Source organism: Neovison vison, chromosome 3, assembly GCF_020171115.1.
Source record: "Neovison vison isolate M4711 chromosome 3, ASM_NN_V1, whole genome shotgun sequence".
Classification (NCBI taxonomy): Eukaryota; Metazoa; Chordata; class Mammalia; order Carnivora; family Mustelidae; genus Neogale; species Neogale vison.
The window spans coordinates 17,254,655-17,543,012 of record NC_058093.1 but is presented as its reverse complement, the minus strand read 5'-3'; the positions used below and the strand labels follow the sequence as shown (position 1 = coordinate 17,543,012).

At 47.0% G+C, this 288,358-nt stretch overlaps 1 protein-coding gene across 4 annotated transcripts; it reads right to left on the bottom strand.

Moving 5' to 3' along the window:
- Positions 1-128,035: 128,035 nt before the first annotated feature.
- Positions 128,036-242,292, bottom strand: NRP2 (neuropilin 2). Of its 4 annotated transcripts, none has more exons than XM_044241398.1 (17): positions 241,548-242,292; positions 227,054-227,231; positions 207,939-208,120; positions 201,740-201,970; positions 200,170-200,325; positions 198,356-198,525; positions 196,330-196,485; positions 183,835-183,979; positions 182,380-182,729; positions 180,363-180,507; positions 175,975-176,091; positions 172,904-173,044; positions 161,236-161,498; positions 159,599-159,695; positions 158,417-158,452; positions 133,767-133,817; positions 128,036-131,343 (listed from the first exon to the last, which is right to left on the bottom strand). In XM_044241398.1, the coding sequence occupies exons 1-17, from the start codon at positions 241,618-241,620 to the stop codon at positions 131,039-131,041; spliced, it is 2,796 nt and encodes a 931-aa protein (XP_044097333.1). In that variant the 5' UTR covers positions 241,621-242,292; the 3' UTR covers positions 128,036-131,038. The 4 variants fall into 4 exon arrangements, with proteins under 4 accessions (XP_044097333.1, XP_044097334.1, XP_044097335.1 ...); XM_044241399.1 differs by having other exon boundaries at positions 158,432-158,452; XM_044241400.1 differs by lacking the exons at positions 128,036-131,343; positions 133,767-133,817 and adding an exon at positions 146,009-149,531.
- Positions 242,293-288,358: the final 46,066 nt, after the last annotated feature.

The window sequence follows — 288,358 nt, the reverse complement described above, 5'->3', positions numbered from 1 at the left end:
AGCTGAGTTCCTAGAGGAATGTCACTCGTCCTGTTTCAAGGACTTGTCGTTGATGGGCTGAAAGTAGTGAGGAAATTTAGTTTTTCTTTTACCTTTGTTTCCCACATCATAGACACTCTGTATTCCCATTACTCTTAATAAACACTCTGCTGAGGATGGTGGACATTTACATATTTCCTCTTCCTAAAGGACCATCGTGGGACCTTTTAACAAAACATATGCGGCCTTGGGTAAACGAGCTATTTATTTACGATGAAACATAACATGGGAATATTGCGTATAACGGGGCTTCGCCATTCATCTCCAGGAACACTTTTATGTTTCTGGACTCTGTTTTCCAGGTAAAGAATCTGCATTAAACTGCTCCTGTAACCTGGAAATATTTATGTTGGAGGTTCAGATCCAAAATCAAGCCTCCGATCTCTTTGCACTTGAGTACTATATGTTTTTCTGAACTAGAGTTTAAAATCTTAGCTTGCCTGGACACCAGGCTCACGTCTGCCATCTTGAATGTCTGCTTCTCGGCACACACTCTCCCTTCTCACCAGCGCCAGCTAAGGCTCTCCTGACACCGGTGTATAAATGACCACGTTCCCATCTATTTTTGTAAATGCTTTGGCATTCACACCACATATACATTTTATTGAATTTCCCTGTATTATGGCTTTTCCACTGGGGATTAAGAGGCTAATTCAGAGCCCTGTGATTACAGGAAGATGTGTGAGGAAAGCAACAGGGTTACCATTCTATAAGGTCCGCTGGGCCCAAACAAGGAATCCATATGTTTCCATTTCCCTAATAGGCAGAGAAAATAAAAAACAAAGAGGCCTAGAGACACGCACCTGCATAAGCAGCCGAGCAGAAGTAACCTATAAACACATGAAAAGCAGCTCTCCAACAATTCCATCTGCATTTTATTGAAAGAAACCTTTGAAAAGGAGAGAGAGAAGGTACAATTTACAAGAACCGTGGTATAAATCCTGCCAGAGTGCCAATTGCTAAAAGCATTGAAGCCTGGGAAGGAGGGAGAAATCCATTCATTCATTGCCCCCAGAAAATAGGCATCCTGGCCAGCGGCATACCTCATGCGCCCCGAGGGATTTACACCTCTGACTGACTGATTGCATGAATCACCTTGGATGGATTGCTTCTATATAGAATGTTCCTTTATAGCGTATACGCTTTCTCATCGCAGAACTCGGCTCAATCCCATTCCGGGGAGCCTCTTTGGGACACTTCGCATGAGAGATGCGGGAGAAGGGAATGTTTTGTTTGTTGGTTTCTCTGGTACATTTCAAGACTGATTCACTCTTAAGCTGGGTGCAGAGGGAAATTTCATTATTCCCACATCCAGTGAATCCCAAATCAAGTGGCCTTCTCCCCGTTTCTATAAAGGAGCCTGCATTTTTCTCTTTTGCATATTGTTGTCCTTTAAAAAAAAATCCTTCACGGGCACACATGTATCTTTTCTCTTTCCTTTTCTCTTCTCTCTCTCTCTCTTTTTTGCTCCATGGGAAAATAATTTTGTTTTGTTGGAGGTATCATTTAGTGCGGTTGGTATTAATGGTGGGCTCAGGGTAGCTGGGTTCCAAGGTTTACGTTTCTCTCTTGATCCGCTCTGCCTTGTTCTTCCTGAAACGTCAGGTTTCTCCCCAGGGACTATCCAACGGTCTCAGCCTTTTGTAAGGGTTTTGGTAATTACTCATTGTCATCCGCAGTCCTGGGGAACGGGCTCAGGCCACCGAAGACGTCTTTGGAAAACCTCTTCAGATCATCGGAACTGGCCATATTGGACCGAAGATTTGGGAGAAACTAGGGTTGAGATATCCCTGGGGTCTCTCCCGCAGAAGACCACCGCCGCCAAGCTCTGGTCCCCAAAGCCTCGCTCCTCGGGATGTTCGTGCCCGTGGCGTGCACTAGGGGGCGCTCCAGGCTCGCGCACCGGAGGGAGGAGGCCCGGCCCGCGGGGCGGCTATGCCCAGCCCCAGCCGCGCCAGGGTCGCCGCAGGCCCCGCACTGCTTGTCTGGGTGACTCGGGTGAATGAGTGAATGAATGAATGCATGAACGAACGAATGAAGGAAGGAAGGAAGGAACCCGGGAGCCTTCTCTGTGAGCGGCAGCCGTGGAGGAGTAAGGCCTGGCTGCCGGTGACCCGAAGACTTGTACCTGGGCCTGTTCTCCAGACTAAAAGCCTTGGACAGGTTGCTTAATCTCCCCGAGTCTCTGAACCTCAGTTGTCTTCTCTGTAAAATGGGAACGGTAATGCCGCTGAGAAGGACCTACCAGGCTCTGTGTCATCCGGGCCTCCTTGTCTCCCCCCTGTTTTCGTGACTCCACCCTCTCCTGATTTTTCTATTATTTTCTTAAAAAAAAAAAAAAAAAAGATATCACTGACCTAGAACTCTCCAGGTTTTTCTCGTCTTTCACAAGCTTTGAAAGTCGTCTTTGGATTTTCACCCTTTTTGTCGTTTCATAAATACTGGTATCTTTGGGTTCTGTCTGTACCCATTTCTTCGTTTGTGGTGGTGGTTTAAAACGATCTTATGTGCCTTTCCTGGGTAACGTTGCCCACCGGGGTTTAGCTTGCCCTGTGGGTTCCCGGATCCCCAGCAGCTCTGCTAGCCGGCGTCCAGGCTCTGGAGCCAGAGGTCAGCACCACTGCACGTGTCCACACGGACCTCTAGGCTATTCCACAGGCCCCAACCTGACCCGATGGCCGCTTCCTTCTCTGACTCTCCGCCCTTGCTCCTGAATTTCTACCTTTCTAAATGACATCGTTTCTACCAGGCTCCTAAGGTGGACCCTGGGAATCGCGCTCGACTCCTTCTCCTTCACTCCCGTTGGCCATGGGTCACCAAGATCTGTTGATTTTCCTGACCCGCTCTTGTCTGTAGCCCTTCACCAGCTCCCTCCGGCCACCCAGGGTGCCCGCCCCCTCCCCACCTCCTTTCCCAGCCTCCCTGTTCCCTGACACATTTCCACTCCTGCCCCACCGCGGTCAGATGGAAGTTTCTCAAACGTGGATGCTGTGGTCTCGGTGGTAGAAGAGGAACGCCTTGCCTGGAGCACAGGTCTCGGGAGCTCCAGCCCTGCTGACCTTGTCCCGCCCCTCCGCAGCAGCAACCTGGCTCCTGCGGGCTCCGCTCTCCTGGCTGACTCCCAGTCACAACTGGCTCCCAAGACGGGGCTCAGGGTCACCACCACCAGGATGCTTCCTCAACAACCCTCCTCTGTCCTCGCCTGGGCGTGGAGAAGGGGCTCCTCCATCATTGTACCTGCCATCCTGTTTTCCAGTTTCTCTTCCTCCCGGCGTGGGTAGCGCAGGGCCTCTGACATTGGTCATTCCTGTGGCCCAGTCAGTGCCGGGCACACACTGGGTGCTCGGAGGCTGTTGGCCAAAGGTGCAAAGAATGACTGTGCATCTTCAGGAGGAGAAGGACCCCGCCAGCCGTGAAGCCCAGTGCAGCTGAAAGCCTGTTGTTGCCCGATGGGGCACCTGATGCGCGGGACAGAAAGACGAGTTCGACACGGAACTGCCCCAGCGGAAACATCTCAAACAGCAACGCACGATGCAGCGAACGGCGGGTGCGGCTCTTACTCTGGTTTTCCGAGCCCGCTGAAGAGCTGCGTCATGGCACCGTTTCCCTGTTTCCCTTGCTCACATCAGTTTGGTGCTTGGGAGCCACCGACGGGCTCTTCTGATTTTCGTGGCTCAGCCTCGGCTCTCAAAGGACACGAGCGCCTTCATTTCCTTCAAGTGGCCCAGACTGCCTTGCTCAGGGCCACCCAATGTGGCTGGCAGACGACTTCAGCAGAAGAGAGCGCAAAAAGTAGGAAGGAAGCTCATAAACTCCTTGGAGACTTTGAACCTGGCGACAAGCGGGAGATGCGGAGAGACGTGAACGTGAACTGCAGGTGCCCTTTGTATTCAGCCGCGGACCCAGGGCCGAAGAGATGCTGGCGAGTCTGCGTGACAGGAGCTACGTGGCGGCCACGCGCCCCTTCCAGTCTTGGACCCTTGGCTCTCTGGGGGCTGATTTGTTCTTGCTAGAGGGATGCGAGGCAAGGTCGTCATGCAAAAGGGCTGGTGGGCAGGGTGGTTTCCACACTGGGGCACACGGCCACAATTGTAGAACAAGGGACTGGGGCCTTTTGGCGGTGTACAACCTTCTCTTGCTCCACTCCCTAAATGTGTAGAGTCTCAATCACATTCCATTCGGAGTTGATGATCTGGCAATGTCTCCCACGTGGCGTGGTATCATCTATGGTTCAAGACTTTTCTTCATGCTCAGGTTCTTTTAATCACAGCCAAGGGTCCCCTAGTTCACCAGGATCAATATCTTGACAGGATGCCATCCATCAGCTCGGGCGGCCTGCTGAGGGAAGGGCTCTGAGACAACGGTGGCCAGGCTGGGTGGCTTGGCTGTGTGGGGCAGAAGCTGGTGTTGCCTCACGGGGCTCGGTCAGCAGGGCCTGCCAGGTTGGTGAGAAGCCAGGGATGCCCAGTGCCTGGGGCTCATGAGAGCTCGGGCCCCTGCGTGCACCTGCTGCCCGTGAGGTGCTTCTCCCCCACGCTGCTGTGTGCTGAATTGTGAAAGTGAACGTGGGACATGTGGCTTGCTGGGCTCAGCACTCTTGGGTCATCTGGTCTCCCCTCCTACCGGGCAGCGTATTCTCCAGAGTGTCTTTCTTCATTTCTGTCCAGCACAGCTATAGGAGTCTCATGTAACAGAGTTTCGGCCACTTTTCTTGAGGGAATAACTCCACACACATACACAGTTGGTTTCAGAAAGTCTGAGCGTTGCATGACAGATGCGGTGTGGGGCAGAGCGCGCTCCCTGGTTGGGTACTTTGCTCTTCAAACAAAACCAAACACCAAAACCCCTTAACTTCCTTTCTCTCTCTTGTAATTTTTTTCTTTCTTTTAAAAAAAATTAAATAAACTGAATTGTCCTGAAAAACTGCTGGTTCATTCCTAAATATCATTCCTAAATATCATAACCCTTTCAATTCTGGTATCTGGATTTTCCTTTAAACTGAGAGTCTTCTACAATTTTAAGTCCCTTTCTAAAAGTGTTTTCCTTAATTTTTTATGTGTGACATTATGGTGAATTTAGGAAAAACACAGACGGCTGTGGTGGTGGGGGGTGGGTGGGTGGGATTATTCCTTTTATCTTTATCCCAGTCAATCTAAATCTACAGATACTTGAAATTAGACGGACCTGGGTTGAAATCTGAGAAGTCTTCCTTTTACTGCTGAGTGATCTTTTTTTTTTTTTAAAAAGATTTTATTTATTTATTTGACAGACAAGAGATCACAAGTAGGCAGAGCAGCAGGCAGAGAGAGAGAAAGGGAAACAGGCTTCCTGTTGAACAGAGAGCCTGATGTGGGGCTCGATCCCAGGAGCCTGGGATTATGACCTGAGCCGAAGGCAGAGGCTTTAACCCACTGAGCCACCCAGACGCCCCAGCTGTGTGACCTTGAGACAGTTGCTTAACCTCCCTGAGAATCAAGTTCTTCCTCTGCCTTGTGGGACTGATACTATGTCACGGGATGCTTGTGAGTTTGTAGTGTGACACGTGCTTAGCCAGGAGCTTGGCAACCGTTGCAAGGATACTTCTTAATATTCACTTGCTATCAAATTGATAATTATAGGCAGACCCCGAGCTGATGTTACTCAAGGGGAGAGAGACTCAGAAGTAAGAGTCAGGAGTCCCAGCTCTGCCGCTGATTTCCCTGCCAGCTTGGCGAGTCACGTCACCTCCCTCAGCCTCATGCCCTCGCCTAGAAAAACGGCCGTTGTCGGATGAAATGAGGTGTTGTCCCTAAAGCTGGTGGCTCTGTGCTCAGGACTCGGCGGTGTTCCATGTAAAAGACTGAGGAAGCGCTGTGACGTTAACTGCTTATACCTTCTCCAGACCCCTTTCACGTCCCCCCTTTCCTGCAGACAGTGGCCCCCTGGCGGCACCAGCTTCTACGAGAGTCTCACTTAGCGCTCACCAGCATTCTGAGAGGGGCTCACGATTTCCATGGTACTCCCGAGGAAACTGCCTTTGGCGTGTGTGACAACGTCTGACAGGACACGTCCATTGTGTGCCACGCTCCTGAGGGGCCCGGATCGGTGGATGTGGCAGAAGAGCCTTGAGACTTTGAAGCAGTTGGAAGCATGTGGCGGAAGAAGGTCTTAAGAAGGTTCTTTAAAAGGCGCCCCCCTCTTCTGTGGGAGGCGTCTGACTACTGAGCTGGTACCTGTCATAGGATCAAGGTCCTGCTGAAACACGGGCCACTGACTTAACTCTCTGAGGACATGGACTCGGGTAGAAGTCTGCTGCGAGAACATCCACCTAGATTCCACCTCGTTCCTTCCCCCTCCTCTCAGGCCCTGGCTGAGGCCAGACGGGCCCTGGTTCACGCCAAGATACAACCGATGGTATTTAATGCATAAACCCGGCCCCAGGACCTTTCATTTCAACATCCGAAGGAAGCTTCGCATTACAGGAATATCTCTCTAATAAGTGAAGCTTCGAAGTGAATTTTAGGCACTCCCCAGGGAAAGAAGTATTATTTCAGCCAACAAAACCTTAAAATCACAGCAGCAATTCTAAAGGCTGGCCTTATCGACGTAAATGCATTTTATTCTGAAAGCTTCAGTGAGATGCCTGGCGGCAACAAGTATTGGTACTTCGTGAGTCCAGGACAGGATTTTGGGAGAAAGTCCCCTGAAGAGAGATTCACACTGCAGTTGGAGAAAATCAGTGACAGGTCCCAGACGACCATTTCTGACAGGTGAGTCCTCCTCCATAGGTCAAGGAACATGGCTCTGGGGCCGAGGGGACTTTTCTCCCTACTCTGGGCTGTCAGCTCCAAGGTTGTATTCAGATGGCTTGTGCCGAGTCTCATTTTGGTCCCACCTGTGGTCGCCCCTGCGGGCCTCTGTGGGGACCTCTTTTGTAGGGTCTTTTCTATGTACACAGTTTAGTTTAGTGCCCCATGGGTTCCGTGAAAGAGGTCATGGAGTTAGGAGTAGAGAAGGAACGAAGGAACAGTTCAGCTGATAAAATGGATGAAATAGATGGTAGAATTAAAGCAAGCATATATGGTAAATTGAATTTCCATCAAAGAAGAAAGGAAGGCCAAGTCAGGAGCCCAGTGATACAAGCATCAAGTTGGGCAAACTGTTGCCCTCTCCAAATGAGAATATAGTATCCTTGGTGGCAGGAGGAAATCCTGCCAAGGAGGGAACAGAGTGAAGAAAGGGGCCATTATAGATCCACCGTGGCTGGTGGAATCATGGCGCCTCAAAGATTCCATGTCTTAATCTCTGGAATCTGTGAATACGCTGTGTTACAAGGCAATGGGAAATTAAGGTTGTGCATCATCTGACTTTACAATGAGGAGATTATCCTTGATTATCCAGATGAGCCCAGGGTAATCACAAAGGTCCTTTAAGTGTGGAGGAGGGAGGCTGAAGGTCAGGATCAGAGAGAGATTGGGAGATACTATGCTGCTGGTTTTGAAGATGGGGGAAGGGGCCATGAGCCAAGGAATGCAGGCAAACTCTGGAGGTTAGAAGGCATGGAAATGGAACGTCCTGGAAAGCCTCCAGAATGTAGTGCGGCCAATGTGTCACCTCCCTTTCAGGCCAGGGAGACCCATTCTAGTCTTCTGACCTCCACAACTGTGAGATAATAGAACCACATGTTTTGAAGGACTACCTGTGTGGCGATTTGTTACAGCGGTGGAAAGAAACTAATACACACACACACACACACACACACACACCCACACACTTCCGTGAGCTCACCGTTTTCTCAGGGCCGTCACTGAGAATGTTGACACCAGTTGCCTACACATGCGGTCACTGTAAAGCCCTAATCACTTGCATGGAAAGATGGCGGGTACTCAGATGTTTTGAGTTTTAATGAAATACATAGCACTAAACAAGCCCATTGGTAATATTCCTTTGTTAATTTTGAAGGCACTGGAAGATCCTAGAGGTTTCCTGGATCCCCATTAGGAACACTGATAGCCAGCGGGCAAGCCTGCCAGCTCACAGAAGTGTCTGTTTGAAGGGAAGCCAGACGAGTGGACGAGCATGTCACAGAGTCCAGCTTCCACACAAGAGTTACAAATACGCAGAGAAAGCGGACACTGGGTCGCTTTCCTTGGAGCCTGAGCTCTGGGAAGCCAAGCCCATCATCTCCTGCATCTCTGAGATGAAGCCACCAAGTGGCAGAGACGCTCATTGAAGTGGTTCATCAAACCTTCAAGAGGCAGATCCCTGTTTCCAAACACAGGCTTCTGAAAGGGCTTCACTTGCATACACATCCCTTGATTTATGGAGGAGACAGGGACGCATTAATGGGGGCTGGGACTGAGGTCACCCCCCTTCCCTGCCCCATGCTAATGCTCTTTCACGGGGCCATAAGAGCATCTGTAAGTCAGCAGCCGCCTGCCATCCACATTCAGCCCTGGTTTTTAAATACACATTTCCTCCTGCGTTAGTGCATTACTGGCTGACCTGTTAATTAGTCCTCTGGTCCTGGTACGTCTTTTACTTGCCGGCTAGAATCTCTATTAGCTCTCTCACAATGGTAGTTGCTCGTTTTGCCCATTATGCTTTGCTGTGGAAGAAAAAACATAGGTTTGTGCCATTTCTTTCTAAAGGAAAGGAAAAGAAAAAAAAAATAAAGGCATGAACACAAAGAGTGCGGCTCTGGGTGTCAGCTGTGGCCCACGTCTTGGAAAACTTGATTAGGTCCAGTGGACAAGCGACTTTCTCTCATGAAATGATTGTAAAAACTTCTTTTCTTCTGCTAGAGCTGTCCCTCCAGGGACTTGTTGGCAGGGAGAGCACGGTTTCTCAGCAATAATACATTTCGAAGTTATTATGCCAGTGTAGGAAAAATACCGGGATTTGAGAGAATGGTTTTATGACAGGCCAAAGTGCTGAAAAACAACTAAACTCATGCAACCTCCAGACACAGTCAACATTTCGGAGTTTGTTGAAAGTTGGTTGACTGCAGAGTGAATTGCCTGCCTGTGTCATACCCCAAGGTTCGGGGAGTAAATGATGCACTTTCACACCCAGGGACAGAGGGGGCAGAGGTGAAACCTTTCTGAGAACTGGGGTTCTCCAGCGTGTTCAGAAAGTTGTGCCATCTTTAGTTCTCATTGACATGTGCTCATTACCTCTTTATTTTCAAAAATGAGATTAATTGTCAGAATCCGCGAATCCCTGAGTTGCCGGAAGGTCAAAGTGTGGAGTTTTGGGGGGTGTTTCCTTGAGCCGAGAGAAGGACCTGGTGGAGTGGAAGGTCCCTCAGGGAAGGCTCAGTAGATCAGACTCCCCAGGGATGGCATATGAAGCCTGTGGTGTGGAGAATGGATGTGTGCGTCCATCCCGGGGGTTGGAGAACAATGGATCCAACCGATTGCCGAGCCTGAAGCAGGGGCTCTGTGTGAAGGGCCATCCCACTGAGAGACATCTGAAGGAAAGCTCTCAGGACTTCGCTAGCCGGCTGTGGAGTTGGGTCATTGACTCATTTGACCTTTTCTGGGGTCAGGATGTAAGGTTGGTTAGTTTTATTGAACAGTTCATTAGCTATGACTGAGGACTTAATTAGTGTCAACCGAGTCAAGGCTGTGCTTAGCAAGAAGGATTGAAACACGGGAGGAGTGTTCTCCTGATTTTCTTTGGTACCAGGGAATCAGATCAAATCCTTTGTGGCCTTATGATCTTGATTCATTTGTTCCCTTGTCCATTCATTCGTGCACGCCCGTGTGCATTCATTCAACAAACATTTCTTTTTGCACTACAAATCTTGGGTCACAGTGGCCCTCAATGGCTGAGTAGTCTAAACACTTCAGAAAATGGGCTTGCCATTGAAGTCGGTACAAGAGCTTCGCACAGGAGCAGGAAGAAGACATTCTGAAAGGCATGCAATTATTTGGCTGGTCTCCATTATGTAGGTGCAAGGCTTCAGATGGGATTTCAGTTAGAAGTGCTGTCAGTGACATTAAGCTCTGAACCTTATCCTAAGCACTTTGGATGAACAAAAAAGTTATTGTGACCTAATGAATGGGAACAAGATGTTTCCCCCACTACCGGGGGATGTGATTAAACAGTCATCATCATTAATAAGGCATGCAAGGAGCAGGGAATGAACACCTTCCCTGCTGGGGGGGAAGGTTAAAATACATTTCTTTCCTTCAGCTCCGTATATTTTAATTTTTCACTGCACCTGTTACCTGGTCACGTTCTAGCCTTTTATCTAGGTTGGTTTTTTTTTTTTTTTTTTTGGTGGCGGTGGTAGGAATGGAATGAGGGTTAGGTATATTTGTAGCAATGCATTCTCTGGGGCCAGACAGTACTGAAATCTAGCATTTGCGGGGTTTGTACTGGGTCCCAGGGACTGTGTGAGGTCATTAGCTGTCTTCTAGCTGGAATACGTATGCCTCTGGGAGTCCGTGGAAACTTTACAGGGGGCGCGGATAGCTGTAAGCGCCTCGATTTCCTGAAAACCAAGTTCCGTACATCCTCCGTGCTAACCCAGCTCTACTATGTCTGTGCTCGGCCAGGTTCTTGACTTTCTCTTTCTAATCACCTTTTCCCCACATTGCAAAAGAAAAGAAATCCTCTCACCAATCTTGGATTTTACGATATATATTTTCTCTGGGGATAGAATACCCCCAGGACCACCCTTAACAGGGAAAATTTAGTAACGTGGTGCTGTTGGCCCCAGGCTTTCATGAGACCAAGGCAAAAAGAACCTTCTTAAGAAATATTGAAGGAATATTTGTACATCCACGTTCATTGCAGCATTATTTACTACTGCCGAGAGGTGGAAGGAACTCGAATGTTCATCAGTGGATGCATGGGTAAAGAAAATGTGGTAAACCTATGGAATAGGATATTATTCAGTCTTAAAAAAGAAGGAAATCCTGTCACAGGCTACAACGTGGATGAACCTTGAGGATGTTACGGTACGTGAGATAAGCCAGCCACAGATAGGCAAATACTGCGTGATTCCACTTACCGTGAGGGACCTGAAGTAGCCAGACATACAGAAACGGCAGAAGAAAGGTTGTCAGAGCCAGGGGGAGGGGAAACGGGGAGCTGTTGTTCGGTGGGTATAGAGTTTCAGTTTTGCGAGATGAAAAGTTTCTAGAGATGGGTTGTTTAACAGTGTGGTTAACACCATCCAATTTACACTTAAGAATGATTACGATGGTACATTTTAGGTAATGTACTGTTTGTCACAATTTAAAGAAAAACAAAGAAATATTGCGGGAGAGAACACCTTATTTCATGCAGGTGGTAAACTCACGGCAGGGCTTAATCTAGTAACTTAATCTAGGCTTTATCTAGTAACCCACCCACCCACGCATCCATTTTGGAATTAGAATCCGGAACAAAAGAAGTAGTCATGGGATCCTGGATTAATACATTTATTTGGGTTAACAAGGTAAAATCAAAATTTTCTGACTTACCATGAGTTTGACTTGATAACTGGCTTGACAATAAGATTTAGTTTTTTTCTAAACAGTTGAGGTGGGAGACATTTTCCACAAACTGGACTTAAACTCTTAGCTCTAAGATTACAATGAAAACATTTTTTTAAACATTTATTTGACAGACAGAGAGATCACAAGTAGGCAGAGAGGCAGGCAGAGAGAGAGGAGGAAGCAGGCTCCCTGCCAAGCAGAGAGCGAGATGCAGGACTTGATCCCAGGACCCTAAGATCATGACCTGAGCCAAAGGCAGAGGCTTAACTCACTGAGCCACCCAGGTGCCCAATGAAAACATTTTTAAAGTATGCATCTAATAGATTGGAAAACGTATCCTTTACAACTATTTAAAGAATATGATAAAAATTTGAGGTATTAATTTAATGACATGCAAGAGGATAATCAAATATAGACCGTGACTTAGAGGGGAAATACATTGGCCATTCCCATGATCTGCCTCTTCATTTAGTAATTTAGCCAAGGGTTGAGAGAAACTTCTTTAAACCTACAAGAATTTTGCAAATATTTCTTATATATGAACAATATTTCTAAGCACGGCAATAATGATTTGAGGTTAAATTCCATTACTTTGATCAACAGAAAATACTTAGGATGTAGCCCCTACTAGTAATGGAAGAAGGAAAAGATGCTTCTTGTTCCTTCTCCCAGTCCATAGTTATCATGTTTAACAAGGCAACCCCGTAAGCTGCTGGTGTTTGTCCTCCTGGCTTATCCTTTTGGCCATGAAGTGTGAATCCACTGAACCCTCTCTGGGATCCTGTGCGGGCATGGTGGTCATGAACCCTAGGGCTCCTGGTTTCCATTCCCAGCCCTTCCATTTTCTTCCTGTAGATCCCTAGGCAAGAGAGGTTCACATATTTGATTCTGCCTTCCTTGCATGGAAGTAAGTATAAAGATTTATGCATGAGGCTAGACTTCCTAGGATTGCCAGGATTTTGAAGATGTAGGCAGAGAGTATGCTCTAGGTCTAGAATGGTCTAGGCTCATGAATTGTTTCTTGAACGGTAATTCAGCAACACAAATGCCAGAAACCCATCCATCATCTTTTTTCTTATTTGTATCAGGAGGACAGGTGAACAATGGGAGGGATAGGGATGGGGAAAATGGTAGATTCTGGGTACAGAGACAGAAAAGGTGTAGAGAACATTCTGAGACAGTTCTAGTGACTCCACACACCAGTGTCAGCCATTAGAGCACGGAAGACATGTGGGGGTACTTAGAGTAATATCTGGGGGCACGAATTCAAGTAATAATAAAAATGGCCCAAAGGTCTTTTTCTCTTTTGTCTCTTGATGAAAGTTCTTCTTCAGGGTCAGGCTCTACGTCAAACTGTGAAATTGAGGTTTCATCTTCTTGCCAGGGCCCCTGCCTGTCTGTGGCTGTGCAGCTTGCGTACCCAACAAGGGGGCCTGGCAGAGGAGAGGAGAGGAGCTGGTGGCCAAGTTGCACACGCTGCTGTGGCTCTGAATTTGCCAAGAGGAAGTCATACTCTCCCCATTCCTCAAAAGGGCCTTCTGGTCTCCCCGTGTAGCTCACTGGACTGTGGTCTTAGCACCTGGGTAGAAGCTCCGTACAGACCAGCAAGGACTCCACTCCTGACCTCCATTTCTGTTGCCCTTAGTTCCCTTTGCATCCTTAAATCTTCTTGATTTTTCCTTTGCTGAAGAATTTGCAAGTATTACCCGTGTTAATGAGCAAGGGATTTGCCATAGGACCTCTCCAAGAAGGAGTGTGTGGGAAAAAGGCATTCTCAACACACAGAGGTGACCTGATGCACCATGGGGAAGATTTTGTTTTTTTAAGATTTGATTTATTTATTCATGAGAGATAGAGAAAGAGGCAGAGGGAAATGCAGGCTCCCCATGGAGCACAGAGCCCGATGTGGGACTTGATCCCAGCACCTTGGGATCATGACCTGAGCTGAGGGTAGATGTTTAACTGACTGAGCCACCCAAGTGACCATCATGGGGGAGGGGTGTGTGTGTGTGTGTGTGTGTGTGTGTTGTGTTGTGGGAGGCAGACCTTCCTTTTTGTCATTTCCTTGATACGCCAAATGGTGTCTAGAAGACAAGGTCTGTGTCCTAGCCTTAAAAGGGTGTTTTCTCTGTGGACATGGGCAAAAACATAGGATGAGAAGAATTCTCATGTGTTTATGTCAGTAGCGTCCTGGAGACTTGGGATCTTTTCTTTCATCCTGCTCCTTCTGTTGCTTTTCCATCCCTCTCTCCCTTCTCTTCTTTCCTGGGAGTCCCTGAAGGAATAATGTGGCAAGCTTAGCCCTGCCATCTTCCACTCTTGGTGAAATGGAAGCCTCCTTTATTTCCACGGTGAACAGATGTGATCAAGATGGGACTGAATGGTTTCGTGTTCTCCAAGGGATGGATGAAACCCTCTGTTTCCTCCAGTTGCAGTGAATGAAGAAATTAATGTTAATGGATACAATTATGAATTTGAGGTCATATTTTTAAACTGCAGAGAACATCACCTTTGTTCTTACGATCTGTTTAGCTGATAAGGATTTGTTCTGTGAATCAAAAGGTAAACCTTTGGCATCCCCGAATTTGTGAGTTTCCATAGCGCGGACTGGGTTCACCTCCATTTTCCCTTGTTCGTGTTAGGATTGGATTTCGTTATTGTATTAACCCCCGGGTTCTTACATACTGCTATTCTAAATCACATGTTAGGGTAGGAGAGAACTGCCAACATGCCGAATGGTATAAAATATAGCTCTATTTTCACCGAAACCTTCTTGGGCATAGATAAAGGATTTGGGGAAAACAGCCTGTGCTATTTGGGGCTTGTCAGGCAAATCCATGTTCCGTGTAACAGTTGGATGACAGAATCCCAGGAGAGGTTTCACGGCTGCTGAGCCTCCCCCAAGTGTGACATTGGAAGAGAAACTGGGCTTGGCTCCTGATCAAAATGGCCATCCAACTGGCAGCTTCCGAAAGCCGCTTCTGGAGGGGACTTCCTGCCTGACCCAGAGGGTCCTAGGGGAGTGCTCGCGACGGGCTCTCTGGCTGCTTTTATTTAGGCTCTCTGGACTGTGAGTCATAAACGTGGTTAACAACCTGGCTGGCTGGTTAGCGCCAACCGAGCAGAAATAAAACAGGGTAGGTTGAGCTATCACCAGGAAAAGAAAGGTATCTCATTATATCAATTGTATTGAGCCGTTTGAAACAGAGAATGGATCAGAAAGCATCACCCCCCCCCCGCCTGCCCACCACCAAAACCCCCACCCTTGGCTACGTCTCAGGGCAGAGAAAACTCTTGTGGCTCATCAGTGACCGAGCCCGTCCCTGAAGCTGGGGAGCTCACGTGCAGGGTTGGGACTGCATTCTTAACCTTCTACAGGGGTGGAAAAACCATGATGTTTTCTTCCCATAATGGAGCAATCAAGCTACAGAGAGTGTGTGTGTTTATGTGTCCTGGAGATTTAGATGGAGAGCGAATGCATGCCTGACTTAGATGCAGGCAGGGAGGCAGGCCAGAGAGAGGGAAGCTTAATAGCTATTTAACCATTTTTAAACAAACCATAAAATCATATTGACCAAAGGCCTACTGGGCATTCTGCACATCTGAGCCTCGCCTAGCGAGGCTGTTTCCCAAACAGAGGATTGTTAGGGAAGACTCACGCTTCCAGGTTGTCAGAGCCGGTGGGCGCGACCTAAGCATGGGATTTCACATTGGCCCTTGTTCATATGCTTATGTAACTTCCTCTGACAACAGCTGTCTGGGGCTTCTCACACAGAACCTCAAAGTGTTTCCTGCTCTGTGCTCTGCGAGTCCCTGGGCCCCTGACACAGGGCTTGCTGGCTGGTCGCTGGAGGTTGGCGGATACTCTGCCTTTAGCACAGGCAACCTCGAGATACGTGGGAAAGAATTTTCCGAGACGCCAGGGTAAGAAACGAGCTGCCTCTACTTCTCATCCTGGCAGCAGGAGTGTTTCTGAAACAGTTTGTGTTGCACAAAATTGTAGTTTATGGACAGCATTTTGTTGAGTCAGCCATAAAAATGTGACCTACAATATGTTTGTGGAGGGAATAAGCTCTGGTTCTTCTTTCTATTGAAGAATATACTCTGCATGTTTGAAACCAGCTTCTCAAAGAAGTCTTCTGTGACATTCTGGTCGTTTTTCATGCAGCTTTGTCAGGGGCCGTGGAGGTGCTTCCTACAGAGTCTTACCTCACTGTTTAAAACGTGTTAATTTGTAAAATCAGCTGCCAGAGGACGCCTGTGTCTTAGGAAGAAGAGTTAAGGTTGGTTCTTGGAGTTGGCTGGACAATGGCCTGGGAAGGGCAGGTTCTAGTCCCTGGAATGTGCCACCTTCTTTGGCCAAAGGGTCTTGGTGGATGTGACTAAGTGAAGGAGGTTGACCTGGGGACATTATCCTGGATTATCCGGGTGGGCCCTAAATGTCATCACCAATGCCCTGATGAGAGAGGCCGACAAACCTGGAGAAGGCAGAGCGAAGGCAGAGATGGGAGTGAGGTGCTCACCAAACACCGGCTCTCCAGCTCGAAGAGGCTGGATTCTCTCCCAGAGCCTCTAGGGGGAGCGGCCAACACCTTAATTTTGGTCTAGTGACAACGACATCCAATGGCTGGCCTCCAGACTGTGAAAAGAAGAAATTTCAGCTGTTGGGAGCCAGTGACTTGTAGTGATTTCCTCCTGTAGCCACAGGAAGCCAGTATGTGTTCTATTCATTTGTAACATTTGTGTGAGACAAAGCTCTACCTCGGTAGGTGTGGGAACAAACATGAATATGAACACAAATATTAATATTAAAAAGACATCTTTACAAGAGGTTTGTGTGTGTGTGTGTGTATGTGTGTGTGTGTGTGTGTTGTGAGTGACTGTAGGCGGGCAGGCTGTGAGGACTGGAGAGCTGTTCTCCTTAGGAGCTTACCTTCTAGCTCCTTGGTTAAATGCAAAAGTCTTGCTAACTTAGGTTCAAATCTATGACTTACGAGCTCTGCAATCTTAGAAAAGTTGAGTAACTTCTTTGGGATTTAGTTCTTTGAGGATTAAGTGCACTGATCTGACCCATGTGGAAGCAGAGTCTGCCCCTAAGTTCTCTCATCATGGTGATGGCTCGATGGCCCTCTGGATCGCTCGAGCTACAACCAAGGCAGAATCGGACATCTACCATATATACAGAATGAACTAAGCACTTTAAGGAAAAAAAAAAGGGGGAAAGAGATCACTTTTGGTTGGGCGATCAATGGAAGCATAAAGGACAAGGGGGCTTTTTAGGTCTGAACTTGGAGGATGGGCAGGTTTTCAATAGGCAAAGACGGGTGAGATGGGCCCTTAGAGACCATCTAGGTAAAGGAGACACTGTGGAACAGAGGGCCGAGTAAGGAGAAGGCCAGGACGTGGTCATGGTCTGGAAGGAGGATTCGAGGGACAGAAGAGGTCAGGCAGGTAAGACAGGTCAGGACCTGGTAGGGAAGGGTCTTTGAAGACTCAGAATATGTGTAGCTCTACACAGTAAAGCATGACCAATGAAGTCCCAAGTAATTCAACCTCTTGCTGGACGCATGAGCAAATTCTTGGCACAGGTTCTTTGTAGAGTGGGAGGGAAACAAGAGTCTTCCCCTTATGCAGTGTTGGGCAAAGGAATGGCCAGACACTCCCCTCCAGGCTGGATAAGGGATATCTTTGGGCCTGGCGATTTGTGGCCAGGTTTACAGTCATTGGAGTGGCGCCTTCCTTATCTGCCCTGGAATCATTTGGCCCTGCCTTCAGCCATAGCTTTGGAATCTGTGCTGCTTAATGCATGAAAGTCTGCCCATTCACTAGGTAAGCTTCATGCTAAGAGTTCTGGAAAAACACAGGGAGGATAAATGGACTTTTTACAAGGAAAATAGCAAACCCAGTGTCTCTCACTCGGCTAGCTGTGGGTTGGACTTCTCACCACAGTTGACCTTCTGGGATTTAGGCATTTGCACATGCAGAAGCCAGGGAGGGAAGGCATGACACATTTAAGGGTTTCAAAGAAGCAACTGGCGCATGAAAGTCAGCTATTCTGGCCTGAAAGGATTGACTCTGGAAAAGCAGCAGCCTATGAGCTGACAGGGTGCTGGCCCCGGGAGCTCAGCTCTTTTAGCAAAGGGCGGTATGTCTATAGAGTCCTTGCATTACAGAGAGTAAGACACATAAGAAGCCTCCAACCTGGAGAGGCCTGGGTCATGGGCTACCTGGATAACATATGGAAATTAGCTTGCTTTATAACCAATGGGTAGTGTCATCTCGTGGGCTTGGGGTCTCAGAGATGAGGTGGGGAAGGCAGATGAAGCCAGGCTGTGGGACTCTCAGGTGGGCATCCTGAAAAGGAAACATTCGTCTCAAGTCACCGTGGATTCAAAATTCTAAACACAGAATCAGTAGGGTTTCCAGTGAGATGTTTGAGTGGGAGGTAATTTCACTCTTCCTTGCTCAGCTGAAGGTAGGTGATAAAAAAAAGGCTTTATTTATGGTGAAGGTGAGATATTTGGAAGAAGAGCAAAGCAAGTACTTGCAGTGACAGATGAAGATTAAATTGGTGACAGTGGGTCTTGGGGAAGCACAGTGGGGGCGAGAGCTGGAGGCAGAAGGAAACTCAAGAGATATTTCCAGCTCCTGCTCTCTGTTCTCTTAGCTGTTTACCTACACTTGGGATTTGTTCCTTCCCGGTTCTAAATCTTTCCTTATGGTGGGTTTCCTGTTGATATCAGGATTGCTAATTGTAGAACAATCTGGACAGTCTGTGTTATGATATATTGTAAGAACCCGATCGTTTCCAATTTTTAGGATGCCCTCAAACTTTCAAGATAAGAATTTATTATTTTTTAAGGATTTTATTTATTCATTTGACAGACAGAGATCACAAGTAGGCAGAGAGGCAGGCAGAGAGAGAGGAAGGGAAGCAGGCCCCCCGCCGAGCAGAGAGCCCGATGTGGGGCTCGATCCCAGGACCCTGAGATCATGACCTGAGCTAAAGGCAGAGGCTTTAACCCACTGAGCTACCCAGGTGCCCCTCAAGATAAGAATTTAAAACCTCAGGGGGTACCTGGGTGGCTCAGTGAGTTAAAGCCTCTGCCTTCGGCTCAGGTCATGATCCCAGAGTCCTGGGATCGAGCCCCACATCGGCTCTCTGCTCGGCAAGGGAGCCTGCTTCCTCTTCTCTCTCTGTCTGCCTCTCTGCCTACTTGTGATCTCTGTCTGTCAAATAAATAAATAAATAATCTTAAAAAAAAAAAAAAAGAATTTAAAACCTCAGGCACCTGGGTGGCTGAGTCATTAAGCGTCTGCCTTTGGCTCAGGTCATGGTCTCAGGGTCCTGAGATCAAGACCCACATTGGGCTCCCTGCTCGGCGGCGGGAAGCCTGTTTCTCCCTCTGCCCCTCCCCCTGCTTGTGTTTGTTCTCTCTGTCTCTGTCAAATAAATGAAATCTTTTTTTTTTTTAAAGATTTTATTTATTTATTTGACAGAGAGAGATCACAAGCAGGCAGAGAGGCAGGCAGAGAGAGAGAGGAGGAAGCAGGCTCCCTGCTGAGCAGAGAGCCCGATGCGGGACTCGATCCCAGGACCCTGGGACCATGACCTGAGCCGAAGGCAGCGGCTTAACTCACTGAGCCACCCAGGTGCCCCAAATGAAATCTTTAAAAAAAAAAATTTTAAAACCTCTTAACCTTTAACAAAGTATGACTCCATGCGACAACATGGATAGAACTCAAAATTATGACACCGGGTGAAGGGAGTCCGTGAACAAGGGTCCATTGGTACCATGCCATTCATATAAAGCTTTAGAAAATGTGTTCAGTGGTTGCCTGAGGAATGGGCTGGGGGAAGGGGGGGCTAACATAGGGAAGTGGGGCAACTTTGGGAGCTAATGAGAATATTCACTGTCTTGATTGTGGTGAGGGTTTGTGGATGAAGAAATGTATCTGTTCACCAAAATCGCACACTTCAAACATGTGAGATATTGTACATCAGTTATACTCAGTCAAGCTATTAAAAACATCCCAACCGTAGCTTATAAGATCATCTGCTTATACATGGTGGAAGGCAAGGATCAGAGAGGGCACCTCCAAGGCAGCTTTGTGGGGACAGAGGGGGAACTCACACAGGCCAGTGTGCCTGTGGTTTGGGACCGTTTCCCCTTCTTGATGAACTCGCTGTTCTCTCTGACCAGGTCCACATTCTCCGTGGAAAGAAGGGAAAAAACCCACAAGTCAGAAAGCAGTGCTCATTGGCTCGGAACCAGCGAGTGACCCTTCTGGTCTGTTCCCTTCCATTTGGTTCCTACTCATTGACAACCCATAGGCTCCTGAGACAGTGAACCGGCCTACAGAGCTGGGCCTTACGTGGTCCCTACGTTTTCCTAAGCCTCTGCTGCTCGTACTCTGAGGAAGGAGGAAAAACAGAGAGGTTAACCTCTGAAGTTCTTGGTCCTACTGTAACAGACCCTGGTAGAAAACTACGGGCACAGACATTTGCTGTCCTAAGACTTTTTCATTTATTTCAAAAATCGTTGTTGAGTGTTTATTGTGTGCCACGATCCGGGCTTATAATTAGTAGTAAGGTGGCGAACAAGATGGAAATGGTGTCTCCTAGTGCTTACTGCTGAAGACGGCTGAGATGCAAAACATAACCAGGGGATTCCAGTATAGGCTGTCTGTAACTAGAGTGGGCTGGGGAAGAATGGAGAAGGCACCTGAGGTGGAGCGGTCGGAGGGAGCGTCTTAGTGTAAGACCCTGGGAAAATACTTAAATTTTTCTTTATGAAAATATGGAGGGCAACCTTTTACAAGGAAAGCAGCTGAGTGCCCTAATAACACTTAAGAACTCGGAACAAAGACACAGAGCAGGGTGGCGTTCACAGGCCTTTGAGGCTGCAGCGAAGTCTGGGAAGACGGGACCCTCAGGTGGGGCCCACTGCAGCCACTGGGCCGAGTGACCTAGGGCTACAGGGCAGCAGCCCACCTTGGCTGGCACCTGGAGGGTAGGACAGGAAGTACAAACCTCCCAGGGCAATGGATCTGAGATCTCAGGACAAGGACATGGACCCAAAGGAGGCATGAACACACTCTTCCTTCTCCTATGTGGAATTGTGAAGAAGTCTAAGGAAAAACAAGAGGCTTGGCCAACGATAGGGAATCAACGGTGCTAACACGCGCCATAGGCTGTCATGGGGGAAACAAGTCACAACACAGCTGGTTTTCAGATCTGTGATTGACAAGCAGTCCAGCTGCGAGGATGCACCGTCCAGGGTCTCTCTTCTCCAAGTGTGGCCACAGTTCACAGCAATGGCCACCTGCTGGCCTCACAGGGGCCCTATTCGAGAGACGGTAGCACACTTGGGCTGGGAGCGGATATGGCTTTCCATGAGCACCCAGGCATCCAGCACCCTCCGGGGCGGCCCAGGGAGGCTGCTGGGGCCGCCCCCGGGGAGGTGGGTGTTCTACAGTTTTCCACAAGCTGCTTTTTCTGTTATCAGGATGGTCACTCTCTGGCTAATGAAAAACATCACTCTGGTCCAAACATGACCTTGAGGTTTATCTAAATCGTTTGTTGCTCAGCAGAACAACATATATCAGAAGTGAAATATATGCCAAAAGACACTTCTAATGTACCATTTATCTTTTCTGTAATTGATTCTCATGCAGGACAAATACCCGGAGGGGATTCACCGAGGGCTTAACACACTCTGCCATTATGATGACATCATCTCACATAAAGCAGCCCTTCTGGAGGCCTGATAGATGACAGGGTCTTTTTTCTTTTTTAAGTGCTGCTCACAGCACTCCGTTTAACCGTGGGACTACAAGGAGCAGCTGTTCCTATCGTACATGCCCCCCTTTCATTTTCTGCCTGCATGGTCAGACTAGCCCCGCACTCCAATCAAAATGAAATTATTTCAAAATCCATACCCAATTGATTGCTCTTGCCAAAAGAAAGTAGGTAACAATACATAGCCATCGACTTTCAGTTCTGGCCCGTGTTGAGATTTATTGTCTCTAGGCAAATATTGAGCTGGGTGAAGCTTCGGTCAGTTATGTCTTTCTCAGTCAATAAATAAGCGTGAACTTTGGGAGGAGTCAATGGTCATAATCAAGCATTTTGGGGGAACTGATGCCTCGAAAGGCTGTAAAGGTGATGTAGAACCGGGAGACCCAGTTCAAAACTTTCCAGGACCTGTGGGTTTTCAAGACAGGGCTTCAAGATGTGCAGTCAAACTTATAAACCAGGTTGCCGAAGGATGCTCCTGAATGTCGAACAGGTAGAACAAGGAACCTCCCCGCTCTCAAGGAGAGCCAAGGAAGAAAAGGTCCCCGTCTCTGAAAACCATTATATGCAGTTATACATCATGATAATATTAATTACACAATCATTGCAAATGGCCCTCCAGGATGTCGTCCTCTGACCCCAAGGGCTTCTCCACGCAGGGCTGTTGAGTAGTAATTGGTAGTTTCTCTAGATCAGTTAAGTGGAGGGGGTGGGAGGCGGAACCTTGCTGCTAAGACGGATGTCTACCAGTGGGCAGGGAGCCTTGAGAGATTCTATCAAACCCATTTTACCAGCTGGATTTCATAGGTTCGTTGCAGACCGTGAGAACAGTACTCCGCGAAGCACATTTGTTCTTTGAGACTTAAGCGTATTGTTTCAAGTCCTAAAAGTGCATTAAACTATTCTTTTCAATTCTGAAGGAAGGAGGGGGGAAAGGGGCATGTTGCTAAGGCCTACGGAGATGCTCCGTGGAGTCCAGATGTACCCTGCTTCGGTCAGGCTGGGCTGGGCTCTATGGCAGTAACAAATACATTTCCCAACCCAAGTGATTTCGTTCAACTGTTCGTTTCTCAATCTGGTGTGATTTGAGTGGCTTTCCTCGGTAGGCTCCTCCGTGCGGGGACTTAGGGAGAAACACTCTTCCTAGCGTGTGTTCCTACCACGTCGAGAGTTGAGCTAAGTTTAGCTAAGCTACTCCCTGGTATTGCTGCCTTCCCGTCTGTTCCATTTGGCCACCTGACCTGCAGGAACCTTAACCTGCCGTTGGCCCCTCCTACTAGCACATGCCCTAGACAGCGGCCCAAGGGTCACAAACACATGTAAGTTTCTGTTGTAAATCCCTCAACAGTCCTTGTGATCCGCGCTCCAGCATCTGCCTGCCTCACGCTTACGAAAACCCTACTCTTTTGATTTGAGTCGACCAATCTGGGTCTGGCCAGGGAATGCCAAAGCACTCCACTCGCGGACCCTAATGAAGGACTGTGCCCCAGAGGCCCTTGCTCTCGTTCTGTCTGCCCTCTGCCTTGATCTCCACTTGTGGCCCCACAAAGTGTGCTGTGTACTTCCTTCAGGAACTGTGAATAATAAACATCTCTATTTCAGTTTCTCTTATGATCTGTGGTGGAACCGCAGCTCCCCGTCCGGCACCCTGGATTTAACCCATGCTAATTTCACAAAGCCACAATATGCCATGTAAAACACGTGGCCTGCAAGCGAGGCGCAGAAGGCGAAACCATCCCCCGGGATGTTTGGAGGGACCAGGCTGGAAGGGACTCAGGTTACTTCTTTCTATATTCTATTGGGCAGAACGTAGTCCAGGGGCAACCCCTCCCCAGCTTAGTCGTGAATGAGGTGGCCTAGGGACAAGGGAGCTGGGGACACGTGGTCTTCCTGTGGGCTTAAGGACAGATGGTACGGGGAACACAGAGCGTTGTCTCTGCCGCAGTGTTTTCAAAGGGAAGCCCGTCTCCGGTGGGGCAGGCGGTATGCCGCTGACGCCTGGCTCTTAGCCCCTTGGATCACCTCCGTGCTCACCCGTGGGTGCAAAGGCAGCGCCTGTGCACACCGAGGGCTGCGTACTGCACATGCCCTTGCCTTGCTTCTCCGTCGTCGGAGGCTCTGTCAGCCCCAGCACAGGGCAGACCCCGGGTGTCCAGAATTTAATGACCCCGGGGCATTCTTAGCCAAAGGGTTAGGAGTCGGTGGATAAAGATTCCAACTTCCCTGGCCTCCCCAGGGACAATTGCAGGATGTGACTCCATAGCTCTGTGGTGAGGTCAAGCTCCAGAGTCCTCCCACGGGAGTTCAGTCACCAGCTTTATTACGTGTGTCACGTTCTCCACAGGCTTACGCGTTCATCCGGGCGTCCTTCCCCATAATCCCTTCCTTCTCCCAGCAGCTGCTTCCAGGACACCCGAACTCAGGACGGATGGGAAGAACTTAAAAGCTGGTTGAAAGTGTAATTTCATGGGGACGAACTCTCCAAGTGGATTCGTGCGGGACTCTCTTCATAGTGTTTCTCTTTGTCAGAAGAAGAGCACACGGTTCAGGGAGCAGGCACGTGGGTGGGCAGGCTGGGATGGAAAGGCCAGCGGAGCCTCTCATCAGGGATGGAGGTGACAGGGCGGGCATGTAACGTGCTCTGTGCTTAGGGCTCCCGATGGGGAAGGGATCCGAATGGTGAGCTTTGGTAAGTGCCACTAATAAGGCACACTCTTCAGGGACTTTTCCAAAATGCAAACATTTCGCTCAAAGCTCTTCACCTGCAAGATAAAAAAGAAAACCCCGGTTTCCTCGACATGGCCTACAGGACCCTCCACGACCCAGTCTCTTCTCACGTGTCCTTCTTCCCTGCGGCATCCGGTCACACGCCCTGCCTGGTCCCGCAGCATTCCGAGCAGACTAGACCCTCTTCTCCCACTAGGGATGTTTGTACTTTCTTCAAGAAACAATTTCTTCAAGACTAAGTTCATTCTAATGTCTTCTCTGAAGCTTTCCCCGACTTCTCCAGAAAGACTTTCATTATTTATTCATTCAACAAATATTCGTTAAGTGCCTACAATGATGCCAGACACTTCAGGATGGAGGATACAGTAGGGAAAAAACTACAAATACCCCCGTCCTTGTGAGGTTTGCATGATGGTGTGGGGAATTAGAGAGAAGCCGTTGTCTTTTCCTGGCCTTTAAGCCCTCTCAGGCAATAGCCACGGCTTTCCGTCTCTTTATTGCCAGCGTCTAGCAGAACGCTCAGTATAGCCGCTTCCCAAATGCGTTCTCCGTGCTGGGAGATGGTCACAGGATAGCTCAGCAGCGACAGCAGTTGTGTTTAGTAGGAAACAATAGTCATACCTTGTTGCCTAGATTTCCTTTAAAATAGGCTCCGTATTTTTTTGTTGTTGTTTATTCATTTTTACGAAAAGCTGTTACTCTAAAGTTATTTTATTAAGGAGAGATTTTAAAATTAAAAAGTGTGGGACGCTTGGGTGGCTCAGTTGGTTAAGTTGTCTTCCTTTGGCTCAGGTCATGATCCCAGGGTCCTGGGATCGAGTCGTGCATCAGGCTCCCTGCTCTGCAAGATGACTGCTTCTCCCTCTGCCTGCCGCTCCCCCTGCTATGTGCTCTCTCTGCCAAATAAAATCATAAAAAAAATCAAATTAAATGAAAAAGTGTGACTGTACAACACCATTCAGGTACTTAATGCCCGGAATTGCACACTTTAGAATGGTTGGTCTGGTCCGTTCCAGGGTCGGCGTATTTTACCATAGTAAGAGAAAACAAAAATGAGACTCTACATATCATTTCACAGAGAAACACCCGCTCTGCACCCGGCACTGTTCTTGGTTTGGGAAACAGAAAGACACGTAAGATGTGGTCCCCATCCTCGAGGAACTTAAAGAGGTAGCAGCAGGAGCCATAAGGGCGACAGAGAGCTGTTCGCATGCCTGGGGACAGCTCTCTGTTCAGCCGACATCTCCTAAGTCACGGGTGACAGCCACTGGATTTGGAGACACTGTGAGTGCTCAGAATGCCATAGGGGAATTAATAATCAGTCTTTTAGGACTAACATTGTGTTTTCAAAAATGCCCAGTAATGGAACATGACGAAACCTTCACAGAGCAGGTGTCCAAGCTGTCCGTTCCGCGGTAAACCGAGGGTCTAGCCCAGTGTATTCACATGTGGCAAAGCCCCCTGCTCGTAAGGTGAGAAGCGACGCCCCGGAACACCACCCAGGGAGGCACAGGCAAATGGCACCTGTCAGGACTATTTAGGAAAGGGGCAGCTATTTTTGAGAAAATCATCCGACTGGCATTCGGTGGAGAGAGAAGGGCCATGGACAGCCGTCAAGGAGTCACACCGACTCCCAGCCTGAAGCCAAGGAAGGGCTCTCGGCCACCGGCTGTGCTGCCTCCGAGCCACGCGGAGCACAGCTGCAGGAGCCGCCGTGGGCCGGCGCCTGGGGTCCTCCCGCGGAGAGGGGTGACGGCGGGCGGACGCGGGCAGGTTGCTCCAGCGCTCACACACCCAGCCGAGCAGGGAAAACCAGATGCGGGTCAGCTCCCCGCGGGGAGTGGGCCTTGCCCACGGGCTGAGGTGGCTGGGCCGGGGGACATTTGGGAAATTACAGAGGATGCCTCTAACCGAAGACACATATATCATAATTGTCTGAGTAGCGTGTTGGATTTTTGTTCCCAGACCCAAGAAATAGGGATGGTACCCTTTTGATCGGCCCAGTGATGCTTCTATTTATTTTATTTTATTTTTTTCTTGTTTGTTCACAGTAAATTGAGGATATTCGTGATACGGCAGGGTAGTTCTGCGTGATAGAGCGCGGAAGGCTCTGAGTGTGCGAGGGACACACTCTGAGTGTGCTCCTGTGTTCCTCTTCGATGACACTATGTGGCTTGTCCCCTTTGGGGAGGGTTTTCCTTCAGGCGGATTCTTACAGTTTGGAGGCGGAGGAAATCTCCTTGATAGTGTGTTTAAAGTCATTTTAACTGACATCCTTTGAACTGAACTTCCATTTCTATAAGAGGGTAGGCCTGTTTCTTTGAAGTCCTCTGATACCTTCCCACATTAGCCCTCTGGCGGCTTAGGGCCGGTGCCTTACCTTGCCAGGGCCTCCTTGATTTCTCTCTCCATCTGTAAAATGGGCCAGCTGGGCCAGCGGATTTCCTGGGTGACTCTGACTTTGCCTTTCAGTGACTAGTTCTATAGAGATAATTCCATCCATCCAATTATATACCTGACTAGTGACGTGGGTCCATAATTACATCAATGAAGCCCCAGAGGCCGAGGCGAGGAGTGAGAACACCAACCGTGGGATCACGTGGAGCCGCGAAGATAATGATGTGCTGCATGGACGTGTCTTGGAGACACACGGCAACTCTGGAAATTTGCTCAAGTCCTAAGAGGGTTGATGAAACTCTGAGTTGTTGCTCATGTAGATAAATATAAGAATACTAAACATCGGGCGCCTGGGTGGCTCGCTGGGTTGAGCCTCTGCCTTCGTCTCAGGTCAGGATCTCAGGGTCCTGGGATCGAGCCCCGCATCGGGCTCTCTGCTCAGCGGGGAGCCTTCTTCCCCCCCCAACCCCCCCAACACCTGCCTCTCTGCCTACTTGTGATCTCTCTCTAAATAAATAAATAAAATCTTAAAAAGAAAAAAGGAATACTGAACATTTTTAGGTTTGTAACAAAGACTTCAGATTTTATGGTCATTAGCACTTTCTCTTTCACTGTTTTTTCATTCTATATTTATTACCTCAACAAATATTTACTGAGCATGCCCCCCTGTGTCAGGCAGTGGTCCAGGTCCTGGGAACAGCGTAGTGAACAAGACAAGAATCCTTGACCTCGTGGAGATGACATCAGAGCCGAGGAGAGAGTTGTAAAACGAGTTTCAACTATTCATAACTGCTGTACCAACAATAACAAAAAAGGGCATAAAATAGCATAAAATGGACAGGAGTGACTGGGGTGAAGGAGATGAACAGTACACACGCAGATCAAGGAAGGCCTCCCTGGGGAGGCAACCTTCGAGCTGAGCCCTACATGAGGGAAATACATTGAGGCAGAGGGCATGGCAAGCTCAGGGGTCCTGCGCATCAGATGGGACATAGATGGTGCCTCAACGTACACATGCAAAGGCTGAGGCGCAAATTAATTTTCTGAGTCGTTGCTCCCTGTTCTTCAAACACTGGGTAGGATCAGTGTGGATGTTTGACCATCGACAAACATTTATGGAGAGTCCGTTATGTAGTAAGCTCTCTCTTTTCTGGGATACCACAGAACGACACAAAAACAAAACCCTTGTTAGTCTGGAGCTCATGCGGCTATAATACTCAAGGGCAGCAGGCATGGGACGAAGCTTCCCACGTGAATGTGTCTTGGGATCGTCCAGTTACCATAGGAGAGGAGGGTGAACCAGGGGTGGACCACTTGGGTTTCCGTTGGCCACTGCCTCGCTGCTGGGGGGCTCTAGTTAACTGACAAATCTCCCCGGGGCTTGATTTCTTCATCTGAAGTTGACCCCTCTGGGGGTTAGAGACTTTCCAAGCCCCCCACCCCCACCCACTTTGAACAGCGTGGTGGTATAGTTTGGGGTGGGGAGGAAGGGTTTAGGTGACTTAGGACTACTCAGGGCTTCTTGGTCATGGACGTGGGGACTCTCAGAACCGACTGCTTTGTGTTTCCATGGAGGCACCCGTTTCCCGAGCCGCCGGGCGTCGGTAGCTGGTGGGCTGTTCTGTGGAGGGCCCAAGTGAATGTTTTCCTCAACCCTTCTATCGGGATGCCTGGTTACTGCACAAAAGGGCCAGCCACAGGCATTCAGACGGTTGAGATGTGTGGAGACAAGTCTCCCTAAACAGAAGCCGTGAGTTTAATGAGTGGAATTAAAAATGCAAATGATGGGCACGATTGCTGGGTAATTACACGATTAGAGCGGCCCCAGCGTCAGGCAGGGGCTCCAGGGGTCTGTTTGTGGATCCGTGTCCTGTTTACGTCTAGGCAACTGGCTTGAGGCCTCTGCTTGTCTTGGGCTTGCCATGTTGGGGGGGACCCTCTCACCACCTACCTCCTTCCCAGGGGGCTGCCGGGACTAATGAGGGAGCCTTTGAGAGTCCCTGATGAAAGGCGCGGTAAAAGTACAAAGTCTCGTTACGCTCTTAGGAAACCACATTTGGGCATCCGTTCCCCACCAGCTCCGGAGTGAAACTCGACAGTCTTTCAGCTCATTTGTCAAGTGCCGGCACTTCCCCTCTCGGCACAGGTGAAACAACAATAAATAGAAATGGAATGTGTATCCCAGGTATTTTAATAAAGTCGATAAAACACAGTTATGCTGGCCCTTTCGGCTCTTGCCAACCCCCGCTCATAAACAGAAACCCCCGTGGGGATATTCACTGCCTGGGGTGGGTGGGGGGCGTGCAAGGTGCGAGCTCAGAGCCCGAGCTCCCTATTTCGTTTGGAGGAAAGTGCTTGGTGGATGCGCTTGGGTTACCATGGCGACTGAGGGACAATGCTCTTGGGTGTGCAGACCCCATGTTTGCAGCATTATGCTTCAGAAGGGGGATTTAGAGATGCAGAACAAAACATAATAAAGAAGCGTCAAACCTAATAAGACTAGGGACTGAAAGAAAGCCAGGGACTTCTGTTTAGACACCACGGCGTTCTCGCGTTGTGGGTCTGGGAACCGATCCAAGACTGAAGCTTGTTCATTATACCTCCCAGGCCGCAGGCATTCAGAAGGGCTCTCTGCATTGAAATTGCAACTTTTTCTCACCTGGCTGCAAAGAGAACCCACTGAGTTTAGAACAGTACACGAAGGAAGAGATTTTCTCATTTAAACAACATCCTTTGGTACCTGGTCAATAAGATAGAAGGAAAAAAAAAAAAAAAAGCCCAGCTTGAATATTGAGCAAGTTGCCAAAATTGAGCCCGGAACAACCCCATGGTGTCTTTATCGGGTAACATAAATATCATTCTTGGATATAGCCTCATTAATCAAAGCCACAAATGCTCCAAGAGTTCTGATGGAAGGGATGTAGCAAAAGGTGGCTTTCATCATTTACATAATTAAAAAAAATTATTCTTGTCCCTTGTTTGATGCTTCTGGGTTACGGACAGCTGACACCTGCTTTCTGGGTGCACACTGTTTCTTCCTACAACTTCTCTTTTCTTACCAAGGAGTGGGCCCCACGTTGCTTTGTAGGGAGGAAAATTTAACACAAAACAAAACAGAGCAGCTTGAAAGGAAAGTGCATTAATCAAAGAAGCATATGGGTAGAGAAGAGCGTTAGGAGTCAGGACACCCTATTTGTAATCCCTTTATAGTCATTGATTTGGTGTGTACAACGTTGGTCAAGTCATTGGCGTTGCTCATCATACACAGCTGGAAAGCTGATTGTATTTCAGCGCAAGCTCTCTGACGAGCACTGTTACTCTTCCGTCTCATTGCACACGGTCAGCACGATCTGTGTCTTGGATAGTTGACTGCCCAAGATTCTGCCTGTTTTCCATAAGACGCTTGCCCAGAGTTGACCAAGAGGAGTCATCTGGCTCCACCCTGTTTGGGTGGCCAGTGAATGATGTTTCCCACGCACCCACATCATCTGAAGCTGCTTCAGAGGCTCCTCGGGTCAGATGCAAATGAAGACAACTGATGTTTGATCTTAGAACCTTCAGACCAATATCTAAATATTGAGTTCCATCTTGGAGACCTTGGCGTCCCCCCTGGCTCGCATAACAGATTACCGATGACAGATCTTGGGCAGGTGGAAATCAGGGTTTTAGGAGTAGACTTCAAGTTATTCCTGCAGCAGGACTCTCCCCATATTTTGATTCTGAAGACTTCCTTACTGTAGCTCTCCTAGTATTTGCTGATTGAGAAAGTCTACAAAGTGGTAGGTCACCTTGGTGCTCGTGATCATTCGTTCCCCCTCATAAGAGGCTTCTAGAGTCCAGCCCTTTTTTTTTTTAAATTTTTAATTTTTAAAATTATTTTCTTTTATTTTTTTTAAAAGATTTTATTTGTTTATTTGACAGATAGAAATCACAAGTTGGGGGAGAGGCAGACAGAGAGAGAGAGGGAGGAGGAGGAAGCAGTCTCCCTGCTGAGCAGAGAGCCTGATGCGGGGCTCGATCCCAGGACCCTGGGATCGTGACCTGAGCCAAAGGCAGAGGCTTTAACCCATTGAGCCACCCAGGCACCCAGTCCTGCCCTTCTGTGCCTCCTGTGAGGCTTGTGGGCCTTTGCACTCCACGGCTGGGCCCGATGTGACTGCATACTGCGGCCAGGTCTCTTGTAGCCTGTTACAGTTGGGGGCTGCTCCTGCAGCCTGACTCCCAGAATGAGGAGACACACGGAGCACAGCAGAGCTCAGCCTCAACCAACCTGCAGCCTCCGTGTAGTCCGAGTAAGAAATAAATGTTGGTTGTTGTAAACCACTGAAATTTGGGGGCTGCTTGTTACCGCAGCAACCAAGCAACACTAGAAAGCAAAACCACAATGAATTGTCTTGATCATCTTAATTTCTACAGGTGCTTGACAATAGTGGGATGGCAACCGGACTGATGAATGAACGGATGATTCTGTAAGTCAGTCATACTTTTGTCTTTCCAAGTGTTTGGACCGGGCTGGATGTCCCATCTGAATTAGATTCCTTGTCATAACTTGTCTGTATTCTCTGATGTAATCGGGTTTCTGACTCCCCGGTTTGGGAATATCCATTCAAGAGGAATTACTCACCTTCAGATTTGTGCCCAGTTGGAAAGAGAATGGATATTTGAGACAGTCATTGTGGGGTTGGGTCCTGGCTCTCTCACATATTTCCTGTGTGAACTTGGGCATGACTCTTGGCTTTTCTGAGCCGCTGTGTTCGCTTAAAACTCTTACATACAAGGCTGTTTGGAGTATTAAATGGAACAAGCCATAGAGATCTTCCTAATGTGAATGGTTGGTGTTATTCTTGGAGTAAGTAACCCAAGGATAAAAGAGCCCCTAACACCTTCACTTCTCCTGTCCTCCCCATCTCCCTTCTCATGTACCCCGCAAGCCACCAGCTGTGTGCTCCCACACATCTGAGTCTGAAAGATGGCACTGAGGAAACGCAAAGTCCTTATCAAAGGCATGGGGGCATTGGCAGCTCTGGCTGGAGCAGGGCAGAACTTTTGTTTGAGATGAAAGTTAACTCAGAATCTGACATCTAAAGGAAATACCCAACTTCGCACTACTCCCCTCCCTTCCCACCTGTGAAAGACCCTGAGAGCTTCACTTGTGGTGGCTTTCTCTTTTCTCTGCCCGCTCTCCTCCCCAACCCCCATGGCTCCCCACTCCTCGGACATGGGTCTCTCAGTATCCAGTGCCATGGAACTTAGAGCAACTGAGTTCATTGGGACCCAGCGAAGCACCACAGCCAGCCTGCTTAAACTACAGTCTCTGTGCCTTCCGTCCAGTGGGCGGCACCTGCCTACAAGCCTGTGTCCAGGATGAGCCGCTGGAGGGAAGGATTGGGGTTCCCATCCTAACGTCAGCTCTCTGAGGTCAAGAGATGAATTCTGCAAGGCTTAGATGTAGGGCAGAAATTCTGCCTCATGAAAGTGATTTTAGTGAGGTCAGGAGGGTCCTGGGTATGCGTGTGGTGGGGGGATGTTGGGAGGTGGCTTTAAAATGACAAAAGGGAGGCAGGGACCAACCTTTGGCAATGCTGTTTCCGGAAACTTTAGCACCATTCTGAGGCTTCTCAACTCGGTCCTCCTTAGCCCCCCTCATAGGCCCCCATGCCTTCCTGCACCTCCTGCTCCCCCTCTTTCCATCATGATAGCCCAATCTATGAAATGGGGATAGAATCACCTTGGGGTTGAGGGAGTCCTGGCCACCCGCTGGCGCTGTGCTGAGCACTTTCCATGCACAGGTTGAACCCCAAGAAATGGCCAGTATTTGCCCATTTTTGACCTGCATCAACAGCAATGTCACACGGGGCCATCACATTCCATTTCTCCGCCATCTTGGGAAATATAACGACATCTCCACTTTTCAGATGAAGAAATCGAGACGTTGAGTCACTGCCCCTAAATCGTACATTAGTAAACTACAGAGTGAGGACGTCTGTTTAGCATCCTGACTCCAGACCCAGCCCTGAACCATCACACTCCACTCATAAACCCATTGATGTTAGTATCTAATTGATTAGTAGCAGCTTTCAGTGTCACCTCCTCCGTGGGATGGGGCAGGTTCATTAGGGAGTTGCTCTGACACTGGCACTGGAAGCTATTGGAAACGGAAGGTACATTTTGCAACCAGCTTGAATGTCCCAGGATGTCTCTGATTTGGTTTTCCAGGGTCTGCCTGGCCCACCTGGCCCATGAGACGTTCACTGGAAAGGGGGTGTGGGGGCGGGGGAGGCGGGATGGCAGGGCTAGTGCAGAAACTCATTTCCTTTAAAAAATTAACTGTTTTTCTGATTTAAGGAGTAATATCCATTCAGAGTAGAAAATGAAGAAAATGCAAAAATAAAATAAAATAAAATATAGTAAAAATGACCAGCAGTCTTCACCTAGAGGTAGTCCCAATGTCTATGATTGTTGAGGATCTTGCTTTCCTCTCTCTCTTTCCTCTCCACAGGCATATATAGATTTTGGAGGGGGGCATCTATTGCAAACGTTATTTTCCTGATTTATTCTCTGTTTCTTCCAGCAAAGATTTAACATGGTTGACAAGGATGCATAAAATGTGACATGATAGCACAAATTAAAAGTGGGGTTAAGAAAGAAAAATCCATACCCTGACATATTCAGATGTGTATTTTTTCTAGCTTTATTGAGAGATAATTGACATAATATCATGTACGACACATTGATTTGATACATTTATATACTGCAAAATGATGACCACCCGTAGCTTTAACTAACACCTCCATCATGTTACATAATTACGACTTCTTTTTTGTGGCGAGAACATTTAAGATCTGCTCTCTTAGCACCATTCAGGTATATAATACAGTATATAATACGGTGTGGATTCAAGCACATAATACAGATTGATTATTTTTTAAAGAAAATTTTTATTAGATAAGCTTTATATATAATATAATATAATATTTATATATTACATAATATAATAATAACAGAAATTTATTTATTTATTTATTTAGGTAATCTCTACACCCAACAAGGAACTCAAACTCATGATCCTGAGATCAAGAGTCACATGCCCCATCGACTGAGCCAGCCACCCACTCCCTGATTTGTGTCTTAAAAACTTACCATAACACCCAGAATATTTACCTGTTATTAAATATTCCACAGCATCATTTAAAAATGTAATTCATTAAAAGTAAGTAAAACATGACAACACAGAGAAGTGCACAGATTAGCAGCAAATGGCTTACGACAGCTGCATTTTTAATGATTCTATGTCTGTCCACTGCTTGGTGACATGGCTCTTTACTTGATCAGTTCACTCCCATTGTCCCTTTAGTCTGTTTCCAAAATTTCCGTATTATAAATAAAGCTGAAAAGAAGGTACATTTCTAGGAGGGTTTTCAGCAACACCGGAAGCTGCGGCAGTATCACTAGGTCTGAATCCCACACTGTCCTTGAAATGAATACCATCTTCTGGGGCATGAATGTGGTGGTTGCCCCAACTCCCTTCTGCCCGCGTATGCACACTTGCTATCCTCAGCCATGCTGATGCCCGCGTATGCACACTTGCTATCATCAGCCATGCTGATGCCCGCATATGAACACTTGCTGTCATCAGCCATGTCAGCTCACCGCCCCCTCCCATCCCTGTCCCATCCCCTGCACGTTGCCCATTGGCTCTGCCACCCCCTCTCCCAGCCAGAACACCCCCTGGTACAGGCAACCGTCTCTGTTGGATGTGGCAGGGAAAGAGAATCAGATATTGTAGCAGGTGAATGAGGCTTTCCTTAATTCTGTTTGGTTCTCACCAAGTTTTCTAAAACGACCACGCTTCAGAGTCCTCTTTCTTAATTGCTGAAAAGAGAACTGTGTCCGCGGTAGTGAAAAAGCAACGCGACCCCGAAGATCTTCGGCGCCAGTAACTCAATGACCCACAAGGTGGCGCTGTTCCTCCATCGCAGAAGGCCTGGGCGGGTTCTGGCGTCGCCGGCCGAGGGGGCTTCTGATTAAGAGCGTGACCGGGGTGGGGGGTGGCCAGAGGTTGGATTTGCAGCGGGCCATGTTTGTCTTTTCTGTCATTCTCTTCCTTCTCAAAGCTTCTCCTCTTTCTTGGTGGCTCCACCCCGCACATTTTTTTCTTGGGTACCCCCGGGATGCCGCAGGGCCGGCCCGCCCCATCCGTGGCTCCCTCTCCTGGTTCTGGGGTCTCTCCCTCCTTCCCGCGGATTTCTTTCCCTTTTCCTCCTTAAGTGGCTGTGATAAAATTATTATTATGCAGACATTATGATAAAAATAGTATATTCTTGTTTGGATACTTAGTATGTGTCAGGTGCCCTTCTAAAATGTAAAAAAAATAAAACTGATCTTCTTGCATTTCTTTATTCGTTTTTTTCTGTGTAAACGGAAACACACAAAACCGAGATCAAGGTTTTCCCTCTTATGGGAGGCCCCTGGTTGCTTGTTATTTTTATATTTATTTTTTTATTTCCGGGGGCTCAGTGGGGCAGAGGAGAAGATAGAACTACCCGTCCTTGGGTTCTTGGTCTTTGGTTCATCATAGTGAAAAGGCTGTGAGCACATGTGCACGCGGTCTCAGCGGCTTCCACACCTGTGCCCTGTGGCAGCCACACCTGCGGCTCCGGGAACAACCCGGGAAGCCAGGCTGCTGCTCAGAGCTGGGCAGCGAGTCCGGCCGGGAGGTCTCGGAGGCCCTTTCAGACTGGAGCGAAGTACGGAGAAGGGTGCAGCGGCCGTAGTTCGTGCACCTGCCGTCCAGGCTGGGCTCAAGCCGGAAACCCTGGTTTCCTGACTCGGCCCCTTCCCGGCCTCCTCCTCCTGCCCTGGGGGTGGGGGCCTGATTGCATCTCGTGGGCGGATCGGAGAGGGCTAGGAAGCTATAAGCAACCAGCCCCCCAAAGAAGATTTGGGGTCGCCCCTGTGGGATATTGTGGTGCAAGAGGACCCAGGTGAGTCCCAGGCTTTGGTTCCTGCCGGCGGCTCTGCAGCAGAGGGAGCCCGGGTGATGCCTTTGCTGGAGCCGGGAGGGCTGTTCTCCGTACCAGCAGCGATCCCGTGGCCCAGGGCCTCGGCCGGCAGCCCAGCACCGACGGCTGGGAGACGGGGGACCGGGAATCAACCTGCGGGACCCTGAGGGTTGTCCGTGGGGTCGGAGTTAGGAAAGAGGACTAACTAAGTATTGGACCCCTCGATGGAAAAGCCCCCTCCCAGGGCAACCCCCGGCTCCCCACCCTTGATGTTTACACCCTGACATGAGAATGGACACTTGTCCCCCCCACTTCTGGTCAGCACTTGGCATCTTGAGCTTTATCTCTCTGAAATGAGAGCTCCTGTCTTCAGTTCAAAGTGTTTGCCGCATGGTCAGGAGGCCCAGGGGCCCCTCCCAGGGCATTGGGACCGGGTCGTGGAGGTAGCTGTGTCACTTCACGCCTCTCCTCAAAGCAAGAGTAGTGACCTGGTCACACAGGCAATTCACATCCACTGCAGAAAATTTGGAAAATGCAGAAACGCACAAAGAAGGAAATAAATTACACCTCTTCTCAGCTTAACATCTTTAATCTCTCTCTCCAAAAGGGAGTGTGGCAAGAAGGCATTAAGCTAAAGACCATTCACAGAACCGAAAAGCCCGGCTGAAGGGGTGCAGACCTGGGGCTTGGAGCCCAGTCTCTGGCTTGAGACGAGTCACGCTGCCCACCAATGATATTTTCTGAGACCGAAAAAAAAAAAAAAATTCCCTTATTGGCAAGCGTTGTCACAGGGCATGGGGGCACCGAGATGGGAACATTTTTGTTTTGACCACTACACTCTACATTTTTCGTTTTGTTTTGTTACATTCTGTCTGTTTCCAAAAATAATGTTTTCCTGCTTTGCTGTATTTTATAAAGTACACTCACATTTGATAAAAAAATTCATAAGCATTTTCAGGGGTTGTTGCCTACACATTCCTGGGAATCCGTCTTCAGAGAGAGAAGACCTTCCTCCAGACTGCTTGGAATGCGAGCAGAGAAGGAAAGGTGGGCGCGAGCCCGAGCTGAGCCCCCCAGGCTGGAGTGAGAAGCGGCTTGGAGGGTGCAGGCGGCGGGGTGCCTGGCAAAGCCTTTCTATCCTTTTAGTTACTCCCCCAATTGCTCAGCAGTTCTGAAAAATGGTCCAAGTTCTTTCAAGGCACCATTTAAAAATATGTAAATCAAATTTATCAACCAAGAGATTATTGTAGCTATTCCCACTGCCCAGAGATGACGGCTCGTAATAGTTTAGTAAATCTCCAACATCTTTTTTATATAGAATATTAAAAATTCCCCTCTGTTGTCAAGCCAGCTTCTTAAACTTGAAAATATGTTGTGAACCTTTACTCACGGCATTCAATATGTCCTTATGATATAATTGCCAATGACTGCACGAGAGTCTATCACCATTTCTTTAATTCCCTTTGTTGGATACAGAGACACCCGTCTCCTCAATGTTTGCTAATTATTACAATGTTGCAGTTAACGTACTCGGGAGTACGTCTTGGCCCATGTCCATGATTATTTCCTTAGGTACATTCTTTTTTTTTTTTTTTTTAAAGATTTTATTTATTTATTTATTTGACAGAGAGAGAGAGAGATCACAAGTAGAGAGGCAGGCAGAGAGAGAGGGAAGCAGACTCCCTGCTGAGCAGAGAGCCCGATGCAGGGCTCGATCCCAGGACCCTGAGATCATGACCTGAGCCGAAGGCAGAGGCTTAACCCACTGAGCCACCCAGGCGCCCCCCTTAGGTACATTCTTGTAAAGTGAAAAGATACATATGCTTTGAATAGGTAATTAATAGGAGTTGCCTTAATTTGCTTCAGAAAGTTTGCATCAGTGTCTAGTCCAATCTCTGCATGAAGGCATGAAGGCAGGCTGAGCCCAAGAACCCAGGGGAGGGTCCCACAGGTCCCACAGGACCCTTGGCTTCCCGCAGGATAGAAATCAAACGTGAGGCAGAGAAAGTGGAAGGAGAGTATATTGAATGGGGCGAGTGACAGAGAAGAGCAGACGGAGTGTCTGGGAGACTCGGAAAGGAGCATGAGTCTCATCATCACTTAGGGCCAGCGGTTTGTACTGGGAAAGGGTCTAGCAGAGATGAAGACTTTCTAACATGGAGTCCCTTCAGCTTTCCTGTGTCAAAGGGATTTCTTCTCACCAATATTAGGAATGGGACGTTTATTAGTGTCTGTCAGTGGCAGTAGATAAAAAAAGTAGTATCTCATTGGTTCAGTTTTGATTTCTAGATTAAAATGATCTGTATTGTTAAGGCATGTCTTTACTACTTTTAACCCATAGGGGGCACCATCCTCATTGCTAATGTTTATTGAACATTTACTTTGGGTCATGCCCTAGCAAGTCCTGCTTCTCTTATGGAAATCGCCCAAGGTTACAGAGATGGTAAAAGGTAAACCTGGGAATTGGATCCATGCTTGTCTGATATGGAAGTCCTGATCCTATTCTTTTAAATTTTTTCAGCCTGCATCTAATTTCCTTTGCAGATTGATTCTTCTTCCTCGTCTTCTCCTTCTTCTTCTTCTTTTGAAGATTTTATTTTATTTATTTGGGAGAGAGAGAGAGAAGGGGGAGGGAGAGAGGGGGAAGCAGACTCCCCACCAAACGGGGAGCCTGATGTGGGAACTGATCCCAGCACCTTGGGGTCATGACCCAAATTAAATGCAGATGCTAAACCCACTGAGCCATTCAGGTGCGGTTGATTCTTGTTCTTAACCCCCTTGACTGCCTCCCTCCTTCCCTTCTTCCTCAAATTAGCCAGGCCAAACCATGTGTCTTGTGTTGAGCTCAAATAATGTCAGCCTGGGAGGAGAGAGAGCCGAATGGTAGACTAACGGAACCAGGTAGCAGAAACAAGATGTGGTGAGTATGTTTCTTTCTTGTCCCTACTCGAACATAGCTCATGGCCATGGTTAGCAAAGCCGGGTGTGCGGGTGGGATTAGGCTGGGCCTTGTGTATTTGCTTCTATTTTAAATGGTATTTAAAACTCAAACTTGGGTGGCTCAGTTGGTTGGGCAGCTGCCTTCGGCTCAGGTCATGGTCCCAGGGTCCTGGGATCGAGTCCCACATCGGGCTCCTTGCTCAGCAGGGAGCCTGCTTCCCCCTCTGCCTCTGCCTGCCATTCTGTCTTCCTGTGCTCGGTCTCTCTCCCTCTCTCTCTTTCTGATACATAAATAAAATCTTTAAAAAAAAAAAAACTCAAACTTTTTTTTTCCTCCTTTCTGGGTATTAAGAAATACAAAGATTTTTGCAGTTTGATTTATCTGTCTAGAAACACTGTTTAATTTTCTTGTTTTACTAATTTTTATGCATAAATTATTTCAATAAATAAATCTTAGTTTGTGTATAACATCTTTTGAGGGGTTTAGGTAGACAATTATATTAACCAAATGGTGACAGTTCAATTTCTTCCTCTCTCCCTGAGGTATTTATACTTTTTCTTACCTTAGTGCTCTGGCCGAGACCCCTGACACAATCCTGAATGACCTTGATAATAATGGGCATGTTTTTACCATGATGTTGAACCATGATGTTTGAACATGATGTTTCCTATAGATGTTTTACAGATACTTTTTGTCAGTTAGAGGAACCCATTTCTATTCCTAGTTTGCCTCTATGTTTTACCGTGAATGGTATTCATTTTTTAAAAAAACAGTATATTTCACTATGTTTTCTTTTGTCATCGTACTGTTGTTTTTCTGTTTTTTTTGTTTTGTTTTTTAAATGAATGGGAGTTAAATTAAAAAAAAATTTTTAAATTTCTTTTCAGCGTAACAGTATTCATTGTTTTTGCACCACACCCAGTGCTCCCTGCAATCCGTGCCCTCTATAATACCCACCAACTGGTTCCCCCAACCTCCCACCCCCCGCCCCTTCAAAACCCTCAGATTGTTTTTCAGAGTCTATAGTCTCTCATGGTTCACCTCCCCTTCCAATTTCCCTCAACCCCCTTCTCCTCTCTAACTCCCCTTGTCCTCCATGCTATTTGTTATGCTCCACAAATAAGTGAAACCATATGATAATTGACTCTCTCTGCTTGACTTATTTCACTCAGCATAATCTCTTCCAGTCCCGTCCATGTTGCTACAAAAGTTGGGTATTCGTCCTTTCTGATGGAGGCATAATACTCCATAGTGTATATGGACCACATCTTCCTTATCCATTTGTCCGTTGAAGGGCATCTTGGTTCTTTCCACAGTTTGGAGACCGTGGCCATTGCTGCTATAAACATTGGGATACAGATGGCCCTTCTTTTCACGACATCTGTATCTTTTGGGTAAATACCCAGTAGTGCAATTGCAGGGTCATAGGGAAGCTCTATTTTTAATTTCTTGAGGAATCTCCACACTGTTCTCTAAAGTGGCTGCACCAACTTGCCTTCCCACCAACAGTGTAAGAGGGTTCCCCTTTCTCCACATCCCCTCCAACACATGTTGTTTCCTGTCTTGCTAATTTTGGCCATTCTAACTGGTGTAAGGTGATATCTCAATGTGGTTTTAATTTGAATCTCCCTGATGGCTAGAGGTGATGAACATTTTTTCATGTGTCTGATAGCCATTTGTATGTCTTCATTGGAGAAGTGTCTGTTCATATCTTCTGCCCATTTTTTTTATATGGTTATCTGTTTTGTGTGTGTTGGATTTGAGGAGTTCTTTATAGATCATGGATATCAACCTTTTGTCTGTACTGTCGTTTGCAAATATCTTCTCCCATTCTGTGGGTTGCCTTTTTGTTTTGTTGACTGTTTCCTTTGCTGGGCAGAAGGTTTTGATTTTGATGAAGAATGGGAGTTAAATTTTGTCAAGATATTTTTCCATCTTACTTAGGAGGCTTTTTCTTCTTGGGTTCATTAATGTGATTATATAGTATTGTTTTCAGCACACACTTTTTTTTTTTTTTTTCATTTTCCCAAACTTTTTTTTTTTTTTTTTTTAAAGATTGGCAACTGTCCTGATGACTTAGGTGGCTGTCCTGTACCCAAGACAGACAACTTCGTATAAGAACAGGAATAAAGAGAGGGCATCAAGTTTCTGGGTCTTATTACTGTTCTGGTCAGGGTACTAACTTCCAGCCAAAAGGCAGGCTTTCTCCTTCCCACAGAGCAGCCATGGGCTAGAGGATTATAGCCTGAGCAACGGACATGCAAGTGTTCCCATAAGACCGCACTCCTTGAAGGGCCCTGAAATGAGAGTCAAGGAAAAGGAGAGAAAATACTCACCAATTTTGCACCAAAGCTCAGAGTCCAGAGTCAAAGCCACCATGTTCAGTGGGGTGGAATCTGGAGCAATGACCGAGACAGAATTCTTGAGATATCTTTGGTGCAAAGTGGGGTGGTTTATTAAAGCACAGGGACAGGACCCATAGACAGAAAGAGCTGCTGCCCCTAACCTTTTTTTTTTTTTTAATTTTTAAAAAGATTTATTTATTTATTTGAGAGAGAGAGAGAGAGAGAGAGCACCAGCAGGGGTGGGGGTCAGCGGGAGAGAGAAGCAGACTCTCCACTGAGCAGGGAGGCTGACACAGGGCTTGATCTTGACCAAGACTCTGGGATCGTGACCTGAGCTGGAGGCAGATGCTTAACCATCTGAGCCACCCCAAGTGTCCTTGTTTTCCAAACTTGTTGAAGATCTGTATGAACCTCCCTTTGCAGATGAGAAAATTGAGGTGCAGAGAGGTTAAATCATTTCCCAAGGGCTTGAAGCTGTATGTGGGTAGATTTAGATCCAGAGTCTAGCTCTGGTTCATCCCAAACCTCATGGTCTTTATAGATGCCCTTGGGCGAAAGGCACATGCTGTCATCTCAGGGCTCAGAGGAGGTTCCTCTGCAGGATGGACGATGGGTTCAGGCGCCCTCTAAGGCTTTAACGCGATTGGACTGGCAGGGGCTGCTGGATGAGGGGAAGGAGAAAAGAGTATTTGCAAATGTTAACAAGAAAGGAGGGAAAAAGAAGTGCCAAGGAAAAGAAGAAAGCAAAGGGCTATCCTGCCCTGCACTCCAAGGTGACTTCCCAGGAAGTGTGTCTTGTTCACCTCTCAGGTGCTTCCAATGCCAAGATTTTCCGATTCTGGTGAAAACTGGTAGCATTTTCTATTTTCAGTGAAAACATAGAAATTAGAAGTGATGTGACTTAAACATTTCCCCAAAGTGAGGGCAACATATGTTAGCCACAAACCAACAGTGTGAGGGTAGTCCTTGCCCTTGAAGACCTTGCTCCCTTCCCAAACCCTTTCCTTGGGCTTAGTGAGGGGGACTTGGCAATGAGAGGTAGAATTCGCTGTGTCATTCCAGGCCCGGGGAGTGACCATGCTCATCTGGGGTACCAGGCAGCTGTGATAACTCAGCTGAACAATTAACATAAAGTGGGAAGTTGATTTGCTGCTCAGTGCAGAGGTGGCCCCTTGCCAATGTCGGGGAGGCCGATGGCAAACACCTGTGCCTCCTCCCATTGGTGCCTCACTCCGCCACGACAGGGAGATCTGGAGGGGATGAGCCGAGCACACGGTCTGTCAGATCCAGAAGCTATTTTCTCCCCTTTCCACGGGTGCCTGTTCTCTGTAACGTGACGATTTTACAGTGGCTGCCTGAGAACCCTACAAATCTCTAATCTGCCAGTAAGCAAAATAAATATATAAATAAATAAAAAATCCATCATCAGCTCCTGGCCTCCTGACCCAGTCTTGAAATGTGTTGCAAATACGCTGACACTGAAGTTGCTGCATTTAACAGCAAACGGCACCAGACTCCATCTCACACCTGGGCTGGGCTGGCTTCCCACATGAGTAGGCTTCAGGACCTTCTTCGGGCTGTGGGCATCACAACACACTCAGAATGACAAATCCAGAAGTAGGTAAGGGAGCCAGAACAGGAGGAGAAAGGGTCTGCGTTCTTCTAATTCCTTCCTTTAAACTGAGGCGCTAATAATGACAATGGCCCTAATTATATCTTGGAGTTCCTCTCCCCTATCAAGGATCTCAAACATAACCAGATGCCATTATCTCATTAATCTTTACCTATGGCTGATGAACATTCAGTTTTAATTTAGAAAGGCAGCCGGGAGGGGAGATCACTTATGCAAGACAGAAGACAACATACAAAAGTGTCTTTAAACTCTGGTGGCATATTAGAATCTCTTGGGGGAGTTTAAAAAATACAGGAATAAATACATGAATATTACCCAGACCAGTTGTTCCAAACATATTTAAAAGTTTTCTACTAACTGAATTAAAACTCTCTCAGATAGGGGTGCCTGGGAGGCTCAGTGGCTTATATGTCTGCCCATGGCTCAGGTCATGATCCCAGGGTCCTGGGATCGAGTCCTGCATCAGGCTCCTTGCTCAGCGGGAAGCCTGCTCCTCCCTCTGCCCTGTCACTCCCCTGCTTGTTCTCTCTCTGACAAATAAATAAATAAAATCTTAAACAAACAAACAAACAAACCTCTCCAAGATAATTCCATTAGTGCAGGCTTCAGTTAGAACCAGTGTTGGGAGGCACAAAATTTAACACCCATTCATTTAAAAATATTTATCTGTGTGGGTGGGCTAAGCAAGCAGCCTTCCATGAACCCACCAGTAAGTACCACAACACAGAGGTAATAGTCTTAGGTGCCCTAGGTGTCTTATCATCCAAGGTTCTCCTCTCTGGCTGCTGAGGGGGAAGAGAGACCTATGTTCACTGATTGCTTACTCTATGCCGGGCACTCTGCGTATGAACCCATGTTGGTCTTCATAGCAACCCTATGAGGTGGACGTAATGAATCCAACCCTACCTGTGGGGAGAAAATGTGAGGCTTGGGGAGGTTACCTTCTAGCAAGGCAGGGGGTTGGGCAACATGGGGTATTTGAACCCAGGTCAGAGTCCACTGAAGCAAAGTTGGAAATGTGTTCTGTTGTCCCCTTCATGTGAAAGGAACTGCCTCCAAGCCTCTCTTCTGATAGGGATGGAAAGGGACACCTTTGTCAAATCAATTGCCACATGACAGGGATGGAAGGCACCATTAATCTCTAGAAAAGAAATTATACCCGATACGATGGCTGCATTTGGGGTCTCTACCTGTTGAGTTCATGGTAGTCTGTGGTACTCTAGGTTCTGTCTGGTTTTTGCAGGAGCCAGACCGCTGAGTCAAATGGAGATATAATAATTGGAACCACAACCTCGGTTTCCTTTAGATCAGGGCTTTCCACTGTGTAAATGATATGAGCCACATACGTAATTTAAAAATGTTTAAGAGCCACATTAAAAAAAGGAAAAAGAGGCAGTGAGATTAATTTGAGCAATATGTTTTATTTAACTCAATCTATTAACAATATTTTAATATGTAGTAAACAAAATACTATTGAGATATTTTACAGTCTTTTTTCGGTGCTAAGAGTATTTTATATCTACAGCACATTCCAATTCAGATGTTAAAGCTTCATCAGAAATACTCGATCTATATTTAGATTTCATAAAATTTACAGTTGAAAAAGTAGCCTCATTATACTCAAGTTTTTCCAAACATATTTAAACGTTTCCCAACAACTATTTGAATGTGTTTTAAAATTCTATTAATTAAGGGGCGCCTGGGTGGCTCAGTGGGTTAAAGCCTCTGCCTTCGGCTCAGGTCATGGTCCCACGGTCCTGGGATCGAGCCCCACGTCGGGCTCTCTGCTCAGCGGGGAGCCTGCTTCCTCCTCTCTCTCTGCCTCTCTCTCTGCCTGTCTCTCTGCCTCCTTGTGATCTCTGTCTGTCAAATAAATAAATAAAATCTTTAAAAAAAATTCTATTAATTAAAATTAAATAAAATAAAAAATTCCATCTCTCAGTTGCACTAACAACATTTTAAGTCCTCAGTAGCCACGAGTGGTTAGGGATAAGAATCAGGCAGTATAGTTTGAGATCTTTAAGAGAGGTCCCATTTTTTGGCATATCCCCTTTGGCATGATTTTATTTTTTTTATTTTCTTATCTGGGAGGTGGCAGGTAGAAGTTTCTCCACTAGGACACCTCATACCACTCAGTCTTGAAATGCAGGGTAGGGGCAGTGCTCACCGCGGACAATGTCTGTGCTGATTACACATTTGGGAGCCAAAGAAACGACCACCAGATTAATCTGTAGACTCAGCGGACCCACTCTTGAATTGAACTTTGGCCAAGATTCCATTTGTTACCTCGTTTCCACAGGCCCCTACTGTAACAGGCCTCTGGGTATCATCATCAACCTGGATCCTATGTTGAACAGTCTTCAGAATGTTTGGGTATGCCGCCTTGTCTAACCTGAGCAGTTACCAACCAAGTGGTAGAAGATCCCTTTGAAAAAGGTTGGGGGGCGGGGAGCGGAAGAGTGTGTACTTGCTGTGATATTGTGGGGTCTCTTCCTTGGGGACTTCCTCAGTCATTGGGTTCTGGGTCATAACACTAGGCGAGAGATTATGATATGAAAATAACCACCCTGGTCACCTAACCATCTGTGTGATCTCTTTAGTTGGTACAAGTTGAGTACTTGTCGGATGCCTGTCTCTTTTGCTCCTGATGCTTCATGTTTTATGAACCATCAGCAGAAACTCTTTGCAGGGCAGCCCCCTCTCTCTGCCTCTCTACTGTCCTGCTGCTCATTATGACAACTGAATTCACCTGGGCCCTAAGGGTTAGTGGGTGGCCAACTTGCCTCTCTTATTTTGGTGTCCTTTCATCCCTTTATTATCAATGAGTCTAGTCATACAATGGCCTTTCCCACTGTTAGCCGGGGCCTAGCGGGGAGAGCTACCACTGTATTTCTCAGGGATACTGGTGCCACTCCTAGAGTCTTCAGAGTCATCTTGTAGATTTTCTGGACTTTCTTAGTATATCTATTCTAGCATCTCAACTTTTCTGAGACTTCTGCTCCCTTTTTCCACCACCCCCTTGGCAGTTCTGGCATGTTGACCTCACTTAACGTGAGCATTGTTTCACATTCTTCCAGCAGCCATCTTGTGCTCGCTTCAGCAGTACATATACTTCCAGCAGCCATCTTGTAGTGAGCTTACACCATCTTCCAGGGTTCCTGCCGACATGCTAAATCTTTCATCCTGGGAGAGGATTTCAAATTGACAAACTCTTATTTATCCAATCTTATATGCCAGCCTTCTTGATTAAGCACCTCCAGAATATAGTTCCATGAATACTCTCCCAGCTTTTGCTGGTGCGTGCTAGCTAGGTCTTGGATCGCCTTAAAAATAGAGCTCCTTTGGGGCATCTTCGTGGCCCAGTCAGTTGAACATCTGACTCTTGATTCCAACTCAGGCCTTGATCACAGGGTTGTGAGTTCAAGCCCCACGTAGGGTTCCATGCCTAGCCTGGAGCCTCCTTAATACACACACACACACACACACACACACACACACGTAGAGCTCCTTTTTCCTTAACAGGCATGGCATGTCCTCAGTAGAGTTATGTTATGACTTAACTAAACCTAGTTACTAGATTAGTAATCAGTAAGGGAAGTGTGGGTAGTTCTTGAGTGGGACACTTGTGGCTTTGCAGGAGCGAAGACGTTCATAATCTACAATCAGTGACGGAGGATTGTTTCTTCTTAGGAGGGGGTGGGACACTTCTGTAGGCTCAGAATTTTTAGTGAATCCATAGATTCAAAATCTGTGGTGAGGGGAGGGGAGTGGAAATAACTCAGCCATTCCCACCCATGTCAGGGTTTTCATCTTACTCTAACCACAGCCCTGACCTCGACAGAACAGACCTTCCTTGGTTGGGAGTTTATAGTTTGGGCTCAGATATCCTGACCATTGTGTTCTGGTCCTGGCCTTCAGCCTTTTCTGCCATTGCCCTGCATGAGATGAGGTCCTTTTTATATGCTACCAAGGTCGTCTTCTGGCTTTCATACTTAGATTTCAGTTGGGATTAGTCCTCTCAGCTTTTTCTTACATTTTTTCAGGGTATCAATGAAGTCTAATGATAGCCAACATTGTTGTTGTTTTTAATAAACGTATAATGTATTACTAGCCCCAGGGGTACAGGTCTGTGAATCACCAGGTTTACACACTTCACAGCACTCACCGTATCACACACCCTTCCCGATGTCCATAACGCCACCACCAACATTGGTTTTATAATTACTATTACCACCATAGTTCTCAAACACCTGATACACTGCAACAGCTAATGCATCCCCTTCCACTGGTTTTCATCTCAATACACCCCCAGTAGCTATTTTTATAACAGGATTGGACTGCTCTTGTGCCAGGGGATAGCAGTGCTCCCAGTTCTACCAGTGAGTGCTGGGGTCTCTTTGCCGGCCAGAATGGAAATGATGTACTACCCAGGCCCCTAAGGAATCCCCTCCTTTCTCTTACCACTTGTTCTGCTAATTGTTGTAGGTTGGGTTCCTTGGAAGGGAGGCTCTGAGGTTGAGTTTGGCATTCAAGAGGTTTATTAAGGAAGGCCCTTGGGAGGGGAGTGGAATGAAGATGTATATGCAGGGAGAAATCCAGCTTCCCTGTAGGCCTAGCACAGTCACAGCTGAACTTTTGGTAATCTCTGCAGCTAAACGGCTCTTAGACTTATCTAGAACTGGTACGAGGTGGCTGCTGGGCTTCTATACTTGTTCACTGTCCAGTATTTGATGAGGATTATGAGAAGGGACTGGTACATGGAGACTGTCTGCAGTGGTACTTAGTACTGGGGCAAAAAGTCCTGCACTGATGGAGGATCTGGGTGGCGTAACCTATGTCCACCATGATGTCCAATCCAGAGAATCTTTTTCTTTATTGAGGTATGATTGGCGTATAACATTAAACTAGTTTCAAGTATACAACATAATGACTCAATATTTGTATGCATTGTTAGGTGATCACCACAGTCTAGCAAATATCTGTCACTGTACATAGTTACAATTTTTTTTCTTGTGGTAAGAACAGAGATTCTTAAACTTGTAAAAATGAAGAGATATTGTATGCCTTCTTTCATGCACTTCAGTTGGAGTCAGTGGCTTCTAGAATTAGAATTGATTGTGTGTTTCTCTGTTTACCACTAAACCGAATTCTTTGAAGGGAAGAATTCTGTCTTCTGTATTCTGTATCTTGGGTCTTGAGTAAATGGCAAAAGGCCTAGGTTTAGACACATAGCAGGCATTTAAGACGTGTTTGTTACTGAATATTGACTGAAGGTTTATGACTGATCACGTTGGATGGGCTACTAGGCTTTTGGAAGTGAAGTTGTTAGTTATTAGAGTTCAAGTCTATAGCTAAAATACTCTTTCCCATTGACAATCCTGGTAAATTAATTCCGCAAATTTTAATGAGCATTTGCTCAATGCCAGGCATGATTCTAGATGTTATGAGAGATAAAATGATGAACATGACATCATTCCCGCCCTCAGTGGGGTGACGACTTTGAAAACCAGCAAAAGGGGATTGGAGATATATGATGTCATACTTTCAGATTCATCGGTAGGTTTTGACTGGCTAACTCTGGGCTGATTCTTATGATTCTAACTGAGTGAATTCAGGCCAGGTAGGTGTGATGGGCTAGACAAGAAGAATGTGTACAGTTCAAGCCTGCATAGTAATGTCTTTGATGGTATTAAGTAGCAGCATACTGAGGTATAATATAGGGTTGTGTATAATGGTTTACACCTGTGCTAATACAGTGGCCACTAGCTGCATGTAGCTATGTAAATATAAAATTAAAATTAATTTAAAACTAAATAAAATTACAAATTTAGTCCCTCAGTTGCACTAATCACATTTCAAGTACTTAATAGTGGTATGTGACTAATCGTTACCCTATCGGGTAGAACCAATTTTAGAACATTTCCATTCCTACAGAAAATTCAACTGGATGGCAATGGTTTAGACTATCACTGACTTACAGAACATTAGAGCAGAAATTGCTTTTCTTATTTATTAGATAGGGACACTGGGACCTATAAAAGCTACCAGGTCTGGGATCACCTGAGTCTCAGTTCAATGATTCTTTGTTTACAGATTTCTTTCTTTCTTTTTTTTTTTTTTTAGGTTTTATTTGTTTATTTGACAGACAGAGATCACAAGTAGGCAGAGAGGCAGGCAGAGAGAGAGGAGGAAGCAGGCTCCCTGCTGAGCAGAGAGCCCGATGCGGGGCTCGATCCCAGGACCCTGAGATCATGACCTGAGCCGAAGGCAGAGGCTTTAACTCACTGAGCCACCCAGGCGCCCCTACAGATTTCTTATAGTTCATAGGCTTGTGAGAGCCTCTTAAATAGCCCAAGACACCTAATATAATACGAATTATCCATCCATCCACACATCCATCCATCCATCCATCTGTCCATTTCTCCTCCTATCCTCCAACATACTCTACTTCTTCTTCTGCCTGTACTGGTTGCTGAATCTATAGCAATCAGTAGGACACAGATCCTGCTGAGAAGGTCATTTTACAACTTAGCAGAGGAGATGAAAACATGATGATGCAACACGGTTAGTGCTACAGTGGAGTAGGAGTCAGGTGTACAGAGCCCAGAGGAGGTAGGATGAATTCTTCCAGAAGGCTTGGGATAAGCATTACATAGGAGGTGACATTTAAATTGGTCCCAAAGTATAACAAGAATTTATCTGGCAAGGAGGAGGAGAAGACATTCTAGAAAAAGGAAAGAGCATGTGCCATGGTATGAAGGCATAAAGTGCACTGACCTTGGGCGTGGTGAGTAGACTTTTGTGCTTCCCGTGTGGCTGTGGGAGCCATGGCAGGAGGCAAGGTTGGAAGAGTAGGCTGGGCCCATCTTTATAAGAACTTGCATGTCAGGCAGAGAGGGATGGGCTTTGTCTAGCAGACAATGGAGGCCTTTGGAGGTGGCTAAGGAAGGGCAGGATATGACCGGATCTGTGTTTTTAAAAGATCAATCCATGGGAGCATGTAGGGAATGGATTATGGGTTCAGTTGTTCCAGCTCTCTGGACTTGTCCAAGGTGGAGTGAAGTTCCCGAACCTAGCACAGTAATGATATTGCTGCTCTCTTCTTGGGGTTAAATAATGGTTAACATTCTTCCAACTAAGAATTTTCAACATTTCCACCCTACATTTGCCCCCATACCCGTCAGTCTCCTACTAACCTACATTTTCTCCGGCATTAGATCACACAGAAGGGGGTGGATGGAAATATGAGAGGTACCAGGAAGCAGCCACGCTCACCACCTGAGCTACTCGAGGCTTCTGCAGCCCTAATGCCCCCGTGTCCCTGGTTTCCTTCACGAACCTTGTTGAGAGATGCTGCTCCCATGGTTGCATTTTCCCGGTGGATTCTGGGATGATGGAGAGTCGTCCTGACACCCGGGGGGAAGAGAGTTGAGGTTATGCACAGCGATGAATGGAGCCTTCCCTTGATTTTCTCCAAGAAAACTAAAGGCAGGGAGCTGAGAGGGACTTAGAGAAACCACTTACCCAGTGGGAAAGGATTAGGCAGGGTCCCCATGCCCTTCTCCTGAGGAGAGAATGCTTTGTTGGGCTAGCAGTTACGTTGGACTAAGCGCTATGACAATATGCAATTAATAGTGAGTTTCTTTGTAACAGATAATTGTCAAAACATCTTGAAGCCCATTCAGGGAGACAACTTTGAAGGGCGCCTCGGCTGTCCACACACACATCGAACACTGTCATTAAGCCCTCCTGGGATGACAGCAGCTAGAGTTCTTCATCCTGGGTGGTGGCCCTGGGGGGACTCTATTCTTTAAATTTTCTTTGGGAAAAAAAAAATGTCTTTTAAAAGTTAATTTGCAACACAACACAGACAAATAAATGGAAGGAGATGTGGTCTGGTGATTCATGAAGGAACCCAAAGCAGGAGGGGCGGTGCTCAGTTTCCGACAGCTGAGTGATTTATGGAAAAACAACTCTTCCTCCCCCATTGGCTACTTCCACTGGCCAGAGGAGAAGGAGAGTTTCTCCATAGGTTCTTAGGTAAATAAAATTAAGTCATGTCTCTACCTGTGGATAGAAATGCCCAAATATATCTTTTTAAAACTTCATTTATTTTTATGAATAAGAACAGGCTGGTCTTCTAATTTTGATCAATGTCAAGCAATGTGGCTAATGATCCAACGTCTATTCTGTCCTTCCTCCTTATCAAGGGACCCCACTTTATTTGGGGCAACCATGTGCCTAGTTAAAAATCTCTGCCTTTCCAACATGGATTCCATTTCTCAGAGGTTGGCTAAGTGACTCAGCTTTAGCCAACAAACTGCTGTAAGGGTAGCTTATTGGGTGGATATTTTAGAATTAACAGATTTTTTTTTCCCCTGATAAAAGGGGGTGAATTTAGCTAGCACATACCTTTTTTTCTCCTTATCTTTGCTCCTTTTTCCTCATCATGCCTGAAAACACATGAGATACCCAGGGTGAGGCAGCCAAATGGTAGTGCTCTGCTGGGTGCTGGGCATATCAGGGTAAAGAAGAGGGTTTCTAGTGTGGCGCTGCACTGGGAGTGTGTAGATGGGAGGTCACAATCCAATGTCCTGAGTCCTATAACAGGAAAGGGGCATGTCAAATATGAGGTTTGAACCATAAAAACAAACAAACAAACAAAAAAACCAAAACAAACAAAAAAACCACTCCAAATTTACATGGAAACCCCCAGATTATAAAGTCGATGACTAGGGTTGGAACATCATTCTCACGCTTATCTAAATCCTGGGAATGAGGAACCTGGAAAAACATGGCCAGGCAGTCCTTTGTGACTGAGAATAAGCATTCAGGGGGAAAAGGTCCAAGTGTGGGGCAGCTGGATTTGCTTCTCCAAAATACTAATCGAGGTTCCTGTGTGTGTCAGAGTGCGCTGAGCTCAGCTTGGACGTGATTCTAGGGAGCATGTGAGCCTTGGCCCTTAGGAAATGTCTCTTTTGAGAATGATTGAACTGCTATACTCACCTAGGAAAATGAGTGGATTTGACAGCTCAAATTGGTGCAAGAAACAGTTGGACCAGCCCCAGGCCCTGCTTGGGCACTTGCCAGCTGAAGCGGGCATGACTAATCACGAAGCTCATTTGGTGGCATAAAAGGGACAGTTCCATTAGGGTCAAGTGGGGAGCCTGGGGAATAGTCCCAGGCATGTGCTTCCCAGAATCAAAAGCAAAATGATTTTTTTTTTTTTAAAGCAATGACAGAGTGGGCTGCGTGATCATTTCCACCATTGTTGGTTTCTTTTTTCCTCCCATTCTCTGTTCCCAGAGGGGTGCTTGAAATATATATAACCCTCAGCATGACTGTGGGGCCAAATCCGAAGACAGGTGGGGTGTGCTGTGGACGGGCCTCCCTGCAGGCCGTCCCTGCGTTGTCTTTGGGCTTCTTCCTTAAGGGCTCGTGGTGTGTGTGTGACTCCCAGAGCACACAGCCGTGTGCCGTGTTTCCAGGACACATGCCCGCTGCCTACTAAACAGCTGTAAACCAAGACAGAACCCGTGGTGCGGGCAGGTGGCTCGGTCGCTATGTCTAAGGGGTGTCCTGGGAACCATGAACCCTGCAAGGTGGTGTGAGAGGCCAAAACCCTTTTTCATGATCAAACAGACTTGGGGAAATGCCTCATCTTCTGTTTTGTCTTGGTGATCCACCATGAACATTTATGGGCTAATAGATTTGAGAAGTCTCACAAGAATAAAACCTCTTCAACTTTGATTTACCAGCATTTCCCACTCTTTCTTTCTTTCTCCCTTCCTCTATCCTTCCCTCCCTCCATTCCTCCCCCGTTCTCTTTCTCTCTCTCTCTCTTCCTTTCTCTCTTTCTTCCTTCTTTCTTTTTCCTTCCTCCCTTTTCCTTTTTCCCTACCCTCCCTCCCTCTCTTCCTCCCTCCGTTCCTTCCTTCCTCTCTTTTTTTCTCTCTCTCTCTCTCTCCCTCCCTCCCTTTCTTCCTTCCTCTTTCTCTCTTTCTTTCTTAAATCATGGAGTTTTCCTGCTCTCCTTCACCCTCAAAAGAAATCTGTCCTTGGAACAAACTTTGGCCGCTGTCCTCAGATACATAAATAAAATAAAAGCAGTAAGACAAGATACAAATAAATAGCAGAAGTCCGTAACCAACTGCAAGTCAAGAAAACATCTATTTTCACACTGGATTTGGGTTGTGTATTTAAGGTCCCCATAATTTCCTGCCCAACCAGCACCTTGACTGTTCAGCTAGAGGCAGTGCTCTGGTTATCCATTTCTGAGGAACAAATAACCCCGGAGCAAAGTGGCAGTAAATGACGTTATAATGCTTAGGATCTGGGGGCATTTGGGGACTAGGATAGGGCTCAGTGAGAACAGCACGTCTCTGTGCCATGATGACTGGGATGGCTCACATGGCTGGGGACTGTTTGACCCATTCAGCTGGGTTCATGTATCTGAGGCTCTTATTTCCGCTGTCAGCTGGCTTCTCAGGTTTTCTCCACGTCACATCTGCTGGGGATGAAATGTCCAAGATGGCGTCTTTCCTTCCACGTCTGTCTAGTGCCCGAGCTGGAATGACTGAAACGTGCTGGGCTGGCCAGTTGTGGTGCCATCTTTGTTCATCTAACTGTGCAACCTCCCAGGATGGCCGTCCCAGAGGAGGAAGACTGTCATGATGGCTGACTTCTCTTGGATCCAGTGTTCTAAGAGTCATGGTGGAGGCTGCGAAGCTGCTATATGACCTAGTGTTGGAAGTTCTAGAGTGTCACTGCCTCTGAATTCTATTGGCCAAGCAAGTGATGGCCAGCTCAGGTTCCAGGGGACAGGAGCTACCCTCCCCATTCTTGATGGGAGCAGAAGCAGAGGACTTGTGGTTATCTTTAATTTACCACAGGTGTCATACTGGTTGGCTCTCTGGGGCATCAGACAGCTGAAAGGTCAGTTGGGTTCCACCTGGGCTCAGATTTATCTTAAGCAATGTCTGGAAAAGTTGTTTTAGTTCAGGATGTCAATGAGAGAACTTAGGAAAAGGAGACGACCAACCCGTCTAGACACAGAATGGAAAACAGTAGTTTAAATGTTATAAACACAACAGACCAAACTGCCATTGCATGTCCCTCTGGTGTTAATGCCCATCATCCCTATGACGGACCTTCTCTGGTGTTAACGCCCATCATCCCGTATGACGGACCTTCTCTGCTCTCCTAACATGCTGCTCTCATCCGTCTCTTTCGCTATGATCTTCGTTAGTTTGGGCTAGTTTGCTCACATTGAAGGGTTTTCTATAAACTTTTGAGAATTCTCAGTTTTTGCCTAGAATGGGTGTATTTTTTTTTGAGGAAAAAGAATACAGAAATTTACAGAGAATATAAAACCAACATCCCTATTCTCACTTCCTAGAATTTACAAATATCAACATGCTAATTAATGTTCTGTGATTTTTGTTTGAAATAAAGGAAAAAGCAATTAGAGAGAATGTTGAAGTGTCTTTTGGTCAAATTTTCCTCCCCTGCCTCCCAGAGGCAACCATTATTATGAATTTAGTGAGTGGGATGGTATTTTGAGAACAGTGTTTTCATCAGCTGTTGTACAGTTCCATCCATCGTTCCCTGTTTCTGATTTACTGCTCTGCAGATATGTAGCTGAAATTTAATTCAAAGTTCTCTGTTGCTTTATTATTTGTGACTAGCTTCACTCCAGATAGTGTGCCAGTGAGCGGGTTCTCCCCTAGGCTTTGGTGGATGAGAACTAATTCTAGGAGGAGGCCCCCTGCACGTATCCCCCAGACTGAGCAAAAATAATGTTTTGTCCCATTCTGTGTGGACCAGTACCCTCACCGTGGATGTTATCAGCTGGAATTTCATACTCAATTATTTCAAGGCCTCTAAACATGTAAGTGTAAAGCTACGGGTATGGAAACCACAGAGCCCTATCGGACAACAGGTATAAACAACTCGGTCCTGACCAGTACTTCTTGTATCAAATGTCATCTTGTTTCCACAGTTGCTGAGTGATGGCCTTTCACTGATGTGACTCAATGATACCGAATGCTTATCACATTGAGTGTGGTTACCATCTGTCACCATGCAAAGTTATTATGAGATTATTGACTGTATTTTTGATGCTGTACTTTTCCTTTCTGTGACTTATGTATTTTATAACTGGAAGTTTGTGTCTCGTAATCCATTCACCAATTTCACCCATCCTCCCCCCAGTAATTCCCCTCTGGCAATCAGTAATTTGTTCTTCGTATTTATGAGTTTCTTTTTCTTTCTTTCTTTTTTTTAGATTCCACATACATGTGAAATCCTATGGTGTTTGTCTTTCTCTGTCTGACTTAACCACTTAGCATAATACCCTGTAGGTCCATTCATGTTGTCACAAATGGCAAGAGTTCATTCTTTTTTATGGCTGAGTAATATTCCATTGTGTATGTGTACATACCCATCTTCTTCACCCATTCACCTATTGGCGGACATTGGGTTGTTGCATATCTTGGCTCTTGTAAACAATGCTGCAGTAAACATGGGGAAGCATATATCTCTTCCAATTAATGTTTTCATTTTCTTCAGGTGAGTACCCAGAAGTAGAATTACAGGATCATATGGTATTTTTCCTTTTAACTTTTTGAGGAACCTCCAAAATGATTTCCACAGTAGCCGTACCAATTTACATTCCCACCAACACTGCATGAGGGTTCCCTTATCTCTCATGCTTGTTATGTCTGGTCTTTTGATAATAGATATTCCGCCCGGTCTGAAATGATATTTCATTGTGGTTTCAATTAGCATTTTCCTCTTGATGAGTGTCTATTTCATGTGTTTGTTGGCCATCAATATGTCTTCTTTGGGAAGGTGTCTGTTCAGGTTCTCTTTGTCCTATTTAGAAACTGATTGCTTAATGCATATAGGGTTCTCTTTTGAAGTGACCAAAATCTTTAAGAACTTCTTTTCAGGTTTCTGGACCCAATTCAGTGTGTGTGAGACTCTGTGTGTGTGTGTGTGGGGGGGGCTTCCCCCACCAATAAAGAATTCTCCAACACCTACCAGCGTCTGAAAGTCAACTCTGCTCTGACGCCTATCTACCTGAGACAGTCTCAGATACCACAGGTTAAGGGTTCAGTCCTACAAGATTATCCACCCAGCACCCTCCCCCGGCCTCCCACCTTCTGAACCTTGGCACACGTCCAGGTTATCACGGTGTTTCAAGCCAACTGGCTAGAGACTGGCGGTTCCAATGACTCCATCCTTGTACGTCAGATGGTCGTTCCAATCCAGGTTGCTCTCTGTACATCTGACAGACTGGCTATGAATCTGCAGCTTTTTTGACCCCCTCCTTGGGTTCAATTAATTTGCTGGAGCAGCTCACAGAATTCGGAGAAACGTTGTACTTACGATATGACTGGACTCTTATAAAAGGATGTAACTCAGAAACAGCCAGCTGGAAGAGATATAAAGGGCAAGCAAAGGCACAGGGTGTGGAGTTTCCTGTCCTCTGAAAAAGTGCGCCATTTTCCCTGAATCTCCATGTGCTTACCAGCCAAGAAGCTCTCTGAACCCCATCCTTTTGGGTTCTTACCGAGGCTTCATTTCAGAAGCACGCCTTGATTAAATCTTTGTCCATTGGCAACTGTTTTAACCTGAAGCCTCTTTCCCCTCCCTGGAGGTCAGGGGTTGGACTGAAAGTTCCAACTTTCTAATCACTGGCTGGTTCTCCTGGTAACCTGCCCTTAACCTAGTGCAGCCCCAAAGTCGCCTCATTAACATAACACCACTGTTGCCCTCAATCGCTTAGGAAATTCCAGTGGTTTGGGGAGCTCTGTGGGCAGGAAGACCAAAAACACACATATTTTTCACTACAAATCACAGTATCGCACAAGTCTGGAGGACAACAATGTAAACCCACACTTATATCATTAGGGTGCTGATTTGTACACTGGAAGACGGCTGATTTATGTTATATGAATTTCCGCTCAATAAACAACAAATAAAATAGTACCATCTCCCCTAGGTTTACACACTAAGTGCATTTTCAGAATTCAGTGAATATTAAAACCATGCAAAAAATGCTTGAGGTCTATATGTAAATCCAAGTTAGGGTCCAGGCTCAGCTACATTATAAATAGGTTTTTCTCCTCCACGATTATGTGGAGAGATATTCAAAAGCTGGATAGAATATTGTTGCGCAGGATAACCCCTTCCACGGCAGAATGTCTAGAGTCCACATCCCCAAAGCAACCTCACACATTTCTGGCATGCACCACCCAGGGGGAGGGAAAGCTGAGGCCCGAGGCCCAGCGGTGAGTGAGAGCGTCCTCTGTCTTTGTCCTTCCGCAGTCCGGGATGCACCTGCCAGGTCTCTGTATCCAATGCTTACGTGCTGCCTCACTGTCCTGTTCCAGGAATGCTTAAAAGGAACCACCATGAGACCCCGGGGGACAATGTTAGAAACATTATATCCTCTCCTCATTCTAAAAGAGAAAGCCTTGTGTTTTATTCCTGTGCTGACAATCCTAGTGCTGTGAGTAGACCTTTGGCTTTGCGATGTTGTTCCATTTTGATTTTATTTTCTAAAGCCCTAGTGCCAAAGCCATGGTGCTTGAATCCAGTTTCTTTGGCTCCGTTTCTCTTTGGCTCTGGGGAGAGATGCTGATGCTAATGCTGTTTGGCTTGATCTGGCTGCCTCGTCTTCTAGAAACCACTTGCTCTTTGCTTTTCCTGCTTTACTCCCCTGAGTGTACCTTTTGGCTAGCCTTTCTCTGGGGTCAACGGTGAGGCAGCCTACTGACAATTTGGCTCTGGTAATGTCACCTTATTTAGCCACAGACATTTGGGGGAAGAATGACTGAAATGGCGGTGGTGAGGCAGAGAACAGCCGGGAACATGGAGGGTCTAAGTAGTCAGGTTAGGGTACACCCTTAAGAGCTCTCTCCCCCAGTTCCTTTGTCTAGCTGTTTGTCCGAGGGGCCCTGGGAAGGGCCAGGCTGGGAAGGGCTGTCCTCTCTCTGGAGGACAGAAGCCTTGTGTTGTTTCCCTGGGACCAGATCAAGAGGACCCTGGGTTGTGGAGAGGATGCAGTCGGGAGGGGACAGTAGAGATGGAGGACCCCAGCCCAGCCCAGATCCTGCTGGTGCAGCATGATGGAGGAACCTGAGGAGGACCACTTCGAGGCATCTGGGAGTGATTTCCTCCGTCTGTCAGAACCAATGCATGTCTCAGATGTTTTTACTCCGAGCACAGCTTTCTGCCTCTTGCCATCCGTCTCTTCAGATGTTTACCAGGAGCTCTAGGCCAGCCACGTGGCAGCAGCCTCATTTGCTTTTATTTAGTTCGTATGAATTTGAGCTGTTTTGCACATAAAAAGAACCAAAGGAACATTAACTGCTAACCACTCATAACCCTCCATGTGCACGTTCGAGCTTCGTCTGCGCACACGCTCGCGCTGTGGGAACAGACTGTGTGGGGTTCTGCTTCATTCATTTTGCATCATTTCATGTATACCTGGCTTGCACACTTGCATCTTGGCGCCCAGGTAGGGCTCTTTCATGAGAAAACATCACGACCCGGCCATTCATGTATTGCATGCTGCCTAGAGATATCAAATTTCCTTTCACACAAATAACGACTTTTTAACCTTCTCTATCATACTTTTTACGGATACTCCTCCCAAAAGGAATTGCCAAGTTCAAGGTTATGAACTCTGTGGCTCTGTTTACACGCTCCTAGATTATTGCAGGATGATAGACCCAATACTCACTGCTCTCAGGGAAGCAGGATATTTCTTTTGTGGCCATCACTCCATCATTCATCTGGCGTGGGTGCTGGCTGTGCACCTGCCGGGCGCACCACCGTGCCAGGCGCTGGAGACGTGGTGGCAAACAAGTCGCAGGCCCTGGTCCCTGGTCCCTGGCCTCATGGCGCTCCCAGTTTCTGTGGCTTCTCAAGGTGTGGTCTTGGATCATCACCTTGGAATGGACCACACACAGGTCCTGGAATTGCCTGGGGCGGGTGCTTATTACAAACGCAGACCCCTCGGACTCGCTCCCAACTACTGAATTAGAATCTTTAGATCCAGGCCCCGCCGCCCCCCCCACCCCGGTTCCTGCATTGCCAGTGAAATCTCGCAATGCACATCCCATGTGAGCCCCACCGATCTTGGAGAAGGAGTGTAAGTTCATTTTTGCTTAGAAGGAAACACGAAGAACCCGGGACGGAGTGTGGAGACTGGCGTGATGAGCCAGCCGGAGCAGGGAGACGACAGAAGGGCGCAGGTCTTCTTGCCAAAATGTCACCTCCCTCGGGATACAGACCAAGCCACCGAACCCAGGATAGGCTGTGACTAATGAGCAAATGAAGTAGATAATTTTTTGCTGCAGCTGAGCAGTTCCCTCCCACGGGTGGAGCAGCCTGGACCACAGAGCAGAATTAGAGCATTCTCTGGTGTCGAGATCACTGTTGCAAATTCGTTGAGTGAAGCCAAGCAGCTGGGGAGGGCGCATGTGGTTCTGCTCGGGGAAGGAGCCACGGGAGGCATGCGTGCTCGCCCCTTACCCGTGAGCAATCCTCCAGGCGTGCAGAGCAGACAAGCCAGCTTGTCCAGAAAGATCGCTGCGCTGGTGGGGACAGAGAGGGACGGGCAGCGCCGGCTGAGGGACATCGGGCTGCTCTGCCAAGTTAGGGAAGGGTGTGGTTGTGGGGAGGTGGGGCAGAGGGCTGGGACCAGCTGTGCAGGCCACGGAGCAGGACGGGAGGTCTGACTGCAGGGGGTGGTTCTGGGACAGAGGAGATAGAAATGTGCAAGTGTCAAGTGTGTGGCCCCAAGAACTCCCCCAGGCTTGTGATGTCCAGTGGCCCTAAGCAAGGTGTCCTTAGTCCTTTCTGGAGATAGGGTGGACCTCCGATGTAATATACCAGCCTGGAGACTTGGTGTCTTCCATGGCACACAGCCTGGGTCTAATTGTCCAACATTCCTCAAGCATTTTCTTGGGTGCGGCCATTGTGGGGTGGCCCTGGGCCCCCTGGGGGTCTCAACTTTCATTTGGTTCCCTATTTGGGACAGTCTCCTGAAGGTGGTGCAGGCATGTTCCCCCAAGTCAAAAGTAGGCTGGGGCCTTATTGTGTTGCCCTTGGCCTATGCTGATGTACTCTCTATGCACAAGCCTCAAGCCGGGTTCCTGCCCTGCTCCAAGCAGTGGTCAGTCGAATGTGCATTTTCATTAAGGCCTGAGTCACTGCACGTGTCGTAGTTCGAGTCCCTATTTGGGAATGCTCCCAGTGTGACTCTATTTCTTTTTTTTTAGATTTTATTTATTTATTTGACAGGCAGAGATCACAAGTAGGCAGAGAGGCAGGCAGAGAGAGAGAGAGGGAAGCAGGCTCTCCGCTGAGCAGAGAGCCCGATGTGGGGCTCGATCCCAGGACCCTGAGATCATAACCTGAGCAGAAGGCAGCGGCTTAACCCACTGAGCCACCCAGGTGCCCCGTGACTCTCTTTCTTAATTCAGGAAAATGTCCCTGGATCACTTTTTTTCCTTGCCTGATCCCATAAAGGCAAAAAGAGTTGAGCCAGCACAGGCCAGTCTTTGGATGATGCCAAAGAGGTTTCTGAGTGAGTCAGCCCAGGGTTGAAGGTGTTCAGGGAATAAGCCAGCCCTCAAGACCTTTCTACCGAGCCCTGGATGGAGGACATCTTGTGTTTTCCAGCGACTCGGGATGTTGATGGGGAGTAGCGTAGCTATAGAAAGACCACACCGAAATGCAAGGAAGACTCTGTGACCTCATTTATAGGAGCTCAAACTGCTTACCATCTGTGCTGGGAAATCGGACAAATGCGCATGCGTGTGCGTGCACGTGTGCGTGCGTGTTTTGTCGAGAGCACAACTGTAGTATTTGGTGGAAGGGTAGAGTACAAAAGCAGACAGTTGGGGAAGACCATCTATTGATCAGCCGCAATGCTGTATTTGGTGTCGGCTTGAAAAGAATCATTCATCATAAGTCATCAAAAAGAGAACAGAAGAGAGAGCAAACACTTCCCGCCCTTAAATCTCTCACTGTTGCCTTTCACAGGAACAGTTTCTCACGCAGAAAAATCTGTTTTCAGTTGGACTGAAAAACTGCCCCGTGAGTCATAAATGTCTCTATATTTGTAAGGCTCTTCACAGTTGACAAAGCATTTTTGCAAAGTTTTTTTCCATTTGATCCTACCCACAGGGGTGGAGTGACTAATCCAAGACCGCACAGATAGAGAATGGCACAGTGGGGCTGGGTTCTGACTCCAATGAGGCTCATTAAGTTCACAAGGAAGCTGGATCTCGAAGACCAAGGCAGCTGCGATTGCGGAGGGGCTGTTGAACTTGATGTAGGAGATGTTTGTATTTTACGTGTTCTACATCTTGCCCTGATTTGGGGTCTGGGGAGACTCTCAGCCTCATTTTCCCTCCCAGGCTGAGGGTGCCGGCATGGATCCGTCTTAGCAAGCAGAAAGGATCAAGTGGGTTTTCTTATCCTACAGGGAAAGGGATTGTGTAAATACCAAAAGAAGAAAAAAATGGATTCCCGGAATTGTTTTTAGATACAACCCACTCATCTAACTCATTGCTTTCAGGAGCAATTCTGCTTCCCCTCCCCAAAGGTGGGTTACGCCCCCCCACCCCCGACCTGTTAGCTCACACAGAGAGGGATGAACCCCACCGACGGGCACAAACCAACTCTCAGCAGATTTGCTTTAGCACGATGTTTCGTTTTTGAAATGTTTTTATTTTAATTCCAATTAGTTAACATATATATTAGTTCCAGGCAGAGAGATTCAACAGTTCCATACATCACGCAGTGCTCATCATGATAAATACAATCCTTAAGCCTCCTCACTTATTTCATTCACCCTCTGCCCCACCACCTTCCCTCTGCTAGCCATTAGTTTGCTCTCAATAGTTAAGTTTGTTTCTTGGTTTCTCTCTCTCTCTTTTTTTTTCCTTTGTTCATTTGTTTCATTTCTTAAATTCCACATATAAGTAAACCATATGGTATTTCTTTCTCTGACTGACTTATTTCGCTGAGCATCATACTCTCTAGCTCCATCCATGTCATTGCAAATGGCAGGATTTCACTCTTTTTAATGGTTGCATAGTATTCCATAGTAGATAGACACCACATCTTCTCTAGCCATTCAATAGTCAATGGAAACGAGCTGTTTTTTAAATTTGGCTGATTTAAATAGTGCTGCTATAAACATAGGGGTGCATGTATCCCTTTGAATTAATGTTTTTGTATCCTTTGGTTAAAAACCTAGTAGTGAGATTGCCAAACTATAGGGCAGCTCTATTTTTTATTTATTTATTTATTTATTTATTTTCAGAAAAACAGTATTCATTATTTTTTCACCACACCCAGTGCTCCATGCAAGCCGTGCCCTCTATAATACCCACCACCTGGTACCCCAACCTTCCACCCCCCCACCCCGCCCCTTCAAACCCCTCAGATTGTTTTTCAGAGTCCATAGTCTTTCATGGTTCACCTCCCCTTCCAATTTACCCAAATTCCCTACAGTGGAAAAAGGACAGTCTCTTCAATAAATGGTGCTGGGAAAACTGGACAGCTATATGTAGAAGAATGAAACTCGACCATTCTCTTACACCGTACACAAAGATCAACTCAAAATGGATAAAAGACCTCTACGTGAGACAGGAATCCATCAGAATCTTAGAGGAGAACATAGGCAGAAATCTCTTTGATATCAGCCACAGCAACTTCTTTCAATATACGTCTCCGAGGCAAAGGAAACAAAAGCGAAAATAAACTTCTGGGACTTCATCAAAATCAAAAGCTTCTGCACAGCAAAGGAAACAGTCAAAAAAACAAAGAGGCAACCCACGGAATGGGAGAAGATATTTGCAAATGACAGTACAGACAAAAGGTTGATATCCAGGATCTATAATGAACTCCTCAAACTCAACCCACACGAAACAGACAAACACATCAAAAAAATGGGCAGACGATATGAACAGACACTTCTCCAATCAAGACATACAAATGCTATCAGACACATGAAAAAATGCTCATCATCATTAGCCCTCAGGGAGATTCAAATTAAAACCACATTGAGATATCACCTTACACCAGTTAGAATGGCCAAAATTAACAAAACAGGAAACAACATGTGTTGGAGAGGATGTGGAGAAAGGGGAACCCTCTTACACTGTTGGTGGGAATGCAAGTTGGTGCAGCCTCTTTGGAGAACAGTGTGGAGATTCCTCAAGAAATTAAAAATAGAGCTTCCCTATGACCCTGCAATTGCACTCCTGGGTATTTATCCCAAAGACACAGATGTCGTGAAAAGAAGGGCCATCTGTACCCCAATGTTTATAGCAGCAATGGCCACAGTCGCCAAACTGTGGAAAGAACCAAGATGCCCTTCAACGGATGAATGGATAAGGAAGAATGTGGTCCATATACACTATGGAGTATTATGCCTCCATCAGAAAGGATGAATACCCAACTTTTGTAGCAATATGGACGGGACTGGAAGAGATTATGCTGAGTGAAATAAGTCAAGCAGAGAGAGTCAATTATCATATGGTTTCACTTATTTGTGGAGCATAACAAATAGCTCTATTTTTTTAAAAAAGATTTTATTTATTTATTTGACAGAGAAGGATCACAAGTAGGCAGAGAGGCAGGCAGAGAGAGAGAAGCAGGCTGCCCGCTGAGCAAAGAGCCTGATTCAAGGCTTGATCCCAGGACCCAGAGATCATGACCCAAGCCGAAGGCAGTGGCTTAACCCACTGAGCCACCCAGGCACCCTGGGCAACTCTATTTTTAACTTTTTGAGGAAATTCCATACTGTTTTCCAGAGTGGCTGCATCAATTTGCGTTCCCACCAACAGAAGGAGGACTCCCCTTTCTCCACATTCTTGACAGCACTGTTGTTTCTTATGTCATCCATTTTAGCCATTCTGACAGGTGTGATGTCGTATCTCATTGTATTTTTGATTTACGTTTCACTGATGATCAGTGATGTTTGCATTTTTTCATGTGTCTGTTGGCCACCTGGATGTCTTCTGTGGAAAAATGTCTAGTCACATCTTCTGTCCATCTTTTAATTGGATTTTTTGGGGTATTGAGTTTTATAAGTTCTTTATATATTTTGGATACTAACCTTTTATCAGATACATCATTTACAAATATCTTCTTCCATTCTGAAGGTTGCCTTTTAGTTTTGCTGATTGTTTCCTTCACTGTGCAGAAGATACTTATTTTGAAGTGGTCCCAATAGTTTATTTTTTCTAGATAGGTCCCCTATCTAGAAAAAATTTACTACAGCCAATGTCAGACAAGTTATTGCTTGGGCTCTCTTCTGGGACTTTATGGTTTCAAGTCTCACACTTAGGTCTTTAATCCATTTTGAGTTTATTTGAGTTTATTTTTGTGTCTGGTGTAAGAAAGTGGTCCAGTTTCATTCTTCTGCATGTTGCTGTCCAGTTTTCCCAACACCATTTGCTAAAGAGATTGTCTTTTTCTCATTGGATCTGGGAAATCTGCTTTGTTGGAGATTAATTGACCATATAACAGTGGGTTTATTTCTGGGTTTTGTATTCGGTTCCATTGATCTATGTTTGTTTTTGTGCCAGTACCATACTGTTTTGATTACTTCAGCTTTGTAATATAACTTGAAGTCTGGAATTATGATGCCTCTAACTTCACTTTCGTTTTTCAAGATTGCTTTGGCTATTCAGGGTCTTTTGTGGTTCCATACAAATTTTAGAATTATTTATTCTATTTCTGTGAAAAATGTTGCTGGTATTTAGGTAAGGGTTGTACTGATTGTAGAGATTCAGCATGGACATTTCACAGTTTCTAGGAGATAATTGCCATCCCTGGGGCACAGAGGTCATCCTCAGAAACATGGAAGTTAATAATATGAATATAAATATGAATATGAAGGAAGGGCCTTTATAAAGTAGACCAAATATTTTGTTGTTTCAATGCATCTTGATATTAAATGAATAAGTAATGTGAATTACATCTAAACCACCAAAATCTGCAAGTCAGCATCTTTTTTTTTTTTTTTTTTAAGTCAACAACTTGAGCTTAAGATGACTATTAAAGGCTACAGACATGGTGTTTTTCTGTGCTTCAGTCAGGAATGTAATCTGAATTTGCCACTATTTGCCTTCCTCTGACCTGTTATTGGCTTCCTATTTGTATGTGTGTTCAATGCCTGTCATCTCTGGACACAAGTGAGCAGCTAATGTTGCTGAGAATATCACTCTGAACAAACTTGCCAGAGTTTGTTTCTTTTGGAAATAATTATGCTAAATTTATATCAATTATCTCCCCTACAGATCCCTGAATTTTCACGTATGGAGCTGAGCTGATATAAGGAAGTAGACCAGAGATATAGGTACCTTTTTTACTTCTTGTCTGGCTAAGTGTGCCATAGGATACCGCAGAGGCAACCAGCCATACAGGACATAGAGTACTTGACTGTGGCATGTGCATTTTCAACTTCCTAGCATTGACTTCCCCACTGTTACCACCGACGGTGAATGCCTCGGCAGGCGAAAGGAGCAGCCCCCCTTCACACACAATCAGCGCCAGCTGTAGTCCAATTAAACTCAACAGTGAACAGGTGTTCACTGTAATGACTTCCACACAAAAGCACACTTCCATTTAATACTCTTTACATCTGATACACTAACAGTCCCAATGAAAGGGAGTAGTAGAAAAAGAGATGGAATTCGGTGGAGGAAAAACAGCAACCCCCAGACTCCTTCACAATCAGCATCAGAAGCCCCAATTAGCCTCAACATTTCACAGGTGTCCACAGGAGGGTATTTTATGCAGAACATACTCAAGTCAATTGTCTCTTAAGAACTTCTTTGAAGACATTTTGAAGTTTTTCAAATTCAGGCAGCTTGCTCATATTACTGTTACTACCACTATTTAATGGCTTTGAGATTTGACCCTGCTAGACACGCATGGGCAGAAATATTAATCACACTTACATAAATTCTAAAAATGCTTTCGGCCCATTCATTGCCCCCCCAACCATTAGTTTACATTCGAGGTCCATGCCCTGTTTGAAACAGAGAAATCTAAAAAGCACTTCTTGGGAGTCAATGCCTAGTAGTGTTATTATTTCTATTGTGTTCTAATCAGTTATGGAATGTCCACAGTGTGCACTGTTAGGAAGAGAGAAATGACAGGGACAACTTTTCTGTGCAGGGAATCAATGCAGGATTGGTTAATAGCTTAGGACCCGATCAGAGTCACTCCTGTGGCTCATCCCAGGCTCTGTGGAAGCTGACTAATCACCAGGGGACTCTGGTAGATGAGCTGGAGGCAGACTGTCCAGACCCCTCACTCTACAGTATGGTGCCACCAACTCTACCAGTTGGCCCTTCTCTGACTTTGCACTGAACAGAGATTCATTGCCTTTGTAGTCAGTGGAGATAAGGGGTAAGTAGGTCTGAGGCAAGGACTTTAGAATTCTGCCTCTCAATTCAGTCACAGAGTAAGATACCTTCCTAAATACACCACATCTTATAGTGCAGAAACCCATTTTTAAAATTTTACCTGAACCAATTTGATAACTCACACCAGAAAGAAACCTAAGTAAAAACCAATCCCAGATGTGGAGCACATGTTGGTGAAGGTGTCAGTTGGTAAAATTACACCAGAAAACCAGTGGATTTCCATAACTGAAGCTGGACTTGTGAGCAGACAACTCCAATCCCAACAGAAATTGCGGTAGGCAGATACTAAGATGGCTTCCAATGAACTCCTCCTCCTGAGATTCATGCCCTTGTGAGATCTTCCCCCCACTTGAGGGTGAATGGAACCTATGACCTTCTTCTGACTAAAAAAATACAACAATTATGATGGGATTTGACCTCCATGATTACATTTCCTAAAATTGTAACTTCCGTCTTGCTAGCAGACTCTCTCTACTGCCTTCTTGGCTTCCATGCTTTGATGTTAGAGAGTCTTCCATGGGGAGGAACTAAATGTGGACTTTGGCCAATAGCCAGCTAAGACCTGAAGGCCTCAGTTCAACAGCCTTCCAGAAATTGAATTATGCCAACCACAGTGGGACTTGGAAGTAAATCCCTCCCCAGTTGGGATGTCAGATGAGACCCCAGCCCTGGCTGACACCTTGATTCTGCCTTGGGAGGGACCCCGAAGCAGAGGATCTAGCTAAGCCATGTTTAGAATCCTGACCCACAGAAGCTGTATGATAATGTGTGTTGCTTGAATTGTGTGGTAATTGGTTACACAGCAATCGATAACAAATTCAGAAATGTTTACAAATGTGCACCCAAGGACATGTGTAAAAATTTTCATAGCAGCATTATTCATAATACCAAAATAAGAAACAACTCAAAAGTGTATGGATGATAAGGTGGATAAATAAATTACAGTATATTTATATAGTGGAACTATAAGCAATGCAAAAATAACCAGCTTCAGCTATCTGCAGCAACATGGGTGAGACTCACAAATAATTGAGTGGAAAAAGCCAGACACAAAAGAGTACTGCTGTGTGATTCAATTTACATAAAGTTCTAAAACAGGCAAAACTAATCTATCATCCCGTTTGAAACTTAGGATGGTGGTTGCTTTTGGGGTTAGGTAGTGACAGGAAGGGAAGCTTTCGAGGAGCTGATAAATGTCCTGTTTCTTCATTTGGGAACTGGTTACAGGACTGTTTAACACACTTTTATGTATGTATGTATATATGTTATAAATTAAAAAGTTTTTAAAAAGCCCTCTTTTTTCTAGCAGATGATCTTTTCAGCACATGATATTAATAGATGTGTGCTCAGAGGGGTGTGATATCTTTACAAACACAGTGTCACCATACATCAGGAAAGGAGAGCCCTGATTTCAAATGCCTCATTTAACAGAAGAGGCAAACAGAGTTGCAGAAAGACTCAGAGAGGTAAAGGGAGTTACAGAAATCAAGCTTCCAGTTACTGCCAGAGCAGAAATTGCAAAGCAGGTCTCTTGTATGTGCTGGTTAGATGTGAGTGCAGAATGGCTGTGGACTGTCTTTCATGGTTCTCCATGCTTGAGTCCCTTTCCTTACCACTGTACGTTGATGTCACAAACTAAGTTGAAGATTACTTTCCCAGATTGCCTAGTGCCTGGCTTCCTCTTGGGCTTTAAACTGGCCAATACCCAACAAGAAGGAGCCTCTTGGTGTCGTGTTTTCAAGCTCCCACCTTGTTCTAGTTCACTGGAATCCTTTGTTCTCTGTTTCCGGGCGTGTTTCTCCCACCATGGCTAGCGATCTTTATCTGAGCCTGCTCTATCCACAGTCTGGTTCTCACCCAGTGCAACTGAAATTCAATCCCCTTTCCTGGTGCTGAACTTGGCGAACTTTCTTGGCTTTGTTAGGACACATGTTTTGGTGTGTATTTGCCGCAAGTAGCTCTGGGTTACGACCTTGATACGAAAGCCTCTAAGTCTTCTGTAGCTGGGTCTGCTGCAGTCTCTGCAGAAGAGGAGAGAAGCATCTTTTTTTTTTTTTTCCAGTCAAAGATCTACAAATACCCAATCTCTCTATGTTCAAGTAAGTTCCTACATTCCATTTTAGGAAAATATCAGCTGTTGTAGGCAGAGAGGAGCATGAACTACTTGCTCTTTCCCATTTTCTCCTCTTCTGAGATCTGAGAGCTAGGTTATAAAATGAACACAATGAAAGTGACCAGATATACACAAATGCACCTTAGAGACGAAAAGAGGATGGATGTACAATAACCCCACTGATGGTCTGGCTGTGTCTGAAGAGAGAACGTGCAAATCAGAAAGGGAGTTGGTGGGCATAGAACTCAGAGGACAGGCCAGAGGAGCCCTGAAAAGCTGGTATGAATGTTCCAGGGGTGATGGCTTCATCAGGTCCCAGCCATGTGATGTCATTAAGCTTTCAAGTCATCTAACTAAACTTCCCTTGCTCTGATTCCAGACTACTAAGGGGCTTTCTGATTATAATTGACTTCCTGTGTAGATTTTCTTCAAGGAGAGAAAGTGCTGGGGAAAGGAGTGTGAGTATTTGATCTTCCTGACAGCTGCACATTCCCTTGTCAATAGAAGCATTGACATTTTGGTGAGAAGTTTTGGTGTTTTTTGAGTATCGTTCACATAAGTCAGCCCTCCCAAGTCAGGCACATCTTGGAACACTAACAAGATTGAATTTTTGGACCTGTAAGTCTTCTGGCCAGACCTTGGACCGTGAAAAATTCATTAAGATAATGCCACTTCGGAAGGCCTCTTGGTAGACAGCCAGCCAGCCATTTCCTGGTAATATTCAACATGGCTTTGGGCCCACTTTCAAAAATCCTGATGGTACCTAACTGGATTGAGAGGATCAGAAGGGAACAGAAAGAGAGAGAGAAGAGGAGGTGGGGTAGTCCATTCAAATTGGTTTCCATCGAGGCTACAGATGAAAATGGAATCTTATTGAAAATAGACTACTTATGTGTTTCTTAAATGGAGATAGATACCTTTCTGAGAATACGCAGCAGTAAAGGCAGGGGATGAAACTCAGCAGAACTTTCTGGAAGATTAACTTTTGTCCCTGATTTAGGGAGATAGAGAACTTAAGATATTAACAAATGAGGTATAGTTATCCGGAGTTGGTGCTGGGTGATCAGGGATTATATTTCCCAGGTTCTGTTGCATGTGATGACTTCTCGCTCAAGCGATGTGGGGAAAATGACTATGGATTCTGGGCTCAAGCAATTAAAAAAGCACTCCTTTCCCCACCTCATAGTTAAATGGAGAGATTGCAGAGACCCTGAAGGAGGAATAGGGTCAAAAGACCAAGGGGCAGGCTGTCCACTCACCAGCCACATTCACATGGACTTCATGCGAAGTAATACAGGTTTAGAGCATTAAACCACTGAGTGAGCTCTCTATTTGTCACAGCAGACAGCATTGCTTTCATAGAACTGATCAGTGATTTAAATATTTCTACGTGAAAGTGAAGAGTCATGTAATAGAATATAAACTTTACGTGAATTCTCAAGTTAAAACTAAGGCTTCAAAGACCTATTTTGCTCATGGCAGGCTGTTGGCTCTTGGTGCCTACAGAGTGACACATTCACTTTCTTCTGCGGTTGGATGAACTTGATGGGAAAGTTTGACAAGGGCCAGACAAATTCATGTAATGGGGGAGTAAAGCTGTGGTTGTTCTCCAGACTCAAGGCAAGACTGAAGTAGGCGAAGGTAGATTTCAAGTAACCTTTCTCCATCTTTTACCCCCAAACTCACATGGCTCATATTTCTTTTCAGTGGTTTATACCCTGGCCTGCTTTTGAGACAATATCTTCATGTTTTGGACCCTTCCTAACTTGTGAATGTTCATTCCAGTTTATATTCCCTTAGGAGCCTGTAAGGTGAGGCTAATATGTCCAAAGAATTCAGGCCAGGTGACAGGTATGGCAAATATTGGCATTTTCCATACAAAGCCCCTTTCCATATCCCTGCGGACATCAGTGATCTGGGCCCATACTCCTTTCTGCTGACCAGGTGGGTCCTCAGAGCCCTCTCTGGCCAGAGTACAGGCAGCACCTGTGAATCTCTCAGTGCTGAGACTTGAGTTGGGAGATCACAGGAACTGAAGGGACAACATTTGCCTTCCAACACTTCTCTTGACTCTGTTAATCTGGTAGAGGAATCTGAAAATTTCTAGCACACTGGCATCTCCAGTAGAAGAGATATTTGGGACAGGGACCATTTTGCCATTGCTCCTCAAATTATAGCACAAACCTACCACCTTTCACATCACATCACGTCACATCACATTGCGTCACCTCACCTCACATTGCGTCACGTCACCTCACTTCACTTCAGTAGGTACTGTATTTACTTCATTGACATTAAAACAGGCTTGGTCTAGCAAGTCACACTTAACTCCATCACCAGCAAGTTTTTATTAAGCACCTGACATGTACGTGGCAACAAACTAGGTGCTCAGATGTTTCTTCTGTGATTATGTTGATTTATAATCATCATGTAGAGTAACTGTGTTCTCTCTGTGTCTCTCTTCCTCTGGGGAGCTGACTTCCTGGAGGAACCTTCTTGTTCTGCTGTCTACACCACCTGGGCTGTTTTGACTGCGTTCAGAACCCTCTTATTGCCCTTCCCCAAGCATGCTGAGTGAAGGGAGCACTTCTTCCTCACTGTGTTGACTGTCAAGACAGGTTTTCCCTACCCTCCCCCTCCTCAATATTGCTAAGCCATGGATTTCTGAGGGAGCTATAAGTCTCCCTGCTGGGACCCAGTCTCTGCCAGTGGCTCCTAAGACTTTTTTTGGTCACAACCTCCTTTCAGGCAGCTTCACTAAAGTGCTGCTGGGGCAAAAAGAGCAAGTTTAAAAGATTCCCTCTGTCTCTTTTTTTTCTTTTGAGGGGAAGAGACTTCAGTGGTAGGACTTTTTCCCACTTACCCATTCTACATCATGTTCTAGACTGGTCAGAGCTGATAAATCACTTTCCCACCAGTGAAATGTGTTTAACTAGATGACCATGGCTGCCAAGCAGAGCAGCAGCCATCTTGGCAGCTGCAGGAAAGACTGGGGGTGGGGAGGCAGCTGCCAGGACTCGGGCTGGACATGTGCCTCCAGGTGACAGCCATGTGCATGGACCCAGTTACGACTGCTCCTACTTAAACCTTAGAAATAGATTTAGAAAGGTATGGCAAAAAGAGGGCAGACCTCAACTTTCCCCAGCTGGGGCTACATGATGGGTGTTGGGATTCCATATAGCTGGGCTATGGGGGGAATGGAGCTTCGGTGCCTAGCCCGCTAGCTATGGACACCACACCACAGTGGGAAAGGCTGCAAACATATGATTAGTTAATGAAAACTTGGATTTTGCAGAAAACAGCCAAATCTGTGGAAGGGTGGCAGCTGCTCTATTGAGCTAAAGTCTTAGAAAAGCCCTAAAGTTGTGGAATCTGCATATTTCCCTCACCCCTACCTAGGAGGCCAGCACAGAGCAGTCATTACAGGACTTTCCTGGAGGCATCAGGAAGTCAGGGGTAGTGATTTGCTTAGATTTGTCTGAATAGTTGCAGGTTGCCAAATTGCACAGACAGCTGTAGTCAGTTGCTTTCTTCATGCTGTTCAATCCATGCCATGCATTTTGCCAGCTGCATCCCTTCTCTTTCCTGGACATCTTGGGAAATCATCATGACTTCATAGGTAGAGTTCTGAATGTGTTTGTTTTTTGCAATATCATTACATTTGCTCAACTGTATTATTAGCTGAAAGATCATAGCCTACTGCAGCTTCATCATTTTTCCAACTTGGGCATTTGTTTATGGAATCCATGTGGAACAATGGACTACGTACAGCACTTTTTCCATGCCTCAACATGCTTTCTTCCAGAAGTAGTGGTGATGGCAGTGAGAAAGAGAAATTAAATTACAGTGTACTAAGAATTTGATATAATAGGAATTCCGTGGGCAGCCTGGCTTTATTTGCCTGGAATTCGTTTGGGTAAAACCAAAACACTTTTTTTTATGAATCACTCTTTTTGGTCACTTTCCTTGTAGGGTAAGAGTAAAATCTGGGAGCTGGCCTTTGTTGTGGTCTTTCTATCTTTTGTAAGACTAAACCCACAATGATCCTGGAGCATATTACTATTTATAGGAGGCTGCAACACTTGTACAGAGTGGAGTCTGGAAGTCAGATTATAGGAAAGAGTTTATAGTTTCCCCATTTGATCATCAATTAGCTTACATCAAGTCATAGAATCTTTCCACTGAATGGAAACTTGGAAACAAATCTGTTTCTACCCTTTCATGTTATGGATGAGAATCCCAAAGGGCAGAGAGAGGACTTACATTTATAAAGACGCAGATCAGGGGCAGCGACGTCCAGGTGTATCAGGTATCCAGGTGTATGAAGTCTCCAGGTGTACCAATTATACTTTCTGGCTGCAAACAATGGAAACCAACTCTGGAAATTTACTGGAAGTGTATTGAAAGTTTGTTTGGAAGGATACTGGAAGCTTCCAAAGACAGTAAGGGACCTAGAGAACCAGATTTGGGAATGGATTCGAAACAAGCCATCTCTAGAAGGCGAGGAAGGCAAACACCTACGGAGCATATGCTATTAGAAGCAATCTGGTCAGGGCGGAAAGAGGCCTCAACTTTTTCAGTCTCGTGTAAGTCTACTGACTTTTCAGTTTACTTTTGCATGAGCTAAATTAAGACAGGTCTCTTGTTAACACCTTGGCTAGAGGAAAACATGGTGCCTGATAGGAGTCCTAGAGAGCACATCCAATGGAGAGGAAATGAGTCTCCTAAGGAAAATTTTAGTGCCTTTAGGAAGGTCCTTTGGGAGGATTTCAAAAGTGTGGAGATTCCTCAAGAAATTAAAAATAGAGCTTCCTTATGACCCTGCAATTGCACTCCTGGGTATTTACCCCAAAGATACAGATGTCGTGAAAAGAAGGGCCATCTATACCCCAATGTTATAGCAGCAATGGCCACGGTCGCCAAACTATGGAAAGAACCAAGATGCCCTTCAACGGATGAATGGATAAGGAAGATGTGGTCCATATACACTATGGAGTATTATGCCTCCATCAGAAAGGATGAATACCCAACTTTTGTAGCAACATGGACGGGACTGGAAGAGATTATGCTGAGTGAAATAAGTCAAGCAGAGAGAGTCAATTATCATATGGTTTCACTTATTTGTGGAGCATAACAAATAGCATGGAGGACAAGGGGTGTTAGAGAGGGAGTGGGGTAAATTGGAAGGGGAGGTGAGCCACGAGAGACTATGGACTCTGAAAAACAATCTGAGGGGTTGGAAGTGGTGGGGGGGTGGAAGGTTGGGGTACCAGGTGGTGGGTATTATAGAGGGCATGGATTGCATGGAGCACTGGGTGTGGTGAAAAAATAATGAATAATGTTTTTCTGAAAGTAAATAAATTGAAAGACAAAAACAAAAACAAATATCTTCAACATTCACTCACCAACCTCTTGGTTTCATACATTGGTTCATGGAGTGCTTTTGGACATCTATGTTCATTATAGACTTTACCAATTCTTTCTCCAAAATACCTCATAAATTCATTGTCTCTATAGCCTTCCCCTGGAGCAGAGCCTGTTCATTATCTCCGAGGAGCCCTTGTCTTCTTCTTCCCTGTAGACATAGACCACCTTGAAATTCATCCAGATAACATGGCCTGCCTAACTGAAGATATTTCCCATCCTGCTTTGCAATTAGATGTGCCCAGGGGACCGAGTTTAAATGAACAAGAGGTAAGTTAAAGAGATGATACAGTATCCAGGGCATCTTCTTTCAGAAGAAATGGTTTGTCCTCTCTCTCTCCCTTTCTTCTATCTTAGGTTAACATAATTACAGTATTCATGATCCTTCACTGGTCCAATTATGCCCTTCCATCCATTCATACATCCAACTGTATTTATTTTTCATGTGATAGACCCCTATGAACATACGGCTCAGCACAAAAACTAGAATTATGAAAATAAGTTACATTTTTGGTTCTTCTCCAGTCTAACCTCTTGTCTTCTCTCAACCTAAGTAACCAGCATTCTGAATCCCGTATTCACCATTCTTTTACTTGCTTAGATTATATTATTTCGTGTATATTAAGGGTTGATCATAGAAACAGAAACATAGGAATGATACTGAATGTGGAATTTATTAAAGAGATTCAACTCTATGTAATACCAGATCTAGTTAAATTATTGCTGTATCGTTATCGTTCTATATCTGCTACTGGGTCTAGACGAGGAGTTGGGGAAGCTAAAGGAGAAGACCCAGCAGGAGTTCAGGAGTCATGGCTCAGCGGCTACCCCAGGAGCTGCACTCACTGGGCCAGGATTCACAGAGGCTGGAGGAGAAGGTGGAGTTGCTCTGGACCCACCAGCTGGCCATGCCAATGTGATGAGCCAGCAGGTCCGTGACAATGTGTGTGAGTTGCAGCAGTGCCTGGTACCTTATATCAACCTTCTGAACGTAAGAAAGGGCCTCCTCCTCCTCCTTCTTTTTCTTCTTCTTCAGTTTTATTTATTTGAGAGAAATAAAGAGAGATGTGCATGTGGGTAGGGAGAGGGATAGAGGGAGAGAATCTTTAAGTAGACTCCTCACTGAGTTCAGAGTCCCACTTGGGGCTCGATCTAACAACCCATGAAATCATGACCTGAACTGAAACCAGGAGTCAGATGCTTAACCAACGGAGCCACCCAGGCACCCCAAATAAGTCCAGTATAATTCACATTATTGTTCTAAATATTGTTCACAACATCTTTTGAGGAACTTGCTAGCTCAGAACTATGCAGAAAGGGTAATTCTGGGAAATGTAGTTCTAGCTTAGCTAAGTTGACATAGCATAAATTTATCCACAGTCATTCAATCATGTGTACAAAGTATGTTTTTTAAAAAAATGCTTTTAATTTGATAAAACATTTATGCTGTATATATTCATTTAGAACCTATTTTTTCTAAAATGCAACATTGTATTTTTAGGATTTATTCATATTGCTGTGTACAGCTTTAGCTTAATCTTGTTGACTTCTCTGTTATATTCTTGTTTCTTTTTTTTTTCTTCTTGAGGGAGAGGGGGATAGGGAGATGGAGAGGGAGAGAGGGAATCTTAAGCAGGCTCCACACCCAGCGTGAAGCCCACCCCAGGGCTCGATCTCCCTACCATGGGATCATAACCTGAGGCGAAATCAAGAGTCAGAGGCTTAACTGACCGAGCCACCCAGGTACCCCTGCTCTGTTATATTCTATGGTGTGAATATATCATAGTTTGTTCATCTACTCTCTTGTTAATGGGCATTTGGATTGTTTCCAGGTGTTTTAGTTAGCTTGGGCTGCTATAACAGAATATCATGGCCTGGGTGGCTTCAACAACAGACACCTGTTTCTCCCAGTTCCAGAAGCTGGGAAGTCCAAGATCAAGGTGCTGGCTGATGCAGTTCCCAGTGAGGTTCCTCTTGGTAGTTTGCGGATGCCACCTTCTTACTTGTTCTCACATGGTAGAGAAAGAGAAAGCTCTGATTTCTCTTTTTCTTGTGATATTAACCCCATCATGAGGGTCCTGCCCTTATGACCTCATGATCTAACCTAAAAACCTCCCAAAGACCTTACTGCCCGCTATTGCATTGGGGGTTACAGCTTCAATAAAGCGAGTTTTGGACAGACACAGACATTCAGTCTGTAACACCAGGTTTTGCTATTGCAAACCACCTTCCTCTGAACATGCTTGTATCTCTCCAGGTGTTCATGGGTAGAAGTCTCTTAACAGCTTCACACCAGCCTGACAAGGGTTGGGAGTGACCTTGCATCCTGGTTTTCCTGGGACAATACCAGTTATGCTTATTAATAGTCCAAGAATAATTATTATATATTGCACTTTCCTTTTCCCTATTTACAGCTTGTTCTCACTTTCTTTTGACAAATAGAAATTTTAAATTTTAGTATGGCCAAATTTATAATTTTTTTAGAGTTAGCATTTTTTGGAGTATTGTTTAAGAAATTCTTCTCTATCTCAAAGTCAAAAGATATTTACCTGTGATTGTTGTGAAGAGTTTTACAAGGTTAGCCCTTAATCCATCTGGAATTAATTTTGGTATATGGTGTGATAGAGGGATCTAATTTCATATTTTTATGTATGCATAACCTTTTTTATCTTGCTATATTTATTTTCCCACTCACCTGGCAGACCACCTCTGTCAGATACCGGTTTCATACATGTGTGGCTCTAAATTTGAGCTCTCTCTATATTTTTAAAATTTAAATTCAATTAGTGAACTTATAGTACATCATTAGTTTCAGATGTAGTGTTCGATAATTTATTGGTTGCACATAACACCCAGTGCTCATTGCATCATGGACTCTCCTTAAAGCCCATCACCCACCTCCCCTCCAGCAATGCTCAGTTTGTTTCTTATAGTTAAGAGTCTCTCATGATTTTTCTCCCTCTCTGATGACTTCCCATTCCCATTTTCCCTCCCTTCCCATATGGTCCCTGCCCTGTTTCTTATGTTTCACATAAGAGGGAAACCATATGATAATTGTCTTTCCCTGACTGATTTATTTTGTTCAGCATAATACTCTCCAGTTCTATCCATGTCGATATAGATGATAAGTATTCATACTTTCTGATGGCTGAGTAATATTCCATTGTATATATATTACTATATCTTCCTTATCCATTTATCTGTTGATGAACATTTTGTGAGCTCCAGATTTTACTCCATGCTCTGTTTGTCTGACCCAGTACCAGTATCATCCTGTCTTAATTATCGTAGTTTCACAAAAAAGCATGACATCTGGTGGGGCAATTCTTCCTTGCATGCTCTCTTCTTCATAAAAGCCCAGGGTATTTTTTTCCCCCCTTTTACTCCTCCATTCAAATTTTAAAGTCAGCTTATCAAGTTCTACGAAGTGGATGTTAGCATTTTGATTGGAACGTTCTTGAATTAGAGAGATGAACAACACTGTGCTATTGTCTTCTTATTCATAATATGACTTATCCTTTAATTTGTTTGGATCATCTTTTTGTCTACGAATCAAGTTTGATAATTCTCCCTGTAGAGGTTTTACATTTATATTTAGATTTATTTCTAGGTTCTTGGTATAACTTTGAAACTATTGTAAATTTTGTCTTCTCTTTAATTACATTTTCTGGTCATTTATTTCAAGGCTACAGAAATGCAATTGATTTTCACTAAACTTGGTTACTATTTCTAATAATTTGCTCGTAGATCTTTTTTGCTTTTCTGGGCGGATAATTATGTCACCTGAAAACAATGGCAGTTCTATTTCTTCCTTTCCATTCTTTCTTTCTTTCTTTTTTTTTTTTTAAGATTTTATTTATTTATTTGCTAGAGAGAGAGAGAGATCACAAGAAGACAGAGAAGCAGACGTGGTGGGGGAGGAGAGCAGGCTCCCCGGTGAGCAGAGAGCCTGGTGCACTGCTCAATCCCAGGACCCTGAGATCATGACCTGAGCCCCTGAGCCAAAGGCAGAGGCTTAACCCACTGAGCCACCCAAATGCCCCCATTCTTTCCTTCTTTCTTTTTCTTTTCTCTCTCTCTCTCTCTCTCTTTTTTTTTTTCTGGTTGAGGCCTTAAATATCATGCAGAACAGAAATGATAAGACCAGATTGTATTGACTCATTTCTGATTTTAGAGAGAGTTATTCTAATATTTTCCCATTCAGGATGATGTTATAAAGTTATTTTGTACATACTCCTTAGAAGGCTAAGGAAGTTTTTTCTAGTCTTCATTTGCTGAGGTTTTGTTTTGAGAATTTTTTATTATGGTAAAATATATGTAACATAAAATTTGCCATTTTAACCCTTTTAAATGTACAATTCGGTGACATTACCTTCACATCGTTACACAACCATCATCACAGAGTTTTCCCAAAACCTTTCCACCACTCCAGAAAGAAACTGTAACCGTAACCACAGAGCAATAACACTCCTTCTGCTCCTCTTCCCCAGGCCTTGATAACCTCTCATCTACTTTCTGTCTCTATAAATGTGCTTTTTCTAGATATTTCATTTACGTGAAATGATACAATATTTATTCTTTTGTGTCTGGATCCTTTTGGCTATTATCATGTTTTGTCTTTGTGTGAGTGTGTGTGTGTGTATTGTGTGTGCTTCAGGCAAGGCTTGAACTCATGACCTTGAGATCAAGACCTGAGCTAAGATCAAGACTCAGATGCCTATGTAACCCCTTCCAATCCCCTCCCTCCTTGAGAGCTTTGTATCTCTTTGTATCTTTGTATCTCACTTTGCTATCACTCAATAAACCTTGCTTTGCTGCCCATCACTCTGTCTGGTACCAAGAACTGTGGGCACTGATCCTGCAACATTATCAGAGCTAGTTTAAGGTTAATGGTTTAATTAAAACAGACATGTCTTTAGAGTTAACAACACTAAATATAAAACTTTTATTCTATCTAAGTTTACTAGCCAATTAAATTCATGTTCTCACAAGCTCTGTCAACAAAAAAATAATGTATTAGGATAATGACTGATTTTGTCTAATGTATAATAAAGTTTTTATAGGTAGTGAGAACCTAAGTGTTAAAAACAAATAGATTAAATAAAAAGTTTTGGGTAAAATTTTAAAATAGCTTTCTTAGGTCTTTTTGATAGGTTAAAACCTTAAAGTTTTGTTAAGTTAAACAATGAGTTAAATTCATTAAATATCTAAATCATTTCCAACTGAGACAAAATACTAAATCATTAATAACTAAACATAGGTTTATCTACTTTTGGCTTCATATTACAGAAAAACTAAAGATAGGTGGATATATTAATGCTCTACTGGAAAATTAAAAAGGCATGTATTTCCAAAAATTTTTAAAATGTATTCATAAATTTGCTAATTTAAAGTACACTAGCATTGGGGCACCTGGGTGGCTCAGTGGATGAAAGCCTTTCTTTTCGACTCGGGTCATGATCCCAGTGTCCTGAGATGGAGCCCTGCATCTGGCTTTCTGCTCAGTGGGGAGCCTGCTTCCCTTCCTCTCTCTCTGCCTGCCTCTCTGCCTACTTGTGATCTCTGTCTGTCAAATAAATAAGTAAAATCTTAAAAAAAATAAGGTACCCTAGCATAACAAAGAGTTCATGATCACTTGCTCCTTAGTTTTCACCAGAAAGTAAAGTTTCTAAGGGTTAAGAATTCTAATTAATATATGTAATTAAAGCTACTAAAAATAATGAGGGCCCCTGGGGTGGCTCAGTTGGTTAAGCATCCACTTTTGATTTAGGCTCAGGTCATGATCTCAGGGTTGTGGGACCAAGTCCCACATCTGATACATAGCATGTATCAGAATTTCAGTCCTTTTTGTGGGTGAATAATATTCCACTCTATGTCTAAACTATATTTTGTTAATCCATTCATCTGTTGATGGACACTTGGATTCTTTCTACTTTTTAGCTATTGTAAATAATCATTTAATAAGGGTTTCTTTTTAAATCACGAATTTATGTTGAATTTTATAAATGCTTTGTTTGCATCTGAAAAGATCGGGTGTATGTATTGCCTTTTGCTCTGGTATTGTGTGAATGACAGTTCAAGTCATTCAGGGTCTCAATCACTTTACTTGCCATCAGCCCTTTCTCAGGAAGCTGATAGAGGATATGCTCCAACAAACTGAGGGTGTAAACCAAGAGAGAGGAAGATGGGAGACGGGAAACAGAAGACTCAACGAAGGAGAGAGGAGGAGCCTGGTGACAACCACGCACCAGAACGGAGGTGCTGAGGGCAAACTTGAACAGGTCAGGAGGACCCAACAGGGGTTTATTCATTAAGATGAAATGAAAAGTCTCTCTGTTGCATTCCAACAAATGGAAAAGAGGAGACTGGAGTTGAATTAGAGGTAACAATGCTAATAATAAGAAAGCAAAATATTAACATCAGACAAAAGAAAAAATGTGCTCAGGCAAGAAAAAGTAATCATAGGGTAGTTTATGGCTCATCTGTAAAGAAAATTTACTTAAAGATATAAACACAGAATATTCACGTATCTAAAAATGTGATGTAACGTCTTAGAGAATTGAGGGTTGGGGAAGGAAGAGTACATGTGTGTGGGAGGGATGAAGACATGTGACAAAAAAGAACTAGATCCTCAGCTTCCACAGTGGGAAGTCTGTGCATAATGCCTCGAAAAGAACAAGCAAGAATTAGAAATACAAACATGATGTTTGCTGATATGGACAGAAATGCCCAGAGAACTCATGGAAAGAATTGAAATTAGTTGCTTCTAGGGAAGGGATAAAGGGGGCAGTGACTGGTATTTGTGACAACAGAAAGTGTTGCAAAACAATTTGACTCTCTAAATTTTATGCCTGTATAACCTTGACAAAAACTAATTAAAAAGAAATGGAACACTTTCGGGGCAGCTGGGTGGCTCAGTCATTAAGCATATGCCTTTGGCTCAAGTCATGATCCCAGTGTCTTGGGACCATGACCTGCATTGGGCTCACTGTTCAGTGGGAAGACTGCTTCTCCCTCTCCCACTTCCCCTACCAGTGTTCCCTCTCTCACTGTCCCTCTCTCTCTGTCAAATAAATAAATAAAATCTTTTAAAATAATTAGAAAAGGAATGGAACACTTTCTTCTCTATCATTCTCATATCCCATCAGTCACCAGGTATCTCCAGAATGTACTTCAAATCCATCCTCTTCTTCCGTCTCTTTTCTTTATGTGGCTCTTTTAACTTTTGTGTATTTCAAAGGAAAGTTGAAGGGACTATACAAATAAGTACATGACTATTTAAAGTCAAGAGAAACCAAAGTTTCAAATTCGATTTCAGGTATCCCTGGGTGGCTCAGCTGGTTAAGGGTCTGCCTTCAGCTCAGGTCAAGATCCCAGAGTCCTGGGATTGACCCACATGGAGTCCCACATTGGGCTCCCTGCTCAGGGAGGAGTCAGCTTCTCCCTCTGCCTCTGCCCCTCCCCCTTCCTCCTGCTTGTGCTCTCTCTCTCAAAGAAATAAATAAAAATCCGATTAGATTTCAGAAGGAGAACAAGCCCAGAGACAGGCACCCTGTCAATTTCCTGCCTCCATCCTCCGTCCTTCCCTACTTCAGTGAAGAGGTTGGTTCTCCTCCCATTTCTTCTTCTGCCATCACCCTCTTCAACCCCTCAGGTATTTTTTCCACTTTCTTTTTTTTTTGGATCTCCTCTCCTCTGACCCTTCATATGACCATTGTTTGTTTTTTTTTTTTTTTAAAGATTTTATTTATTTATTTGAGAGACAATGAGAGACAGCATGAGCGAGGATAAGGTCAGAGGGAGAAGCAAACTCCCTGCGGAGCCGGGAGCCTGATGCGGGACTCGATCTGGGAACCCCAGGATCATGACCTGAGCCGAAGGCAGTCGTCCAACCAACTGAGCCACCCAGGCGTCCCCATATGATCATTTCAACAAAACTTTGCCTCTCCCATTTTTTTTTTTTAAAAAGCCCTTCCTTGATGTCTCAGCTCCTTCAAGTTACTATTATCCTCCTTTACTTTCCCATTTATTTATTTCTTCATTCAGTATTTCTTGAGTGCTTACTATGTGTCAGTCACTGTTTCAGGCCCAGGGGCTCAGTCCTTGCTCTCAGGGTGCTTTTAGCTTAGTTGGGGAGTTTATAATCTAGCTGGGGAGATCAACCTTACATAGCCACACAAGTAATTCATTGCACTGTGTTAAGTGATACGGAGGACAAGTGTAGTGGGCAATGAGAGTATAATAATGAAACATAACCTCATGGGAGATTAGAGGAAAAGGTGGGGCATCAGGAAGCCTTCTTGGAGGACGTGCCATTTAAGCTGAGTCTTGAGGGATGAGTAGAATTGGCTGATCTGGTGACTGAGATTGGGTAGAAGGAAGAATTATCTTTAGACAGATGGACTAGTGTGGGTGATTGACTCAGATTTTGGAATGGGACCAGAGAGAGGGTCATGTGGTTAAGTTACACTGCAGTTTTTCTCTTAGTTTTTAGTTAGTCTTTAGTCTTTGTTTTTTTCAGACTTTCTTCTGTCCACACTTAAAACATTGGTGTTCCTGTGAAGTCCGTCCTAGGGGCCCTCTAATCATCCCACTGCCCTAGACATATGTTAGATCCTCCAATTCTCTCGGTTCTGGTCCTTTAGATGTGCAGCTCCTTTTGTCTTGAGTGCTCCTCCTCTCCACGCTTCTACTTCACTTGGCAATTCTCTCCATTCTTGAGCTTCTGCTTACTTCTAACTTCCAGCAGGAAGTGGTTTCTTTAAGAGAATCTATTAGATACCATAGCTTCAAAAAGCACATATATGTTCTTGACTCCCAAATGTGGTTCTAGAGCCCAGATTTCCTTCCTAAGCTTTGGACCTACACGCTCAACTACCTATAAATATGGGAATGTCCTTCTGACCCCTATAAACCAACCTGTGCAAAACTGAACTTGTCTTTCTTCCAAGTCTGCTCCTTTTCTGGGCTTCTTTGTGTGCATGGATTACATGATCATTTACTAGCTTGCTTGAATTGGAGTGTTATTGATACCTCTCTCCCCTAGGTTCCCATTCATCCTACTATCAAGTCGCTTTTCTCCAAAAGAACTCTGTCCTCTTTCCCCATACCCACTGCCATTCATTATTCCAGTTGAGGCAATGATCGGTGATCACCCATCTGGTTTTTTGAAATGGCCTCTAGCTGGTTTCGAACTCTGGTATTTCTCTTCTGTAGCACACCGCTCACACTGCAGTCAAAGAGATCTTTGGAAAATGCAAATTTCCCTTTCTCCTGTTTCAAATCTTATTCTGGCTTCTCAATGCCCTTAGAATAAACATCAAACTCTGTGAAGTAGCTTACATGGCCCTATGAGGTTTTTTTTTTGCCACGTGTCTTTCCAGCATCATCTCCCTGACACTCTTTTCCCCACAACCTGGCTTAAACTTTAGTTGGTTCCTTGCATTTTTTTTTTTTTTACTGCTGTTGCACTTCCATCTGTTAATTTCTATTAATCCTTCCCATTTCTGCTTAGATGTCACTTCTACCAGGCAGCCTTCTCTGACTAACCCTCATAAGAGGGAGTGGTCCCTCCTATGGGCTCCTAAGCAACCCTTCTCTCCCTCATGGTAAGAATTACTAAACTGGGATAGTGTTTGAGTTATTTATTCCCAACTGGTCTGTAAACTCTATTAGGACAAAGACTATATCAGTTTTGTTCACCATTTTAACTTTGGTCCGGAACCCAGAACTTGGCACTTGGAAATGCTCTGCAAATATTTGTTGATGGACTGGTTGGATGTATTACCCAATTTTCTTTTGGGACTTGGGGCTCCTTTGCAGAGCTGGGCCAGAGGGAAGAATGTTAAAAGCTCTATTTGTGGTCTCATTGTTTTTAAAGGCCACTTGTGGCCTCTGACTGGTTTAAAGCCCCAAAGCATTAGAACTAATGGACCTAGTTGGTTAGCTCCAGATGTGCTCAGACCAACACATGTGCAAAGGGAGAACCACATCAAAAGAAGAGGAAGATGGCAGAGGCACCAATGGCAGGGATGGTGGAGTGACTGAGTATAGGGAGTGGTGAGTTACCCATACAGGGCTGGCTCTCCTGTTGGTTAAAAGTGATGCTAACTTAACTGGACTGGGTTTCATCTGGGACCACAATAAGAGAGTCAGGGAAGTTAGCAGGAAATTCTCAAATCCTCTTAGAGAGAAGTTCTCGAAGTGTGGTCCGGGTTCCCTGGTGGTCCACAAGGCTGGTCTCCTGTCGGGTGAATGTTAACGTTCGGTTTTGTTGCTGGTATAAATTAGTAAGTATTTATGATGGTCCTCCTTTAGTGTTTCAGTTAAAGCACTGCCATTCTTCTCTTGAATTCCCTACTTCTCTTCAGATGGTGAGTAAGAACTTTGAGGGTGGCATCTTTGTCTCGCTATGAGCAGGCAAGTCTGAGAAGTACGGTTCTGAGTGGTGGTTGGCCAGCAAAGGGCTAAAAGCCAGAAAATCATCCCACGTCTCTCTCTTTTGCCCTGCAGTCATTCTTCATGGGGCTGGCTGCTATCCTCTAGCTTCGAGCTGCCTGGAGTGAAAATTGGAGGAGGAGAACTGGAATTACCCAGAAAGCGTGATTTTTTCTGAGACTGCCACGGTGCAGCCACCATTAGGTCAGCAGGAAGCCGCTGCTGATGATAGTGGGGATGATAAGGGTAAATGAGTGCTTCTGCTCATCTGTGCAATTTCAGATGAGGGTCTCTGAGAGCAGAAGGGTCCAGTTACTGTCTCCCACCCCTTCTGCTCTGGAAGACCCACTCATTCATTCACTTAGTCATCAATATTTTTTTTTAGAAACTATTATGTAGGAAGTCCAGAGCTCAACTCTGAGATAACCCTGGTAAAAAACAAAACAAAACAAAAAAAACCAGACTTGGCTCCTGACTTCATGGAACTTATAGTCTAACAGGGAAGGTGAATGTCAGCCAGAAAAAGACTCAACTGCTTACTTACAAATTGAAATGGGTGCTATAAAGCAAAATAACAGGGCACCCTGAGAAAAGTGGGGCAATGTACTTCAGGTCAGGAAAGGCTTCTCTGAGAAGGCAAAGAGGAGTAGGAGAGAGCATCTTGGGCAGAAGAAACACGTGCACGGTACAGCCTCAGAGGAGCCAGGAAAGAGCATTGAACCTGGGAAAAGTGAGGTAGGAGGCGATGATGAGCAAGATAAGGGTGAGGCAATAGGCAAAGGCCAGGTGATGCAGGTCCTTGAAGGTCATGTTACGGATTTTGTACTTTATCTTAAGCACAACAGACAGCTGATGAAAAGTTTTAGGCAAGGGGATGATACACTTTTAAAAGATTATTTTGGCATCTTTGTGAAAATAAATAGGGGGCAAGAGTGGAAGCAAGGAGTGAAAGGAGTGGAACGCTGATCCGTGCTGCAACACAGATGAACCTTCAAAACATTCTGCTAAATGAAAGCAGCCGGACACAAAAGGTCACATATTGTATGATTGCATTTATATGAAGTGTCCAGATAGATAAATCTATGGAGACAGAAAGCAGATGAGTGGTTGCCTGGGCTGAGGGGAGGTAACTGCTGAATGGAGATGAGCTTTCCTCCTGGGGTCATGAAAATGTTCTGCAGTTACAGTGGCGAGGGTTGCACAACATTTTGAATGTACTTAATACCACTCAGTTGGGCATTTTACAATGGTTAAAATGGTGAATCTTATCATGAAATGAACGTTAAAAAAAAAAGAATGAAAACAAGGAAATCAGGAATCCATTGCCTTTGTCTTGTGAAAGCAAGGGTGGCTTGGACCGTGGTGGTGGGAGTAGACACGAGAGAGAAGTGAACGGATCACTATTTTGGAGAGCGACTAAGAGGGCTTGGTCATGGATTGGTAGTGTAGAGCGATGGAGGGAGAGGTTTAAAAGACCACCTCCACATTTCTGGTTTGAACACAACTAGCTGGTCTGGAGCTGGGTTGGGAGGGAAGGACAGTGTACGGAGCGGAGGGAGAGGGCAGCTCCAGAGCCCACATTTGGATAAGTTAAGTTTGGGGTTCTTATGGGACATCTAAGAGAGATGTCCAGTCAGCTGTGAGTCTGTGCGCCTGTCAGGGGGCTCAGGAAATGGACCTGGGTTTGAAGTAAATACAGTCACCTAGGGAGACAGTGCAGGTGAGAGAGGAGAGGGCCAGGACCAAGCCCAGAGAGTTCCGTGGATGAGGAGATGCTAACAAGAAGATTCAGAAAAGAGACAGTGAGGATGGTGGGAAGAAAGTCAAGAGAAAAGAGAGCAGGAATGCTTAATGAAGAGGAAGATGGCAGCATCTGGAACTTACTATGGGCTTTTGAGCAGAGAATAATAGTAAGGACAATAATGACATTTAAAGTAATTTATTTATTTATTAAAGTAATTATTTAAAGTAATTTAAAATAATGACTGTTAAGGTCCGTGATCAAAGGAATGAGACCAACACAAAGCGAAAGCCAAGCAATGATTTATTTTGTGCCAAGCATCGGAAATCAAACCGACCAGTCAGGGCCATCTCTTACAAAGAGGTGATGACAACGAAGAGGACACTGACCCCGATGACTCCCCTTACCAGGACTCCCCTTCACCGCGAGGCCGCTCCCCAGCGACGCTCATGATGCTCCCGATGCTGCTGCTCCCTACAACCCCGATGACATGGGCGCTATCACTACTCCTCCCCTGCCTCACAGACTAACCTTTAATGAGGTGGCTGAGCCTGGCCCATAACACAGGTGGCCAATGAGATTGCAACACACAGGGAAAACTGCATAGTCATGCTCAGTCAGCAATACGGGTGGCCAATTGAATTCTAATTCACCACAGCAAATATATGCACACCCCACTGATTGGTTGTCTCCATCCTGCCTGGCCCGCCTCCATACCTGGGGTCTGCAAGCAAGTTTCTCTGGGAGGGGCAGGGTCAACCCAAGCCCACAACCAAATGGCTCCCTCTGGCCAACCTGGCCCTTACAATGACATTTAAAGACTTATAGTTTGCTAGACACTGGGCTAAACTTCTCTTGGTGAATCAAGAACTCTATGACGTCTTCTTTTTGTAAAGGAGGAAACTGAGGTACAGAGGAGCTGAACTTTCCCAAGGCCCCATAGCTGGTAAGCAGTGGAGCCAGGTCTTGGTTCTTGCTGACTCCAGAGGATCTACAACTAATCTCTGCCCTCGCTGCCTTGACTCTCAGCCCATATGGATGAAGATGAATGCGCTTTAAACTCACCGTTGATGTATCAGAGCTCAGATTGAGAGGTCTCACCTTATTGGCAAATACACCCGAAAACAGCTTTTTTCTTCCAATAACTCCTGCCAGCTGTGCTCTGTCGACCATGAGTCCCTCCCTACCTGCTGGAGCAGCAGGTTCCCTTAGCAACTTCTCAGTTGGATTCCATAATTTTTCACTCACTTCTGCTTATTAGAACAGTCTCCTTCTGGTTGTTAGAATTTGCCCTCATTCATTTTGCAGTTTCAACTTCAACCTCAGATTCTATTCATAGCTCTCTGCCTTCCTCCTAGTGCTGATTGTACTCATGGCCCCAGTGGAAGGTAAAGGTGTGGTTGGCTGTCTTGTATAACCCCTACCCCTTGCTCTTCCCTTAGTGGTGAGAGGTGGGGGTGGCAGGGTGGAGAGCAGGCTCTTTCCACCTGATGGCCCACAGGGAGCTTGTTTTTCCCTTTTTAGGAGATCATTACACTGGTGCAGCTTGTTGATCTTGGGTTTGGAATGGAGAAGTGGAAACCCCAACAAGTCCTCAAGAACCTATTTTTTTTTTTAAGATTTTTATTTATTTATTTGACAAAGAGAAATCACAAGTAGGCAGAGAGGCAGGCAGAGAGAGAGGGGAGGAAACAGGCTCCCTGCGGAGCAGAGAGCCCATTTCGGGACTCGATCCCAGGACCTTGGGGACATGACCTGAGCCAAAAGCAGAGGCTTTAACCCACTGAGCCACCCAGGCACCCCATCTCAAGGACCTGTTGATGGAGCTCAGCAGCCCCTGAGCTTTAGAATCCTGGACTCTATCTTTCAGACATTCTCCAGATAGTGCCCTGGAGCCACATTCCCCTGATTCGGTCCTAATCTGGCCCAAGCCTTAGTGGTGTCAGGTAAACCTGCAGCCCAGTGTCTACACTCCATGGCCTCATTGTGGGGCCTGTGGACAGAGTAAATCCACCTTCAGTTCTTTTGGAAACTGGCACTTTGAGTTTGGCCATCTGTTCTCAGTTCCTGCTACCAGGACTAGTCAGGGGGTTCGTGGGCTAAGAAGTCAACCAATCAAAATGCCAGCCTCCTTTTCTTACACACACCTGTAAATGTGATGAGTGACTCTCTGAAGGCACCCACTTCCCTGGCCCTGAGAGGGACCCCTCTCTCTTCTAACAGCCTCTTGAGTTCCCATGCCTTATTTTTCATCTCTTTATGATTCAAACTGGATGAAAATCTAGATGTATGGTCTTGCTCCTGAGCACCAGAGACTCTGGAAAACGTGGAACTTTTTCCCTCAGAGGAATTTCTCTATGTCTGGGGTCATTTCCAGTTGAGAGAGGACCCCAGTCAGTGTGTCACACCAGCTTGCTGTAGGGGACTATATTCTTTTCAGAAAGCTGGCTGCCATGGAATTTTGGTGATCATTTTAAATTTAGATCCAGAATACCCATGAAGGAGTAGAAAGAACCTGGGATATGCCCCTCCAGGCTGGCATAGAGGGAATGAAGGGAACACAGCTCTGGACTTTTTTTTTAACCTCTTTACATTTTTCCCCCTCAGAGAGAGGGAGAATGGATGAATGGTGTGGCTAACCCTCTGGACATCCAGGGCTGTTGAGGGTAATGAGTGAGCTCCTGGGGACTAGTCTTTAGTTACCCCGAGAAAGACAAATACATGTCACATCTTCCTTCAACACAAATTCTACTGCTGTGTGTCAAAAGCACCTGCCCCAAAGCTTATTTGATCCTTACAGGATACTCTGAGAGAGACAGGATATTTCACAAGTACTAAAGGTCAGAGTGCTGATGTGTTCTACCAATGGTCGCCCAATAAGAAAATGGCTTGGAGTTTCTGGCTTCACATCCGATACTGCTGGCTATCTCTCTGAGGAAGTAAGGAGGTGAGAGAGGGAGGTAAGATTGGCAGGAAAGAAGCAGTCTGTGTGTGTGTGTGTGAGGGTTGTGGGTACACATGTTAGGTACATGTGCATGCGTGTGTATGTGTGTGTGTATGGTTTGTCTCTGTTGTCTCGTGTGTGTCTTTCTGGTCATTGCTATATGTAGGCCTCATGATGGAGTCACCAGGGTTTTTGATGGGTGTAATAATTTAGAGGCCACCTTCAAAATGTCAACAGGGTGGTTAAAAGCACTGACTAGAATATGAGTTTAAGTTCTGGCTCCATTCCTTACAAGCTGTGTGGTGTTGGGCAAGTTACTGTACCTCTCTGAGCATCCTTATTGTTTAAATAATAGGATCTCCTTAAAGTCTTGTGAAAATTAAATTAGTACATGTGAGTGTCTAATAAGTGCTATTATATTTAATACAATAAGTGCTATTCTTCTTAGTAATTACATCCCCAAGCAAGATCACATTCTCAGTAATCAAACTGGTATTATTTTTAAAATATTCTCTTATATATACTCAGCAGAGTTGCTATTAAAGCTACAAAAGCTGCAGGACAGCATTTGGCCTCCATTTGCAAAGAAAAATTAATACATGTAAAATGTGAAGCTAGGGGAAAGCCCATGTCGACCAGTAGTAGGCTATTTCAGGGCCTGTGTGTATGTTTTTAATAAAATATTAATTTAAACAACTTTCCTGTTAATCTTATACTAAGATGACAGAGATCACAGATATAAGATCACAGAAGCCAGACTGAAATTCAACCACCCTGAAAATGACTCTGGACTGGTTCTGAGCTGCAACTTTTTCAGTCTGATGCAGATAAAGACATGAGCCTGCTTCACTCTAAGGGCCACATAGTAGGAAAAACCATAACACAATATCCTTTAAAACATTTGTATCTACAGTCTCCCTCCCTTGCATTCTATTTAGGGCTGAGACTGGACTGCTCTACCTCACTGGTCCTACCATTAGAAATCAGGTGTATGTGTATACTATGATGAAATGCAGAGCTTACAATAGGAAATATATGTCAAAACTCTGCCAAATCCAGCTATGTAATCATAAGGACTAGAGTCATCAAAACCATAAAGAGCTTCAGCTGTTTGCTATCATTTGAGAAACTTTTCAAAAGGCACCATCTGTGTGGTTGGATATTTCATTAAAGGTCATTATTCAACCTTGGGTACACCCTTTTTTCAGATTGGTTTAAAATAATTTCCATTGATCATAATAGAGCTTTCCTTTCCTAAGCGTGGAAATTTTAACAATAACCTGCTTCTAATTATATTTTTTACCACTGTGGTGAATCCCAACACCCATACCTACTTCTGTTATCAGCATTTCAAAATTCCTTAGGGGGACCACACAGCACATGATAGTCCATGTTTCAGGTGACTCTCCCCATCAACCACCTAGAGGTGAGGGTGGGACCCAGGTCAGATCAGTCAATGAGTCTGTTCTCCTGTCCACTGTGATTGATTCAGTAATGAATAAATATTCTGTTTTTGGGTGAAGTCTTCTTTATATGTCTGTTACATTTAGCTGGTTTATGCTGTTGTTCAAGTCTTATATATCCTTGTTAGTCTCCTTTCTAGCTGTTATATCCATTATCAAAATTGGGGTATTATAAAAAAAAGAAATCTTGCATTTGCAACGATGTAGATGGAACTAGAGGGTATTATGCTAAGTGAAATAAGTCAATCAGAGAAAGGCAGTCATCATATGATCTCACTCATATGTGGACTTTAAGAAACAAAACAGAGGATCATAGGGGTAGAGAGGAAAAAATAAAGCAAGATGAAATCAGAGAGGGAGACAAACCCTAAGAGATTCTTAATCATAGGAAACAAACTGAAGGTTGTTGGAGGGGAGGGACGTGGCATATGGGCATGGGGAACCTGGTGATGGATATTAAGGAGGGCACGTGATGTAATGAACACTGGGTATTGTATAAGACTGAGGAATCACTGTACTCTTCCTCTGAAACCAATATTACATCATATGTTAATTAAATGAATTTAAATTAAAAAATCTTCTAAAAAATAAAATAAAAAGTATAACTAAAAAAACAGTAATTTTGTAAGAGTTTACTCATAGCCTAAATTTGGAGTATATATATGCAAAAAATATATTTTTAAAGATTTTATTTATTTATTTGTCAGAGAGAGAGAGAACACAAGCAGTGAGAGTGGCAGGCAGAGGGAGAAGTAGGCTTCCTCCTGAGCAAGGAGCCCAATGGAAGACTTGATCCCAGGACTCTGGGATCATGACGTGAGCCAAAGGCAGACACTTCACTGACTGAGTCACCCAGGCAAAGTTTTTAAAAACATTATCTTAATGTAGGATCACAATAAAGTCTACAAAATACCCCCTCAAAAAAACTGGGGTATTGAAGTTCCAACTCTTATTGTTGACTGATCTTTTTCCCTTCAGTTCTGCTAACTTTTGCTTCCTGTATTTTGAGGCACTGTTGTTAGGTGCATATGAGTTTATAATTGCAATATCTTCCTGATGAATTGATAATTTTATCATTATAAAATATCTAATTTATTTTATAAATCATAGATATTACAAATTTATTTTTTAGGGACACCTGGGTGGTTCAGTGGGTTGGGCCTCTGCCTTCAGCTCTGGTCATGGTCTCAGGGTCCTGGGATTGAGCCCCACATCAGGCTCTCTGCTCAGCGGGGGCCTGTTCCCCTCTCTCTGCCTGCCTCTCTGCCTACTTGTGATCTCTGTCTGTTAAATAAATAAATAAACTTTTTTTAATGTATTTTTTGTTTTATAATCTAGTGACATTATTTGTTTTAATGTCTATTTTGTTTGATATTAGTATAGGCACTGCTGGTCTTTTTTGGTTTCTGGTTGCATAATATATCTATTTCTACTGTTTTACTTTCAACCTTTGTGTGTCTTTGAATGTAATGTGTTTCCTGTAGACACCATATAGTTGAGTCTTGTTTTTTACCCAGTCTGACAATCTCTGCCTTTTGATTGGATTGTATATTCCATTGATACTTAGTGTTTCTATTGATGTGGTAAGATTTATATCTAACATTTTGTCTTTTTTTCTATATGTCTCATATCTTTTTGATTCTATTCCTCTTTTGCTGCCTTATTTTACATTAATGGAATATTTTCTAGTGTAATATTTTAATTCTTTTAATGATTTTAAACTATATTTTTATATTTTATATTTTTAAACTAATTGTTAAAATTTTCTTAGTGGTAGTCCTAGGGCTTTCAGTATACACATTATCATATATTAAGATTTAGTAGATTTTCTTAAATGAATCTTTCTCCATTGATGTATCTCTTAGGAAAGTTTACAGAGACTTTAAATGGTTTTTCTTTTATCATTTTTAGTACTTAAATGGCATTTATCTGGGGAGAGGTTCTTCAGCATTCCTTAACACTGCCTTTGCACAATCAGTCCCCACCATACTACTTTTTTTTTTTCCAATTTATTTATTTTCAGAAAAACATTATTCATTATTTTTTCACCACACCCAGTGCTCCATGCAATCCATGCCCTCTATAATACCCACCACCTGGTACCCCAACCTTCCACCCCCCCACCACTTCAAACCCCTCAGATTGTTTTTCAGAGTCCATAGTCTCTCATGGTTCACCTCCCCTTCCAATTTACCCAAATTCCCTTCTCCTCTCTAATGCCCCTTGTCCTCCATGCTATTTGTTATGCTCCACAAATAAGTGAAACCATATGATAATTGACTCTCTCTGCTTGACTTATTTCACTCAGCACAATCTCTTCCAGTCCCGTCCATGTTGCTACAAAAGTTGGGTATTCATCCTTTCTGATGGAGGCATAATACTCCATAGTGTATATGGACCACATCTTCCTTATCCATTCGTCTGTTGAAGGGCATCTTGGTTCTTTCCACAGTTTGGCGACCGTGGCCATTGCTGCTATAAACATTGGGGTACAGATGGCCCTTCTTTTCACGACATCTGTGTCTTTGGGGTAAATACCCAGGAGTGCAATTGCAGGGTCATAGGGAAGCTCTATTTTTAATTTCTTGAGGAATCTCCACACTGTTCTCCAAAGAGGCTGCACCAACTTGCATTCCCACCAACAGTGTAAGAGGGTTCCCCTTTCTCCACATCCTCTCCAACACATGTTGTTTCCTGTTTTGTTAATTTTGGCCATTCTAACTGGTGTAAGGTGATATCTCAATGTGGTTTTAATTTGAATCTCCCTGAGGGCTAATGATGATGAGCATTTTTTCATGTGTCTGATAGCCATTTGTATGTCTTGATTGGAGAAGTGTCTGTTCATATCTTCTGCCCATTTTTTGATGTGTTTGCCTGTTTCGTGTGTGTTGAGTTTGAGGAGTTCACCATACTACTTTTAAATCTGTTTCGTGCAGCAACATCCAATCTGAAAACATCTTGGACACAATTTGAACTAATTCCTGTCTAGAAAAAATACCAGAAAAGGTTAAGTCATTTACTGTTCCACACAGTAGAGTCTCTCTTTATCTTGTGCCAGTCACTTCAAACAAAAAAATTTAAAGCCACAGCCAAAATGCCATGGTGATGGATTATTCTGATGATTCCTTTATGATCACAGTTCTCCAATGTTACCTGTTCTTACATTTAGAGTCACCCAAATTCATTTCTGCTTTGATCTTTGAAAATCATTTTAAAAAGCATTCTGTGTCTACTCCTCACTCTGTGAGTGTTGAGAGGGTCTTGTCCAGTTGCATTAGTGTTTAGATCTATGACAGAATTCACATGTCAGGAATAGCTAGTGAGCTATCAAGAACAAAAGTGGGCAATCCTATGTCAAAGTGCAGTAGAAGGTCAGATAAAGGAGGTGTTAGTGTAGGTTGGAGAATCTGGTAGAGGCTTCAGAAGGATTCAAGCCAGGCCTTGGAGGATGAGTAGGATTGGCTCAGCAGTGAGAGGGAGGAATAAATAACTGTATATGAAGGACCACGGATCCCTTTCTTCTCACCTGGGAAAAACTGGTTTTCAGTTAACATCTATGGTTGACTTGATTGAAGAGAGAGTAATGACTGGACCTCTCCTGACAGCAGTTTTCTTAAAGACAGTGTCTTACTCAAAGTGTAATCTACAGACCGACAACAATAGCATTACCTTGTTAGATATGCAACTTCTTTTCGGAAATGTAGATTCTTAGATCTTATCCTAGATTTGCTGAGTCAGAGTCTTTTCAGGTGGGCCTGACAATGTATACTTTAGAATTTACCAGTTGGTTTTCATGCGTGGTAAGGATTGAGAACACTTTCTCAACATGTTTTTCTCAAGACTTTTTCCTGGCCACTCTTGGCATCCAGGGCATATTTGGAATGAAATAGCCAGGGTTAGCATCTAGGACCCCTAACCATGGATCAAGGCTGGGCAGGTATGGATATCCAATTAGCAGATTGTGTAAATGGAAACCCACATGCTTGTACTCAGGCCAGAGGAGTAGTTAAATAAATAGAAAGATGCCTGGCTCTCATCTCCACAGCTGCCTCACATTTTTCAACTCCAGGCACTGGGCAGCCAAAGTAGCAGGAGTGATGTTGGCTCTCTGGCATGAGGCAGTCTGGTTATCTAGGGAGAGGGAGCAGCTCACTTAAAGTGCCCTCATGAAAAGAGTCACTATCAGCAATTATTACTCGAGCTCTTTCCCCTGACAGCAAAGCAGAACCATAACCAATACTCCAGTCATCTTGTCAACCTAATTGTATACTTCCCCTCTACTCATTTTGTTAACATTAGTTTAGGGAAGATTTTCCTAATTCATTGAATCTCCAGGTCCATAAATCATTGAGTATTTGTTCCCACTCTAGACAGGATCTGGAGAGTATGATGAGAACCATTCACATAGTCTCAAAATAGTATTGGTTTCTTAATAGTCCCTTTTAGTGTAAGAATGCTAAAATGGGCTTAGAGGAAAGGGTCTCCAGGGGAGGTCAGAGTCCCTTAGAAAATGGGCTGCCCAGATGGATGGGCTGGGCTTGCCAAAGCCCAGCAGTTTGGTTTCCAATGGTGGGTGGAGACAGCTGCCAAGAACCCAAATTAGGGAAGGTTTTGTTGACAGCTCATAAGAGGACATTTTGAAAGACTGATTGAAGGTTATTGCCAACCCTAGACAATAGTATATATATCCCAGAGAAAAAGCATGTGCAAATATGTATTTGTAAGTGTATATATGTTGCTGTGTGTTACCACAATAAATGCGTTTCTCACAGTCTTTGCCATGGCTGAGTTGATCAAAACCAGCTGCTTCATGTAGTTCTTCATTGCAGGGAATAGAGGGGTGGACCTGGCCGTTCAGGGGATCCGCAGGCACACTTTAGCATCAGGCTGACTTATCACCTCTCTGGAAATGGTTAACATGCCTGGCTCAAACCACCCATCATGTGGCTGTTATGGGCCTCTGAGCATTTCTGTAGATGACAGGTATTTACTTCACCCCCAAATCTGTGGGGCAAAGGGTCACAACACAGGGGAAGCCGGTTTGCTTCTGAGCCAGTTCATTTGCATTTCTCATTAATCCAGGCTAGACCCTTTTCAAGTCTCCACCATAATCTATTCAAAACAGTTCAAACATTTGACTTTGTTTTGGTTGAGTTTACTCTAATGTGGTTTCTGCATAGCTCTCTCTTTTATGGTAATCAAATGTTCTGCCAACATTTCTCCTGCTATGTGCACCAGCTAAGGAAACCAGATGCTTCGGGTTGGTCTTTTCAATGTATCCGAGTGTTGTTTTTGTTTAGAATTTCAGAGGTTTGGCGAAAGAGCACTGTTTTATAAATCTGACCCTTGATGCACTCCATTTCCCAACCTACTAATAGTTTTGGCTACTGCTCACATCTTGATTCGAAATTGCTCCCCATCACTATGCAGATTAGCATGTGGAAAGAGAAGCTCACTTAATTAATCTTGTTTGATTTGCTTAATTTTCCCATTCATCATTTATTCCATTTTGTAAGTTAAAGAGGATGAGTAGAAGAGCTGAACAGTTGACCCAGAACCACGCCCTGCATTGTCTCTCAACCAATCACAGACCTGAGTAGGATTGCTCTTTGATGTGTGGAGTGTTGTTTTCCCCTCTCACACCATCAGTGTGGGAAGGAAGCAAGCCAGCTCTCGTGGGAGTGTTGGCTTATAATGCAGACTGAAAGTGTTTCAGAAAAGTAACTTGGCATTGAATCAAACTAATAAGTGGAACTGTTTGGCTGTGTGGATTGAAAGAAGACTTTCTAGGGCATCAAGAGTTTGTGGGAGAGAGAAGATGAAAGAGCTGAGGTGAACTCTGTGAGAGGGAGCTTCATAAAATATGAAGCTTAAAGTCAACTTACAGGGAAAAAAATCCTTCAAAAATGGGAAGGTATCAAGAAAAACAACTGGGAACTTTAGCCCTATCTAACCCTAGTCCTACCTTCTAGTTTGGTTACTGTGAGTCTCTGGTCTGATTGATTGTATACTGAAGATAGGAGGGAAAATTAGAAATTCAAATTCAGTAACTGTAGAAAACCAAAAAGGACCTTGTGGTATCCCACAACTGAGCATAGGATGATACCTGAACATAGATTGATGGAAACAGTGTTTGAGATTATATATGGCTGTTAATAATTGCTGAGCCATGGAAAACCATGAGGGCAAAAACCTAGACTTATGCTAAACAAAATCAGAAGGATTATTCTTCCCTCCAAGGGTCTTCATTGTTGGTCCTGAGACCTGGAAGTTGAGGCCCTAAAAGACACAGGGTGGGGCGCCTGGGTGGATCAGTGGGTTAAAGCCTCTGCCTTCGGCTCAGGTCATGATCCCAGGGTTCTGGGATTGCCCGAGTCGGCTATCTGCTCAGTGGAGAGCCTGCTTCCTCCTCTCTCTCTGCCTGCTTCTCTGCCTACTTGTGATCTCTCTCTGTGTCAAATGAATAAATAAAATATTTTAAAAAAATAAATAAAAGACACAGGGTGAGGAGAATATAAAGAGAATCAAATAAAAAAAATAATGGAGAGTAACTGTTAATGGATTAAAGTTAGTTTAAAGCTAACAGTCTAAACTAATCCAAAGAAAAAGCACCAGACTTTGGTTTTTCGAGAACAATAGCTCTAACCACACATATTCGAACTCAAAAGAAAGACAAATCTGAAATCTCCAGGGAAGAGTGATCAGACCAGTCTTGGCATGTATTCCAGATGTTCAAAAGACTGCACATTTTCATTAAAGTTTGTCTTTCTGAAGTCCACTGACAAAGAGGTGGTCCAATTGAAATGGGTCCCATACTACCACCATAAAGGATAAATAAGTACTTATTAAGATCCAGCTATATGCCAAGCAATGTTGGGAAGCTTGGAGAACAGAACAGTGGTGGAGACCAAGACCTTTGCATCTAGAAATAGATTTAATAAGAGATAAGCTAAAGACATGGGCCTTTTTGGAAGAACAACAAGGATTGTGAATAAAAATGAGCAAACAAATGAAAGATGTTTCCATTTTTTAGCCCAAATAGGACATTATACTCCAACTACAGCTTTTAGTTCTAGAAATTATTCACTGTGTTTGGATCTTTTCAAACATACTTTTGAAAATCCAGGCCCATTTTATTTTCCTCATGGGTGCCAATGAGTTTAACAAAGGGGAAACCATCTTGCTTAGGAAGAGATGATTAATTTTGACAGTAGCTATATCAGTAAGATCTGAACTAATGAGTTTTCCAACAATCACCTCTGTTTGTTTTAAGTAGTCAGAGGTGGATATACAGCATGAATGACTGGACTGGGGATGTTGATATGTCATTTTCAGAGTTTTCCAGGATTTGGCTCGATTAGATGAAATAGATAAACTGATTTCAACTTTTGCGCCATTGAATTTAGTTGTTTCGTTTTTTTCTTTTTCTATTAAAAAAATCATTCTGCTACTGATTCTTTTCTTTTTTTAATTTTTAAGATGTGGTGCACCAACCTGTGCATAGATACGCAAATGTTTGTGGAGGAACTTGACCAGGAGTAGAGATTTTTATCAGAGGCTGAGAGGGTCAAAGTGAAGTTCATAGAAGGGGAATGTAGTCATTTACGATGACTTGTAGGGAGTGATGGAACCCTAGAATTGTGGAAGTTTGTGAGGAAATGACTTTAAGAGCCTGGGTGGGATGTGATATGAAGGAAAAAAGAGGCAGAAAATGCTGGAATTCTGAAGTAAGCTGAATGATGGTTTAAATGTCTAAGCGTAGGGAACTTAGGGATGCTGTTACTATTGCCAACTATTGCCAACAAAGCCAGGCACAAAGGTCAGCTTTTTCTTTGCTTAGCCTTATATGATGGCAGGACAATTATGGTATAATAAACTGATTGGGAAAATGGCAGGTATATAAACACAGCCAGCTGAGATCAGACAAGTCAGACCCACCTCACAAAACTATCCAGAGCCCTCCTATACTCATGAGCAACAAAAATTGGTTACTGTTTTAAACCACTAAATTTTAAAGTAGTTTGTTATGCACTATTACTGTGATAATGGGTAAGAGACACATGTATCTTGGACATAATTTATATTGCAGAGCTAAAAGATAAGGAATCACAGCTGGAGATCATGCATGTAGTTGATAGGAAATTTACACAATTAGATGAAATACTTGATGGAAATGCTACATGGAGAAGAGTTGGAAGGGATGGTCATTGGGCAGGAGGAGAAATAAGAATCTGCCAAGGAGTTATCAGAAAGGTTGGAAGTGATCTGCTACAGGGACGCATCTCTAAAGTTTAAAAATAAACTATCACAGTACTAGAAAAAGTGGTAGGAAGAACTCAGTTTCTAAGAAGACTTGTATATAGAGAAACTACTGAGTGTGACACAAAGAGTTAGATGTGGTGATGGACGGGAACCAGATTATAAGGTGTTAAGGAGGGAGGAAGAAGAGACAGTCAACAAGACTTTCTATGCATTCTGGAGGAATAATACGGTAGGGATTCTAATGGATGATGGAATGACAAGATGGCCTTCTAGGAGCAGATGATTAGTTGTGTTCGTAAGCACAGAAGGGTCACACCAGACACAGAGCAATGACTTCGGAGAGGGGGCAATAGTACAGGGGCTATTAACAGTTACTCTATAATGATAATACCATGAAGTCAACATTCAACCTGAGGCCCTTTGGGATTTGCAGATCTTCATTAATTCTGTGAAATTCCTCTGTGAGATTTAGTTACACATTAAAGTTGGGAGCAGCCCAAGAGCCAAAAATAACATGACTATCATATTGTTTTACTCATGTTACAGATGGGTAACTTTAGATATCAAGTAGTTAAATAACTTGCCCAAAGTCAAACAGGAAGCCTGTTATTGAGCTGCTGAAAGACCCCATTCCTGCAAATAAACTTCTAATCTACCAGCTTTTCACCAAATGAGTTAGTCAGAAGTCAGATTAAGTTCATTTATTTATGGATCCATTGACTTAAGCAAAAAAAAAAAAAAAGTTATTTCTTATGGGAGGTCCTACTACCAAAATTTCCTTACATACAAGGTGGTGTTTACTTTTCCATTATTTATTTATTTATTTATTTATTTTTAACTTTTTACACACCCTTTATCTTCTGCACAGACATTTTTGGTTTCTTTCTGTGTTTTAAGGTAGTACGTGCTAGGTCTGAGTCACAGCAACCAGTTTTTTGGTGATCTGTGTTGAGTTCATAACACCTTAGGGCCTTAATTAAGTTCTAGAGTGTAAGAGTCTTGTGGAAATCTCTTTAATCTGCTGGTGAGTTCAGGATGCACTTACATGAATTCACCCCTAAAGTTTATATTGCTTATCATTTTGAAGCTTAAATTTCTCCCCCAAGATTATTTCTTAACTTTGCTGATCTCCCCTTTCCTTGGTTGGTCCAAGGAAAGTCTCAACCCCCACCTCCCCTCCACCTCTGAGCTTTCAGGCCTTCAGGTTCTCATTGGAATGAGAGTTTCATATTAACAGTACAGTCTGCTAATCAACAGTCTGACACATGGAAAGGTAACTTTTTTTTTTTCTATCTTTACTAGAGATTAAGAAAACTGATGAATATTAATGACCATATGTATTCACCTATGAAATGACATTGCATCTGAGATGCACTCTAGTTTCTGAGACAAATGGGAGGCGTGAGAAACTGAAGAGAGTCAAAATGGTGGACAAGAGAAAAGATGGAAACCAGGACAGAAAATTGGACAGAAATTTGATAAGAAGGCAAAAGCAGCCAGGAAAAAGAAAAGAAACGCAGAATGTAGAAAATGAACAGGATAGAGAGAAATGTTTAGCATGGAGAAGGTGTATTGATTTTTGTATTTTTAAAAAACTGAAAAAGTTGCATTTCATAAACACCTGTGTATGTATACATACACAGCCCATAAACGTAATCTCAAAGGTTTGAAGTAGACTGTGGAGCTACTGATGCCGTTAATCCTCTCCTGCGATTTTGAAGGGGGTGGGGGGGGGACAAAGGAGAAGCAACAGTGCTTCATTCTGAGACACGGGGGAAGCTGGCACAAGCCCTTGGCCACCCCACCCTAACCCCACCAGGCAGGGTGCTGGTCTTGCTTTTCCAGTCAGGCCTACCCCCAGGGAAAGACCACTGAGCTTGGCATTTTAATGATAATTCATGGTATGTTATTTTCAGTTGCAGTGGTTTCATGTATTTTAATTAGTGTCTTCACATACTCCACTTGGGCCCCAGAAGGAATAATCCAAACACACAAAGCCCCAAACTCCAAAATATGACAGAATGAGTGAGTGAAAATTAAAGACAATCCTGGGAGTTCTTGGCTTCCCAGCCTGGGTTGTGACCCGTGGAAACGTCCGCCCCTCCCCTGCTCCCCCTCCACGAACTTCTTTGGCCCCACACCTCCCATCTCCTCTATGCGGCCGGGAACATCCACCTCTTTTCTGTTTCCTTTCTTTGGGCATCAGTTTCAAAGGTCCCCCCACAGCCAAAGGCATGTCGCTGGTGCCTTTGTTGGCTGCCTCTGCCCACGAGCTGCCCCCTCTCCCGCCCCCACAATCTGCCCACGCTGCCTCCCTTATTTGCAGTCCCCACCGCGTTCCTTCCCCACCATGCCTCTGCCTCTCTTCTCTCTTTTAAGTGCAGGTTGGACTCTTTTCATCACGCTGCCTCAGCCTGAAAAGACGCCTATTTTTTCTGCTCCCAGTTTAGATTTATGGCCCTTGTCAGGCCTTCCTGCCGTGGCCTCTGACAGCGCCTGCCTTTCCTAACATCAGATTCATTGCTGTTCCTAAGGTCCTTTAAGATTTTAATGCTAAGTCTATAAATTTCGTTTCCTTTCTGCTTTAACCTTTCTTTAGACCTTCCCATTGTCTGATGGGATGTCCCCCAGCCGCTGATTTGCAGCCCCATTTCTCCACTCCTGGGGAGAGCTGGAGGGGGGGGGGCGGCTGGAACCCATGGAGGAGGAAATGGGGAAACAGAGCCCATGAATTTAGATTTTCATCAGCTCCAACAATTCTTCGGGGTTTGATAGGGATTGACATTTTCCTTCAAAGCTGTGATTTGCTGAGGACTTGTGGTGGCATTTCATTAAAATAGTATCTGAGACTTAAAAAAAAAAAAAAGGAGGGTTGGATGAACAGATATCCAACCTCCTTTAATAAATGCATCTGAGCTTACATTTTTCCTCTCTGATGTGTCAGCTGGAGATTCTCTTCCATCTCCAACACGCATGGGCACTGCTTAAATCACTCTGATTTCTCTCCCAGGGAGACTTCTGCTGAAGAAACTTTTCTCACCTTAAGATAATAAAGTCCCCAGTTGAGAGAGGTGGAAATGGCAACTGGCTTGAAATTTCAGGGGAGAAGACTAGGTCACTGCAGAGAAAGAAAGAGCTTGCCAGCTCCACGAAACACAATGAGTACTTTGGAAGTAGGATGTTTGAATTCATTTTGTCTTTTTCTTGGTCTTGGAGGTGTTAACAGCCTTGCGGGCCTCACTTTTTTTTTTACTCACATTCAGGGCAGCTGTAATGAGGGGCAAGGTTGGAGAAAGAGTGGGAGAGTAAGACTTTTGTGTCCAAATCACTTTGATTGCATTGCTTGTTCGATCTTAAATTTATTCAAGGTGACAGTAAAAGTCTAGGGAGCGAACCATTAATGGAGCGGTGAATCATGTAACTTACATGGAAGTCCTGCTTCCCCAGACCAGACTTAAGTGGAGTCAAGGCTTTTGTCATTTGATGGTGTCTAAGAGCTCACTACCTTTTCTTGTTTGGATTCCAGGCATTGGAATCTTGTGGGTCACTCGCATGCTTTTTCTTTGAGTTTTGGTGTTGTTTTCCATTCCTTCGAGCTGATTTGTGTCCTTTCTTTTTTCTTCTTTTTCTTTTTTTGGCTGTTGCTACTTTTCCAGCTGTGCAACGTCCTCACATCTAGTGCCAGAATTCTACTCTTCCAGCCGCGAAGAAGTGGTCCCCTAAACTCCCACCAACAAAAGATTCGCACTTCTTAAAGCCAGCTTTAGATGGCTTAACATTCAAGTAAGGGCAACTTGATATAGAATGTGGCAGAGACTAGCTAACCATTCAGTTCATTGGTACGCTTTTCCTCTTGGGCACACAGCTCCACTGCATTTCCCAGTCTCCTTTGCAGCTGTGACATTTGCAACCACATGATTCCGCTCTGGCCAACAGAAGGTAGAAGTGGTGCCTGCTACTTCCAGGACTGGCCCATGAATTTCCTACCAGGTCCTCCAGGTCCTCTCTCTTTCCGTGAATGATGGTCAGATTTAAAACCTGCCACTGAGGTTGGTGGAAGACCTACACACCCGAAACTCTGTAATCTGATAGCACGGGCCTTGTAATGGCCTCAGAACGCATCGATGCCACCTGCTACCCATTACCAAAGCCCAGCTAAGTTTATAAACATTCACTTTGATCTGTGTTTTCTACAATTTAATAAGGGTTACCTTGAGTAAATTGGGTCACATTCCTTGGAAGGAGGCCCTTTGCTTTAAAGAGTTATAAAAGCTGGTGGAAAAGATATGGAGCAATTCTTGCCATTTAGGAGAAAAGAAGGAAAATGTCTGTGTGGAGAAAGGGCTGTGATAGATTGGATTGTCGCTCCCAATTCTTTCCTCCTTTCTTTGTCATTGTGTTTCATTATTCAACTTTTAAAATTATTCTTATGCATTTATGTATTTCCATTTTTTTATCAAGGTATGATTAACAAATCAAATCGTATATATTTGAGTTGTACAATATGATTTTTAAAAGGTGTACAATGTGATGATTTAATGCATGTATACATTATGAAATGATTACCACAATCAAGTGAATTAACACATTTGTCACCTGACATATTCACATTTGTGTGTGTGTGTTAAAAACAGTTAAGATCTACTCTCTTGGAAATTTCAAATATACAATACAGTATTATTAACTATAGTCCCTGGGCTGCACATTAGATCCCCAGAACTCATTCATCGGATCACTGAAGGCTTGTCCATTTGATCACCATCTCCACATTTTCCCCTCCCTAACCCCTGGTAACCACCGTTCTAGTCTTTGGTTCTATGAATTGGACTCCACATCCAAGTGTGATCATACAGTATTTGTCTTTTTGTGTTTGGCTTTTAAATTTGGCATAATGTCCTCCAGGTTCATCCATGTCATCACTCAACTTTGCATCACCTTTCACCAGTACTGGCCAGGCTTCCCTGGCCTTTGTCCTTGACTTAGCTGTGTGACATGCTTTGGTCAATGAGATGTTAATAGGCATTATGCAGACCAAGGCTTTCGATACATTTGAGATTGGGTCTGCCCTCTTGTGCTTCTGTTGTCACTATGAGAAGATGCTCTGCCTAGCTTACCAGTCTGAGGGCGATGAGAGACATGGGAGGAAGACTTGGCTCCAACCTGTAGCCCAGAACAAAGCCGAGCCTAGCTCACACTCGATCATCTTACCCAGAGATGACCTACAGATGAATGACTGAGTATAAATGATTTGTTAAACAAAGATTTTATTTATTTTTTTTAAGTAGTCTCTACACCCAACAGGAGGCTCAAACTTATAATCCCAAGATCAAGATTTGCACGGCCTACTCACTGAGCCAGGCAGGTGCCCCAGAAGGGTTCTAATTTCTTCACATCCTCACAAACACTTATCTTCTTCTTCTTCCTTTTTTTCCCTTTCTTTCTTCCTCTCCCTTTTTCTCTTAAAAAATTTTTTTTTTTATAAATAGACGTCCTGGTGGGTATAAAGTGGTATCTCATTGTGGTTTTGATTTGCATTTCCCTAATGACAATGATGTTGAACATCTTTTCATGTGCTTGTTGGTCACTTGTATATCTGTTGAGAAATGTCTGTTTAAGTCCTATGCCTATTTTTAAATTAAGTTTGTTGTTTTTGTGTGTTGTTGAATTTTAAGAGTTCTTTATATGTTCTGGACACTAGACCGCTATTAGATATGTGATTAGCAAGCATTTTCTCTCATTCTGTGGGCTGTTTTTTCACTTTCTTGATAGTGTCCTTTGTTGCACAAAAGTTTTTAGTTTTGATAAAATCCAATTTATTTATTTTTTCTTCTGTCACTTGTACTTTTGGGTGTCATACCTGAGAACCATTGCCAGATCCAAGGTCATGAAAATTGAATCCTGTTTTCTCTAAAAGTTTCATAGTTTTTGTTCTTATAGGTGTGTCTTTGATCCATTTTGATTAATTTTTATATATGATATGAGGTAAAGGTCCAAATATTTTTTTTTCCCCATGCTGATATCCAGTTGTCTCAGAAAAAGCCATAAGGTCTTGGGGTTATTTATCACACAGCTTTGTCATAGCAGTAGCTGGCTGATACAAAGTTTATCTTTTCTGCTGCACATTTTAAGTACATTCTTACTGCCAACATACACCACATTCTGAGGTACTATGTGGAGTCCATATTTTGGGGGCTATTTTCAGATGAGGAAGTGACGTGTAGTTATCTTGAGAATTCCCCCACATCCCTCCATGTATATGTTGTTAATGATATTTGAGAAGAGCTGACCCATAACTGTTTCTCACTGTGATTCTCAACTGGATATGGATGAGGTTTGAGAATCCTATGATAATTAAGCCTATTAAAAACTTCAACAATTATTAGGATGCAAAAACAACTTTGCTAACCTTCAGGTTACTTTGCAACGTATCTCTGGCCACTTGTATCCTATACCTTCTCCATATGTAGCCCAGAACCCAGAACAGAATTGAAGGTGCTGGTGCCCGCCCTTGGTAGCACTGGTGACTAACTGAAGCATCTTGGGGCATCCTTTGGGCATAAAATCGGACAAATTTCTTAACGATTCTGTACTTTAACTCTTCACCTATAGAATGGAGAGCACAAAAGAACCTACCTCAAGAGGGCGTTGTGAGGATTTAAGGAGTTTCTATTTGAAGCACTTAGCCGGTGGCCGGCATAGAGAAACACCCATGCAAATGTTTGTTAGCTAAGTTTTAAAAAGTCTTGTGATAAGGAGTCATCTGCATTGAAGTGGCTAGTTTGGCTTGAGCTTCATTTCCTGACTGGGACTTCTTCTCTTTAAACTTCTTCCATAGCCTTCCTGGTTCTTCCTGACTCCAGGAGGTATTGGGGAAGTTCTTTTCTTTATGGTCTTTTGTGGAATGAGTCCTGTATTATTCTGTCCCTGAGCCTTCCCTTTCTCCTCCAACTGAGCTTGGAGCCAAGATGGCAGATTCTTCTTTCACTGGAGTTGGGATGAGCCCAAGCAGGTGCCTAAATCACATCAGAGGGTTGTCATGTGGCATTGTTGGAACCCATAAAATGAGTCAGATATATCTTTACCTGAGGGGAAAAACAAAGGAAAGGTTTACTTTAGAAATAGAATTAAGACACTAGTTTCTCCCCAGCTCATTCATTATGCAGTCTGTTTAGAGAACTACATGGAAAGAAAATAAATGGTTCATCCCCACTTTTTCCATTCCTTTTTTTTTTTTTTTTAATTGTCAAAGTTTAATACAGCTGCTTTGCTTTCCTATTCCAGGCTGGCATCTGATTATGGCAGAACTGATTTATGGTGGGAAAACCCGGAGGTGAATTATTTATTCTCCTCATGTAAAGGATTAGCTATTTCTACTCTTAATGGATTTTTGTTGCAGTGTGTTTATATATTTTTAGATGGATTAAGAAGTCCTCTGACCTCTAATATCATATCACACAAAGCTATTTGCAAATCACATTAAAAGTCTGGATTTAACCTGATGAAAGCAAAGAAATAAAGAGTTATAATATTGAGTCCATGACCCAAAAGATTTTTCTTAGTTTATACTCTCGTGTCCCAGAAGGAATACATAGACGTAAGAATAGGACCATAGCCCAGGAGACCATGTTAAGCTAGCCGACACTGGTGTCCAGCTTTCCAGGCACAGTGGCTCATCTAAAAAGCTGCATCATCTCCCAGTGGGTGAGGGAAGAGCCTGGAGGATAGGGAACAGACTGCGCAAAACATTGACCTTCCAGGGCATCACCTTCAACTATAGAGTGCTGGCAGATGAACATGCTCCTTAGATTGTTATAAGACTAGGTTTTCTTTTTACTTAAAAGCAAGGTGGGTTTATTGATCTTTCTTGAATGGATAATTTAACATTTCACAGTAAAAAGTTTTCCCTTCGATCTTTACCCTCTCCCTACCCCCAAATTCCCCATTCCCAGCCATGGCAACTGTTCTTAGTTTCCTTCATTTCCTTCCAGAGTTTCCTAATGTAGAACAAATACAGTAATCTATTCTTATCCCCTCCCCATCACCACTTTTATACAAAATTTGGAATGTTTTATACACTGTTATTCTGTGCCTTAAAAAAAACAAAACAAAACCAACCTTTGACAAGACATCTTGGAGATCTTGATGTAAAAGTATGCAGAAAATGTCCTCATTGAAAATGTCTTCATTACTGTATAGTATTCAAATGTTATGCTTCTACCAAGGTTTATTTAATGAGTTTCCCATTGATGGATGCTTAGCTTGTTTCCATTTTGCCATTTCAAAAAACTCTGCAATGAACAAACTTGTACCTATTGTATGCCACATGGTTGTGAGTTCTGTAGGATAAATTCTCCAGTGTGACTGGGTGGGTTGGAAAGTATTTGTAATTTTGATAGATGTGTTCAAATTGTCTTCTGTAGGAGCTGTTTTGCTTTCATTCCCATCAGTGATGCTTGAGAGACCATACTGTGTGTGTGTGTGTGTGTGTGTGTGTGTGTGTGTGGTGGGTAGAGGTGTGGTTTAAATTTCTTTGAAAGTTGTGACAGTATTTAAGTAAGAGGGGTGGAGTGAGAGAAGGAAGTGGGAGAAGTTCTTCTGGGTTCCCAGAATGCGAGCAAAGAGCAACTGGGACTCCAGATAATAACAACACTGATTGTTCATATTTATATGATTGCTATGATATTAAGGGCTTTACTATGTTCACTCATTAGATTAAGATGGTTCATTTTCATTTGACTTTCTTCTGATTTTTTTTTAAACAAGTATTGAGTATTTACCTTGTGTGAGATGTACTGCTAGGTGTTGGTTGATGTAATGTTTGTTGACAGAATTCCTGCCAAATGTCAACAGAAAGGGAATTTTGGGCCAAGCTCTTACCAACACTAACCAAGATTGTGTGGAAACTACTAACAGCAATCTCGTTTTGGGTGCTGTGCATTGTCTCCCAAAGGATGTTTGCCTTGGAAGCTGCAATACAGGCGAGCTGTGTGGTTGACTCACCTGGTGTAAGCTGAGGCAGAGCAAATTCCAATAGTTGCTTTATGATGACGTGCACTGATGATCTGCTTTGTTTCATGCCTCTGTTTAATAATTATGGTTTGGGGTTGGATAAATAGGAAGGGGGAGGAAGAATTTGATTTTGTGTGAGTGAGTAAGTGAGTACTTGTATGTGTTGTAATACTAAACTAAGAAATAAATCCAGTTCAACCACATATCAGTTAGTCAATAGCTGGCAGTTATGATTAGTACATGCAATGTATTGCTTCAGAGGAATATGGAGAAGGCAAAAAAAAATCTGAATGCATATAAATGGAAAATATCTTCCAGACCTACAGGCAAATATACTGGTACTGAGTGGCAAAGGAAAAAAGAATTAGAGGTCAGATTTGATGGACATTGTGAGCTGGAGCCTCTATTTTCTAGTTTTTCTCACTTTCTCTTCTCTGCCCTAGGCTATCTTCAAGACTACTCCAGAGGCAACCAGAGATTGTCCCTTCGCCTCGGCTGGTCTACCTTCCTGGTTCCCAACCCAAACTATTTTATAGTGCCAGGAGATGATTTAGCCTCGTTTGCACACTATGGTCCTCTAATGCCAGTGTTTCCCTTGTCTTTAAGGTGGATTTGAATAATAGAGGGGTTTTAGGGTGGGTCAACTATGGTTAGAGTGTTAAACATTGGAAAATAGTTTTAGGGACAGTATGTATGTATTTACATATTATTATATTTTTAAAATTCTATTTATTTATTTATTTGAGAGAGAGAGAGAGAGAGAGAGAGGACAAGTGGTGGGGAGGGGCTAAGGGAGAGAGAGAAGCAGACTCCCCACCACGCGGGAAGCCCGAGGTGGGGCTCCTCCATTCTAGGACCTGGAGATCATGACCCAAGCCGAATGGAGATGCCCAACGAACTGAGCCACCTAGGCAACTCAGAGATAGTATTTATGGCTAGGGAAATTGTTCGGGGTAGAAGAGCAGTCTTTTGGAAGTATCACTGCTATTGGGAAGTAGAAAAACAGGGGATTTAGTTAAGAAAATAATTTACAGTAGTTGAAGATCATTTCCAAGTCAGAAGCTGAGGATTGGGTTCTGACTCTGGAAATCTGGGTTGAAGACCATTGCGGTCAAGGCCCATTCAAGTTAATGTAAATGTCAGTAGTTATTTCAAACAGTGGGAGTCTTAATAGGGAGACATGGATCCAAGAGCCATATCTGGGAATAACTTGCCTGTGCTTGGAATCAACTATACCCTTTATTTTAAAATTTTTATTTATTTATTTTTCAAAAATAGTTTCCATGCCCAACGTGGGGCCCAAGGTGGGGCTTGAACTCATGACCCTGCGATCAAGGCCAGACTTGAAATCAAGAGTCAGACGCTCAACTGACGGAGCCATTCAAAAGACCCCAGCTATAGCCTTTAGATAGGACATGTACTCTGCTGCATACCATAGTCCCTGCTCGACCCATTAACTGAGTATAGGCTGGCTAGACCCCTGAGTGTGTGATCCTGATTGTAGAGGAGTTTGTAGCAACAGAATTGAGATCTGTTTCTTGGATTAAAGCATTTTGCTTTGTTGATGTTTTATAGGCAGGCTAGCACTACCCTTTGACAGCTATTGGTTGGTGGGTCCCTGAATTTTTAGACCTATACTTTACATGCCTTAAGAATAGACCCAAAGCCTTCTCTTCTTCTGAGGCTACTTGTCCCAAAGAAATCCCGTTCATAGGATGGCTTCAACTGTACAAGGACTATTTTGTGTCTCTGGTACAATCTTCTGTTTGAGCTCCAGTCCTCATGGTTACTTCAAGGGCAACTCCTTTGGCACATGTGAGACTGAGCTCGCCATGTCCCTACAAAATGTGATTTTCTCCCTGTGTTCTCCCAGAGACAGGCATCACCGTCTACCCGGTGCCTTAAGTCAGAAACCTGGGAGTCATCTATGACCTTACCTCATTTCCCTACATCTAATTCATTGCGAAGTCCTCTTGATTTTATCTCCTAAATATCTCCCAAGTCTGTCCTTTTCTCTCTACCTGTCCCTCCCATCCTAGTCTAAGCTACCATCAACTCCCTCCTGAATAACTCAAATTGCCTCCTCACTGGTCTGTCTCCATCTATTTTGATTTCCCTCCAGTTAATTTTGCAACTGACTCTCGTGTGCTCTTTTCAAAGGCATATCTCATGTGAACATATTTTTCCCTCAGGGATGCTTTCTCTGCCCTTCACATCACTTATCACAGTGGCAATTTTACAGTTCCGAGTGTGGTTCCTCAATTACGGCCTGCCTTTCCCGGTGGACTGTCAGCTCTCGGAGGGTGGTGGCCGGTTGGTTTTCCCTTACTTTTCAGATACCCCAGCCCTCAGTGTGATACATAGCACATAGCAGGAACCCAGACATATTTTCCATAATACTTAGCCCAGAGTTTTGTACTTAGCCAATGCTTGGTAAATACTAGATATTTATAAATACCAGATACCAATTGAGCAAATTGACTTTTAGTTTCCAAAATGGATTGAGAAGCAGTTATCAACCTATCTAAGATTATAAACAGGGGTCTGTGAAGCTCTATTTTCCATGGGATGTAAAGGAATAACTTGTCATGGATTTTAGCTGCAAGTGACCGAAGCTGCGTCTGCCTAATTGGGTAGAGAAGGATTTGTTCAAAGGGGACAGAGGAGTTCATTAAGGTCACGAGAGAGCTGAAGAACCAGGCTAAAGGCCAAACCTCTAGAAAGATACCTACAACTATGCTGTCAAACCGTCTGATGGGGAAGCCACTGTTGCCACCGCCACGCACTTAACACTGTAAATTGCTCTGTTGCAAACTCTGCACCAGGAACTAGCCTTGCTGCTCCCACCATTGCATCGGAGTGGCGGAACCCCGGGCCACATGTCTGCACATGTCTGCACATGTCTGGACTGAGGCTACTAGGAAGATAGGGAAGTGAGATCTTCCCCAAACATAAGAAGCATATGTGGGGCACCTGGGTGGCTCAGTGGGTTAAGTATCTACCATCGGCTCAGGTCATGATCTCAGGGTCCTGGGATCCAGCCCCATGTGGGGCTCCCTGCTCAGTGGGGAGCCTGCTTCTCCTATTCCCTCTCTCCGCCCCTCCCCCAACTCATGCACTAGTGCCCGTGCTGTCTCTCTCTCTCAAATAAATAAAATCTTTTAAAAAAATTTTATTTTTTCAGGGTTCCAAGGTTCATTGCTTATGCACCACACCCTGTGCTCCATGCAGTACGGGCCCTCCTTGCTGCCCACCACCAGGCTCTCCCAACCCCCTACCTCCCTCCCTTCCAACCCCCCCAGTTTGTTTCTCAGAGTCCACAGTCTCTCAAGGTTCGTCACCCCCTCCAATTTCCCCCAACTCACTTCTCCTCTCCTTCACCCAATGTCCTCCGTCTTATAATAAATCAAATCTTTCAAAGAAGAAGTATATGTAAAAGACGTCAGGCAGTCACCAACATGACCGATGTCCTCTACAAATGGACAGTCATAAAATAAAAAGTCTTCACCTGCTCCTAGCTCAGAATTGTGCATCTGGATGTTGGCATTTACCAATAAGCATAGTTAGGTAGATACGCTGTCACAGCTTGACCCAGTGTACCCTAAACTCTTCTCCTACGTTCGAAGCTGATTTTGCCTTTCACCATTAAATGCTTTAGCTTAACCAGCTAGAAAACTAACATAACACTAGCTACCAAATGCCGAGAATCAGCAGTAATAGTAATGCATTGTATTTGAGGTCCTTGGATAAAAAGCACTCCAAAGATTCGCCGTATCGTTATTTAAAATAGATGATTCCTGATGAAAATGGTAAGTTCAAAGGGCTTGGTAGCTTGTCAGGATGCAAAAAGGGCAATGCCCGGCACATTCCCCTAATAAAACCAGCCCCGGAGATGTTTGCCTAACTCCCCTTCCCGCTCCTCCTCGGCTCCTCCGTGGGCTTTCCAAGGCAGGAATACGCAGGAATGATAATGGGCGTAATCAGTCACAACAGGCGAGCTTATTATATTGGCTGTTTGCACAGTTGGAGTCTTCCGAAACTAATCACAGCTTTTTTGCAAAGTTCACTGCGTTGTACTCTCTAACACATCCTTATCCCAGGTAGGCTGAGCGGCCGAGAAACTCCAGAGGAGGCCCCTGAGATCACCATGGACTTGCGAGTGAGGCAACAGAACAGAATCGCACAGGATAAACACGCATCTCTTCTCTTTCAGTCGTGGCATCCGAAATCTCTTCCAACAGGATAGCATCAGCAACTGATTTCCTCTTAGGGCTCTCTTCCCTTTTCTTTTCTAGTTCTTCTATTTTTTAAAAGCCTGGTAGTCTTAGTTCCCTTCTTCCCAGAGCCAGCCCGTTCTTGGTCACTGACTCTTCTGCAAAAAACAGCTATTCTAGCTTCTTCATCCTTCTTAACCTCTTGCCGCCTACCTTCTTTGGTGCATTGTTCTTCACCCCAGAAATGCCTTTACGGATGCTCACCCTTCCCCCTTAACACTCTTTCCTTCTTTTCCTATTCATTGGTGGAGTCTTCACGGATCTCCAAGATAAGGTCATGGTGCCTCTATGCGTCCCTTCTCTGCCTGGTTTGCAGTGAGCCCTGGTCTTGCCCCCTTTCCCCTTTCTCTCATCAGCTGGAACACCTGCCCTGTTCTTCCTGTAATGACTATGTCCTCCGTGTTACGAGGTGCTTTGTGCAACAGGTTCTGTTTGCGGGTCAGTAACACAGGGCACATAGGAGGACGGATGCTTTAGCTCACTGCATCCCAGTTACCGGATGATTTGATCTCAGCCAAGGAATAATTTAGAGAGACTGTACCGACCCCCGTACACTCACCCTGACTGGTAGCAGGCTTCTTTGGAGGGAGAACAGCATTAAGAATTCCTCTTTTTTGGAGCAATCACTAGATTACAAGGGCTCCAGAAGGGTTTTTCTGAGTTGAATCTGGCCTCTGATTGCTTAGTGATTGACTATGACAAGAGAGGGAAAGGCACAAAGCTTTCCCAAATGGCATACAAATTATAGTGGGGTGGTCGTAGATGGAGAGGATGTTGGACAAAGATTATTTATTAAAATATCTTTTGTCAGCCTGATTTATTTTCATCTTTCTTCATAGGATGTGATAGTTTTGCATCAGCGCATCTAAATGAAATAATTTGCTAAAGGTCAAATGCAATTCCCTCCAGCCAGCTTTCATTTACCTTCTAATTAATAACTAAATGTTTGCACATACATTAGCCTGAGGCTCATGCATAAGACAATAACTACCATTTATTGAACACCTATTATGTCCCAGGCGTTTTGAATACATTAGCTCAAATTCTCACAAACCCAGAAGGTAGGAATAGCCCTTTGATGGAGGAGGAAAAGGATGCCTGGAGAGGCCAAGTCATTTGCCGTTGGTCCTGCAAATTACTATCTGATGCCAAATACTCATTGCTGTTTCCTACCCCACTGCAGACCAGTGGCTTCCTGCGTAGACCCGATGTCTCGTGCAAGCTGCCGTTACCGATGAAAAGGAAGAAGAGATATTGGTATGGAAGACTGTGACTTTGTGAGTCAAATGCGTCCCTATTGGAGGAGGTCGCATTGCCCAAAGCTTGTAGTCCTTGATGGTTGTCGTGGTGCTAATAACCGGGTAACTGAGGTAGGGACCTTGAGGGAAGGGCCAGAAGAGCCTCTGAAATGATGAAAGCTTTAGGAAATATGCTTTCTGACAAATTTTCGGCTCTCCTGAGCCAGTATGGGCTGAACTGCTCTAAGAGAAAAATGTGTCTTAGTATGTCTCAGCTCATATTTCTTCTCTGGGTGAATGAGGGCCATGATGGGTCAATGAAAAACAGATCTCCCTTGGCAGAATCCAGGTAAGAGGCCATTCTTCCTACTTTTCTATTGACTTATGGTGGCCACAGTCTTCCCACAAAGGGAAATTACAAAGGTTCCTGGTATTAGGGTCACGCTGTTCCATGGAACTCTCAGAGTGATAGAAGGAGAGAGAGAAAGAAGGACGTATGTGCATACTCGGGAGGGAGCAAAATGCTGTTCTGGGCGGGGGTCTTTACCACTCCGTTCAGTTTTACCCCCACGTCCTCTCAGTTGAAGGAAAGGTTGCCGTTAAATCAGAAGAACATGCTTTGTACTGGGAAGGCAGTTTCAGACATGCCTCACCTGGAGAGGTAGGTGAGTAGGTCAAAGCAGAGACCGGCCGCCAAATGGTGACGTTGTAATGCAGACGTTAACAGCTTAGCTTGAAGTGTATTACCAGGTCATTACTTCCAGAGCGAGGCAGGTGGAACTGAAGAGTAGATAGAACTTTTGTCTGTGGCTCCCCAACCTCTCTCCCGACTCCTGCGTCCCTGTGCCCTGGACTCTGAATCTCTACATATCCGCCATTTACCAAGCCAGGACTTGCTTTTCTTGCACATTACTTTTGGTATTGAACTTTTAAATATCATCCGAACTTTTTACCATTCTCTTGATATTTTAAATTTGAACAAACCAAGTAAGCTTTGTAACATTTATTGAGTCGTTATTTGACTACAACGCATTCCGGTGACAAAATTACCACCTTCTGACCTCTCAGAGCCCTCCTTTCCATTATGCCTGTAATTGTGATAAATTCCCCCCTGCTGGTGATTCCCTGCTCCAGCTGCATAGATCCAGAACATTACCTGGTACATAAATCATAAGAGTAGCTTCTCAATAGTGGGATGTAAATCCCTTGCATCAAATTACCTAGGACTTATTTCCTGTCCTTTGTTAAAACAGATTCCTGAATCCCAACCCCTCATGTACTTAATTAGACTTTCTGCGGCCTTGAGTTCAGGAATCATCATTTTTCAAAATCTTCAGGAATCATCATTTTTCAAAATCTTCCTTGGTGATTCGGATGCAGATAAGTTTTGAGAATCACTCATTTTGAGAAAAATAAGATAGTATCATTATAATTTCTTAAATAGTAAGAATAGTATAGAAAGTGATACTCAAAATAAATACCAAGAACTAGTGTACAAAAACCTACATGCCGCTTATGTTCTTTGTCTGCCTAGACTTTGATCATCAAACAGGGCTTACTTGTGTCTCTACTTTTCCCTTCTTCCCTCTAAGTAAAACTTCCCTATTTTCAATTATTCTTAGGGTGTTGGACCAGTTCCTTGATCTGTCCTCACAAGCTGCTGGCGGTCTTCCTCCTCCCACAGCTGTTCCTGGATACCTTTAGCACTTTGGCCTTATCACCTGGCTAAGAAGTTCGACTAGCATCTTTCCCAAGAACGCCTGGCTTTGTTAGTCTTATAAATGTCCCCAAACCACCTGCCTGCTTCCTGTGTTTCACTGCTCTGGATCTGGAAAAGAAAAAAAAAAAAAGACTCCAGAGCTATTTGCATAAAATTAAGATCTTTTGTTTTAAAAATAAGGAAAATGACCTTTTGGCAAACAAGCTACACCTTCCCATCCATAACTGGTCCCTCTAGATATGGTACAGGGATTTTTTTCCCTTAGATGGGTTATTATTCTTCAACTAAATTAGCAACTACGCAAATTCCAGCTGTTTTTATTTCCTTCCACACTACCTTGGGTATTGAATTTGTAAAACTCAGCCAAACCTCTTTTCTGTCTTAGTATTTTACATTTGAACAAGCCAGACAAGCTTTAAAGCATTGATCCAGTCGTTACTTGACAGTATCACACAAATACATTTAGGCACTCCAGGGCAATATATTAAGCTGATCTGCAAAATGTTCCTCTCTTACTACATTCAAGACATTTTGTTTTCACTTTCCAGTTCTTGACGAAGAAATTTGACAACAGTTCTGTTTCATCTCCAGCTTCTGCCTACTGGGAATAGAATTTCTAGCAATTATCGCCAAGTGTCAATGGAAATGGAATAAAAATCATTTGAATATTTCATTGGCTGGCTGCAGAGAGGGTTTGGATTGTTATCATGAGATATTTCTTGTCTAACCCATTTTAGGGTGTGAGAGTGTTTCACTTGAGTGATGAGTCATTCATTCATTACCATTTCCACAAACATATCAAGAACCTATCTTGTGCCTTGTAGTGTTCTGGTGCTAAAACGCTCTCTGAAATGGGCTTTTCCATTAGAGTCGTCATGACAACTTATTGGAGGAGAAATGCGAGACAGTATAGACGGTACAGGTAGGTATACGTACGGTTTTCTCACATACACGCTTACTCCTGGTGTCGCAGGCAGTTCAGAAGGGGAAACATTCTCAAGGGTATGTTGTAGTTTGGGACAACCTGTAGAATATTTTTACAGCCAGTTTGAATTGAGTCCTAGAGTCTTCTTTTCCTCAGCTAAGGGATGCGAACATCTGACTCTGATCTTCACCCTCTTTGACTTTTGATTATTTTACTGATTTATCTGTACTCTTGGAAGTAATTCCTCCTCACTCTTTTTAACTGCCTTACCGCTTATGTCACTTGTAGAGTTTATGGCTAAGTCTTGAGAGAGTTGCTCCCAAGAGGTGCCAGGTTGTCAAAATCTAAGAACTGTTTCCCCCCATGCTCCCCCAAAGAGGGTGGGGGGGCGTTCAGGGCCATACTAAATGTCAACGTGGGCCTCAAACAATGAATGGTGAGCCAAGTGTTCATTTGACTTGATGGCACCAAAGAATTCATAGTTAGACCTACCCAAATGGAAGTTGGCAGCCCTTGCTTCCAAATTAGCCCTATTGTGTCTGGATGGAAGAGTCTTTTAATTGCAACAGCTGAGAATTATTATTGCATTTTAGTTCGACCTCATATAGGTCATTTACGTTAACATGTGGTTCATGGTCAAGAATGTGGGCTTTCGAGCCAGGTCTTTGTTCCAACCTGGCTCTGTCCTTCACTCCCAGGGTAATATCAGGCCAGTTACTTTTCCTCTTTGGACTTCCGTTTCCTTATCCACCAAATGAGAAAAGCAGTGGAATGTGCCTTCCGAGGGGATCGTGAGGATGGAAGGAATCATTCACTTAGCGCGTGGTCGGTCCTCGATATGTGTAAACTATGGTGAGTGTTTGTAGCTCAGGAGCATTGCAGGGTCTGCTTCCATGTCTTTGGGTTGCACCCTTCTGGAGACACATGGATGTGTCATTTTAGTTAAATTTGAAACATCTTGTTATTGGGGATTATTACTGTTATTACTGATTCATTCATCCAACCCATGCATTTAATGAGATTTCGAGTCCCTCTGATCACAGAGGGGATGCTGATTAGCCTGAGGATGGCCTCAAAAGTAGACACTGGCCCCTGGGCCCAAGTTCGGAGGCCAAAGAGATCTTCACAGAGATCACAGAGAGACAGAAAGAGAGAGAGACATTTTTATTTTATGTCGCTTCTGGAAGTCCAAGTCCAGTGGCAAGTGCGGGAGTGGGTAAGAGAGGACGAGGATAGCGTCAGTCATTTCAGTCAGGTGCGGCTGTCTCCGAGCGTCTTCCCATTCCTAGGACGTCCACAGAGCAACATGGAATCACTGAGAAACACGAGTGGAAACCTACGTATTGTTTATAGTCTCTGTGGACTTTTTCTAGAGCCCTGAAAACCTTTTCTTAACTATTTTAACTTTTGACCAGGTAACTCATCCACATAGCTCAAACACTGAAAAGTCGAAATAGGCATAACGCGGACCTTCTTCTCCTTTCCCCTAGTTCTCACCCCGCCCTCCGAAAGTACACCTTATTACTTATTTCTTATTTAGTATTTCAGGTTCCCTGCCCGGGAGCCTACCCCCCGGGCTGGCTCTGCGGCCGTGGAGAGCGCAGTGCAGTCACCCGGGGCCCTGCGTTCAGGAGGGCCCTGCCTCTGATTGCACGGTTGCTATTGCTGGCTTGTAGTTCGTCATCATCGTTGACCCCCCCACCCCTCCATTTCATTTTCCGCAGGGCCCTGCAATTTATTCAGTCTGTGATGTACGCTTGACGTGGTACCTCGGTTTTTTTTGGCTTAACTATAGGTCTTCAAGATCTTTTCATATTTATACATAAAGAACTGTGTTGCTCTTATGATTTTTTTTTTTTTTACAGCTGCCCAATAGTCTATCCCTGAGGATTAAAAAAACAACAACTAACTATATACAGGGCTGCTTTAGAATCCCTGCTCTCCAGTCCCTCAGTACTTCCAAACTCGGGAGCGCGCAGAAGATTGATTGAGAAGAGAACCAGAAAATCTTCCCTCTGGCTGGATCCCTCGTTCCGCCCGCATGATCTTAGAAGCCCTCAGAAGCAACTCTCATTTCCTTCCTAGCTTCCTGAGCAGCAGTCTCCCCACTCCCCGGGGCTCCTCCTCTGCCACCCCAGCCCCGCTTTACCTTTCAATTCACGGTTTCTGAAATGCTTGACAAGGAATCATCTGGGCTCCATCCATCACAGCAAACTGCTTCTGTCTCTGCCTCGATCTGGAGACGAATATTTTGGGCTGAAGGACATAGTGGTCACCAGAGACACACTTTTAAAGCTCGCCTTCCGTTCCTTCTTTATTCTTCCTAATCATGATTTCTGGAGAAATCTATGGTCATGGCCCAACACCGTGGCTGCTATTCAGAAGGCAGCCTAAGCCTTCCCTCCTAAGGAGTCCCCCAACTGTTGCAAGGCACCAGAATAATGCCTTGAAGCCCATAACTCATTTTGAAACAGCCAATAGCTCTACGTCCTTGAAGCCCTCTCTCGGAGTTAGATAGGACTGTGCGCTCATTCAGGAAACCCGTAGTGGGAAGCGTACTGTGCCCCAGCCCTTCGCAGCGGCTGTCCCTCCGGAGAGAACAGAGCTCCATGTCAAGTCCCCATTCCCTGGGAGGCTAGTGCCTGGGCTTTGCGCCTGAGCACATGCCTTGCCTGTCACTCCTCCTCGGGCCACATTTTGGGTTTGAGGATGTGGATTTGGCTCGTTGTGCCAGACTGAGCTGTTCAGGTGCACAACGGAGATGGCGCCCTCCCGCAGAGATGCGCGGGGTGTGGGCCCCCCAAGGCCCGCAGTGGCCACGAGGCCTTGGCTGGCACAACAGCTGACATGCATTTGGGCCGTGTAGACACACAGAAGTGAGCATGGAACAGGCGGGAGGGACACAGCCCGTAGCCTCGTCTTGTCACGGCCTCTGTTCCTTACCAGGGAAGAGAAACCACAAAACCACTCGGTGGCTTACTGCTCCTTGTTTCCGTCAAGCCATACCCTCCCCTCGGCACCTGAAAGGAAGATTAACTAGTTGCTAAAAATGCACTTTTGGAGCCCAACTCTCCTGCCAGGGAAAGCTTCCAAGTACCCCGAGACTCCACCGGGAGAAAACAAGGCTACAATTCCAATTAAACTCCATATCGAGTGCTAAGGTCTCAGCACACTCTATTTGCTTAGTTTATTTGAGTATTTGATAAGAGGAGTGCTGGGGTGGCAAAAAATTAATTAGAATTAGAAAAAATGATCTTAAGAGAGAAAGGGGAAAATACGCTAAAGAAGCCATAGATGGCTTCTCTCCACACCTGCCAGCAATTAATTAATCGCTAATCCTTCCATTATTTCCAACTTAGAAATCCCGGTCCCCTGGACAAAACAAAACAAAAAAGCTTATTATTTTTTAAATGCTAATTAAAACATGTTGAAAAACAATCTCTGAAATGGGTTTGGCCAGCGCTGATCCCATCTGCAGGAGGGTTCAAGGTTGTTGAACTGTAGTCTTGGGACTTTCTGGAATCGGAGCAATCTTTTCTCGTCAAGACACTGAGCCTTTGAGGCCTCTTCCTGACCATGTGCCGCTTCTCACCCCAGGTACCAGGGGCAAGGACAGGCTTGAATGTCAACAAGGGTCTCTTCGCAGGTAGAAGGAGAAGGAGGCTTTCCACGTCAGTCGTCCTGGGCAGCTGGCTGGAATATATGTGTTTGTAACAGTGGCTGGAGACCTGATTTACATGCTTTAAAGTTCACCCTCGGTTGTGTTGAACCCTCTGGCATTGACTCAGGAAAGTGCTGTACCTCTGCTGGGGCTGAGGAGGGACGGACAGAGTTCTGAAGTTTGTGCATCTCTATCTAGGACCAAGCCAAGTGTCTTTATCCCAGAGCCTAGGGCCCACAGAGGTGCCTGTTTGCTTGTTTTTCTATTACCTGCTCGCCCTTCTCCACTCTAGTAGCTGGGACTCCTTACCCAAGGTGATTTACAGCCGTGTGTGTCAGGATGGCTGTGATGCTGACTGAGTCCCTTATCTCCCTCCTGTCCTCCGGGCTGACAGCCTCCCCCTCGGGCATCCATCAGGGCCTCAGCTCCCTCCTTCTGGGGGAGCCACGGCTGTCAAGGATGCATTCTAACTGTCATCTTCGTCTGAACTGTCACCTACCCCTCACGGCTTAAAGTCTGTCTGAGGCATACAGGGGAGAGCAGGTACGTACGCTCTCCCCAACCAACCTGCCACGGCTCGGGACGAGTCCGTGTGTTTCGGACAAACGTGGGAAATAGGGTTTCTATAAGGCAATACAGGGGACATCTACTCGCATCAGCCATTCACCCTCCGAATCCCCGCCAGGGTGTTGATGGTGGTGGTGACGTCTTCACCTGGCAAGCCCTTTCCCCCTCCTAAAAATCAGCATCATGTCCCCTGAGCAGTGGCTGCAGCCCACGACAGCTCTGTGGGCTCTAAGGCCGATGCTCTAGAAGAACACAAGTGAGGCGCGAGCCCCAGAGGGGAGGCCAAATGACGCCCATGAACCCAGGAGTGAGGGAGGGGGGAGATGCGGCCCCCGAGGACTCCACGGGAGATAAAAACATGGGGCCAGGAGGACGAAACCGAACACCCGTCTAAGCCAGGCTTTTGGAATCAGCCCCAAATGCGGCGACATTTTCTTTCCTGGCTGCTTTCCAAAAGGTGGTGAGGAGAAAACGCAGACTCTGACATTAAGGATGGACGGGACTTGGACAAATGGAACAGTTTTAAAGGTTTCCCCGGGGCAGGGAGAGCTGAGGGCACGTCTCCACGGCGCGCTCCTGGGATAGGGGCGCTCCCTTCGCTTCTGCCCAGGGAATGCCGCGTCAGGAAATGGCAGTTTTCAGCCCAGGACCGTGGCACGGAAGGGGGAATGCGCGGCCATGGACTGGCTGGCGAGCGCTGGGGTTCGCTCAGCCACTTTAGGGCGACATTGGCAACAGGAGCTCCACCGGTGGTGAGGAGCTTGGCGCAGGGGTGAGGCCAGAGGGCTGAGCTTCTGGTCTTCTGCAGAAGGCACCTGCGGAGAGCACCCTCCCCCACTTCCCAGGCAGAGCCTGTCTGTCCTGGGTCTGGCTGCGCGGTTGACTTTGAAAGCAGATTCAGCCGTCTGGCCCCTCGGCATGTGAGTGGCATCTTGAAGGAGCAGAAATCCCATTAAGGAAGAACTGTTGACCCATCCGTCTGCGAGCTGTTGACTCTCCGCTAACCTTCCATTTGTGGCCTGTGATTCTTTCAGGGGGGGGGTTGCTAATTGGAGAAGAGAGATGAGAAAGAGGAATTAGACGGTGACTGCCTGTGACACTGGACAGCAAGGACTTGAAGACCACTTGATCGGTCACGTCCTCCTAGCCACCACAAAACGGAGACTCCCTGCTCCCGTTGCCCCAGAACTTGTTGGTCCAGACGGTGCCACACTGAGCGTGTCTTATCCGTCTTGGTCACTCAGCTGCTTCCAGCACAGGCCCTGTGCTGACCCCTGCTAGGTCCTCCCTCTGTCCGTGGCTATGTCAGGAAAGGTTAGAAATGCAAAGGGGACCTGGGGGCCAACAGGGACGATGGCCAGGCCCAACAACAGGGACACAGGTACACCCAGGATGAAAAGCAAACTATATAACCAGCCCCTGCCCCAAATCCTCACCCTGTTTTAATGCCATAGATAAGTGCCAGACTACAGCGGTCAGAGCTGGTGTAGGCTGGGCATAAAGAATTTCGTGTAGCGTGCAGGTCGAGTCTGCTTCCATTGGCGTTGGCTGCCACCGTGGCCCCCTCTTTGATTAGTATAGCTGAATTAACTTCCCCGCCTTTGGGCTCTGCTCCCACCATGCGACACAAATTGAAATAGTGGGGTGGCAGGCAGTGGCGGTGGGGACTGCGGTCGGGAGGGGAAGCCCAGGGACCTTCCATCTTGGTAACGTAACGCTTCCGTATGTGATGGGAGCTGAGAGCAGCCTGTAATGAATTTCTCCTCTGGTAATCATTCACCAGTGCATTGTGACCCGTGTGTTTTTGCCGTGCTACACATTTCCAGGCTTTCGCAGTGACTTGTCAGCACCTAGTAAAAATGAATTGGACACGACCCATCTCTGTGAAATGCCCTCCCCAGCTGCCGTTCGCCTCGGTTGAGAGAAGGAGTAGGTGGGACCACCGGAACAGCCGCCGCGGACTCCAGGGCTGTGGTCTGGTTCCAGGCCCGGCTCACGGGCAGATGAAGGCGGCCGTGCCAAGTCCGTGGGCGCTCTTGTTAGACGGAGCCATGTTCTCTGGTCCAAATGGTTCCAAAGTGGCCTTTGCCTTTTGCACCTGCTGTTTCTTGCCGCATGATGAGCTGTGCAGGCAATTTCTTCCATCGAGAAGACACGGGTGCAAGCAGTGGTACAATTAGGCATCTGGGCACCCCATGGGCTCTTCCCAACTCTGGCGTGAAGACGCATTGATGGCGGGGGACAAGGCCGCCGTCTGAGTCATCCGCAGGAGCGTCGCCATCTGCAACTGTAATTCTAGCCACGTGGTCAATCATAAGAAGGGGTTTACAACCAGCTTTTACTGCATTTGTGGATCATGATGATTAAACAACAGATGGGAAACCCAACCAAGATTTTTAATCTCTACCTCTTCACTGATGGAGCCAGTGAGGGCTGAGGGAGTCACTTCGTGGCCTCTGTCTAGGGCTGAGTCTGTAATTAGGGCAGGCCCCCTCCTGATTTCCTGTGCCTATCTCCTACGCTCATTCTTATCAGCCCACAAGCACGGAGTTTGGTTTTGAAACGATGGTCTCTGAATCCTGGGAAGGTTCTAGGGAGCTAATGGTGAAGAGAAAGCCCTCAATTAGGGTTGCCAGCTAGAACACAGGATACCCAGTTACAGTGGAATTTCAGAGAAACGATCAGTAACTTGTCAGTTTAAGAATGTCCCAAGTATTAGACATTAAAAAAAATGGGACTTTTAAAAAAGACAAGTTGCTTCTTTAAATTCTGGTAAAATATACAGAACGTCAAATTTGTGGTTTTAGCCATCTTTAGGTGCACGATTCGCTGGCATTAAGTCCATTCATATCATCGTACGACCGTCTCTGCTATCCGTCTCCAGAACTTTTTCATCATCCCCAATTCTGTACCCATTAAACAGTAATTCCCTATTCTTTCTCCCTGCAGCCCTTGGTAACTTCTGACCTACTTTCTGTCTCTTTGAATTTGCCAGTTCTAGGTATCTCCTACTAGTGGAATCATATGAAGTGCCTTTCCATGTCTGATTTAGCATAATATTTTCAATCCTTACCCATGTTGTAACATGTATCAGAATGTCATTCCTTGTTAAGGCTGAATAATATTCCACTGTGTGATCTTACCAGATTTGTTTATTTTCTTGCCTTGATAGATATCGGGATTGTTTCCACCCTTTGACTAGAATGAATAACACTGCTGTGAATGTTGGTACACAAATATCTCAAATATCTGTTTGATGCGCTGCTTTCAGTTCTTTTGGGTATATGTACCTAGAAGTGGGCTTGCTGGATCACACGGTAACTGCTGTGTGACATTTTGAGGAAACACCATACCGTTTCCCACAGTAGCCGCTTGGGATATTTTAATTTGCAAACTCCGGCAAGCCTCCAGCTTTTTCAACAGTGTTTTTTTTTTTTTTTTTTTTTTTAAGATTTTATTTATTTATTTGTCAGAGAGAGAGGGAGAGAGAGTGAGCACAGGCAGGCAGAGAGGCAGGCAGAGGGAGAAGCAGGCTCCCTGCCGAGCAAGGAGCCCGATGTGGGACTCGATCCCAGGACGCTGGGATCATGACCTGAGCCGAAGGCAGCTGCTTAACCAACTGAGCCACCCAGGCGTCCCTCAACAGTGTTTTAACCTGAATATATTTCACCTAAATCATCATCTTTAAACAGAGAGTGCCTATCTCCATGTTGGGACTTGTGGGCATAACTTCTCAGGGCAGACTCTAGGAAACCTACTTCCACGGGTTCCTCTACGCTGAAGGCCAGGTAGCAACGAGGGGGAATGAAACACTTAGCTTCTCTAGTCTGTGCAAAGTGGGGGGCTTGATGCCTGTCAGGATAATTTCTATAAGTCATTCATTCATTCAACAAACATTTCTTGTGTGTGGATGGTCAGTACCAAGTATGAGTTGGCGGTCCTGATTCACAAAGGAGAACGAGATGCTTCTCCTTACCCTCCACTTTTGCTTCATCCAGGTTTCCCTTGGGCTCCGAATCTCTGTCCATGCTGGCCTTCTGTCTGACATGCTCTCTCCCTGCCCTTCCCATTCACCTGAATCACCTTGGGATTTCAGCCCCCCTTGGCCATGGAGCTCAGGCTTCTCTGACCCGTCATACACTCACAGCTCTCCACACATCACTTCATAGCTCCTGCCACGGCTGTTCTGCTGGACTTGTGTGGTTATCTGATTCGCTTGTGTCTCTCTAGACTGTAAGCTCCCTGAAGGCTGGGACCATGTCTGTTACGCTTATCACCATCCCTAGCATCTAGCAAGTCGCCTATAGGCGTTTACTATAAAATGTGTTGACCATATAAATCGAGTCGTGCAGAAATTCTTTTTCCCAAGAGCTAACGGGAGACAAGTAAGCACAGTCACGTCTAGGTAAATTGCTGTGAGTGAGGGGCTTTGGCAAAGGGAGAGCACTTCTGCTGAGATGGGCTTGGATTGGGGCCAGCTCTAGGGGAATCAAGTCGAGGAAAAGGGAACGGCGCCTCCGCAGACGGAAGCCAGCGAGAAGGTGGGGACGGGAGCCTCGGGTGCACTTTGGCCTCGCTGAGCTGTATGACACACTTTCAGACAGACAGACAGACAGAACCTTCTGCTGGGGAGGGAGTCCGAGCAGGGCTCAGAGTGTGTTTAGCTCAATGCCCTCTTCCCAGGTGGCAAAGCCGAAATGTGTCTGATCTCCCCAGGGTCACAGAGCTCGAGGTGGGACTGAGAACCCTGGTCCGCCCAGCGCGGGGACCAGCGCTCACCCACCTCCTCCGCGAGACCGCCTTCGAGGGCGGAAGAGCACCGCCAAGTTCAAAACCCTCGGCAGGTTTCTTTGCACTCACGCAGGACTGCAGCCTGATTGCCTGGGAATAGAAACGGGAGGGCCAGGAGGTGTGAGGTCAGGGCAGGACGGAGAAAAGTCGAGAAGAAGGGCAAAGCCAGAAAGGCTGCCTGCGAGGGCGCAGAGTCAAGGCCCTGCCAGGACGGTTGTGTGCTTCTGCGAGAAGCTTGGCAGGCGGTGGGGCGGCCCGCGGGCGCTTGGAAAGGCTGCGCTTCGATTCCCAGCGGAGGCAGTCAAGGGCTTCAGGAAGGAGATTTACGAGCTGAGCTGTGCTCCAGAGCCCGACAGCCTGGCCACGCAGACCGTGCAGAGCGACCTGGGGGGCGGGGCGGCGCGGCGGGGGAGGGGTGTGGAGCTGCCACCTGCAGTTTGCAAGCGGTACTGCATGGGGCTGGGGACTTGGTTTGGTTTGAACGGGGGTGGGGGGAGTGGAGGAGGGTGGGCACCTGACCACAGCTGCCCTGACCTGCTGGTTTGGGGAGGGGCCCAGAGGAGAGCGCCCCAAATCCTCACGTCCCAGGTCCGTGGCCCGGGGCTTTACCTCCCTGCTGGTGGAGGGCTTTTTGGGCCCCTCTGTGTGCCTCTGGCCCTCAGGACCTCAGGTCCTTTGCACCCTGTGTGGGAGCTGCTTGGGCCGGATCCTCCGTGGAGAAGGTGGTGGGGGGAGGCCCTGCTACCTGGGGGGCATGAGGGAAAAAGCTCAGACCCCCGCGGCCAGATGGGGCCTGAGGCCTCACTGGAGGGGTCTCTTCTCCGAGCCCTGGAAACCCAGCGGCGCCGGAACTGTGCTCCTGCCCACAGGTGTGGGATGGGGTTTCTGGCAGGGAAGAGAGAGGAAACAGGTGTCATTCTCTGAATAAGCGGCAGAAACAACTGCAGAGCCTCCCTCCCAGGCCTCTCACCTCAGTCTTCTGGGGGAACCCAGAAAGCATGCCCTTCCTCCAGGAGCTCTTCTGGGGTCAAGGAATGGGGAGGCCCAGCCTTGCAGGCTGCGAGGCCTGGGATATTCTGAGAGGTGGAGATCCAGAAGCAAGCCAGGCCTCGGCCTCTCAGTCCCCGGGGTTCTCAGGATGCTTCCCATTTTGTGGATGGGAGCAGAGAGGTAGAGCTCCAGGGAAGCCCATGGGCGGACGGGAGGAGTTTCTGGGGACCCACGCAGGTAGCGTTTCCTAGTCCAACCAGCACCTCCTCACCTCACACCCAGTCTCCTGGTGGGTGGTGGGTGGTGGGGAGAGGGGAGCATTTCCCCAGGAATTTGTTTAGCTCAGCCTGGGATTAGAGACGGAAGCCTGTGAGATCTGGAACAAACTCATCTTTCCACTTTTTCTTCAGGCTCCCTCCCTCCCCCATCACTACCACCAACGTTGCAGAGACAAGGGCACCTCAGCCTCCAGATGGGTCCTGTTTCCCTCAAGGATGGGCCTGTTCCAACTTCATTTCACTCCCTCCCCTGAGGATTGTATAAACATTTCCAGAAGGATGCAGATATGGGGGGCGAAAAAAAGACCTTATGTAAATACTAGATGGCTAGGAACCAGGAGATATTATTAGTTTATGAGGGCTCTAAAAATCCCCAAAAGCTCAACTAAAGGAAAGTAAAAATTTGCTTTCATTTTAACCTTTGTTATTGCTGCTAGGGTCAGTAATATGAGAGAAGCAGGCATCTCAGGAGACACATGATATCATAAAGATCACAGAGGGGCAGAGAGGGAAATTGCAAAAATCTGACTGTGGTGACCTTACTGGCCAGTAAGTGAGGAGTGGGAAGGCAGCGGGGGTCGGGGGGGGGAGGGCTGGGGGTGGGGGCGGGGAGCTCTCTTTTCTATAAACTAAGGAAGGCCAAAGAGTGATATGGATCAGACAGTGCCCCCCCCCCAACCCCTGACTGTGCCTGAAGGGTCTTATCCTGCTCTCCAGCTTCTTCTCCATACTTTTCCCACTGCTTGGAGTTCCTAGGGGCACAGCAGACTCTTCCCCACAGCAGGGACCTCTCAATGCTGTTCCTTCGGTTTGGAAAGTTTCTCCCGGGCACTTGGCTGAGTCAACTCCTCCTTATCTCTTCAGGTTTTAGCTTAAATATTACCTCCTCAGAGAGGCCTTCTCTGGCCAACCATTTAGTGGGAGTGACCCAAGTCATTCGTTTGAAAAGGAGTTAAAGAGCCATATTGTATTGGATTTCAGATTCGTTAGCTTTCATTATGGTGAGTGTTGTTGACTATAAAAGCAATGTATTTAATTACTGCAAATCCCATAACATCAGTAATAAAGAGCTGTGTTTTGCAAATACGAACTCAAGTAACACAAATATTACACCTTTACTGTCTAGTAATTTTCCATCAGAGCTACCTGTTTGCCGCCTTCCCCACATTTATGTAACCAGTCTTTATTTGATGTGTGTGGCTATTTGCTGGTGGTCCCCTTCATCGGAGTGTAAGATCCAAGAGTTTATGGATCAGGAAGCGCTCAAAAACTTTTCCTGAGTAAATGGGTGAACCCAGTTTCCTTTCCGTGGGGAACAGAACCCCAGGACAAATTTGCTTTGTTGAGACTCCCATTCATGTGTGTTGTGGGGGAGTTCATAATAAAGCTTCTCCCCCCTCCTCCCTTGGGAACTTGTACTCCCTAGAATGGAACTCAACCTCCTTTAGCTTTCCCTGGCCAAAGTCTAGTTTGTTTCGGGCGCCTGGGTGGCTCAGTGGGGTAAGCCTCTGCCTTCGGCTCAGGTCATGATCTCACGGTCCTGGGTTCGAGTTCCGCATCGGGCTCTCTGCTCAGCGGGGAGCCTGCTTCCTCCTCTCTCTCTCTGCCTGTCTCTCTGCCTACTTGTAATCTCTCACTGTCAAATAAATAAATAAAATCTTAAAAAAAAAAAAGTCTAGTTTGTTTCAAATCCAAAAACCCACAGGTGAAAAGATCCCTAACGGTTTCTTGAGGCCGGGCTACTTTTCCTTTCTCCGAGACCACAGGTTCTTAAACTTGAAAGAATACCAGAAGCCCTGGGAAGCCTGGTTAAAACACAGATCACTAGGTCCTCCTCCCAGAGTTTTTGAATCAGTAGGTCTGGAGCAGAGCCCAAGAATGTACACCTCAGACAAGTGCCCAAGTGATGCTAAGCCACTGGTCCCGGGAGCACACTTCGAGAAGCACCGCCACAGACCTTAGAATCACCACAGATATCGACAGGCACATGTTTGCACAGGAAGGAAGCAGCGAAGAGTCAGTTGTAGGATATTGGCGGCATCTTGGGAGGAAGAGGGTTTACAAGGATGATGGTCTCAGAAATCTGTAGGCAAGTCTTTGAGTTAAAGTAGCCCCCTTGGTCAGGTGGCCCAATCCCCCAGCCCACCCTATTTTCATTTTATAAGAAGCCAGCCAACCAATCAACCTACTAACTCCATAAGAAAGGTTAAGAAACATTGTCCCAGGAGAATGACCAACCATCCTGGTTTGGCTGGGCTGGAAGGGTTTCCAGGGATTTTCAGAGCGAACACCCAAGAAAGTCTGGGGGCAAACTGGGATGGTCACCCTAAACCCAAGACTCTCTGCCTCCAACAAAAAACATGCAGATACATATCTCTGGTATAATGTTTATTTAAATAGCAATCTTAAAAAGACTTTATACAAATCATATAAACACAGTTTGACCTTGTTGTTTATTTTTTACATTGAAGAATCACAGTAAAAGCTCTCAAGTTCCCGCGATCTGGCTCAGCCGGCGAATGGTCGAACACCTTTAACTGCAAACCCTGGAAAAGTTAATCTTCCGTGTGACCGTTTAACTTTCCCCCTTGCTTTCTTGCATTCATGCTCACTCCTCGGACTCTCATCCCTGTCAACGACCCATCCCCACCGAAGAGAGAAAGCAACCCCGTGGCCTTGTGGACTGCCTAGTCCGGGAGAGCGTGGAGGTAATGTGTCATTCAGTACAAGGCAAAAAAGGAGATCAATACTGTGAATTGGGTTTCCCAAAGGGAATGACTCAAGGGGACGGGTCAGCTAGCCTACCTGCAGAGAGAGACAACAAATGCACCAGGGCACCCGAGTTGGGACCAGACCCCACTGTCGTTCTGTCTTACAACGGACCAGCCTCCAGTGTTGGTGAGGGATCTACACGTAACCCTGGGTGGCTGGCTTTTGTGTACCAGGGCCCACCCAGGGCCCCAAACAAGCCAATGGTGAGGATGGATGGCGGACCGTCGGGGGGATGTAGGTTGGCTTGTGCGTAACTTAGAGGCCAACTGCAGGCTGAAGACAGGGCTGGTCTTTGGGGGCACTGTATAAGGAACCACAGAGCATGAGAGGGCCAGGACCCCCAAGGTAGGCTTTTGAACTTCTCTTCTTCTGCAGGCAACTTCTGGAAATCCCTAGGACTTGCTAGCTTCCTGAACACTGAGCTACGTAGGAAGGCGAAGAGGAAGGTGGGCTAATAAAAAACTTGCTTTCGACAAAGCGTTAAGAACTGGTTTCTGCTGCACGCCCAGCTTGGGGGGGTCCTAAAGCTAAGCCCGTGGGCTTGACAGCTTTACTTTTCACTCTAACTACCACTGTGCCAACGAGTGCCGAGATCAGCAGTTACACTCGGGCCCTAGGTCAAAGTCACAACAACATCACGGGGTCCCACGTGACCATTCACATACACAGTAGATACAGAGAACTCAAAGGCTTGCAAAGACACACACACATATGAATAAATAGCTGTCGGTTCGGACTCTCCCTCTCCGCAAACAAAACACTGTGACGTTGCCATTTGAACTAGCATTTCCATACGTTAACATTGAAGGAACCTGCCAGTCCCATTCACCCTTTCCTTTCACATGGGTACGAGACGAATGAAATCGTGGGTGACCATAGCAGCAAAAATGGTCTGACCGTTTACCACTGATAAGCCATGGGCTGGGCATACTGGCTGGGTTTCACATGTATTTCCAGCACACAGGCGATCTTTAGGCATGACTACAAAATCGAGATTTGGATCTTGGCGCGGACAATCTTATATTTCACAGGTTGATGCCTCCCCTCCTAGAGCAGGTGAGAGTCATCGAGGGCCGTGACTACCTCTCGGGCAGCAGGGCTCAATCCATTCGTAGGATCAGCAGTGAGCCGGGGGAACTGGCAGTGGAGTCACGGGGGTTCGGAAAGAAGGAATGCCTTACTTTTAGGATATTCACTGATTTCTACATAGAGGGAAAATACAGGTTTTGTTTTTTTTTTTCATTGTTTCAAGGCACTTAATAAAAAACACATAAATGGTGTGCGTGTGTGTATGTACGTGTGTGTGTGTGTAAGAACACATGTCTCTCTGGGGTAGAAGCCGTGTTGTTAGTGTTTTGGTCCATAGTACTTGCGCATTTCTGGTTCAGATCAGCTCGCATACATCCTACCTGACTCTCCTGAAACGCTGACATGGGGCTATACCCCCGAGGAGAACTCAGTGTTTACTAGCCTATCAAAGACACGAATTCATCCAAATGCCTCCGTAGGGTCTGTTTAGGCTTTGCCATGACACCATCACAGAGGCTGGACTCCTTTTTCCTTCTCCACTGTTCTCCTTTCCGTCTAGTGACATCTCACCAGTGGAGAAAACGTACTAACAGCCCGTGTTTGCCTTCACCCTCCATCTCCGAGGACAGCGACCAATGCTGTGCCTTGGGGAGTAGACACCTGACGGATGTGTGTGTGCGCGCGTGGATGTGTGTGCGTACGTGTATGTTTTCGAAGAATAAGGAGAAGGCAAAAGAAAAACACAAAACCACCACCAGAGGCCCCTCGAAGTAGCCTCACAGCCACAAACTGTGGGTCTAGATTTAATGAATGGCTCCTAATCACGAAGCACGTTAAGGCTTGTCCGCGTCTAACATGGAGATGCTTCTGTGGATTTTGACGTGTGAAGTTTCCTTTCCGGTTTGTTTTAAATCTCATATAAGAAAGAGCTATTCACGCTGACCCTAAAATGGCAATTTTCCCCTGGATAAAAAAAGTTAAAGGCAACAACATCCTACTTAAATGCTAGGACTGGAAATGGCAGCCTGTAGGGTTGGCTGGCAGGACCTACACCACAGCAAATCCCGGAAGTCATACGACGATCAGAGGACAGGATAAGTTGGACGGCTTTTTTTTTTTTCCCCCCCTAAAGATGAAAAGTCTGAAAAGACCTTTTGCTTTTCAAGTGCTGATTAGAACGAGAGAACAGAGTACCACTGACCACGATTCTGCTTCCATCCTGGAAAAGTCCTCCTCTTCTGCCTCTTGGAGTTGCTCACAGACCAAAGAAATAAAATAATCATAACAAACTCACAAACGAAATACAACTGTGACCCCAAAGAGATGAGCTCCCGTCTTAGTCCCCGCAACGCGACTCCGCCACGGCGCGCTCAGGTGGGTCCTGGCCCCTCCCCCCGCGCGGCCGCAATCTCCCCGCCCCCGTCGACTGGTCTGTCTGTTCTGTCCACACCTTCGGTATTCTGGATCGGTTGGATCGAGATTATGGCATTCAGTTTCCAAAGGACAAAAAAAATGTAATCTCCGCTAGCCCCTCTTGCTGGAATGAAACGTCGGATGTGATTTGGGTGCAATCCGTCACGCTTCGGAGCAGCACTTCTGGTGGTTCATCTTGACCTTGTGCTTGAGGCCATCGTAGAGCTCGAAGTTGTAGTTCTCCAGGGTGGTGCAGCTGCGGGAGCTGAGCCCCGAGTAGGAGCAGGTGCAGTAGAGCAGAAGCCCCGCACACGTGGCCCCCAGGAGGACGCCCAGGGAGCTCATGGCGATAATGGTGATGAGGATGGGATCCAGCGTGTAAAGCCAGCTCTTCTCTTTGTCGGCCGAAGGGGCGCCGGACCCTGAGGTCGGGGAAGAAGAGTTGCTCCAGTCCACCTCGTACTCATCTGTGACATAAAGCACACGGGAGATTGCGGGAGCTGCCCCTTCAGTAACGGAGCCTCCCCAGCCCCGTTCACAGGGTCTTCGGAGCACGGGGACGAGCAAGGGGACTCCAGAACTATGCTGGCTGGTGTCAGAGCCCAGAATCATCATATTCTGCCTGTGTAGCTCTGGGCACGTTACTTAACCCCTCTTTGCCTCTGTCCTCTCCTCTATAAACCGGGGATACTGTTAAGTCTGCGTCACTGGGTTGCTAGGAGAATTAAATGAATTAATATTGGTAAAGTCCTTGGTGTCCAGCACATACCTAGTGTGACCTAAATATTTGATATTTAACTAATTTGACTCCTACTAGGTAAGTTCGGGATTTTGACAGAAACTTCGGGGGGCGGGGGCCTTTGGAGCTCTGGGGTGGTCCTGCGTCCTGGGTACGCTTCTTTCTTTGCTCCCTCACCTCCCACTTCCACTGGCATCGACTGAAACCGAAGGACAGGCTGAGACTATTTTTATATGCGAGTTTCCCAAGGTAGCCTTCCCGGCCATCCGAGCTGCAAAATTTTTCCAACCACCACACCTCACTTGGCATACACCTTACCTAACTGTTGCGGGTTGAATTATGAACCCCAAGGTTCCTAGGTTGCAGTTTTAGACCCTAGGACCTCAGAATGTGACCTGATTTGGAGATAGGATCTTTATAGAAATAATCAACTTAGAGTGAGCTCATTCGGGTGGACCCTAACCCCATATGGATGTGTCTGTATTAAAACGGGAAATCTGGAGACAGACACAGATGGGAGATTACCTGGAAAACACGGAGATAACCATCTACAAGCCTCACAGTCCTCACAAGGAAACCACCCCATTGACACCTTGATCTGGGACTTCTAGTCTCCAGAATGGTGAGAAAATATGTTTCTGTTGTTTATGACCCCCAGTTTGCGGTGCTTCACATGGCAGCCCTAGCAGACGAATATACTTAGGTTTCCATCACACGGCCAATGCATGACCACATCCATGGCTCATTTCCTAATAATCCCATGAAGAAGGCAGGGTGCTATTATAATCTTTTTTTTTTTTTTTTAATAGATGAAGAAACTCAGGGTTTTGTTTGTTTGTTTGTTTGTTTTTTAAAGAAATTAGGTGGCTGGGGTGCCTGGGTGGCTCAGTGGGTTAAAGCCTCTGCCTTCGGCTCAGGTCATGATCCTAGGGTCCTGGGATCAAGCCCCGCATCGGGCTCTCTGCTCAACAGGGAGCCTGCTTCCCTTCCTCTCTCTCTCTGCCTTTCTCTCTGTCTACTTGTGATCTCTGTCAAATAAATAAATAAATAAATCTTAAAAAAAAAAAAAAGAAAAAGAAAAAAAAAAAGAAATTAGGTGGCCAGGTAACTCCTTCAAGGTCTCGGAGTTAGAAGGCAGTGAAACTAGGAATAGGACTCGGGCTTTCTGCATCCTTGGGTCCTGCTCTCTGTACCCATCATAGAGCCTCGGCTGTTTGACCGGCTGCAGCCTCTCCTTCCAGGCCAGTTCCCCAGCTTTGCCCATAAAAGGAGTGCTTGATGGGGTTTTGCAGGGAGAGTCTGCACTGAGTTAACAAGGTGCTGTTTGGGTTAGTCACGCCGTTTCTATAACTACACTTGAAGTGTTTGATTAAGGTTGGGTTAAAAGCAGCTGTTCTATAAACTGCTCTTCTTAAAAGCATCAATCTTGGTCTAAAGCTGTTCTTTGAGGGAAACCGTGGTGATCTCTCTTGGAGATCAGCTCTGGCACTCAGAGGAGCCCAGAGAGACCCATGCTGCTCTGAGTCGAGGGGAGAAATGATATCTACATGTTTGCTCGGCGGCTGTCCAGTCAGGGGCCTTGCTTCAGCTCCCTGAAGTATGAGCATTTGAAGTGGGAGAGCAGAGCTCCTAATAAGTATGAAAACACAGGATGGGCATTGCAGAAAGGAAACCTAAATCTTGCAGTGGGCCCTACTTGGAGTCTTGGATAGTGTGAGAAAGGTTCCCCTCAAGCCAGGGAACAGGAAACCACAGAAAGCCTAGGAGAATATTCACATGTATACTCATTTACTCAAGTCCTTTTTCGGGAAGAGGTCAATGGGTTCAAGCAGCAACACATATAGGGAAACCTGGCTTTTACTTCTACAGGGTTTATCCAGATTTGAAGTCCATCAGTGTCGAAAGTTGCCTTAAGTAGGGGACCTGTTTCAGATTAGGCAGAGGGAACTCCATAAACTTTCTAAATTTCTAAATTTGACCTTGACAAAGCAATTGATGGTTTCTTCATTCCTCTCTGGATTCTTCTCACTTATATTTCTGACTGGTAGTTCTAAATTCTGGCCTTCTAATACCCCAGGCATTACTTTTGTTGACGTCTTTATAACCAAACTTGAATTTCACGATTATCTGCTAAATCATAGCAATACTCACCATCAATTTCATCTTCATAGCCTTCTCTCCCGTGTATTTCTGGAAGGTCCACTATAATGAAAAAGAAAACAAGCAAATCAAGTTATAATGAGTTCTATCACCATGGCCAACAGAGATGCAACCTTTCTCAGAATAACTGCCTGTACAGCAGGCAGCTAAACAGTCGCATCTGCTTCTAGGACATGGAGTATGTACATTACTGGGATTCTTTCCCCTTCAAAAGATTTGTCTTTATTTCCAACAGCAACCAGAAGAACAGAAACAAAAAAGGTCTTTAGTGCCAAGAAAGTCCTCACTTGTATCGTTGTAATGACTGCATTGCCAATATAGGTCTGCATTTATCCAAGGCGGCCTGGACGGCATGCCCATCATCCCTGGCCATTACTGTGATGTTTATTTAGTCTAACTGACCCTCCTCATATGCATGCATTAAGTAGACATATACTATGAGGGTCTTTCTCTCCTGGATGTCAAATAAATGTATGGTAATTTAACAAAGTCACATCTCATCATCTTATGTTGGAAGGCAGAAGTAGAACTGAAAAGAATGTCACGGTGCCTAACCACCTCCACGTACCTGCGCTAATCTCTCTCGCCTTTCCTTCTCTGTCTCCTTTTCCCACTGGCTTTCTTTATGGCTTAGTATAGGTCAAACATGGCCATCCAATCTGACTAGCCTGGGCTTGAATAGAGCTAAGTTAATTTACTGTGAATTTTCTCCAGTATTATCGCTGTCTATCTTTTCTTTTTTTATGATAATTTTTGGGATGGAGAAGGTGAGAAAGACAGTCTCTCTGTTCAGTATGCTGTCCATCTTATAGAAATCAGAGCCAATGAAAATTACCTGTCTAAAATGGTAAAACATCAAAAAAAGAGAATTAGATAAGTGCTGATTTTTCATTTCTTTCTCACTAGTTAATTATGTCTGCCCTGGCTGTCCGCTCAAGATGGTACCAGCGGTTGTGTGTGGGTCATTTAGGAGTTTGACTGAACCCCAAGTCAGGTGAGCAACCTTGAGGTCAGCACTATAAACTGATACCCCCAAATCCAGGCTTAAGCCAAACCAAATCCCAGACAGCTAAAACTATCAAACGAGAGGGGGAGGGGAGAAGAACTTCAGACCTGCCTGAACTTTTCCCTCATCAGCACTTCTCAGAGAGGATCTACTTGACATTGACTTGAAATGAGGATTGATCTATCACTGCCACTCTCAAAATTCCGTCTTTTCCCTGAGGCTGTGTTTTTTAACGTGTTTTTAGATAGAAGTCTTCCTCATTCCTGGCCAAAGTGCTAAAGCACATTTTGATCCCCCTGGTTGCCAGCAAGGGACGCAACAAAACAACTCGCCAAGACCCCACCTGAAAGGATCAAAGCCACGTGGCACTGATTCGCCATAAATCCAGCTGATTTCTGGCATGTTTACACACAGCAACTGGCACCTGAGGGTCACGCCAGCTTCCCCACCTCAATGCCCATCCCCTGCATTATTCTCCAGAACCCTATGACACAGGCTGTTTCCTTGGAATGAAGATGTGAGTATGAATCAACAAGAGGCAGGTGGTGTCTGTCATACGGACCAAACCGAGCTTGTGAAAGTCAACCTAGAGATTTTTTTTTTAACCTTATGAAACAAACAAACGAACATGGACAAAACCCATCACATTTCCAACAATTAATTGTTTTGATGGGATGCTCACGTCTCAACACCTTCACGGTTAAAAGATGCAGAACACTGGTTAAGAATATGGGAATCAGCCTAGCACAAAAACTGTGGGGCTCTTGCCAGTGACTTTTGGGCCAAAGCCTGTTCTTGCTTTTAGGGATTTGGTCTCTGCCAAAGAAGTGACAGATTCTTGGAAACTAGAATGCCATTTTCCTCCATCACACACCCTCAGGGAAGAACTCTTAGGACACTATTGATCATGGCTGGAAAGGGGTGTGTGTGGCATTGATCTTGAAGGAAAAAGGGTAAAAGGATGGTAATGAGTATGAGAACATTTTACCCTAGGAGATCACAGCCTCTTGTCTCTGGAGACAAAAGGACTGGATGAGATGACCTCGCAAGAACTGGTCCATTTCTAAGGTTCTCTGAAATTGATTGCCCAGATGTGGCCGAGATTTCTGCATCTGGAGAATCAAAGGCTACTCAAGGTGAAGAAGAACACTGTAGAGGCTTGACTTGGCTTTTTGTATAATCACTGTTCCCAGGAGTTTAGGTGAGTGGGAAGGGGTCGACAAAAGGATAAGTTAATCAACATTTTCAAAAGCGCATCTGTTCACCAAGCCTTCAAGAAAGAATGGCACACTGGGGAAAATCCAAATAAAGGGAACATTTATACAAAAAGCAATTTACTTTGATAGCAATTTTCTCTAGTCCCCTTGCTATTGTTCTTGATATCTGTGTTTGATTAAGGGCTTTCTTTCTTAAAATCCCCTTTGCCCTTCACAGGCCACTTTCCTTTTCTGTTAAGCCCAGTAGGTAAAACTGAGCCTGATTCCTCAGGATGTTAGCAGGAAGAAGTGTGCCCATCCCACCAGGTCCCTGTAGTTCTAGCTAGAAAAGGCAGGGGTAGAGAAGAGGGAGAAATGTGAGCTCAAGGCACAGAGGGGAGGCAGCCTTGTCCTGATAGCAAAAGATAGCCAAAGCATGTAGGAACCAGGACTCAGAATTGAATTGTATTTTTCTTTTTTGTAAAGGACAAATTTGGAGAGGACCTTCCAGGACTCTGGTTCAATGGGTGGGTGTGTCTGTGAGCAGGAGATGGATGAGGGAGAGTGGAATGGGCCACGCCTATAGGATAACACAGATCAGGAACGAATCTTACCACCCACACAACTTCAACTTTCAACCTTTGTTCTCCCATAACCTTATTTCCTCTGGGACCCCTTGTGGACTCATTCTCAGGCCAGTTTGACTCCAAAGCCTGAATTCTGACTCTCAGTACAGTGTTCGGGACAGTGGAGGCCTCCTACCCCCACCCAGGTCTGCCCGCAAGTTCTTTGGGGGTAGGCAGGACACTGCGATTACCACCATATCATCACTCTCTGACTGCTGGCCTGCATCATCGGCTCACTACCTTATGGGAACCCAGGAGGACTTCTCCTGAATGTGAAAATATGATTTGAAATTTGAGGCTCATGTCTTCCCTGATAGGCATTACTCAGAGGAAGAAGGCTGATTTACCTCGTTCTTCCAAGGGCGGTCTTCATTCACCAACCAATCAACCAACCATCACTTATAAAAAGGATTTACAAGGTGCCGAGGAACTGCACCAAGGACTTTGAAAAATGAAGAAGTATGGGACGTGTCTACAATCAAGACCCTTTAGCATGGTTGGGAAGAAAAGACCCATCCGTGCCAGAACAGCAGAAAAGAAATCGGGGCATTGTAGAGGGGACGCCAAGTGTTGCTGGCGTCAAGGGTGGGGATCAGACACATGAGGCTGGACCACTGCCTGGAAGGAAAACATGCGAGCGGAGAGGAGGATGCTTTGGAACTGAGGCTGCTGCGAGGTAGGGTCTGGGGAGTTCTAGCTCCTTTATCGGATGGATAGGGATGGTTTCAAACATGGTGCCTGAGCCTTTTCACTCCGATACAGATCCCCTGGTTTGGGCTTGAATTCACTATTATCTGATCCATTAAGGAATTCAAAGAGATTGCCATGCCTGGCTACAAATCTTCCACCTGGATTTCCCTTCTCGAGAGTCAGGACTCTGCTCCTCCTCCTGACCAGCTGCTGTGAACCAGCACAGTGAAAGGAAGAAGTGAACTCATGCAGGGCTGGAATGGAGTTCCATTAAGAGTTTAAGTAATCAAGTGATCAGAGTAGCCATCCCATAAAAAACAATGCAATGCAACAAAATCTGGTCGTTTTCATATTGTGATGGAAGCCTTGGCTGCAGAGTCCCATTTCCCCAGGAGTCCCTTTCCTTAGCACCATCAAGAAGTGGGTTAGGTGTACAGTGAAGAGTGATTCAAGGTCTCCCCCATCTCCTCTGGTCCTTATTTTTCAGGGCAAGAGGTCTGCAGGGGCTTGTTAGAGAACATCCACTCACTGTTTCAGAAACTCCCTCCACCCTAGAAGAGTCACAGATTTTCAAGTGTCCTTGTCAGTAAATTGCAACATTTTGGCACGAAGGGTTGAACAGCCATACCTGGTCACAAACCGAACCCACTCTAAGGAGATGTGTTTTTCCCTGTGGGGTCTGGAATGCTGCCTGGTCAGACCACACACGCTATGCAGGGAAACCCCAACACGCCAACCTGCTGTCGGGGAATTCCCCACCAAACACGCTCTCTCTCGGTCTTCCCTTCCCATTCTCTCCTTCCCCGCCTTGTGTGCACATAGGTACCCGTACACACGCTTTATTTATCTTCCTCTTTCCCTCACTTTCTTCCATTTTTTTCCCTCTTAAATGAAGGTTCTTTGGGGTCAGAGACTGCTTTTCTGCAGTTACTCATAGAAAACTTTCCACCTTCACTTTCACCACTTCTGCTAAGCTATGGTCTCCTGCCAGGGTATTGGCATTGATGTTGTTCTGTTCACTTTCTGCATCGTAAAAGGAGCTTCACAAGATAGCTAGGGGAGGGATAAGTCGACCCCAAACCACTGTTTCTTTTCAGATAAATGATCTATGACAGCCCATTCCCGGGTCGCTTGAATGTAGATCATTTCAGGATACCAACACGCTGGTTTTCTATGAAGAGTCCCTTCCACGCCAACTCCAAGCCGTGGACCAAGAGGCCTGGTTGAAGCCGATGACAGGTCTGCCTGCCGGGGGGGCAGCTCTGGTCTGTATCTGAGGGGAAGCACCATGGGCTGTGGAGGGGCTCTGACTGCACTGGGAACAGGCTGCCTACTTCTCGTCTGAGTTCGGTGACCCGCCCCAGGTGTGAGAGCCTGGGTGAGACCCTCTGAGTCTCAGTTTGCTCCTCCGTCAAGTAACCATTGGCATTTTCCCCTGTTCTAGAATTCTATGACTTATGAGAAGAAAATGAGAAAGGTCAGTGGGCCTTTCAGATGAGGGCTCTCTCAAGAGGCTGCTGGTTGAATAGACCAGGTGACTCCACAGAAAAGGGTCCCACGTTACTCACTGCCCCAGTCTTCCCCCCAGGTCTGGCTTCTCCTGGGTCCTTGCTCCCTGAAGGCAGCCATCTTAGATGTGTGTGGAAAGAGAAGACCACGAAAAGGACAGGTAAAGGGGAAGCCATAAGGTCCCGTTTTCGATACTTGCTCATTTGCCCTAGAAACCAGTCCTGCTAACAGGCAATCAAGAAGTAAGAGGGTAAACTGTGCCCCAAGTATTAAGCCTCCACCTCAACTGACACCAGACTGATAAAACCAGCCTTCACAGGGCCACTTAACCCACCAAACTGCACCCGGCCTTTAAAGCAAGGATCGAAGAATCTCTTACACACAAGAGATCGTCGAAATCATTCATTTTCACAGGTACAGGTGTCATCGCCCCTACTTTAAAGAGGAAGGAGGGCCGAAAAATGCAGTAAGTCACTGAACAAATCAGCAGTGAAGTGAGTAAGCCACATTTTCGACACCTTGTTTGGGGCTGTGATTTATGGGGGATAAGCTCTTGGCTACTTAGAACCCTTGCTGAATTTGATTCCAAGTTCTTGAAACCCCCGAGCCAGCTAAATCACTGGGCTGTTCCGATGGGAGTCGTCCTCGGAAAATTCTCTCAGCCATTTTGTTTTGATCCCAGCAGGAGATATAACACGGAGACTGAAATAAATGAGAAGCCATGAAGGACTAGGAGATATTTCTTGGCCTTTCGAAGTGCTTAATTCAGTTTAACATTTGGTATTGGCTGCTGCTCCCCTCACCCCACCACACTTAATTTCCCTAATTCAGTGTGTTCATCCCCAGTTGCTCCAAGGAGCCAAGGGTTCAGATGTTGATGAAAACTTTGCCAAAGCTCCTCCATTAGGGAGTCAGGGTACTCGAGAGCCATTTATCCCTTGCTGGGTTTGGCTTCAGTGTAGAAACATCACCAGAAGATCCTTTATCATGGGTTTTTATCTCTCTTGGGCTGATAGCCAACTATATGCAAAGTCATGGAAAAAAATATCTTTTGGAGTTTTCAAATGGTTTCAAGCTGGAAAACACGGGGGCCTCGCTTTGAGATATCCAGAGTCTGAATTTGACTTTAGCCATTATTTTTTTATTATTTTTAGTTGAATAACTAGGAGGAAACACTAGAAAGGACTGAAATACCAACTGCACATGAGAAGGCTGTGAAATGACCTAATAATATTTTCAAGTGTGGAGGCGGATGAGCAGCTGAGGCCAGAGTGGCTCCACTGAGCCCCAACAATGGTGTGAAAATAAGAAAAATGCAGCCAGAGAAATATTTAGCAATGAAGATGGGATTCACCATTGTGCAGGCTGGAAAAACCCGGCTATGGGGACAGAGGAAAATTCTGGAACCTCTCCACCGTAGGTCTTGGAAAAATCAGAGATATTCTTCATGACTCTAAGCAGATACATCAACAAGAAAGAGGTTCTTCTTTTGTTGGTTGCCTTCTTAGAGTGGGAAGGTGAGGAAACCATAAAACTTCAGGGTAGAGACATTCCTCCCAAGTCTTTTTTTTTTTTTTTCCCCCTGAGATAAAAGTCTTACATTTTCACCTTTCAAAGAGCTCCCCCAGTGGGCTTTGACATTTCTCCTGTCCTCCTGTCCTGACCCTCAGGAGAGGTGCATCCTGGGAACAGCCCTCAGGGGGCGTAGTTCCCTATGACCTGGGTGAGTGAAAGCATGGAATTGAAGAAACAAAGCTGCAATCACTCCCCATGTGACAGAAGATGTTTTCTTAAAGCTTCCCTTTGTATTTTGTAAGTGCCGGAAAAGAACACCTTATGTACCCCACCAGGGCAGTTTGCTATACTTAAAAGCTAGGCTCTTCCTCAGAACATAAGAATGAACAACCCCGTGAGCAGATGTTAGCGGTTCCATGAAATCTCCTCTCTCTACCCATTCAGGCGGTGATCGCCCCCAGCAGCCTGCGGGTGACCAGGCTGAAAGAGAATAATTATCACGTAAGAGAATAATTTGGTCTCCAGTAAGAACGCAACTCCTTGGAGGAAAGCCGCCCCTCAAGCTTTTGTTTGAGGGGATCTGCCCCATGCTTTTCTGGGAAAGGGCTTGGTAATGGTATGAGACTGACAGAGGAGAGGAGAAGGGGCCCCCAAGAGAGGGGGACGATGGAGAGAGGGGAAGCTGGAGGTGGAAGATGACCAATATCTGGCACAAAGGCGGGGGACGGGGGGAGACAGGTCCTGGTCGGGGAAAGAGGCCCTGTCGGGAGTTGCCAAGCCAGACAGTGATCACAGTGCTGTGGGCCTGGACTTCCCATGAACGCTATTATTGAGCTTACCCTCGTGGTCTACAGTTGGTCAAGGCTGATGAGGTTCCCTGGGGTGGGGGGCAGAGGGGGGAGCTGCTTTGAAACCCATATCAGCCCCTGTCTAGGTCCTAATGCTCCCCCACCCCCCTACCTCAGGGCCAGTTGCCAGAACAGCCCATGAGGAGCAATGAGCCATGGGGACGTCTACACGGGCCCCTGAGTTCCTCATACCCCTTCTCCCAGCCCCTTGGTGGCAGTGAGGAAACACAAAGGGACAAAATGGTTCTTTAACCGTCTGCTGAAATGCAGCCTCAGTAACCAGCAGGCTGGCTGAGAACAGGACTTTGGTCAAGGCCACCTCTGGCTCAAAGCTTTCTCTCCACTCATCATTACTGCAGCCGGCTGCTCTCTAGCAAGTCTGAGAACTCCGGTCCAGGCGTCGTGGTAATGAGTCCCGCTGCCCGACAAAGTGTGCTTGCTGAAAGCCGAGACATGGTAGCCTATCATTCCCGTTCCGGATGGGAGCCCTTGCTTAGGGGTATGTTAGTTAATGATCTTTAAAGAGTTTAATTCTGCACAATCAGACGACAAAACAAGGCGTGTGTGCACACGCGTGTACGTGTGTTTGCAGTGATGCATCTCTAGCTCAGCCATACCTCCTGTTCACGCGGCCCTCTTTCCCTAGCCACCCTGAGTTATTCACATGAACCCCATACCCAAGAGGCAAAAGTCCTGGATTTTTTGGCAGGTCAGAGAAAAAAGCCCATACAACCATATATGGCAGTAGACAGTGTCCGATATGCTCAGAGGCAAAGCCCTATTATGAAAACCCTTTGTCTTAGTGCCTAGTAGAAATCAGGGTGGCACTCTTGGAAGAAATGGTGTTTTGAACAAACAGGCCCCTTGGCTTCTCTTCCACTCATCCTTCCTTGCTGGAGCCATTTGGGGCCAGCAGCTTGCCTGCCTATATAAACCTCCTACTGGAGAACCACTTCCCCTCCCGGTGACTTTCCTTGGGTCACATGAGCCCCAAACCTCCTTGGAAGAAAGGCGGACACCACCTTTCGGCCCGGAATGCCTGTTCCGCTCAGGGCCAGGGCGGGGGCTTTGGTCCTATGGCCCCAAGGCCTGGAGGCTCTCTGTTGGCATGTGGGCCCGCTTGTGGCGGCTGCAATGTTTTAGTCTGCAGTACAATACGGTGCACTGACCTTAAAGGATGTTTTTTACATGAATTTTTTAGTAGAAAACATAAATAAATAAGAGCAAGGCACAGCACAGTCCCTCTTTGAAGAAACCAAGTGGAACTCCTTAATCATGGAGAACAGGGCTCTGGCTACAGGAGCCAGGGAAGGGATGAACGCCTGTGCCCCAGCGGCCGCAGTGCCAGAGAGCTGGCACACGCAGCCAGGCCCACATTCTCCGCAGATGGACAGGTTTTGAGAAAAATGAAAACAAAAACCCCACAATTAAAATTCCCTGCAGTTAAAACTATGTCAAGTCTTCCTTTGCAAACCCTCCACCCACTTCTGGGGAGAGAGATAGTCACAGCGATTCCACAGTCTGTGCAGATGTGGCAGGGGACAGAGCCCAGGATATCCACTAGAGATCCACTATCTCGCACATGGGGATGGGTGCACCATAAAAGGTAAGCCTTGACCATTTGCAGCATCCCTTAAAACGAACCTAGGCACACCATCGGACCCAGAAATTCTGTCGGAGAGAAGCGTGCACAAAGAGACAACCTCAAAGATGTTCATCGCGGTGTTGTTTACAAGAGGAAAAAAGTGAACTAGACACAGCCCACCAGGAGTGGAGCAGTTAATAAACTAGGGTACATTGACACAATATGGGATGTTACGTAAGAGCCGAGAAGGACGGGGTAAGTGCGGCAGTGCAGACTAAAGTATTGTCAAGATTTTGTTACAGGCAAGGGAGAAGGCTGTCAGACAAAGGAGGAAATGCTGCGGTACCATTTATGCAAGAACCAACCCAACCAAACCCCACAGCTGGACACAAACATACACGTCTGTGACGGCACAAAATAGGGCCTGGGAAGAGATACCTCAAACTGTTTATTGTGATTACTCTCTTTGGAGAAGAGAGAGAGATTGGTTAGCAGAGAAATGGACTTCTGCTTCTGTGTTACTAGCATGTTTCCAGGAGGTAGCTATATATAACTCGTAAGTTAAAAAAAGACACACAGAGAGAGAAACCCTGCCAGTTACTGCACTAAAATCTCCCCAGCAACTTCTTTCAGGATCAATAACCACTCTGGTCATAAGCCTCCAAAACAAGATGTTTCCCTACTCAACACCCAATCTGCTTCTAGAATGTCCGTTGCTGATTTTTCAGTCTTTCCTAGTTCTTGGTCCAACACCTGTGGGCCTTTAGTTTTTTGGGGGCTCTTGGAGGTCAGTGATAGCAAAGCCTAAGAACCATCACTTTACCCGGAAGACAGTTGGATGATTCTGGGTCTTCTGCCCACTGGGCTAGGGCCCGGAAGCACCTAGATTCTCCATGGGGTTGTATGCTGTTAAGTGGGGTTTTGTTTTTTGGCGATTCTCCAGATTTCATGTCTCTCCAGGGCTTGGGTCTGGGGCCAAACGGACCCCCAGCCCCGGCAGTTAGGGCCAACGTGCTCTGGCTGTGGCATGTGGCTTTGACACCTTTTAAGGGCGCAGGTTTCTGATTCGATCTCACCTCTAGACATACCGCAGTGCGCCTGATCTCTGTCAGGCTTAATTAAATCCTACACTATTCTAGCTTTTAATTTATTTATGTAAGGCGATTCTTTTTCCTGCCAATTGTAAGACCATCGGCTGGCGTCCCCCTCTCTCTCCCCTCCTTTTGCTCTGGCTGGATTTGTTCTGTGTTTTCTTTGGGCCATCACTGAAGTGGATGAAAGGCAAATTACGCTGTGAGAGCCCAGCAACGTGCACAATTACAGAGAAAGGAAGCCGCACAGTCCGGCTCGGATGGGTAGCCTGCCACGCTGACAAATCAAAACTTAAAAATGAAACTCTTTTCATCAAAGATTATAGAAAGGCCACAGTGTTTGTGTAAAGCAGCTGCAAAGGCAGTGAGCAGAGGTGAGGGAAAGGGACCCCACAGATCGGCCAGGCTTGGGTGATCTGGGCCGGGAGGCTGATGTCTTGCTTCAACAGCAAGACCACACATTTAAACCATCATAAAGGGCCAGGTAGGAGCCAGAAGAGACATACTGGGCCTTGACATCTGGTATTTATGATCCACGGAAACACAATTTCTGTAACGTTTATGCTTGGGCTCGGTCTGAAATATCACAGTGATAACAGCGCTGTGTTTGACGCCTGAGATTAGAGTCCTAACGGTCTTTTGCCCTTTTGGGGAAGAGAGAATACTTCTAGAATAAGCCTTGGGACTAGAAGCAAAACAGGAGGAGCAACCATGAAATGCTCAAAGGTGACTCCAAAATAGGTAACGCTAATGAAGCATAAGTGATGGCTAGTTTAATTTAGGCTGGCAAATTTGGTCCCGGAGCTCTGGAAAACGTTGACTGAGCCTGGGTCTTTGCCTGAAATAAGCACTTTTGAGATGCTTTCTGTTGATCTTTTACTAATGGGAACAAATGGCTGTAAGGAAAGCCAAGGGTTATTTAGACAAAAAGGTAATTATGCCTTGTCATTAGAGTAACAAACAATGCTTGGGCATTCTACTCTTTCCTCCTGCAGAGGACAGATAGCGACATTTATACTGAGCCATCTGTGTGAACAGAGCTTCCTGTAAGATTTGAAAACCCAAAGCCTGCTTCCTTTCCGTACCACTTGGACAGGCTTACAGATGTAAAACAAACAAACAAACAAACAAACAAACAACAAAAAAACTCCTTCCTGGATCTAGGTTTTGAGGCGGAAAAACAGGACTCTGCTGGAAATAGGGGCTTCTGGACATGTCTCTTTCCTTAGGACATTTAAGGATCATTCTTGGACCCCCAAGGAAGGCTCCTGGGTTGATAGAATGCTCTTAATACACCCCACAAATCAGGGCTGGTGGAAAAGCCTTCTAGGGCTTCTTCTGGATCACCATTTAGAAGCATTAAAGAGCCGGCAGGTGGTATTTCCTACATTTCCCGCCCTCAACCCCTACTGATAGAAATATTTTATATAACTAATCATTAACTTCGCAGAAAGGAGAACTAAAGAAAAATACATGTCAACACAATCTGGCTTTTTGAGTAAGTTTCCCCCCCAAGCCCCTCTCAAAGTTTTTAGAGAAAGTTCCTCTTACAAACTGTCCCAGCTTCATGGTTCCAGGTTCATAGTCATCATGTAATTCTCTTTATTACTTGCTGCAAAAGGAAGTCTGGAAGATTTTGGAGCCTTGAACGTGCCACACGTTTTCATTTTGTCTGGGAAAGTGCTCATAAACTGGAGATCCATGTCCCCACGGAAGAAATAATTTGGTAGGCGAGGGGTATGATGTTGCCGCTTCTTCTCCAAAGGAAGCTATCTGTCTCTGTAGGGCTGAGTACATGATTCAGCATCCCCGGTCCCATTCCCCCTGGGGTCCCTTGAAAGGAAGAGACCAATCCCCAGGGATTTGCCATCAAGAGAAATTCTGTGGAATCACGCTGAGCAATTTAGCACTTAGCAACTTTTGCAAAATCCCACACCAATCATAAAAGTTGGCTCAGCTGCACAAATTGGATAAAACTCCTAACAAGCAGTAATAAAAATGAAAGAAGAAAAAAGCTGGCATTCAGCCTCAAGGAGAAAACCCACCTACCTCCCACAGCAATGCCCTGTAGCTCAGGAGGCGATATGCAAACTTGGGAAACATCAGTTTGTTCAAAGCCTACATTTCAACTTTGTTCTCCGAGGCAAAAGGGAAAAAAAAGCCCAGATGTTTGTATAAAAATATCATCATTTTATTACATTCCACACAATACATTTTCAAATAGTTTCCAATGTCCACAAGTTATTTTGACACACAGGCAACTGAGCAATGCGGGAGATGTCACAGTTCTAGGAAGAGGGAATAAGAATAGGAAGTAAAAATCTTTAAGTTTTCTTGTTTTGTCGTTGTTCTTTGGTGATTTTCGATTATTCAGGTGTTTGCTTGCCTGCTAGTTTCATTTTTCAAGACAGGATCTTTTAAAGATGGGGTATCGATGTTGGAAATACTATTGGATTTCCTATCTTATTCTGGCTTTAATCCCAAAAATGTGGGATAAGGGATAAGACAATTTCACTTTATTTTCAGTGTCCTGTTTTGCCAATGCCAATGCTATGATTTTCTTTTCTTTTTGATGCCTTCACCAGGTATTAGGGGGATAGCGATTATTAGCATACCAAGGAAGGCTTTTTATTTTATTTTATTTTTTATTTTTTACCCCAGAGATAAGCGTTTCCCTCCTGGAGCTGTTGATAGGGAACCTCTACTAAGGCAAAAACATTACCAGCCCAAGCTAGACCTTCAATTCATTCATTCATTCATTCATTCATTCATATTTTAATAGTTGCTATCACCTCTTTGTCTTCTGAGGAGCAACTCTAATCACATGCAAGCATGCATTCACCTGTCCAATTTTTCTTATTAGAGAGTGATCCTTTCTCCCTCTATGAAACACAGAATTTTGCTTTCTAAAGCTGCGAAGCGTGATTTTATAGAAGAGCTGCCCTTGGAGCATAGTACCTGGGTAATACTATGGAAGTTGCTGGGCCAGAGAGAGAGAGAAGGGGAGAGAGAGAGAGAGAGAGAGAGGTGACGTCCCCAGCTGAACTGCATCATGGGAGTCACAGACTTGAGCAGTCTCGTGTTTTCAACTATGGCGTGTACATAAAAATGATGCCACATGCGGCATCAGATAAACACACAGCAAATGCACAAAGCTGTTGTCATCTTCTTTTAAAGAAGGGAAATCCTCAAGGGTATATAATAACTCAGACAGTTGCTACACTGGCTGGATTTTCCAGGTGTAATTTCCCGACACCGTGCCTCCATGGGGTGCCTGTAGGGATGTCAATCATTTCAAGGGAATGCCTGGCCCCAAACGCACAACTGGATATGGACACCTGAGATAAAAAGCCCTTAGTGACTGGCATGGATCCATCACCCGGTCTGCGGGGCCCTTGCCCCTCCCCTTTCTCCTGGCTTCTTTTTCCATCTTCGGCTGGGGTAGGACACTTGAAATCTCAAGGTAGCTCAGGCTCTAGCCTTTCATCTTTTCTTTTCTTGGCAGGGCTGCTGTGGTTGAGACAGAGTCGCTCTTTGAAATAGAATAAGAGTGGGAGAGCACCTTTCTTTCGGAGGATGAAACAAACCAGATGCGAAAGTGAGTGTGTGCTGGAGAGGTCTGCCAGTATCTTCTGAAAGAATGCTAAAAGTCTCTCTCTCTACCAAGCAGCCAAAAAAATTAATATTTTGTTCTCAGAAGGTACCTGGAGGCTTTCAGCCCAGGCAACCATCTTTGGAGAGAATCTTATCCTTCCCTGGTGGATTCCTAGCAGGAAGGGGAGAAATCAACACCCCCAGGGCTGAGCGTCTTGTTACAATATGCATTTTCTATCAATGAAATGGATTTCATGATCCAGTCTATCCTTTGCACAGTATCATTAGGCAATTTATCTCCAACATCCACCCCCCTGCGTGGCTTAGAGAAGACACATGGGCAGCAACAGATTTATTTTCATTATATCCTCTCCCGATGCAGCAACATCTGGAAATGCCAGGCCAGCCTACGAGGGTGTATTTGCCAGATGCTACGAACACTTTAAGGGGTAGCATATTATTGACACTTAAAAAAAAAAAAGATTACTTTTTTATATTCTCAAAATATTTAAATATGTCAGGTGGACAGTCTTATGTTTTAGTGGCTCTAGATTCAGGCACACGTTAACACCACGGAAGGAAATCAAAGGATCCCTTTCCCCCCATATTTTACAAAGGCTGTTAACAAGGACCAACAGAACACCAAAGAATATAGTTTTTCACCTTCTTCCTCAATTCCATCCCGAGTCTCGGGCACGATAACCCCCTCCCCTGTCCCCGGGGTGAGACTTTTAAGAGACCACACTTCTGTCCTTCTCCTCCCTTCTCTCCGCCACCTCCTGCTCCCAACATCAAACAGACTACTGCTTTTCCTACGCCAGTCTCCGATTTGTTATTCTTTATGACTTATTCCAAGATTGGACTTAACTGATAAAAGCTAAACATTCATTATGAGCTTCTCTTTCATAAGGCAACATGAGACAGATTTGCTTCAGGGCTGGAAGCAGAGATGGTTCCACACACCCCCGACGGCTGCTCTCTTGCTACTTCAAAGACTCCAGGAGACACGACCAGGGGTCATGTCTAAGTGCGTTGGGGGAACTTTCCTCTTGGGTCAGATGGGTTGGGAAAGGGACAGGGATGGGAGGGGCCACATTTCATCTCATGTGGCCTCTAGCTTTTTAGGTACCCGGAGATGACAATGGTAGCCAACAGAAACCCAGCCAGAGCTAGATAAGGCAACAAAAAGCTTCAATCTCTTCTCCAAGTAAACAAAACTAGTACAGTATATTATTTTCTTGTAACATGTACCCCCCGGAGAGATAACACAAGAGTTAAAGGGGGTCCTCTCTGAACACACCCACACAATAGCCCCCACAATGAACCAGTCTCTCTCTCACACCCACACCCCCCTCCCCCGCCACACACACAGCTATTCACACGCAAATGTATACTATGTACAAACACACACAGCCAGGTTTCCTCCTGGCAGACTGCCCACCGAGAGGAGGTAGGGGATAAGGCAAGGGGAAGAAACGGGGAACCAGTCTCGGGAAGAAAACCAGCTGAGCCTTCAGTTGTGAAGGGCTGAGGGGTGTGTCTCTTCTCATAGTCCAAGATGCAGCATTAGAGTTGGGGGTGGTTGGTTTGGAATCAACGAAAAGGAAAAAAAAAAAAAAAAGAACCCGAGGACAATGGTCAGGATGAAAAAAAAGCTCACAGGGTTTGGGCCCCAAGAGAGAGAGAAAGAGAGAGAGAGAGAGAGATGTCTGAGAGTTCACACAGAGACTAGGCGAGGAGAAAAAAGTGCAAAATCGAGGCAACGTGTTTGCAGTCTTTCTCGTTTGTTTTGGGTGCTGTCCTTGGCTTCGGCCCTCAGCAGTGTGAGCCGCGGTCTTGCTCTAGTTTAATGGTTAAGGTGGGCTCCACCGCCAGAGGGGCCCCGTTGGTGTAGTGGGAGGTTTTGTAGGTGATGGAGTGATCGGTCTTCTTGGCCGCATAGCGGAACCGGTGGTAGTGGAGCACCAGGGCCAGGGCGACGGAGACCAGCACCAGCACGGCGCCCCCGGCGGCCATTACGTAATACCAGTAGGCTGGGATGGGCTGCACGGGCACCGTGTCCACTGTGGGCTCGGTCCCTGGTAGGAGGGTGCCCCCTGGTGGAGAGACACAGAAGAGTGTTGCTAGGCTGAGAGCATGCAGACGGATCAAAAATTAATTAAAAAAAAAAAAAAGAAACACATACATGCTTTGGAGTGGATAGGGAAGGGGGCAAGGGAATAAGATGGTTCTGAGCATTTCACTCGTGCCAAGCACTTTCCAATGATGGACATTATTTCCTTCTCGCAACCGTAGGAGGTAGGTACTGTCAGACCCATTTCGCAGATGAAGTCTAAACAGAGGCTCGGAGAGGTTAAATGAACAGTGGTCATACAGCAAGTAAGTAGGGAAGTAGGGGAGTCAATCACGAGCTGCGTTACTTTTTTCTGTTAAGCCACAGTTACTCTCCCATGGCCAGAAGCGTTCTAATTCACACACACACATCCACACGTGAACGCACGCAAGTAAATGATGCTGAAACGAGCTCGGGAATTCCATAAGGCTGATTCTCTGAACGAGTGGGAATATTTGGTCCGGTTGGCCAGCATTCTTAGACAATGTCCTAATTAGGCTGGCTAGACTTAAAGGTGAATTCCACTTTGGCTTGCCAAAGCTTCCATGCCCATCGAAATCAGCCTGGTCTTGTCTAAACAGGTCAGTGATCACTGTCAGGCCATAACTAACGCATCTTCATTTTTTTTTTTTTTAATTGGATAGAGGATCTTAGAACCTGCTTAGAAAGACGTTGCAACAACAACAACAACAAAAAAATGTGGGCACAAATGATAGTGGGTATGAGAGAGAGAGAGAGAGAGCCAAGAGAGGGAAATCATTCTTAATCATGGAAAAGACAGGAGGGAAGAGAAGCTAGAAGAGGATTTTGAAGGCAACCACATTCGCTGGCCGGCCTCTGGTTGCCATGGAGATGATGTAGCAGATTTAAGCCCAGGGTAACTCTGGGGAAAGACTGGCTAGGGTCCCACTTGATGCAAAACAGTCCTACAACTTGATTCTCCCAAAGATTTACATCAGATGAGAATCTGGCCCAGAACGGGACTAGGAGCTTTGGAGCTTGCCAAAACCAGACATGATCTTTACTTCTGAAAAATGATGCATGCTTAACCTGTGAAAGCTTGCATCCCTCGTTGCTTACATCAACTGGTGGGGGCCACAAAGAAGCATCCTCTCTATCCTTGGGATTCCCCCCCCCAGGGAGAGCCACAGCTGGGAGGGGCTGCTGCCTTCTTCATCCATCCTTGGTCCTGTGCTGCGGGGGGATCTCTCTGCTCAAGATGTAGCCCAGGTGGATTTACATTTCCATGCCTCCCCCGCCAGACCTGGAGACCCTCACGCAGATCTCACTCTCCCATTGAATTCTACCTCAAGGTGTGCACAAAAAAGGCACTCTACAAACGCGTGTGACTGAAAGACTTTCTGAGAGGAGACTCCTAAATGGGGGTCAGTGTCGCCAAGTCCTCAGCCTGAACCCCAGAACGCCTCTCTTTGATTTGGGAAATGGCTAAGGGGTGGGTCAGACCTTCTGATGTCTTCTCAGAAGTGAGACAGAAGTGAGAACCTATTGCTTAGAATATCTTTTGGAGCCTGCCCACCCTCTCAGCCTTTAACCCCTGGCTCCCCCAGTGGGAGGGCTCCCCTCGTGCGAAGGTGTGGGGTCTGTCGGTGGGACCTCAGGAATGACCCAGTACTGGAAGAGCTTTGACGGGGATGGGTCACACTACAGACACACCGGTGGCCACATCGACAGCCCCACTCTCCCCTTTTTCTACCTTGTCTTCTTCATGACCACCTGCTGTTTTTCCTTATTCCCAAATCATTTCTAATAATTTCATGACTGCAGCTGAGAAAGCTCCTTCACTCCCTCCCTTCCCCTCCTCCCCTCCCTTCTGTCAATCTTTATGACCATATTGAAAATTATGCGTAGAAACAGAAAGAGAAAGCAAGGCGCTGAAAACAGCTCCTTGAAATGGCCAGCTTGTGAGCCACAGTGAACTGGTGTCAACTCATTATTCAGGTCACCAAGAGTATCTGCTGCCTGGCAACCATCCTGCCGTTGGATTTTCACTGGGCTCAGAAGAATGCACAAGAAACAACAAAGTACGTGGGGACAGGCCAAAGTTCCCCAGTGCCAACCCCTTCTCCCCAAAGGGCATCCTGGGTTTGTCTCTGATTTCGATTTTGTGCCAAAGAGAGAGACCTCCTCTAATGAGAGGAAAGGAAGGTGATTCGCCCACAGGGATTAACTCCCTGCCTGAAGCACCTGACCAGACCACAAAGGTAGGAGCACACATTTTTGTCAAGCGGAAAACAGTCACAACTGTCCCACCTTCCGTCTAAATCACACCGTCTCGGGTTCGAAGGCTTTGATTTCCTTCCGCCGAAATGCTGGTTTCCGACATTAAATACACCCCCTGCCCCCAAGACTCAGAGTGCCAGGGCTGGGCCTTAATGCGCTTCCTAAAGTGGTTCTTGTGATAGAGACAATGTTGGGGCCCAGTGGGGAGGAGCTGGGGGCCCATTGGAGGAAGGGGAAATCCCTTCCAGTATGGGGATTACACAGTCGGTCGGAGCTAGACCTTTGGCCTGGGTTCTGCTCTGCTCCGGAAGACACACTCCACTTTTGGTAGGAGACCCACTTCCCCTTTCCTACCAATGCTCCCCTCCCCCAGATTATCAACATGAAGACAATTTTCATGACAAAAGCTATTTTATGGACAGGGATGGATGTTTTCCTTGGACATTTGTTTGGAGAAATGAGAGAACATGCTACGGGACAAACTCACATGTTTTTCGTGTTAAGGAAGTTAGAAAACAGAGAAGGTCCCTTACACAATTCTCCCTCATCCCTCCCCAGGCGACTCTGGGTAACCCACAGTGGGAGCCAGAGTTTCTCAGAACATTCTCCAGCTAAAGGGTCTCAGGCAGGGGGATCGCGGGTTTGGAGTCTGGTTTTGCGGCAGCCTCCGAGGGCTGTATACTAAGGCTCTGCTTGGCCAAAGAGAGGAAAGAAAGGTGATAGCTCAGTAGGGGTTAAATGTCCTGACAAAGCAGCATTCCAACGAATGTCGGACAGATGGACGGATGGATGGATGCATGGATGGGTGAACAGATGTGTGGGGGGGAACGTATCTGCAACAACATCTAGATTCCCCAGAAAACATTAATGACTCACTGGTACTTCACGCAACAGTTATCCTTGGAAAGTGCTAGAGATTTGTCTGGTTCCTACTGCACCTCTAGTGAAGTTGCAAAAGAGGTGTCCCATTCAGACAAATGTCACCTGTACCAGGTCCCCAGGTTGGTGAGGGGCTCTATTTCGGCCACCCTTCTCCCCTCAGTCACATGGGGTGACTGGGCCATTGCTTTGCAACAAAGGGGCCTGGACTGGTCCTCCAACATGGGAAAAAGAGTGCGGGTAAGACTTTAGCCTTGTCCAGAGCTGGTCACGTGCTGACCTGAATGTTCCTTTTGATTGCACTAACTCTTCCCATTTATTCGTAACACGTCCCCCGCTGGAACATGCTTTCAACTGCTAACTGTTTTTCATGAATTACCATCCTCTAATTCTCCACAAAGCTTTCTCATTGTGTGAGATAATGAGAAGCAGATACATAAGCAGTCAGTAATGCCGAGTGTACTAGCAAGGTTGGGGAAGCTTCCATCTGCGGAAGTCCTAAGCCCCCTGGAGAGGAGGGGGCAACGCGAAGGCAAAGAATTTGAATTGTGACAAAGAGTACATTCTAGGAAGCCAAGGTGGAAAAAGGACCCAGTAGGTAGTGCTCCTTCCATTCTTACTGTGCAGAACAGGGTCAACGGAATTAGGAACCACGGGGAAATGTGCCAGAAGAGGAGCCAGAGTGAGCGGTCGTTTCCTGGGGGCTGGGCGTGGGGCTGCGGGCCTCCCACGGATCATCTTGCTTATTCCTCCCGACCCTCACATGGGACACCTGAGGATCGGAGAGGAAAGTGATTTTCCCCAGATTTCATCTGCAGGGAAATTGACGGGGAGGACAGAAGAGCACATGGAGAGGGTGCGGAGTCCTTGGAGGAAGTTCACTGCGCTGACATGGAGCAGGGTCAGGAGCAGAAGCACATGCAGCGGAGCCCCAGCCTGTACAGGAACCCAGGGGTCCCATAACCTCTCTGGCCCGTCGCTTAATTTTGTGGCCAAAGCCACCCTTACTACATAGTGTTTGTGGCTACTCTGATAAGAGTCCCCAAGAGCCCAACACTGAGTGTCTCTCCTTCTACCGAAGAATTCCGCAGACCCCTGTCCTAAGCCCTGGGGCCGGGACAGAAGTAGTCCCCTCACTCTCTGTCCCCGACTTCCACCCGAACCTGCCTGAGGACGGTCTCGGTCAAGTTCCCACTGAATCATGATAAAGAGAAAGCATCTCTCCAAGCTACGTTTACAGAATGTCCTCTGGACCTGGAGGAGTCACCCGGGTCTCCCAAAGAAACGTTCCAAAGGACACGGACGGTGAGGCATCCCTCTCCGAAGAAGGACAAAAAGGCTTAGAATGATTTAAGAACCACTCAGGCCTGGCCTCTCTGCGGAGCCCTTTCTGTCCAGGCTGAAAATGAGGTGCTGGGGAAGGAGTATTTCAGATAAAAGGCTTGTTTAATTTGTGAGGTTAAACAAACAAACAAACAGAAGAGGGTTGTCTGCTCTAGTAGGGTTTGCAGAAGGCAGTAGAAGAATGTGGTCACACCAAGGGGATCTGTTTGGAAGAAGAATGCTAAAGTACAAAATTTCCCTGCAGGTCCTCGGGAGGCTTCCACCAGGCTAGCAGACACTGCACTGAGCAGGAGCGTCTCTCCAAAATGCCTTGCATTCAGATCTGGGGCTGCCTGGAGTTTCAGACACTTCTCTTTGGTGGCACTCTCTTCTTGGAGAGAGGAAAAGTCGGTGAAAAAAAAATGGTTCTTCTCCCCTTAGAGAAACTGACGTTGGCAGCTGTTTGATGCACGGCAAGCTTGCGGGGAGGGGCGCGTCAGGCCCCTCGGTGACAGGAGAGGCAGCTTGCACGAGCGAACCTCACAGAGAATGCCTCAGTGTCCCCTCAGGCAAGCAATGGCAGCCAAGCAGCGAGGCGGTTTACACACATCTGATCTCCATGCTTCCTTGCTCAGCAACACCTAGCCTTAATCTGGCAGCTGGAGATGTCAGGGGAGGGGGGGGACGACGAAAAGGAATCACACACCACAGCTGCCTATCTGGAACCCTGGCAGCCTCTAGGAAGACTTCTCTGCCTTTCATCCCGCATCCCATCCTGGAAGTGCTTCTAGGAGAGAAGAGCGGGGAAGCCAAAAAGAGAGCGGGAATTTGAGGCCAATCCCAGGTCCTGTGCCCTAGGATGGGGGACACTAAGTCAGTTGGCGATGCCTCCGGGGGGTGGTCGTGGGGAGTGAGGATGGGGGTAAAAGAGGAGAGATAGTGATGGAAATTGGCAGAGACGGACCAGGTGGCACCAAAGAAATAGAACCTAAAACCCGACGCAAACCCCAGCCAGCTCTGTCGCTACCCCAGAAAGGGTCTCTCGTAAAATGGCTCCCCTCTTTGCCCAGGAGACAGACTGAGATGTTCACTTTCTCCTGGTTTCACCTGGAGGAAAATGGAGCAGGACTGTGGAGAACGAAACCCAGAGGTGGGCCCTATGGCTCTTGGAACTGGTCTGAGACATAAAACCCAGACTCACAGTCATTAATAAGAGATACTGATGTCCCTTTTAGCATCCATCAGTGGTAGACACACGGGTTCGGAATCCTTCACGATAACAACCGCCGTCCTGAGTACACCTGTGCCTGGGATTTCCACGGGTCTCTAACGGGGAGGGTACCAAACCCGGTCTCTCTGCTCCTGTGTTGTTCAACGTCCCCAGCCTCTAATGTGAACAAAACCTCTGGCTCCTACTGTGAGCGGCTAAGAATAGCCACCTGGTCAACAACCACAGAGCTCTGACCACGGGCTTGCCGTATTTTTACTGGCTTCTTTATTCTTCTTTTTTCTCTCATTGAAAAAAGAAAGTACTGGTTAAGAGGAAATAATCCATCATCTTAATTATACCATTTTTTGGTGCTTTCTTTTTTTTTTTCTTTTCTTTTTCATTTGTTAAAGCTCAAATTTTAGAAAAAGATACATGAGGGCACTATGTTTATAGCCGCTGCTTAAAAAAAAAAAAGGAAGAAAAAAATGCACATCCAGGCTACATTGTTTAAAATGTGACTCATAACAGCAACAAAAGTCTTCTTACAAATCACATGACAACGAAGCTTATTCATTCTCCACCCTCCTTGTTCCTTCCCTACACATTCTCTTTTTCTCTAAGGCTTGTTTCTCATCGTTAGGGACTCACACCCTGGTTTACAATCAAAGTATACGCACTAAGCAGAAAACACAAGGTGATTGGAATAAAAAGAAAATGTTTCATGGCAAGAAATGAGTAAGAGGCAGAGAATGAAAGACACTTTCAAATAGAAAAGATCAAGATATCCCTCATAAGACCCAGCCCAGAGGCCACTTTTATTGTGTTTCCTTAAAGATTTACCTAGTACACATCAGTCTCTCCTAAAGAATGAAATTGCTTCTGTCTCATGCTTAATTTATAATGGAAAAGAAAAACAACCTGGATTCAAAAAAAGCCGTGCTAACAATGTAACCGTCTATTGTTACTACTGTTACACCATCAACTTTCCACATCCTGCCTGCCCAAACCTGGTTTCTCTTTGTTTCCCTTTTTGAGTGAAAAGGCTGATTTCATCCCAGGACACTCACGCCCCACCAGGGCTGCCCTTGACCAGGAGAGGAACGCTGTGCCCGTCACTGACAAGGTTTGCAAATGGTCACCCCGGATAGAAGGCTTTGCTTGAATTCAAAACACAGAACTGCATGCTGAGGTCAAAGCGGCCTCGGCCCCACAGAAGGCGGGCCCTGAGTTCACCTGGCTACCGCCTCCGAGTTCCAAGTACAACTTGCCAATGTGATAGAAATTGCCTATTTTCAATTCCAATCCTGCCCTTGACTTCATGTTCCTCGGTCAAGTCTCTGCCCCTCAGGACTTGGTTTCCTGCTTCCAGAATGCTTGCTCTCTCCAGAGGCAATAGCCGGGGGCCAGACCGTGCCACCGGGAGCTGCTTTTGCTTAACCCCCGAATCAGCCCACCGGGAGCCCGCCGGAGATGATTACCTTCCAGTCACTAAGCCCCGTGTTTATTTTGGCTAAGTGAGCGCTGCGGCTCTGATGATATTTTATTTATATATTTTGTGCACGAGAACATGACTGGACTGTGAAGCCTCACGGTAAACACAGCCTGAAGGAGAGCACATGTGCCCTGCTTTGTTGATTCTCTTAAGAAGCAAAGCACTTAGCCCCTGTACTTGTCAGTCACGGACCGAGACAAGCCGGCTTGCATGTGACAGTGTCTGTGCCACTCCTGGATGTCTTTGGCCAGCCTTCCCGGGGGCTTGGAGTCTTAGTGAGCAGCCTTGACTGGCCCCACAGAGACATTACCTTGGGTCCCGGAATTCCAAGAACTTGAAAGCAACTGTGATCCAAGTGAGTCACTTCCGACTCAGCTGCCCTGCCCACACGCAGACCCGCATGAACAGAAATCTCACGCACCGCACCAAGAGCATCAGCCCACGCCCAGGAACACACTCCTTACTTTCCAGGATGCTGGGGGTGGGGCGGGGGGAGCAGGGGCGGCGCTGGGGAGCCAAGGTGGGGGAGAAAGCAAGAACTCGTGTTCTGTGTCGGTCTGTCACTCTCTTTCTAGCCACTCTCTCTCCCCTGCCCCCCGCAGCTATTGTGTTAGAGGCTGATGAGTGGAAAATTAGGCCCGATGATTTGGAGTCAAAAGCACATCTAGGTGGCAACCCAGGAATTCATCTCTTTCTAGCCAGGAGCTGGACAGATTAATGAGAGTGAAGGTAACGAGTCTAGACGTGAGATATAAAAATGACTTCCCTGATCTCTGGAATGCTGTCACCTCTGGGGTAAAGGCCAGCCGGGGCGAAGAGGGCACAGCAGGTCTCGCAACTGTTTGTATGAAAAACCCCAGGCGTCAGGTGAGGGGCAGTGTGGGCGTGTGGTCTGCCACCCCGGCCAACAGAGCTGAAGCCCTCGGACAGGCTTCTAGACACTCGGCACTGGCCCGCTGGGTGGGACCTGTGCTGCTGCCAAGTCACAGGAGAGCAAGGAGGGCAGGAGGGGAACCACCACCCATGGCCGGACCACGTGGCCTGCATCCCCAATTCTTCTCTCTGCTCTGCTCTTTACTAGGGAGAAAATGTCCTGTTCTGGTTTTCACTCCTGTATTTAAATGCTCTAACTCCAGCCGGCAAATGTGCCTCTTTGTTCCCTTCACCGGACACCGGCTCCAGAACGCTGCAACTTTTTCTCCCCAGGATCATCGCTCCTCGTGTCTTTTCCCTAACGTTCTACCCTCGCCAAACTGCCCGCACTGTCCCTCACTGCGGATTCATCGAGACGGCTGCCTTGGTGCCCTGTGGCTGGGAAGAAACCATCTTCAGGCGAAAATAAATCATTGCCACCTCATTTCACTTTTAATTTACTACTGATTTTTGTTGTTGTTCAGTCTCTCCCACAGCCTCTCCTTTCTCACCGCTCATGCATTTTCAGCCTCATTGCTCCCCGTTGGACAATGCAAGGCTGAAAGGTTTATCTGTAACCTATTTGTCTCTATTATAGGTTTCTAAACTTTAATTAAACAAGAGACGGTAAAGATCTCAATCCTCTTTCCGGGAATCTACAGGTGTTGTTGGTGCCATCTAGTGGCGGGAAGGTGTGGCGTCTGTTTTCTCTTAAGAGATCTGTCAAGTTTGGAGGTGCCTCCCCCACACCAAATTCACATCACATGGGTGGAAGAAAAAGACATGCAAAAAAAAAAAATATTTTTTTTACCTTTAAAATTCTCACCTGCAAAAGCTGAGATGGGTTCTGGAGGGAAAAAAAAGAAAAAAATATTGAGTTAGATAAGGGGTAGAAGTAATGGGGCAGGTTTAAGGTATAATGAAGATGATTTTTTGTAATACCCCATGAGAAGTGTCCCCATGTCTCCTCATGCTCGAGACCGTGTCTAACACATCAGCATCCCAGGGGCTGGCGGGGTGGGGAGGGAGGAGGAGAACCCTAAAGTTGCTTTGGAACAAAAAGGACTTTATAGAGCAATGGGTCTCTGAAGCATTGTAATCAGTCATTTACCACTGATTACTTTCTCGGAGCCTGGATTACACGTAGATGCCCAGGGCCTGAGGGGCTGAGGTGGTCCCAGCTGCTTCTGACATCATCGGGCACACACACATCCAGGACCCGTGTGCCAAGAGAAGCACTCAGTAAGGGATCCCAGTCACTCTGCGGAGTAAAGCAGGTCCCGTTCCTTCTCAGAATTCCCTCTTGCTTTTGGAAATGCCCATGGCACGCATGGGAGACGGTGTTGGGATGGACGGATGTGTGCATCTTCGGTGGGCTGTCTGCTCAGCACTGCTGTCCAAAGGGACAATCACGGTGTCCTTCCTGTGCTGGTCACTTGGCCCACGGTGCTTAATCTTACAGCTCTGGGATCCGGGGCATTGAAGCTACTAGCTTCAAAGAAAACTAAAATTCTACCTCCCCTGCCGTCATTTCTCCTGCAATTCATTCATGTACAGGAGCAACGTGGGTAATCGTGTTATGAGTCTGATATAACATATGTACTATTTTAGCTCTCCAGTGAAGGCTTCCATTAAAAACATCAAACCCGTGCAGCATGTAATTCTGACTGGCAGCTGCTCTCATTCTCTAGCATTTTCTTTGCTAAAAGCTGGAGTCTGATGATGGGGTGTTGGCACCCTGAGTCTCCGTACACTTAATGCTTGTCTATTTCTGAATGGGAACAGGATAGAAGACTTCAGCTCGTTTCACACCCCTCCCATCCCGAATGCAGCCTAAGACACAACGATATTCATAGCCCACCTCCTGCATGGATTGTAGCTGTTCTCCCACTGGGTTCAACTGGGTTTGAAAATGGTGTGTTGCCTCCTCTTGTATATCCCCGCCCCCGGCGTCTTATTTGGAAGAACCACAAAGAGACAGATATTCACGTACCCATACAGTTCTCCAGTGGGACATCAGTGCTTATCCGAATGTCGTCAATGGCAATTTCTCCTGAACGTCCTTTTCCTATGACTCCCTCAAACACAATCTAGAAGCCGGGAGAACAAGAGCCATGGTTAACCGAGCTCCCTGGTTCAAACCATGCAAAGATTTCCAATTTTCTGTTAACCGCAGCTTAAAGCGTGTGTGTGTGTGTGTGTGTATGTTACTGTACCTGGTACACATCTGTTGACCACATGGCTAGAGTACTTGAAATCTTAATTTAAAAAGAATCAAATGCATATCTAAAGGGATTAAAAAATATATATATAACAAGGTGTGGATATTGTTGTCCAGTAACTGGAAGGTACTGATTAAAAGGACCAGAATCAAGACATGTTTAAAGGAGGGTTGAAATGTCCCTAGCCATGTCTGAGTTTTCTTTCCCATAAATTTTTCCAAATGCCCAATCCCGGTATTTGGAAACTCAGAGGACATCCAGATGGGAGTAAGGTGAGATACACACTGTGATGGGTTTGGACTGCTTTTGGCATAATGTTGTCTTATGCCTCCATTATTACAACGAGGAGGGAAAGGATTTTCTTCACCAATACTCGCCTGAACACCTACTATGTGCCAGGTACAAGGACAGTTACAAAATCGAGCATACGGACTCTCTGCTCAGGGAACCTTACCATCTGGCGGGTGAGACAAAAATGCAAACAGGTCCTTGCACTACAGTGCATTAAGGTTTATAAATGGGAATGCAGGCGGGGTGGGGCGGAGCCCAGGACCCCTCACAACCTCCAGCGCGAGTGCAGGCTGCACACGGAAGGCCCTCGGCTCCGTGGTCTTCAATCATTCCTCACGCTCACCCTCCCCGGGTTCTCTCTGCAGACGAGCACATGTCCTCTGGCAAGCTGAGCGAGCAGTTGGCTGCCTCACCAGCCATCTGTTGCTGCTTCTCGTCTGGGGAGGAGCAGGTTAATGCCTTGGCTGGTTCTCAGTCACCTCTTCCACAGTGTGCCTACTCCTACCCAAGCCTCAGCCACAGCTGCGCAAACCCATCTGTGCCTCAGTCTTTCGCTCTGTGGGGCAGAGATAATAGAGCCCAGCTCCCGCAGCTGTGGGGAGAGGAACCCCTGGTTGAGGAGCTTTTCGGGTCTGCGGGCCAATGAGTGCAAACAGTGGCTGTTTGCTGCCCCTTCTATGCGCCCACCTGCCCCAGGGCGGGTCTGGCAGGATTTTGTCCTCTCCTTGGAGCTCGAGGGGGCTCGGCAGGCTTCCTGCCTTGTATGTGGAGGCTGGTGTGGGTTGATTTCCCTGGCTCCTGGGCCCCTTTGTCAGGCTACCTGATAGCAATCTAAACTAAACTGGAGAGAAGAAACATTTGTTGGGAAGATTTCAGCAATATAAAAGGCAATAGGAGGAACAAAGAACCAAGTCTGGGTGTAGAGATAGGCACATTTTGAATAACAAATAAGAGTGTCATTTAGTTGCCATGGCAATGTGAGAAACACAATGAAAACAGCGGCGCTTAACCACGTTCCCTAATGATGAATGGGCACGGCCCGCGGAAATCTTGAAATCCGGATCACAAAGATTCCCCTGGACCTCTGGACCTGCGCCCCCGCCCCTCACCACCCTACCTGATACTCCAGGTCATAGCTGGGCAAGATGATGCGCCCATGTTTCCACTCGTCGCCCTGGTCCTCGCGGATGACCCAGAGCAGCTTGCTCTCCTGGCTGGCCTCGCGCATCACCTGCAGCGCTACCCCGCGGCCGCCGCTGGCTTGGTACTGGAACTCCATGCACACGGGGCTTCGGGGCAGGTGCACCGGAGGGCTGATGAGCCGTGCGTACTGACCCTCTCTCCGGCCGTCGCTCTGCAGCCGCAAGAAATTCCTGTCATCTGTAGGAAAGAAACCCAGAGGGTCCCGTGAACACTGGGGAGAGAGACCAGTTTGAGGCTGTGCCCTCCCGTCCCCGGGAAAGCCAGAACCGGAGTTTGGGGGGTTGAAGTCTTGTTTATTCATGTCCTTGTTCTCCAGGCCCCGTGCTTCCTTCTCAAGCCTCTTTCCGAGCTTGGCTCAAAAGCGGCTTCCTTTTGAAGCCTCTTCGGGAGCCTGTATGTCGGGTTGGTCTTTCCTGCCCATTTCTCCAGATCACTTCCTCGGTCTTGTCTGCAGATGGCACTTGGTGCGGTTGGCCTTCCGTCTTGGCTCGCAGTGTCTGTGTCTGTCTTCCCCCCCCAGATTCGAAGACGCCAGGCCCGCGTCTTATTCGCCATTGGCTCACCCAAAGGACCGATGCCGCCTCATGGCCTAGATTATAAGGGGGCAAGGCGGCTGTGAGACCAGCGGAAGATCCCGGACAGGCAGCTTGCGCTTCAAGCCCTTGTCGTCTTGGCTGGGCACTGTCCAAACGGAAGACACTGAAAACCGTCTGTCTCCACCCCTGCCACTAGGAGGTACCTGGGCTCTAGTGACTGTCAGAAGCCAGCAGCAACCTGAAGCGGAAGAAGGGATGCTGGCTGCGGTGGGGTGGGGTGAAAGCCAGGGTGGCCGAACGCCCTACTTCCTTCCCTGTCTGGGCCAAGGAGGCCAGAACTGGCCCTTTTCAGAAAGCCAGGCAAACAGAGCTCCCCCGAGAACGGGCACGGTCATCATCACTACCGAAGGCTATGTGTTTGACAGACAATATACACCGGGCGGGAAATCAAGGTTTCACACCCCCAATGCTGCGAGGATGGGCCTTTTGGCGGATTCCTTTGTCAATACATCAGACGCTGCGCAGACGACGGAGGTCTTGTTGCCATTTGCAGACGGCGTCCCCTGCAGGCCGGGCTATGGGGGCCTGCCCCTGCAAACCCAACAGGCACAGGAGCATCCCGACCTCTTGTGCAGAACACAGGGAGGCGTTTGACGATCTCACCACCTCCTTTGGCCCCGAAATCTCCTAGGCTGAACTCTTCTGCCAAGGTGGCGGGGGCACGTTCACACCGCACAGCCAGCCCCTCAAACACTTTAGAATCCCCTTAATCTGAGAGGTGTGCACCCAGCTTTCTTATTCACCAGGGACTGTGAACATCCTGGGCTTGTTAGGGGAGAACAGGCAAGGACTCCAGAGCCCTGAATCCACAGGGTTATTCTCTAGACCAGTGGTTCGCTGTTGCCACTCCGGCTGACATCATTGTTCGAGCAAGAAGGAACATGTCACAGTCCCATCACTGGCCCCCAAACTACTGCTTCCTTCCCACAGCCATCTCTCTCCCTCCTTCCTGCCCCCCCCCACCAAGCCTCTCCAGTTAGATTCCCTAGAATTACTACACCAAAAGCTACCCTCCCTTGCAGTCAGATCAGACCAGTTCAGGATGCATAGTTGGGATTCCGGTTTGTCTCCTTAACCATCCAGAACCACATGTCTAATATTCCAGCACCGGAGAGCCCTTCAAGGCCAGAGTCAGCGCAGATAACTAGGCAGCGGTCCACAGCAGAAATCTCGAAGGCGGTGATCTGCCAAGGGAGGAGACATGGGGGCCGCAACCAGACAGCTCCAAGATCTTCCAAACCTACGCCTTCTCCTATTCAGATCCTATTACTACCGTTATTAATGATAATAATTATAAGTCATATTTGCAGAATGCTCTGCAGGTTTCCAAAGCACATTCATGAGCATCGTTTCATCTAATTCTTCCCAAATGCCTTTGAGAGCCCTATCTTCTGAATGTTATTTGCACAAGACGGAGAGACGGAGGTCAGTAAAGTTCAAGGGGCTCCTCCAACGTGCAGAGGGCAGTCAGGTGCACAGCCAGACCTGACGTCGGGTTTTCCGTCTCCCAGAAGTGGGGTCTTCACTTCAGCTATGCTCAGGTGCCCGCCCAGCGTGTGGGCAATCGGTCACTGTCTATTCAAGGCAAACTGGGTGCCACCCCCGACACCTGCCCCTGCTCCCACGTCTCCTTCCTGCCACCCCCCCCCCCCATGCCTTACCAACTCTACCTCTCCCACCTCTTTGGCCAATTCTTCTCCTACCCATTCTGGCACATTCCAGCACATTCCGCCTCTTTCCTCTCCACAACTCAACCATTTACCGACTGTGCCACTGATCTTACCTTATTTTTAAAAAAGATTGAGGCCATTTCTCATGCGTTTCAGCAGGGAACCACCCACGGCCCTGGACTGTAATTTAACCGTTTCGTGGGTGCCTTTCCCATGGCTCCAGGTAGATGACAGAATCCCAGGCTTACGCATATAAGGGTTAATACTCTGCTGCTTCTCCCTGTATATGTCACAACTCAAGAAAATTGTGATCCCACCGATGAATGACTGGCAAACCCATGGATGAAGGAACGATATGAGGCTCGATATTCTCTCAAGACCGACGAACAGAGGGAGAGTCAGCTAGCCTCTGGTAATCCCAGACTCAGATAATCTCTTCACAATTCCCTCCCACCGTCCTGAACCACATGAGCCTGAACCTTTCAAAGGTGAGGTGAGCTGATAATAACAGGGTGACCTGGGGACACACGTGGGGCCACCAGTGAGAACGCCCATCCCCCCGCCCCCGACGCTCCCGTGCTCCAGTAATTTCCAAGCCCCGACTGCTTCCACCTCAGATCGAAAGGAAACCAGATTTCAGAGACTTATTATTCAGCCTTCTTCCTTCACAGTTTCACAAATAAGACCCACTTGCTGCTTGAAAATTGCTTGGCAGAAATACTGTCACTTGTGTGAATTTACATTCTTAAGCGGCAGGGGATTCATAGCATAATGGTTAGAATTTAGTAAGTAGAATGTGTGTGGAGGTGGAGAGAGCCGCGCTGGCTGGATCTTATCCGGGTCTGTTCCGTTTAACCATCCTGGGGCCAAAACTTCGGGCCCCATCAGGCCAGAGGTCTTCCAGGCTGCCGCACCCGGACCCCAGCCGGCCCCCTCCTCGCCCCACCCCTGCTCTCGCTCTCCCAATAAGACCAAATCGCTCCGCATAATTTAGAGGACCCCGGGAAGACCGGGGAGTTAATGCTGGTGGCGTGCTAAGCACGAGCAGCTGAAGGATCGTAAGTCAGTGCTGACATCCAAGCTAATCCACTAGTTTGCAGAATCTCAAGACAAGCGGGCCTCTGAATTTCACTCAGTTAAATCATTTGTGCCCCACTTGTCTGCTAAGTGCTAGGAGCTCGAGGGAAGAAAGATGATATGTAAATTTAAGGAATTAGCAGTAGACATCAGTCAGAGGGACGCTGAGCCGCAAAACCTCCCTGCCTGTCGCCGAGAGGGGCCTGATTGGAGGCAGGACGTCAGGGAGGAATGGCTCCGACCAGGCAGGGCCCAGGGAGGGGACCGGAAACGCGGGGGCAAGAGAAGTGGTGTTGGCTGAGCGCCTCCTGTGGGCCAGCGTTGGCGCCAGAAGCGCCGCCTGCCTTCTCTTCCGTGATGGTCCCTGGGAAATCTAGGTCGGGGAAGCAAGCACCGCTTTCTCTGATTTTACTGGAGAGGAAACGGAGGTGGAGGTGCGGAGGGTTGAAGCCATGTGTCTCAGACGGCGGCTAGGGAACGAGGCGGCACCCAAGTGAGGAGGATCGCCAAGAGCGTGGCCGCTCATCTGGGCTGGACCCCTTGTCTGATGCTCACCCATCATTTAAAGCCTCAGTTTCCCCGTCTGTAAAATGGGTATAATAAGAACATTGCTGGAGAGGGCTGTGAGGAGAAGGAGATGGAACAGGCCATGCAAAATGCTTGGCACAGTAACTGGGACATAGTAAGTGCTCATTAAAACCTCTGGTCTTTATTACTACTACTACTATCGCTACACACACTGACTCCTATGCTTGCCTTTGTTTTTTTTGTTTTTGTTTTTGTTTTGTTTGTTTCGTTTTGTTTTTAAAGAAAAGAAAAAGGGTCAAAAAAGCACCAGTCACCTGGGAAGACAAGTCCTAGACTAACGAGGAAGTATGGTTTGGCTGGAGGTCAGTGAAGACGCTCCAACCCCTGCAACCAGCCGGCCCCCACTTGCGCGTAATGCGCTGTTGACCACATGTATTTCCTGCCACTATACAGTAGATGAAATAAAATACAACATGATTCTGGAATGAGAGTGGGACCTCAAGAGATCGTTTAGATCAGGTCAGCCCGGCTGCCCAGAGGAACCACGCTGAAAATGTCCCCAGAACAGCTGTCCACCCTCTGCTTTCAATCCTCCAGAGAAGAAGTTTCCATAGGTCACATCGGCAATGTGTTTTCTGGGTCACAACCCTAACTGTCAGGAACTTCTTAAATTCAGTTTTAAGTTTTCCTGCTGTCATTGAGACACACGTCCTTCTATCCCTGATGGAGCACAGCCAATTTCTGTCCTCTGATTTGGAAACATTTTTCACTAGTGAAGAATTCAGACCCCGGGTCTTCATTTTCTCAGGAAACTCAATGCTTGCCTCTTTAAATGCCCACACTGGGGGGGGCTTTAGTTATGGGGATAGGTCTATACTAATGCTCCTCTAAGCTAAATGCTTCCATTCTTTGAAGTCATGGCACCCATACATGTGCTGTGAGTGAAGTCTGTTCCCGTAGAACATTCTAGTTTATGGCCTACCACTGCCGAACACAGAGGAAGCTGTAAGCACACAATAGCTGCTGATTACTTGATCAACTAACGGGCTGGGATGGCACGGGTGGGTCCCTTTAGCCACTGACTTGGACTTCAAGGAAAAAGCCCTCTGGGTTAAGAGGTCCCCAAACATGACAACTGACCAGCTAAGAACCAGCTCGCCTGCTGGAGACCATCTTCTTGTACTCGTAGGTGATGGCAGTGATGCCGGCCATGGAGGGCTTCCAACAAAAAGACAATAGGAAGGAAATACGTTTAGTTGCTGGAAGAGAATGAAGAACTAACGTCCCAGAGATACAATCCCTCTCCTCCTGGACCTGACGTATTTGGGAGGCATTTTGCTAGGTTTTGACTCAAAACATCTGTCGTTGCCCATGACACAGGAAAAACAATCATATGGGAACTAACAATAGGAGTTCAAAAGGGCAGCGGGGACGTGCAGAGGACAGGGCCGTTTAGCCATTTTAACCTGCTGCTGTCTCTAGAAAGGATCTCCTGATGCCTTACCTGGCGATTTATGGCCGCATCTGGCTTCAGCTGCAGCAGTGCTGTGTGAGCACGTGACTGTTGGGCCCAACAGCATGGACTCGGCCGTGTCCACACCTTACCAAACCCTGAAGTAAATCACCAGCCCGATCGTCCTGGCTATCGCAAAGCCAAACGCACCATCTGTCCGACACACACATCTCCTGGCTAGCATCTTGCCCTCCTACTAGAACAACCATCTGAGAGAATATTTAGTGCTGCAGGAGATGTAATCTCTTTGTATAGGTCATGCTTAAAACATGAGTCAGCCCCTCGGCTGGCCTCCCAAGGTCAGTCTATCTCTGCTAAGGTCCTCAAATTAACAACCTGTTAAGGGAAACATTGACTTTGGATGAACTCAGCAGGATGTTCTCAGGGTTTACAATTGACCGTTTTGTGGATGTTTGAGGTGTCAGGTCTGGTCTTTGCAGGAGTCTTCCCAGAGCTGGCATTTTTTTTTAAACTTATTTTTTAAATTTTTTTTAAATTTTTTTGTTTTGCAGTGGTGGTAGTCTTGTCATCATTCTGCCCTTTCATTATCAATCTGACACTGCCGGGGAACTCAGCCAATTGGGACTTTCAGAAAAAAAAGGAAACAAAGCCGATGAACATAGAGGAAGGAAAAATAAAATAATGGGCAAATAGGGAGGGAGGCAAACTGTAAGAGACTCTGAACTACTGGGAACAAACTGATGGTTGCCCGAAGGGAGGCGGGGGTGGGGCAGCTGGGAGACAGGCGTTCAGGAGGGCACTTGAAATGGGGTGTCCCGTGCAACTGACAAATCACCTACTTCTACCTCGGAAACTAATAGCACACCATGTGTTAATTAAATTGAATTTAAATTAAAAAAATTCAAAAAAGGAATAATAGTTTCTCTTCACTGCTGTCTTTCCATGAAGTCAGAGATATTTGCCTTTCTATTTTCCTTAAAAAAGGGCCTCCGTGCTTCTCTTTTCCAGCTGAAGGTGTTCTTTGAATGTCGGCTTTCCTGTAGCCAAGCTGCTCCTGGTCTTTAATTGCCTCCCACAGTCTGAGCCCCAGAAGGTCTCGTCTGTGTATGAGCAGTGGTTCTGCCCCCTCCAAGCCACCTCATCCTCTTTCCAATGGCAACTCAAGCTAATGCCAACGCAGAGTCCGGATCCTTTGCTGCCTACGGGGGAGGTCTTTTGAGTTCAGAGAATTTGCTTTTTCATTCAGAGTCATAACTAGCTCCCTGCCAAATAACAAGCCTATCGTGAACAAGTTCACTCCTCAGTTCTCCTCTGTCATTTCTCTGCAACCATCTACCTCCCCTGACCCCCACCACACACACACACACACACACACACACACACAGTCTCAGGCACCTGTGCCCCCATGAATCACAGTTCTGGTCCTCTACTCCCATGGAGTTTATAAATGGCCCGATGTGCATCAAAACAGCCCCGCGATAACGTTAATAACTCTCCCACTGACATCTGGGGGAAGAGCGACCCTTAGCAAAATTTAGTCTATCTTGAGCCTGTTTCTGAATCCAGAGTAAAGGTTTTGCTTTCTCAAGCCAATAAACAGAAGTGCTGAGCTGCCAAAGCTCTGTTTTTTTGTAATGGTGGACTGTTCCAAACAGGCACTGCCCGCTTTATTTTTTAATTATTTATTATTTATTTAATTATTTAATTTTAAGGAGGTTCCAAGCCCAATGTGGGGCATGAACCCACAACTCTGAGACCAAGTGTTGCTTTATCTGTAGGCGGAGCCAGCCGGCACCCTGCCCGTTTCCTGTATTTCACGTCCACCGTTTGGAGTGACCGAAGTGAAGGAATCCTGTCACTGTACTTCATGAGGTCAACGAACGTGTAAGAGAGCACACATGTAGGGAGCCCACACACTTGAGGATTCTGAAGCGGACCTGCCATGGTGCGCTCTTTCTCTAGTCTTCCTGTCTCAATCCTGATAATAATGATAATAATAGTAACCATAACTATTACTGTTACTACCACTACTATTATTACTATTATTGATATTACTTAGTCTTTACTTTCTTTTGGTCAGATGAAATAGCTCCTACCCCGCCTAATGCTATGCTACTTGCTTCCCTTACTATGGTGGCTCACTGAGGTTGAATGACCCGATGACAAAAGTAGCCACACCGGACACTCCCACCAAGGGACCCCAGAGAAGGTACACCCACCTAATCACCTGCTTCTTGGTTTCCACTGCCATCGGCCCCTCTGTGGGGAAGCAGCATCAGCAAGGACCTCAGAGATCATGCACACCTCAATGCTAAAAGACGTCTACGCAGTCTGACCAAGACAATCCTGTGCTGATGGCCCTGGTCTACAACGGTGCTGTCTGACACATCATGGCCACCAAGCCCCTGAAATGAGGAACTAAAATTATAGCTGTATTCGAATGCAATTAAGTAAAATTAAAAGAACTAGTGGCTTCCACATTAAACATGCTCTAGACACAGACTCACCACGGCATCTCAGAGTTTTTACCTTGTCCCTGAAATATGGGAATCTGATCATCCTCAAAACTGGGTTTACGACCATCGCACTTGAGACCGTCTCTGGAAAATACTACAGTTCCCACAAGGGAAGACATTTTCTGTGAGGCTGTAGCTGCACAGAAAAGGCACAGCGGCTTCTCAGAGGACATGGGTCTGGCTCTTCTGCAATCACCAGGGGTTACTGAATTCGGGAGAGAGTTCCCAGGGGCGGGTGTGAGCGCACTCCTGGCTTCTAAGCCACAAGCAAAGAGCTAAAAGAAGGGATTCTGAGTGGCTTGAAAGACTATCTGGAAAAACAAAAACAGTGGCAAGAAACCAGTGGGTGTCTTGTCAGCCTTAAGCAACTCTCACCATTGGCCAAAAGAACAGAACTAATTGCTGACTTGAAAGGAAAAAAAAAAAAAAAAGACAAAACAAAACATGAGAAAAGAACTAAATCAGAAAATATCTGAGGAATGTAAGTTGTTTCCACAGACACTTCCAAGCAAATAGGCTGTGTAGGATATTTCAACATGGCTCTTCTGCCGTCCTTTTCCTCCCCCCTTGGCTCTCCCGATGCCCTCCACGCTCCATGGAGACACCGCCTTTCCTACAGGCAATGACTTTGCTTGGCTATCCCGTAAGGGGGTGGAACATATGGCACACTTCTCTTAAACAGTGTCTCCTCTTTGTGTCTAAGTGTGGGGGACACGGGGCTTTTGGCTTTGACTGGGAAGGTCCAGCATTTGCCTGCCCCTGATCAGGCACAGCTGTTTCCTCTCTCCTGACTGCTCCCCTCAGGCAACCCCCCTTTCTTTTAAAGAAAGGACCACCCTGAACAGAAAGGGCTTTCTATCCTCCCCTGCTAAAAGCCCCATATTGAGCTTTGCAAGGAGAAGGAAAGCGGCAAATACAGCAAGCGACTTTTTAAAATCATCAGAGGCTAGAAGGAAGGGTTCCGAAACCAACAGTACGAATTGTGTTTTCTGGAAACAGGTGACAAGGGCCACTTTTTCAAATTTCAGGGATTCCTCTGGAAGAGGAAAATCATTATTTTCCTCCTCAGCATCTTCAGGGAGAAACAGCATTAGATGGCGCAGCTCCTGATGGCCCTCATTTTCTTTCTGTCCCCATCCAGCCAGCCCACGGCTGGAACTCTGCCCGCTCTGCGAGCTTGCTCTGGAAGGCCCTCCCAAACCGCAGGGTGTAATGAATCAACTGGAATGAGGACAAGAGCTAGAATTTCCAGCCGGTAGCCAGGGCGGCAGAAGGGCCACTCAGGTGAGGGCGAGGCCTGCGCCAGGGGGCGGCGGGGGCCAACGGGCAGCCGGGCCGAGGTGAAGGCCGGGCTCAGATGGACAGTGATGGGAGCTCTCTGGGGAGTGTCAGCTGCTAACTGGTGGCCTTGTAGCCCGGACAGGGCTGGCCTCTGAGAGAAAATCTGCTCAGAAGAGTGGGAGGGAGAAGGCCAAATTTTTAGGGAGAACCTGAGTAAGAGTCAGTAAACCTCCCCATGCTGTGGTCTCAATCTCTTCATTCAAAGTATCTCCGCCGAGCTGCCCCCTCAGACCCCCCCCTCACGCAATGCCCAGGCGCGTGCATGACACTTCCGGTACACACCTCAGTCACACTCAACCACACACACACACACACACACACACACACACTCAGAGGTTCCCACGGAAAACACGTGGGAAAACACGTACACAAACACACATACATGTACACATGTACATATATATGTGTACATAATGTGTATTCCCATGGAAAACATGTACACATACACACTCAGAGGTTCCCATGGAAAACATGTACACAAACACACATAAATGCACACATATTCACTGACACATGTGCACACACACACACACAGAACCCACAAACACCTTGAGAAAGAAGCACACACGCTAATGTAGACACACACACACCCGTAACCCCACACACTAGGCCTATACACGCGGATGCACACCCCGCACACCTTCTTTAGGTTCGGATACAAAGTGGAGGTTGGAAAAAACAACCAATTAATTGGGCCAGGTCTCAAAGGAGAGGAAATGAAATGAAAAATCCAGGCTGGGTTATAAAAATAAGTATTTTTTTTTCCAACGTGCAGGAGGCTCATTATATTAATTAAACATTATTGCAGTGAACGAGAGGGGGGAGGGTGATTAAGGCTGGGATGAGGGTAAGTGTTCTCTCCTGTTGCCCGAGGCCACGGTGATCTTCAGATATTAATCTCTCTGAGCACTCAAATGCTGAAGAGATAAACACTTGAAATATGAAAATGTTTTTCTCCAGAGCAGACGCTGTGACCCTCCAGGAAAGCAAGTGCAGGCTGTGTCAGGAGGCCGGCCCGCAAAGCTCTCTTGGCATCTATCCCACTGCCGTCCCCTGGGGGGCAGGGGACACCCCCAGTTCCTGGGGTTGAGGGGCAACAGAGCAGCTCTGGGGAACCCTGCAGAAGCGGGGGGGCTCATCCCCCTTTTATTCTCTAGTGAGGCAACATCTGATTAATTCCCAGAATGGACCCCTTTCCTCTCTAATGCTTATGGGGTTCCGGGGTCCAGGCCAGGGGTGCAGAAAAAGGAAAACCTAATGCGCGGTGCTAGAGCCAACGTGCGCTGGCTTGTGAGAGCCGGCTGCTCAATTTTCTGGAATTTTATGAGGTCATTGTGAAGCACAGTCATTATTAAACATTAAATGACACAAAGTTACCATTAAATAAGTTACATTAAACATGAGAGGTCATACATCCTCAAAACTCAGCACTTGCTCAGGATTTGGATCCACCTTGCCAGTCTCTATGCTCCTGAGGTCACTCCCAGCTCTCGGAGCTGTCTGACGGCAGAAAACCACCTAACGGTCTTCACACACCCACCTCCGCCTCCGCTCATGTCCCGGCGACAGCTTCATCACAGGGGGACGGTGATGCCCCTGAACGTGGCCAACATCACGGGCTGGGTTTCTCTTTCTCTCCCATCCCCGGAGAGCTGGGGGCTCGGCGCGGACCAGAACCTGCTCTAAACACACGCTGCGGTGGAGAGAGGACCGGCCTCTTGCTTCCGCAGGCTGAGGAGGGCTCGAGGCCAGCCCCTCTCCATCAGCAGTGGCCACAGAGGCTGCCCAGACCTGGCACTCAGAAAGGGCAGCTGAGCAATACGTCAAGGGCTGTCTTCTAGCCACACGCTTCCAGAAGCCACGTGCCAGGTGGCTCTGCTAGATCCCACGGGTGCGGCAGCATTGTGGACCCTCAGCTTGGTTCGCCACCGACGGGATGACCCTCTGTGAGAAGTACCCGTCGGGCTGCAGGCCAGTGGTCTCCTACGGAGGCATTTTAGGAAGAGCGGCCGGCCTGGAGTCGACAACAGGCCCTGTGGCTCGGCCCAGAGTGCTTAGCTATGGTGACAAGGGGATGCTGACTCATCCTGTCTCCTGAAGCCTCCCAACTGCTTCCTTTCTGCCTTTCCTTTCTTTCCTCTTGGCCTCTTGTGCTCCCTCCCGGCTTCCGGGCTGCACCGTTAATCCCAAGACAGGGCTAGGAACCACGACCGCGCTGTTTCGTAGGGTGACGCTGTGAGCAAAGACGGTGGTTTGTGGGCGCAGAGCAGAGGACTGCCCTGTGGTGGGAAGTTATGATGTTTGTCAGGGAACCTGGGGCCAGGAGCCCTGCAGCGGGCTGGCCTTAACCCTTTCCTCTCTGGACCTGCCGCAGGCTTACCTGGAAACGTCCGGTCGTTTGGGCTGGAGCTGCCGGGCCAGGTGCTTCTGAGCCACTTGGCGTGGTCGTACATCCAACCACAGGGCTCCTCGGGGAAATCAAAGTTGCAGTTGAATCCCGAAGGGAGCTGCAGATCTTTGTCTGAAAGGGGGGGAAAATAACCCAAAGAAGGCAAATGAAATGGGTTCAGACGACAGCCACAGTGGTGCCATTGAGAACGCTGGCAAGGCCTAAGCAAAGTGGCTCCCTTTGCTTATTCATTTAACTCATCTTGGCGATGGTTGGCTTTCGGGTCAGCCTTTGGTCTCATCCTTCCCAGGCACGAAAGCCAAGTCTGCCAGTGGTTCCCATAGTAAGCAATTATAAATGAGGCCACCAAATGGCTTCAGGCTCTCTCCAGGCTCTTCTGTCCACCTCAGAGAGCAGACAAATGGGAAAATGGCTGTTCCCTAAGTGCCAGAGAAGAATGTCTCCCCAGTGCCTCAGTGCAAGGCCGGCTCCTGCCAACCGGGCTCTCACAAGGGATGGGGAGGCCCATTAGCATCCAGAGAGGCTGATGTGCCGGGCAGGTGCTGAGCCAGGGAGGAGAGAGTGAGCTCCAAAACAAGGAAGGCTTGTTTGTCCCCCTACACCTCCTGGGATAGGTCTTTTGTTCCGCGACACGAGGTCAGCTCGGCATCCCTGTGGGACAGCACTGCCAGGTGGGCGATTTGGCACGGCAGGGCAACGCGAGGGGCCAGAGCAGCCGGCCGCCTGGCTCAGCACCGACCAGGAGAAAAGAGTAATTCTGCATGGCACCGAGTGCCCGAGGGCCAAGATCCCAGGGGCAGCAGCGAACGCCTTCCTCGTGGAAATGTCAGAAGGGCCCGCACAATGCCTCGCGCCTTCCGCTTGGTTGTTCACCTGTCTAAGCTGGAGGACTGAACCCAGAGACTTTCTTTGGAGGCTCCACTGAGCTCTAAAAACCCAGTAGGAGCTGGTGCCAAGAAGTGATGAAGTGGGGACGGGTGTGGAGGTGGGGGAAAGAGGAAACGGGAATCCAAATTTGGAAGCTTGCCGGCAGCGGCCTCAGAGACAGCGGAAAAGTGCTGGCCAGTGCTCGTAGCGGGGAGGAAGTGGGGTCTTTGGCCTTCTCACTTCCCTTCTCAGGGTTCCCAGAGAGGAATTTCCGTGGGGAAGGTCTAGAATGCAGGTTAGGAAATCTAAAGGGAACAAGAGACTGGTGGAAACAAATGGCTCACACCATGGGGGCGAGGGGAAGGGCAGCGCCGGCCGTGGAGGCAGACTGCCACCGGGCCCTGGCTGTGCCTCCCCTTCCCAAGAGAGAGCATTTCATGTTTGCCCGCCCTTGGCCAACGTCAGCTCGAGTCCAGAAGAAACACATGGAATCTATTACAGAAGCATCAACCTGTGGCTTGGAAAAGTCGGCCCTTAGCCCTCACCCCCCTTCTCCCGCCAATTTCTGAATTTCTATTTTTCCGTTAAAAAATATGGAGTAATTCAATATACCATAATTCCTCTCTCATGTTTACACTCAGACTCTATCTCAGAAACCAAATTCCACAAAGAAACCTTCTGAAAAAAAAAAAAAAAAATTGGGAGGAACCACCCAAGAAACCTCAAATGAAACAAACCACTATAAATGGGAAAATTACATTAAACTTCTGAAAGCTTACAGCAGAACTCTTAAATTTTCCTCTGGATTACCATTTAGATAGAACCCCCTCCTCCTGCCCTCCACCGGGCTAACTCTGCTAATCCCATACCATATATTAACTCTGTGTGCATTCCACCGTGAGCTCGCGAACTATCTTAAACGCGTCTTGGAAGATTCTCCAAGTCTCCTTCTCCTCTTCATAAAACAAAAACCAAGTTCATTAAAATGTCAGAATCCCGTATTCAACTAACCCTGACCAACAGTGTCCCCCTCACCCACACAATATACAAAAGAACATTCCTAAAAGCATATGCATTAAATTATCATTTTGCAGTCACACGACTTTAGCGTTTATTTTTGGCTTCCCTCCCATTCTCCTCTGTCGCCATTTTCTGGAGCTGGCCAGTCCGCCGGCGGAGCGGGTGGTGTCAGTGAGCCGCAGGTTCTCACAAGACGGTGCCATCTACCCACTGAGTCGACGCTAAGCTGCGTCTCCTCCAAGTCTCTCTAAGTCTCCCCAGGTCTCTCCACCAATCTTCCCTCGTTTTGTCTAATGAACGTTTAATAAGGATCAGTGATTTACTGTAAGTGGAGGCTGTCAAGCCTTAAATTCTAGCCAAAAATGCCAGGTGTTCCAAAATCTGCGGTTTGCTAGGAATGTCCTCATACTTGGTGAGGTGACGTACTTTTGGGCTCTGCCGATCGTTTTTATCTCACTCGGATGCGTTCAGAAGATGAAGGGAAGGTGACACAGAGCTCCCTGTGAAGAGGCTGATTCAGAACGAGGGGACCCAGGGATCTCAAAGAAGGGTTGAGGTGTCTTTGCACCTCCCTGCCTTTGTCACTGACCTGTGCTCCCCTCCCAGGAAGGAGGGGATGGGCCATTTTCTGGAGCCATGACTAGTACATGTTCTCAACCAGCAGTGGGCAAAGACCCTGAGAAATGTGGTCACAGCATGGTTACCTGCTGAGTTAACCTGGACTGCCACACTCCCTGGGCCTAGTCATCCCGACAACTGCCAGACCTTCACGGGACTGTACAGTGGAGACACAGCTCAACCCAAAAAGGCTGAGGATTTTAATGATTCAAAGTGAAGGCTGGAAAGGAGACGTCTCAAATGAGGGGTCCTCTCCGGATGGGCACTCATCTCAGCTGATGACCAGCAGGTTCCTGCCTAGAGGCCATCCTGGTTGGTTGTTCCAATATCTGAATGCTTCTAGATCGGTTGTAAACAGCCACTGCCTCAAGCCCCTGACTACCCGCACCTCCCTAACCTCTGATCAGGGGACATCCAGGTCCCTGCCCCAGCCAAAGGCCAGCCTCCTCTGATGGTCAGCCCTGCACTGTGCCCGACGGACGGGGACTCACGTCTGATGGTCAGCCCTGCACTGTGCCCGACGGACGGGGACTCACCATCCTCAAAGCTGCAGTTCTCCCCACACTCTGTGGCCTCCTCCTCGATGGGGTATGGGGTGGTGGTCTCCTCGCTCTTCACAGTGGGTCCCAGGGTCTCTACCGTGGGCTTCGAGTCTGCGGAAAGGCGAAGAAAGGGGAAGTGAGTGCTGCACGTGGCAGCCTGCACTGAAACCCAGCAGAAGGAAGATGCCCCAAACGCAGTTTCCTTTCTAAGTGTAGGCTTTTAAAGGAGGAAGATGGACACACACACACACACTCACACGTACACACACACATACTCACACACATCCCTGGAGTCACCTCTGTGTGCTATCAGTGAAGTCAAAAGCATTGCCCGAGTTGAAGGAAAATAGTCCCAAGCTACAGAACAGCCTCCACAGAGGCAGGGACACAAACCCATGTCCCTGCAGCAAACTCGACAGCAAAGGCCCTGGGGCCAGCACAGAAGGCCAGGTGGGATCGGGATGGATGCGGGTGAAGCTGACCCCAAGGCAGGCTAACCCGTGCTCTGGGTGTTCTGTTTAAGACAGAAGCGTGTGTGATGCACATGTGTGTACACCCCCCCCCTCCTCTCCACCCCTCTTCCCCACGCACAGTGAGTGGTGCCCTCCAACACAGTGAAAAACTCCCACTGCTTAATGAACTGAGCTTCCTGTACTCTGCCCCTTGGGGGGCTGCTGACGTGCCTTGCCGGCCGGTTCACCCTGCTCTTACATGGAAGAGACGTTCTCTTTTCAGCCTTCTCTGACTCTGACAGCACTTTTTTGAACCAAAGCTAACTGACCTAGGGGGCCCACCTCTAACGAGATCATCAGAAGCGCAGCAGCCAAAGCCAAGAGCGAAGCCAGACCCAGCTGGGGAGGTGTGACCCCAGCCATTGTGGTTCATGTTTGCACAAAACTATACAGAAAGGAATACGAACTCAAAGGGACTCAGACTCCAGTTGGTGGAAGTAATTGCGGCTGTGCCTTTAGGTCAGGGTGTGGCAGATTCAAATGCTTTCCGCATGCAAGCAGCTACTGGAAGCCAGCGGGGCCGGGGCTGGGGAGAGTTCAGGGCCGGATTGAAGGTGGCAGAGGGCAGCTTGCACGCCCTGATTCAAGGGAGGCCACCAAGACTGGCTGGCCCCAGCACACGAAAGGCCTGAGGGGAGGGGGCCCAAGGTGGCCGGCTCTTGCAAAAAAAAATAAAATTTTTTTTTCCCCAACACGAAGCCGATTCCTTTCCCATGGAAGAGCTCTAGACTCGCCCATATTGGCAGCTTATTCAAAGTACGGTCCCCAGGAGTTCGCCGCAGCTCGGGGCCGGGCCACACGTGGCCGCAGGCAGGCAGTTCTGACCTGGGCTCAGGAGATGCCCTCGCCCGTCCCTTCATTTGTCGACTTGGTTCTGCCAGTCATTCACCCGGCAACTATTTATGAGACGAATGAAACGGTGAGGCCTCACCCCTGGGTGGGGCGAGGAGGGGTTCTAGCACCCGGGGGTGGGGTCTTCATCCCAGGGCTGCTCTCCAACGGGAGACTCCCCGGATAAGCTCGTGCATTGTTCCGCCCATTTCTATACATGGTCCTTTGCACTATTGTGCGTGGAGAGGCGCTTTGTCAGGCACACTTTGGGATGCCGTTTAATAAAGCCAGGAGCTGAAGGAAATGGCTAAATACGTTGAAAAGCTTTTTCACGGTCGACTTCCCATCTTCCTGCTATTAAATACGACGCACATAACCTTTCATACTTCCCTTCGCTATGTCTGCCTCTTGCTCACGGAAAATAGCAAATAACCTCGAAGCGTCCTAATTTGTAAGTTCAAATTTGTCACTGTGTCATAGAATCTCAAACTCAATTGTAAAGCAAACTGTGGGCAGCAAAGCAAGAAGTAATCATTTGGAACACAAACAAACCAACAGGTGAAGCAGCCCTTTCAGATTATTTAGCTGCAGTGACTCGGGCCAGCCCCATTACTTTTCCTGCTCTCCTTTTGGGGTAGGAATGAAACGAGGATTGGGGCGGGGGGGAATGTGTCGCAGAGAGGAATGGGAATTTTAAAAGCAAAAAAGCCATGTGGCCCATGGAAGCAGTTTCTCGGGGGGTCAGGTAGCAGGTTGGTAAAAATCACGTTAAATCCAGGGGCGCAGGGGGCTGACGAGGCAAGGATATGAAGGATAGTGAGAAGGCAGGCCGTGTCCGCTGCACTTTCCTGGGAGCTCAGGGGTAACTGCCCATCAAACTACAACGCTCCCCTCGCAATTGAAACCAGATGTCAGCGACTTCAAAAGGAAGGAGGTTGGGCGGAGGCTAAGAAGCCCCAACTCTGATCTTCCAAGGAATGGCCAGGCAGGAATTTGAAATGAGAAACCTGTTGCTGACCATCGCCAGGGTAATTTGGGCCAGCTTGGGGAGGGGGAGCAGGAAGAGGGAAAGGACATTAATGACGGTCCAGCTGGTCATAAAGCAGGGCCAGGCCGGGAGAGGCATGGCACAGAAGGGCACACCTCTGCCAAGTAGCTTCCTCTCTCTGGGACTCAGTTTCCCCATCTGTGATAGAGACATTGGCCTAGATCTGTGATTTTTTTTCCCCCCAAGGTGTATGCCACACTGGTTAGTAGGATGTGGGATCATTGCGATGGGTCATGACCAGCATTTTTGAGTTGGACTGTGACATGTCAGAGTGTGCTCACGTGGGGAAAACGAACACTGATCTGGAACCTTTTGTTCCAGCTGCGTTTACTTATTATCACAGGCTTATTAGATGTCAAGCTGCAGTCTAAGTACTTTATATCCAGTATTTCATTGAATCCTAACAATCCTAGGGGGTTCAGATGCACTATTATCGTCCCGATTTTGCAGCTGAGATACCCAAGATGGCCTCAGACAAGTTCCTTAGCCATGGGGCCGGAGTACAGCAGAGGAAGGTCTCGTACTTGGCCGTCTGTCCCCAAGGTCCAGCACTTAACAAGACGCTCTAACTTGTATGCACGCATCACGTGCTTGCAAGCCCAGTGGATTGCGATAAAAATTTCTTTTAAATTGTGGATCACGGTCAAAACGGTTTGAAAGCCCCCGGCCTAGAAGCTCCTGGGTCCCCTGTGGCTCCAACCTTTTGATTTCAGAGAGGCCACAAACGGAGCCAGCGTGTATGACTGCTGGAGGGGCAGTTTTCGGCACCTGCAAGCAAACAGGTGACTCGCATTCAGCAGGCTAGAGGGAAACTTGGCCTTTCCCCCACGTGATGGTGAGTAAAGAATCTTCCTACTGAAATATGTCCGCTGGGCCTGCCTTCAATCCAAAGGTGAGAGAGGCTAATTTGGGCCCGATTTCCAGCTCGCGTGCCTCAACAGGGCTCCTCCTCTGAGCCATTGGAGCCCACACACAGGCAGCAGGCTCCTCCCCGGGCGCCAAGGGGTGCTTCTCCGACGTGCCCTTATTATCCTGCCGGATACCCCGTCGGGGGAGCCGGAGAAGGGTGCGGCACGGATGGGAAAACGGAGCTACCTGGTGGACTGAGAGGCAGGGCAGCTCGGCTTGTCCGCTGCTCCTGCTGGCCCTGGGTTCAGGGGGCTCCTCTGAGCTCCTTCTGGAGAGCAGGGAGCCCCGCACCAGGTGACGTCGCGCACCAGCTCCGCCTAAGGAGATGCCAGGAGGAAGGGTGGGGTCTGGCTCCAAAGCAAAGGGAGCTTCCCAGAAACGGGGAGGGTGGGCTTGCGCAGGGGGCCTGAGCTGCCTTAAGGGGAGAGTTCAAGGTCTTCCCGGGCCTGGGCCACGGAGGGTGGCAGGGGTGAGGTTGGCAGGGAGGGGGCGGGAAGGAATGAGCAAGACTCCCGCTGCGCAGGGGGAAGAAGTCCTACTCCCGTCAGCTTCCCTACAACAGGGTCCCTCCTGAGCAAATAAATGCCTTTTACAGATGTGGCTTCGAAATGAAAATGAAGTCTCTTAGCCACTGACATCTGGAGGCCAGATTCAGACATAAACCGATTACTTTATTATCATGAGGGTTTTTTTTTTGTTTTTTTTTTCTTCCCTAAATCAACAGCCACAGCCTCCCGGCCTGAAGAGTCAGGGTCTAATTGAATTTGGGTGGGTGGTGTGTGGTTATGATTTGTTTTTGAGAGACGGGGGCTGGGCAACTGAAATGATCCTTTAAAAAAGACAAAGCACATCCCTTTGAGAAACTGTCCCCCCTCCAGAGGCTGTAGTGCCCATGGCTGGAGGCAGGAGAACACAGCAGGGCCTGGGCTGGGGCGGGGTTTGAGCTGACAGAGCCTCACCGGGGAGGGCTGTCCCCTCGGCCCATGCACAACCTCATGGTCTGACCTCCTCCCAGGGCATCCTGGGAAGCCAGGGTCACACGAGCATGTGAGCGGGACCCGGGGAGGGAAAGCAGGCCTTACCTGTCCAGTCACAGCCCAGCACCTCCAGCCGCATCCCAATCCCGGCCGGAGACCACCGCTCGGGGTACACCCGCACGTACTGCGCAGGAACGGGGTCGAATCTTCGGATGTCAGGGGTGTCATAGTGCATGTTGCCTTCAAACAGCTGCAAGGGAGACGGGCCACTCAGCTTCTCTTCTGTGGGACCCCCTCCCCACTCCTCCCTGCCCCTCACCCCCACCCCAGAAGGCAGCCTCAGAATTGACTCATTGGACATTACCGCCCATAGGAGCCCCATCCTCAGACCAAAGTTTTGATTCATTTGGAAGATAGTTAGGGTTCCAGGAACACAGAGAAGAGGGAGCAGATCAAAGAGGCAATTGCTACGTTCTGTCTTCTACCCTGGGACTGGAGATTGTGGACTTAGGGGAAAGACTTAGTCTCTGAAAGGACTTGGCTGGAAAGAAGAGAAGTGAATTTCAGGCTGCTTTGCCTATTGTCTTAGAAGTTCTTGTTGTAGGGGCGCCAGGGTGGCTTAGGTGGTTAAGGGTATGCCTTCAGCTCAGGTCATGATCCCAGGGTCATGGGACCGAGCTCCACGTCAGGCTCCTTTGCTTAACGGGGTGTCTGCTCGTCCCTTTCCCTCTGCCCCTCACCCCGCTCATGCTCCCTTTCTCTCAAAGAAAATCTTAAAAGGAAAAAAAAAATTCTTATATGATTGAAAGTCTAGATGTAGAAAGTCCCAGCTGACTGACAGCTCCCAGGTCAAAACAAAGCTCACGTCGAGCCCCAGGACATGAGCTGAGGACAGTGTGGCTGTCCTGGTCCAAGCCAGGTGGGGGACCCAACCCAGAGCACATGTGGGAGCCACTGACTTAGGGCGATGTTGGTGTGGAGACATGCCAGGGATGGGCTGAGCGGAACCTAGGGATGCTACCTACTTTGCAGGATCCCCACCATTCCAAAAGGGGGCACTATTATGGGGAGGGAAGGCCCCAATCCTGGCTAAGATCATCTCCTTTCCCAGGCTCCCAGAATGATCAAGAAGAGCCAGGGTCTGTTCTTGCCAGGGAAAACCCATGGTCCAGTTTGTGCTCTGTCCCCTGTGGTTTCCAGTTACCAAGTCCTGAGCCTTTCCAGGCCCCTAAAGTGCGAGCTGGGTGTTTACATCAGCATTGCAAAGCCTCCAACCCAGCCCGTGCCTCTGCATTAAGAACGGAAACATTTGCTGAGCAAAGGGGACCAAACAGAGACATGAAATTCCCCCTTCCTTGGTAAAAGAGGTCTGCTTTTCTGAGGAAAATGAGGGTAACTCAGCAGTTAGGATCAAAATGTCTGGCTCCCCCGGCGAGATTGGCCTGGAGAGGCATGATATCTTTTGCCCTTGCTGGGGGCTCGGGGCTCCTCCAAACCCAGGGTCGAGGGCTGACCTGTACTCCCGGATGGTGGGAGAAGTAGGCTCTGCTGACCTGGGAAGTTTCTCCTGCCTCTCCCAGCCTCCCTATGAGAGGTGGGAAGGGTCTAAGCAGAGACCAGACTAGGAAAATACAAAGGAGCACCGTGATGTTCAAAAAAAGCAGTCGTTTTTGGAAGCAATCCCCTAGGTTCTATACTGAAGCCTCCAAAAATGACATCCCCTTTTGGACGTCTGGCCAACTCCAAGGAAACGTCCTCTGAAAGAGCGTGCAAAGGGTGTCAAGCCTGACAGAAAGGCAGTGCAGGGTGTGGGTGGGTGTCTGGGCTCTGGTGTCAGACTGAATCGTGGCTCTCCACAGTCACACACTGTGACCCCGGGGGTGACGCCGAGCCTCACTTTTGTCATCTCTAACATGGGAGCGACAGAGGAGCCTTCTTCCAGAGATGTTGGAAGGATTAAAATATGGCGTTTAGCAGCGTGGAACAAAGTAATCTCTCAGTTAACATTTGCTTATTAGAACACAGGGAGTCTGGTGATGACTATCTGGTTAGGAAGTGAGCATCCTCAAACTAAGCTTCCCTGTTTGGGATAGGGTTAGGGAGTCTCCAGGGAATGGCCTACCTTCGGCTGCTGGGTCCTGGGGTCCTGGATGTATTCCCAGTCTCTGCCGTTCAGGCTGTAGGAGACTTTGAACTTGCGCACAAACGCTCTGGCTTCCACGGCAGTGATGCTGTCTCCCCCGCGGGCCCCCTGGATGATGACGCCCTTCACTGTCTTGGGCACTCCCAGGTCCACCTGGAGCCACTCCTCGCCGGGCTGGGCCTGAGGGATCCGGGGGAACCATCCCGAGCGGCTGCTGACCAGGCGGGCGGCACTGGGGCTCCACAGGTACTCGCGGGTGGAGGAGGCCGAGATCTGGGAGTCGGGGATGAGGCCCGACAGCATCCCCAGCATGTTGGAGCAGGGTGCATCTGTGGAGGGGAGGGAGACGCAAGGGCTCGTGGCTGGCGCCCTGCTTGCCGGCCACCATCTCCCCTTAGCCGGGAGCTGGGCAAGAACCCGGCGACCACACGTGCAAGTCAGAACTGACGTCTTCGCATTTTCAGCACTGCGGTTACGAGCCCAGCCTGGGGGCCAGGCTAGCTGGGTCTGTGTCTGCTGTGTCCCTCACTACTGGTCCGACGTCAGGCAAGTGATTCAGCTGCTCCATACCTCAGTGTATCCAGGTGTGAAGGAGGGCGAGCACCAGAACTTACCTGGTAGGGGCTGTCACAAGGATTCCACCAGTCACCACATAAATGGTCACGGCACAGTGCCTGGCATGTCTAAGCATCTCACACTGTGAGCCAAGGACATGCATATCCTTGTGGTGACACCAGGTCCCCCTGAGCCTCCCAGGGTGGTAAGCCCAGGGGAGCTCAGCTGAGCCCCGAGTTGTTTCCTGGATGATTATTCTCCTAACTGGATGGATACTTTTCTGGGATCAGGTCTTTGCTTCCACGTGTGTTATCATAGCTTTTTACTACCTTCGCATATGCTGTTCCTGCTGCTCCAAATGCTTTTCCCCTCTGTCTTCATCATGCTAAGCTTTACCTAAGTATCACACCCTCAGAAAGGCTGTCCCCAAACTTCCATTTAATGGTTAGTGGGGTCCCCTTTGCCATCGTTTCTCCGACCACCTGGTCTTTCTTCTCCTTCATACACACATCTTAGTTAATAACTATCCAGTACACAATCTGGTTATGATCCATGCCGCCCACCAGCCAAAGTTTCCTGGGGCTAGAGGTCCCCCCTGCTCGTTCACTTCCCCTGTCTACTTCCGTAGGGTGGGGCCTGTTGCACAGCGGCCTCCGAGAACACTTGTGCAGCCGATGAGCGAGTGGCAGATGCACAGATACACGGTATCCGGCAGGACAAGGTCTGGAGTCGGGGTACATTAGATACTGCTGCACAGAGCCCCAGGTGAAAACGAGCCTTCTGGAAAGCTCACGGGGTGCCATCACGCTAACTGGGCTGAAAGCGGGAGCCAAGCCCAGGACACAACCTGCTCCACAGCCTCATGGGGGTCCCCCTCACCTGTGACCCGGCAGCCAAAGAGCTCCAGCCGCAGGGCAATGCCTGAGTGCCAGGTCTGGGGCCGGATCCTGACGAACCTGGTCAGGAGGGGCGTGTGTAGCTTGTTAAGAACCACCTCGGATGCGTCGTTGTTGGCTTGGAATACCTGTAGGGTCAGATGGGAAACCACGGTCAAGATCCGTCCGTAGTGTGCCCGCGCACCTGGCCTTTGAAGGGGCTGTAAAAGTTCTGTTGAGCCTTATTTCCCTCAAGCTTCTGTTAATCAGTGTGTTTGTTGTTTGGGGTTTTATTAGGAGCACCATGGGGGAAAAAGACAAACAAATGTAATTTCTCACATTGCTCGACTTGAAAACAATAACTGGTCTTCATAAAAACTTTTAAAGGAAAGAAACACTTTGCTTCTGGGCTGAGAGCAAGCAGAAGAAGGCACCTTAAAAGATGGAGCAGAACGGTCATCCTTTAGGGCTGGTGGACCTCACTAGCTTGAATTTGATTCTGCCCCTCCCACACGGTGCAGGCATATAGGCATATTTGCAGGGTATTTTTAAAGTGCTTCACGGTTGTTTTCTTAGTTACTTAGAGGCCTCCCTGCTCCACAAACAGAGGAGAGCATGGCGGAAGGCACCATCTACTCCTCGGGGCTCTATGTCAATCAACACTTTCTTGGTTCCCTCTGGTCTCTGTTGGAGGGTCAGGGTTGTTTGCCGACAGTCTCTCAGAATCCTGCCCTGGCTTCCTCTCATTGTGGTCCCGCCCTGTAATGAAATCCATCCCCGTCCCCATCTGACCAGTGCCTCTCTTAGGGGAGAAAAGAGCTTTTCGGAGTAGCTTCCAAGCCAACATGGTAGGAGCAAGTCCTAGTTTACCAGATGGCCCAAATCAATATCTGCCATATGGGCCTTATGCTTTTCTGTGCTCTCCATTAAAAAAAAAGAAAGAAAGGGAAAAAAAAAAAGTAGCCGGAGCAAGTATATGTGAGTTTCTGTTGGTTTTCTTGGCTAAGGGCAGAGGGAAGGACCCACTAACCAAGCAGCACTTCTGAATCATACCTATCACAGCTCTAACATCCAAGACACTGCAAGTCGACTCGGACCAGACACTATGATACCCGGAACAGGTCTGGTGTGTGGACACGGACAGGGCTGGGACCAGAGGACGGGGAAACCGGTCTGGTCCAGTACCCCTGAGATAGACACCATATAAACACAATTACAACCATAATGCCTTGGGAAGTATGATTATTTCTGCTTTACTGATGAGAAAACGGAGGCTCAGAGATTTCTGTTTGGATCCAAAGCCCCTGCCGTGTTTTTAGGCTGTAGGATTATGGTTTCCTACGTTGGCTCTCAACTCCTGGAACAAATTTGCAGCATTTATCCTGGTGGCTAGGGGTCTTGGAGTCCTTAAAGTCTCTGAGCCTGGGGTGAATGGAGGTGGGGTTGCTCTTCAGGGGCGTGTGTTTCTAATCCTGACTTTGAAAGCTCTGAATTACAGCAATGAGCTGCACGGAAGCTTAGAGCTAATTAACAACGTGGGCCTTTCTTTCCCATGAACTGTAACTAGGAACTCTGCCATTTGGCAACCTTGAACCTTCCATATTTCCCACTTGCTAAGGTCAAAAGTTAGAGCCCTTAAAAGCACACAACTGATGGTGGGGGTGAAGGGTAAGAGACATCACACCTTCTGCAGCCAGATCAGGGGAAGTGGCTTGCTTCAGACAGACGGAGCGAAGGGGAGGAGGAAGCAGGTTTTCTCCGGCCCACCATATTCAGGTTCAACCCCTCGTTCCTGGTGCCTGCCCCGCTTGCTGCCCCCTGTCCCCGCTCGGGAGCCTCCCATCCCACCCGAAGGCCGAGTTTCTTCCTTTGCTGCCTTGCTAACTGCAGGGAACAAGACCCAGAACTGCCTGACCACCCATCGCCCCCAGGTCTGATTTGGCTCCTTCCTTTACAGTGACGGAGGACAAAGAGGGGCCAGAAGACAAAACAAGGGAAGAAAGACCAGGCAAGCAGGAGGAAAGAAGGTTAGGGTCAGACCCCTGGGGGACGGCTGGTGGAGAGACGGGGAGAGAGGGGCCCAAGACTCTGTGATCTTAATCTTGGAGAAGGACGGGCCAAGGGAGGATACAGGGCCCAGGGAGACCCGGGTCTGGCCGTGCCCACTCCGTGGCTTCCCAGGAGCTTATAAAGAACTCTGCAGCTGGGAGGAAAGGAATGAAGGCACCAAATCCAAGGGAAAGACATTAATCAGTTCTCCAAGAATTCAGCACGAGGCAGAGGCTTTTGTTTTTTGTTTTGTTTTGGCAAGCAAGAAGCAAATGCAGCACTTTGGTTATTTTGGGAGGGTGCTGTGAGCTGTGGGGGGCCACGCAGGCCTGCTCCCTGAGGACGGTGAGGGTGACTGTGTGTGGCCTCCATCAGGAGATGCTAAGGAGTTCATCTGGGGAGGGGAGCCGGATTTGGCATGTGGATACATAACTGGAGCGTTGAGTGGATTTGAACTTTAACACAGCTGCTAACCCACAGCGTACACACCACGCTGGCACTGTTAGAGACACAGCACGTCTTGTGCGTTTTTAATATCTGATTTTATCTTATCTGACCCTTTCATTTCTCAGGCTTGGCAGGCAATGCTAAGAAACCTTTCCTTCCCCTGCCCCCTCTCCCCACCCCAGTAAGGAAACGACTATGTCTTTGCACGGCCTCTGGGAGGCTGGCACGTTTGGGAGTGTGGCTGCACCTGGGCAGGGGTGTGCACCCACGTGCGTGTGTACCTGCCCGGCACGGGGGCTGGTCTTCCCGCAGAGGCACGCCCGTCGTCACAGCTTTGGGTGAGCCCCCCGGACCTCTGCGTATAGTGACACCCGTCAGAAAGGGAGGCGGGCACACGGCCCCTCTGCTTAGACCACCTACCCGGCTGCTCCCACGGCGTGTCATTCTGCCTCCTGTTTTGCTCACTCTGCTCCTACTCCCGCCCAAAACCACACGAATGCTCGTTCAACGTGGCCTCAGATCGCCCTTTGGATTTCTGAGCCTGCCTCCTCCTTGGTTTCTTGTGTGCCCTTGACTTTGCACTCAGATCTGCCCCTGCTCTTCGGACCCTTTGCGGAAGGAATATCAGCTTATTTAACTAAACTCTTTATACACTTCTCTGAGTGTGGCAGAGTGGGGGGCAAACCCCCCAAACACCACCAACGTGGTGCCAGGGGAGACAGGCTGTTGCTGCTGAGCTCATCAGTGTGGGCAAATGTCTCTACCTCCCCCAGGCCCCAGTCTCCTCCTCCATGAAATGAGTTGATTTGTCAGCTCCTTTCTGGCCCCCAGATTCGAAGGCTTTCTGCATAAGAGTTTCCAAGTGGAACTGTCCCAGCAGTGCCCATTCTGTGAAGGGTATTTTAGTTGTTCAGTGTCCTTTAACACCTAAGTGCTTCGGTAGACGAGGGCTGTGGGTTTTAATACGCTTCAAAGAGTGCCCGGGACACACGGTGAGTGCCCCACTCAGAGGGAGAGTACACCTTGTTGATGTTTTCGCTCAATAACAGCCCCAATTATTAATAATGAAAAGTAATGAATAACAACACCTTAGTCTATACATACTGACTTTCACCCAAAGATACCAAAGTGCAATTTATGAAAATCCATTTTTAATGAAATATTAAGCAGTTTCTATTTCTCCTGACCCAATGGATTTACAAGGTCTCTATTTTTCTCCCTGCATCTTCCTATTTATAGCTGGGAAATGCCATCATATATTATACATCTTTATGACTTTCTCAATGCTTCTGTGGTTTCAGAATCACCCTTCATATGTTTTCTGATCAAATTCTCGGAGATGGATTCTTGGCTTCTGGTCTAGGCATTGCAAGGTAAGGGGTTGTATGCATGGGAAATGATGCCAGGAAATTGGTTTTATTCCCTATTCCCTGCCGACTCCCTGAATCACTATAGGCCAATCAATAATCTTTAGATACCTTGGTTTCTCCTTCAGGAAAATGAAGTCGATAGGAGGTTTGCCGATAGACGCTAAGGTCTACCAGCCCTCCCTGCTGGCTTCAATGCCTGCACAGCCCCCAGGACCGATGTTAGAGTTGAAGCTATGTCATACCTCACACATGGGTCTCTCTGTTCGATGGGGAGGGTTCAAGGTCTGAAAGCCACTGACTCCCAAGTCCCACCTTGGGGCCCAAAATTTTCAGGCCATGACTTGACAGGAAGGTGTCCGTGATGCTAAGAAAATTCAGTGGGTCGTCAGTGTGTGGGACCCCCTGATAAGCATATACCAAACGTGATGGTCACATCATAGCATCTGCTTTAAAAGCTAGATTTCACAGATGGTAGGCATGTTTGTTAATTTTTAAAAGCAAAATGCTGATATGGTTGCTTTATCACCCAAAAGAAAACCAGAAGTGTGTTAAGGTGTCTCTAGCCTTCTTAAGAGGTAAGGAGCGCATTGGTGGATGTAATTATTAGATTGTGTGTGTGTGTGTGTGTGTGTTTCTGTTGAACACATAGATTTCTTCAAATGCATCTCTGCAAACCAAGTTTAAGAAGCAATTCAGGGCACAAAGTGGTTTGGATAATCCATTTGGTGCCTTGCTGAATTCTGAACATAATCCAACACTTTCCAATTGATTCTTGAGACCTTTGGTTTATTTTCAGAAAGACAGAATCTGAAACCAGCAGCACTTCAAAGATTTTCTGATTTGCACCTCTGGAGGGGAGGGGACATCTGCCAATTAACTTGGCGGCCATCCAACTTCCCAGTGTGATGACTATCTACACACCCCACCCAGGAAAAGGAAAAAAAAAAAAATCAACATGTTTTGACCATGCCTATGAGCTTCTCAGCCATGGGCTCGAATACTATGTAGAATCAAAGAAGGTAATACATGTGATCGAATAGGAAACATCTAGCCAGAAACATCCCTGATGGTTCTGGGGTCATCTTTTCTCTATTTTCCCACCCATTTCTTGTCACATCGACCTACCTGTCCCTGCCGCCCTGCCCTTAACTCTTCTTCTAAGAATATGCAGTGACTTTAGCACTGAGGGTTGGCCTGCCTTCCTCAGAGGCCTCTGGGCAAAGGGGCTCGTTGCCAGGCCCAAGTCCCTCTCCTGTACCCTGGTAATCTCCACCATCAGTGTCCAGGTGCCCAAGATAGTGTGGACGCTCCACGGCCATCACAGTCTTTGAGCTCCTGGATGCAGAGCTACGGGGTAGGCTCATGGTGGGAGCTGCTGGAACCTTCCGGCACCAGGCAGGTCCTTCAACCGACAGATGTAAGCACTCATTACATGCACCACCTCCCGTCTGAGGAGGGTTTCAGCATGCAGTCCGCACACGCCAGTCTCTTCATTACCTATGGTGTGACCTACGGTTTATTCCTATTTTGCTGGAAATATCTGAACGTGGCCAGCTCCAGGGACTGCAAAGAAAGCAGGAAATTTTTCAAAGACGATACAGCGCTGGAGCCCCGAGGTAGAAATTGTGCAGGAGATGGTCTTTTTCCTTTTTTTTTTTTTTAAATAAATATTTCTCTCCACTAATAAATGTTTCATCGCATCCAAAGTTCTCCTTTTCAATCTACTTGGCACAGACGCTCAAGGAGGAGGAGAATAAAGCAGGCGGAAAAGAGAGGAGGCAGGAACGGAGGGCAGAAACTGGGGAAACCAGTGGCATGTTTTAAAAATGTCTCTCACTAACAATTGAACTGACTCATCCTAACTGCAGAACCAAATGCCTGTCCTCTCTCCCCGACCCCCTTCCCCTGCATGTCCTCTGAAACCAGCCACTGGGTCCACACATAAAAATAAATTGTTCATCAATGGTTGCCATCCTGTTTAATGAATCTGTTGCACCAAACAGGCAAGGGGTGGGGGGCCGGGGAGGGGTGCACACGGGGAAAACGATGGGAAGGTAATGGATATTTTTGGTTTCTTTTTTGTAAATCACAGCCCTGACATTTCTCCCTTAAAACTCCTCCTTAAAGACCATAAAAAAAATTTTTTTAAAGCTGCTTTCATACTAGTGGATGTGGGAACTTAGCCAGAAACAGAGTCAGAAGGGATGTGTCTCAGATATATGCATGTACATATACATGTATGAGAGAGAGGAGCAGGGGAGAATTTAAGGGAGGGTGAGGATAGGGGGAGGGCAGGGAAGGTTCCCTAAGCACCAAATGCTCATTTATGACCATGATACCCTCCTGTCTCCTGTTCCTTTACTGAGGGCTGTTTTTGTCATCAACCGGTTCTGCTGATGAGGGAGGAGGAGACTGAGGAGTAGGAGCGGGTCATGGGGGTGGGGGGGCCGGTTTCTTCCTGGGGGTGGGGGGTGGAGATGGGCGGGATGTGCGCATCCCATCTGTGTGTGCCTTGTGGGTCCCGTTAGATTTACTGCAGGATTATGTTACCCCCATCGAGACGTAAAGCCCTGGAACACAGCATCCTAACAGGATTAGGGTTTCGGGACTGGAGACAGGAAAGCACCAGGGAGGAGAGCAGAGGCGGGGAGGAGAGGGAAGCGCAGGGATTCAGGGCTGGAGGAGAGATGGGTCGTCAGAGTCATGGAAGGGAATGGCCAGTGTCCTTCTCTATCTAAGGGGGTAGGAGTGGGATGTTCTCTCCGGGTCGGCAGGGTTCTCCATACTGAAAACGTCTTGTGACATCATCACTTTTTTTTTTGAGAAGGCACTTTTAACTTGAAAGTGGGCAGAAGGAGCAGGGAGTAAGGTTCCTGAGCCCATCTGCCAGCTGCATTCCTCTCCTGGTGCAATTTCAGCCAATCACAGGGCAGGGAAACGGCGATATTTCCACCAGGTGAGGTGTTCACACCACTGCTCCTCGAGGGACGCTGGAGTGAGGCAAAGAGGGTGTTTCCAGCCCAAGCAGGTTCACTGTGCCCTTCGACACCCCTGCTCGCTTGCTCTGCCCTACTGGCTGCAGTGCACAGTTGTGAGATGGAAAGCCCTGGGAATTCGGCATCAAGGCCATAAGCGCCATGGAGGCTGGCCTCAGCTCCCAGAGACAATTCAGCACCCATGGGAGTTGGGTGAAGCCAGCCACGGGAGCCTGATAGAGAAAAGGTTCCAAGCTTATGTATAATGACATTTTCCCTTGGGCCTCCTAAGTGGAGAGGCTAAAGGTCTGAGCTCATCCCACGGCAAATGGATAAGGGACAAACTTAATTACCTAGGGCCCTGGATTCTTCTGTTATGACTGAGGGGGCAGAAAAATGGGGGGATATGAATTTCAAAAGGGCATCAGCCCTTTTTGGAATACATAGAACCCTGCTTTGACGATGCGATCAGATGTATGACTTCTGAAGTCTGATGCCCATTCCCAGCTGATGGCTTGAGTCCCTGTCAGAATCTTACATACACTTAACAAAACTGCAATGAAAAGGATAAGGGGAAGTCAGTCATCCAGCAGGAGGTAAAAAATAAAAATAAAAATAAAAATAAATATATATATCTTTTAGAAAATTCCAAGTTATTAATTGGAGGAATAATTGCATCCCTAACAGAAGCATGAAACCGAGAAGGGTAATGTTTATCTGAGGCAGCTCAAGTGCAGGGCCCATCAGATGCAGGGAGAGGTCTGGAGGACTTATCAGGTCCCTTCCAGACCTATGATTTTAAAAGAGGCAGATATATATCCCATGGGGCCTTGTTACTTTTTAAATTGATAACTTGCTCTGCTCGAGAAGAGCTTTGTGGGTCTAATACATTAATTATATCTGCAGAGAGCCTTCCATCTACAGATCCCAAGGTACCCTGCCAACCCAAGCTACGGCACCATTCCGATCGGGCGGGCGGAAACACTGAGGCATGGGGCTATTAGGAGAAATTTCCAGGGTCACACGATGCATCATCTAAGATCTGAAAATAGATGCCACATGGTTCTGTTAGCCGACTGACTTGGGGGTTTGGTTTTCGGACGCTACTGTCTCTCCTCCTAAGTCTCTGATAATTTCACAGAGGGTCTTAGAATCCCTGACGGTTTTCAAAGTGATTTGTTTTAATTTAGAAAATAAATACAGGACCGAGAATATTTTGAAGTTGGGTGTGGATGTATTTTGAAGGGATGTGGCCAAATCAAACACAAATCAACTTCTCTCAGCTCTAGGTCCTTGGGGTTCTAGGACACCCCCAGACTCCAGGCCGATGAGCCGAGCACGCTGAGCCACATTCCCCGAGTGCTGCTTGCTTTCGGATCTCCACAACGATAGAGGCTCTCCGGGGAATGTAGACCTGTAGACCCTTTAGTGAACATTTAGGAAGCCAGTTTCCCTCTGGGTCAAGATGACAACAAGGCCTGGGTCAGATTGGGGAGCATCTTCCTGGAGATCAAAGCCCTGTGACCGGGAGCCTTTCATGGGGACTCCACAGTTCCCCATGTCCCTGTCTCTAAGAGCTTCAACTCCAGACTTTTTTTTTTTTTTAAGATTTTATTTATTTATTTGACAGTCAGAGAACACAAGTAGGCAGAGAGGCAGGCAGAGAGAGACAGAGGAGGAAGCTGGCTCCCTGCTGAGCAGAGAGCCTGTTGTGGGGCTTGATCCCAGGATCCTGGGATCATGACCTGGGCCAAAGGCAGAGGCTTTAACCCACTGAGCCACCCAGGCATCCCCACAACCCCAGTCTTTGAGACTCTGTTCCATTCTGAAGCGGTGAGGTGGTACCTGGAGGTTCTCTGATCCCTTGGAAGCCATCAGTGCATGAACGGGGTGCGCTCACTTAGCACATTTCTGCCACTCATTACAGGGTAATTCTGAAAACTCTTGGACCTCATCCCTGTGCTCACCCTCCCATCCTCAATCTGGCCATCAAGATATATTTAGCACCCCTGCAGACTCTCTCTTTGAGCCCAAATTTCTTCCAAACACATCAGAACAGCCAGCAGCACTGTGACTAACAGCAAGGTAACCAGCACTATGTCAACAATGAGAGGCCCACTTTCACCAAATAAGGGAGAAATGAAGACAAGGCCTCTTGCCTCCACAGAGAAGGGCAGTGGCCTCTGTCCCCGGTCCTGACCTTGTTCTTGGCCTCATTCCGTCCGGCGCACACACAGAGAACTAGCCATTCAGAGGTGAGCAGGGTCCTGGCCAAGGCCTCCAGCCTCCAGCTACTCCCGTTTTTCTCTCTGCCCTTCCCATCCCTTGTGTGTACATAACTGTGCCCATAATTACAGACACACACGTGAACCTTCTAATACTGTATTTACAACACTATGTCTATGTTTAGGGTGTTGTTAATGTAGCTGGTGAAATCAAAAGCAGTAGTTTTCTGCTTGTGGTTTCTAAAGAAATATATGTGAAGCCATTTGTATAATCTAGGGGAGCACATGGGCTGGATATGGGCTCCATCAGGCGGACAAGCTCTCTGCCTTGTGGTTATGACATAAATATGCATAAGGAGGGCCCACCCTATAGGAAAATCATAGGTTCCATATTTATGGCGTGTGTAATTGGATAAGGGTTTGGGGATGTGCTGTACATGTGGTCTGCGTAAATGGGCCGTGTTTTGCCAGGAGGATGCTTGCAATCTGCACCCCCCACCCCCCCAACCCCCGCTATGATACTCAAATGCCTTCTTCAGAGGTAACCTCACCGTGACCTGCTGGGTACAGACAGACAAGGCTGCTCACAGGCTGGGGGGAAGCTGGAAAAGAGCTCCTTAGTCTTCTTTACTTTCTGGTCACAAGAAGGAAGCTGTTCCCCCCACACTCCCACCTCGGCCCAGGCTTTGCCGCAGCCCAGCCTGGGTCCGCGTTGTAAACAGTGTATTGCAAGGAAATAGCATAGCCATTCCCCACCACCATGAGCACTCATTAATCTTGTTTTTCTCCGATTTCCCCAATTCCCTGGTCTTTGGGACAAAGCACTGGTGTTGACAGTGACCAGGGAATTGAAATCAAGTTCCTGCATCTCTGCCCCAAACATCACCATCCCCTCCTCACACCCTGTGCCTGCAAACCCTCCCCCTGCGTGGCGGAACGGAGCCCGCTGCCGCCTCTACCTCCACTCTGCTTTGCTCACAGGTCCTGCTGTCGGAATTGTGCTCTCAAGCCCACCACCTAGCACCAGTTAGCTTGGCACAGCGCCCGCCGGCCAGTGGCTACAAAGAGAAGCTCAGGGGTAGCGTCCAGCATAGACGGCGCAGGCGAAGCCACTCCCCTCCCCGGCCCCCAGCTCCCCTCCTCAGCCGCCTCCCCTTCATGGCATCAAATCAAACTGCAGCAGACTTGACAAATCTATTTGGCACGGTTCACTCAACTATTTCAACCCGAACAGACCAGAGAGCCACGCTGACGCTCCACGAACGGTGCCGTGCGGGATCTGCACATCAGATACAGACATCTGGGAGAGCGATCTGCTCATGAAGGAGCCGCGGAGATCACGCCGCAGGGGCGGAGGGGCGGGTCTCCCTCATGGCCCACGCACCTGCAGTGGGGCAGGGGAGCGAGGGGAGGGGCAACGCCTAACTGCCAGGCTTTCCGTTCTCCTGCCTCCTAGGTAGCCAGAGAATGAATATCTAATGGGGGACAGAAAAGGGTTTTTCCTCAGCCTCTGTGTTTTTTTCACGTGGGCAGGACTGATCACTAAAAAGCCAAACAACCATAAAACAAAAAGGGAATTACCCCTTGGCACCTGGGGAGAGAAATCTGGCCGAGGGTGAGAAGGGGAGGTGAGAGAAAGAATGATCTATCTAATATGAAAAAGTTGAGAATGATTCCAAAGGAGACCAGCAAGCTAAATTCAATTCTCAGGAATATCTTCTCCGCAGAACGAACACCAGGGATAAAGCCAGGGAAGACAGCATTCTGTCAAAATGTGCAGTGCTAAGGTATTTCCAAAAGCAGATTTCCTACAAATAGTGTTTTAAATAGCATCTCAGTCCATCTGCGTGCTTTTAAAATCAGCTTATGCTACAGTATCCCTCTGGCCAGCACTGCTTAGTCACTGAGCCTGGACAGGGAGGCAGTCAGGTGAGCTGCCTCCTTCTCCCCCAGGACCCACCCCTCCTCAGCCCTGGCCCTCGCCTGCCTGGCAGAGGTTCTTTCCAGCGTCTACCAGTTTCTTACAGAAAAGGGTGGGTGGGGAGAGAAGGCATGGGAAAGCGCCAGGAGGACGAGGACCCGGTCCCTTGCCCCTAACAGCCAGTGCCAACTCAGCCTTTGCCCTTGCCAAGGGGTATTTGCAACCGAAACACAAGAAGTCAATGAGAAGCCAGACCTGGCCGACCACGTCAAGGTGTGGAGGGCTTTCAATTGTGAAATACCTCCCTTTTTCATCTGTGAAATGAAGAAACTGTGTGTGTGTGTGCACGTGGGTGAGAGAGAGAGATACCTGGTAATATCTAGAAGCCGTGATTTTCAGATGAATGGTGCCATGTTACTATGGCGATTTTAATAATAATAATAAAAAAACCCCACTGCTTTAAAAACTCACACTTCCCGAGTGAATTAGTGTCGACACCACAGTTCTGCTTTTTCTCCGTCCAACGTTTCCAGTCGCGCCAGCGAGGGCAAGCCGCCTGGGGACCGTGGCAGGAGCCGAGGAGGCTGTGTTTGGAAAGGATCTCCGGCCTCTCTTGGTTTGGTCACATGCGTCCCACTTTGCTCCCTCCCGACACAACAGGCCAGGGGCCCGGCGGAACGGGAGCCCGAAAGAGGAGGGTCCCTTTGCCTGTCCCTGCTTCCTTTTGGGGAAGGACGGGCACTGTCCTCCCAGAGCTAGGAGCCGGCAGGTGACAGAGTTTGCCCCTGGCCCAGGCTAGACCACTAGCCGTTCCCGATGAGCCCCCCGCCATGTGCCGAGCGCCCCACACCCATTCATGTGCACCACAAAAGCCCCGCATCTCCCGCGCGGACACACCTCCGGGAGCCACGGACACTGAAGGCACCAGCCGGGAGAATTCAATGCCTCGCTGCCTAGCGTGCCTGCCGGTTCAGATCCCAGCCCCGGCAAACTGAATTTCTCCTCATTATTTATTGTCCTCTTTCTTCTTCGGGACATTGTGATTCCCTCTCAGGATTTGTGCCCTTTCATTTCTAGACCTCGGTAACTCCTGAACCACAGTTTCATGTGGTTTTGTGATTGTTAACCCAGCATGGGGAAGGGACTCAGGCCATAAATGCTCCATGAATCCTGTACGGGAAGGCGCGGACGGGGGACACATGTTCTCCTTCATTTGCAGTCAGAGAGCACTGCGCGAGCTCATGCACACACACTCTCTCTCTCTCTCTCTGCGGTGCGACACACCACAGCAGCCAGGCGGTGGGAGAAACAGTGTTTTCCAATCACTTTAGGAGAAGAAAGAATATTTTCAGGGCCCCCGCCTCCCATGCCTCCGTCAATTACTTGAGTCTCACCAAGCAAGGCCTCCTCCCCTCTGGGGGGTCACCTGGCAGCTGCTCTCGTCCCCAGCCTCCTGCATACCCCAGCATGTCTTTCCGGGGGGGAGGGGGAGAGGAGAGGAAATGGGGTTACCTTGTGGTTTTTGCCATGCCTGTAGACCATCCAGTCCTCCCCGTTCGTGCTGACTTCCAGCTTGTAGGATTTGACATAGTAGCCATTCTGCGTCTCCCTGGAAATGGCGCCCTGCGTGGCAATGGCTGTGAGGACGGTCAGAAAGCGCAGGTCCACCTGAGGACGAGGAGAGGAGGGATGAGGGACCCATGGCTCCCGACAGGAGGCAACCTCTTGCTGTTCCTTCAAAGGACAAAACTGTCCTACTTAGCTTGCAGCTCGTGCCCGTGTGAGCTACCAGAATCAGAGGGATCGGTACAGGTCCGCCGTTCCAGCCCGGAGGGTCACACTCCACTTCTCTAGCCCTACATTGGATCCCTTTGAAATGGTAACTGGATGGTTTTTCCTTTTTTCCTTTTTTTTTTTTTTTTTTGCAAATCTGAACCGACCATATTCAGTTTACCTTAAAGGGATCCTCGAACATCTAGAACTGTGACCTCTTCTTACGGAACTACAGCCTTCCCTGCCTCGTAAAATCAGATGCTATTTAAAGGAACAATGGTTAAATCCGGTCCACCCCACTGCAGTCCGGTCCAGTCCAATCCACTTATGACACTCTGGTTGCCACGTCTCAGCTTGGGGCTGCCTCGCCTCCCCCTCCTTCCCTCGGTCCCTCATTCCATTGTGTAGTCAGTCACTCGGGTCACCGAAGGGTCAAAGGGCATTCAGAGTCTGCCCAAGCAATTAGGCTTATGCACCAAGTCCTGACCTTTTGCTCAGTGAGGAAGATGGCCCACATTTTGAGGCACCTCTCTTCCCACAACACTAAACCCATTTGGAAATTGCTGGATGTCATTCCTTTGCCGGCTGCAGTGTTTCTTAATGACAACCCCCCTTGATCCTAACTGAGCCAGCACTCCCTGGTAAAATTTGATTCAGGAAGCATTTATTGGTACTTAATATGTGCTCAGCATAATAGTGAATTCAAAAGAGGTAGGCCGTGCTGTATATGTGTACTATAAACAGCTGGAGGGCAACAAGAGAAAGCTTATGATTGAGGACCAAAAATAAGGAGTGAAATCAATGGAACATTGATTATGTAGGAGAACGTTCTGGAAGCTCTGCAGGATGAGAAGGGTTTTTGGAGAGGCAGAGAAGAGATAGTGACAAATGGCCTTAGGATTGCCCTGTTTGAACCTCTGCGGACTGCCTGGAAGTTTCTAAGGGGTACTTCTCCCTGTCCTGTTGTCTGCTCTGCCACATCCTTCGCAGAGCGGAGGCCACCGGGTCACATCAGAGCTAGGACCGCTTGTCAGTGGGTCCCAAGGCTGTCTGGTGTGTGTCATAAAAGCAGTCATGGCTCTAGCATGGACCTAGCAGCCCACTGTTGCTGGGGGATGCGAACCAGACCGGTCTACGGTTTCAGGGTGGGGAGGATTCAACATACACTGCAAGGCTCACTCAGAAGGAAAGCGAACAATAGTTTGAGAAGACGGTGCAAAGCATCTGGGCAACCAGAGCTGCATTCCCGGTGGTGACATTTTCCCGTGTGTTCTTCTGATCGCTATGTGCAAAACCTTCCTGGCAGGGCTCCCTCCGAACAGCAAAGATCATGAGGAGCTGCCATGCTCAGCTGGCGACTCAACAAGTCTGCCCTCAGGAAAACGCCCTCCCCCGACCGAGTCTCTGATGCCTCCCTGTGCCAAGAATGAGGAAGATCTGGAACTGTTTATAGAATGTTCCTTGGATAGCTATTTGAAGAGGCAAACAGCGCCCAGGCCAAACAACTTCCCCAAAGCCTGGTAATCTTCACAAGGGTGGTGGCAGGGTCTGCCTTATCATCCTTTGATCCCAGCAGTGAGCACAGCGCCTGGCTGAGTCTCTCCGTGCCTGGAACATGCATGTGTCTGGATGGATGAATGAAGGGAGCTGTCGAGGATGGGCTGTGTGTGTTTTCCTTGTGTCCTCCGTCCGCTCCAGCCGAGCCACCTCCCGCGCCCACCAGTCCACCCACACGCGGCACACCGTGCGGTATCTGAGTACATACCTGGAGGTACTCCTTGCTGGAATCCAAGTTGGGGGTCCAGCCATTGTCATCGCCATGGAGCCGGCTTTGCTGAGGCGTCCACCTTTCGTCAGAGTAGGTAGAGGAGGCACTGATCTGCTCATTAGCAATCCGGCCGGACTCCATTCCCAGAGGGACGTTGCACTGGAAGTCTGGGGAAGGGAGAGGGTCAAGGGCAGGATTACGTCTCTCGACCTCAAACTCCTGGGATCTCCCTAATTTTGCTCCCTTCTAGGGACAAGTCCTTGCAGGAACTCCCTCATCTTAAAGACCTAATTACACACCCGCCTTTTGAAAATAACTCTGCCAACTCAGGGAGCTTGACAACCCCTCTGGGCCTAAAAAGAAACTAAATTGGGCCTAAAAGAAATCAGGCTGTGGGTAAATAAGAATCATCATACAAATTAAAAATACAGTCTCAAGTATAGGAACTGTCGGTGCTTCAGGCTACAGACGCTCGCAGACGCCAGATGCACCGTAACTGAAATACAGGTAAACGTGTGACAGACTCATGGCAATCTGGGTGGGCTGATACATCGTGGGAAGCCTGCTTTCTTCACAAACACCCAGGAGGCCCTTCTGCTTCTCTCTTTCACTCAAATGTCTTGCATTCTGGCACAGAAGACCGGCATTGCAAAGCAGTGAATACCCAACTTCGGGACATTTCTCCGGGAGCACAGCCACGCCACTCTCTTCCCCTGTGCCCCTCCGCCTGGGCAAATGGACCCAGAAGTCCAGACTCTGGCTCTGCACCATTAGTGCAATGGCCGTCCTTCCCAGGGACACGGCAGACACTGGTCAGTATCTGCGTGTGCAGGTGTCTGATAAAGCCCAGCAATTTTTTCAAGTATCAAACCCACTCTCGAGTCACTCTGTGACGGTGTTGGCCATGGGCACCTCTTGGTGCCATACTGTTTCCCTGTCCCTCAATCTTCATGAGCTCTTGGAAGAACGAAAGCAAAACCCAGAACAAAACCCATCGCCTTTCCAGTTGGCCGGGCTGCCGTGTCTGTGGGTACGCACATGGTAAGCTTCTACAACCGGGACAGGATTTGCCCAGCTCCAATCCTTAAAGTATGTCTTTAGGACTCAGAGTTATCACTTGGGTTTCTAGGGGGGTAAAGGCAGCACGTCTGAAGCACGTGTCCTAGAGGAGCTGATCTGAAGATGGAGTTTGGAGTAGATGTGGATGGAGGCAGGAGACTCAAGGTCTAGATGGGCATTTCAAAGACAGCTGGGGTCAGAGCTACACTCGAAGCTTTGCAAGGTACTTGGCACAAGGCAGAAGCTTGGAAAGTGTGTGCCCATGAGCATGAAGCCAAAGTCCAAGCATGTATCAGTCTAGTGAAACAAACTCTACCCAGGGCCAGTGATGTTCAATGTAAAATACATAGATGAAGAAGGTTTACAAATGGCTCAGTTTTCTGACCGTGGCCACTGAGGCTGACAGAGGGAGCAAAGCTCAAAAAATGTTAGCCCGGGGAGGGGACCCTATGTAGATATCCTAACTCACCTCCCTCACATTCACAGATGAGAAAACTGAAGTGGGAGATGGTCCCGTGACTTTCCCTGGGAATAACTCATTCTTGGTACACATACCTACTTTCTAAAGAAATGAGTACCCGGCCGACATTTGTTCGACTCTTACAAATCTCTGTCTAGCAAGAGGATATAGTCCCCCCCCGTTCCCTGAATTCAGAGGCTGCTATCAATTCTGGAGAATTTCCCTCTCTTCACTGTACATCTCACAGCCCTGAAGGAAGGAGAGGACAGAAGTTCTCAACCGGCCAACTCACTCTCTGGTGGGTCTTGGTGGATCAGGTAATAGCGTGCAGAGAAGCCATCCTTGGCCACCGCCATGTCCGTGTGGAAAGTCAGGGAGAGGATCCCTGTGGACGAGCGGAGTTCCGAGGGGGTTTTGGTCCCACAGTACTTGCCAATCAGAGGGCCAACTAGACAGGCAGGACAAAAACAGGTCAGTAGAAATGGAAATGTCAAACTCCATTTTCAATGCAGTCACCCTTGCCACAATCGAAGTCACTCCACAGAGCACTCTTTGGGTATAGAAGAATGACCAAAGATAGGTTCTAAGGACACTGTCTCATATTTTTGCTGTACGTTAAAAAATACAGTTGACCTTTAAACAACATGGGTTTGAAGTGCATGGACCTACTTACCCATGGATTTTTCTTTTTTGACAAATACAGTACTATAAATGTATTTTTTCTTCCTTATGACGTTCTTAATACCATTTTCTTCTCTTTAGGTTATTTTATTTTAAGAATACAATATATAATACATATAACATACGGAATATGTGTATTTATGTTATTGGTCAGGCCTTCAGTCAATAGTAAGTTCTTAGCAGTTAAGTTTTGGAGAGTCAGAAGGCATGTGTGGATTTTTGGCTATATGGTCGACCGGCCCTCTGAATCCCTGCGTTGTTCAAGAGGCGACTGTACTTTTTTTTCTCTGTTCAAGGGGCAACTGTGTTTTCCCTGACTTGGCCTCATTCTCTTCTCTTGCTCTGTTCTGGGGACAGGCCAGAAAGTGTCATTATAACACCCAACTTACAGAAGAACAAACTGAGGTTTGAAAGGTCACGTGACTTTGGAAAGAAGAGCTGAGATTCAGAACCCAAGTTTTCTGACTTTGTCTTATGCTCTTCTCAGGAAATGAAACTGCTCAGTCATCACGCCTCCCTCTCAGTGTAAAACACTGAGGCTCACTACAGAAGTGAACGAGTGGCTTTCTCATCTCGTCCGAGACGGACTATGAAGACCTACGCTGGATGCCAGCTGAGAAGTACCGGCTCCTTCTGGCCTTGGGTGATACAGCTTTTTGACATCTATGCCTGTTTTAATTAATAGTAGTAAAATCATAGTAATAATAATGATGATGATGAAAGCAGCTTATTTATACAGGTAGGACGCAGGGTTTAAGTGAGCTGCCCGGGCTTACAGAGCTGCCTCAGAGCAGAGCCAGGATCCAGATCTAGTCCAGATCTAGGTCTAGTGTGGCTCTAGCATCCTACTTGGGCAGAAAGGGTGGTCACGGAGTCACTTTCTATGGAAATCCTGACACCCTGGGGCAGAAGAGGACATTACGGATAGGCTTTCTCATCCTCATCCAGGATCAGTCTCCGCCTAGCCTTCTCCAAATTAGTATTTCCAAGAAAGGAAACTGCCTTTCTGCAATTTCTCTGAAATCATCCTTGGTGAAAAACAAGAAAGAAAGTCATCATGGGTCATACACAAACCCTAAGGAGCTTTGAAGCCTTTGTTCTCTCTTTTTATTGTCACCAAAGCCATTCACAGGCAAAGGCGAAGCTACAGAGAAACGCCTCGTGACGGCGGCATCACTCACCATGCGGGAAGCCGTCCCAGATGTCCAGCCAGTCGTATTTGCAGTCTCCCTCTCCCACCTGCAACGGGTCGTGCTCCAGGTCAAAGGTCAGGAACTGCAGGATGATCTCCATCTTGGGTTTGGCCAGGATGGTAAAGGTGCAGTCCAAGTTGTGCGGGTACTTCTCGGGAAACCCGGGGGATTCGATGGTCCCGTTGGGGCTTGTGAAGTTTTTGGAACAGTCTTCGGAGCCTGTATGTAAAAGAGAACTGGACCATGAAGGGAAGAAAAGAAGAGGCCCTCCTTCAATGCCACATGGGTTAGTTCAGTGTTGGAGCCCCGATCCCCCCTCCTCACACGGTTTTTGTTTCTACTGGAGTGGCCCTTGAAGAAACATACTCTTCACATCCACGTCTCAAGCCTTTAAGCCAGACTCTCTCGAGGAGAGAAATTAGGGGAGGAGTGCTGGCGTGTTCTACGTAACAGAGCGAGAGCACCAGTTGAGGCGTTGGGGAGTGGTGGTGGGGGGTCAGAAAGAAGTGTGTGTGTGAGATACAGAGAGAGAGAGAAAGAGAGAGAGAGAGAGAGTCTCTTGGAAAGAGGAACAGAGTCTTCTTTCTCAATTACTCAGCTGCTTGCTCCAGAAATGTAAGTTATTTCAATCCTTAAGGAAGGCTTGCTGATTGCCAGCAAGGAAAACAATGTCCCCCCTTATTTATTGCTGACCTCAACACTAGCCCCTATTGTACCAGAGCCAACGAAGTGCCCCCTTCTCCCTCCAAGATCCAAGGTGCCTCAGGGGAGGGGCAAAGGGGCGCTCGGGTCTCATTCATGTCATGACTATATTAAAACGAGCTGCTCTGTAGTGGCCAGACAATGAACAATCGACTTTTGTAGCTGGTGGATCACAGCAGGGCGTCGGGGATGTTAAAGGCCGCTCTAGCGGCAAGTTTGGAAAAATGCGCCAGTGTATTGACATTTGGAAGGCTTCTGGTCCCTTTGTGGTGGGGAGGGCCTTGTTTGTCTCCGAAGCTCTTGGGGCTGTTTCCTTGGGACTCCGGGAGGCCTTCTTATTAAATGCGGCACACATTCGCGTCCCGGTACAGGCTTGGATGGCAGTGGGAGCTCTAAGGGGATTAGAGCCACCAGATCTGGGAATGCGTCTAGGTAGAGTCCCATTAAAAGGCGCCTCATGGGTTTTCAGCCAGGACGGGCCTCTGGAGGGTCCCGGGACACTGCAGCCCAGGCCACCGGCCCACGGAGCAGTCGGGGCCAGAAGCGATACCAATCCATGGTACCATTGGAAGGCTGGACTGTCACAATCGATTTCACTGTATTCTGATTTAAAAATTTAAAAAAAAAAAAAAAAGGTAGCAGGGTTTATGAGGAGGATAACAGGCACTCGAAATATGAAGGAAAAATACAGAAATACTCGATAAACCAGGTGTTTACTGGCAGGAGGTGTCCTCTGGGGATCCCACTGCAACAGAACTGTGTGATGTCAATACACGGATCTTCGCCCGCAGCGATGTCTTCGTCCTCGGCTCCCGCGGCAGGCCCCTCCGCAGGGCTCCGTATCGACAACAGCTCTCTGGGAGGCGCGAGGGTCGGACTTGGCAAAGGGGCCGTGCAAAGAAGTGGGCGAAGGGGGACCACAACTTCCTTTCGCATCAGACAGAAATCCCGACATCCCGACCCGCCCATCTGTGCCCTCCGCCCTTCCGACCAGCGCTCTGCCCTGGCAGGGGGGTACCCCGTGCCCGCTGGGGCAAGAGCTAACCTTTCCAGGGTTCTAAACGCTCCCTAAGTGACACATCTGCCCCTCGGAGGCTCTGTGCTCTGTCAAGGGCAGGGCGGCCCCGTGGGCAACCAGGTCCGCAGGGCTGAGCGGGGCCGGTCTTTCCCCAGTGTGTTTACCGCCGAGCCCCCAGCTTTGTTTACTGTCAAGCCTCACACTCTGAAAGGCCTCCTCAATGGTCCGGGATGAGGCGCTTGGGCAAAGCCAAGCCAGCTGGCAGGACTTTGGAAGGGCTGCGAAGAATCTTGAAAAGGTTAGTGTTCATTGCTATTGTGCGGCCTTCTCCATGTGGGTCACTTAGCCAGAGGAAATTAACTCTCTCTCCACGACTTGCTTTCGGAGCTAGAAAAGGCATCCTGATGTTCCCTCTTTGGGTTTGCTCTCTTGTCATTCCCTTTCAAGGCCAGGGGAATCCCCATCTCCCTGGGAGTGGGGAATTTTTGGTGGAATCTTTCTTTGGTTCCTCCCATCCCTAGGGGACCAAGTCTTCCACACTGGACTCCTAGTGAGCCTGAGAGAGACCCCGGAGCCTGTTTCCAGGGTTCAGGGTTAGAGTCCTGCATTTGGGTGGTCAGAATTTTTCCAAATGATATCTTTAAGGCGAAACGAACAAATAAAAACCACCAAAAAGAGTGTGTATCTCTCTCTGACACATGGCTATACATGGGTATATCCTCTGGCTTATTTTAAACGAGGAAAAAAAACAGTTTTATCCTTTCTATGCAGAACAATCACACTTGTCCATCTCAGGGGTACCTTCATCTCTAATTGTGCCACTCAGAGTCTGGACTGTGGGTTAAGTGTCGGAAAGCAGGAGCTGAAGAGTGACTGGAGAGGAGGTCTGAGGACCATCTTGGGACAAAAGTGGAATCTTGTAGACATCTAGTTCATCCAAGATTCTTTTCTGCCATGCAGTAAAAGAATTAAAGATTAGGGGCGCCTGGGTGGCTCAGTGGGTTAAAGCCTTTGCCTTCGGCTCGGGTCATGATCCCAGGGTCCTGGGATAGAGCCCTGCATTGGGCTCTCTGCTCAGCAGGGAGCCTGCTTCTCCCCCTCCCTGCCTGCCTGCCTCTCTGTCTACTTGTGATCTCTGTAAAATAAATGAATAAAATCTTAAAAAAAAAAAAAAAGAACTAAAGATTAAAAAAAAAATAGCTCAGTCAACAAACACTCCAGTTCACTCCATGCTAAGGCTGTCCACGCAAGCTGGGGGATTTCGGCTGCAGTAAATGATTTCATACCAAAGGACTCTGGTGTGAAAAACGCCCCCTCCGTGTTTTCCCACTGTCAATGTTACAATAACCCTGCAAGCGAAAGGCGAATCTGCATAAAGCTATTTAAAACGTGGTGGATTTGTCCCATTGGGACTCTGCTTGACCTTGAAAGGTGAATTCAGTTCAAGAAGTAGGACTAGAGGGCACTTGCTAGGGTTTCTCTGTCTGTGAATGACCCCAGGGCTTTCAGTTTCTGAAATGTCACTGGACACCAGGAAAGAAAACTTGATCTTGAACTTTGGTCAAACGAGTATCAGAAAACGAACAAACCAAAAAACCCATGTTTTCCGGTGATGCAGCGTCCAGTGTTACTTTTAAAGTCATTTTAAAATTCCTTTCTCCGTTCTGCTTAGGACTGGGCAATCTGAGATCCTTTAAGTTTGCGAGCCGTTTTGGTTTGCTCTTTTACACGTGGACAGTCTGGTATTATGTTGACTCTTTTATAAACCACTTCACTCAGGGCAGACAGGAACCTCCCACTCCAGCCACATGCCCCCCGTCTAGACCCGAGCTGGGGGTTTGCGTCTGTCAGGAGAATTCTGCAGCTGACGCTGGCCAGGGCGATGCGCCGTCAGGCTTCCCTGGTCCTCAGGAGGGTTAGCTTGTGTATCTGTGTTTACAGTCCCCCTTCTTTCTCTATGAATCTGACTAGCAAACATAGCTGTGTTTGTTTGGATCTCCGCGGCATGTTCACACATTTCTTTCATGTTCTGTGGGTGACGTCAACTTTGTGTATTTTCTTCCAGGACTCCGACCGTGGAAATGTGGGGGCAGGGAGGGCATGGCACCTGGAGGAATGCTCATCCTTCGAGACGTCTCAGCTTTGAACCGTGCAGCCCACACACCTAACGCATGGTATACGGGGTCGATTTTCATGCCGAGAGCTGCTCTCGCAGACAGGCATGGTGGCAGGAGACAGTGGACCCCAAGAACAGCACTGGGTTCTCGTTTTCTCTCTTAGGTTCCCCCAGAAATGCGGCCGTTGTCGGGGGGGCTGTGTCCCACTGCAGGAATCTCTCTCCTTCTTTAGGCCGTCCTAGTCCTTGAAGCAGGCTGCCCCACTGCTCCATGCCAAGCCGCCTGCCACGGCTGGAGTTCCTGCGTTAGGCATCCACAGACTAGCGGTCCTCAACACAGCAGTGCTCTGTTACACTACCCTCTCGTGCGTTTTAAATTTTACCCTCATCCCTGCAAATGTGCATCGTGGAGAGGGTTAGCATTCACTCCTTCTGCAACTTTCTGGAGAATATGGCACCATCCTTTGGGAAATACTAAGTCAGGAAGCACGAAACAGAGATGAGCTCAAGGGTCCTGCTCACCCTTCCTGTGATGTCCCTGCGCCAGCTCCCCAGAAGACCCTGTTTGCAGCTGCTTTCCGTTCCCTGTCCGCACAGGGGAGCGGAGTGGCGGCGTTAGCCCTGGGGACCTGGCTATGGAGTTGACTTCCCAGGTCCCCCGCTTGCTAAGCCACTCAATGGAGCCCTCGTTCTCATAACCCGATCATGTTAATTCTACTCCTCGGTGCTGATTCCTATTGCCTTATATTATAGTTTCTTCTCGGTTTATGTAACTATTTACCTACGTTCATCCAACGACATCTGCTGCATGTCTGTTACATGGGAGGGTTTGCACACCTGTTTGCCCACGAGAAGAGGGCAAACATCCCGTTTTTATTCCTTTCTATCTTCTCTCTCCCCTCTGCAGAAGAGGGGACGATGAAGGTTCCAGCTGAGCTGGTGGATGACCCATCGGAATCTTATACAGGACTCTAGGGAATACGGATAGAGGCATTCAGGAGCCTCTCACCAGACTGCCGGTCCCTATGACCTCATGTGGTTGGGAGCGTGATGACCCATGACAGACGGGCCTTCTTGGGACTTGTTCCCGGCACAGTCTGCGCTCCCACTCTGGCTCGATGATGGCTGGACGCAGTTCCCTCGGGCCTGCCCCTTCACTGGATTCTACGCTCTTGCTCTCAGGCAGACAAATCTGACAAATATTTAGACAGAGTGGATATAAAAAGTGCTTTCGGCAGCTACCACTTCCTTTCAAGAACTGTTTATTGAAAAGAAAATATATATGAATAGGGCCCCTTACACTGAACCCAACAGGCGCCGGACTTGGGTCTCTTGATGACAAAGTGGACGGCCTCCCCTTGTACAGGACTCCGTCCACGAGTTGTAAAACAGAGGCTCAGAGGGGCCACACGGGTAGATGGTGAGAGCCTGAGAGGTGGGGAACAGGCCGGGGGTAGAGAGGGGGGCTGGGGGGTGCACTTTGCTCAGTCTCAAGATAAGGAGCTCGCACACAGGAGGGCCCGGCACGCTGCTCGGAGCGCGTCAGTGTAGATACTGAACCAGAGACTTGGGACTAAGAGTTAGGTCAGTCCGGTTATGGAAGTAAGGAGGGACCCATGTTCTCAGAGCCTAAACTAGTCGAAGGGGGGCCTAGTGGAAAGCAGGCAGTCACCTTAAAGTAAGTGCAGTGTGCTGTCTCTTTTTCTACTACCTTTTTGATGGCTTTTCAGGAGGTATTTACCCTGGCATTTAGAAAGTCGGGGTCCAACAGGCACAAGAGGTAAAATGGGTCGGCAAGGGGAATTCGGACGAACCACATGCGAATGTAAAACCTACTGTATGACCCCACTGGTAAGATCTTTTAGAGACTCTAAACACTGAAAAGATTATGTCCTTCTGCCCATGAAATTCTGGATTAAGGCAACATTAAACCATGAAGTAATTAGGAGGAAGTTCGACCAAGTTTTGCTTTTTTCCCATGAAGATTACTGTGATTTTTAAACACACGCAAAAATCGAATTCTTTTTGAAAGCGTTTGTGTATTTTATTGGTGCTCCCTCCTCTCTCGGTGCCAGAGACAATGCTTGTCTGCCTGCTGAGCACGCCCAGCGCTAACCAAGCAAGGCTCGCTCTCAAGCTGGATAAGTTAAACCCGCTTTTTCATCTGGGGCTGTGTCCATGGTCCCCCTGAGCCCCTCTTCCAACTCCAACAACTTATGTAACTTTCCACTACGCACATGAAACCATCACACAGCTCCCTTGGACGGTGCTCCAGAACTAGACACCGATGGCAGGCCCCTATCTTCTCAAGCGCGCCCAGAATCCCGCTCTCCACCCGTGACCACACTGACCTGTCTTGAAGATCTCGTAGCGCAGGGAGAAGCCTGCCCCCTGCCGGGCGTAGTCCGAGGTGAACTTGATGTAGAGCACGGAGCCTGAGGAGATGATGGTGGGTGGGGCGATGTTCCCACAGTGCTTTCCCAGGAGGTCTGCAGATTCACTGTCTCCATCCCGAATCTCAATGAAGTCATACCTACGTGAGTTTGGTACAAAGGGGCACGTATGAGCAAAGATGACTCTCAGGAGAGGAAAGGGACCACTGTCTCACCCCGGCTCCTGTGCTCGCCCTTTCTAGACCCCGGGGTGTTTCATATTGATAAAGGCCACTTAGGTTTGCTTCTTTCTATAGACTGATCGACCTGGATACAGGAAGCTGCATTGCCTTATTGAAGCCATGGAGAGAATGGGCGCCTCGGTGGATGGCTAGATTTTAGGGCCTTATCTCTTGCCCACATAAGAACACAGCATCCTTCTATCAAATATCTCCAAACAAGCACTTTTCCTTCCTTCCAAAGCACCATTTTTATTTCCATCATGATCTCTCTGAATCTTAGTCTTTTCTTCTTAGCTCTGCATTACTGCAAGTTACTTAACCCCTCTGAGATCAATTTCTTCATCTGTACAAGATGGGGATAAAAATACCCAGTTCAGAGGGCTGGGTTGGAGATGAAATTAAAGGATATGAGGAAGGTGCCAGGCACTGAGCCAGGCACACTGGGGACGTTCCTGAGGGATCTGTTTACTTTCCTGCCCTCTCCCCCATGTTTCAGTTTCCTCCTGGGTTACCCTCTCTTCCCTTATCTTTAACTGTTAGTGATAAAGACTCCTGTGTGTGGGCCCCCTCGCTCCTTGAGATGACTCTACCCATTTCACCTCTGCAGCATCTAGTCAACAACACGTTTTTAATAGGAATCAGCATCGTATTAGAGAAGGCCATAAAAACCTTTCTCCAAAAGCAGGGGGTGAATCCCTGGGGACCCAGTGTCTAGGAGCATAGAACTATTAACCTTGGCAAGAGGCAGAGCAGGCTGCCATCCCTGTGTGGAGGCCTGAGCTCATTTCAAACACAATCAACCTGGTCCCAGGTTGGGGAAGACTCGTCAAAGACAGACATCCTTGGCTAGGTTCGCAGGATGGCGCACACACCGCAGGACGCCATTTTAACCGCACAGGCACACATTCAGGGCCTTGCTGTGTGTTCTGGCCATCTTCATGGCAAGAACTCTGTGCTCCTCACTGGACTCCCAGTGACTAGCACTGTCTCCGCAGCTGAGGTGGGCGAGTCCTTCCCCACCAGCTCCCTGCAAACTTCTGGTCACTGTACCCACTATTTACTGATAACCATCCCCTTCCTTCTCCCTCTCTGTTTATTTATTTTGCAGCACACTGTTAAAACAACATGTAAGAGATTTCTCTCTTTTGGGTAAAGAGAGGGAGAAGCGACCCTGCCTGGGATGTGCCTGCAGGCTCCTGCCACACACACAGGGTCTGTGGGAGCTGGCTGCCTACACAAGCAGCTTATTTAAGCCTCAGTGGCCCGAGGCCTCACTGCAGCCCCCAGGAGCCATATTTCAGACTGCACAGCCACTTAGGAACAGGGCCGTGAAGGAAGTGTAAGGAATGGGCCGGGATTAGTTCAGTCTTAGACCCCAGAGGGCTGGAATCCTACAGTCAAAAGAATCACAGAAACTGGTGTGTCTAGTGTAGACAAGATGGCGGGTCTCCCCTCAGCAGCTCTGGAGAGAGAGCCACAGACTGAGAAAGGCAGTGGGGGTGGGGGAATCTGTGATTTCAATTTGGGAGAGGGCTCTCAGTTCGAAAATGTGCTTCCTCACTTCCAAAACAAAAGGGGAAAGATAGTTTGTTCTCAAAGGAAATTCCCCAAACCTTCTGGAAAATCCCTCCTTGGTATTTCCACTCTGAGGTAAGCACTGTTAATCAGTCAGTCAATCTCAGCTGAGTTAACGGTGATGTCCCATCAGGGCGTGCCACTGTTGAGAAGCCAGCCGTGTCCAGGAAGCAGATATTACCCAGTTCACGTGAGTAGTGGATGTAGGAACCTGGATGGAATCGTCCTGCTCACCCCTACCCCCCAACCTCCGCCCCTTGCCAGGCCCTGGCTGATCCCAGAAGCAGACAAAACTAGGTTTGGATCCCAATGTGGCCTTATTAGCTGGGTGACTTCAGGCAAGTTACTTAACCTTTCTGATCCTCAGCAATGGGGAAAATGACAGCCAAAAAGGGATATTCGAACCTTTTTCCTGGGGTGGTTGTGAGATGTAAGTGACCAACATAATCTGTATAGAGCGTGAGTTCTCAGCCTGGTTGTCAGTCAGCCGTGATTTGTTGTATCCTCACACCCATTTCTGAGGTGAATAGAGCGAGTGAGTAAAAGTGCAGTGTAAGTGGAACGAACATCTGTTATAACATTTTGGAGAGCATTTTGGCAGAAATGGGACAAACTTTTTAATCCAGCAATTCCACTGCTAGGAATGTTTCCTAAGAAAATCATCAGACAATTGTAGAAAGATGTATATGTATCTTTGTGGGTGTAGATATAATAAAAAAAAAAAGCATTAAAAAAGTGAAAAAATACTTCGTTTATAAACAGCACCATATCAAAATGTCCAACAAAGGAAGGCGGGGAAATCAATTTTGGTATATTTATAAAATAGAATGCTCTACTGCTATAGTGGATTGATAGTGTTTTAGGTCTAGATATTTTGTTTTTATAGGAAAATGGCCATGCTATACTGTTAGTTTAAAAAAATGGATTTTTAAAAAGCAATGTGTTAAAATACCTATGTATATATGTGTGTACATATATATACACACACAATCTTGCACACATAAACAGAAAAAAGTCTGAAAGACTACCTAAACTAAAATATTAACAGTAGTGAGATACACGGATGGTAACATCGGTAATTGCTACTTCTTTCTTTGTTCTTTTCTATTATCTGAATTGCTTACAATGAGCTTCCATTTCTTAATCAGCCACAAATATATAAAATAAAGCTGCTTCCATTAAGAATTTTTTTTTCCACGGTGACAGATGGTAACTGCACCATCGTGGTGAGCACTGGGGAACGCATCCAGTTGTCAAATCACTATATCCTATACCTGAAATTCATGTAACGGTGTATTTAACCAGATTTCAAGAACCCATAAAGCAGTACACGATAGAATAAAAGAAAACATAAGATAAGAAAGATTTTTTTGTTCAGAGTAGGACCGCAGAGAAAAAGAAGCCAGCTCTCACGATGTGGCAAATGAAAATGTGATTCCTGTCATCACCATCATTAGCCTCGCCCTCCGTGTCTCACAGAAGTGTAGCGAGGACTAAGTCAGTCACAGCGCTGGGTGACCTAGAACCGGGACAGGGACCTGGCCCACACCCAGAAAATACTTGAAGGTATTTTTTTAAAAATGATAACCAGATATCTCCAAGCTTTGTGTCGCCTGTTTCTCCAGAAAGGACAACAAAAGGTCCAGACATCCCACTGGCTGGGTCACCAGGAGGGGAGGGTTCTCTCTGGTTGCCTAATCACGCGTGGAGTAATTTAGGGGATTAACACAATCAGCGACGAAGCTGGGCTCCCTAGCAAATGCCATGGCTGTAAGCTTGCCTCAATTTACTCCGTGGATGTACCACCCAAATCCTTTTTTTGTAATGCCGGTGGCTACAAATACATCCTTACGTATTTACGTACACACAGTGAAGGGATGCATTTTTGAAAAAGGTTTATACACATCAATCGAATTATAAATTTTCGTTCCGGGCTTGTTATTTAAAGGACCCCTCTGGTAAATCCTTTTGTGAAGCAAATAATCAGGCTTACTTAAACTTCTTAGAAAAACTGCATTTTTCCTCTCAGGTTTGCTTGAGAGGCAAGGGACCCCCAGTGACAACTTGGTGGCTGACACCTTCTCCCCCAACCCCCAGTGCCCAGGCTTTGCCCTGTGGACAACACAGTCTCCTAGCTGGGCTTTTGGTATAAAGGGCACACACTGAATGACATACTGACTTCACACAGAACGTCTCATTTATGTCCTGTGTGACTGACTCATTTGGGGAAATTTTTTATTATTAGGGATTTGCTACAGCTGGAGTAAATCTCCTTAGAAATTTCAGTGTTGTCAGGTTCATTTGGAAGAGCTCGTGGGGGATTAGGAAGTTTGTGGTCTTGGAATAAATACGGCTCCTCATCGAGCAGCTGATAGTCAGCATTTGTTTGGTAAAGGAATCTGGGGTCCAAACTCCGGGCTCACCCCCAACGACAGCCAAGGAGGATAACCTGAAAGGCCATTCCTCTTAGAACACATTATTCGTCTTCCAGAAGAAAACATAAACCAGCTAACGGACATATTAACTACTGTGTTTGCATTTCATTATTCATAATCTCCCTCAAATGAAAAAATTCCTTCTAAAGCTTTAACACTACCCTTTATTATTTTAGCCGTCTATTTACTTTCCTAAGCTGAAGTAGCCATTTTCACTCCTACCTTTTTCCTTTCTCTCCAAAATGGCTCCCGGGTGCCTTTTTACTTTTCTCCTCACAGATTCTGACATCGGCATGTCGAGCGTTTGTCTAGAGAACGTTTTCTGTACGTTCTTCCTCGACTTCAAAGTCTTAATTTCTCTCCCCAAACCCACATTTGGGGCATGGGAACCTTGACGGTGGAATTAATTTTCAGAGTCCACAGGAGAGGTATGAAAAAGCAACAGACTCCTTGCTTCCTCTCATCACTAGGCAAACATGAAAAGAGGCTTTCTAGTTTCCATAACTCTACCCACGCTTGACTCTTCCCAGCAGGCCCCCGAAGGCTGGGTTAGCCAACCGAGCCTGAGCTAGAAGATTCTTCACGACATCCAGGCCCTTCTCAAATGGCCAGATGATGTCCACCCTGCCGGAGTGCCACCGAAGGACTGCCACTTAGAGCTGCTTGTGAGGAGATTTCTCTGTCCCAGGTGGAGTGCTTGGTGCTCTGGGGAAGAAGGCTGTGATCATTCTATGACACTTGGGTCTACACATCACAGCACTCATGCCCACCCCCCACCCCCAAGTCTGGAAGCCAACCAGTCAATGTCTCCTCTTATGCTACTTGTATCACAAATTTTTAAGACCTCACACTTTGCACATGGCAAGCTCTTTCTAGCCCCTGGGCTTTTGCACGGTCTCTTCCCTCTGTCTGTGATACCTTCTTCTGTGGTTGGTGCTTTCTCCTTTTTCTCAGTTCGAAAATCACCTCCTCAGAAAAGCCTGTCCTGACCACCCTATTTCAGACCCTTCTTCTCTGCCTCGCCATCCTCATACTGCCTTTATAGCTATTATCATTCACAAAGGTCTTGTCAATATACTTGTTTATTTGTTTGGAATCTGTGTCCTCACTACATAGTAAGCACCACGAGGGCGAGGACCTTGCCTTTTTACTGCGGAATTTCTACTCTTTCCATGGTGGCTGGCATAGACTGGGGCTTGTTATTTTTTGTGGTGTGAGCAAATGAACGAGGGGCCTACCGTTGGTAAGTTCGGGAAGAATTCACTCTGTGATGATGTTTCCCGAGGGGACAGATACATTTGGTCCATTTTCTCCTCTTTGCCTTTGTGCTCCAACACATTCACTGAGCTATTCTGGTTTTATCTGGAAACCGAAATGTTGCCTCATGACTCGAAAACATGAAATATAACATTTTGAGTGGAAGAAACATCTCAAATCATGCTGACAGCATTTTCACTATTAGCGGCAAACAAATCAACTATAATTAAAATGCTGTCAAAGTGATTTGAGATTTTTCTCACACTTTCAAAGTTCCATATTTCATGAGTAGATTATGGAGGCCAGAGAATCTACCACCTCCTGGAGTGCCTTTCTTCTGGGAAGCTCAAAGACATCTACAAACACTGTCTTATTAATCCTTACATTAAAACCTGCAGGGAAAAGAGGAGGAAAACACAACACTGTCACATAGAAGTTCGCAGGGAAGAAGCTGCCTGAGACACAAAGAGGCTGTGGGCAGGTCTGCACGAGGCCCACCCAAGTCTCTGGTTCAGTCAGACCCACGGCCAGGTCAACTGGTCTCTGGCTCAATAGTGAAATCCAGCCTTGATGGAGAAATCAGGTCAAGGTCAGGTCAGATTTTTTTTAAAGAAGCAAATTTCATTTCCTTGAATTTCTCCCTTTCACCAGGGCCACCTGTTTAAGAAGAAGCTAGAACAGCACTGGGAACATCAGTGGAAAGAAATACCAACCATTTACTAAGCATTTATTATGGGCTAGACCCTCTTTTAGATATTACTTCATTTAATCCTCATTGAATATACCCCATGCTGTTATGGTTCCCACCCATTTACAGATGAAGAATCCGGGGTTCAGAAAGTCTAACTGACCTACCCAAAGTCCCATGAGAAGGATAGGTCGGAGGTGGACTAGAGACCCAGGTGGTCTCACTCCTGGGCCTACAGGCTTCACCTCCATCCCGTGAAAGTATCAGATTGTGCCCATACAATAGCATCAGAAGGTACGGGGTATAAAGAAACTGCTTGGTTCCCGTTAGAGACTTAGCAGAATCTTGCTCTTTTTATTTAGCTGTTTCGTTTAAACAAAGCCTAGAAAACTTGCCAAAATTAATAGACAAATCACTGATAGAAGCAGTGAGCGGATTTGGAATCTATGGTTTCAAGACTCACCCAGTTGAAATCTGGCTTTTAAGTGTTCAGATGGGATAACATATTAATTTTTGCAAGTGAAGTATTTTTATAAGCACATATATACCCATATGTGAACATATGGTCCATCGAGTGAGAAAACAGTATCCTGTGTATTTATAAGCTCTTAAAGTATCATCTAGAGCACATATTCTTCAACCCGTGGATTTCTAGTAGGACCCACAGAAGAGTTTCAGTAGGTGAGAGAAACCCTAGAGTCAAATGCAGAAATTTTGTGCGTTTGTGTGTACGCACATTTTCCTAGGTCTGTGACCAAAAAAAAAAAAAATCTTCAATGACTGTGATACAGAAACATATCTGTCGATAAGCGGGTGTGTCCTCTGAGAAGTGTGGGGCACGGGCTTTGTAGGCAGACCCAGCTGTTTCCAGCGCGCGTTAGTGGCAGAAACGCAGGCAAGGCACTGAACCTAAGTCTCAGTTTCTTCATCTATAAAATGGAAATAACCATGATCCCCACCTTGTGGGACTGTTGGCAGGACTGTGAAAGTCCACACGAGCCCAGAAGGGCGCTAGATACCTGCGAACATCCCTGGGACACACTGGTTATTTTTCCTGTCACTTGTGTTTTTACAAAGCAGGGTGGCAGATGTTGGGGAGAGAAGGGTTACATACACATGAATCAAACGGAGGAGGGAATGAAAAGTCATAAAGTTAGAGACGGTTCCGATGCCCCCCAGCCTCAATGCTAGGGGTGGCGGTTTCTAAAAAAAATCCTCCCCTTGTACAAATCCATCAATAGTGCTTTCGTCGCTTGAGTTTTTGAGATTGCCTTTCACTCTCGTGTTTCTGAGCCCCAGCTCCAGAACCAGCGCCATGCTGGATTCAGAACAGCCCGTGCCTTCTGCACCCCAACCCCCTCGCCAGCCCACCCCCCACGACTTGGCGGGTCTTGAACAACTAAGGGTCGACCTCCTTCACTGTGGTGAGGTAATGCGTGTCAACAGCTCAGTACAGTGCCTGGCACATAGTAAGTCCTCAATAAATAAATGTCAGTCATTATTAGTACTATTACTGTTGTCATTATTGTTATTCTTCGCTCAATCACTACAAGGACCCCAACGGGCCAAGACTCGGCATCGGTTTGCCTCTCAGGGTTGGCGCCACTGCCTTTTTAATGGCGACTGCTGGCAGTTGCCTTTTCTTCCCTCATTTCTTCCCACCACCCGTCTCTGATGCTCGGGGCTTATCCACAATCCCTGCACAGCCAGGGTCTTCACGGCGCCTCAGAAAGGAGGAAATCTGAGCCCCCCCCCCCAAGCAAAGGAAGTATGCGAAGAAAATAACCCAAAACAAACCGAAGGAATTATTCCAGAAAACCTTGAAGGCAAGAAAATGGAAATACAAATAACGTCTATTTATAATTGCTGGTTGTTTTCCGCAGAAGCCCCGGGATGATGGAGAGGGCCCTGCCGATCTCATTGTTCCTGCCGGAGCAGGCTGCCAAGATCGCCTCGCGACGTGAGGAAGGAGGCCGCTGCAGACAGGGTGTCTGCTAAGTCTCGCTGTGGGTGAACTTTCAGAGAGCGAAGGGCACACAACAAAGCCTCGGGCTCCTCTCCCCCGGCCCCTCGCTGAACACCGCTTCCCCCACTGACCTGGCTCCCCAGCAAGGCGCATTCCTGAGGCCACAGATCTGTTCCACTCCTGGACCAGTGAGCGCTCGGGAGGCCGGCTTGGATGGAACGTGTTAGCTTATGTAAGGAAGGATTTTCTGGGCGACCAGTGCCAATGTGAGGTTGAGTGCTGTTGGGCAGGCTGTTTTCAGCATGACGGTTGTGTCTTTTTTCCATCTGTGGCACACGCCTATAAAGTCCTCACTCTCTGCGCTTAGCTCAAAGGGCTCCTTGTTAGCATTTTGTAAGGACACCAGAGTAGGAAGTAGGTAAGAGTAGCCCATAATTCATGCCTGTGCCCCAGCAGGCTGGCACTCAGAGGTGAAGGTGAACCCTGCCCAGCAAGGCCAGACTGGTCTATACTGGCCTGGATCAGTGCAGCTTGCATGCCTCAGTCTGCCTCATCTCATAAATGGGAACAGGGCTCATGCCTCTGTGCCTTCCGGGGCTGGTTGGAAGGGGCAGAAAGCAACTGGCATCCACTAAGGGGAAATGAGAGCACACCATTCCAGGGCCAGGGTGTGCTGGCAGCCCAACACTCGGCCGGGCAAACGGTTCCCTCTGGAACAAGCGCTCGCTAACCCCGGCTCCCAGAGGGTCTAATTGTGAGAGCAAATCATAACCTTCCCATCTGTCCGAAAAATGGGAGCCTGCTGGGAGTGAGGCGTACTGGGCATCAGGGAATCAATCAGTGCATCGGAAAAACGTTTTTCTAGGGATTCAGGCTCCCAGTCATGTTTCTGTCCCGCTTTGCTGGCATCCAGCCCCCATAACAAAATTTATAAAATACAAAGCTTGCCTGAAAAATGTACCCTGCAGAAATCCAAGCAGGAGACCATTTGGGAGTATGTGGCTGGTGTGCTGGGCCCTTTCCTTGGGTTTCATTCACTGCAAGCCTCAGGTTACAGGGCTCAGAGCTTCTCCTGGCGCCAAGGGCAGACTTGTCACGATAGTGCAAAAAACACGTTAGTTGTGGAAATGATGGACCTGTGCTAATGACCAAGCAGGAAGGTTGCTGCCACGCCAGGGTGGACATTCTGAATACAGCTCTTAGTGGCCAGTCAGCTGGGACAGCTTCCGCCTCTCCAGCCAGCAGTGGGTGACCAGTGCTTTCCTCGATGGCTGGGTTGTGAAGGCGCCCGAGCGGCACCGGGAGCAAAGGCTGCCCAGTCCGTCCTGGTGCATTGCCAAGCTTTCGCCTCTCCCCATCACAGAAATGGTCCTGTATTCTGCAAGAACAGGCCAGCATCTCTTGCGTTGGGGGGTTGGGGGGGGCGTGGAGGGTTGGTAGAAGGAGCAAGCGTTCAGGAATATTGGGTTCTCTTGGCAGGGGTCTCCCTAAGACTAGGAAGAACTATGTCTAGAAAGGACAGCAGCTTCTACAAGAAAGGGAACCAGATTGCGGCAATTCTCTGAGCAGGATGGACGCAGTGTGAGTCAGACCTTGAAGGACCTTTATTTATCCCATAGCATCGCAGCCCCTTTGCTTTGTGCAGGGAGCTGTTGGCTGCTTGGCTGCAGAGCTACTGACTTGGGGGGGGTGGCGGTGGGGGGCCCCCTGCACCCAGGGAGGGAGCACTAGTGCCAGGGATAAGCTGGGAGAGCCACAGAAGTATAAGGGCCCTGGTGGGCAGGAGGGCCGTAGAGACCCCCAGCAGAGCAGCCTCAGCGCCTAACCTAGGTGCCTGCCCCGAGGCCAGGACCCAATCTGGTATCTGCTTGGACCTCAGTTTCCCAGCATATAAGACCAAAAAAAAAAAACCACACCAAAAAAAACTTTCTTACCCTCCTACCACTCTCAAAGGGATGACACATAGATAAATCACTTTGAACTTTTAGATGAAAGGTGCTCTATAAACTCGAGGTCTCATCAACCGTAATTGTTACGGTAATTATTTTAATGATAATAATGATGATAATGGGAGGGGGGGCGGGGTGAGGACGAAACCTCCTACCTTGAGACAAAGAAAAACTCTTCCATTAAATCCTGCATCAGGATTCCTTCTGCTCCTGGCTCTCTCAACCATCTCCTTCAAACTGCCAATTCCTGGGCTGAAATATTATTTACTCCTTTCCTTCCCAATAAAACAATTATTTGTTCCACCGTTCTCCCTCTCGCTCGCTCTCCGTGTGTCTAGCTTCGCCCTGACAGCTCAGCCATGGACTGTTTACATGTCTCGCTCACCTCCAAGACTCTGGTTCAGCTCCATTGACACTGAAGGCAGGAGAATTCTCTGTGTGTGAGGAATCAATTACTTCCGCTGACACTCTATTACTAGCCCTCCCATCTTCGGATTCCAGCTGCACAGGGAGGCGGTGGGGGAATGGCAGGGAATTTGAAGAGGATGGGGAGGGGGGGCTGGAGGGGACCCGTGGAGTAGAAGGTGGATGACAGAGAGGCAGACGGAGACCGTCGACAGAGCGTCCCAGAAAGAGCTCTCTCTCCTTGACTGCCCTGCTGGCATCCGGAGGTGACCCCGCGGCAGGAAGAGGCAAAGAAAAGAGTAAGAGACGGAAGAGGGAAAGAAAAGACTTGTCAGAGATGTCCAAGGAAATCAGAGAGGGCTCAAATACCTAAGTATGGGGACAGTGGGTGACAGCTCTCAGTACAAGGACACAGACAGAGAAAGCCAGCTTTGGGTGGTGGGCTTTCCAATTCCAGCCATTACTATTACTATCTGTGAGATCTCTCTCACAGTGTGCCCACCTGTTAAATGGGAATAACAGTAGTACCCAGTCATATATATACAGATAGATACACAGATATTGGTAAGACTGTCAAGATGCTTGATTACAAAGGTAGGAAAAAAAGCATAAAAAAATCATGTGGATTTCTTTCATCATGTGAAGTCCTTTGATAGCTTCCCAAACCTAAGCTCAGTTCACATGTTTTTCTTTCTTCTTCTTTTTAAAAATTTTATTCTGACCCAGCCAACATTTTTCAGGGATTTTCCTTCTAGGGAAAAAAAAAAAAAAATTCTGATTATGTAAATTAAATACAACCATCTACTCTGCAATCACTGAGATGAGTTGTGAGGCCCTAGGTTTTATAATGAAGGTCGATTATGGAAGCTCTTTTCTGGAAGGAAAGACAAGGGCAGCTAACATGTATCTATTTTTTTCTGGGATGATTTATCCAGGCCGAAGTAGAAGAATGGAATTAAATTATCTATTGAGTTTCTCTTAATCCAAAGGTTTCAATCCCCCTGCCATTAAAAAGGAAAAAAACAAAGAGAACATCGTATTTGCTATAGGACTCATGACTATAGGAAAATACACAAACTGCTTTTTAAGAAAAATCTAATTTTTTTACTTGGTCTCTTCCGTCCTCCTCTTTATCCCCTCCCCACCCTGAGCTCCCACTGAATTTCTGAAGTCTCTCACCCGGTGTAATTAGCTGGGAGAATTACACGCAGTTACATGGGGTAAGATGCTGGCCCTCTGGGACAGCTGGGTTCAGAGAAGGTGCCAGGGCTGAGGCAGAACAAGTGGGATTGTGTATTAGAAAACCTCAAGTGATTTTCTGAATCAGGAGATAAAATGCATTGTTACGAGGGACTTCCATCGCAAAGCTTGCGTTTGGAGCGTCGCGATTGCAACATCGTGTATTTAAAAACAAACTCCCCAAAATAACCGTTGTCCCAACTGCTCTTTAACCTTGGTGGGAGGAGGAGAACAATCTGTGATGTTTTTTTCCCACTTCTCAGCCAGCAGAGTTGCTGGGTGGAGTCCTTGGTCAAGGCTGGTGTGCCGGGGTCCGCCGCGGGCTGAGCTGGAGTCAGCTGGGCTGTCCATTTTATTGCACCATGTACCTGCCGGGGGATCTGTTTCTGTCGTTAGTAGGGTTGTTGCAACACAGAAAAATATTGCTGCTCATTGGCTCCTTGGGGGAATCAGAATATTTCTGTGGTTGGGCAGGCAGTAAATCTATAATAATGTCATGAGTAATCAACGTGAGGCTCTCTCCTGAGTGCAAGGCACTTCTTGAACCAGAGAACTCACACTCTGTTTCGATTTCTGGAGACTCAGGTGCAGTCCAGCTGAAGCCACGCCTCCACTTGGGCAGTGTTCAGAGAGTCCTATGTAGGAGTAAAGGGAGAGGTGGATTTTTCCAGGTTCGGGCATTAAACTGGGGGGTCGGAGGGGGTTTGTCCCAGGACATAAGGGGTGAAATTGTAGAGACCCTGGTTAGGGAGGTTGGGAACAGCAGAGGGTGCTTAAAAGTCCTAGTCTTCCCCGCTTCCTGACCCTAGCCTTTCTCTACGATGGTGGAAGTCGCCTGGCCAGGAAAACAATTCAATAGTGTTGCTCAGGCACTCTTCAGAGAAAACAAGTTTTGTTGATCATCAAGTCACAAGAATGGCCTTTCAATTACTGTGGTTCCCTAAGGCATCAAATTGTTTCCTTGTCTTGTCTTTGATGTGATGTTCTCTACCTGGACCACCAGAGATATAGACCCCTGCTCTGTCTGGCTAACTTCTTTGGGATTGGTGCAGGCATCACTTCCTCCAGGGAGCCTTCCCTGATCTCCCCAGCCTACACTGGGTCTCAGTGCTGGGGGCTCACATAATCAGGCCCACTGCCTATCCCCAGGCAGCGCGCACAGTGCCGGGGGACGCAGTGGAGCCTAAGAGTAGAGCACAGGTCGCAAAGGAGAGCATTCTGGCTTCAAATCCTTTCCCCACCATTCCTGGGAGTGGGACCTGGGGCCAGAAGTTAATCTTTAAGTCCAAGTTTCTTAATCTGTAGAATGGGAAGAGTAACAAGGACTTCACATTTTTGTGATTCAAGGATCAGTGAGATGATGTACGGGGAGCACTGAGCAAAGTGCTAGTCTCAGAGGCGAAGCTCTAGACGTGGTAACTTCATCATCAAGAACCATATATCTTTAACATTCTTTTTTCTTTTTTTTAAAGATTTTATTTATTTATTTGACAGAGAAAGAGAGATCTCAAGTAGGCAGAGCAGCAGGCAGAGAGGGAAGGGGAAGCAGGCTGAGCAGAGAGCCCGATGCGGGGCTCGATCCCAGGACCCTGAGACCATGACCTGAACCAAAGGCAAAGGCTTAACCCACTGAGCCACCCAGGCGCCCCTAACATTATTTTATTTTATTTTTTAGAAGAGAGAGCGTGTGAATGCGGCGAGCGAGGAGCAGAGGGAGAGACAAAGAATTTTAAGCAGGTTCTACATTCAGCACAGAGCCTGACATGGGGCTTGAACTCAGGACCCTGACAGCATGATCTGAGCCAAAATCAAGAATCCGAGGCTTAACCAATTGAGCCACCCAGGCACCCCAGACTTGCTCCCAAACTCTTAGCTCCATGAAGACAAAGAATATGATATACTCATCAGTGCATTCCAATGCTATCATCACGTGTGGCGCATGGTAGCTGTTGAGTCACTATGGGCGAATGCATGGTTTATGGCCATTTTGCTGGTGAAAGGCTGAGTCCAGAGAACTTAGTGACCTCCGTAAGCCCGTGTCTCATCCTCCTGCTCTCATTATATCACATCACGAGATGGACACGTAGGGCAGACAGTTCTGTCTGCTTCCAGCACGGGCTCCTGCCACATTGACGTACGTCCTGGCAACTCAAATGTAAAAATACACAACAATCCTGTGCATGCACCCGCTTACTACTCTAAGACCAGGTGTCCTGAGGGTACAGAAAATGAAATATGTAGTCCATGCCCTTAGAGAATTTACACACTCAGAACACAACACGGACCACCCATGAACTAAAGGCAAGCCAGCAAATCAGGGCAATACGCAATGCTCTGGGAGTTCGGCCTTGGGAACCATAAAAGAGAACTGGGAGAATCAAGGAAACAGAAGGGAGGATGAAGGGAGTGTGCGGCTGGTCTCTGTGGAGGGGAGAGGGAGGAGGGTCCAAGCACTGGGCACTCACAGGGTCTCGTGCAGACAGAAGGTTCTCGTTGGCTGTTTGCTCGGAATGGAGGATGACCATCGAGCACAGGAAGTCGCTGTCGGCTGGGTGGGGAGGGGCTAGATTATTAAGATCTGGTCTGTTCCCTCTGTTGACCATAATCAGTTTATCAACCTGGGAAGCTGCTGCCTCTCTAGGATATCAGCCCTTAGTTTGGGAGAAATAGGCAAGTGTAAGATTTAAAGATCTCCTCTGGCCAAAAATACAGGGGCTCCTTGTTTATCCAGCACACTTGGCTGAAGGCCAAATATCCCTAAACCTCCAGTGTCCAGAACATGGGTGGGCTTTGGGAGGATGATTTCAGAAAAAACTGTGAGGGGGCATCTGGGTGGCTCAGTGGGTTAAGGCCTCTGCCTTTGGCTCAGGTCATGATCTCGGGGTCCTGGGATGGAGCTCCACATTGGGCTCTCTGCTCAACAGGGAGCCTGCTTCCCTTCCTCTCTCTCTCTGCCTGCCTCTCTGCCTACTTGTGATCTCTGTCTGTCAAATAAATAAATAAAACCTTTAAAAACAAAAAATAGAAAGAAACGACCTTGCGGACCTCAGCTGGTGCCAGGATTCCGTGCACTGATGCTTTTCACACTCTGTCCCTGGGGGTGTGCCCCAGAGCCTGCTCCACCGTGAGCTTGGCGGACTGAAGCCGAGCAGACACGCCGGTCCTCAATGACACTGGCTTCGGGCAGAGCCGAGACCCCAGACCCAGCACTTCCCAATGGACAGCAAGATCTCCGGAAGCAACATCCATACAACACAATGAAAGCGTAACACAAGTCAGAAGCAGACGGCTCCGGGAGGCAGGCGGACACCTCACAGGAAGTGACAGCAAGAGTACTGACAGGAAGAAGTCACAGACTTTCCCATGACAAAGGACAACGGTGTTAATGCGGTTGCTAATTCATTGCGTATCCACACAAACAAGACACAGCAATCTTATGATTGCACTTATGATCAGCTTTGCAGGTGAGGAAACTGAGGCCTGGGAAGTTTAGAAGGTCAACAAAAACTCAACTCTCAATCTCTCGGTTGCAAATTGGACAAAACCTCGGCCTGGGTCACAAAAAGCAAATTTTGAAATGAGAGGCTTGAATCATGATGCAGAAGTTGACTCCCTTTACTGCTGGTTTTGTTGAAGAAGACAGGGAAGTGTGGCACAGGATTTAGAATGTTCTTGATCAGAAATCCTTTCAAAAGAGGACTGGGGAACTCTAAATGAGTAGGTCTGAGTATCTAAACATTTCCCTTGGACGGAGCGCGGCTCTCCCGTGGAAAATGAGATGCCGAACGCATGCCTAAAATTACTCGCATAAACTTCGTGTGGGCTTTTTGTTCTTTCAAGAAATGTTCTTTTAGGTCTTCCTAGTGGTTTGCACACTTGGTGAAGCATGTTTTCCGAGACACCCATCTGGAAATGACCGATTCTTAACAGGGCCCAGACTCTCGGTTTGGGTTTTCCTTGGGCCTCTGGGCCGGGGAGGGAGGCCATGCTGGGTCTGAGGCCTCATGAATAAGTTGTGTATCATATGCAGGTGTGTTTTCTTAAAAAACGCACGTATCTTAGATTTCAGAAATGGAAAAAGACTCAGGACTGGGTACATATGTTCCCAAAGCCCTCTAGTGTCCCGCCTACTGCTGGCTGACTCAGGGAAAAAGCAGTAGTACCCTCTTCCTCACCACAGGGAATGAGTGGTTCTTCCCTGTTGCCTCAGAGGACCCTGAGTCCTGCCCTTTGGTCCCTCGACCACATCTACGTGGCCAGGCCACGGGGCCCTCTGGTTTCTGCCCACAGAGAGCAGCCTGTGGGTGCTGGGGGTTTGGATTCCTGCTCCCAGCCCGAGGGAGGAGTCAGAGAGCTCCCCACAGATGGTGGTGGCCTGGGACCGTGCTGACTCAGGCAGAGCTGGGGCTGTGTGAGGGAAAGTTTCCAAGCAGACAGTGGGTTTCGGTGGAACAAAACGAGCAAGCGGCTGTTCAAGGGAAAAGGCCTGTCTGGGGGTTATTTTCAGGGGCTCCACCTTTGGGGTTATGGATTTCAAGACACAGAGAGCCAAAGGCCCAGGGAGCTCCGGGCCGGGCCTGCTCCTGGATCTCGGGGCAACCTCTGCCCGTCACTCCCACAGATGTGAGGAGGGGATGGTGCTGCCCGAGGCCGGCCCTTCCTCCAGTGTGGAGCTGGCTGCTTCCTGGTGCTCTTACTCACTTTCCTTTCTGCAGGGCTGTTGCTGCTGTGCCCTGTCAGGAGGAGGACAGTGCAGGCGGTTTTCCCTTGGTAAGCATCCATCCACGCTAGAGGCCTGGAGAGCCAAGTCCAATTCAAAACATGCACCGGAAATGAAAAGCGAAAGGAGTCTAATTTCCTCTGGTAGTCAGCGCTTTCCAAACCCAGGAGCTCCCTTGGACAGAAAGGGACAGAAGGGGGAGAGAGAAGGCACCAGACAGAACTTCGAACACTTCAATTAGGTTAATTGTTCCTCTCACCAGCTAGTGGTACAAGGCGGTGGGGGAGGAGAAGCTCATTTATTCTGAATGCAAATGGCCAGGGAAGAATGTTAAAAATACCTTGCAGAGTGAGAGATTGAGAGAACCGGAAGTGTCTTTCTAAATACAAGAATCAACAGGAATGACAGAGAAATGGGGAACAGTGGGGAAAGGGGGGAGGGAGAGAGAATTAAGGATGAGGTTAAGTAGTGGAGGCCTGACCCCAGCAGCGCCTTTCTGACAACTCGGCACTGGGGAAAAGAGACCCCAGAAAGATTTTTTTTCTGACCTTCCTGATCTTTTCAGTTCAAGCCAGAAGCATCCATGGGGGAGTGGGGAGAAAAACAGGAAGCTGCTTAGTAAGGATGATAAGCCAGAAGATAACGTGCAACTTCTCTGCTTGCCCTACTCCAAGTCCGGCAAGAGCTTGTCCCCTTTTGCTGCCGGAGACTCCAGCAACCAGAGTTCTCCCCACCCAGGGGGCTGAGTCCTGGGTGGGGGATGGCAGACCCCGAGACCCCAAACAGGGCAGGAGCATGTTTTCCTGGCCTTGCTTAGTTCCCTAACATGTGTTAAGCCAAGCTCACTAGGCTCCCTGAGTTCTTCCTTCCAAAAGCCATGCCTTCCTATCCTGCCACTATGAATATACATAAGATGACCTCTTAGCAATTTCCCTGGGAGATTTGCTGGCATAAGCATAATAGAATTTGGCCCCCGGTAGACAGAGGTGCTTAGTCAAATTTCTCTGAGCTCAGACCCAAGCTCCCTGTGCATTAGGCTCCAGTCTGTGCCAGCCTCCTGCAGCCCAGCCAAAGGCACCGGGAGCAAAAACACCCAATACAGGAGCTCTTCTGCCAGAAACCCTTGCTGAAGTCCCCTGCCGGGACTCAGCAGGACTGAGATGCTGTAGGAGTGTATCAGGCTGTGCATTTAACTTAAACAAAGAGGAACTGATGAGTTACCCTATGTCATCCACTGAGTCAAGAGCAGATCTGGCATTAGAAAATCCGTCTTATGACTTTTCGTCACATGAGGCAGTCATCCCAGACACCCTCCGGTTTTCAGCGCAGACTACCTCTTGCTAGGAGAAAACCATTATGGAGGCGTGAAGTAGTCCTAGGAGGATAGCAACAACATCCATTCACCGCCTCTCAGTCTAGCGCTGGTTCAAGGGCGGGCCTTGTCTCCTCCACGAGGACGCATGAGCCTGGAGGTAGGCCTGCTCCCTTGCACCTTTCTCGCCAGCTGGCCCCTTTTTATGAATTTTTCCATTCTTGCGAGACCTCGGTCACAAGGAATGTCCAGACTGTTTAGGAATCATAGCAGGACACCAAACACCCCGTGGCACAGCATAGGGGCATATTGGGAGCAGGATATGATCATTGCTATGTTCTTTTCTGCACCGAAAACTCACACCATCATTTCAATGAGCAAAGACTTTCGGATAGAGCCCACTAGAAGGTGCAAAGTACATGCACATCCTTGACATTGCAATGCTACCTGCTCCTTCACCTTAATTTAAGGGACCGTGGGGTCGAGAAGACATTTCTAAAGCACTCATGGATGTCTGAATGCCCACTTGGTATCTCCCAAGCTGCACATTTCCAAGGTGGCAGGACTGGTGTTATGAGACCAGCCAAGCCTCCTCGGGGGACTGACAAGTTCTCTGGGCTTCGGTTTTCTCATCTGCAAAATGTTAGCCCTGACCGCACCAATGTCCTAGGGCCACCATGAGGACAGGATGGAGGGATACTTGTAAAGCAATTAGAACGATGTCGGTGACATAAATCCGTACAACCAGGGTTGAGACTCCAACCTGTGCGGCACACGTAATAAGAATCAGTGCGAAGTTTAAACCTACCAGTGTAGCCTCAGACTTTTAACTCTCTTTCCGTAAGGAAACCAGTGGCCGCTTCACAACAGGTCAACCTCATCCTCCAGGGCTGGAAGCTGAGGAAGTCTCCTTGCGGGGACCCGGCTACTAGTTCTGTGGGGTTTCTACATGTGGTGGCAGTGGTGGAAATGGGGAGAGCTCCAAGGGGTAAGTAAACCCCAAGGTCAAGAGCTGGTATAGTGCAGTCTACCCCTTGCCCCTAGATGGGATTCTCCTCCACAACCTACTTTGAAGACAGGGTGTTCTTCTCTACCCTCTTCACTCAAGAAGGCTCTTTCCTCCAAACTGGGGGATCCCCTAGGGCTTTATTTCTCCTGGAAGACAATGTCATCTCGAGATTTCCCTCTGGGGCCCCTGTTCAGCAGGTGGGTTAGGGGGCTGCCATTAGGCAGCAGAAGTGGCGGGAGTCTGGGACAGTGGGAGGGCGGGAGTGGGTGTCTCACGGATCTACAATCAGGCGCTTACTTGCAGTCGTGTTTCTCAATCTCGAAGTGAGGGTTGAAGTTGAGGACAATCTTCTGGTTGGGTTCAGGGGCGTAAACAATCCACTCGCAGTTCTGGTGGGATGGGTAATCCTGGGGGTAACCGGGGGAGGTGATGTAGCCAGCATCTTTGGAATTCAAACGACCTCCACAGGGTGAGTCTGAAAGAAACGTCCAAGAACCCAAAGAACTTCAAATATGCTACGGCCTCTTTTCTGCCCCCCACCTTCTCTTCCCTACCAGTGGCTGATTAAAACTGTTTTACAAACCTTTTATGGCAGTCCAGAAGACTAACCTACTTACTCACTCAGTGGAAGAGATTACTTCAACGCATCCTCCTGCCACTCACCGCCCCCCACACACACACCCAGAAGGGCACAATCACACACGTTCCCCAAATGAAAATATTCCAGAAAATGATCATAAATATTCCCAATTACATGTGCTGGCGTGAAACAAACAAGAGAGCTATAAATGTAACTTGCCCCCTGCCTTTCCTTGTCTCCTCTCCTTGGCCCATCTCCTTCTTGTTCAAACCTCTCCTCTCTATCTTTATCTCATAAATCCTTCATTTCAGTCAGTGTCTCCCAGCCCAGCCTAGGCAGCCAGAAGTAACGGCTCCGGGAACTGACAATAGTGGTTTTGTGGTGCCGACCCACAAGCGAGCCTGGTAACAATTACATGTGATATGGAGGAAACACTTTTAGCTTTGGGCCAGAATAGGCCCTGGAGGGTGATTTTAGTTTCTTCTTTTTTTTTTTTAAGAAAAAAAAAAAAAAAAAAAGCAAAAACCCCAAACATTTAATTCCACATACACCACAAATTTGATTTATTATTTCATTATACACCGAGTGGAAAAAAATCTGCATTAGAGAATTCACTGGCTCTGACCTCAGAGCTCCCACAAAAGTGCTTTGTGTTTTTCCCTTGCTTTCTACCCGCCGGCCCTCCTGCCTCGTCACCACCGCCAGAGTGTGCTGCTGCCTTGTCCAGGCCAACCAGTCACCAGCCACTTGAAAGGCCACTGCAGGGGGGTAGCCGCCCCTCTTCCCAGCAGTGCCCGGCTGGAGGTAAACAGCTTCCTGTGGGCCAGGAGGCAAGGGGGCGACTTCAAAGTCAGAAAAGGTGGGTGATGACATTTGAAGAATCTCATCTATTTGGGAGTGAAGTTCTGTAATCCCCAGGAGGGGTTCCGGGGAAATGGGGGGTTTTGCTGAATACCACCATAGAACCCAGGACGGGAAGGCACGAGAGACCTGGAAATATTCAGAAGCCTCCCGGAGACCTTCCTGCGACGTGTGCCTCTCCCAGCATCAATCAGGATTTAATATCGCCATCTGCATGGAGCAGCGTGGGCCCGTGAATTATGTATCACGGCTCAGCATCTACCCTACAGGACGGGCTCTTTCTCCTGCCTTCGCTCTTTGAGGGAAAGGGTCATGCATTTTTTAACTCTACAGGTGCACTTTACTATTCCCCATGTCTGTTGGCATTACTGTCTTCCAGACCTCTGCTTTAGATTACCAGCCTGACAGGCTTTAAATGCATAAAAGATGGGCAGGCCGCACAATGGCAGTGGGACACACAGATCCGCACAAGTAGCCTTTTAGGCATCGTGCCTCTGCGAGCTCAAACTGTGCCCTGTTGAACTGCCCAGAATCTAATGGATTCGGGTTCCATTTCCTACTGGGTGGAAAACAAAAGCAGGCCATTTCCTCTGGCTAGCAGAGCCCACACCATCCTCTAACTAATGACCCTGCACCCTCCCCAGTCCTGCAGGACAATAGGCTCAGCCCTCCCGCGGACAGAGAGGAGCCCCCACCCCGGGCCTGGACCGCCCATTCCTCCGCAGCCAATCCCCGCAGGCTTGCCCAGACCCCGGCCATGCGGGCCTTTCCAGCACCTTCCAGCAAGTCAAACTGGGGCCAGTGGGTGCTGACTCAGGCACATGCGATGGGGCTGAGAAGGAACCTCTGAGAAAGCAGAGGTGTGGGGGCTTCAGACCACCAGCTGCTCTTACCAGGCCGGGAAGGGGGAGGGATTTTCTCCCCGGTAGAGCTTCTCTGCCAGCTGTTTTGCTCAAGACTGTAGCCCTGACTAGCACACTCACCCCCAAACCACAACGTTGGCCTTGGAACTCTCCAGAAGGAATGGGAGCTGAGCTCCTGTGATGGTTTCTACATCACCCACACTCTCTCCCTCCCTCTCCCTCCCCTGCTCTCCTTTCCAGCCACTCCCAAAAGGAGAACTTCTCCCTCAATCCCCCCCTTCCCCCCCAAGTTCAAGCTTTTTTAGGAATCAGACCAGGCACACATAAGCAGCAATGAAGACAGGAAACTTCCTCATAGGAAGGTTTCATTTCTCATCCACACCAGGAGTAACCACTTCCCCACTCAGAAAAAATTGAAATTACATATAACCCGTAGTGGATAGTCTGTATTTTCCACAGTAAAAACTTAATGGAAAAGAAAAAGGAGTAACTCGCTTTTTTTTTCCTTGTCCTTTCCTTATCTGAAGAAAATCAAGGCATTTTATTAAAATTTTTGAACACTCATTAAAACATCTGCTGTTAACCCTTTCAATACCCAAGCCTGTATAAACTCACATTCCTGTTTGGTTGGCACGCACACTGAGAAGCAGACACACACACACATAGATACCGGGCAGAAGTCAGGGACACACACCTATTAGAAAGTCACACTTCAGGCCCGTACACGCTTTCACACCCGCTCGTAAAATATCACACGTCGTTTGCACAGACACATAGCCACCAAGATAAATACTATCATTTCTGCCTCTGTTTTTCTTGGAGAGAACTGAATCCTGGAAAGATATCAGTAAAACTTGTAAAGAAAACACACTGAATCCTTCCACACGTCTTCCTGATCATTGATATCTCATTTCCAGGTTTGGGGATCTTCAATTCTTAAACACAAACATGCCCCCCAATAGAAATGAACTCGACTTTCTTCTGAAGAGCTCTACCGCCTGTTACTCTGGGGGTCGGTCTTGTGTCCCAGAAGGAACAGCATAAATGCTATCTGTCCTGTGTCAGAGGAGTCCGGGCAGAGCCAAAAGAGAGTTGAACTCAAGGGCAAATCCCTTTAGGCCAATCTCCACATACAGAAGGGAAGCTGACCCTGTGGAAGTTGGAGCCACTGGGCCTGTTGGGTGAGTTGACAAGGGACTTCTTTCTTCAACTATTTCGTGAGTACCTTTCACCTGGGGCAAATTCATTTCCCAAAAAGAAGGCAGATCCTGGCTGGCGCGGTTCAGAGAGGGTTGTCTCTTCCATCTGTGAGGGCAGCCTGAGGCTCGAGCCAGCTCAGGCCAGATAAAGACCTGGGGGGGTGTGGGGGGGCAGAATAAAAGGATTAAGGTGACACCTCCAGACCTAACTGGAAAGAAGGGGAACATAAGTCCTAAAGTCCGGAAGATCTGATTTTTTCCCCCATGATGAGCATTTAGGTGTTTTTACTTGACACGTGCAATGTCAGATGATTTCTGACATTTATAACCTCCAGTCTCTCTCTGTTTTTTTGTTTTGCTTTGTTTTGTTTTTTTTCCTGTCCTCCTCAGGTGCCCTCCTCTTGCTGGTGGCCGAGGCACCATCTGAAGCTGCCTAGAGGGAACCGGGCTCTGCATCAGGTAAAGAGATTTTGTACCCGCCAGCTAGCAATTCTGAGCCACTCACTCTGCTGGCTTCCGAAGGAACCCACCCACCCTTCTAAGGAACCTAAATTTAAGCCAAACCACTAGTTCCTTGGTAATATCTGATTTTTAGGAAGTAATGAGAAGGAAAAGAAAGTATTTTTAAAAATCTGGGCTGCCTTCTAAGGAAATTCAGCTGGAGTTGTTCTAAAGGAACACTGTATGGCCTGCACTCGACACTAAGGTTCACTAAGGAAACCCGGACGGCTGCGAATACTTTTAAATAATTAGAATTACAATGGCTCACCCCAGGCCAGGCGGAGGCACCAGGAGACACCAGGGAACAGCCTGCTGGCAGTCTCCCAGCAAAAGAACAGTCCCATCCTGGGCTTAGCTGAATGGAAGGAAAACGTCCTTGGCCCAAACAGGGAAATTGAGGACTGGCTGAACGTGGGACTGGAGTCAGGTTGTGGTCAGAGGTGAGTCCGAGATGATGAGACCGAGTTACTGGAAAGGGAAGCCGGATGGTCCCATGGTAGCAAGAAGAGGCCAGTGGATTCCTCTCAGCTTCCTACACTGTAATTCAGTGGGAGGGTTAAACCTAGTGGGTAGTTCTCCAAGTTCTTCTTTGAAGAGTTTGTTTTCTCTTTGAACAAAAGTCTACCCAGAACTCCAATGTCCAAAGCCGGTAGAAGGAAGTGGGGCTCTCTTGGGTGCAGGAGGTAGGGTGGCGAGAAGGGGTGTAGACCCTGGTCACCTCTGCCGGGCTTTGGGGAGCACAGTTTGAAACTCACTGAACTAGACCCCAGTTCCCTTGTTACTTTAAAACACCTTGTACAAGAGAAGGGATAGAAGGATTAGAAGACATCCATTGCGGGTATATCCCTGAGGGTCATAGGGAGAGGAGCAGTCAGTTTCATTTTCCCTGACAATAACAGACTTTATTTCCTCTATAATTTATCCTTTATCCACAGCATAATCCCATCCTGTTCCTACTTCCAAAGCACTGCCTTCATTTCATTATTAGCAGCAAGGCAAAGAAGCAGCCCTTTCTCCTCCTTAAAAAGAGAGCGGGTTGTCACCTTGCCACTTCATTAGCAAGAAGTCTTGTCTTCAACATGGTCTCACCACTGACAAGCTGTGTGGCCTTGAGTAAGCCAGGAACCACCTCTGAGACTTCGTTTTCTCATCTATAAAATGAGAGGCGCGATTCTAAAGGTCAGTTTCAGTTCTTAAATTCAAAGCCCCTATAATGAGGCGGGGAGAAGATCCCATAACCCCATAGATTGAACCAAAAATGGGAAAGGCTGTTTCCCCACCCAGAGAACGAGACCTTTACTCAAGGTGTCAGTCCTGTTTCATCCGTTTGGTAAAGCCTTGAAACAACCTCTAGGATTTTTCCGATGAGCACGCCTGTCTTGCATTATGGAGAGTTCAAATGTCTTTTAATCACATTAGCCGTACTGACGTGAGTTTCTTTCCTTAACCGAGTCTGTAGCTGCAAATTTATAAATATTGTGGATACGCAGTTCTGTGTGTCAGCATGTGAGCAACACCGATACATAAAAAGGAAGACCAAAAAGTTTCTTCAAATCCCTTGGCTGAATCATCTAAGCTCCCTTCTCAGGGTTTTAACCAAATTTTGCTCACTAACCCTGGATAAGCTGTTTTTTAAGAGTTATTTCTGTGAGCCGAGGCTGGATTTTGTTTTATTCAAAGCGACTTCGGTCTGTCACAAGACAGTCTCATAAAATCTGTATCTTGGCTTAAGCTGGGAAGAAATGAGCCAATCCATCAGCCCAGGAATGCGGCTGTTTGACCACTTCCTAAGGCAACTGGGAAGGGATGCAATCTATTCAATTTATGGGGCCGGGTGGCAGTGAGTGATGCACTCCTGAAGGCACAGCAAATGGAAATCCCTGTGAACTTTTGCAGTGATAAAGTTCAAAATCTGAATAAAAGAACCTCTGGGAGGGCAGGAAGGAGGGGACGAGAGGGCGGGAGCGGAAGGTTGCACGTAGGCAAGAAGAAATGAGTCAGGAACCAGGCAAGCGCCCTCTTCGAAAACACCTCCAATGGATTCACCCAGAACAGAACCGGGAATTGGGTCTGGAAAGGGGACCTTTGGAAACATCACTTCCCTTTAATCTGGATTCTAAAAATGAACCTTCATGTAATCATTAAAAAAACGTAAGTTTGATGTGATTACCTCCTCTGACCTCGAATCATGCCACCTGTGGTAACCTTGTTATTTGTCATCTTATATCATAAACAAATGCAATTCCAATAGGGCAGCCAATATAATATCATTAGTTTTTATTTATGTCCACTCTTTTCCAGTCCTCATTGCAAATGCAATTTTGATGCCATTGATGAGAGATGTGGGATTACAATGCCCGCCCATTTCAATAGACATTTGAGGAAGGAAATAGAGGAAGACTAATTTTGAGGTCTCTCCAAAAACCAAAGGAGAAAAAAAGGTAATATAATTTTTGTTCATTTATTTGGATTAAGCGAACCAGAGGCTTATGGTGAGACATCAGGGGCTCCCCATTGGTTAGTGAATGAAATCCACACCCCTTGGCCTAGCAATGGGGCCTTGCATTTAGCCTAATGAATCATTTCTGACCTTATTTGCAATTATTTCCCTCCACACATTCCAAAGTGCAGCTTCTGAGTGTTCCCCAAATAAACCCAGCGCCCATTTCTCAGTTCTTTCTTTTAAGATTTTATTTATTTATTTATTTGACAGACAGAGATCACAAGTAGGCACAGAGGCAGGCAGAGATAGAGGAAGGGAAGCAGGCTCCCCGCTGAGCAGAGAGCCCGATGTGGGGCTTGATCCCAGGACCCTGAGATCATGAACTGAGCTGAAGGCAGAGGCTTTAACCCACTGGGCTACCCAGGCGTCCCCCCATTGCTTGATCCCAGGACCCTGGGATCATGACCTGAGCTGAAGGCAGAGGCTTTAACCCACTGAGCTACCCAGGCGCCCCCCATTGCTTGATCCCAGGACCCTGGGATCATGACCTGAGCTGAAGTCAGAGGCTTAACCCACTGAGCCACCCAGGTGCCCCCCATTTCTCAGTTCTCCTCTTCCCCTGATACCCCTTCCCAGCTCTAATGTCCATTCATCCTCTCAGTCCAGGCTCACATGTCACATCCCCCTCCCTGGTCTCCCACACCAAGAGTACTCTTCTGGCCTCCATATCTAGAACCTCCGAGACCGAAGCTCTTTAACATCTTCTATGGTGTGCGAGGGCTCGGGACACCCTCATCCCTTCCTCGGGACCACAGCAACTTGACAGCATGACTCTTCTTCATTCATCTTTAGTGAACTTTATAGGATCAAACCCAGAGCCTTGCCCAAAAGTCACACTCTGAGGGATTAATTCACCAACTGCTAGCTGACTAACATAGCACCGAAAGTATCAGTAACCAGCACAAACTCCGAGCAAGCTTTATCCACACTGTTCTGCTTCTCTAGTCCTACCCTTCCTTCCCAACCCAACAGTGTGCTGCTGTTAAACGCGAAGATTTTTATAGTGGTGAACTGAGAGTTTCAGTTAGCGTGTTTGGGATCATGATACCTGGTCACAAGTCAAGGCTGAGTTACGTGAACTCGGTCTCCAAAGGACACTCTAACTAAACCCCGGATGGTAATGTTGCAGTTCAAAGGATATTTACTTTTTAATCCTAGTGATGGTAAAAATAATTTATCTGAGCTTTTCCTCACCCCCTGCCTCTCTCATTCTCCCGAAGGTGAGTTCTAGATAGTTGTTACCCATAGCACCAGGAAGAGGCACGCTCCTACTTCATCACTAAACTGGTTGCTGGTAATCAATGATTTCTTCCCTCTACCCATCCCTCCCCTATCTCTCTGCCCTTGGCCCCCCAAGATGCCTCTTGGGGCACATCTGTTTTATTTTTCCCCTTCATCAAAACAATTACTATTACTATCGCTCAGCCCCGCAGTTCGCAATTCCCTTTATCTTTTTTGCTGAAAGACTGGCCAGAGCCCAGATCACTGGTTATCAGGATCTTCTGAGGCCCAGAGCAGGGACTCACTGGATATGTGCATTAAACTGGCTAGAAGCCCCATCCACTGTGGGCTACTGGGGAGAGCTTTCCTTTTGTTATTCCCAGCCCCCTCCCTTTTTCCTGGATTAGATCATGACTCTTTTATGAAGACCCAGAGGGAAATGGGATTATTAAGAGTCTTGCTGGGTAAAAGCTATTTTGTCTTTATGATGACTTTCTTGAGTTCAGCTGCTGAGGGGCCTTAATGCCAGAGTAGAAGTTATTGCACGTTGGGGGGGAGCACCCTCTGCACATGCTCCCTGCTGAGCACACTTGCAGGAATGAAGGATGGAAGAGGAGAAAAGGAAAGGAAAGGGGGAGAGATTTAAAAAAAAAAGAAAAAAAGTAGAGATGAGAACACCGCCAGCAGAAGAACAAGGAGAGAAAGAAAGAAAGAAAAAAAAAAATGCAACGAGGAGATGTAAATCTGAGATGAAAATCCAGCAAAGAATATTGCTCTCTGAAGAACAGTGTGCGGAGAGATCATCTGAAGCTTATGAAACACAGACCAGCGTTCAGTGGGTAAGAGCTGAGAATGATAATTATTTTATTGCAAAAACTCATAAAAATAACATAAACTTATCACAATGGTTATAATGTACTTTCTACGATCATGAGCTCCAGTTAACCTTCCTGAAGCTCTTCTGAGGATAAAGGCCTTCAGAGCTGGACCAAGCAGTGCCCTGTGCACTCTGCCACAGCACGAAACACCCGATGGGGGGGAAGAAGTACTATTCAACACACTTTACAGATAAAGAAATTGAGGTACAGAGAGATGGAGTGTTCTGGACCCCAGAGCTGGCAAATGGCTGAGCTGGCTTTTCAGCCTGGGCAGTCCGGCTGCAGTGCTTTGGAAGCTGGAAAGCCCAAGGCAGGGCTCCCCAAAACTTCTATGTGACAAACTTATTTAGTGGCATTTAGGGGAAGACAGATGTTTTGCCTGGGCCGAAAACTCCCTTTGCTCTTTCGTCCTGCCAGTAATCTCTCCGTTCAAGGCTGGGTGTGGGGAGGGCTGGGAGCCCTTAACCTCTTCTTCCTTCCCTGTACACACTGGCACCCCAGCCCCTTGTCATCTCAGCCCTCTTTCCTGTGTACCGGAAACCAAGGTGTGTCTTCAGGGTGGGAGCGGGATGTGCATAGGCTGTTCAAGTCCGAAACCATGTGTCACAACATTGAGGGTTTTTTGCTGGCAACTCCCATTTCTCTCCTGTCGCCCCAAGCCCACTCATCTCTATCCTAAATGCCACGTTGTTATTGTTCTACTGGAGAGGGGAAGCATTTTCAGAAATGGGGGATTTATTTTTATAGCACAGCTGGTCTGCCAAAGGTCACATAATTTGGCAACGTTCCCAGTGGTTAAAAATTAATTTCTTCTTATTAATACAACCAAGGTCCCATAGGATCGGAGCTCAGCCTTATCTAAACTTGACAGCTTCCTAAAGCTTCAGAAGATCCTTTCTCCTGGAGGGCCAGCCATGCTACAGGGCCACTGTGTCCCGGAATCCAGCCTCACTGAGTCCTGTTAGGTAATGAAACCATTAAACCCCTGGGCCATTTCTCATCAAGGCAGATAAAGCTTTGAAAAATGCTGTAGGCTCTCTAGGACAAACTTAGGCAGGATCTTCCAGGAATGGGTTAATTTAAAAAAAAAAAAAAGTGACTTCTTTACCTGGAAGGAAAGGTACAAAGACTTGCTTCTGGGGCTGAAACTCATGTCTGCCCCTCAAGGAGCATGCCACAAAAGATCACAGAGTGGCAAATAATGGTCACATGATAAAATACTGCAAATATGTTAATGACAACATAAACTACTGCCCAGATGTCACGTTTCAAGTCCTTTCTCAACAGTGCAAGAAATTAAAAGGTATGTTTCTGCTCCAACTTCTAAAACAGAAAAATCTCATCTCTATTTCCTACTCTTTCTCAGCTTACCGATAAACCTGGCTCTGAATTCCATCAACCAAGAATTGTCCCACACTCTGATCACCCGGTCAGCTCATTCTCTTGATTGCTTTAAGAAGCAGCTGAATGAAATGAACACACAGCACCGGGCGGGGACCTCAAAATCATCTAGCCAATGTGTTTCTCCCCACAGATGCCCCCAGGCCCCTCCCAGCCCTTGTTTACATTCATGCCTCATTGCATATGAATTGGCATTCGGACTCCTCTTTCTCTATACTACGGAAGGTAGGAGCTGACCTCCCCGTGGCAAAATGTGGATTTTACAGTCAACAGCAGGGCATGAGAGCCATTTGGTAGACAGCAGGAGTGCTGTCTACATAGCCCGGGGTTTCCAAGTCCCCGCAGTCTTCCAGTCTTACATTTTGCCAGTTGGGTGCTCTGTGACTTAATCTGAAGGCAGACACCAAAGTCCGAACCCGCAGGCTGCCTGGGCATTCGCAACCCTACCAGGCACATCCTGGACAAGAAGGCGCTTGCCTGGAGCACTCATGGGGAGCTCTCTTCTTTCCACGGTTTTGCACTGTGTACTCTGTTGGCAGCTGGTAAGAACTTCACTACCTCCAGTGGCTGCTTATGGGGTAAAGTTTACTGGGCAGCACTGAACGTGGGCATGAGACCAGTCCCCAGAGCCTAGAGCCGGCTGTCTGTGTACAATCTAGGAGTTCAGAGTTTTGCCTGCAAATCATTACACCTGCTCATAGTCATCGGGCATTTTGGGGAGAGGGGCTAAAAAAGAAATCCTCATCAGGCGCCTAGAACGTCATTGCTTCTCTTTTAGGATTTGTCTGAACCCAGACCTGTCTCCCACAGACAGTTTACACCTCTTATCTGATCATCCACTCCAGATGCAAGGTTGATTGACCGCGTCTGCCCGTGTCCATGGCAATGGTGTTTAAACCCAGTCATAGATCAAAGCTCTGGGGGCGGGAGAGGGAAGGTTGCTGGTTATAGGGTCTGGGTTCTTTTGGCCACAAGCGACGTGTCCCGGGGGTGGAGACGTTGGGGCTGGGAGTTGCCACCATCTGAAGAAACCCATTGTCAGGACCTGAACAATTTCCTGAGCAAACCGCAGACCGCCTCTCCCCTCCCCGCCTCCCCCCAACTCCACGACGATTAACTCGAGCAAAGGGGTGAGTCGTGCCGGGCGCTGACGAGGAGTGGCTAGCGCCAGGGGGCTCTCCTCTCTGTCTGTAGCCGAAAGGAAAGGAGGAGGAGGGAGGGCGGCGAGCCGTGAGCACACGCCAGTACACCAGAGCGTGGATCCCCTCCCCTTTCAGAGAAATTCAACCGGAGCCGCAGAAGCTGCGACACGGATGAGCCGGATTTCCTAAGCTTGCCAGGAAAGCTGATTCCCACCCCACCCCCACGGTTCCCAGAGGAGAGGCCCGTTCATTCCACACCCCGCCCACCCCCCACCCCACCCCACCCCCGCCAGCCCCCGGACATTGCCTCTGCTCTGCGGGCGCCCCCCACCCAGCCGCCGGGCTCCTGGGACCCGGCTGGAAAAACTGCGGTGCAGTCAGCCCGAGGCAAAGGGTGGGGGGCAGCCGTTTAATCACAGCTCGCCTCGCCTCCATTAACTTGTGTTGATATTAAAAAGAAATCAATCAGTGAAAATGAAGCGTTGGCTGTGAATATTTCTCTTTCTCACGTGGAAGAGCAAGGAGCGAGAAGGCGGGGGAGGGGAAGCTGACCGCGCCGGCGACTGCAGAGGTTTCTCCCAAGCGGAGAACCGCAGCGGCGACTTAACTTTCTGGCAGTGGACAGCGTGGAGGAAATGCCGCAAGCCTCTCCCTGGGGGAGTCCTAAGTCAAGGAGGAGGAGGGGACAGGGCTGGAGTTGTCGGAGGCAGCCAACTTCTCCCAGTCTCGAGCCTCGGTTTTGCTTTCGCTGGTAATATTTTTGCTTAATAGAATGTTTATGGATCGTTCGGCTCTGTTTCTGCTGCGTAGCCCAAACAAATCGATGCAGTGTTAGAGACGGCGCTGAGGGGTGGGGCAGGCTGGAGGGCCACCACATCCCCGCCACGTGGATGCCCGCGCGCCGCGTGCTCCTCACCTGCTCAGGCGCCGGGGCGGGCGCTGGGCGCTTCTAGGAGCCGCGCGAGTTGCGCGCATCCCCGAGGCTAGAGCCGGCTCCCCTCCGCCCCTCTCCGCCCTCGGTTCTGAAATCGCACCCTGACTTCCCGCCTCCCAGTTCGGCCAGCGCACGGATCCCCAGCTCCGCCGGCCCCGGACCTCAGCCCCTCGGAGCCGGCCCTCCAGGGGCGGCCGGGGGAATTCAGCGCAGAGCAGGGCGCGGGAGACAGGAGGGGCGCTCGGGGTAGGGCCCGCCGGGCTGCCCCGAGCCCCTGACCCCAGGCAGAAGGAGGCAGGCAGGCAGGCAGGCGGCGGGCCAGGGAGTGGGGGGGGCCTGGAGCGCGCAGCCCATGCGGCCTCCCGACCCACCGCCCGCCAGTCCGAGAGGCCGCCGCGGCCGCGGGGTTATTTGCTCAGTCGCTCCCCCTCCTGCACCTTCCGCCCTCCCTTTCCCCTGACTCCTTCTCCGAACGGGTTCCCGCCACCGCTGCCGCCGGCTGGGCTCAGCCCCCTCCCGGCAGGCGCGCACCGGGTGAGTCAGAGGTTTAGTAGGGCCTCGCCCTTTGCCAGCGGCTGCCAGCTCCTCGGGTGCCAGTCGGGTGCTCCGACGGGAAGCCCGAGCTCCCCGCGGCTTGCGATCGCCTTTTTGAGGGGCTGGAGAATATCCAGCCAGGGCGGGTCCCAGCCCCGTGTTCCACAAGGAGGTCCCACCCCGGGTGCCCGGCTGCCTGAGGCGTCTTAGTGGGTGACATGCCCCGCGCTCCGCGCCTCTAGGCTTTTCTAGAAGTGACGCAGCGCGGCCCGGGGCTAGGGTGGGAGGGGGCTCTGCGGAGAGCGCGAAAGGCAGGTGGCAGAGCGGGAGTGGGTTCGAGCGGGTGTCGCACGCACACGTACACTCCGCGCAGCGCTCGGGGACAGATGTGCGAACATCTGGGTTAGGAGATGGCCTCTGAGTCTTTACGACCCCTCCCGCTCCGCAAAGCACACGGAACCTGAAGTTGGGTGTGTGTGTCCGCGCGCGCGCGTGTGTGTATATGAGAGCGCGCGCGCGCCGCTGTGTGCCCCAGTGTGCGCGCGCTCGCCGGGGCCTACTAGAGTCCGTGCCTGAACACATAATATACCGTGGGCATCTTCACCGCGTGCGCGCGCGCAAACACACACACACACACACACACACACACACACACACAGCGAATCACACAAACATACATAATTTATGCAGCATCTAGGTCTGTGGGAGGTAATTTAATTTCGCTTCAAGCTGGGAACTTAGAATTAAGGCAAGAGGGGATGGGGAGACAAGTGAGACCTGCGCCCATCTCTTTGATCCGATTTGCAGCTGCCCTGAAGACCGGCTCTATGGCAGAGAAGGAGCAGCAAACGTGTGGATCTGGATAGCAAAGGCGATCCTCAGTCTTCCTTCCCTTCAACTAAACACTCGAGCTTAAATGGGTATGTTGGCGGCGAGAGCCAGAGCACCAGGCGAACAGCTTCCCCTCTGGGCTCCCGCAGGACCCCCTATGCCGCGGTGATGGAGGGGAGGGGCCCAGGAAGCCGCAGGGGGTTAGCCCTAGCCCGGCAGCCCGCCGGCCCTAGCCTTGGAAGTGCCTTCCGCTAAGGGCACTTCACCAAGGCTTGATCTCCTTCTTCTCTATTCCCTGTTTCCGCCATAGACGGTTTCCCCAATCTCAATCACCTGTAGCAGCTTCCAAGAGTTTTGTCAGATTCCCCACACTGTTTTCAGAGAGGAGAGAGGCTCATTCTCGGGAGAGTGGTGTGGGGAAGGAAAGGCAAGCCCCACTGGATTCCCTGCACTCAGCGATCCCTTCTCAGGCCGTGTGCCCCATGCCAGCCCTCCTGCGCGCTGCCAAATACTGGCCCCAGACTGTTCTGGGCCTTGCAGTCCTTATCTCTGCAGTCTGTCCACACACCCTTTTTGGCAGCGGTTGAGAACAAATTCCACTCAAAAGTTTCTAACCACTTCACAAGAGTAAGAGACCTTCGAAGGCGACGCAGTCTGTTTTATCTAATAATAATTTTGAAAAGAACATGATTTACTTTCCCAGAAAACACATGAATGCAGGGAGGAGAGCGGGGAAGACCAGCCGCCTCGGTTGCCAGCAGCGCCCAGCCCCAGGCCCCTAGCTCAGCTGCAGGCCCACTGGCTCCACCAGCCTGTGCCCTGTGATTTCCAGGCATATCCACACATTCTGCAAAGAATCCACAGCACTGGAAAACCAAAACTAGACTCTTGTGTTTCCCAAGCCCTTCAGTTAACATTGCTCAATGTAGCTAAGTGGAGAGAATGCAAATGATTTATATTTCACTGGCTAGGTTGAAGAAACTCAAGGGAGATGTGTTCTGCTTCAAGACAGGGGGGAAAAAATCCCCAAAACTGTAATGCAAAGGCTTTGTAGTATTTTTAAACCTTTGATTCAGTCCATATGTGACATCTGAACACCGCCAAATTCTGTCTATGTTTCAAAACACACACACACACACACACACTCACACTCTCCTAGTAGGGGAAAAAAGTTGGGTTTTAGGAGCGGTGGTGGTGGTATAGGAAGGGCCGGCTGGGATCTCTCTTTAAATTATTTAGAATAGAGGAAGCCTCTTTCTATGCCATTCCGTGGGGCCCGTATAAGCCGTTGGTTTTAAAGGGAAAAGATGTTGAAATGAACAGAAAAACTTTCAGGGGCTTACCTGGCTGGCCTCTAACTTCGGGTCCTGAAAAGTAGAGAGCTAAGAAAACCCAGGTGAGAGGAAACATATCCATTTTGGAGAAGGAGGCTTTCTCCAGAGCTGGATTTGTAGATTTCTTGTATAATTTTAAGTCTTTTTGTTTTCCTCTCTCTTGCTTTCTTCCTTAGTGTCTTCTGCAAAGGTCTCTAATGGTCAGTGTTTCCCTCCTGGGTCCTGGCGGCCCGTCTTCACCTTATTCCTGCTGGAGTCTCACCTCACTAAGAGGAGGGCAGCTCTTGAAATCAGCAAAGCGGGAGCAAGCTGGCAAGAGGGGACGGGTTTCCTCTCTTAAAAACAAAACGCATCTATGTCCTCTCCAGTTCCTCAAAGTATCATTTCCTTTATCCTACAACATCACGAAGATTTCCCGAAAGCCAAGCGTAAAAAATATATATATAATAATAATAATGACGATAAAAAGAAAAGCCCAGACTTGGCTTGGGCATCCCACGGTCCCCAGGCAGCTGTGCGATCTCAGAGGCGTAAACTGACACACATCCCCCGGCACCCGGGACCGACACGCGGGCGGAGGCAGCCGCCGCCGGACGGCCGGAGTGGGAGGCGGCCGCCCAGCTCCTGCCGTCGCCGGGTTCCCCGAGCGGGAGCCTCCCCAGCGACTACACCCGCTCGGCCAGCCTGACGAGGGGAGTCAGAGGCAAGAAGCTGCTGCTGCTGCTGCGGCGGCGGCGGCGGCGGCGGCGGCGGCTGCTGTGGCTGCTGCGGCTGCGGCTGCTGCTGGCGGGGCGGCGGCGGCGGCTGGGATCGCCTGGGAGTGCGCGAGCCCCTCTCCGAGTTCGCTCGCGCCCGCCCTCACCTCCACCTCGCCCAGCGCCTCGCCGAGGTCTGCGCGTCTGAGGATGTGCCGGGGGCGGGCTGCGGGCTAGTGCCTCGCTCGCCTTCTCTGCTTCCCCTCCGGCTCCCCCCAGCCTTTTCAGGCCGAGCCGCATGTGGATGTCAGAGCCGCGGCAGAGCTATCCGATTACGCGCCGGCTCAGGGCCCGCCCCTTCTGTGTTCCTGATTAAAGAGGCAGCCGCGGAGACGCGCGGCTCACAGCTCGGCTCCGCGGCACCCGGCTCGGGCGGGGCGGCGGCGGCTCCCTCTCCCCCCACCCCCCCACCCCCGCCCAGCGGCGGCCCGATCAAAGTTGAGGCGGTTCCCATCCAGCCGCTCCTCTCCCACCCGCACCGCCCGCCCACCCCGGGCACCTCCGCGCCCGGCCGCCCGCGCGCAATGCCCCGGAGAGGGAGCGCCCCGGGGCACCTCCGGGGCGCACTGCCCTTGGCCGCGCCGTCCCCGCCCGCGGGAGACTCCGCAGGAAATGCGGGCAATCCCTGCCCCCCACCCAAATTCCCGAGCTCCGAGGCCACACACGTAGGAGGCAGCACAATGCCACGCGCAATGGCGTTACAAGAGGAGTTGGGTGGCGTGCGGTGTTTGGTGTTGGGAACCAGGCGGCGGCTCAGCCATGCGTTCGCACAGGCAGCAGTGCGTGGCGGCGACACACACGGTCGGCCCCGGCTGAATAAGACCCCAAACACTCGTGCGTTTACTACTAGGGTCCTTTGTTGTGTCCCAAACAGACTCCTCTGCTCGCTGGGTAAGGGTTCAGGTCTCCCTGCGCGCCTAACTCGTAACTATCAGAAGAAGAGAGACTTTATGCCAAGAATTTTTCAGGTAATTAAAATGGATTCCCCCCAGTCGTCCCCCAAAGTACGGGTACGTGAAGGCTTCTCCTCCGAATGCTACTGTAGCTGCTTCTATTCACCTTTTCCCCAGGGAAATGTGGTCACAGCGCGCCTGAGAAAGAAAACAGCATTATGCCAACTATTTTTAAATGGAGGTGTGAAAACTGTTTAGAGGGAGTTGTAAGCTAACAGCTGGGGAAACACTTGTATCTTTGTTTCTGAGGATGGCTTTGTGGATTCCAAACTGTCTTGCTTCACTAAGCACCTATTACTACATTATCCTAAAGACTCCAACAAGAACAGTCTAAATAACACTGACGTGTACCTTCTCTGCCACTGGGCTGATGAAGAAAAATAAAGTTTCGGTGACAAGAAGCACACACACATCTGAAGATCCCATTTATTCCTTTGCTTGTACTTGTGGATTCTTCTGGGTGGTTTTCCTCCTTATCTGGACTTGCCATTAGCTTTGTTTATCACTTTTAGTGTTTGAAAAATCTGTAACTCCCACTTAACTGTTATTTACACTGAGATAACCAAAACAAAATTGAATCAGAAGTGATTTGCAATAGTTGAGCCAAGCCACGGCGGGATTTTACAGTGCTGTGTAAATCCACGGACCCCGTATCACACTGTTAATCTCAGATGCCTGGTTTGAAAGGGTATTTAACAGAGGCCTAGTGAGTTCTTCCAGGGAACATAACCCCTGGCTGGCCCAAAGGCTACCTTTCATCCCCCACCCCCAACCCTCTCTCTTCCTTCATGCCCTCCTTATTCCCTTGGCTTGAGAGCACATCTACGTTATTAAAAACTCCACATTTACTTTTTTTCCCCCCTGTTTAAACATCAACTGTCAAGAAAGACCGCCCCTCCCCAGTATTTAATAGGAGAAAGAGGCAGCCTGGATTTTGAACCTTCAGCAGAGACCCCAGCTTCTATCCTTGCCAAGACGCTAACCTAAGGACAAGTAACACTACTATCTCTAGAGACACAGCCTGTATAAAGAAAGTCACTTAGTATCACCTCCTCCCACGACTCGCCAGGGGTACCAAGCCATTTGTGCTAACAAGTGCCCATATGGAAGAATCCTGTTTCTGAGACCATTATAGCCAGGGTTTAGGTGAATGGTACAGGGAGGAGGAGGAGAGAGAAAAGGTACACTGAAACCCTTTGGGAAAGCATAAGAATGGCAACTCTGGGCTCCTGCTCTTGGGGTTCCCGCTCAGGCAGCTTCAAGGGTCCTTGGTCTGGTAGGGAGAAGGGTCATTTTCGGTGTTCTGTTCCTGGACCTGATTCCCAGAATGATGGGTTTTAATTTTTCAGAGGTGTCCTTCCTAAAGAGGGAGCCAACTTACTTACTTCCTGGCAGTCCTCAGCGCGACTGCTGCAAGACTTCTCATCAATCCACCCGAGGAAGTCCTGATTTCCTGCAGTTGGGTAGAGGGTGAGCCTGGTTCAGAGCCCTGGGGACTCCAGGCGGCCGGATCGCTCCTAATCCTCTAGGGGGCAGCACTCAATAAATAATGCGAATTCTACCTGCAGTAGCGCTTCTGGCCATGGTGCATTTACTCCCTGGAGCTCAAAACCCTTTATTAGACCAGGAAAGAGAGAGAGACCGGATCTCCCCCCAGACCACGCTGAACAAGAGCCCACGGGCCCAGGGAGGACTTAGAATTTCTTTAATCCAGGACTTCCAAGGACTAAACACAAATCTCACGTGGGCCTGATGAAAAAGAAATCTCCAGGGAAATTCTCCAGCCTGGGACTGGCTCAGACCTGCCAGCCCATTTTTGTCTAGACTTGGAATCTCAGGGGTTTGGCTGTAGTTGGTTTAGCTTCGACCAGAGGTTCAGCGGTGAGGAGCTAGGCTCCATACTTATTCATTATTTTGGGAGTCCACAAACACTGCCTACTAAAGGACCAGTAGCGTGGATAAAAATGATGGGCTTGTTGAGAGAAAACACTGAACCAACCAGAAATCGGCTAACCAGTGGGTCTGAGCTTCCTGGCGGGGTCCCTGACTCACCTGGGACGTTTCACATCATTATCCTTAATTGTGAAATAATAATAGATAATCCCATCCTACATTCCATTCCTTTGACAGGAAGGGATGTGGGGAACATAAAACAGATTTGTAAAAGATGCTAAGAGAAAGCTGTAACCTGGCCGCACCCCAGTGGAAAGATGGGTGTTCCCAGCTAGATACCCCACACCTGAGGGCCAGGGCACATCAGAATCACCCAGAGCAACTGTTAAAAATTCAGATCTCTGGGCACCATCTTCCTGCAAATCAGATTCCTTGGATCTAGGGTGGTGTCTGGGAATCTCTATTTTAAGACACATTTTAGGTGATTCTGACGCAAATGCACAGCTGGCCAGCCATTGGAAACCTCTATTCTGAGGTGTTACACTTACACAAGCCTTCCATGCATGTACTCCCATCAAAGGATACCTGGATAAGTGTTTCTCCACATTTTTTTCTCCAGGCACTTTTCAGATAGGGGGTAGATGTTTCAAGGAAAACATTGGAAAAAGCCTCCAAGAACATGTCTCTTAAAATGCCAGAGCGGTGGTATTCCCAGCTTTACCTTGTGACATTTATTTAGCAGCAAAAGCAAAGAGCTTTTTGAAAGCACCAAGAGCCTCTACATCTCGGGGGTGGGAGGTTTGCAAGAACATGTTCAAAGTGCTAGCTGCTGGGGTTTATGGAGCTGGATCCAGCCCTTTCAGCACCAACCCACTCAACCAATTGGTTGTTACTAGAGGTTTGCTTCAGGTATGGTTTTCCATCTGTGTTCATCACATTGTACTTATTAAACGCTCATGGAAGCATGACTATGCAGGAGGTGTGCAGGCAACTAAGACATTTGGGTCTTGCCTTCTGGGAACACGGAACCCAAAGGCTCCAGAAGTTTCGTGCTTCCACCCACAATAGACACCACCTGTCACATGGTGCTTCCCCTTATCTGAGCACCGCCGCTGATAAGCTCTCACCCTGAAAGGGGGAGATACCAGGCATAATTGCGTCTTAATCTGTAATTTACTGCATTGCCCTGGTTAATATTTAGCTACATCTGTCTCAGAGGCAAAGCCTCAGTTAAGTTAAGAATAAGTCCTCATTTTTTATCCTCTCTTTTGTTTGAAGTGAAGTCCAGGTTTCTGGTCAATAGGTTTTGGGTTTTGTTTTTTTTTTTTTTTCCTCCACTCACCCCTTAAACAACGTTTTTCTTTGATTCAATACATTTGAATACTACTTAGTAGTTTCTACTTGATCTGACCTTTGGTGGGTTCCCAGAATCTTTACAGACTTCCATAAAATATCAAAATCTCCTTTACTCTAAATTGTGTCTATATCTCATCTCTTTTTTGGACATGGACACTAGATCAGGTAGGATGGAACCTTACAAGTGGGAAAAAAAAAAACCAAAAAACAAAAAAGTAAGCAAAATGTGCAAAATTCACTCAAATATCCCGGAATCCTTGGCAAAGGAAACTAAAGGAGGCACATAGCTCCTTCTAGTCTGCTTGGCTTAATGAGGCAGATCTCCCTCGGCCACACTGATTTTTGTACATTTGAGGCATCAGGAACCCCATCAACCCTTCTCTTCAGAACAGAATCCTCCAATACAACTTTCTGCAACGAAGGAGCGATCTGTACTTTTCCCGTGGCGAATGAGCCTTTGAAATGTGCCCCATGTGACTGAGGAGCTGAATTTTAAACTGTTTTTAACTTTCTTAAACATGTTTCAGATCCCCTGAAAAAAAATACAGATTCCGTTTGTGTTTAGCAGCTCCCATGTGAGACAGCTCAGCTTTAGATACTCGAATACCAGAACTGGAGATTTCCCACAGAAGCCCATGGACAGGCATGTAGTCTCTCTATGCAAGTCGCTGAGGCTATTTTGCTTGTTCACCAAAAAGGGAATCCCAGTATGAACAGAAGTATCATTTGAAAATGTTTGGTGTCTGTTTGGCAAGGAGAGAAGGGCTGGATCATATTATTATCTATCATCCTGTGCTCCGTCTGTGTTCTCTTGGATGACTTTTCCAGAGCACTCACTGGGAACCAGACACTCCACAGAGCTCCCCGGGCTCCTGGCCTCAGCTCTGGGCCTCGGTATAGAGAAGCAGGTTGGGGCAGCAGAAACCTGAGGTCAGGACAGATGGACCTTAGGTCTCTGCTGCCCTTGAGTGTCCTTGAAATTCTGTTAACTCATTTGGGACCAGTTTCCTCACCTGTAGAAGTGAAGGGGTTAGTTTGAATGACTTCTATCCCTTTACAGTTTTGGATTTTGGCTAGGAATATTTCCTGACTCCCTCCTCATTCATAAATTTAAAACTGTTTTAGTTCAAATTTCATAGCCACCCTAAGTAATTAAAATTAACAGCCATTTATCCCCCAGGAAGACATTAATGCATGGTTGGGGCTTAATTGTATATTCCATTATCACAGTATTTATTTGAGTACCTTTTCTCAAAGAGTGAGTAATAGTATGTTAGGTATCCTGACAGGGCTTTCAAAAGAGAGATTTTTTTTGGACAAAGTCCTTTTCTAGATCTTCAAGAAAACCAAACCAAAATAAAACAAAAAACCCAAAACAAAACGAGAAAGAGATTCCACTTGACAATCACAAACAAAAGCCAAGAGCTTATTTATAACTTCATGACATTTATAGGTGATGCGACTGGACATTTTAGGGTTGTGATCTGAAATTTTCTACCATTCAGGTGAATCTTACTCTGAACTGAAAATTCCCAGTCTCTCACTAAATGTATAGACTAACATTCTTAGAACCTTGAATCTTATATCCATGTGTGCACATGCTTTTTCCTTAGTTCCTGTGCAGACCTACCCTATCAAACCTCTGTAGATTTACAAGGGATCTCTTTCTTTCTTCTTCTTCTTCTTCTTTTTTTTTTTTTTTTTTTTTTTTTGGTTATTGCTGTTTTTGAATTTATAACCTGTGACTTATGGTGTCTTAATTAGACATCTACATGTCAGGTGACTGTTACATTATCACCGCAATAGCTGCTAATTTGAGCATGAAAGTCGTGATGGAAAGGCAAGAGAGTCAGGGAGCTGACCTTTTGCGATTGAGGAGACTGCAGGGTGGGTTAATTCACACCCACCCTAGTCATTAGTTCCCACTCTCCTCCTTCATATTTACTCCTACGCAGTTTACTGAGCTGCCAATCAGCTTTAGTATCAGGACTGGATCCCTGTGGGGGTGGGGCGGTGGTGGAAAAGAGGCTTGGAATGATTCCTGCTTTCCGCAAGGAAAGATTATTTGTAGAGGTATCTCCAGGCTGGGATTCTATTTGTTTTCTAAATTAAAGAGAAAATAAGTGATACATGTAGATCATTAAAAAAAAATTTTGAACAGCACAAAAAGTACTCAGTGAAAGCCCAAGCTGCCCTCCGACCCGAACCCCCAATTCTATAATTTACCTCTCCATTTCAACCTCCCCTTTGATACCCTTTGGCGGTCAATATCCTTCCAGAGTTATTGATACTATGTTCCAAGTTACGAGAAAAAACACATTTTATGTTTTTCTCCAGCTCTCTTTTCTTCCCTCCCTACCCCTAAGCAGTAATGATCTTGAAAACCATTAGGGGGCAGCTGGGACCAGAAAAGAAAACCGCAGGAGCACAGGCTGAACTAAAATCCAAGAGGAAGAGATGCGCAAGGAAATGAGAAAGGAACATTAAGGCGCGACATCAGCAAAAGTAAAAAAAAAAAAAAAAAAAAAAAGGAAAAGGAAAGCGGAAATACACAACAGCAGAGCATTACAAAGTGAAAGGAAATGGAGAAGGAGGTTACATTAAAAAGCTAAAAGAAGGTTAAGTGTAAAGAGAGGGGAAATTAACAAAGGTTTGGTTTTTTTTTTTTTTTTTTTTTTTTTTTTTTGGCAAACCTGTAGAGCCTGTATTGGCTCAATGTTAACAGAAAGTGGGAGGTTATCTTTTTCTGACCGGAAGGCATTTATCATACTAGACTTTACATTCTTAGGACCTGAGAGTTGACAGCACCTTCTGTCCATTTGGGCTTGTGATGTGGGGTGGGGGTGGGGGACTGGAAGGAGAAGTCTGCCTCCCTTACAGCTTTAGAATGCTTCAGAATGCTTTCAGCCCTCAGCAAGGCAGCAAAATTAGCCTGAATATAAAGGTGCAATTCTATTTCTCAATGCAGCAGAGCTCAGAAATGAGGGAATGGGTTTCTTTTGAAGCTGATGCCATAATCAAAGTGCTTTCAGGTGTAGTTCAGGCAAACCTCCCCTGGTTTCAGCAGGTTAACTTCATTAAAGCTCCTAGCTACTGCTTTAATGTTTTCTAGGCTTTCCCCCTGGGTACATTAGGCAGAAACAAGCCCTCATGGGAGTTCTGTACCCTGATGTTTTGCATTGTGAATGGAATGCAGGGGCAACATTTATGCTGGGATAATACGAAACGGAAAATTGTTTCTAGAGCACAGTAAATACGATCACTTTTAGCTTAGTCTCCTTTTCTCTTTCTAATCCAAACTTCCTATGAAGGAGACAGGAGAGACGTGAGGAAGCCCCGGCTGAGGGTCACTAGGGAAGGCGCAGAATGGCTGGCCATCCTGTATTTATTATTGGCTTAATCTGATTCAGAGGACAGAATACTGACAAACACAATACCCAACGTCACTGAGGCAAAAATCCAGTGAAAACTTTTGTTTTAGAATCAAAGGCACTTCCTCTCAACCTTCCATCACAGTTGTTAGATTCCCGTATTTACTAAGGCTCGGAATGGACAGGGGACATTTCGAGCCAGCTGGGCTATGAAAGGAAAAGCCCACAGTGCACTTGTCATTAGGACCCGCTAAACCATGTGCCCGATGAAGCCGGGGCTTTGTCAAGCAGGCCCTGGAGTTTTGACAGACTGTGCTTGAGTTGTGACGCGCATTATTGAAAACACGGGTCATTCTTGCAGAACTTAACTTTCCTCTGTAGCCTCTGGTCGCAAGCTCTCTGTAGCCCATTCTCGTTCTTCCTTTCTTTGACGTGGAGTCCTGGAGTTTAGTTTCTAAGAAGTTTAAAAAATCCAAACAGGAAATCTGGCCAAACAAAAACCTCTCTGACCAGAAGCAGTTTGCTTCCTTTAAACAAGTCCCCCAAAGTTAAATGACAAAGCGAGTTTGTCTCTTTATTAGAATTTGGCCAGGAGCTAGGATGTGAAAACACTTCCCATTTGATTTCCCTTTTGATTTGATCATAATTTAGAAGAAGTAAATGTAATTTCTGACCTTTCAACACATCTGGAAGTGTGCCGGTAGCCATACCCGACTGGCAGTATTCTCACAAAGACTGGGGCTTCCTAAGCCCTGAGCTCCTCCAGCTCTTAGAAAATGGGAAAGTTGCACGGCGGGGGGGAGGCGTATTCTAGGGCAAGTCAGCCTGATAACATGAATAATTAGGTTGACAATGTAGGACAGACATGTCAGAGGGAACTAACCCGGGCCCCCCGAACGGGGGTCAGAGACCTAGTTCCTGGTTCTAGCTTTTTCCCTGGCACTGAGTATGCCTTGTGTCATGAAAGCCATTCTCTTTTGTGAGGCTACTTCCTTACTCATCCAGGGCACGTTGTTATTTCAAAGCCTTGGCCCTACCCCACCATTCTGCTGAGTCTGCACGTGAGAGAAAGCAGGGTCAGTTTAGGGCTCTCACTGATTCAAAGAAAAAATATTTATTGAGCACATACTGTATGCCAAGCTTTGCATCGGGGGAGTAATAGTGAATCATCAATGAAGACAGTGTTCTCTTAGTGGGAGAGGCCGGTAACACTCCAGTCAGCAATGAGCGTGATCATTTCAGAAGGTGATAGTGAGTTTCTAAGAAGAAAACAAAATAAGATAACGTGATAGAGACCCATATGCCAACAGACAGGAAATCCGGGCTGGCCCTTCCACAAACCAAGCCTCTGCCATAAGCACGTGACCTAACTCAGGTTCTCATCATTAAGATAGGGGATTGTACCATATTGGTGTCTTTCAAAGTTCAGGATGAGCTCCCTTAGTGAGTTACAAAATCAACTTAAAAGTTTGTGGTCAACATTTAAAAAAAAATGCAATAGATCAGAATAAGATCAGAGTACACATTGTTCATGAAACTGGTTTCCCTTTACGTATGTTTCATAGACACATAGACACAAGTGTTCTGGGTCACAAGAAAATGTGTTTTGTTCTGAGGGTTGTAATCTGTGATCTGTAAAATATTTGTAAGCTCTCAAATTCTAAGATTTCATTACATTTTTAAAAAAAGATTTTATTTATTTATTTGACAGAGAATGATCACAAGTAGGCAGAGAGGCAGGCAGAGAGAGAGAGAGAGAGAGGAGGAAGCAGGCTCCCCGCTGAGCAGAGAGCCCGACGTGGAGCTCAATCCCAGGACCCTGAGATCATGACCTGAGTCAAAGGCAGAGGCTTAACCCACTGAGCCAACCAGGTGTCCCCATTATATTTTTATAGCAGGGGCTCAGTGGAGCATGGTTCTTGCTTGATTTTACTCATTATTGAGTAAACAGTAGCATTGCTACTACTTTTTGTCTATTTTCATCAGAGTGTTTAGCCCAGTTTCAGGTACATGACAAATGTTTTTGAATTAATGAAAACATGAGATTTATGTACTGGGTCTTAAATATACCAACTTAATATGAATTACCAAATAACTTACCAAAATATCAAAATAATTTATTATATATTCCCAAATGCCAGCCTTACAAACCAAATTCAAAATTCTGTTGCCCTTGTGATGCTAAGAACTGTCTTTTCTTAGAATGTTCAGAAACTCTGTTAAGATTTCAAAAAAATATAAATTAAAAAAAAAGAGCTTAACATGTTCTTCTCCCAAGTAGGGTAAACTGCTTTCTTCTCACTTATAAATGTAATTCAATAAAGTTTTAGAATGTGTAAAGAAAGAAAAGAATTAGTGGGAAAATTTTTTTATTTCTTGTTCTTGGGGGATCCAGATAATTCTGTCTTCCTAAAACTGGAGGAAGTTTTATGAATGAAATTATATTTCATTCAAATTATATTTCATCACAAGAGGTTTCATTTCTTAAGACAGCTTTTTCAAAGCCGTAGTGTTCTTATTGTAACACAGATTTTCCCCTTAGTTATGGCTTAAATAGTAAGTTTCTGAGTCTCAGAATCATTTTTAAAAATTATACATTTGATTAGAAATAGATGATCCAAGTCCTCCATCCTTCCCTCCCTGGATCCCTTGTTGACGTCCATCGGGATAGGGGAGCCAGACCGAGGCGATCCCATTGAGGAATCAATGATACATCATCCTTAAGGAAGGCAAGAGTCAATGGACCCCGCTCAAGGCCCAACGCACATACCCATGAGTTAATTTTCAAGTCCATTTCCTTAATTGCCTGAAATCCACGGCCAGGCAAATTGACTCAGAGTTTAGGATTGCTACACCCAACCTTCTGAATCCATCCCCTCCTGTCTTCCCTAAAGCAAAGCAGACACAGAAGAAATATCAGCATCCTGGTACCCCAGTCACATTGCAACAGCTTGCCTAACACAAGACAACGTGGTGGGTATGGCTGAGCCTCCACTGAGGGCACCGTGGTTCAGGCAAAAATGTGCTCTTGAGCTAAGACATAAAAAATCACATTTTTGTGAGCTGAAATATATTATAAATAATCTAAAAGAAGGCACCGCTTGGGGAAAGCATATATTTTGAGGTAATAAAGATCCCAGGATCTGTCCTGTAGGTGTAGATTGATCTGGAACTAACTAAAACATACTTGTGTGGGATCAGTTCTGAAGGCACTATTTAGAACAAAATGTATAAAATGTATAAAAACTCATGAAAGGCCTTTGCACCATTTTATGGTCTTTATTGGTGTTATTATTTTTGTTTTTATTGCTTCTGTGACTAATGATGAATTTGTTCCAGCCAGAGAAATTCAATGTATTGACATTTATTTATTTATTTTGCATTGCTAAATAGAAATTATGTCAATTCCAAACCCATCCCATGTATTTCCCTAATTCCAATTTTTGTAGATTTTCTTCTTGCAGACTCTCTCGTAGAATCATTTTAACAAAGACACACTGGTAAAAATATGCTAAGACTCATATAATTTTTTTTTTTTTTTTGGTAACTGAAGTTAACTGTGCTCATCATTTTGGGACTCGACATCTAACTGACACTGAGAAATGGCAGCTTTCAGTTAAACAAATGCAAAACTGTATTTAGGTTCTTTTGCAACATCACGATGAGGAAAAAAAAATCAAAGCATCTTCTGCTGCTATTTTTAAAATGCTCACCAGGGCAATTCCAGCAGAAATACTGTTATGATAGCTTTTGTATTTTGATCCTTTCAAGAGTAACATGTGGGAGCAACCCCACATCCATTGAAAGGAATTTGAAAAAGTCGATTTGAACAAATGCTGCTATGCTGTTTATTAGAGTTAATAAAAAAAAAAAATTCTCCGACTCTTAAAATGTGGTGGCAGGAGGATTATTTAACGAGGAGGAGATGCCCACTGTCAGTGGAGAGGGTCAAAGTCCGGGACCCTCACAACACGGTCCAGACAAGACCCTTCACTGTTTGCTAATTGCAAAATAAACAGGTTTCCCCTGCCCCAGAGTTGTGTAGATTGTCTTTCTGCCTATGTGTACGGGAATGGTAACTTATTTATCACGCAAAGAGTTGCTGGCTGGGAGGAAATTAAACTCTAAACCAAGTACTGTCCTTTCACCACAGGGCAATGTTCAGACTTCAAACTCCTGCTCTCCCCACCTCTCCACACGATCTGTTTACTCATGCACCAACGAAAGAACTTGGTAATAGATCCCAAAGAGAAATCTTACAAGAGACCACAAATCAGCATCCGCTGGTCCAACTGGGGTCTGGCATGAGGATGTTGATTAAAAAAACAAAACAAGGGGCACCTGGGTAGCTCAGTGGGTTAAGGCTCCGCCTTTGGCTCAGGTTATGATCTCAGATTCCTGGGATGGAGCCCCGGTCCTGGGATGGAGCCCCGGATCGGGCTCTCTGCTCAGCGGGAAGCCTGCTTCCCTCTTTCCCTGCCTGCCTCTCTGCCTACTTGTGATCTCTCTCTGTGTCAAATAAATAAATAAAATCTTTTAAAAAACAAAACAGAACAAGCCCAGCTATCACCGCTGTAGTAAAAACGTATCACCTTACAATAGTATTTATTAAGCACATCATTGCTTTTGGGGGTAGATGGGACCATGCCTGGAGAAAGCTCCTCCTTCGGCCTCTCTGGGAGTGCAGATCACATAGGTAGACTGTCCTAGAGGCGGAAAGACCCAGGTATGATGTACCTGGATAGTAAGTTTTCCTCACCTGAGTGATAACTTGTTGATTGTTGGTGTGACAAGATCTCTCCAGGACCAGGCAGATAGGCTGTGCTTTGGTAGGGAGAACCACTGAGTTCTGATGGGAACGAAGTTAAATAAACCAACTCCTATCTAAATGGGGACAAGTTGCCATTCCTGGTCACATAATGTTCTCAAAAAGAGGAGTAGCTCAAGTATCTTTTTGTTGGTTTTTTGGTGCTTGGAAAAAAATCACCATGCTTAGCCCACGAAGGGGGCATGGTAAAGCAGAAAGAACATTCTTTTATTTATTTATTTATTTATTAAATTTTTATTTTTTATAAACATATATTTTTATCCCTAGGGGTACGGGTCTGTGAATCGCCAGGTTTACACACTTCACAGCACTCACCAAAGCACATACCCTCCCCAATGTCCATAACCCCACCCCCCTTCTCCCAACCCCCCTCCCCCCAGCAACCCTCAGTTTGTTTTGTGAGATCAAGAGTTACTTATGGTTTGTCTCCCTCCCAGTCCCATCTTGTTTCATTTATTCTTCTCCTACCCACTTAAGCCCCCATGTTGCATCACCACTTCCTCATATCAGGGAGATCATATGGTAGTTGTCTTTCTCTGCTTGACTTATTTCGCTAAGCATGATACGCTCTAGTTCCATCCATGTTGTCGCAAATGGCAAGATTTCATTTCTTTTGATGGCTGCATAGTATTCCATTGTGTATATATACCACATCTTCTTGATCCATTCATCTGTTGATGGACATCTAGGTTCTTTCCATAGTTTGGCTATTGTGGACATTGCTGCTATAAACATTCGGGTGCACGTGCCCCTTTGGATCACTACGTTTGTATCTTTAGGGTAAATATCCAGTAGTGCGATTGCTGGGTCACAGGGCAGTTCTATTTTCAACATTTTGAGGAACCTCCATGCTGTTTTCCAGAGTGGTTGCACCAGCATGCATTCCCACCAACAGTGTAGGAGGGTTCCCCTTTCTCCGCATCCTCGCCAGCATCTGTCATTTCCTGACTTGTTGATTTTAGCCATTCTGACTGGTGTGAGGTGATATCTCATTGGGGTTTTGATTTGTATTTCCCTGATGCCGAGTGATATGGAGCACTTTTTCATGTGTCTGTTGGCCATCTGGATGGCTTCTTGGCAGAAATGTCTGTTCATGTCCTCTGCCCATTTCTTGATTGGATTATTTGTTCTTTGAGTGTTGAGTTTGCTAAGTTCTTTATAGATTTTGGACACTAGTCCTTTATCTGATATGTCGTTTGCAAATATCTTCTCCCATTCTGTCAGTTGTCTTTTGATTGTGTTAACTGTTTCCTTTGCTGTGCAAAAGCTTTTGATCTTGATGAAATCCCAATAGTTCATTTTTGCCCTTGTTTCCCTTTCCTTTGGCGATGTTCCTAGGAAGATGTTGCTGCGGCTGAGGTCGAAGAGGTTGTTGCCTGTGTTCTCCTCAAGGATTTTGATGGATTCCTTTCTCACATTGAGGTCCTTCATCCATTTTGAGTCTATTTTTGTGTGTGATGTAAGGAAATGGTCCAATTTCATTTTTCTGCATGTGGCTGTCCAATTTTCCCAACACCATTTATTGAAGAGGCTATGGTCAACTAATCTTCGACAAAGCAGAAAAGAATGTCCAATGGAAAAAAGAAAGAACATTCTTTTAAGGGAGAGGATGTCTATGTTCTGTCATTCAGCGGCTCTGCAAGCAAGTTGTGCTCCGTGCTCTGGGTTTCTGTGTCTTCCTCTGGAAAATGAGGGGGTTGGAATAGATAGGTCTCCCTGGAAGACGAAGCTTTCTTCTACTCCGTGGGTCCATGAAGCGTCTGTTCACCGGACATTTGTGTCAACAGCCATCTCTCGATGTGTGTCCTTTCAGCGGGGGTTAGCGTTACACGATTTCCAATGGTCACCCATATTTTAGAGAAAAGAGCCTGGCCATTTATAGGTTAGAGCCATTTGTCCCAAAGCAGCAGGGTGAAGCACAGGGGCAGCCATGCAAACATCGTGAAGGTCAAAGGTCATGACCTTCCGGGGTGAAAACCAAGACAGTTGTGTACCTGCGTGGCATTAGAGTCTGGCTTTGGGCCAGTCACAAGGTGCTTTTCCCCCAGAGACGCTGTTACGGACCCCGTGGCGTTGCTCAGGGGAGACTGGGCGTGGACGTGGGGCTCGGGCTGGAGCTCTTGGACTATAAAAAGGCAGTTGGGCAAACTGAAAAGTAAAGGTTCTGGGGCACATCAGCATTGATCATCTGAACGTATGTATCAGTGTGCGGTAACAAACTCGGACTATTTCCCTTAAACAGGGCTGTGAAATCCTGCGATGCTGGGAGAAGCACATGCAGACAGAGCACTTTGAAAATGCTCCTCTGGACAGAGCTCCTTCTGGATGGGGGGACGGTCCTGAGGAATATAAAGAAACAATGGTACTGGTGGACGAGAGAGGAAAATGTGGTGATGGGGGGAGGGGAGTGTGATGACTCAGTGGATGGGACGCGTGCCCTGTGGCTTCTGTGTGACCGGCTGGCAGAAGTGACTCTACTTAGTGCTGAAAACAAGTAAAGAAAAAGCCGAAAACCAGAGTACACACGCACAAACACACACACTGACACATCCTCAAAGTGCCACCCTGGGGCACATCTCTTAAGGATGACTCAAACAGAAAAGTAATTTGTATGTAACCAAAGGTTGTGAAGGAGGCAGATACCCTTTTAGCCGAAGAAGATACAAAAGCCCTGTGAGCAGGGAGAATATGAAACTCATCTATAAACTCAGGGCAACCTGTGGGCAGAAGATACCCTCTGCAGTGAGATTCCTGATCTACTCAGAATGTGACCGCAAGTGAAGGAAACCAGGGAGCAAATGACAGAAATCTGTCGGTTAGAGTCAAGCCCAAGCGATGTCTTTCTTTCCTTCTCTCACCACAAGGACTGGAAACTTTCCTGTCGCCTTACCCAACAGAGGAAACAAGAACAGGCAAGAACATCTGTCCCTCGTGACCCTAACGATTTCCAAGGCACACAAGAGGAGGCTTTGGGAAGGACGACAGTCTGGGACTGAAGGGGGTGTAGGGAATTTGAGAGAGCGAAGAAGACCCCGTTGCCGTGTGTGTGTGTGTGAGTGTGTGTGTGTGTGTGTGTGAGAGAGAGAGAGAGAGAGAGAGAGAGAGAGATGAGGAGCGTAAAGAAGGGATAAGAAATTCCCTGAAGGACACTCAGTGCCACCAGAAGAAATAGCAGCAAGGGGGTGCCCCCAAAATCTGGACAGTGGAACTCCATGTCAATGTGTGGTTGGAATGAGCAGGTTAGCTCCTCTGTGGACTTTCCCCCAAACTTTAGTGTCGCTGAGATAGGTCATGTTATTGCTGCAATTATTCAGCTCACTAACTGCAGAAGGATGATATGGCCTTCCTTTGCCCTGCGGGGTGCAGTGCCTTCTCTAAGGGAGAGTACACATCTCCGCCCCTTTGACATCAGACTTGGCTATGAACGTGCTTTGGCCATTGGAAACTGAGCGGAAGTGACCTAGTGTAACCTGCAAGCCGACTCTCGGAGAGCCATCGTGAGGTTCAGCCGTTGCCCTTTGCCTCTGGCAAGAGAATGGCAGGTGTCAGCCCTGGGCTGCCCCATGAAGCTGGGTCCCAGCATGAGGGGAAACAAAGGGCAGAGCTGAGCTGTAGATTAGCCATGCCGATGTGTGTTGAGAGCAAGACCCACATCTTCCCGTGTAAGTCACGCTGACTCTGGGGTTATGACGGCATGATCTCTTGGACGTGGATTGTTCAAACTTTCTTTAGGTTGTACGGGTGCTCCCTGTGATCCTGGGACAACATGATAGATGGAATGGGACATAGACACTCTGAAGGAAGTGTGTCCTTGCCTGAAGGACGTGTCCTTGGCCTTGAGTAGGGAGATCAGGGGAGGTCTCTGGCAATCACCCGACTGGTTAAGCTGTTAGACCAATGTTCCTGCCCATAGTTCCTCTCCCCACAGGAAAGCTGTAGTCACATCTTGTGGGGCCAAGCAAAGGACTCTGTGCCTTATTCACAAAGTCTTTAAAGAGGAAATAACTGGGGGAACTGACCCAGAAAAGGGGAAGTTTGGGGCAGAGGGATTCCATGGACAGAGTACAGGAAATTCCACTGAGTCAGGGTAGATCACGAGATGAGCAGTTTCAATCTGGAGGTGGGCGTGGGTGGAGAGGGGGCTCGGGTTCAGAGAACAAAAACTCTTGCTTTTCCAGGAATTTTAAAAGGGACAGAAACTGAACAAGAAGATAGAAATGTCCCAGGTATTCCTATTAAGAGAAAAAAACCCCGTTGTCTGATAGTGGCAGTGGGAACTTAACAGGTTCCTTACGACGGTGTCTTCCCAAAGACACTCAAACTTTTCTCCACTCAGTGGAAAGCGCCAAGTTTCACGTCAGCAATACAGGCTTCTCATGAACCATTTTGGGAAAGACTTTTGTGCGGCTTCTTAATAATTTGTGATAGAGCTGAAGTAGAAATTTCTCTCCACTTCACTGGACAGGATTTGACAGAAGCTCTATTCGGTGGGAGGTAGGACTAGATGACCTCTCAAACTCTTCCAGCTCAAACAGATTAATATTTATTATTCAGTGCTATAACTTATGACATTAAAATGTCAAAATTGACTTAATTAGGGCAAACAAATAGAACTAAATCGGAAATGCAAACATACCATTTTATCATCTTTACCCGTATACGCCACATCAAATTCTTTATAGGGGTAAAGCAGGGTATGAATAAGGGAATGAACGAATAAAATGTTACGTTGCTGCCAGACGCCATGTTCAACCAGTAGGAGTGAGCACTAGCCGGTTTTGAGTGGCTCAAGACCACGGAAATGGAACCTTCCATCATGGGGATAATTCTAATAGATTGAGTGAGGAGGGAAAAGGACTGGCAGTGTGTATAAGCTTCAGGAGTTCCAACACTTCTACAAAATGCTGGAAATGGTTCAAAAGAAAAGTGAACCATTAGGTGGTTCCCAGCAGGCACTGGTGCATTCCAACAAGAGATGAGCCATTGCTGTGGCTTTACGTTAATTTCTTTTTCATCCCAAATGTTCATTTTAGTCTCCTGAGAGGATTCCCTCCCCCTCCCCACCCCCCCAGCCCAGCGTGACAAATTTTCCAATTTTGTAATGGAAGCCAGGGGAAAATGGAATTCTCTTTATAGAAATCCATTTTGTAGCCAACTTTCTTGAGATGTATCTATCCCTGAAAGCAATTTCCCTCATCCAGTAGAGGCAGCTGAGGTGTGTAGGGCCGGCTAAGTGGATCGCTGACAATTTGCTCCGAGAGCTTGCGGGAGATTTAACTTCAAGGCCTTGTGGGGAAACGTGTCGAGAGGCATCCTCTCCAGGCCCTTCTGTAGCTGCACCGAGCTCCGTTTTTAGAGCAGTGAGTTCACAGTGGAGAAGGCAGGATATGGGGCAGTGGAGCTGATGTCACTTCAGCACCCAAAGGCATGAGGTCAATTTCCTTTATGGTCTCAGCACGCTCTAGAATCTGCCCGGGAAGTGGCACACCACAGCGAGGTAAGCGGAAGACAAGTCCGCAGACCAGAGTGGTGTCAGGGTCTCTGTCACAGATCAGAACGGCCGCAGAGGATTTGTAAAGCGTGGAAGGAGTTTTCTAATGAGGACTAGAACTCATGTCTGGCTGGCTCCTTGCCCTGGCTTACGTTCCAATACTGCCTCTTTGGGGGCCCATTTGTGATCCTGTAATGGCAAAACAAAGCGTTTGGTAGTAAATTAAATCAGTTGTATACTATGTGGGTGACCTGACGCAGCATATACCGCCAGGCTTTGATGCGTTCCAGTGTGGGAAATGGACTCTTGAAGCATGACAACGGGCTCTTCTCCATCTGTTCCTGTTCCCCATTTGACTCATCGCTCCTCTGTAAATACTCTCTGACTCGTTAGCAAGTTGAACGCATTTCAAAGCCCCACGAAGGCAGCGCATGTAGGTCAGAAGTTACCTTCTGGGAGCCCCGGAGGACAGATAAACTTGCCTTACCGTGAGAATTGTTTCATCCACTTGACACTCATGAACGACGACGTTTCTCACGCAAGCAAAGGGATGCAAATAAAGATCAGATGAGGGCCGGCGGGGAAGGAAGTCGGCGAAAACGTGGAGGTTTATGTCCAAACAGAGACAGCGAAAAACCTACCGCTGGGACACGATAAAGAAAAATAAACGTTCGGGAAGGTAACAAGCCAGAAAAAACATTGACAAGAACGAAGAGAATCGCTCTGTGATTCTTAACTGAAGCCTGATGGGTGTCCCAGGTCTCTTCTCGCTGGTTTTCATAACCGCGTCTCGGAATACCATCTGGGACTCGCCGTGGTGGCGACACACCGTCATGGGCTTTCACGAGTGTGACACCTGCTGCCCATCCCCGCAGGACGGTGATTCAGCGCGGTGAAGCGACACCTGATTCCACAGGCGGAGCGGTCAGAAAATCTCTGAAGTGTGCCTTGTAGAACGGATGGATTTTGTGTCCGCACACCCGGAGTTGAATGCATACTCTGAGGCAGATTGTACCCTTAAGAATACTAGTCTATGTTTTTTGAGTATTTGCTATGATCTGGGCACTATACTATCTGCTCTCCTGGCACAAATCAATTGAATTTTCACAAGAACAAGGTAACCTTATTTTTTGCCCAATTTTACAGATAAGGAGAATGAGACACAGAGAGACCATAATTAGCCCAAAGTCACACAGTGTTTCAGGATTCCTACCCAGGTCATCTGGAATCAGAGCTGGAGCTCGTCGTCATGCTCCCAAGTATGCATATACCCCGACCTAGTCAACAAAAATCCTGCGAGTTAAAACACACACACACACACACACACACACTCGCACACCCGTCAATGACACTTAAATGTTTCGAGTGCCTGACCAGGTTGTTCTCAGAATAAAAAAATATCATCTTTCTGTGCCTTGGCTTTCCCTTAAATCTAATAAGCAGTATGTCCCAGTCGATCTCAATGAGGAAATTAAAGATCTTACGATGTATCAAGCTGTGTGCTCTGCTTTCAGAGGTTCCAAACTTGTCCCCAAGGAGCTTTCAATCTCCCCATGGGACAGCACCAACCCTACTGAGATTAATACGATACAAATGGAGAGGAAGAGATGAGAAGGAAGGCTTCTGATGGGGCAGGTGCGGAAGAGAGGGGGAAGCCCAAACACAGGACTTTGCATCAGGAGAACAGTCACTGGTTGACAAAGTGCCTTGTGTTATAAGGAGCAGGTAGAGAAAATAGACACCAAACATCTAATGACACCCAACCGACTTGTAAGGAAGCGGACTATATTCTCTTTAAAAAATAGTTATTTCACATCATCTTTTCTCTCTGTGGTATAGATACTATGAAGAGATTCACAAAATAACTGTTTCATCCAATCATGGGGTTTGGAGTTTTGTGACTTATCTTCCCCCCAGGATGAACAGATAAATCTTGTCTATTCTCCATTGGTAAGTTTATGCTGAATTAACCAAATATTTTACTATTATAAGGAATAGGTATTCAACCCAAATTAACTCAGGAAAAATGGGAATTTATTGGCTCATAATTAGAAAATCAGAAGTCTATGAACAGCTAGATTTCGGAACCCAAATTATGTGGTCAAGACATCAAATCATTGCCGCATATTAACACATGTGCCCCAAATATTCAATTCCCTCTTGCCTCAGAATGTCTCTGACATTCCCAGGCGGGCTTTGTTCAAGGGGCAGACAACTTGCGTCCATTGTCCTGGCTTAGTCACTTCAGTGGAAATAGGACTTCTCTCTCTCAACATCTGAACATCATTGAAAAGAAAAGACTCCAACAGACCAGGCTTCAGCTGGTGCCCACCCCTTAGGTCAGGGGGTGGAGTATTCTGATTGACCGACCTGGATCACGTGCCCACTCTCAGAGTTGGGTGCGGGTGAACTCTGTACTAGAAAGCCCCAGCATGCCTACAAGGTGTTGGGGGAGGAATCGTCACCAGAACAAGGAGACTAGAAGATGGGGATAGGGCGAGGGAGCGGTAAAGGAGCTAGACCCACAGAACTCAAACTACTACAACCCATCTGAGATTGCCTAAGAATTTCAAAATCTTAGAGCTCTTTGGTTTCTCTTACCCATGCCACTTAGCCTAACTAAGCATGCCGCACCTAGAGATGGCTACCTCTGTGTGATTTATGACTACAAACAAACGTATCTTCCTACAGTTGCAGGGTTCTTAAGATGACTCATCTCGCTCTTAGCAGTCACTTACTCTTCAGCTGTCCTGGCTGACAAAGCACTCCCAACTACAAATGATCTCACTCCAGCCACATGGCAACGCGGAAAGTATGTAGGGTAGCCATTGTTATTCCCATTTTAGAGATGAGGAAATGGGGCCTCAGCATGGCTAGTGGCTTGTCCAGGGAAGTGGCCAATCCCATTGGAAAGTGGGGTCTTCCACCTCCAAGATGAACCCAAGAGCCATCAGAAGCTTTGGGTGAGGGGGTGTTTCCGAGGTCACGCAGTGACTCAACCCCTGAGATAGGATTAGATTTGGAAATCGAGATCTTCCTCCCAGGTGTTCATGACTAGAATGTTGGCCTCCCGAGCCTGTCTTAAACCTGTCCAGAAACAATGCCAACAAGTTCCGTTTCCAAATACACGTAGTGAGAACCCTACGGGCTGATTTGACTCCAGCACACACTGGAATGCTACACATGCTTGCTTGATTTCCAGGCTTCTTTTAAAAGGAGCCAATACAAGAGATTTGTGCTTATGAATTATTGCACTTGGAATGAAAAAAGAATTACAATACGTGCTTGAGATGCTCACATGTTAGATGTGTGCACAGCTTCTAGTTGCTAACGCAGCATCGAGCTGCCCATCCTGTTAATAATGCCATTAAAATTTTTGTGAAAGCTAAGTTAACTTCTCTGGGGATGCACATGGTGGGAGAGGGGTGCAACCTGTTTCTGGCATTACAGATGGTAAGGGATAGGATTCGAGGGTGCAGTCAGAACACTGTAACTCGTTACAGCTGCTAATTGGGCTCTTATCTGACAAGCACCTTATTGCCTTACAGGGGAGGGAGGAAAATAAAACAAGCAGCCCAGACAATTAGGGACCAAACAAAATTAAACAAGTCCTTATGGCCATAGGTATCGGGTATAGTGCTTTGCCTTGCATTGTTAGCAACTCATGTATTATGAAGCACTTAGGGATGCTTGTTAATGGGGTCTCTCTCCCTCCTGGAGGGCGACTTGAACATTAGACTCTGTGACTCAGGTGCAAAAACTCTACTGTATTAACGCGGGCAGAATGATGCTTTCCTCTCTCACAGGGGTGTAGTGAGGCTTAATTAATTGTTGGGAAAGCACTTTGAGATTCTGGGATGAAAGGCACTATAGAATGATAATAATTTGCATCGACAAGGTACATTTCTTCAGTGGAATTCCAAGCACTTTACAAACATTAATTAATCCTCGAAACACCCTGGCGAGGCAGGTAAGTTTTCCCAGGATACGCTAAGCAAATCCACCATGTTAGGAGGAGGCGGGAGGCTACCGCTCTATTGCTCTGAGCGCACGTTATTATTTATTCTTGTTGGGAACTTCCAGAAAGGCTGATGTGGACCCTGCTTCCCATTAGTCCAAACGGTTTGCCATTCGCTTTTGATTACCCACAGATATCGTATTCTGCCGGAGCGCTAATCATTCTGCTTGGGGGACACGTGTCCCGTGCAAAGCGAGTCATAAACAGCTGTCATTCCAATGGATATTAATGCCTATTGTCTCCCATTCTGGAGCTCTGCGCCTCCCTCACGGAAAGAGAATGGCGGAGGAGTGGGTGACATCTGTTTCAAAGACGATCTGCAGCCATGCTGGAGAGAATGCACCTGGCTTCCACTCTCAAGCCCGTGTAACCAGTGGCTTCTTGGCCTTTCTTTGTCACCAGCACATTTTACATTTTACGTTCTGGTTTTTCATCTCCATGCAGCAGGGGGAAGTGGAATTGAGGAGCTGGGAGGGGGAGGGAGCTCTGGGCGGCATGCAAACAGGGCAACCAGCGTTTCTAGAATCACGAATCTGTTATAGATCAGTGGTGCAGAAGCAGCTCGAGTGTCAGGACCCGAACAGCTCTCCCAAACCCCAACCATCCCGCAAACGAAATAAACCCGGAGAGGAAAAACAGTCCTCCGGCTAGACAAATGACTTCAACATGCGGAGTGGTCGACTTGCCGGTCTTGCGTGGCTCTCCGAGCGGGCCCGTGTTCCCACACTCCTGGCTTGAATTCTGCACACAGTCATCGGCTGCAGCTTCTCAGATAGCAGAGGGGAAGAAAAAGAGCAAAGAACCTTGCGGGCTGTCATTCCTCACAGGCAGCCCACTTTAAGGCAGTTGTTTTCTGGCCACGCTCTTGGGCTGCAAGGAAAACAGGGGGACCATGAATTTGCGGTCATCCCACGTGATGTAGGGGTGACTCCCCCCAGCTGTTGTTTCTGGGCTGCCCTCTGATCAAAGGGAGGGTAAGCACATTCTGGCCATGTGTTGGATTTTGACCAAGGCAATCCCTGAATCCTGATGACCATTTTTTGAGGTCCCTTTTAGCCCTAGTATTTTATGATGGGATGACTTGGTAAAATGCTCCCCACCCCGTATACCTCCGCAAAGCCCCCCACCAGCGTGCCTTCAAAGGCAGGTGGTATGGGCAGGTACTGATCCCCTCAGCCCTTGGAAAGGTTGAGCACCTGAGAAGGTTGCCTTCTCCCTTTTGGGATTACTTTATAAATATTTTTAATCTTCTCTGGGTTTTGCGACATGAAAGCACTGTGTTACTTACTGGAATTTCTGGATGAGGGAATGGAGCCAAGGAATGTTCAAGTGACTTACCCATCACTATACAGTGAGTAATACACATGGTCTGTCTGATTCCAGACGCTAAACTCTCAACCACTAGGTCCCAGTCCTGGCTGCCTTTTAATACCCGTGGAGGAGTTTTAAAAAATAGCCAGGCCCAGTGCCTAGGTGGCTCAGGTCATGATCCCAGGGACCTGGGATGGAGCCCCACGTCGGGCTCTCTGCTCCGCGGGGAGCCTGCTTCCTCCTCTCTCTCTCTCTCCCTGCCTCTCTGCCTACTTGTGATCTCTGTCTGTCAAATAAATAAATAAAATCTTAAAAAAAAAAAATAGCCAGGCCTTCGGAGAAGCCAGTTTCCGTTTCCCTGCCCCGTCTGGGATTCTGACTCTTTTGGGTGGGGTCTGGCCTTTGCTATTTCCCTGGTCTCCCCTAGTGAGCCCAACGTGCAGCCGTCCCAGGGAACACGGAGCCGCACGCCATGGCTCCTGCCCCAGAGCTTGTCCCTGAGGGATCACAGTTGGCCTTGAGAAGTCAGTGAGGAGCTATGAATCACCTATCTGATGTAGGAGAGGCAATATTCTATTTTCATTCACTTATCAAATGCGTTTGAAAGTTAAAAAAAAAGTCCCAAAAGCAAGCCATAGACTTTCATATTTTAGTGTCCAGAGAACAAAACAATTTAGAATCCTGAGTTATGTGTTGGATAACTTGGTAGGTAACTGAGAAGCTTCCCTGGCTCCTGGAGCTGGGGTTGGAGCGTGCCCTGGGCTGCTTCCTTCCTCCCTATCCTCCGGTTGGGAAAGTTGTCAAACCCCGTGGTAGGCTTATTTCCCAGGGACCAGGACCCTCTCCCTCATCTCCAGCAACAAGGTCTCAGCGCTTTCGTGTTCCAATCTCCTTCAGTGCCTGGATAGGTGTCTGGAAACATGATGAAGGAAAGGAGTCAGGTAGGGTCTCAGTCCCCTGCCCCATCCCCATTTGACAGCGGGTTTTTCTAAGCTGCTGCCAAGGCCTGTAGCCGTGAGACCCCAGCTGGGGTTGGACAGAAGGAAGAACAGTGTTGACACCTATGGAAAGGAAGGAGCTGGGGCAGGTGATGCAGTGCTACTTCGAGGGAGGAAATAATCTCCAGCCTCTCCAGTCGGATGATGGCTCCTCTTGGAGAAGGCATGGAGACCAGAGAGCCCTCCGTGGGAGAAGGGTTGAGAACCCACCACAGCTCTGCTCCAACAGTCAGTCTCAGATGCCTGCTGCTGCTTTGGGGGAAGTCAGCTCTGTCTCCCAGCTCCATCCAGCAGGAGCCTGAAATCTCTACAGGGCATTGTAGAGGTGAAGTTATAGGTCCAAATGAAGAGATTGGCATGAGATATACCACTGGTAATAAGTGGAGGAGTGAAGGCTCTGGTCAGGGCTTCTGGCTCCAACTCCAAAGCTGTCGTTTCCGTAAATCAGTGTGGTGGTTTGGAAAGAGCTTGGGGTGTGGGTTCTTCCAGCTTCATATGACCTTGCATGAGACACTGGAGGTCATAGCAGAGATTACATAAAGTAATACTACGTGTGGAAATGTCTGCCTCTGCCCTAGCAGGAACAAGGGCTCAAGAAATGTGGGAGGCTATCATATGATCTCTCTGATAACAGGAATTTGAGAGGCAGTTGTGGGGGGAAGGGAGGGAAAAAATGAAACAAGATGGGACCAGGGAGGGAGACAAACCATAAGAGACTCTTAACCTCAGGAAACAAACTGAGGGCTGCTGGAGGGGAGGGGGATGGGAGGGATGCGGGGGCTGGGCGATGGACACTGGGGAAGGTATGTGCTATGGTGAGTGCTGTGAATTGTGTAAGACTGATGATTCACAGACCTGTACCCCTGAAACAAATAATACATTATATGTTAATTAAAAAAATGTGGGAGGCATGGTAGGGTGGCAGTTAGGGAGTTGAAAACAAGAATAACACTGGGTCTTTTGCCCTTAGGAGGTTCACGGTCACGAGGGACTGAAGAACAAGGTAACAGAAGTTAGGCTCCTGGAACCTGGAGTCACACCGTCCAGCTCATCTTCTTCTGAACTGCACGTCGGGGGTGTTTCTTAGCCATTCAGTGCCTCAGTTTCTCCATCTCTAAGATGGGCATAATGGCAGTATATGCAAATACTTTAGACAATGCCTAATAAACAGAAGGCTCGTGACAAGTGTTCGTTGTCAGTACTATTATCTAAACATGTGAAAATATAGATAAAAGATTTTCATAACGGTCAAGAAAAATGATGGAAGAAATGGCCTAAAACAAAAACGAGAACTTTCAAAACATTCTAAGGAACACCTTTCCTGCTATGGCTGGAAGCTCACACACGTACAAGTCATGGCCAGATGGCAAGTGATCTTGTTCTTAGTTGATCATAAAGCAGAGTCCAGAGGATGATGCCATCCTTTGCCATGCTAAGTATTTCTTTAAAATATATATATAGTGTATATATATAGAGATATATATATATCTCTCTAGCCTGGCTCTGGTTTGCTGTGACATCTTGCTGCAAGGTCAGCAAGTCCTCTGAACATTCCAGGGGCCATCTGGAGAAAGACTTTGGTAGAGAGCATTGTATTACCTTGCTGTTCCTGCTGTGACCAGTTGGCACAAAGGCAGTGACTTAAAACAACACAAATGTATTATTTTACAGTTTGGGCAGTCAGGAGTCTAGGGTCAAGGTGCTGGCAGGATTGTCCCTTCTGCTAGTTTCAGGGAGGATCTGTTTCCTTGTCTTTACCAGCTCCCAAAGAAGGCCTATATTCCTTGGCTGGCAGTCTCTTTCTCTATCTTGAGGGCAGCAGGTGTGATATCTTCTCATCTCTCTGATCTCCTGCCTCCCTCTTATAAAGATCCTTGTGATCACACTGGGCCCACCAGGATAATCTCCCCATCTCAAGTTCTTTAACTTAGTCACAGTTGCCATCCGAGGTAATGTATTCACAGGTTCTGGGGATTAGGATGTGGACAGTTTTAGGAGGCCACTTATTATTCAGCCTATCATAAGTATCTACAATTCAAATACACCTTTCTCTTGCTAATATGGGCAGCCTTGCTTAGACTAATACCATAAGCTATTATGCAAATTCTCCACTCCACTGAGGCTAAGGAAAGGAAAAATGCCAATGGGGAGGGGAAAAGAGAATCCTATCCATATAATAATGGCTATGGGAATTCTGGTGGGGGGAGGCAGTAAGGGCAGGCTCTCGCTGGAACTAAGACTGTTCAAATGTCTTGGGAAAGGAATAGGTCCAAAACTTATTTTATAGCACTTGAGGTACACGATGCCTATTCAAAGCACTTCATGGTGATTCAATCCTTCTAAAAAGCCCATGAAACACATTCAGTGATTATTATCCCCATTTTACAGACGAGAAAACTGAGCTACAGTCAAAGTTAAGGGATATGCCCAAGGTCAGACAGCTATAAATGGCAGCTCCTCTTGAGATGGTGTTCAATGATCTCAAACAGCCAAACTCTTGGTTCCAGCAACCCTTCGACACTCTCCACTCGGGGCTTCTTGTATCCTTGAATCCAAATTTCTCAGTGCCCATCAGGGTGGCTCCTTTTCTTTAGATGGTGCAACATGAAAATCAGAAATAATTTTCATCTAGTGGAATGTCTTTGTCTCACCTCTGGAAAGAACGAGCCTGAGAAAATAGAGGAGGATGTACTTTTAGAATCCACAAGCTGGAACAGACCTTGATGATCAACCTGCTCATCAAGGTTTCCTGAACTTCCAACCCTGGGGGCAAAGCAAAGTAGCTGAGCTGGCCTGGGGGTTCAAGTGCTTTGCCTGGATATCCTGCCTCAAGCAAGAAAATGGCTTTCAAGTCTCAAATTCTAGCTTAAAAATTCATGAAGCGTTTTTGCATTCTAAACCTATAATGTCTCTGTTAATGAATTGCTTTTTCAAAAAATAAATCTTTGAATAAGATTAGCAGAATATTATGCAACGTGTAGCTGGTGATCCTGAGTGTCCCCCAGACCCACCTTACAGCTGAACACATAATTTCCACACTTATTGAAACAACATAGACTCTAGCCCACCTACTCATAAGTCTAAGCTCTGAACTTATCACATGATGGGTTAGACAGGGCTTGGACACAATCCACTGGGAAGCAGAAAGGCACCAACTGCCGGCTCATGAAATGCATGAGATGTTCTTGTCAATCTAAGTCTTAGAGTTAAGAGCTGAATTCTTCCTCTTACTTCTAGAATTATTGCATATAAGATCATTCAAGCTGGTATGACAGATGAAGTAGTGTTTATAGATGGGGACATCGGGAACTTCCCTTCGTCTTGGGCCTGGTGGGGCTCCTGGGGACAGAGCAATTGCTTTTAATAGAGAAGCACTAATGGTTGATGGCATGGGCCGAGAACTATGGTGCTGAATCCCCTTAGGACTATTTAGAAGCAAATAGCAACTGTTGTATGGCAAAAGAGAGCCAGATCCAATGGTTCAAGTTTAGTGGGTTTTCCCAAGCAGACATTGTTAGGGGCAGATTGAGGGAGGTGGGGAGTTGGGGGTATGGTGGATGGCAAAAAATACACTTAATAAGGCAAGAGCCTGTTTTCCAGGCTCTGGTTGGCTTTTGGGGCTGATGGTAAATTCTTAGAAACCAGCTACCTTCAAGTCTTCTTTTACCCGTGCTGGGAAGCATGGTTCCAAACAAGGTCAGAAATTGATTGCGTAGTCTTCTAGCAGTCCTGAGGTCGTGCCCTTGTACACACATGTGCAAAGCATCACAAAACTTTTCACTAACCACTTGGTCTAAGCAGATGATAGGCTAAGAATGTATTTCTGTTTGGGGATATTGTCCAACCAACTTGGGCATCTCTCACTCAAGAAAATGAGATGGTGGTGAGGGGAAAAAAGGAAACCCTGGTTTATATTTGGTTCTGATAGGACTTGAGGACCCCACTACAGATTTCCAAAGATCCATAAACTGTGGAAGTTCATTCCAACCTCAGCCTAGAAACCAGATGAACACAAAGGACCAGGTGGCATTACCATGACCCTTAAGATCAAGATGGGGAAATGACCACTTTGCCGCTCTGGTTGCTGCTCAGAGCCTCACTTTAGATTTACTTTTAGAAATGTGGTTCTAATCAGGAATAAGAGGAGGAGAACAAGCTGGAGAAATCCAGGAACTGTGTCAGGGGCTTCTTGGTTTCAAGACCCAAAGCACTGGGAGCTCCAAGATGGCGCGGTTCGGCTTATACTGCTAGTGGGGGATTCTTACCAGAGGAAGGAGGCAATTCGGAACTGTGGAAGGGTCTTCTTTTGAAGACCTTCTTTCTCTAATAGATGCTGTAATGGAAGGCTCCAGGAAGGCAAGGAACAGAGCAGACTGGGAATTACTATGGGTGGATGACACCTTCGCCGGCAGAGGTAGAACCTGGGGACAGTGGGGCTACATTTCCTTTCTGCCTCTGCTTGTGGGAGAGCTGCCGAAGACTGGAAATCAAACTTGGTTGTGGCACTTTAAAGTCTCTTTCCGTCTGAGGTTTCGGTGGAGGGATAATGAGTGGATGAAAGGCCTTTTTAGCTGTGGCTGTGAACAGCCAGTTCCAGCTGAATGGGTACTAGCAACACAGGGCAGCCTGTGAGGCCCGTTCAAGAGGAGAAGAGAGGAACAGAGCGGGCCTTTGGACGGCGTCTGCCCCCAGCTCTAGCCCTGGAAACAATTAGTGAGAGGAGGGGAGCAGAAGGGAAGCAAGGACGGAAGGACATTCCTCCCAGACTGGGTGACTCATTGGCTTCTGGGTTTGCCTCTCCTTAGGCATTTGAATGGACGAGACAGTAGAGGGTGTGAGCTTGGAGAACAAGGCAAATTCTGGCAAGATCTCCCTCTTTCTCAGAAGGGAGCCCTTTCATCCTCCTGTATTTATGGATCAAAGGCTGTCATCTCCCATTTTGGGGTTATGAAGCAATCTCTCAGATCCCCTGGCTTTGGGGTCTCTGTAAGACCCTTTTCCCTGCCCCAGCATCTGAACTCCCCCTTGCTTATTTTTGAGGAACTCTCCATGTCTTTTTCCTCTTCCCTTACCTGAAAGAGTCCAAGGCCTTCGACTTGGCTTTCCATTTTCCCTAAAGTACACCCCACCCCAGGTCATTCCTCGGTGGCTGTAGAAATAGGCCACAAACTAGTTAGTCTTGGATGAGCTGTGGGAGGTCAAATTCCGTGTCATCACTTAACCATCAGATTTTATGTTTCAAAGAGAATTCGAATTCTGAAGCTTGGTCAGAGATGAGTGGAGGCTGCCACGTTGGATGGGACCTGGGCCCCTTGGTTTCTCAAGCACAGTCTCTGTCCCTCCTCATCTTCTCCCAGATCCTACATCTTCCCACACCTGCTCTTGGACTTCTTACACTCTTGCATACTTCACATGGCTGCATTATCCCCCCTTAAGCATTTGCGTTGGTGACCCCAGCTGGGGCTGATAGGCGGAGCACTGCGTCCCCCCCTTTCATGATTCTATGCAGAGAAAGTTTCATTTGAGTATCACTCCTGGCCTCTCTCCTTCCCTTCACTTGGCAAGTTTGGAAAAAGGGCTCTCTCTGTAGGAGACAACCGAGGTTGTCCATCACTGGACATCACAAGAGGTCAAGTTGACCTAATTTAGGGGTGAAATGTCAGCAAGCCAACTTGGATGCAGTTTCAAGCCAGGTGCTTTGTTGACTTCACCAGTGATCAAGCTGACATTTCCACCCGGGATGTTGATGTCTGGTTCAGAAGGTGAAGGATATAGTTTATATGTGCTAATATGCGCTTCTAGCTAGGGATCACCACACTTCTGACCCCAAAGTGTTACCTGAAATCCCCCAGGCCTTGTGGACATGTGTATACCCATGCACTCACAGAATACGATGATCCTGTTTCACGGGCTTGTGCTCACTTACTTTGGGAAGGACGTCAGCCCTGTGCAAAACTTTCCTCCCTGAAAGTCAGGGAGACCTAGGGGGCATCTCTTTTGCTCTTACTCAGGGTCTGTGAATGCAGAGCTTACGCCCACCTGACGATGTCTGCTGCTCATTTAGTTCCTCAACAGCACCCCTGGCTGGTGTCCTCTCCAGGAAAGCTAATGTCTGTGCTTAAAACCTTAAACCTCAAGGTCCTCTGTTCAGATGTCCCTCAAGGTCCCATCCTTGTGGTGACTAAGCTCTGCTGGGTTCTCTTCAGGCCTCACTGTACAAAACCCATTTTATGTTCTGGGCAGAAGCATCAGGAAGACTTCCTTCTTTCTCCCTCTGGGTTTTGTTTGGTCAAGCCCCAGAGTAATTATATGTAAACTCACATTCCAATGGCTGGCTACCTCCTCTCTCTCTCCACGGGTCTCCACAGGGCCCTACCAAGGAGCTCATTCCCGACGTGGACCCTTGGCTAACTTCTCCATCCCACACTCTCTCTACCCAAAGTTCTCATGAACCTCTACTCATGCAAGCCAACATCTCAAGAGCCGATCCAACAGTCCTGTCCAGACAAACGGAATGACAAGTCAACATGGACTGAGCCAGACCTGATTCTAACCAGTCTACAGAAAGTAAGCACTGGATCCTCTCTGTTGAGGAGGAGGTAAGCGCTCTTATGATCGTCTACATTTTATAGACACAGAAACTAGCTCCATGGGGCTCAGAGACTTACCCCGCATCACAAGCCTGGTCAGATACAGAGGCGCTCTTAAAACATGGGCCATTGGGGTTCAAAGTCCCCCCTCCCAACCGTCCCAGCTCTCCTTGGACCACATCTGTGATGTATACCAGAGAGGAGGAGAACAAGGAGAAGAAGATTTAGAGAAAGTTGGAGATGGGCAGGAAAGCACAAATGAAAATGGTGGTGGTGGGGGGGAATAAGTAGGTTCTCCAGTTCCCAAGACTTACACGAGCAGTCACTGCATCACACTGTGTTGTCAAGAGCATGGAAGGACCTCAGAGAATCCATCTTCACTTTACGAGAGAGAAAGCGGAGACCCAGAGCTGCGAGAAATGTGCCCAACATGAAAATACCCCCATTCTGAGAGGATAAGGGAAGACAAACTAAAGAACTTCTAAAATGGAGTTGGTGCAAATCTTTGTATGGCTTTATGTATGGAAAACCAAGGCCCACAGGGAGAAATGGCTCACTCATGGTTAAACTATGTGCGTTTCAAAGAGTAGATGGGAAAAGGAACCAAAAGAGTGTGAGGAACCAGCCTGGATGAGCTTCTAGATGGTGATTACTCCATTTGCACGTTATAAATTGAAAGAAAAATTATTATGAAATATGAGCAGTATATTAAATATGCTGTCCGTACCGCAATTGAGTAATGGTGAGATTGGAAGGTTTGCCTATTGATCTCTTTGAGTGTCATGTAAAATCGAGCAATTTTCTAGCTGAATCTACCGGAATTTGGGGCCAGATGCCCACACATTTCATTAACAGAAAAGGCTCTTTCTGGGTGTCTCACACGTGCTCAGGACTGTGTTTGAGGGGCTCAGTCTCAAGGAGAGACACGTAAGTCCACGGTGGTCTGACAGGGTGATGACAAAGGAGTGCGGGGTCTGGGGCTCTCGCAGGATCCACCTGTGTTTGGGCAAGAGACTAGATCGCTGATTGGGAGGCACTGAGCATCGCAAACATATGTTTAAACATGAGTCACTGCAAAAAGGCTGAGGTTAATGCGAATGCCTTTCACTTCCCTATTAGAAAACGGAGCCTCCCCATGCCTCTTCCCGGAGACTCAGCCAAGCCTGTGTGGTTTCCGTGTGGTCAGAAGCATTAGTTAGGGTCTTGTCCATATCTATTAGGAGGGAGGAAGCCCATTTAGCAAATTAAAATTGTTTTTATTTCCCCAGCTAATTGTTTTTTAATTGTTTAAGTAAAAGGTTTGGTCTTGATTAGAGGCTTTTAGTAAATTAAATCTGCTCACATTTTACAAGTCTAATATTTAGATCATAGAGAGGCAGTAATGGGGAGCAAGGTTTGCTATGGCAAGGGTTTTGAAATATAAATGTTGATGCTGAAGTGGCCTCAGAGTTTATCTGGTTCAACACTTTCATCCCATCACTGAGGGAACAGAGGCCCAGAGAAGCGAACGGATTTGTCAAAGGTCACACAGCTTGAAAGTGGGAAAAGCTAGGCCTGAGCTGCCAAGGTCTGCTATCCCAGGCTCTGCAAACGTTTTCAGGAGGAATGCCTATAGTCAATATAGAAGGCTTTAATTAAGTATTTAACCTCAAAAATAGCTTACACGCTGAATAAATGGGGCATGCAGAAACATTAATTAATATGTTTTACACCTTAATGTGAATTATGGGTTTCACACTTTAATGTAAACTGGTCAGTACTGTTATTTAGCTGAGCAGTTGTTATGGGAAAGTTTAACATGCTATTGAGGATATTGGAGCTAAGTGACCCAAAGAAATGTATACACTGTGGTGCCTGGGTGGCTCAGTGGGTTAAATAAAGCTTCTGCCTTCAGCTCAGGTCATGATCCCAGGGTCCTGGGATCCAGCCCTGCATTGGGCTCCCTGCTCAGCAGGGAGCCTGCTTCCTCCTCTCTCTCTGCCTGCTTCTCTGCCTACTTGTGATCTCTGTCTGTCAAATAAATAAATAAAAATTTTAAAAAAAGAGAGAAATGTATACACAGAAGTGTGCATACATACCTCCTTCAGATAAATGTGATATACTCCACTACACTTCTTATTTTGTTTTTTTTTTAAAAGATGTTATTTATTTGTTTATTTGATAGAGAGAGAGAGTAAAAATAAGCAGGCAGAGCTGCAGAAGGAGAGGGAGAAACAGATTCTCCTGCTGAGCAGGGAGCCTGAGGTGGGGCTCAGTCCCAGGACCCTGAGATCATGACCTGAGCCAAGGACAGACACTTAACTGACTGAGCCACCCAGGTGCCTTCGACTATGCTTTTCAGAACAGATGTGGGAAAGAAAAAAAAGAAAAAGGAAAGAACATTGATACAATGCAGAATTTCCCAAAGTCTGATCTTTGGAACCCCACAGAATTCAGTACAGATCTCAGGAAGGGGAAAATGATCTCATGATCTAATAAAGATGGAAAATACCAGGGAAGCAGGGCTAAACAGATTTTTCTCTTTATTTTCCTCCTCTGCTTCTCTCTCCTTCCCTCTCCCGATTCCATCCCTCCTTTTTTTCTTCTAGTCTTCCTTGCTCTCTTTAACATCAGGTCGCTGGGAGAGTCGCCCTGCACTTTGGATCACTGGGCACCAGCCTCCTCTGGGCACAGCAGACATTTCCTTCCATCCTGGGTCTGAGCTCCCCTGGGCTTCCTCACTGCTCGGCCCAAGAAATCTCTGCCTTCCTCGGCCCGGCCCCCAACACTCATCTCTTACTTGTGGCTTTGGGAACGCTCCTGCCCAGCTCTTCACCCCACCCTCCCCTTGCAGTCAGCTTGCCTTGATTCCTAGGGTGACTTTTCAACTCCAGGACCATGCAGCCTTCCCCAGAGAACAAAGAGGTGCCTCCTATTTGCACTCAGAAAGGGACACGCACACCTGTTTTCCTGGGCATTCATGGGGAGCGCAGCCCTGCACCCGCTACAAGCTCGGCAGAAACTCTCTGGTCTCCGGAAGGCACATGGGAGGGGGCCGACGGCAGACGCCAACTTTCCCCTTACTTGTCCAGTCACTTTGGTTATTAACAGCCTTGTAGAAATAAGCTTCCCTGTCTTGAAATATGGAATGACTGAGAATACAGCCGCAGGATTTACTGCTCCACACGGCGTACAGTTATAATTTTTACTTGGCTGCTGCGATGACAAGATTCAGTAAAGCATTAGGCCAGTAAGTCTGAATTACTCAGCTAAAATATGGGCTGTCCCTGGACACTCAGCCCCACGGAGAGGACACCTGATTAGCCTTGGCCCGTCTGGGGGCAGGGAGATGTTTTCGAGTGTCATTTCCATTTGGCTGGCTTGCCAAGGTGGGGACCAATTTGACTAAGTCCCTTGGGATGTTCGAAGGCAGGTGTAAGGAAAGGAAAACGGGCTGTGGAGCCTCATTCAACGTCAGTCACTGCGATCTGAGATAAGGACTCTCTCCTTTTCATTGTCTCTCTCACTTAACCTCTGTTGGGTTTCTTTTCCATCCCCTCTGGGGACAGGAGGAGGGGAGGGGGGAGGGGAAGGGAAAGAGTACTTTCTTTTCAAGCCCATAACCGTTTGGATTCAAGTCTGTAAATAAAGGTTAAACTGAGAGGGAGGGGGGGGGTGTTGAGCACAATAAATGCCCACTTGAGCTTATCAGGGGCCTGCTCTCCCCCACTGGTCTGGCTCCTGGAGCCTCCCTTGAAGAAGCAGCTGCAAAGATCAAACCTTTTAGCTATTTGGTCTCCCGAATCCTATCTGACTTGGCCCCACTATCACCCACTGACATTTGAAATGTGTCTATTTAAAAAGGAAAAGAGAAAAGAGCACAAGTCGGAGAAAAAAAAAAATATGCCGGCGATGCCATATCCTGCAAGGCAAGAAAAAGAAATATCCTCTGTGTGTGTGTGTGTGTGTGTGTGTGTGTGTGTGGTTTTCTGTTTGTTTTTTGTCTTGGTCTTTTCCTGTCTCTCTGCCCTCGCACTGCCATATTTATTAACAGGGTGATAAGTATGACTTAAACTGTCTGAGTTTTTCTAGAAGACGGGAGGGAGGGGGCTTGGGAAATGAATGGACTGAGCCCACCCCTTGCTTACTCACAGAACTGTGCTTTGAAGGGTGTCCTTAGGCTCTGGGGCTTGGTGGGTTGGGTGAGGGAGATTGCTGGGGGAAGTTGGCTGGCCTGAGACAAAGACACAGGCACGTCCCACAGAGGAAGGAGGGCCTTGACCTGGCCTCTGCGTCCCAGACCAAGGGACGGGCCCAGCAGACTTGCCATTTGGTGATCGAGGAGCATTCGATGTGCACCCTGAGAATCCGTCCACAGGGGATTTCGAGAAGGGGAACGTGTAACTGGGGGTTGGCATCAGGTCTGGTGTCTGTACGTGTCTAATCCAGTGCTTTTGAGACTTGTTAAAATGTAGGTTCTGAATTGGTGGGTCTGGGTTGGGGGGGATCCGAGATGCTGCTTTTCTAACAAGCTGTGGGGTCACGATGATGCCGTTGACTGTGGGCCATACTCTGGATAGCCAACGTCCTTGGCACAGATGTAGGAGGTGCACAAGGGGGGCGGGGGTTGGGGCCTGAAGCCACAGCAGGGAGGGCAAGGGATATTCACAAGTATTGGAAGTGTTTTTAGTTATCTAAGGCAGGCCAAGGTGGCACTTAGCTTTCCCACATTTACTTGTATTTAATACATTGGGTGTTTTAGGACCTAGAAGAGATTCCTTCCCAGTAAAGAGTATACGTCTCACGGTGTTTCACAAAGTGTTGTCCCTGGATTGGCTGTCAGAGACACACCTCAAGGGCTTCTTAAAACTATAGTTTCTGTGGCTTTTCCCAGACTTCTTCAGTCAGAAGCTCTGGAAGGCTGGGCTGTTGGGGGACCCAGGAATGGACATTTATCAAGTTTGCCAGCTGATTCTTGGGCACACGGAAGCAGTTGAAGTATTAGGTCCCCATGTCCAATAGTTCTTTTAATCTCAATAGAGTAATAAGCATCACAGAAAAATAGAACATTTAAGAAACTAAAAAATACAAGTAACACATACATGTTCAATAGAGAGATTGAGAGAAGACAGAGAATCAAAGACAAGATGAAATTCATCTACATTATAGTTAACATTTTGGTACATGATCTTCTGGACATCTTTCCCTATGCATTGTAGAAACAAACATGGAAATATAATTGTAATAAAATGTTAAGTTTTAAAAAAAACTCCACAATGCATTGGAAAACTCTTCAAGTCACTGCATTTCTCCCAAGAAATGCAATGACTTGAATGTATGTATATATATATATATATATATATATTTTTTTTTTTTTAAGATTTTATTTATTTGACAGAAAGAGCATGAGAGGGGCGAGGGGCAGAGGGAGAAGCCGACTCCCTGCTTACCAGAGGGTCGGATGTGGGACTTGATTCTGGGACTCCAGGATCATGACCTGAGCTGAAGGCAGTTGCTTAACCAACTGAGCCACCCAGGTGCCCCTTCCCTATATTTTAATGATACCCTATTGGATCTATCTCTTTAAAATCCATTGTCTAGGGGCACCTGGGTGGCTCACTTGGTTGGGTGTCTGCCCTTGGCTCAGGTCATGATCCCAGGGGGTCCTGGGATCGAGTCCCAAGTCGGGCTCCCTGCTCTGTGGGGAGTCTGCTTCTCGATCTCCCTCTGCCTGCTGCTCCCCTGGCTTGTGCTCTCTCTCTCTCTGTCTCTCATATAAATAAAGTATTTTTTTAAAAAAACATTGTCTATGAGCGACCTCTTTTAGTTTTATTTATTTATTTTTTAAAGATCTTATTTATTTATTTGTCAGAGAGAGAGCGAGCACAAGAAGAGAGAACTGCACCAGAGGCAGAAGCGGGCCCCCTGCTGAGCAAGGAGCCCAATGCAGGAACTCAATCCCAGGACCCTGAGATCATGGCATGAGGCAGATGCTTAACCGATTAAGCCAGCCAGGCACCCCTACGAATGATCTCTTTTAAACAGTGTTTCCTTAAGCAAAGTGAAGTATCTTTCTTTCCTTCCTTCTTCTCCCTCCTTCCTACCACCTTTTAAAAAATCTTTTTTCGTAAACTCTACCTTACAGGTCAGGTGACAAACAAGGTTTGAGAGTTTTGAAATTTTTTTTTTTTTTTAAAGATTTTATTTATTTATTTGAAATTAATTTCCCAGGTTCTGTTGGGTCTCACCTGCTGACTTGCTGAGCCACTTCAAGAAAGGCTCATCCCTTCTCTGTGCTCTAGTTTCTGCATCTCTAAGATAAGACTAATAATGTTTACCCTTAACCCACTCACAGATACATTTCCAGAGTTTTATTACGATAAAATCTGTAAATCCCTTTGGATTACTGAGAGAGAGGACGATAAGAAAATCTAAAGCACTATTGTGATTTCTTGAGTACTTATCACAGAATTACTAGCTGATGTCCTATAGAACATTTCAAAAAAAAAAAAGCTACCTTAAAGGTCTTCACTTTTGCAAAAGATACATTTCTCAGCTCTCCTTTTGGACATGGGCATTGCACTCGCTGCAAAGGGGCAGGAGACAGAGGGGGCCTATTTATAAGCCATGTCATTTAATTCTATTTTGAATCCAGTTCCTAAAACATGAGCAGGATATAAAGCTGTATCACTAAGGTGCAATCAGAGAGGAAGAGGCAGTAGGGGATGGTACATAGGTAGGTCGGTATGTAGGTAGACAGATTTTATGTATATGGATTTATTTACATACATGGACTGTATCTATGTAGGCTTCTGTATATGTAATATGTGTATGTGTTTATACATAAATACACATACATATATGTGCATGTATAGATACAGATTCAATACAAGGTATTAGCTTATGCAGTGGGAATGACTAAACAAGTCTTTAGGGTAGGCTTTCAAGAAGGGCAGCTCACAGGTAAGCTAGAACTTCATAGACATTGGCTGAAGCTGTTGTCCATAGGAGGGAATGTCTTCTTTCTCTGAAGAAAGTTTCAGCTTGCAATTAAGGCCCTCAACTGATTGCTCAAGGACCACCAGGACAGTCTCTCTAATTTAAGGTCAACTGACTAGAGAATGTCATTACATTTGCCAAATCCCTCCTAGCAGCATCTAGATTAGTGTTTGATTAAATGAGTGGGGGCCTGTCATCTAGTCAAGTTGACATATCAAAGAACTATCACAATGAGCATCTCCTCATACCACTTAGTCTCCAAATAAAAGGATTTCTACTTCCATCCAACATGGTACAACTATCCAGCACACAACTGAAAGCAATTGTGAAATTTGCCCCCACTGTCTCTACCACTTTCCATTCTACCACCTTGCACACTCTTACTATCATTCCTTCATAATTTGCTCATCTCCACTTCCATTAAATCCCTACCTCTGATCTTTCCAAGGCCAATATTCCTCTTGGTTCATTTCTACTGGTTCTGTGACAGAAAGCCAACTTAACAATAAGATAGCAACCAACCTGCTGATGTCTTTCCTTGAAGTATTTTTCCTTAGGGATAGCTCTCCATATGGAAAGCTTACAGTTACCAGGGACAGTGCCTAACATCATTTACATAGTATTCTGTTTAATCCCAATGACAACCCTAGGATAGAGGTGTTATTGTCTCTATTCTCTGGGTGGGGAAACAGAACCTTAGAGTGGTTGACTAAACTGTCCAAGATTACCAAGCTAGTAAGAAAGGCAAAGCTGGTATCTGTGCCAAGTGCAATTTTCTTCCAAAGACAATGCTCTTAAACACAACTAAGATGTTTTGAAGGTTCCTATAACCGTAATGTTTCTTCAAGGGTGATCTGTAGGCCATCTATATCAGAATGCACTTCTGTACATGTTAAAAATGCAGATTTTTGGCCCAGCCCCACACCTAGTAAAACTGCATCTCTAGAGACAGGCATAGGATCCATTAATTTTAACCAGGTTCCCAGGTATTTTTATGTATTCCATGTTTGGAGCAGTTCTGCAGTAGGAGTAAAAGAAAGGATTTTCAAAGATGGATCATCTGGGCTGTTGGTAGGTTTTAATTATTCATGTTGTTGAAAAGAAGCACCGTCAAATGTGGAGAACAGCATTCTAGATGGGCTGGGGCTACCCAGGTGGAAGGCTTTCCATTGCTCAGAGAATAGGTTATACTAACTAGGGAAGTTTGCTCTTCATGCAGAATTTCCCACTTCCCATAGAGTTTGCAAAATGGGACCCTACTAAAGTCACACATCACATGGTCAGAGGACCAGTCCTGTCACGTATACCAGTTGCCTGACACATCGAGACCCAACCATGAAATGCTGTTAATACTGTCCCCACTGCAATAAAGATGGCATTGGATAGACCAACAGTTCAGGTTACACTGCAATTCTTGGTAACAAATATATACACCAGAGATTTATAAGACCTTTTCATTACCCTGGTTTTGCAGATAAAGACAAGGGTGGGGAAGGAAAGGAGCCCAAGGAATTCTGAAAGGCAATGATTGAAAAAAGAAAGAAGGGTGTGGTGGAGCTTAGTTTCATTCCCAAGCTAGATCAATCATTATTCCAAAGTGATTTTTAATCAAATCCAACATATGGTCTTTATTAATTTGGGGGCAATTCCCCTACCATCTAGTGCAATAAAAAAGGATGTTGATATCATAAAAGATTATAACATCCCTTATCAAGCTAGCAAACAAGAAGTGTAAAATCCAAGATAATGAAATAAGTTGAATTGCTTCATCCTTCCCTCCCTGGTTTTATTGTTATTATTTTTTTTATTGCCAAAAGTTTTAAGGGGAAGAGATTCAGAGCTGGGTTATGAATAGATTGTGAGTCAGGTTCATTTCCAGGATGAAGTTGATACCAAGGGCCCAAACTTCTAACAGCCTCAGTGGGAAGAAAGCAAAGTACTATCTTTAAGCTCTAATTTGCAGGCATGATTCACCCATATTCAACTTTGTTTTTTGAAGATAGAAAAAAAAATGTGAGCTTAGGAGGTTTTCTTTCTTTCTTTCTTTTCTTCTTCTTCTTTTTTTTTTTTTTAAAGATTTTATTTTTAAGTAAGCTCTATACCCAGCATGGGGCTTGAACTTACAACCCCAAGATCAAGAGCAGCATGGGCTACTGACTGAGACAGCCAGGTGCCCCAGGAGGATTTTTCCTTGTCATTTGGTTTGACCAAATGTTGTTCCATTAATATAGGTTCATGCTGCTTTCTCTGGAGCTAAACCCAAGGACAATGGAGACTAGTAGATCTCCCATAACAGTCCAACCATGAACATTAGGTTCCTCGTCGGGGAAGGCTGGCTATCAAGGCTTTTTAGCTCTGCCACCACGAACTTCTGCAACACAGCCTCAAACTCTGACCCAGTCAGATATAGCCTGGAAGAGTGCGGTTGGTAATACAGGTGGGGATGACCCATTACTTCTGAGAGTTGCTAATCTACTGTTGAGACTGGGAGGGAGGGGCAGGGGAACAACATTGGTGGGGTGCTGTGCTAAAAATGTTTACGTAGGTATCTTACCCATCTTCTTAAACATCCTGTGAGGCAGGAATTATTGCTAACTTCTCATAAATGAAGACCCTGTGTCTCAAAGAGTTTCAGTGATCCACTCAAGTTCATAGAGCTTCCAACCCAGACCTGTCAGACTGGGAAGCCCAGGTTCTGCCATCTACTGGTACCTGTGAAGGTGATCACCTCCAGCTACTGTGGCAAGGGGAGAAGCCAGAAGGCAGGTGGCAAAGGATGCAGGGAGTCTTTCTGTTCCATTTCTGCTCTTACAGCACTTGGTACAGTGAGGTTTGGGGAGTACAGTGAGGTTTAGCTTGTGTCACCTGCCTCTCTCAGGAGAGCTTGAAATTGGCTTTTCCATGAGGGAAGCCAGTTAGTGTAGAGCCTGCCAAGATGAACGATGCCTTTTTGTGGGCCAGGTTTGTGTTTCAGAGAAAAAATCCTGGCCCACAGATTTTTTTTTTCTGCCAAACCTCACTCCTCAGGTGTGCCCGTCATCCTTAGCACAAACGTTCAAGAGGAATGACCAGAGGCGCTAACTCATAAAGAAGAAATGGTCATGCCTTATTTTGTGGATGAAGGGATATCTTAGCTCCCGCTGCTGTAACAAAAACACTACAGACTGAGTGGCTTAAAGAACCAATATTTATTTCTCACAGTTCTGGAATCCAAGCTTCTGAGATCAAGGCGCTGGTAGATTTGGCTTCTTGGTGAGAACTTTCTTCCTGGCGGCCTCCTCATAGTGTCCCCAGAGGACAGAGAGAAGGAGAGCAAGCTCTGGTCTTCTCAGAAGCACTAGCAGTTTTAAGGGTGAGTAAGGACTAAGCCCAATCTGAGGTACCTAACTCATGACCTCATCTAAACCTAATTAGCTCCCAAAGGGCTCACTTTCAAGCACCGTCCCATTGAGTGTGAGGGCTTCGTCAGGGAGGAGGGAACACGGACATTCAGTCTATACGGGGGATGCAGTCTTGCCATCAATGAGAGGAGGTCGGCCATTTTCTGTTCTCCTGATCTAATCTGTGGGAGGCAGGCCGGGGAGGGAGGTGACTGCAAAGGAATGGCGTCTGAGATCAAGCAGACAGAGACAGAGCTTCCCCTCTACTTTTGATGCTCTTGAATTGCTTTCAACCCAAGGATAGGCCTCACAGACGCTTTTCAGGGGACTCTAAGAAAAGCTCGCAGGGATTTTTTCCAGCTGAATGAAGTGCTCTTTCAGGCCTTAGTAACGGGGCACATTTAAAAAAAAAAAAAATCTTTTCCAGTCATCCTTAAGTAATTTTTCCAACCTTGATGCCTGGACTAGAAGAATTTCCTTGCAACCACAGCCTCCTGCTTCTAAAAGTCGAGAAGTATCTCAGGATAGTTTGTGGAATGCCCTGTGTGATATATGGTGCATGCATAAAAAAAAAAAAAAATCAACATTTAAGGCACATTTCTTGGATTAAAATGCAAGAGAAGAGTGCACACCGTAGATAGAGTTTGGCAGACGAGGCTTCTCACTAATAGGGCTAACAATTTAGAAGAGAATGTCATCAATTGTAATATAAGTTTACTTTTCATCTAATGAATTTTAATGGCAGATTTCACCATGAACTCCAGGAATCCGTAAGAAACAGGAAAACCTGCCTTGAAACTTATTTGAGAGTTGCTAAAGCAAAGACTCCAGTATTATCTCCGCTCCATTTCTAAAACACGTTATTTTCTCACAAAACATTTATAGCACAAAGAATATTCATCATATTGCTGTACTCCCTGCAACCTGAATGCAGACTCTTTTGAGAAGTCTGATTTTTTTTTTCATATCTTATTTTGTTATTCAAATGATGAGGCATATTTTGCAAGGAGTTACACCTTTTTAGAGGCAGATTTTGTTCTGGAAAATGGTGCAGCATTTCCATTTTGCACTTCTTTACATAACTGGCTTTTTTGTCAGCAAATGTGACTGTGTTTGACAAACCAGTCCTGTAATCTGTCCTTGCAAGCGGTGGGCTACAGTGTTTCTAAATCTCTAATTGGGAGGATAGGTAAGAAAGGTAAGAAGGTAAAATGGACAAGGTTTTCTCAAGATCTTGAATATTTCCGTCACCAGATTTGGACTCAAACTATAGACCCTTGTCATCAGAAGGTCATCTTTGACCTTGACTTAGCGTTCAGGTTTAAACCTGACTGTTTTCCTGATAAAGCGGCGTTCCCATTAGCTATGATGGAGCGTGGCCAGACCACACCAGCTCACACTGACCTCAGCTCACCTGACTATAGAGGTTCTACTGAGAGGAGGAAACCCCAAAGCTTCCCTTTTTGTTGTCTTTTCAAGTAGAATTTTTGACATTAGGAAGTAGGATTTTGCACTCATCAAATATCAAAAATCCCAGGACTTCCAGACAGGTGCTTTTGAGAGAGGTGAGCTGTAGAATACCTTGTACAGACATTGCCCTGCCAAGCTCTAGCCCCTACCCTCACAGATCCCACAGAACCCCTCTAAATAGCCGGGCGATTGCATTGCACAACTGTAGGAGGCACTGTTCCCATCGTGCTGTAGGGACAGCACTCCTGGGCTGAGGCGAGTGTTGCCGCCTGAGTTGTGTATCAGAGTAGCGCTACTTGTCACATTAAAACAAAGTCAGTCTCCCCATCGGAAAAGATAACTTTCCAGAAATCTTCATGGTTCTATGCCATGGGGGGGTTTTCACCATCCTTCGTAAGGAGGTCCTCAACTCTTCTCTAAAGACCTTGAGGCTGGGGCACCTGGGTGGCTCACTGGGTTAAGCCTCTGCCTTCGGCTCAGGTCATGATCCCAGGGTCCTGGGATCGAGTCCTGCATTGGGCTCTCTGCTCGGCAGGAGCCTGCTTCCTCCTCCCCTCTCTCTCTCTCTCTGCCTGCCCCTCTGCCTACTTGTGATCTCTCTGTCAAAAAAATAAATAAATAAAATCTTAAAAAAAAAAAATAAAGACCTTGAGGCTACACCTCTGGGTGCTTCCCCAAACGCCATAATGAATTGTATTAGTTTTCTATTGCTGCTCTAACAACTGATCACAAACTCAATAGCTTAATGTAAATGTATTATCTTCTAGTCCTGTAGGTCATAAGTCCAGGATGGGTCTTACCGGGCTAAAAGGTAGGCTGGCTGTGTTCCTTTCCATTGGCTCCAAGGGAGAATCCATTTTCTTGCTCATTCAGGTGTTGACAGAACTGAGTTCCATGCTGTTACAGGAGTGAGATCTCGCCCCAGCCCTTTCTCATTCTGTCTGCTCCTAGACGCCTCTTCTGGTCCTAACACGTAGATTCCCGTACCTCAGGGCAGTTACAGAGCATCGAACCCATCTCACGCCACCGTCCCTCTGGCCTTCTGGCTCTCTCATCCCAGTCCTCTGCTTAAGGACGCATGTGATTGGATTGCATCCACCTGGATAGTGCAACATAATCCCCCCATCTCCAGGTTCTCAACCTTAATCACACCTGTAAACTCCCTTTTGCCAAGGAACATAACATAGTCATGGTGTTGTGGGATGAGGATGAGGCTATCATTGGGAGCCCATTCTTCTGCCTACCATGTTACTGATTTAATTATTTGGCCTTTCCAGCTGGTTAAACAATAAAGCCAATTATTTATTGAGAACCTACTGTGTTGTAGACAATATTAACTGCTATTGCTTTTCTCCATCCATAGACATAGATCTCCTCATTTAATCCTTTCAGTGACCCTGAGAGGTAACACTGCAATCAGCTGCAAGGAATGGAAGCCCCAATCACTTCTACTTTATTGTTTTAAAATAGGAAAAGGAGCTAGCAGTTCAATTATGCTTTCAGGATCTCCAAACTCTTTCTATCTTTGTTGAGAGGAAGAATACTGTAGAAGTTTCTAGCATGGACCTTGCAGCCCACTGCATGGCTTTGTGCAAGCTTCCTTCTCTACGAATGGGTTGGGACCATGCGGTTGGTGGAGTAAGGGAGTTAATACATTTAATGTGCTTAGAACCAAGCCTGGAGCGTATTAAATACTCAATAAGTGCTGACTATTTTAAATTATCTCTGCATGCTGAATGTTACTTAGTATGTTGGCTTTTGGCTTCATATCTTTATGCTTAACACCTCCTGGTAGCAAGATGATTGTTGTATTTCCAGCTATGACTGGAAGGAAAAGGAAGAAACAAGTGAGAAAGAGAGAGAGATGTGATGCGTTGTTTGTATCAGGAAGCCAAAAGTTTCCCAGAAATCCCCGGCCACTCATTGGCCACGCAGGTGAGCCTTATGACCTTCCTTATATCAAAGGAAAATCTGAGAAAGCAAGCTTTTTTCTTTTCTTTTCTTTTCTATTCTTTCTTTCTTTCTTTCTTTTTTTCATATAATAAGTCATCTGGTTGGGCAGACATTCATTCAGTCACAAACAGTGACCCATCCTTTGGTCACTGTTTCCCAGTCTCCCAAGAAAAGGGTGACCTTTTCAGTAAAGAAGGAAAAGAAGTGCTAGAAGGGACTAGCGGGGACTCTAGGGTTGGTCATGGGTACACATTGTTCAGTGTGAAGGAGTTTTGGCTGCACACAGGGCAGAGATTTTGATGGGAGGCTGGCTAGAGGAACAGAGATGGGGGAGAGACTTGGACAATGGAGACTATTATGGGATGCACTGTGTCCCCCTCAGAAGATATGTTCATACACCTGTGAGTGGCGACTTCTTCGGAAATAGGTCCTTGGCAGATACAATCGAATGAAAATGAGGTCATACTGGATTAGGTTGGATCCTAGTCCAGTGCTTGGCATCCTCCTAAGAGGGAAATTTGGACACAGAGACCCACAGGTAAGATGCCATGTGATGATAGAAGCAGACTGAGGCCTGTACTAAAGCAAATGCAATTCCAAGGCTTTGGGGAAAGTAAAGAGGAAAGCTTCCATTTGGTGCCTGTCATACTTGGGTACAGTCTGGCTTGTCTCTGGCTCCAGCAGGAGACCAAACCAAATGTCCCTGCAGTCACCTACTGCTAGGGGATGAGAGCAAAAAAAAAAAAAAAAAAAAAATGAACCGAGGGACCCATGGCAGAACTCCAACCAGAGCAAGGCAAAAGGCCAGGCAAGATCCTCCTTGGGGGAACCTACCTCATCAGCACAGTCTCTACTTTTAGAACATTCCAGCCTTGTTTCATTCATCTACAGGTTACCCTGGAACCCTAGGGTTCAGACAAACAGCTTGCATCCTCTAGAAGTTACTCTACCTTGTGGACGCCTCAGAGACCCGTGGGATACCTCTTCGCTGGCTTAGCACAGTGTTTCCGAACTTCCTGTTTTGGCCACGCCATGGCTGTTACTATATCCATTTGTACCATTATTTACTTAGTATCTACCTAAATAATTTCATTTTATTTTTAATGATTTATTTATTTTTAGAGAAGGAGAATGTGTGAGTGGGGTGGGGGGCAGAGGGAGAGGGAAAGAGCGCCATGTGGTGCTTGATCTCATGACCCCGAGATCATGACCTGCGTCAAAATCAAGAGTCAGATGCCCCACCGACTGAGCTGCCCAGGCGCCCCTTAAATAGTTTTATTTTTAATGAAAACTTACTTCACTACAGTAAGTGAAAAAAAAAAAAGCCAGGATAATTTTGTCCTAAATAGAAGAAAATTATAAATTTCTTAAAAGATTTTATTTACGTATTTGACAGAGATCACAAGTAGGAAGAGAGGCAGGCGGGGAGTAGGGAGTAGGCTCCCCTCCGACCCAGGTGGCCAATGCCAGGAGCC

Bases quoted from the DNA above. Each gene is read 5' to 3' on its own strand.
- NRP2 (XM_044241398.1), bottom strand. From the start codon at position 241,620: ATGGATATGTTTCCTCTCACCTGGGTTTTCTTAGCTCTCTACTTTTCA. The intron at 180,508-182,379 runs GTAGGCCATTCC...TCTCCCTTGCAG, and splicing joins CCAGGACCCAGCAGCCGAAG to CTGTTTGAAGGCAACATGCA. The intron at 158,453-159,598 runs GTACGTGAATAT...TTTTCCCTCCAG, and splicing joins CCCACTGGAGAACTGTATGG to AACCCATCTCAGCTTTTGCA.